General features: G+C 41.5%; 5 protein-coding genes across 6 annotated transcripts in view; all 5 read right to left on the bottom strand.

Moving 5' to 3' along the window:
• Nucleotides 1–2,254, bottom strand: part of LOC309561970 (di-N-acetylchitobiase-like) — a 25,532-nt gene extending 23,278 nt beyond the window's left edge. The window contains exon 1 of the mRNA XM_082266063.1: nt 2,095–2,254. Coding sequence (XP_082122189.1) covers nt 2,095–2,208 — 114 coding nt within the window. The 5' untranslated portion in view covers nt 2,209–2,254. The remainder of the gene's footprint in view (nt 1–2,094) is intronic.
• A 36,559-nt stretch (nt 2,255–38,813) lies between these two features.
• Nucleotides 38,814–63,189, bottom strand: LOC309561396 (di-N-acetylchitobiase-like). Its single transcript, XM_082265277.1, has 7 exons — nt 63,062–63,189; nt 62,206–62,344; nt 55,040–55,248; nt 46,711–46,882; nt 45,596–45,693; nt 39,210–39,371; nt 38,814–39,122 (listed from the first exon to the last, which is right to left on the bottom strand). The coding sequence occupies exons 1-7, from the start codon at nt 63,173–63,175 to the stop codon at nt 38,937–38,939; spliced, it is 1,080 nt and encodes a 359-aa protein (XP_082121403.1). The 5' UTR covers nt 63,176–63,189; the 3' UTR covers nt 38,814–38,936.
• A 12,938-nt stretch (nt 63,190–76,127) lies between these two features.
• On the bottom strand, nt 76,128–194,955 carry LOC309562239 (vitellogenin-A2-like). The gene is made up of 57 exons (XM_082266360.1): nt 194,832–194,955; nt 194,572–194,592; nt 192,739–192,890; nt 191,199–191,450; nt 190,330–190,491; nt 189,964–190,100; nt 189,321–189,471; nt 189,004–189,161; nt 185,943–186,108; nt 184,894–185,019; nt 182,727–182,945; nt 182,090–182,313; nt 181,850–181,947; nt 181,643–181,767; nt 179,707–179,808; nt 179,335–179,454; nt 179,045–179,234; nt 177,515–177,608; nt 177,200–177,385; nt 176,787–176,934; nt 176,464–176,692; nt 176,202–176,374; nt 174,516–175,311; nt 123,858–123,878; nt 122,671–122,822; nt 121,467–121,718; nt 119,899–120,063; nt 119,379–119,527; nt 117,934–118,084; nt 116,365–116,522; nt 114,396–114,555; nt 114,191–114,316; nt 113,443–113,661; nt 111,640–111,863; nt 110,160–110,257; nt 108,409–108,533; nt 108,223–108,324; nt 106,320–106,439; nt 105,945–106,134; nt 104,219–104,312; nt 102,783–102,968; nt 101,137–101,272; nt 98,861–99,080; nt 97,897–98,075; nt 94,713–95,315; nt 93,373–93,414; nt 89,909–90,037; nt 88,517–88,726; nt 86,537–86,679; nt 85,244–85,382; nt 82,017–82,152; nt 81,037–81,223; nt 80,356–80,444; nt 78,371–78,462; nt 77,881–78,040; nt 77,425–77,577; nt 76,128–76,389 (listed from the first exon to the last, which is right to left on the bottom strand). The coding sequence occupies exons 1-57, from the start codon at nt 194,869–194,871 to the stop codon at nt 76,286–76,288; spliced, it is 9,483 nt and encodes a 3,160-aa protein (XP_082122486.1). The 5' UTR covers nt 194,872–194,955; the 3' UTR covers nt 76,128–76,285.
• LOC309561738 (vitellogenin-A2-like) lies at nt 165,762–173,623 on the bottom strand. The gene is made up of 12 exons (XM_082265739.1): nt 173,543–173,623; nt 172,175–172,255; nt 171,867–172,079; nt 171,626–171,768; nt 170,292–170,430; nt 169,214–169,349; nt 168,941–169,127; nt 168,178–168,272; nt 167,997–168,094; nt 167,656–167,815; nt 166,965–167,120; nt 165,762–166,032 (listed from the first exon to the last, which is right to left on the bottom strand). Exons 1-12 carry the CDS (start codon nt 173,606–173,608, stop codon nt 165,923–165,925), a joined length of 1,584 nt encoding a protein of 527 aa, XP_082121865.1. The 5' UTR covers nt 173,609–173,623; the 3' UTR covers nt 165,762–165,922.
• A 36,525-nt stretch (nt 194,956–231,480) lies between the features above and the next one.
• On the bottom strand, nt 231,481–285,295 carry SSX2IP (SSX family member 2 interacting protein). Of its 2 annotated transcripts, none has more exons than XM_082264754.1 (14): nt 285,185–285,295; nt 268,717–268,824; nt 261,393–261,541; nt 259,104–259,313; nt 250,816–250,926; nt 248,834–248,969; nt 247,768–247,843; nt 247,019–247,196; nt 242,024–242,174; nt 241,805–241,941; nt 239,448–239,621; nt 239,197–239,311; nt 237,070–237,214; nt 231,481–231,968 (listed from the first exon to the last, which is right to left on the bottom strand). In XM_082264754.1, the coding sequence occupies exons 2-14, from the start codon at nt 268,760–268,762 to the stop codon at nt 231,932–231,934; spliced, it is 1,665 nt and encodes a 554-aa protein (XP_082120880.1). In that variant the 5' UTR covers nt 268,763–268,824; nt 285,185–285,295; the 3' UTR covers nt 231,481–231,931. The 2 variants fall into 2 exon arrangements, with proteins under 2 accessions (XP_082120880.1, XP_082120881.1); XM_082264755.1 differs by having other exon boundaries at nt 239,448–239,618.
• Between the last annotated feature and the right edge of the window lie 3,063 nt (nt 285,296–288,358).

Here is a 288,358-nt window from a genome sequence, read left to right as displayed (position 1 = left end):
ATTTGTATGCCGACACCAGAACGGACGATTGTTCGCCTGTCAGTACACAATTCGGCCGACAGACCGCAGATTTGCAAGACTGGGCATGCTCAGAAAATAGAAAACACAGGGAAAGTTAACCATTACATGACATCACTTCTGCAGTCGGCGGACAAAATTCTTGTGCTGTCCTTGTGCTGTCTTTGCACTTTTCAGCAGACACCGACATCCCGGGGAGAAAAGAGGAACATTTGTAAGCCGACCATCGGTACGTGTGTACGGGGCTTTACTCCGCACACTCATGTTCCTGAAAAGGTCTGTAGCAATCCACAGGCTGTAAACCGTAGACAGAGTGTAGACATGTCATCAGCACACCAGGGATTCCTCATAAAGGGTCCCAAGCTTTATTCACATGGTTACACCATACACCTACAGCAACATTTCGGAGGCACACAGGGCCCCTTGGTCCATCCAGAATAATAACCCATCAGATGTCAGCGCTCGTCTCCAACTTCTGTACCCATCCCAGATCAATAACCAATCAGATGCCAGCTCCCATCTTCTAACTCTGCATCCCGCACAGCAAGAACCAATCAGATGTCAGCACTCATCTCCTAACTCTGCACCCTTCCCAGATCAATAACACATATTCATTTCCCAAAACAACAGATTATTGAAAGCGCTCATCCCTTAAATCTGCATCCCCCAGATCAATAACCAATCAGTTGCCACCTCTCATCTGCTAAATCTGCATCCCAAATAACAGGAACCAATCAGATATCGGCACTCATCTACTACTTCCACAACCTCCCAGATAAATAACCAACCAGATGCCAGCTCTTATCTAAAGCTGGATACACACTATCCAACTTTTGTGGTTAGATTTCCTTCAGATTTACCTTTTCTATGTAGTGCAAGGGCCTGCCAGATTGCATACAAATTGAAAGTGTTTAGGTTTGACCTCATATTATATGGTTTTGGTAAGTCTAAAGGAAAAAGTCTTCAGAAAATCTTATAGTGTGTATGACCCATAACTCTGTATCCCCGAGAGCAACAACCAATTAAATGCCAACACTCATCTCTAAACTTTGCATTTCCCAGAACAACAAATTATTGAAGCGCTCAATATTTAAGTCTGCATCCTCTCTGCACCTCTTCCAGATCAATAACCAATAAGTTGCCAGCTCTCATCTCCTAAATCTGCATCCCCCCACAGCAAGAACCAATAAGATGTTGGCACTCAACTCCTACTTCTGCACCCTTCCCAGATCAATAACCAATCAGATGACGGCTTTCCTCTCCTAGCCCTCAGATCAATAACCAATCAGATGCCAGAATGAATCCACGAACTCTGCATCCTGCAGATCAATAACCAATCAGATGTCGTACTGGCGACCCTAGCATAAGGAACAAACTATTCAGAGAAAGGAGATACAATAAGACACGTGGCCACTCACTAAAACTTGAGGAAAGGCGGTTTAACCTTAAAGTGCGTAAGAGGTTCTTCACTGTAAGAGCGGTAAGGATGTGGAATTCTCTTCCGCAAGCAGTCGTATCAGCGGGGAGCATTGATAGTTTCAAAAAACTATTGGATGGACACCTTAAAGATCACAACATACAGGGGTATACAATGTACGGTTAGCAGCAAACACACACACACATCATAGGTTGAACTGGATGGACTTGTGTCTTTTTTCAGCCTCACTAACTATGTAACTATGTCAGCGCATCTTCCAGATTAATAACCAATCAGATGCCATCTCTTATCTCCGAACTCTGCAACCTTCCCAGATCAATAACCAATCAGATGTCAGCACCTCTTCCAGATTAATAACCAATCAGATGCCTTCTCTTATCTCCAAACACTGCAACCTTCCCAGATCAATAACCAATCAGATGCCAGCTTTCAATTCCTAAGTCTGTAAGACTAAGATCATTAACCAATCAGATACCATCTCTTATTTCCTAACTCTGCATGCTGCTGACCAATAACCAATGAGATGTCAGCTCTCATCTCCTAATCTGCAGTGGGGAGATGAGAGCTCCTGTGTGTCTCTCGGGTCGGTGATAGAAGAAGAAGCAGGAAGTTACAATGTAACAATGTGAGGATTGTACCTCGGAGTCCGGGGAGTGTTGGATGGGATCGCAGAGAGCCGGATCGGAGCAGGGACAGGCAGCCAGGCACACAGCAGCCCCGATGATCACCCCGCACACAGCACTCAGCCCCATCCTTCCAGCACACTGACCCCCTGCACCGCCCTGCCTGGGAGAGACACCGGGGGGCGGAGACTGACCGGCTGGAGGCGTGGTCAGAGCTAGGTGAATGACAGATCAGCTGCTTCTCATTGTACAGAAAGGGAAATAATCAGCGATCATTGCAGGAGCCAATCAGAGTGCAGTGTGCTGATGATGAAGGAGCGCTGATTGTCAGTGATTAGATGTGGAAGCAATCAGCACATTATTATCAGACTTCTTATCCTTCCCTCCTGAGCTCCTCATCACTACACAAGGAGATCTGTCTCACAGGAGAACTGGCTAGGCTGCTTCTGATCACCTCTCACCTGAAAATGCCACTTCCCTGGGCTCAGACTCCAACCCTTTCACTGCCAGAACTGGTTTTACATTTTTCCCCACACGCCTAAAAAAATAATTTTAACCTAAAGATTGCATAATATATATATTTTCTGAAAAGCGGACAGCCCTAGAGAATAAAATAGCGATAATTCCAAATGTTTATGTCACACAATATTCCCGCAAAGGGCAAGGAAAACAACATTTTAGTACAAAATACACTAAAGTTAATTTTAGGGCACAAAAACACAATATAACTATATATATATATATGTAGCACCCTCCTAGGTAGGTGCTAGGTAAAAGCATCTTCTGCTCCTTCTGCTTATCAGGGGAGCCTGATCTGTCAGGTTGCCTGTTACATGTTTCCAGGTGTGATTCACTGGGTCTGAGGGAGTGTCCCCACTGTATCCAATAAGGGAGCTTGTTGAACAGTGGAGGAAACCCAGCCAGTGACACATTGATTTTGTGGGAGTCTCATTGGGTGACAGGGCGTCTTTGGCGGGAAGCAGAGTCCCAGGAGGAGGTGGATGGCTGGTCTCTACTCCTGCTGAGTATGAGGAAGGTGGTCTTAGGCAGTCGGCCTAGAGAACCGGGTGTGGAGCTGAGCTGCAGAGAATCCAGTAAAGCTGACGGTGGAGCTGCTGGCAGAGTCTTCCAGGAAAAACAGTGTCTGTGAGTACCAGGGGACTTGCCAAAGGGTCTGCCCAGGAAGGGGGACCACTCCAATGAAGTCAGAGGATAAAGGGGTCAGCTCACACAGAGTGTCAGCGTAAAGGGGGGGCTGTATAGAACCCTGAAGAGTAGGGACAAAGGGGGTGCCAAGTAGGACCCCGAAGAGCGATTCACAATACAGTACAGTTCACCTAAATCTATCTTCATTAAGTGGCAAGGTGAAGCAGCGGCCTTGCCGCATCCAGTGTTAACCAGAAGTCCCAGCAAATTGTGCATAGTAAAGGCCCGTACACACGTACCGATTGTCGGCCGTAAAGATTCGGCCGACGACCGATCAGCCGATTGTAGGCTTGTTAGTATGATGCTTCCGACAGCCGACAGCGCACTTTCGGCCGAACAGAATCTGTCGTGCAAGCATTAAAATTTTTGTAGGCCGACACCGGAACGGCTGATTGTTCGCCAGTCAGTACAGAATTCGGCCGACACACATCTACAAATCTCAACACGCATGATCGGAACCAAATAACATCCCGGAAGAATTTTCTCTAGTAAACTCAACATTTTATCCAGAAAGAACTTTCGGCTCGCGGCAGTCCAAAAAATATGTGAAATGCGGAGCACATGTTCATCTTGATAAATGTGAGAAGAAGGAAGCTGCTGCTCATAATTCAATACTTTACAAATAAAAAGGCATGTGTTCTGTTATGATGAAGATAATGTTTGTCTATTCTATCTGTTCTATCAAATTTTAGATTTAAATAATTTTAAGGGTCCTTCCACACGGCCGCTCCGTGTGTACGCAAATCATCCTATTTTTTTGCGGATGATTTGCGGACATAATGTAAGTGAATGGCATTGCGGATGTCAGCGGAATACCATCCGCTGACATCCGATTTTCCTCCTTTCAGTTCTGTTCCGTTTTTTGGAACGGAACAGAACCCTATTTTTTCATCCGTGTAAAAAACGGAAAAGGAAGGAAAATCGGATGTCAGCGGTGGTTATGCACAATATTCAACATGTTAACAAATTAAGATACGCCATTTTTTAACTGCAATCTTATTTATTTTTTTAAATCAGAAAAAACAAACAGAAAACATTAAGGCTCCATTCACATGTGAGCGTATGGATCGCGGGCAGAACCGCCGCGGTTCCGCCCGCGATCCGGAGATTTATTGCAAATCGCGGGACGCCTAGCATTGCCCGTTGATTTGCAATAGCCCCCCAAACGCCGAGCGATGTTGCCGCGATTTCCGCCTGCCGAATCGCGGCAACATCGCGCAAACAAAATCGCGGGACGCAATACGCTCCAAAGAAGCTCTTGTACTTCTTTGGAGCGTATTGCGTCCCGCAATTTTGTTTGCGCGATGTTGCCGCGATTCGGCAGGCGGAAATCGCGGCAACATCGCTCGGCGTTTGGGGGCTATTGCAAATCAACGGGCAACGCTAGGCGTCCCACGATTTGCAATAATCTCCGGATCGCGGGCGGAACCGCGGCGGTTCTGCCCGCGATCCAAACGCTGACATGTGAATGCAGCCTAATACTTTCCGTATTATAAAAATAAACATAAAAAAGGTCCATTTTGACTAAATTAACTTATAAAATGAGAAACAGGGGTAAAATAAATAATAGGGTACAAAAATTATAATTGCCTATAGCTATACTCAGGCTGCCATGAGGGCATGTTGTCATCATGCTGGCCATATTGCCACTGGCTGCCATGTGGCATTTGGCAAGGTGGTGGCTGGTGTTGTGGAGGTGGAGGGCACGGGTGCTCATCGCACGAAGGCTGTGCTCCGTAAGGCAGCCCCTTTCGGCCTTGTGCAGCACATCCAATATTATTTTTTGGGCATATTGGCGCTGCAGTAGGTCCACTTGCCCTAAAGTTTTGCCAGTTAGATTCCTGAAGGACTCATGTGCTTCAGGTTTCCTACGGAGGGCTATGGTCAGGGCCGCTGATAGGGCAGTACAACCGGCCCTGTTGTACCAGGCCCGGCCCCCATCAGCTACACAGTGGGGCCCGGACACATGACAGTTCGTTACTGCATTTTTTAAAAAAATTGCTTTCTAAACTCCTCTTCTGCTTCTTCTTGCCTATGGAGGTGTGTTATATAATTTTCCTGGGCCCCATCAGGTCTTCAGAGGGGCCCAGGAGGTAAGCGCAGTGGAGGGACTATTTCTTTATTTTCGGGGTGCATGTACATCTCGCCGCCCCACTATTCAAATAGTCCCGGCCGGCGGAGTGATAATACAATTCTCCGTTCGGCTCTCGGCTGCTGTCCTGCCAAGATGTGAAGAAGTTGAGCGGCTGACAGGGAGAAGCAGGAAGAGAGTGCGGCTGCAATGGACACAGTGAGTGAAGAATAGTGCATAGAATCCTCACTGTGTCCTATTATATCACAGCACAGCAGGTTATCATTAGCAGCACAAAAAGTTGGGGCTGCCTCTATCATGTCTCTGTGTCACACGGTGTTGGGTCAACTTATGGCTGTTGGCTGTACTGAGTTTTACAGACTGTAACAGAGCACAGCCATAACAAATTCAGCACCCAACAGCCATGTGACACAGAGCCATGATAGAGCCCCTGCTTTTTGTGCTGCCTGTGTGATTATCATAATGCTGATGATCATAGGACACAGTAAGATGCTACTTTACACTTCAGTTGGGGGAGCAGTAAACATGTGCAGTGGAGCTGCATTTTTACTGCCCCCCAAACCAATCCCCTCTAACTGCTTCCCATCCAGCTACATACTGTATCAGTACGTCACTGGATTGGAAGGGTGATATCTTGGTCATTACTACAGCAATGATCGAGATATCATTTTTTTTTTTTTAGCCTCAGTGATTCTGCACACAGTAAAAGTAATCCTAGTGGCTAAGAAGTCACTGGATTACTTTTACAGGCAGTGGCATCCCTGCCTTTACCGCCTTTAGGATGCAAACAGTAGCATCCAGTTCCTGAGACACAGTGAGAGGGGCGGATGTTGTTCCTCCCACTGTGTGGCATCAGAAACCAGAAGCGACAAGGATTTTATCACTTCCAGTTACGGTCTCTTGTAGCCATTACCGGTTTGAACAAGCATCTGATCTAACTGATCTTGATTTGATCAGATGCTTTGGAGGCCAGGAGGACAGATATGGAGTCTAAAAGCCCCCGGATATCTCCATAAAGAGGACCTGTCATGGCTCATGCTATCACAAGGGATGTGGTTCATCCCTTGTGAAAGCAAAAAATAAAAAAAAAATAAAGATACAGTGTATGATTTTTTTCTTTGTAAAGAAATTAATAAAAATACAATTTAAAATAAATTTAAAATGCCCCCACTACTTTATCCTTATGCGCAATTGCGAACGCACACGTTGGCTCCGCAAGCATTTATATAAACGGCAACAAACCTGCATTTTATTTCAGGACGGGGTCAGGGGCCATGGGTGTCATTAGGGGTTTGGTTGAAGGGGGCCCCGTCAGGCGGACTGTATGGGGCCCCATGATTTCTAACAGCGGCCCTGGCTATGGTGGCCTCGCTAATAAACTGGTTGGTGATCTCATCTATGTGTTTCTTTTTTTGTCTGCGTTTGGCAGGAGGTGGAAATAATACAGAGGGCTCCACAGCCTCCTGGCTGCAACCTGCCTCCTCCTCAGTGACACTTCCCTGTTGATGAAATGAACAATTGATTAGAATATTATAGTGTATATAAAAATGCATGTTTGTTATATTATTGTGAACAAATAGCAGACTTTACATACAGTGGCGTATCTAGGGTCTCCAGTGCCCTTGTTGAGGAGCTGTATTTGGCAACAACCCCCCCCCCCCCCCCCCAAGATCAATGTAAAAATTTAACCACACAAAAAAATCTAAAAGGGCATTAAAAGTTTCTCATTTGTCCCTTGTTTGCCCAGTGTAGAGCTCTCTAGTGGGAAATCATTGTCTCAGGTGTGAAGAACAAGAAAGAGAGGGGTGAGAGATAGAGAGAGGGAGAGAAAGAGGGGGTGTGAGAGAGAGAGGAGGGGGGTTGCAGAGAGAGAGGGGCCTGAACTTGCAGAGGGCTTGATGTAGGGCATTGAGGGTGAAGCGGTGCAGGGAAACATGAATAAGGAAGCCACCTGCCTTGCTGACCCGGAGTGAGACACCAGAGACATGGAAGCAAGGATGGATGGATCATTTGCAGGAGCTGTTAGTTTGTTAGTTTTTTTTAAAAAAAGGTTGAGCCGGAGGAATGCTGAGGCTACAGCAGTGTTTGTTAAGACCGGAGGTGTGCTGGGGATGCAGCAGTGTTTGTAAGACCGGAGGTGTGCTGAGGCTATAGCAGTGTTTGTTAAGACCGGAGGTGTGCTGGGGATGCAGTGAGAGGCACTCTCAGTCTCCTGGTCTGTTGGCTCAGCTGCTCTCAATTTTTTACACCTGCATGAAGCAGCTCTCAATGTTTTAAACCTGCATGAATCCGCATGCAAACTGGGGGTTCTGGGGTGTGCAGGCTGAGTGGATTTAGAAAAAATCAATAAAACAATGCCAATGTTTTTGCGACCCCCCCCCCCCCTGGCCTGCGCCCCTGGCGGTTGCCTGTCATGCCAACCCCTTGCTATGCCCGTTTACATAAAGGGTCAATTATGGTTTTGCTTATAATTTTGTTACATGATTACATTTTTAGCAGACAATATATTGTGAAATGCCATACCTGAGTCAAACTCTCCTCCAGGATATCTTCCTCCTGGCTGGGATCAACTGAGGCCTCTGCCAAAGTAGAAGGCAGTGTTGAAATGGATGGCCTGGATTCCTCCGTGTTTGCCAGGAATCGCAGGTTGTCAAAGTACCACAGCCGTGGTACAGGGACATCATCTGCAGCAGCTCCAGACTTTTTCTGGCCTCTTCAATTTTTTTCACCTCACGTCTGTAGGCAGTCCTAATGCTATTTATTTATTTTTTTATGTATTGTATATCTGCCCTCGGATATATAGGCTTGTACAAGGCCACTAGATGTTCATAGGCCTGTTGTTTAAGATGCTTATTTTTGTAGGCTGCAGACTTGACTTGCCACAAACAGGGCAGTTGCCTGTACTCCTCAATGAACTGGAGCAAAAATTCATGGCTGGTGAAAGTGTCCACCATAATGCAGTACAGTATATGCCTGCAAGACACAACACAACACAAAACATAGTAAAATAGCATGTATTTTGCGACATTATAAAGATATTCCCAATAAAAGCTGTATAGGGCCCAAAACACACACTTTATAATCAAATAGTCGTACCTTTGTTTGCGGGGAAGAGTCGTGATTCGCCGATCGATCGTGCTCCAACCAACGATATGTCCGTTAGCGTTAGTCCTTTAAATACAGCGCATGCGTCAACTCCCTCTCCAGTGGCGGGCTTGTGCAGGGGTGTGTACATGCCGAAGATCAGGCCTGCATGCAACACACACACACCTGAGGCGGTGGAACAATCTTTGGCAAGAAACATGTCTCAAAGATCTGAGAGTTCAACTAGTGTGGGCCGAAGTGCTTGGGCCACCAAAAAAAACAAAGCTACACCCATGACCAAGGGGGAAATGGTGGAGATGGTTGGAATACTAGAAAGGATGGACTATGATGGCAAGTTGGAAAATTATGAGAGGCCCAATGCCAGAAAAGACCGCATTATGGACAAGGTGGTGGCCTGTTTAAAGAAAAAGTACGGTGTGGAGCGATCCAAAGACCAAATCAGGAAAAGATGGTCTGATCTAAAACATTGTGAGCAAGATCAGCTTGGGCAAATACATCGTATTCTGAAAAAAAGTAAGTAATTTTTTTTATCATGCAATATGTTTTGGTTAAATTTGGTGTATGTTGTATTAACATGTCTAGATTATAATGTCTATATAAAAAGTACTATTACTCATTTTATTGGTCATGTCGTGATTAGATCGATCTATTGTTGATTTTTTAGTATATTACATTAAAAGACAGGAAGCCATAGTTAAAAATATATGTATTGTATTGCAACGAATGTTCTTTCTTGGCACAAACTTTCTCCGCAAACATTCCTATTATTCACATATTATTATTCTAACCTTGAAATAGGAGAAAAAAGAAAATTAAAAGCTAAGGAATGGGAAAGGAGGAGGAGAGGTGAAGCTACTTTGGCAGCTCCATCTACAGTGGAGGAAGAAGCAGAGGACATGGGCCCAGATGCTGGCACACATTCTCCAAAAGGTAATTGGTTCCTATGCACAGTCAAACATTAATGTACTGGAGATAGAAAGAATACATAGAACCCTTGGCCCTAGAAGTAAGGATGAGAGAAGACCAAGAGATGTGATCTGCAGACTATTTCATTATGTGCATAAAGAGGCGATTTTAAGACTGGCGTGGGAAACCCAGGACATAAAAGTGGAAGGAGTACCAGTTAAGATATATGCAGATATCGCCAGAGGCACATTGAGGAGAAGAGCTCTCTTGAAACCATTATTAGACCTGGCAAGAAAAGCAGGGTGCACATACAGATGGGGGTTCCCATTTTCCGTAACATTCCGCAGGAATGGACAGTACTTCAACCTTAGGACATACCAAGACAGAATGGCATTCTTTTTGTTTATCGAGACAGACCCTATTCAAATAGTGAATTGGCTGAACCGATTGCCTAATGAAAATCCGCTAGCATACCATCAACAACGGGAGAAAAGACCAGAGACACTATCGAGAGAAGAGAGGAGATAAAGAAATTTAATTATTAAGAGATTGTAGCGAGATCCCCCTATGGGAATTAAGGGTTAATCATCACCGTTCTGGTCCATTCTGACATATCCTTCCCCCCCCCTTTTTTTTTTTTCTTTGTTATACTACACGGTTTGGGACCTAATCTTGGAAGTTATTCCTCCTCATTCACTAAATTTAAATAGGTAGGAAGGGAGGGGAGCCCCCCCCCCCCTTTTTTTTTTTTTTTTTTTTTCACACGGTTTGGAAATTTAACATGGAAGTTATTCCTCTTTATTCACTAAATTCACTAAATTTAAATAGGTAGAAGGGAGGGTGGGGGTTTTGGGGTTTTTTTTTTTTTTTCCCCTTACACACAGTTTGGAAATTTAACATGGAAGTTATTATAGGTGGGAGGGGGGGGGGGGTTTGACACAGTTTTGAAATTTAGGATGGAAGCTATTCCTCTTGTCACTCATTTTATGGGTGGTATGGGGGAGGGGGGGGGTTGTATTTCATGAAGTATATAGAGGTTAACTTATAATTAAATTTGATAGAATAAGAGGAGATTTACAGGCCAGGCACCTTCCTCCCTACTATTGGGGAGAGGAAGGAGGATGAGAAGGGGAAGAAGGGGAGGATTGAACTATTGAATATGAAGATGTTGTTATACTCATATTATGATGAATGGCGTTTGTGTGGATGGGGGGAGGGATAGATGGGGAAGTGAAGGAAGGGAAGAGGGAGGCTCCCCTCGACCCTACGTCCTCCCCACCAGTCCCCGGGGTTATAACTCAAGTATTTTGATGTCTTTTGGTAATTTAGTGAGGAGGGAATGCCGCTGTCCACTAAGGGAAGCCGAAGACCATGAAGGGAAAGAGAGAAATGCCGGTAGACCTCAGAATAAGATATGGTTAAAATATGTTTATAAAAAGCGGCGGGAGGAGGTGGAGGAGAGTCCACAGAGAATCACTTCGGGGCACGACCCTACTAATAAAGTCACACAAGTGGCACGAAAGTGACCGTGTGAAATAAGGATAAGTTTTTTTTATTATCTGAAACTACGGAAGAGAAGGCCGTTCTCTTGTAGAGACCGACCTTCTCGAACCCGTAGGAAGGGGGTAGGGGGGGGGGGTAGGGTTTTTTTTTTTTTTTTTTATCCACGAGCGAATGATGGAAGATGTAAAGGTGGTCTCATATAATGTCAAGGAACTTAATGTCCCAGAAAAAAGGCACATGTTATTATCTGACCTGAAGCAGCTACATACTAGTATAGCGCTGATACAAGAAACGCACTTCAGGACAGATAAACTACCTTTCTTTAAAAATAGAAATTTTCCATATGCATATCATTCCACTTATACACAAGCAAAAGCAAGAGGAGTTTCCATACTTATTGCAAACTCTGTCCCATGGACTTTCCAGGACAAAATGCAGGACCCGGAAGGCAGATTTCTGTTTGTTAAGGGGAAAATAGGAGAAATACAAATAACAATAGCAACAATATATGCACCCAATAGCAGACAAGATAGATTCATATCTAAGGCAGTAGAGAAGCTTATGAGGTTCTCAGAGGGACAGTTAATTATGGGGGAGATTTTAATTGCCCATTAACACCAGTACTGGATACATCAACAGGGACATCAACTTTTTCAGCAGGAAGGAATAAAAAGATCTTAAAGACACTATATAATGCTCAACTTATAGATGCATGGCGGTTACAACATCCCTCTGAAAAAGAATACACATTTTTCTCTACACCGCATAAGACCTACTCTAGAATTGATTTTTTTTTATACCACATGCCCAATTACAATCAGTTCAAAATACAAGTATAGGCAGTATTACATGGTCGGACCATGCACCTATATCTTTGTTATATAATTTAACAGCGAATTCTGCACAGGGGAGGAGCTTCTGGAGGCTAAATGAAAGCTTACTACAAAGAGAAGAGATATTAAGTGAAGTTGAGAAAGAAATGAAAAGCTTTTTTGAAATAAATGAGCAACCGGACTGTAAGATGGGAATACTTTGGGAGGCCCATAAGGTAGTGGTGAGAGGACTCCTCATAAAACATGGAGCACGTATTAAAAGAGAAAGAAATGAGCAACTGTCACAACTCCTAGGAAAACTTAGGGAACTCGAGACAGAACATAAACAAAAATCGATAGATGCAACCCTGATTGAGTTAAAGCTAGTCAGGAAACAGATAACAGATTTGTTGCAGTATAAAGCAAAAGCTGCCTTACAAAGGTGCCGTAAGTTAAATTACGAGGCGGGTAATAAATGTGGGAAAGTATTGGCTAGAACTGTTCGTGAGCAGAGGACGAGATCTTATATACCATATATTACCTCAAGAGAGGGAATTAAAAAAACTTTACCTACACAAATATTGAAAGAATTTGAGACATACTATACTTCTCTGTTTCATTGCCTTTTGTTTCACTTGACCCTCCCTTCTAGATTGTAAGCTCTAACGAGCAGGGCCCTCTAGTTCCTCCTGTTTTGAACTGTATTGTAACTGTATTGTCTTCCTTCACATTGTAAAGCGCTGCGCAAACTGTTGGCGCTATATAAATCCTGTATAATAATAATAATAATAACTTACAGGAGACACCTCCCCAACAGCAAGATATGGATCAATATCTAGTTCAATCACAGCTACCTAGACTCTCGGAGGAGGACAGAGAAAGCTTGGAGGCTGAGATTACATTAGAGGAAATAAAACAGGCAGTTAAAGCAATGAACCCTGGGAAAGCACCTGGCCCAGACGGCCTAACGGTACAATATTATCAGGTACTGTTCCATATCTTAGGACCGTATATGGTAAAGTTATATAATGCATCAGGCTCGGAAGGGAAACTGACGAGAGATACACTCACAGCCCATATCTTATTGATACTAAAAGAGGGTAAAGACCCAGCTGCATGTGGCAGCTATAGGCCCATATCCCTATTAAATGTGGATTTAAAAGTATTGACTAAAATCTTAGCAAGTAGATTGGCAGAATTTCTTCCAAATTTAATACACCTAGATCAAGTAGGCTTTATGTCATCCAGAGAGGCAAAAGGCAATACCACAAGAATTCTCAATTTGATGCAAGTAGCAAAAGAAAAAAAGATCCCTTATGTAGTGCTGAGTACGGATGCAGAGAAGGCATTTGATAGAGTGGGATGGCCGTTTCTGTTTTCCGTACTCAGACACATTGGATTGGGAAAAAATATGTTAGAGAAGATTATTAGGGTATATACAGAGCCGATAGCCAGGGTGAAGGCCAACGGGCTATTATCAGAAGCTTTCCCAATAAGAAATGGTACCAGACAGGGATGTCCCCTGTCACCCCTTTTGTTTGCCCTGACGGTGGAACCTTTCCTGTGCAGAATTAGATTGAACCAGGATATTGAAGGGATAGAGGTAAAAGAGAAGCAGTATAAAGTAGCTGCTTACGCAGATGATTTGTTATTTTCCCTGACTAAACCGGGTATTTCATTGCCAAACCTACTACAGGAATTTAAAAAATTTAATGCCATGTCTTATCTAAAAATCAACTATGGAAAATCAGAGGCAATGGGCGTGGGATTATCCGCGGCTCAAATCAATTTATTGAAAACCAGTTTTGGTTTCAGATGGAGGGACGATGCAGTGAAATACCTGGGGACCTACATACCAGCAAAGTTAATACAGGTGTTTGACCTTAATTTTCTACCCCTTTTGGCAATGACTAGGAAATTACTTAAACAATGGCACGGCGGGCTACACTCTTGGTTCGGTAAATGTAATTTATTGAAAATGATAGTACTACCAAAATTTTTGTACCTGGTGCGGGCATTACCGGTTAAGATACCGAGTGTTTTTTTTAAGACAATGCACTCTCTTTTTGTGAAATATATATGGGCACATAAAAGACCCCGTATAGCACGCAGAACCTTAACTCTACCGAAAAAAAATGGGGGCCTAGCCCTGCCGGACATTTGAGCTTATTATTATGCAGCACATCTGAGTAGGATATTGGATTGGTGGCACCACTCGGAAAACAAATTATGGATACAAATTGAACAGACTCAAACAGAGATAGACCTAAAGAGGGCGATATGGGTTTTCCAGTGGTTACCCAAGGAACTGAAACATCACCCAATAATAGGAAACACACTACGGATATGCTTGCACCCAAACATATATAGTAAACTAACAAAGAAGGAATCACCCTTATTCCCAATATTAGGGAACCCACAGTTTACCCCGGGTTTAGATCCCAGAAGCTTTATACCATTGAGAGAAAAGAAACAGGAACAAGCCTCATCATTCCTTATACAAAATAACTGGGCTTCAATTAGTGAATTATTGGAGAGAAATGGATCATATGGCTTGCCTTTTTGGCAAGCAGTGCAACTACATCATTTCCTGGACTCAATACAGAACTCAGGGAGGTACAGTAGAGCATTAACAAAATTTGAAAAGCACTGTATAGAACCAGGAAATTTATCACATACATTATCAATCTCCTATGATTTACTGATGGACCCAGAGGAGCAATTCAAACCCCCGTGGGTGGGAAAATGGGAGAGAGATTTGGGGTGTGAACTAACAGAGGAGCAGGTACAGATGATAGTAAGATTAGCTTTTAAGCCAGCTAGATGTACCAAGACTCAAGAGATGAACTATAAGTTTATGACGAGATGGTATATCACACCTGAGAAATTACATAATTGGTATCCAAGAGAAACCAGTGAATGTTGGAGATGTAAAAAAGAAGCAGGCACGCTGATCCATATCCTCTGGACCTGTACAGAAGTAAAACCCTTTTGGGGAAGAGTAAAAGACATAATCCAGAAACTTACTGAAAACAGAATAGAGGAAAAAACAGCCTTTTTCTTGCTGCATCTATCGGATATCCCGATAAAGAGATATGAAAACTCGATTGTCCCATATCTGGTAAATGCAGCGAAGGCATGTATTCCGAGCAATTGGAAAAAAGTACAACCCCCCTCGATAAGAAAATGGGTAAACAGAGTAGAGGAAATAAGGAGAATGGAAGAGTTGATTGCAACCTCTCAGAATAGACAGGGAAAATATAAGAAAGTATGGGATGTGTGGGGCCAGTTTATAGTCTCTGAAGAAGGGAAGAAACTTATAATAGGATAAAAGCAGCCCGGAAGAGCTTACTGATTGCCTAGGTCATTCGCCGTGGATAAATGGGTAATTTAAGGAAGGGGGGTGGGTTTATTTGTTGTTTTTTTTTTTTTTGGGTGGGAGAGGGAGGGGAGGGAGCGAAAAGAAAAGGAAGGGAAAAAAGAGAAGGAATATAAGAGGTAAAAAGTGGAAGATGAAGATTAAATTACGTGTTAAAAAGTGATGTAGATTTCACTTGGAATACAAATGTATGTATTTTAATGAAAATTCCTGAATAAAATTTATATTTGAAAAAAAAAAGAAAAAACATTAATGTACCATATTTATCTGAGATAACCATGTACATGTCTTAATAATATTTGTTCATAAAATAGCTATCAAGCAGGGCACCATGTCCTATCAAATGTACCTCTTGTGACTTTTATGATATGGCAACTTTTTTGTATTATGTAGATCAAGACATTCTTCCAGAGTGCATAATGGTGGAGCCAACAAGTGTGCAGCCACCACAGCAACATGAAGGTTGGTAGGCACAGATTTTCGGGTAGTGGGATAATAGAAATATGTGTATTTGCAATGATTGTTTAACCTTATATTCTTGTATTCCCTTACAAATTTACATTGCAAATGTTCCCTCATGCGAGGATGTGTCATCTCCAGCCGGATGGGATGTTCAAACATCAGAGGAGAAATCTCATGGCAACTTGCCAAGCAGCCTTGCCGGCACATCTGCAAATGTTGAGGATCATGGACCAAGTGTCGGAGAGCCAGTTGTGTGCCCACGTAGGTTTTTTAATAATGATTTTTAAAGTGTATTTGTCATTTGATGTAATGCTTCAAAGGAACGACCTGTTTGTTCAATAATGTAAATCAGGTGTGGCAAGCTTTGAATATGTGTCCATTATATAATCATATAGTGTAAATTCGTCATTATTTATTTATTTTTTGTGTAGATTTGTGACTATATGATTATATATTACACACATGATGAAATTGTTTTGCGCACCTGATTGACATTTTACATAAAACATATGTTTTTGACGTTTGCAGGTTTCTAGGCCCCTTGCACACGGGGCATGAGCTAAAAGATGTGTCAAAGATTTGTTTAACGCCAGAAAAGCAGCTGTAAATACGTGTTTTCAGCATTTTGGAGAATTTGCGTAATCACACGTTTTGCCATGTTGCTTTTATCAGCGTTATTTTCAGCCTCCATTTGTAAACACTAGTTCCCTATGGGAGCCTCTTTATTTGAATGGAAGTCGCACCATAAGTCGGATCAGGATGATCTGACTTGCGGGGCCACTTGCGCTGTGAAGATTATTGAGGGGGAACTACACAGAAAAATTGGATAAGCCGCCGTGGGTGTCCCCCCCAAGTTCCCAAGCAGGCCCTTTGTGTGTGGTATTGAGTTTGAGGGTAGGCCCACACCAAAAAGACGGCGTGGGTTACCCCCAAAATCCATACAAGACCCTTATCCAAGCATGCAGCTTGGCAGGCCAGGAAAGGGGACAAGCAAGCGGACCAAACCCCCCCTGGACCACAGCAGGACACATGCCCTCAACATGGGGGGGTTTAGTTGCTTTGGGCCAGGGGGGGCTCTGCACCCCACACCCAAAAGCACCTTGCTCCCATGTTGATGAGGACAAGGGCCTCATCCCCACAAACCTGTCTGTGGTTTTGGGGGGTCATGCGGCCAGGGGGTTCCTAGGACTTTGGAAGCAACCTTTAACAAAGGGTGGCCCCCAGATCCCACTCCCTATGTGAATGGGTATGGGGTACATAGTACCCCTACACATTAACCACATAAAAGGAAGTGTATGTGAATAACGACAGGAGACGTTTCTGAAATGTTCTTAAATATCTTCATCCGGTCTTCTCCACTCTGCTCTTTGGATCTTCTCCTCTCCACTCTTCTGCTGTCCAATCTTCTGCTCTTAGTCGTCTGCTCTTTTGCCCTAGGCTCTTCTTCTTCCTCCTGTCCTCCTCCGATGCTGTTGCCGTGGATTCTGCCCATCTCTGGTCTCTGCAGCTTAATATATATACATTACGACCATGCCCTCACAATGACGTCATCATGCGTTCACACCCCTAATGAATATATAGTAAGCTCTGAATCATCAGCAACAGCATCGGAGGAGGATAGGAGGAAGAAGAAGAGCCTAGGGCAAAAGAGCATAAGAACAGGGTAGTTATTAACTCGAGAGTAATTTAAGATAAACTGGACACCAAATGTTTCTCTATTATGACCTCATGTAGGTGATTCACATTGATTCTGTTTTATTTTCTTTTACAGATCATGTTTTACATAGTTGCACTCTTGCAAAATTGACCACTGAGGCTCTACAATGCTGCTCAGACCTTGAAAAAATTAAGGAGACTGCAACAGCATTACAGAATAAAATGCGAGACTTCGTGGACATGATTGGCAAATGTTAAAAAAAAGTTTTACTACGTTTTAAATGTTTTTATTGGGATGTTCCTGATTTTACCCATTTTGTATTGTCTTTTATGGCATATTTATTGCACTCAGCTGTTAACCACTTGCCGACCGCCGCACGACTATCTACGTCGGCGGTCAGCCCCTCACAGGCAAAGTGACGTAGGGCTACGTCACTAGCTTGGGATGGTCTAGGGAGGGAGCGCGCGCCGCCGGAGACGCGCTCCCGCGTGGTCACGGACCCACCCCCCCGCGCGTGTGACCGGCGGACCCAATGTCCGCCGGTCACTCTGCGATCGGCGGGGGAGAGGGAGAAAGTCAGGCGGCTTGTGTGAACAAGCTGCCTGTCATTCTCCCCTGTGTATGAAGGATGATCATACGGTTCTACTATGTAGAACCGTTGATCACTCTTCATACATCTGAAGCCACAGCCAATCACAGTAGAAAGCACACCCCTAGGGACACACATAGCCCCTCCCTTTCAAAAAAAGTTAACCCCTTCACTGCCAGTGTATTTTTACAGTAACAGTGCATATGTATAGCACTGATTACTGTAGAAATGTCACTGGTAACCCCAAGAGTGGCAAAAATGTCAGTCAAGGGTCCGATCTGTCCGCCGCAATGTCGCAGTACCGCAAAAAAAATCGCAGATCGCCGCCATTACGCGTTAAAAAAAAAAACAACAAAAATGACAAAAATCTTTCCCTTTGTTAGTAAACGCGATAATTTTTGCGCAAACCAATCAAAATACGCTTTTTGCGATTTTTTTTACCAAACATATGTAGCATAAAACAAATTGGCCGCAAATGTTAAAAATTTTTGATTTTTACATTTTTTTGGGGGGGAATTTCATATAAAAAAAAATGTGAAAAATATTGCTATTTTTGCAAAATTTACGCTCTTTTTTTGTTTATAGCGCGTGATCAAAAAATCGCACAGGTGATCAAATACCACCAAAAGAAAGCTCTGTTTGTGGGAAAAAAAGGACGCCAAATTTGTTTAGATACAGCGTCGCACGACCGCGCAATTGTCCGTTAAAGTCACGCAGTGCCGAATCGCAAAATACCCCCTGGTCAGGAAGGGGGTAAAATCTTCCGGGGCTTAAGTGGTTAAGGGTGTACCCAAGTTTGGGAAAAGCACTTTACAACACCCTAACCCTAACCCTAACCCTGAGAATGTTTGTTACTAAAACATTTTTACATTCAACAATGTGTGTTCGATTCTTTATTTGACTTTCGTTGGGGGGTCCAGGTCTAAAGCTGTGTAAAGAAGCACTAAATGTATGATGGCTGTCCTATTCACATATTTACATGTTAATGAAAGCAGTTTTGACACTGCCATATGAGAGTTGCTGGGGGTGTCAATGAAATGTTAAAGACCCCCCAGTTTTAACGCATATCACAGTGCGATCTGACATTTCACACAGGATCGGATCACACAAGTGTGAACGACTGTGCGATCCTATCCTGATGCGGCTGAATAAATGCATCATGTGCGACTTTTGTGCGAGTGCAGTGCGAATTTAGCCATACAAACTGTATAGCTGATTTTGCCCTGAACATCTGATCGCATGTAATAAAGGAGCAGTGCACTCCGATATTACATGCCATCAGATGTGCAGTGTGAATTGAGCCATACACTTTGTATGGCTACATTCGCACTGAACCTGCACACAAGTCGCACATGACCCTTTATTTCTGATGTATCTGGATTGGATCGCACAGTGCTTCACACTTGTGGAATACAATCCTGTGCAAAAAGTAAGTGGCGGGTCACCCTTATGCGATGCAGGAAAGCTGCAAAGTCGCAGACTTCCCGCATCGCATAAGTGTGACTCAACACTCAAGGTACTCGCAGTCCTAGGATTCAATATGGCATTGATATTGCCAATAGCAATCAGTGTAGGGAGATCAGTGTAATCTATAGTGTATTGCTGGTTCGTTGCTCTAGTTCACTTTACATTACCTATATATAACACTTTGAGATCAACAATGATCAAGTTTCACATAACACTGACATATCCTAACATTGGTGGGCAGTGAGAAGGACGTCATAAATGAACACAACACAACAGGTGTAGGTACGTTGTTAATACCCTAATGTATTATATAAAATATATAGTATGGGCACCTTCTGGAGAATGACCACCGATGTAAGGTGACATTAGATGAACCTTGGGTGTGACCTAGTTCTCAATGTGAGAGGGTTTGTGGAAATTTAATGGGGTGCAGAAGGCCCTTGTATTTACACCAGTGGATAAAAAAATAACACATGGCCATCATCACTTTGGATCAGCTGGGGAGAGACTACAGTAAAGAAACACACTGATGAATGTATTAACCCTTCCAAAGTCACAGATATACAACACATGATTAACCCAAAAAATGATGTTTGGGATATGTGCCCAAATGATTAGAATCCACAATACAGAATCATTGCAATTTTGGTTTAATGTGTAGAAAAATCTTATATCTCTGACATTTATCTTGTGTGTAAAATATTTTAGAACATTAATGGGTGTGTGGCAGTGATTGCTGCCAGGACACCGCTCCTCTCCCCACAAAATATTCCAGATATTGCTGGCAGATCTGACGGGCCCTTTGTGATGCCAATCCTGAACGTCCAACTTGCATTGAGGTCATGGACTCCATTTGCTCACGAGGTTGTGCCTCTCCACTTGTCCCTGGCATAGCAGGGTCAGTATCCAGTTGCTGCATAAGATAGTTTTCTGCATTCCTGTGTAGAAAGTTGTGTAAAATGCAGCAACAGAGGACCACGTTATCTACTTTGTAGAGTGCCAGGTGTATGGACGTCAGGAATATCCGGAACCGGTTGGCCATTATCCCGAAGGCATTCTCAACAACTCTGCGAGCTCTGGACAACCGGTAGTTGTAGATCCTTTGCCCGGGGGTGAGGTTCCTCTGAGGGTAGGGCTTCATAAGATGCTCCCCAAGCGCAAAAGCATCATCTGCTATAAAAACAAAGCTCATGCCCTCAACGGTTTGCTCCCTGGATGGCAAGTTCAGAGTGCCGTTATGAAGACGACAAGCGAACTCCGTCTGCTCAATAACTCCCCCATCCGAATTGCGGCCATTTTTGCCAATATCCAAAAAAATAAACTCATAGTTAGCATTAACTATGGCTAGCATGACTATACTAAAAAATCCTTTATAATTATAAAAAAATGCGCCAGAATTTGGAGGGGGGACAATGCGGACGTGCTTCCCATCTATAGCACCCCCACAATTGGGAAAATTTCACTTTTCCAGAAATTGAGCAGAAATCTCCAGCCATTGCTCTGCGTTTGAAGGAAACTGTGGGGGAAACAAAAAAACAAGATTTAGTGCTTGAGCACATCACATTATTAATTACACACACAGTTGTCTGTTAAATGCTTATGCAACTTTGATAAAATATAAACAACAGGAAGGCAATCGTTTGGATTTGGGGATGTAACATCTACATACATTTATTTTACACCTCCTAATGTTATTATATTGTAAAGGGCCATACACACTATAAGATTTTCAGAAGACTTTTTCCTTCAGATTTACCTTTTCTATGTAGTGCAAGGGCCTGCCAGATTGCATACAAATTGAAAGTGTTTAGGTTTGACCTCATATTATCTGGTTTTGGTAAATCTAAAGGAAAAAGTCTTCAGAAAATCTTATAGTGTGTACGGCCCATTACTCACCAGCTAGAGCAGAGATTCTCAAACTACGGCCCTCCAGCTGTTTCAGAACTACACATCCCAGGAGGCCTTGTAAATCTCTGACATTCACAGACATGACTAGGCATGATGGGAATTGTAGTTCCTGAACAACTGGAGGGCCATAGTTTGAAGACCTCTGAGCTAGAGCTTTGGTATATGCTGACTTTTAGATTTAGCATTTAGATGTGGGTGGGGGATGGGTAAGTAAAACTATGCATTTATACATCAATAAGGGCTTGTGGTCAGTGAAGGTTTTAACATCATTACATAAACATACACAATCATAGGTGGAATGGATGGACTGATGTGTTTAAGATAAATCATAAACTAGGTACTAAAACATTGGCCAAGGAATAATTGTTTGAGGGAAAGTCATAAAATGACACAGATTCAAAATACTGTTAACAGGCAATGCGTTTAGGGACACATAGGAGAGAATGCTGGGGTGGTTAGTGGGTAATTTTACAAATGGTTAAGATAATCTACATCTTTACTACTATGTGCATGCGGACAGAGGGTAGTTACAAAATAATGGCCTGTGTAAATTGCTGTACATCCAAAAACATCATAATTCGGGTGAGATGACTAATACATGTAATGCAATGTAAAAAATAAAACATACCTTGATATAGTCCTTCTGCAAGACCTTGATGATGGCAGAGCAGGTCTCAGGGATGATGATACCAAGTGCTTGGGGGGAGATGCCTGTGGTGAACTTCAGATCCTGCAGGCTTCTCCCTGTTGCAATATACCTCAAAGTCGCAATTAACCTTTGCTCAGGAGTAATTGCAACCCACATACAAGTATCCTGCTTCAGAATATATGGGGACACCAGGGCAAGAAGACGGTGAAAGATGGGATCCGTCATCCTCAAATAATTCCTGAAGTCATCAGGATTATTTTCCTGGAGCTCCCTCAGCAAGGACATGTGGGAAAATTGATCACGGTTAAGCAACCAATTTTTCATCCAGGAGGTTACATAGTTACATAGGTCCGATTCTTTTTCCTCTTGCTCATACCTCGCCTCAGAGCAAAAACTCCAACGCTAACTACAGCAAGGGTCGAATCCGCGGTCTCCATAATGAATTCTCGAACGATGTCTCGGAAAATAGCGAAATGTCGTCAACCAAACAAATGCTACCGAAATCAGCGCGAGATGCCCAGAAGGATCACGGCCAAACACTCACTTCCTCTTTTGTAGCGGCGGACGTGCGTGGAACGTGCGTTGAACGTACTGACGTCATTTTCTGTCGGCCGACAAAAGTCCAGGGCAAGTTTAGAGCACTTTTCAACAGACAAACAACAAACACGACAGCCCTGGACAAAAGACGGCCGATCGGACGGCCGACGATCGGTACGTGTGTACGGGGCATTATTCAGTTGGAGTATCCCACTCATCCCTTCTCCTATCCAAGTTCTCAAATAAATCAACAAAAAACCAAAACCTCTAGACTGTTTTCTGACTGAGCCAAGCACTTAGAACATGCTAAATCGTCAAGTTGTTGCTATAGGTAACCCAGGGAACCCGTAACCAGCAGCTCCCACGGGATTAGTGCTCTATATATATATATATATATATATATATATATATATAAAATAAATAACTTCCCAATTTTTAGGTAAAAATATAAAAGATGAGGTTGCACTGAGTAAATAGATACACAGCATGTCAAACCTTAAAGTGGAGCTCCACCCAAAAATAGAAGCTCTGCTTGTTTGCACCCTCCCCCCCGCTTCCACATTTGCCACTTTTTGGAGAGAAGGGGGATCATATACTTGGTTTTGTCACGTACCCACTCCCACTTCCACCTTAGATAGCTGCGGCGATCAGACCTGGAAGTTCGGCTCCCCCTCTTTCCCCCGCAGTCTTTTGGGACACTTCACAGGTCCCAGAATCACACATGCGCAAATAGTAAACAGGCGGAGAAACCTCAAAGCTTCATTCCCTGTTTCCCCTAGAGATGCCGGCGCCTGCAGCAAATCCGATTTAGGAATCAGTTCAGGTGAGGACATAAAGCCCCGTACACACGTACCGATCGTCGGCCGAACGATCGGCCGTCTTGTCTGTTGAAAAGTGCAAAAGACTGCACACGAATTTTGTCGGCCAACAACAGCCGACTGCAGATGTGATGTCATGTGATGGTTAACTTTCCTTGTCTTTTTTCTTTTCTGAGCATGCCCAGTCTTGAAAATCTGCTGTCTGTCGGCCGAAATCTGTACTGACTGGCGAACAATCGGCCGTTCTGGTGTTGGCCAACAAAAATTTTAATGCCTGCACGACAGATTCTGTTCGGCCGAAAATGCGCTGTCGGCTGTCGGAAGCATCATACTAACAAGCCTACAATCGGCCGATCGGTCGTCGGCCGAATCTTTATTTTTTTTTCTTTTATTTAACTTCTTTTTTTATCACGTAGGGGACAGAAAGTCCTCTATGTGATGATTTCTTGGTGACAGGTCCTCTTTAATGAGATATCTGGGGTCTAAAATGCCCTGGATGTCTCACCTGTGCTCCAATGAATCCATTGCAGTGCAGATCAGGGCCACACACGAGGGCCCGGAAGTCACATAGCTATAGGATCAGCAAGAAAAAGGGGAGGAGAAAAAAAGCTAGTATTTTTTTTGGCCATGTACTGTTGGAGAGATTTATCTTTACTTCCTGTCCCAAAGACGCAGCAGGAAATGTCTACAAAGTTAAAGGGTAACTCCACTTTTGGTCGAAAGACACAGCAAAAAAAAAAATTAAAATAGTATAGAATATAGAATCGCAAAACAAGCCATGTTGTAATTTAAATTTCAATAAAATGGCCTTTCCTTTTCAATCTGCAGCCACTGTATTTTTCTGTAAAATTCAATGCAATATGGCAGCCTGGAGGCATTCTGCACACCGTTGGTGTACACCCCTTCTCATTGGCTGAGACAGCAGCGCGGCATGAATGGCTCCCACTGCTGTCAATCTAATCAGGAGAGAGAGGGGATGGGGCCGGGTCGTGGCTCCATGTCTGAATAGACACAGGGTGCTGTTACTCGGCTCGGGCACCACCACAGTGTGATCGCGTGTACGAGGCTTTAGGCAGCCTATAGAGGAGTCCGTTTTTTTAACCACTTGCTGACCAGGCCATTTCTGCAACTTTTTGTTTACAAGCTTAACTTAGTATTTCGAACCCCCAAATATTTTATACATATTTTTTAGCAAAGACCCTAGAGAGTAAAATGGCAATCGTTGCAATATTTTATGTCACACTGTATTTCATATGCAATTTTTTGGAGAGAATACAATTTAATGAATTAGAAAAACTACAATAGTTAAACCAATTTTTTTTGCATAATGTGAAATATGATGTTACCCTGAGTAAATAGATATCTAGCATGTCATGCTTTTAAAATTGTGCACACATGTGGAATGGCGACAAACTACGTTACTAAAAAATCTCCATGGGCGATGCTTTAAACGTTTTTCCAGGTTACTTGTTCAGAGTTACAGAGGAGGTATTGAACTATTGCTCTCCCTCTAATGATTGCTGCGATAACTTACATGTCTGGATTGAACAATGTGTACATATGTGGGCACCACTTACATATGCGTTTGCTTCTGGGCGCGAGCACGGAGGGATGGGGCGCATGTATTTTATTATTTATTTTACTTTTTATTTTTACACTGTCCCTTACATTTTTTTTCTCACTTTTTTTTCTTTTACAAGGAATATAAACATCCCTTGTAATAGAAATAAGCATGAGCGGTCCTCCTTTTTTAGAGATCTGGGGTAAGAAAGACCTCAGATCTCTGATTTACCTTCAAAAGCAAAATACATTTTTATTATTTTGACTTTAAATTAAAAAAAAAAAAAAAGAATAATTTGTTAATGCCGAGAACCAGAAGTGACGTCAGGAGCTCGCTCCGGTCCTCCAAGGGCATAAAGCTGAGAGGGGGCCATCTTGTCCTCACTCGATTTCCTGCCCAGGCATCCGCCGCATCGGATCGCTTCCGGGCATTACCGTCGACTCCGGAAAGTCACCGCTGGGATCACTTTTATCAGAAAGCCGGTCGCCTAGGGGAAAAAATGATACCGGGGTTATGGCATCTAGCTGTAGCCATAACCCCGGTATTTAACATCAAAAACATGACGTACATTGCCCACTCATCAGTGCTGCCCATCAGTGACCCCAATCAGTGCTGCCTATCAGTGCCACCTCATCACTGTCCATGAGTGCAGCCTATCAGTGCTCATCAGTGAAGGAGAGAAATTACAAATTTTACTGACAGAAACTATGAAAAACTTTTTTTTGTTTCCAAATTTTTTGGTCTTTTTTTCTTTTAAATAAAAAATCCAACAGTGATTAACCGCTTTACGACCGCCCGACGTAGTTATACGGTGGCAGGCAGCCACTCCTGGGCAAATCGCCGTAGCTGTACGTCGCTTGCTCTCAGGAGGCTAGGGGGCGAGCGCGCACCGCTGGCAGCGCCCTCCCGCCCCCGCTCGTCAGCGGGGAAGCCGATGCAGCGGGCAGGTGGCTCCGATTGCCGCCTGACACCTGCGATTGTTTCCCGCTGAGAGAGAAGAACGGTCAGCTGTTGTAAACACAGCTGACCATTCTTCTCCCTGGAATGATCATAGAGCCCATGTAATCCTTCCATATAGGATCACATGTCTCTATGGTCATTCCAGAAACCACGCCCTCCCCCCCCCCCACAGTTAGAATCACTCCCCTAGGCTCATATTTAACCCCTTGATCACCCATGTTAACCCCTTCCCTGCCAGTGTCATTATTACAGTAACAGTGCATATTTTTAGCACCGATTACTATAGTAATGTTACTGGTCCCCCCAAAAGTGTCAAAAATGTCAGTTAGGGGTCCGATCTGTCTGCTGCAATGTCACAGTCCCACAAAAAATCTCAGATTGCAACCATTACTAGTAAAGAAATAAACAATAAATAAAAATGACATAAATCTTTCCTGTAGTTAGTAGACGCGATAACTTTTGTGCAAACCAATCAAAATACACTTATTGCGTTTTTTTTTTTTTTTACCAAAAATATGTAGCTGAAAACAAATTGGCCTAAAATGTTAAAACATTTTGATTTTTTAAATTTTTTTTTTTGAGAATGTCATATAGCAGAAAGTGAAAAATAGTTTTTTTCCCAAAATTATCGCTCTTCTTTTGTTTATAGCGCAAAAAATAAAAAAAATCGCACAGGTGATCAAAGAAAGCTCTATTTGTGGGAAAAAAAGGACATTAATTTTATTTGGGTGCCGAATCGCAAAATATGGCCGGGTCATTAAGGGGGCAAATCCTTCCAGTCTTAAAGTGCTTAAATACCACCAAAAGAAAGCTCTATTTGTGTGAACAAAATGAAGAAAATGTAATTTTGGATACAGCACTGCATGACAGTGCAATTGTCATTCAAAATGTGAGAACGCTGAAAGCTGAAAATTGGCCTGGGCAGGAAGAGGGTGAAAGTGCCCGGTAGGTAAGTGGTAACCCTAGTTTTACAGGGTTGGTTGTGTGAACAAAGTCTAAAGCCCCGTACACACGCAGCGATTGTTGGCCGTAAATTTTCGGCCAACATCCGATCGGCCGATTGTCGGCTTGTTAAGCCCCGTACACACGCAGCGATTGTTGGCCGTAAATTTTCGGCCAACGTCCGATCGGCCGATTGTCAGCTTGTTAGTATGATGCTTCCGACAACTGACTGCGACTTTTCGGCCGAACAAAATCTGGTGTGCATGCTATAAAATTTTTGTTGGCCATCAGCAGAACGGCCGATTGTTCGTCAGTCAGTACAGATTTCGGCCGACAAAAATGTGATGATCAAGACTGGGTATGCTCAGAGAAGAAAAAACACACGGAAAGTAGACCAGAACATGACATCACTTCTGCAGTTGGTTGTTGGTGGCCGACAAAATTCGTGTGCAGTCTAGAGCACATTTCAACCAACACAACAACACTGGACAAAAGACGGCCGATCGGTCGGCCAACAATCGGTGCTTGTGTACGGGGCTTTAAACTAACGTGCCTCCTTCCAGAACTGAAAAACCTGTTCTGTATGGTCTGATCCTTAATTCACTCTTACTATGAAATAAACAAATATATATTGCTGAGCCTACCCCTTTAAAGGTGCATCTATAATAAATCCTCCTTATTTGATTGTAAGTATTGTGGGAACACAATTTGGTTGTTTGCGGCCACCAATTGGATTCACATTGCTCCTTGAGGGCAGGGACTGATGTGAATGTGCAATGTATATGTAAAGCGCTGCGTAAATTGACAGCGCTATATAAGTACCTGAAATAAATAAATAAATACCGTATTTATCGGCGTATAAAACGCACTTTTTCCTCCTAAAAATGGAGGAAAAAGTAGCAGTGCGTGTTATACGCCGATATAACAAAAAAAAAGTCCAGAAAGCACTAGCAGCGCCGAGAGGTAGAAGGGGGCAGTGGCGCCGAGGAGAAGGGAGGATGCTCGTCATCAGAAGTCCCGCCTCCTATGCCGGCGTCAATCATAGGCGCCGGGACTTCCGATAACAGCGCGTCCTTCCTTCTCCTTGGCGCCGGCCGCCCCCTTCTACCTTTCGGCGCTGACTACTTTCTGGACAAGTGATTTTTTATAGTGGCACTGGCAAGGCTGCATGTATGGGCACTGGCGAGGCTGCATGTATGGGCACTGGCGAGGCTGAATGTATGGGCACTGGCGAGGCTGCATGTATGGGCATTGGCACTATTGAGGCTGCAATTATGGGCGCTAGCGAGGCTGCAATTATGGGTGCTGGCGAGGCTGCAATTATGGGCGCTGGCGAGGCTGCATGTTTGGGCACTGCGCTGGTGAGGCTGCATGTATGGGCACTGCGCTGGCGAGGCTGCATGTATGGGCACTGCGCTGTCGAGGCTGCATGTATGGGCACTGCACTGGCTGCATGTATGGGCACTGCGCTGGCTGCATGTATGAGCACTGGTGCTGGCGAGGCTGCAATTATGGGCACTGGTGCTGGCGAGGCTGCATGTATGTGCACTGCACTGGCTGCATGTATGGGCAATGCGCTGGCTGCATGTATGGGCACTGCGCTGGCGAGGCTGCAATTATGGGCACTGGTGCTGGCGAGGCTGCATGTATAGGCACTGCGCTGGCTGCATGTATGGGCACTGCACTGGCGAGGCTGCATGTATGGGCACTGGCGAGGCTGCATGTATGGGCACTGCGCTGATGAGGCTGCATTCATGGGCACTGGTAAGACTACATTTAATTTTAAAAAAAAGTTCTGAGTTCAAAGCTGTTTATTTTAAATTTCAGCTTTTTTCCTGAAATTTCTGCCCTAAAATTTAGGTGCGTGTTATACGCCGGTGCGTGTTATACGCCGATAAATACGGTAAATATTTTATACATGGATAGTATAAGGTGGCATAGGATAGCACATCCATTGAAGTCGATCACCTTTACTTTGACCAGAAATATTCATTTATTCTTCTTCATTGTGACATCTCTACAGAACTCTACAATTCTAAAGATAACCACCAAACAGCGTGAGCTCAATGAGCTGAAGCGCAAGTTGGAGAACGCAAGGATCAAACTCCTCATTGAAATCAAGGTTTCTGTTTTACTACAGCAAACTCTTTACTTACTCAAATGTGATCTGAATGACTAAAATTCCCCATCACATGATAGAAACCAGAAATCCATGATATAGTAAAGCTGAACTTGAAGCAATGTATGTATAAACTAGTTTCATATTCAATTAAAATACAATTACAAATACGACACTTAGAGGGAAGATCTACATTTTAAGACATTTGGGGCTCTGTTGGTTTGCACAGTGCGGTCAATCTAGAATTGTGAAAATGCTAGCAGGAGGGGGGAAGAGGAAAAGAGTGACCTCATGCATGCTGCTTTTCCATCATCCATTCGTAGGGTTTTCCTTGACAAGGCTGCAGGGCCGCCATCAGGGGGGTACTACTGGTACTCCTGTATGGGGCCCGGGCACACAGGGGGGCCCGGACAGTGGGAGGATCGGTGGGGAGGGGGATCAATGACAGAACAATGCACGCCAGCCGAAAGCCAGTTTATCCCCCTCTGCTGGCTTTTAGCTGCTTGTCCCCACCCACACTCAGAGCCAGGACAACGGGAACAGCAGCCTGTAGAAGTGGTGGAGAGGAAAGAGCCAGGAGGAGGTGCGCTGTGTTGTGCTCTCCTCTCCATGCAGCACAGGAGACAGGATCGCTCTTATGCCCCATACACACGTGCAGATTATCTGCAGACTTTTGTCTGCAGACTTACCAAAACCATATAATATGAGGTCAAACCTAAACACTTTCAATTTGTATGCAATCCAGCAGGCCCTTACACTACATAGAAAAGGTAAGTCTGCAGATAATCTGCACGTGTGTATGGGGCATTACATTGCATCGGACTACACACACACACAGGTTGATTACGGCCTCCTACCTCCTCCACAGGCTGCTCATCTCCCGAGATTTCTAGCGGCAGCCCTGCAAGACTGTATTACCTAATTGCAGTGGAGGATAGAGACCAGGCTTTGATACCCCCAAAAAATTATAAAAACCAATACTCTAACAAATCTTTTATAGAAGTGCATTAAACCAGCACACCAATGCAATATTATATGAAAAAATGAATGTTGTGCAAATAAATGAATGTTTAATTTGTAAAGTTTTGATTGAATGTACCTTTTATTTGTATAGATTATGGTATGAAGGTATGAATTATTCATTTTTTTAATATATTTTATGGGTAGCCCTGTATGTTGCATATAAAGTGTTTTTTTTTTAGGTCGGGTTCACACATGCGAATTGGATGTGGAATTCCCAAGGTGGCTGCGGTTCGCATTTAAAAAGGGTCCTGTGCGTCTTTGGTTCCAATTCAGGTGCCGGGACCCGATGGGACCCGATGGGCACCTGATTTAGTGTACAGGGACAAACCAGACCCCCTGCTGTGAACCGTGTCCACAGAATATGTGAATCCAGCCTTAAAATCATTCAGCTATTTAAACAGCAACCTGGCTTGAGAGGGATTGGGTAGAAAGGGGTTGGGGTGATTGCAGAAATGCTTGTATTTGCTATCTGACAGAAAGAAGAGCCTGAATTACAAGATGCAAATCTGTATTGATCTACTTGTGTGTTATTTGGTTTTAACACTTAAATCTCAGTTTCCTAAATTAAAGTAGAACTATAGGTAAAACTTTTTTTCCATTTTGGATAGAATAAGGGAGGGTTATCACCTTGTCAGATTTTATTTTTCACGATCTGTGCGCCATTGCAGAGATTTCCCTTCACTTCCTGTCCCATAAAAAAAACAGGAAGTGAGAGAAAATCCCTGCAAATCAAGGGAATTCCTTGAGGACCCCCAGCTCACCAGAACTAGTGTCCCGATTGGAAGATTTCCCCTCTATTACTTTGCTGGGGACAACCCAAAATTTGGGATTATGTTTTACTTTCACTTTTCGATGATGAAGTAAAACAGGACAATAAGAGACACAACACATGGAACCTTGAAGCAGAAGACCACACCTGGTGCCACTGCTGTCAGCTAAGAACATGAAACTTATGCCCCATACACACGTGCAGATTATCTGCAGACTTTTGTCTGCAGACTTACCTTTTCTATGTAGTGCAAGGGCCTGCCGGATTGCATACAAATTGAAAGTGTTTAGGTTTGACCTCATATTATATGGTTTTGGTAAGTCTGCAGACAAAAGTCTGCAGATAATCTGCACGTGTGTATGGGGCATGAGGCTACAATTTGCACAGGCTCACCAAAATTGGACAATAGAAAATTGGAAAAACGTTGCCTGGTCTGATGAGTCTCGATTTCAGCTGCAGTGTTTAGATAGTAGGGTCAGAATTTGGCATAACAACAACATAGCATGGATCCATCCTGCCTTGTATCAACGGTTTAGGCTGGTGCTGGTGTGGGGGATATTTTCTTGGCACACTTTGGCCCCTTAGCAGTGACGGCCTGTCTATAGGGGGCGCCCCCCCCCCCAAAAGATAAAAAAAAGAAAAAAATTAAAAAAAAAGAAAAAAATTAAAAAAAAAGAAAAAAATTAAAAAAAAAGAAAAAAAAAATGATCACAAAAAAAATATACATTTGTAGCCCACTAGGGGCGCCGGACTTAGTGGTGGCTATGTGGGGGGGGGTTTCCACCCCCGTGTGGCTGGCAGAGGCGCTGATTGGTGGCCTTCTGGGGGTCACCGGGGCGCAGAGCAATGCCCCCCAACACTCCCCACTTTTGTGATGTCCTGGCTGTGATTGGTCCAGACTTCAGCCTGGACCAATCATCATTCAGGACATCCTGACCCTGCTGACGTCGTTGGGGGCGATGCCGGTGCGTGCGTCAGTCACTCACCGTCCGATCCTACGTCCCTGTGAGGCTGCCTTCACCCTGTGCATTGCAGCCAGGAACGGACTCTCGGGAGCCAATCGTCATCCGCCGGCGCCGCTCAGGACAGCTGAAGCGAGGAGACGCCGGCTTGCTGCGGACCTGCGGCCGGTTCGGTCTACGGGGGGGTTGTGCCTTTCCCCCACCACCTTCAGGTGGCGGATCCCCCTCTCCGCTACTCCTCTTGTGCGGCTGCCCCATACCATGGCCTTAGATGTTGGTGGAGCTCCTTAGATGCTGGTGCTGCACCCAATGGTTCACATTTCCTAGATTCAGCGGGGTACGTGGCAGATCTCTCTCAAAAAGGGTTTCAGGAAACTTCAGGATCACTCTTCAGTGATGTCGGCTAGCATGGATCAAGAGACTCTCTGAACTGCAGATTGCAGCACCAGCTAGAGTGATCCCGCCATCTGTGGTGTTCTCACCCACGGAACGGTAAGTACAACACTGCCCTGCTTGGGCTCGGTCTGCTTCCACCCCCAGTCCACCTGCATTTGATGTCGCTCAGCCCATCCATCCATCCCGACAGGATTTCTCCCCCCCTGTGGCTGTTTGATACTGTGTACCTGAGCCGGTTCCTCACCACGAGAGACACTCAGCTGATTCATGGTTCAGGAGGGAATTGTTTATTATTGCACATACACAAGTTTACACTGCGGGGATCGTTGGCAATAGGCGAGTGCAGATGTCCTCAATAGGTTTGTACGGCTGATACTTAGCTGACACCTCAGGCTCCTTCACCATCTGAGAGGCTTGAGAGACATTTCCATCCACCGCCCCTGGCTCCTACAACAGGTACTGCCTCCCTGTTTGGATGTATCCTGCTCAACAGCATTTCCACCAGTTTTCAATAAATGGGCCATACATTATTTGTGACTTATCTTTGTGACTTATTATGAGTTTTTACTTGTGACCCCAGTCCCCGCCTGTTATTGTATAGGCTGTGACATGCCTATACCATCACCTGTGACATGCCTATACATCACCTGTACTGACCTGTGACATGCCTATACCATCACCTGTGACATGCCCGTGCCATGACCTGTGCCATGCCCTTACCATGATCTGTGACATGCCTGTACCATGACCTGTGCCATGCCTGTGTCATGACCTGTCATATGCCCTTACCATCACCTGTGACATGCCTATACCATGAGCTGTGCCATGCCTGTACCATCACCTGTGCCATGCCTATACCATCATCTGTGCCATGCCTGTACCATGACCTCAAAGTCACGCAATTTTTTACCGCGTTTTTTGCCGCGAAGCAATACCTATTACATTTTTCTTTTTGCGCCCCCCCAAAAAATTTTGAGCACCAGCTGCCACTGCCCCTTAGTATCGATTGAGCATCGTTTAAATGCCACGGCCTACCTGAGTATTGTTGCTGACCATGTCCACCCTTTAGGACTACAATGTCCCCATCTTCTGATGGCTCCTTCCACTGCACCATGTCACAAAGCTCAAATCATCTCACCACTGGTTTCTTGATGATGACAATGAGGTCACTGTACTCCAATGGCCTCCACACTCACCACATCTTAATCCAATAGAGCACCTTTGGGATGTGGTGGAACAGGATATTTGCATCATGGATGAGCAGTCAACAAATCATGTCAATATGGACCAAAATCTCTAAGGAATGTTTCCAGTACCTTGTTGAATCCATGCCACAAAGAATAAAGGCAGTTCTGAGGACAAAAGGGGGGTCCAACCCGGTACTAGCAAGGTGTACCTAAGAAAGTGGCCGGTGATTAATTCTATTAATTATAAAACACTATTAAAAAAAAAAAAAAGAAAAGAAAGAAACCATATATACAGTTTTCAATAGGACAGCAACTCTACCACTTGTCTTCACAAAAAACAGGTGAAGACTTTGTAACATGGGAGTCCTCAGATATTATTCGGTGTAGATTAACGCGTTTCGAAGAGATAACCCGCTTCCTCAGGACCTCAGATCTCGCATATAGATATAAGTGGTTACTGAAACAATACTAAAGACAAATTGCACATAAATACAAGATAAAATATAGATATAAAGATATAAGGTATACAATATATCATAAAAACAAAAATGAATTACCAAAAGTGTGAACTACATTCTATCCCAACCAAAGTGAGAGAGAGAGAAAAAAATATTTAGTTCACATTTTGTTAATGTGAGGATTTTTGTTTCTAGGATATATTATGTACCTTATATCTAATATATGTGTATTTTGTCTTTAGTATTGTTCTAGTAATCAGTCATAGCTACAGTATATGTGAGATCTGAGGTCCTGAGGAAGCGGGTTATCCTGCAAAACGTATTGAACTACATCGAATGATCTCTGAGGACCCTCATGTTACAAAGCCTTCAACTGTTTTTTGTGAAGACGTGGTAAAGTTGGTGTCTTGTTGTAAACTGTATCTATGGTGCCGAATGGCAAAAGAGGGCCTGGTCAGGAAGGGGGCAAATCCTTCCAGTCTTAAAGTGGTAAAAATGGATGGAATAAAGATATGTAAGCTTTTTAGCCCTTTTGGTTGTGTATATATTTGCCCATTGGAGGGGTCTTCACAGTCCCACACTACATTTTCTTCCACAAAAAAAAATTTTCAATGAAAATACCCCCGGGACATTCAGGGCTAGTACTGTCCCGGTTCGCACTTACCTTTTAGAAGAAATACTTACCTTGAAAATTTCTTCTCCAGCGCTGCCATCTCGGATGTGGGCAGCTGAAGCCAGCGTGTCCTCTTCTGCGTCCTCTTCCGTGTCCTCTTCTCCCAGAAGGTGCCTGCACCGGCCCCGCTCGTCACTTCCGGTGCGAGTGCGTCATCCCTTCACAGCTTCTGGGCATGCCCAGAAGCTGTTTAGCAGGGAATGAGGCGCTGCACCGGAACTGACGAGTGGGGCCGGTGCAGGCGCATTGATTCCTGGGAGCGATGACGTTCAGCTCCCAGGAATTAATGCAAAGAGGAAGTGACGGCGCGGGCCGCGGCCGCAGAGGGAGGAAGTGGAAGAAAGGGGAGTATATTTTTCTGCAATAACAAGGTAAGTAAACAAAAAATCGTAATTATCCATTTCTTTTTCCAGGTGACTAGAAGCAAGTGGATGGCCCAAAAATGTCGATTTTGTGGCCGGAACTCCACTTTTAAGCTAGAATTTAAGTCAGACAATACAATCAAGTGTTTTGTGGACCTTCTTTTCCCCTGCATTAAATGGTAACCTGCTTCATACTACTGCAACGTTATAACAAACGGATATCACTTGCAGCACTTAAGTATGAACTGATTCAAGGATTGATACAACATAACAAGTGCTACTTATATGACAATTACCAACCTAGGAATATCTATCATAACCTTGGATTTTGTTTTAAAGCCCTCACTGATGATAAGGCAAAGGCTATTGCCACTCAAGTCTTTATGGTGAACAGGGGTCCTGTGCAATATGAAGTCGGCTATATAGGCCCTACATTGACCATCTATTATTGACTTCTAGATTCCACAAATACATTGTCTGGTCCAGACCTCTCTGTGTATGGTTTGTCTTGTCTGTTATATATGTTCAGTGTGTCTTGTGGTGATGTCTTATGTACGTTAAGATGCTGTGATTATCATGGTTTATGCATCAACTAATAATGTGTTTTAATATTTTGCATTAATAAATTGAACCCCAATATTGCCTACCTATTTTTCCTGTCTGTAGTTAACCACTTGGTGCACTATTGGAGGGCTATACCGATTACCGTCCAATGAGCACACTTTTTCTTTATACATAGACTGTTACCAACATGTGGTGAAAATTTCATTTCAATAGCACCTTTAGAAATAGATTTACCTAAAAAAATAGGGACATGTTCAATACTTATTTTACCCGCTGTATGTTATAATCACTATGGATCTAAGTGGACCCCTAACTCTGCTAAGGCTTCATTCACAGGGCCGTAAAAAAAAAGCATATACAATAAAACCTTGGATTGCGAGCATAATTCGTTCTGGAAACATGCTTGTAATCCAAAGCACTCTTATATCAAAGCGAATTTCCCCATAAGAAATAATGGAAACTCAGGTGATTCGTTCCACAAGTCCTTCAGTTTATAGTTTATATACAAAGATTATAGCAATGTGATGGGTTGTGTAACCATAAAACGTCCATCCACAATATGCAGCCTTCCCAAGGGGATTAGAAGCAAAATCTAGCAGAGCTACAGAATATAAGAGAGATGAGAGGAGCCTCTAAGTGTAGCAATATGGTTACATTTAATGAAGGTTCAACATTTATCAACTCACATGGTTGATGATTAAAATAGGCACACCTAAGTATGCAGGCATCCGGGGTAAAGCTGTCCATCTTCTGAACCACCGGCTCTCACCACTGTCAGTCTGCAATCGTGACCGGGAAGAATAGCCTGCAGTAGAGTGATCTGAAAGTGAGGCTTTGATTCACTCGTGGAGTGCAGCGGGGAAGGGATGATGAAGATGGCTGTGCATAGGATGGTCGATGTGGACAGCTTTACCCCAGATGCCTGCATACTTAAATGTGCCTGTTTTAATCATCAACCATGTGAGTTGCTAAATATTGTACCTTCATTAAATGTAACCATATTGCTACACTTTAGAGGCTCCTCTCTTCTTTTTTATACATGACGCTACTTGTATATAAGACATCGCTTGTATATCAAGTCAAAATTTATTTAAAAAATTTGCTTGTCTTGCAAAGCGCTCTCAAACCAAGTTACTCTCAAACCAGTGTTTTTTAATTACAGATCTGAATGCAGCTTCTTCCAATTCCAGGCGTGAAAACATGAGCTCCTTTCAGATTTATAACACAGAATCAAAAAAATCTACGGTTAAGAACATGCTCTCTGCGCACTTATGCGTATAAACGCATTTATATGCATTTGTAAATACGTAAATTAAGTCTAAACAAAGGGGAAAAATGAATCATGTACACATACGTGTCTTTACACAACTCTGATCTTTAGTTCTTTCCATAGGTTTTCTATTGGTTTCAAGTCAGGTGATTGGCTGGGCCATTCTAGCAGCTTTCTGTGCACACATCCCAAACACGAGTACCGACCTGAATGGCATCCAACAGCTTACCAGTCCTTAGATAAGATTTGTTTTCTTTTTTTTTTTTTAAGAGTTTTATTTTCCTTGTTTTAACCTGGTGATCCTGCCAGAAACACACTTCCTGTCCTAGTGACAACACTCAATCGCTGCTCCCTGTGCTTTGGACCCCAGGCTGCTCTACTGATTTGGACTACCAACACCTCCCCTTCTCCTTATCTCCAGTACATAGGGAGAAAGGAGTTCTGTAGTTTACAAATGATCACTTGGACAGCTAATAATATTGTTTTAGAATTCACTTTGGTATACAGAATATTACAAGCAATATGTATTTCTATCAGGATCGTTGGGTATTTCTGTATTTGTGGAAAATGTTCTTATCCTGAAAAATAAATAAATAAAGCCACCGGTTCAAGGACTGGCAAGTTACAGTATGTATGACATTTTTGTTCTTAGGCTTTCATTGCATCACAGACGGCATATTTTCCCCATTTACTATCTTCCTGCAGTTCAACTGAAACATTCTGACACCTTATGTCAGTGCGGATGCAGTCCAGTGCGTTTTTATTCTGCATCAAAAAAGCATGGTCAGGGTTTAACATGGATTTCAATGGCTCTGGTTCACAGCAGTCAGCAAAACTAAAACAGGTTGTATTTTTTTCTCTATGAAACGCCGCAAGATGCACCAGAACGCACAGGTCGTCAATTGAGATGAAGAAAAAAGAAATAATAAAAAAAAAAAAAATGCACAGGAACACATCCAAAATGCATCTGGATTGCAGACATTGTAGTTTGAACCTGCCCTTAAAGTATTGATTTTTGGTCTACTAGTTACTATAAATATAACCAGCTAAAAGATAAAAATAAACCTTAAAAAAATATTTTATTTTAAAAATGTATATTCAGTGATGTAAACAGTTAATCATTTATTAGCCACTCCATCATTTATTAGCCACTCCATTATATATATATATATATATTTTTTTTTTTTAGCCCAACTTTGGGAAATCTGAAAATGTTCCCTCAGTGAGGCTGAGCCTGCACAGCAAGGGTTACCGGCCCATTTATTCTAGAAAGTAAAAGCACTTCACTCCCCCCAGGAGATGGCTCTCCCCCACACTCTGGCAGTGGACTGCAGTGGCTCTCCCCCACACTCTGGCAGTGGACTGTCCCTTGGCATCAAAGCATCCAATGTAGGGCTTTGGATGCTGCATTGGTCTTGGTGAGGGCAGGACCTTCGATCACTGGAGCATGGGGGAGAAGACACTACGGGGAACGGTCTAGTAGCGTTGAGTATTGGAGAGTCAGTTAAGTAAATCTTATTTTCTATGCCACCTAGACCTAAATGGGCAGTTAACTTTTGCAGTGCGGGTGCAGCCCTACTGTAATGCTCCATTCACACTTGGGGGGGGGGGGGGGTATTTGGGATCGCGGGTAGTCGGCGAAATTCTACCCAGGATTCCGAATCATGGCAAAACATGAAACACATACCATTCACCCTGAATAAAGTTTCCAAATGCAGTGCTAATTTGCCATGATTGTTGCACAGAAAAACACGTGTGTAAAAATGCACCCTGCTTATGGCCAAAATGTGGTCCCTGAGCTTCTGTGGCAAAGCAATTCCGCATGATTGCCTACGCAGAAACGGGTATGAATCACTTATTTTTTTTAATTGTGAGTGGGAACCAGCATTCCTGCAAGGGCCTTCCATGTTTGCCAGAGTTGGGCTTTAAATCACCATAATTTTACACCATTTAATTAAATTTCCAGATTAGCCGATTTAAATTAAGACAAATCAGAATGTGCTTAAAGAATATGTAAAGCCTCAATTTACAGAACAACCCATTCAGTTTAAAATAGAACACACACTACATATACACACACATAAACACACCTTTTCCCCCAAATTTTAAGTAATTACATATCCTAAGTCCCAGCTGCATATAAGGAGCTAAGAGAGCTGGAGGAGGAGGAACAGCAGCACACTGCTCTTCCCAGTGAATGGCTGTGCAGAGGGATGTGTTAGCACATGTCTGATCATTGGAGGAGAGCACACTGAGTTCTCAGTAAAGCCAGAAAATGGACCATGCTGTGTTCTCATGCCTAGTGTGGTCAATTGTTTATAGAAAAGCCGAGAGACTGGCAGAACACCAGGGATTTCACACACAGGAAGTCATACAAAGAGAACAGGTTACTGTACCTGGTACAGCAGACACACATCAGGAATATGAAATGTTGGGTTTACATATTCTTTAAGAATCAGCTATCATATTATACCTAGCAGCAAATAATTTGTGTTCCTGGGCTACAGGTCATCAGCAGCAGTTATGGGGTTAACGCGTTCCACATCGCTGTGGTTTGTTGCTGGGCTACCGGATCATCAGAATAATCCAGGAGGTCTCCATTCCACATCCCAATCCCTCGGAGACCGAGCTTCTTGACGTAGGTTGCCTTCAGTGTTATGCTCTTTGGGTCATCGTACCACACCTGATGGGTTTTCCCCTCTGTGTCCTGGTAAACATTTTATATAATGGGTCTTAGCGATTGTCATGGAAAGCACTAAGAGCAAAATACAGCGATACATACAGACATACAAACCTTGTAATTAAAAAAAGGAGCCTTTTGCACATCATCCCATAACCTCCCTGTCTGGGAACTGTTCACCTGCTTCATAATTGTCCTGTAGGCTACTTGCTGGCTTACTGCGTCATTGTATGGAGCCCCTTGGAACGGACATTTTCCCAATTCACACTTGTTACCCTTAGAGAAATACAAAACGTTAGTCCATTAGAAGTTGACAAATTTTGACTTTTTTTGGTATGACAGTTAGGAGATCACATGCACCATTACTTTACAAGTTCTCTACAACTTCCAACTGTTGCAGATTGAAAGTTGGATTTGGGTGTATATTATCCAAGACTTAGCACTGTGGTTCAGAGGGCAATAATTGATTATGTAAAGATAGATTAAAAAGTGCAATTCTCTGCTAATAAAATTGGGCAAATGTTGCCAGCTTTAGTATCAGCAACTCCAAAGTACTTTAAATGCACCCATACAGTAAATTCCCCCTGCACTGCATGGTGTGGTATTGGGGTGATTCTACTCTTGTGGTAGGTGTGTTTTCCAATACGTTGCACCAGTCCAAACAGTATTTGAGGGATAAGCAGCCCACTTTTATTAACCACCTCCCTCCCGCTGTATAGACAAATGATGGCGGGGTGCTCTCTTCTTCTGGGATAAAGGACATCGCCCCAGTCTCACATCGCTGGCGTACAAGCACGGCGATCGTGGGCATGCGGTGTCCCTGGGACACGGCGAGACTCAGATCTCGGTAAAGAGCCAATGACGTGGCTCTTTACCCATGGAAACAGCTGAAATCAATCACAGATGGTCACATGTAAACAAGGACGTGACGATTATCTGCTCTTCTCGTTTCACACTGACAGAGTGTGAGGAGAGAAGAGCCAATCAGTGGCATCTCCTCACAGGGGGGAGACCTATACAGATAATCAGGGCAATGATCATCAGGGCAGCCCCAACAGTGCCCAGCAGTGATGCCAATCTGTGCCCAGAGATGCCAATCTGTGCCATCATTGCCCATAAGTGCCACCACATCAGCGCACATCAGTGAAGGAGAAAAATTACTTATTTACATTTTCTGACAGAAACTAAGAAAATTTTTTTTTTTTTTTTTTTAGCAAAAAACCAGCGTAGAATAAATACCACCAAAAGAAAGCTCTATTTGTGTGTAAAAAAATGATAAAAATTTCATTTGGGTACAGCATTGCAAGCCCACACAATCGTCATTCAAAGTGTGACAGTCCTGAAAGCTGAACATTGGGCTGGGCAGTAAGGGGGTGAAAGTGCTTGGTATTGAGCGATAAAGCCTAACAGAAAGTTCACATAAACATCAGTTGCCCAAGCAGGGGTTCTTCCACTGAAGTCCACTAGTCAACTGAAAATGCAGAGCCACCTTGTGCCCTCCTTACCAGTCCCTCACTTTGCTTGCTTAGGCTTTAGTCACAGCGCCCTGCTGCACGGGCCCACTCCTGACCTCTGGATAGGGGTTCTCCTGGCACCCCAATTGACGCCCCCCCTGACTACTTGAACAAGACCTCCTGTTTCCCGACTGGGGCTCCTTTGACCCCTGGGTGAGACCTTCTGTCTTCAACATGGGAGCCCTGAGCTATCCTCAGGCTTAAGTATATAATGACCCTGCACACCTGTGTACTCACATAGGCTGCCAGCATGCAGTAAAATCTGAACACCGGATTGAAGGTTCTGTCCAACCCAAGACACTTTGGAACCTTCAAGCGCCACTCCCCGATCCAAGTTTACAGAATCCAGAGAAAAAACAAAAACACAGCTTTCTCCACTCAAACAATAGTCTGGAACCCCACATTAAAGGAGTTGAATTTTTAAAACTGAAGAGTACAAAATCTGCTGTTCACGGTAGCCAATCAGCTTATTCAATTAAACTTTGACAAAAAAAAAAAAACTTGGGAAGCGGGTTGGTTTCGATGCAGAGCTGCACCAGATTTTGCACTCACCAGTTTTAGAAAATCAAGCCATAAGCCTAAATTTGAAACCTGTGTCTTTTTTTTTGTTGCATTTTCACAGTGGCAGGACCTCGCACTGTCACAATGGGTTAAATGTAGGGTTGCACCAATACTGTTTTTTTCATTGGCGAGTAGAAAAACTTTGTGGTGCGATTTGCGTCAAAAAACACATGGGTGCAAATCACACTGCAAAGAATCGTATGCGATTTGAACAGGAATGCAATGTGATTGCTGTCAAAATCGCATGCGATTTCTCCCACCATGTGTGTGCTGCAGCCACATTTGGCACCTTTCGGGGGGAGGCTACCCGTCTCCACTCCCAAGAGACGTCCCCTGGAATTGCGGCCCACCTTCCACCGCCACTGGGCCATCCCTCGCTGAAATCAATCACAGATGGTCACATGTAAACAAGGACGTGACGATTATCTGCTCTTCTCGTTTCACACTGACAGAGTGTGAGGAGAGAAGAGCCAATCAGTGGCATCTCCTCACAGGGGGGAGACCTATACAGATAATCAGGGCAATGATCATCAGGGCAGCCCCAACAGTGCCCAGCAGTGATGCCAATCTGTGCCCAGAGATGCCAATCTGTGCCATCATTGCCCATAAGTGCCACCACATCAGCGCACATCAGTGAAGGAGAAAAATTACTTATTTACATTTTCTGACAGAAACTAAGAAAATTTTTTTTTTTTTTAGCAAAAAACCAGCGTAGAATAAATACCACCAAAAGAAAGCTCTATTTGTGTGTAAAAAAATGATAAAAATTTCATTTGGGTACAGCATTGCAAGCCCACACAATCGTCATTCAAAGTGTGACAGTCCTGAAAGCTGAACATTGGGCTGGGCAGTAAGGGGGTGAAAGTGCTTGGTATTGAGCGATAAAGCCTAACAGAAAGTTCACATAAACATCAGTTGCCCAAGCAGGGGTTCTTCCACTGAAGTCCACTAGTCAACTGAAAATGCAGAGCCACCTTGTGCCCTCCTTACCAGTCCCTCACTTTGCTTGCTTAGGCTTTAGTCACAGCGCCCTGCTGCACGGGCCCACTCCTGACCTCTGGATAGGGGTTCTCCTGGCACCCCAATTGACGCCCCCCCTGACTACTTGAACAAGACCTCCTGTTTCCCGACTGGGGCTCCTTTGACCCCTGGGTGAGACCTTCTGTCTTCAACATGGGAGCCCTGAGCTATCCTCAGGCTTAAGTATATAATGACCCTGCACACCTGTGTACTCACATAGGCTGCCAGCATGCAGTAAAATCTGAACACCGGATTGAAGGTTCTGTCCCACCCAAGACACTTTGGAACCTTCAAGCGCCACTCCCCGATCCAAGTTTACAGAATCCAGAGAAAAAACAAAAACACAGCTTTCTCCACTCAAACAATAGTCTGGAACCCCACATTAAAGGAGTTGAATTTTTAAAACTGAAGAGTACAAAATCTGCTGTTCACGGTAGCCAATCAGCTTATTCAATTAAACTTTGACAAAAAAAAAAAAACTTGGGAAGCGGGTTGGTTTCGATGCAGAGCTGCACCAGATTTTGCACTCACCAGTTTTAGAAAATCAAGCCATAAGCCTAAATTTGAAACCTGTGTCTTTTTTTTTGTTGCATTTTCACAGTGGCAGGACCTCGCACTGTCACAATGGGTTAAATGTAGGGTTGCACCAATACTGTTTTTTTCATTGGCGAGTAGAAAAACTTTGTGGTGCGATTTGCGTCAAAAAACACATGGGTGCAAATCACACTGCAAAGAATCGTATGCGATTTGAACAGGAATGCAATGTGATTGCTGTCAAAATCGCATGCGATTTCTCCCACCATGTGTGTGCTGCAGCCACATTTGGCACCTTTCGGGGGGAGGCTACCCGTCTCCACTCCCAAGAGACGTCCCCTGGAATTGCGGCCCACCTTCCACCGCCACTGGGCCATCCCTCGCGCATGTACGGGAGGGAACCGACAGTGAAGTCGCAGGGCAGCACCCGAGAGCCGATTAAAAAAAAAAAAAAAAAAAAATTGGCTGAGGTGCCGACATCGTGGGATGTCCTAATAATAAAAGTCCGCATCTATAGTATTTGTAGGGGCTGACTTTAAATTTTTGTTGGAGGGACTGGAGCTTCACTTTAAAAAAACATCTGGTCAAATGCAAAATCTGCATATGTGTCCAAGTCCCGCCGATTATAGAAAATCACGGCTGCTGGAGGTGCTCACAGGGCTGGAGAAGTTCCAGGACTCTGTGGTTTGATGAACGCGGGTATTAGATCCCTGCCCTTCTCACTAACTTGTGACAAAGGACCAGCCAATCTCACACCACGCTGTCACTTACATAACTATGCAACTCATCTGCACCCTGCACTAAGATTTTCCAGCTCCCATGATCACAATCTAGGGGCCAGCAGGCTGAGAACGATTGCCACTTGGCATATTAAGCAATTAACCCTTTAACTGCCACCACCTGCTTTGGGGAAACTCGTAAATTTAGCAACACCAATTATTAATAAGGGGTGTGGCCAGATGCCCCTGACCAATAAAATGGAGTTTCCATGGGCTGTCCTGGGTTTATGACAATATCAGGTCCCTCCCTTACAGATAGTTTTTTTTACCACTATTCATATCTTTCAATATGTACCAGTGGCCTTCTTGAAACTGATAGATTATTGTTCAGCATTGAATTTCATGTCCAGGGATACTAAACACAGGGTAGCTCAGATAAACCTGTCACCCAGGAGGCATCTGACAGCTATGACAAGCAGGGAGAGTAGATCGGTCACATCAATAAAGTATCTAGCTGTCTCCATCCCTTTGTGAAATATGGCAAAAACAGAGGGGATTGTGGGACTTTGAATGAGTACAGCTAGATATATATGTATGTATAATTGTATTTGTGTCATGGATGACCAATGAAATCCCAAATAGGGGACCCATAATGGACTGACATTAAATATATAATTCATAATTAATAACATGGCATAAATCGATATAAATGATACATCATATATATATAATGAATATTGGTAAGAATAAATGCAGTAATAACATATTCAGAATCATTATTTATAAATAACAGGTTTATTGTGACAACGGATCCTCTGTAGGTACACAATCTTTTAATGTACATAAATTACTAAGACCCAGAAAATGGGGACCTATAGAGGGCTGACACACGGTTCAACATATTCAATTCAAAATCTGACAGCTATGTTACCTTCTGTATGTGCTAGTGTGGTCATGTATGATTTTAATTCCTTCAGTACAACATTCCTCATACTTATTAATGTGTCATGTTCCTGCCTGAGTTTATGAATTGTGTGTGGATTTGTGAAGTTTTGAATTGGGCAGAGCTCTCGGATTTCCTTTTACGATCCCAATTAGTTCTGGTTATCCTTAATAGATCTGGTCAGAGTTTTACAATAGGCCTGGACAGCAGAAACAGACATCCTGCCGGGACTCAATTAGCTGTTTACAGCTCTGCACTGACCTATGCGCTGGTCTCTGATTTCTCTGAGTTGAGAGAATGGCTCTTTTGAAGTGTAAAACCTATGCATTCTATGAATTAAAGGAGAATGGAGGGGGTAAGGTCACTGCGGCCATGTGTAACTGTTCTGCTGACTGACCTATGCTAACTGAACAACATGGCCGCTAGCTACAGCTTTTTGTGTGTCCAGTACGTGATATCATTACATGTGGATATTGGGTGGAAGGGATGTCATCTTGGGGGCAGACCACCTATACATCTCCTCCAGCTTTGTGAGTATCTCCAGCGGCTGTGATTTTCTATCACCGGGAAACACCTATGCAGATTTTGCACTTGACCAGATATGTACTTAAAGTGGAACTTCAATCTCTCAATCAACATAGACCATTTTAATCCTTATGCTGCTAGCATTAGTAAATAGATAGTAAAGTAGATCATATTTACTTGCTTTAAAATTTTGTTACATTTCTTCAGTTACTTCCTGGCTTCTATACCTAGGCGAATGAGTCAGGCGAATGAGTCAAGAGTCTTTAAGACAGAAGGGAGGGTTCTCAGCTCAGCCTATGCGTGAGCTAAGGGCAGATGGATTCCAGGAATTAAATGATATATGAATCGTCTGCGCTTACTCAAGATGGCCATGACCAGAAATGCTAGGGGGTATTTTTCAAAATGATTTCTCAGCAAAATAAATCATGGAGACCTAGATGGATGGGAGAGATTGCTTTGAATACTACCAATGAATTAAATAGCATTTTTGGTTTGTGGTGCTCAGATCCAGTGCAGTTCTACTTTAATAGGAGCTCTAACATTTTTAACAAACTGCCCACTAGATGGCACTTTTCCCTTTGCAAATATATTCAATTATGGCTTTCCCTATGAATACAGTCTATTACCAAGCCGATCGCGAATCACACACAGACCACACAGCAATCACACACAATAAAAACCCACCTCTGTTAAATTGAGACAGACATAATCATAACCATACCACGGGACGCCCATTACAAGCTTCTTAGGGTTAATTCCTAAACGAATGAACTGTTGGTAACCTGAAAAAGATATGTAATTTTTAACAATTCTGTCTTTACATATATACTGCATATCTGGTCCTTCCAAAAGACTGTCCAACAAGAGCTCAATGGCACCCAAAAACACAAAACGTCTAGGATCACCATGTTAGTGCCCTGCGAAGGTTATTTTGGAAATACCGATTTTATAAAAAGTTGGTATTTCTGTGGGATTAGAAAAATCTGGAGTTCCATCATCCTTGTCAGTTAGCCATCCAAAGACTGCTGCATAAAAAAAAGCAACAGAACAACGCAGCAAGATACTGTGGGGCAATTTTGAGCAAAGTATCTATATTTTGTACAATGTGAAACTTAATGAGAGAAAGAGAGAGAGAGAGAAAAAAGATAGAAAGAGAAAAAGAGAGAAAGAGAAAAAGATAGAAAGAGAGAAAGAAAAAAAAAGAGAGAAAGAAAAAAAAGAGAGAAAGAAAAGAAAAAGAAAGAAAAAAAGAGAGAAAGAAAGAAAAAGAAAGACTGTGGGGTATGAGAAAATGAGAAATGTCTACGCGTTTTGCGCTAGATCAGCTCTTAATCATGATTAGGCCCCACAATGTCTTGCTGCCGTTTTATGTTGCTTTTATGTCACAATAAAAAAATGATTTTTTTCCGGAGTGCAGCTGTCTGAACTTCTTTTTACATACTTCAGTCTAACAAACTGAGTTGGCATTCATGTGGAGCATTGTGTGCAGGACTGGGTCGGCAGACCAACCTGGAGCAGCATCACAAATCTGGAAGTGTTTGCCATTCAAAGAAACACATCTGCTGGGATCATCTCTCTTAAGCCGGTCATACAACTTAAATCTCTTTTGAAAACTTGTCAAATGTATAGCTGACACTAACTGTGGGATTCCTGATGATGTGGCAAACCCCTCCCTCTGTTGACCTTAGACATTAAAAATAAGCTCCTCTGAGGCAGGGACTAAAGTCAAAGTTTCTATGCGCAGAATTGTGGAATATACAGGAAATTAAAATAAAAAAACACGTCATAACAAGACTCACCGGTTATGGTTTGGTTAAATGGTGCGTTGGCGCCAGCAATGCATTTATTCCCGATCTGAGGTTGCTCATCGTAAGACATTACAAACAAAAAGTCAGACAGCTCCGCTATGGCAGAATAGTTGTAGCAACGATAAGCCTCACAATTGGGGTTCCATTCAACATCGAACGTCACCTGCAATTAGAGTAACATAGATTGTAAAGAACATCTGAATTAACTCATGCTATATATTAAAGCGGTGGTGGTCAACTTTTTTTTGACTCTGGTCTTCACCAAAGGGCTGTGCATAAAATTAAGTGAATATCAGCAGACACGTAGCAAAATATAGTCAAAGATTGTGGTCATGATACAAGAGATGGTCAGAGCCTGTGGACATAAAGAAGATGGTCAGAGACTGGATATAATTAAGATGTTTAGAGACTTGAGGAATGATACAGGAGATGATCAGGATTGGGGGGCATGCTGCAGGACATGGTCAGAGGGAACCACTTAACCACTTGCCGACTGCCTAACGCCGATCTACGTCGGCAGTCAGCCCCTCACAGGCAAAGTGACGTAGGGCTACGTCACTAGCTTGTGAGGGTCTAGGGAGCGAGCGCGCGCCCCCGGAGGCGCGCTCCCGCGTGGTCACGGACCCCCCCCGCGCGTGTGACCAGCGGACCCGATGTCCGCCGGTCACTCGGCGATCGGCGGGGGAGAGGGAGAATGTCAGGCAGCTTGTGTAAACAAGCTGCCTGTCATTCTCCTCCCTGTAAAGACACTGATAAAACGGATCTAGTATGTAGATCCGTTGATCAGTGTCCTTACAGCTCAAGCCACAGCCAATCACAGTAGAAAGCACGCCCCTAGGGATACACACAGCCCCTCCCTTCCAAATAAAGTTAACCCCTTCACAACCAGTGTATTTTTACAGTAACAGTGCATATGTATAGCACTGATTACTGTAGAAATGTCACTGGTAACCCCAAAAGTGTCACAAATGTCAGTCAAGGGTCCGATCTGTCCGCCCCAATGTCGCAGTACCGCAAAAAAAAAAAAAAAAAAAAAAAAAAAAGTCGCAGATCGCCGCCATTACGCGTTAAAAAAAAAACCAACAAAAATGACAAAAATCTTTCCCTTTGTTAGTTTTGCTTTTTGCGATTTTTTTTACCAAACATATGTAGCATAAAACAAATTGGCCGAAAATTTTAAAAAATTTTGATTTTTACTTTTTTACTAAAAAAATGTGAAAAATATTGTTATTTTTGCAAAATTGACGCTCTTTTTTTGTTTATAGCGCGTGATCGAAAAAAATCGCACAGGTGATCAAATACCACCAAAAGAAAGCTCTGTTTGTGGGAAAAAAAAAGGACGTCAAATTTGTTTAGGTACAGCGTCGCACGACCGCGCAATTGTCCGTTAAAGTCACGCAGTGCCGAATCGCAAAATACCCCCTGGTCAGGAAGGGGGTAAAATCTTCCGGGGCTTAAGTGGTTAAAGACCAGGCATTTTCTGGCACTTTTTGTTTACATGTGAAAATATGTATTTTTTTTTTTTTGCTAGGAAATTTATTAGAACCTGCGCACATATTTTATATATATATATATATATATTTTTTTTTTTTTTTTTAAAAGCAGAGGCCCTAGAGAATAAATTGGTGGGTTTTGTAATTGGTGTCAAAAAGTATTTGGGCAGCAGTTTTTCAAATGCAGTTTTTTTTTGGGGGGGGGGGGGGGAATTAAAAAGAATGTACACACTTAAAATTTTAATGCAAAAAAAAAAAAAAAAAAAACAAATAAAATAATAAAAAAAAAAAACAAAAAAAACATAATAATATACAGGTGCACCTAATAAAATTAGAATATCAAAGTGTTAATTTATTTTAGAAATTCAATTCAAAAAGTGAAATTTTATATAGATGTGTATATTTCAAGCATTTCTTTCTTTTCATTTTGATAATTATGGCTTATAGTTAGTGAAAACCTAAAATTAAGTATCTGAGAAAATTAGAATATTACACAAGACCAATAAAAACAGGAATTTTCATTACAGAAATGTTGGCTTAATGAAAAGTATGTCCATGTACAGTATAGTATGTACTCAATACTTGGTCGGGGATCCTTTTGCATGAATTACTGCATCAACGCGGCGTGGCATGGAGGCTATCAGCCTGTGGCATTGCTAAAGTGTTATAGAAGCCCAGGTTGCTTTAATAGAGGCCTTCAGCTCCTCTGCATCGTTGGGTCTGGTGTCCCTCATCTTCCTCTTGGCAATACCTCACAGATTCTCTATGGGGTTTAGGTCAGGCGAGTTTGCTGGTCAATCAAGCACAGTGATACCATGATTATTAAACCAGGTATTGGTACTTTTGGCAGTGTGGGCAGGTGCCAAGTCCTGCTGGAAAATGAAATCTGCATCTCCATAAAGCCGGTCAGCAGAGGGAAGCATGAAGTTCTCTAGAATTTCCTGGTAGAGGGCTGCCCTGACTTTGGACTTGATCAGACATAGCGGACCAACACCAGCAGAGGACATGTCTCCCCAAATCATCACTGGCTGTGGAAACTTCACACTGGACCTCATGCAACTTGGATTCTGTGCCTCACCACTCTTCCTCCAGTCTCTGGGACCTTGATTTCCAAATTAAATGCAACATTTTCCACAGTCCGTGATGATTTGGGAAGCCATGTCATCTGCTGGTGTTGGTCCGCTATGTCTGATCAAGTCCAAAGTCAGTGCAGTCCTCTACCAGGAAATTCTAGAGCACTTCATGCTTCCCCCTGCTGACCGGCTTTATGGAGATGCAGATTTAATTTTCCAGCAGGACTTGGCACCTGCCCACACCGCCAAAACTACCAATACCGGGTCACATGATCATGGTATCACTGTGCTTGATTGGCCAGCAAACTCATTTGACCTAAACCCCATAGAGAATCTGTGGGGCATTATCAAGAGGAAGATGAGACACCAGACCCAACATGCAGACGAGCTGAAGAACTTTAAACAAAGAAACCTGGACTTTCATAACACTTGAGCAGTGCCACAGGCTGATCACCTCCATACCACGCCGCATTGATGCAGTAATTCATACAAAAAGAGCCCTGACCAAGTATTGAGTGCATACTATACTGTACATGGACATACTTTTCAGTAATCCAACATTTCTGTATTAAAAATCCTTTTTTTTTTTCTAATTTTCTGAAATACTGTATTTTGGGTTTTCACTAGCTGTAAGCCATAATCAAGATTAAAAGAAAGAATATATCAGTGTGTGTGTGTGCGCGTGTAAAACACATCTATATAAAATCTAGGAATTTCACTTTTTAAAATTGAATTACTGAAATCAATTAAACTTTTTGATGATATTCTTTTTTTTTTTTTGATATTCGAATTTTATGGGATGCACCTGTATATATTACACAAATGTTTTGCCTTTCATTTCTGTCTGAGTGCCGGTTCACACTTCCGCGTTTGCGGAGATCGCATGTAACTCGGAGCACACTGCTCCTAATTACATGCGATCTGATGTGCGGATGCGAGTTCAGCCATACACTTTGTATGGCTGAAGTTGCACTGTATCTGCACCAAACACGCACATGATCCTTTTTTTGAGCCGCAGTAGAATCGGATTGCACAGTGGTTCACACTTGTGCGATCGGATTCTGTGCATACTTGCAGAGCGCACTGCGATATGCGATCACAACTGGGGGTGTCGTTAACTTTTAATTGACACACCCCCTGCGTATCGCATATGGCAGTGTGAACTGCCAGATGTGCGGATGCGATGCGGGATCACGCTGCATATTTGCAGCCTTCCCGCATCGCAGAAGTATGAACCGGCACTGAAACTGAACAGGTTGTTTTACAAGGTGAGGGTTCATACTTTAAGAAAACAGATTTTTTTTTACTAGCTCAGCCTTTATTTCTTGCCAGGTGACAGCTTTCCAGCTACTCAAAAATGCAAAGAATTTTAACACAAGCTCATCGCTGCTATTGCAGTTACCCCTCTTGGGTTGTTACCGATATGTGGTAAAAATGATATGTCAATAGCACCTTTATAAATATATTTACCTAGAAAAATGGTAACGTGTTCAATATTTATTTCACCCGCTATATAGATTTAGGATTAAAAAGATAAAGTAAACCTTTCGTAAAAGAAATTAAAGCGGAGTTCCACCCAAAAATGGAACTTCCGCTTTAGGTATTCTAACCCCCTGACATGCCACATTTGGCATGTCATTTTTTGGGGGGGGGGGGGGGGGGAGCGGGTACCTAGTTTTGACAGGTACCCGCTCCCACTCGGAGCGCCGCGGCGCCCTGAACAGAAGTTCTCCTCTCCCCCTCCCTCCCTGAAATCTTCTGGGACATGTCAGAGGTCCCAGAAGATTGCCGGCCAATCAAGACGCGCAGCGCGACTCGCACATGCGCAGTGGGTACCCGGCTGTGAAGCCGCAAACTGTCACAGCCGGGTGCCCACAGCAGTGATGCCGGCGCCAAGGGAGAGGATCGAGGCTTCGGGCGGCCGCATCGCTGGACCGTTGGACAGGTGAGTGAAATGGCTGGAACTACGCTTTAAGTGACTGTCACTGTTGATATCCTTCTGAAAATGCCAATTCCCTGGTTATTAGATTGACCTACTAGCAGCAATACTTTTTGAGGCGCTGACTTGAAACAATACAGATCAAAAAAAGTCACAGCTAATTCTGGGTCAGCGACTTAGAATATACTGGAGCCATTGGATCTGCATGACATTCAAAGAATGAACAAAACAGCCTCTTTTCTTCTTCAGTATAAGTTTCTTTAAAGAGCAACTCCGCTTTTTTTTTTTTTTCTCTCAACAAAAAAAACACACATTCCCCTCTGGGTGATCTCTGTACATTACAAGGATTTTTAGCAAACTTTGTTGCAGATTTCTACTTTTTGGTATGCTAAAGAAATACTGTAGCTGTTTGTTTGTCTGTGTCCATGTGCATAATGAATGTGCATGGGCAAGACTTTATCAATCAGCTGGTGGACTTCCAGGGATCTAATGAGACAAAAACAAAAGCAGAGAAGCGCCTCCAAGTGCAGTAAGACTGTGTATTTTAATAAACCCCACAACAGGGCTACTTACAATAGATAGGTAAAAAACCAGCACATCAATGAGTGTAGGTCCGGAATGCCAATTGGAGTGGGTTGTGGGAGCTGCTGGTATCGCCAGGTGGAACGTGACAGGAGTCCCTGAGTGGAGAAGAAAGCCGACCGAAGTCCTTCCTGAAGCAGGTGGAGCGCAGCATGGAAGACAGCCAGGAGCAGGATCAGTAGGGTTTAGGATCAGAATGCAATGCGTTTCGGAGCATGCGCTGTACCACATAGGGGCATGCATGCCCCTATGTGTTATAGCGCATGCTCCGAAACGCATTGCATTCTGGTTTTGAGCCCTGCCCGCGTCATCCTGCTCCTGGCTGTCTTCCATGCTGCGCTCCACCTGCTTCAGGAAGGACTTCGGCTGGCTTTCTTCTCCACTCAGGGACTCCTGTCACATTCAACCTGGCGGTACCAGCAGCTCCCATGACCTGCTTCAACTGGCATTTCGGACCTACGCTCATTGATGTGCCGATTTTTACCTATCTATTGTAAGTAGCTCTGTTGTGAGGTTTAATAAAATACACCGTTTTACTGCACTTAGAGGCGCTTCTCTGCTTTTGTTTTTGTCTGTATATACCCAGAGTCTGCTAAACTCCACCAAGAAGCCTGCCCTAGTGCCTTGGACATTTTTGGACTTATACCTTATAACTACATTTCTTGCATATTAGGTGTAGCAGGTTTTCCAGGCCTGTGGCCTGATGTGGGTCTGCCATCGGTACCGGTTACCTCTCCAGCCCTTGTGAGCTGCGGCCCTGGGTGTGAGCACTGAGACATTGACAACTCCGGCATCTTTGTTTTGTTGTTTTATGGTATTTAAAAAGGGGATGGGAGAAGGGAATGAGTGGGATACTCCTTTAGGCTCAACTAGATACAATTGTGGGACTTTTCTGGCAAAAATGCCTGTTAGCGCTGTCTTGACACCAGCCGACGCTAGCCAATGCATCCCGATGCTTGAACACTGTAACTACTGAAACGGTGCTGGATCGTCGACTTTAGTCCAGAAGATCCAGGACTGTAGAACTGCTAGACTTGTAACACTGCAATAGCTCAGAGTCACTGAATGGCTCCCTCCAGCACTGCACTGGCTGAGAAAACTCCTTGTAATTTCCTGTACTGCTGAAACTCTCAACTGGCACACTTCACACCATGCACTAGGACTTCAGGGCCCACCGACTATGTACCCCCTGTCACTTCAGGGTCCTCAACCTAGGTACCCCCTTTCACCACTAGCTGGCACTGGATCCCCGAACCTCTTCCGGATTGGTCCCCTCTAACTTCAGGCAGACCCCCAGGAGCAATCCTCAGTACTTCAGGCTTTCCTGGGACTTGACCCCTCTGACTCTCTGCAGGTTCTCGGCACACCGGATCCCCTCAGCTTAGTTCAGCACTCTCTGGATCTTCAGGCAGCACCCAGAGATCCTCCTCGTCAAACAGGAGGAGAGACGGCCGTTCTCTCCCTCCTGGGACTCTGCTCCCGCCAAAGACCTTGTGTCATGTGCCACCCCCAGACTTATACCCACTCCCAGAATCCTTTGCAGCACAATCTGATTTCTGGGGTAGTTACAAGCCTGGATGTGTCCCCCGATTGGGTTTCCTCCACCGCCCTATGAGAAGCCTCTCACAGGAGCCAGTGGGGAGACTCCCCCTTCAGCAGGCACACCTGGAAACCATGACACCCTGACTAATAAATCACAGCCCTGCTGTTAGGCAGACAAGGCCCACTATACCTTTATCTAGCACCTACCTGTAGGGTGCTACATAGGTATTATGACCAAGCCTCTGCATCTATAACCTCCTTTTCATAGGTGTCTAATGGGCAAAGCTGCAGGGTGTGCATTCCTTTAGACGTAATTTCCCTTTGGGATTATCTCTGACTATCCTATGACTTTTTTGTTACAGAGGATGCCAAAAATCTGACTTGTATCTTTGTGCAGACTTCTGGGAAAATCAGTTAGCCAATCACACGAGCAGGAAATTACATAAAGTTGTATGAAAGTTATACATGCTACAGTTGTCCATTACCACTGGTCAAAACCAAAGCCATATCGAAGTTGCACACCAAAGTTGGTGCAACTTTGGAGTGGTACAAGTGTGAATGGAGCCTAAACAAACCCCTTATCTCTATGATTTTCCCAGGTCAGCAACTCAGATAGCATTAGGGTTCATGCACACGGATGTAATAAATTAAACATAAACATAGGTTCCTTCGGGCATAAAGATTCAGCGTAAATAATGCATGTAAATGGCTGTAAAGTGCATCTGTTTACATGTTTCAGTGCATAAAACTTCATAAAAGTATTTACATCCATAAAATTCTTCTTGCATTCCTCTAGCTCAGGTTTCAATACCAGCATGAGTAAATTACACACTAAAGTAATAAATTACTCATAAAAGTGCATAAGTAAAAATACTGACCGCGGACACTAAACGTACTACTTTGATCTTATGCAGCTTAACACAGTTAAGGATTACATTGCGGCTGCGGCTGTGTGCGCGGGTCCATAATATACAATACTACTACTATAGAGAATGCAGCATTGTTTCCTCCTGTGTAGGGAGCCATGAAATATCCTTTTGTTGGATAAGGAGGAGCTTTTACCTCTTTTCTCTCCATGACACATTGGGTGCCTAAAATTACATCAGAATTCCATGAACCATACATAATTGTAGCCAAGGGCTACATCTGACCAGATGTGGACGGTGATAATTAAATGAAAGCCCTGATTACATCTACATGCTCAGCCCGGGATTACATTGGTCCTTTTTTACTTCATTACAAGATGGAGGAAAGAATGGAAAGGACACTGATATCACATGTGTGACTTCGGTATCTATTCTGGTCCGACTCTGCAAGGGATCAGTCTAGGATTCACTGCTGGGATGAAATGGTGTCCATGTGACAGGACACTAAGAGCCTAACAACTCAGTCTGTGTAAGAAAAGGCTCTTGGGAGATGTAGCTTTGGAGGCACATCTACATCAATAGGGAATGAGTTCCCAGCAGCTGACCCTGCAAGAAACTTACTATAGTTATGATGTCACAGGCAGTGATAAAACCAGTTTTCTGCTACACAAATAAGGTACAAGAAAACAATATAAATAATATAGAGGTAGAAAGATCGATATGGGGGGGGGGGGGGCTTACATTTTGGCCAAGTCTATATAAATCCTTTAAAACTTGGTGGCTGGTGCTCTCTAAGCAAGCTGTAAGTAAAAATAGCTTGGTCACCTGAGATCCCGGGATTTCTCTGTGAAAGGCCTCTGTGGTTTCCCTCACCAGATCCGTTAGAGCGTAATACTCGGGAGTATGTGGAAATATCGGTTGTTCAATGTCTAAGTTAATCCCATCCATGTACTGAGTCTTGGCCAGATTCACCTTCCCTGCAATCCAGGCAGCTCTCTGCTTTGGGTCTACGATTTTCTTCACATCTACATCGCCTACAATTAGAATTAATGCAAAGAAGATTTACGATTGCTCTTGGAAAGATTACAGAATTAACAGAGCAAGTCCATTTTTTTTTTTTAAACAGAAGAATATATTGTTCTCCAGCCCCTGCATCAATTAAAGGGAATGTTTAGTGGTTTGCATGTACTTCCTTTAGGCCCCTACAGCCAGGATTAAAAGAAAAGGATCAGGTGGAACTTCAGACTTCAGATTTCCAAGCTCTCCTCGTACACTTTGCTGAAAAGTCTTGCTCTTTATGGAGATCAATAGCTCAAGCTGAAATGTATATACACAATGACTCCTCCCCCTCCCTGTCTGCTCTCTTCAGTTTGTTTCAGGGAGAAAGACAATGCAGGAAGGGAAACTCCTGCTGCATTCTCCCTTTTAAAAAAGCCATATTGCTTTGACAATCTTGAGTCATAGGTAAGTTGTATAAATCAGGGCTGTCTTTAATATTGATTGAACCTCGGCAAACATTTTATTAGGCCCTCCTGAATCCACTTAACTATATGCGGGCAGTGTGGGCTCAAGGGGCAGCTGCTTTGGGTCCCACAACAATAAAATGGGCCTGGGGCAGCTGCCCCTTTTGCCCTGCGTTAAAGATGGCCCTGTGTATATTATATAGATTTAGTTAATGTATAAAGAAGCGGCTTGTTGCCTCAAAAGGTATGGCGGATTTTAACTTCTTCCTTCGCGCTATAGCCGAAAGATGGCTACAGTGAGGTCCTAAATTGCTGGGAGGGAGTACATGGACGTCCTCCTGTGCATGAGCTGCCTGCACGCCTCTTGTGGGGGGCATGCAGCTCACTGATCAGTGAGTCCATGGAATCCTGGCCCCTTACCACGTTATCAGCTGTCAGCCAATGACAGCTGATCACATGATGTAAACAGAGCCGGTAATCTGCTTTTTTCCCCCTAAAGAGAAAAAAAAAAAAAAAAAAAAAAAAAGCAGATTACCGGTTTCTGTAAGAGGGACAATCGGTCCCGAACAGAGCCAGACACTGCCGCCTCATCTGAGCGCACCAGTGCCACCTACCAGTGCCCACCAGTGCTGCCAATCAGGGTCTCATCATCAGTGGTGCGTATCAGGGTCACCTACAAGTGCCACCTAGAGGTGCCCATCAGTGCAGCCACATCAGTGAACATCAATGAAGGAGAAAAAAAAACTACCTGTTTGCAAAATTTTAGAACAAACTATAAAAACGTATTTATTTTATTTTATTTTATATTTTTGGTCTTTTTTTGTTTAGCAAAAAATAAAAAACCCAGTTGTGATTAAATACCACCAAAAGAGAGCTCTATTTGTGTGATAAAAATTCTCATATGGGTACAGCGTTGCATTAACGCACAATTGTCATTCAAAATTTGACAGCGCTAAAAGTGGAAAATTGGCCTGGGAAGGAAGGGGGTTTAAGTGCTCAGTAGGCAAGTGGTTAAGGCACAAGTCTGTATCTTATTCAAATATAAAAAGTTTATTACAAAAACACACATTTCCTAAATTATACATATTTAAAATAATGTTTCTCAACACAGATATTTTACACCACAGCCCAAATGCAGTACACAAACTTCGATCCAGTTTTTTAACTAAGCGATATGTATTTGTATTGGTTTCTCCACCAAACTCAATGCGTTTCCTGGACTTTAGCTTACTAGTGGGGTATAGACGTATACAATCTTCACTAAGTGTGAAAGGAACATACATAAAATATTAGAGTAAAAAAAAAAAAAAAATAACCAATATCCGTCACGACCTCGCCACTTATCTGGATGAGATGAAAAAAAAAAAGAAGGAGGGGGGAGCCTGACCACTATCCTTTAGGGGGGACAGGGCAGGCATGTCCCAGGGTTGGAGAGACACATTGGAGGGATTCACACAGAATATATATTGTTATAGCAAAGAATTTGAGTTATTTTTATAATATTTATATTATTGTGGCATATCGTTTGCATAGATCACATTATCTGTGGGGGAGGAAGGATTTGCCCCCTTATGACCAGGACATTTTTTGCGATTCGGCACTAAATTTCGTGGCTGTGCGACTGAAATATGGTGTCCTTTTTTTCTCCACAAATAGAGCTTATTTTTAGTGGTATTTGATCGCTTCTTCGATTTTTATTTTTTGCGCTATAAACAAAAAAAGAGTAACAACTCTGAAAAAAAAGAATAAAACAATATTTTTTCACATTCTGCTATAAAACATTCCAGAAAAAATAAAAAAAAAAAAAAAACCCCGCAATAAGCGTATTTTGATCAGTTCGCAAAAGTTATCGAATCTAAAAGCTGGGGAAAAGATTTATGTAATTTTTATTTATTTTTTTTTACTAGTAATGGCACCGATCTGCGATTTTTAGCGGGACTGTGACATTGCGACAGACAGATCGGACCCCTAACTGACATTTTTGACTTTTGGGGGGACCAGTGACATTACTACAATAATCAGTGCTAAAAATATGCACTGTTACTGTAATAATGGCACTGGCAGGGAAGGGGGTTAGCCTAGTTGATGATCAAGGGGTTAAATGCTCTAAAGTATAGTGGTCAGGCCCCCCCCCCCCCGCCTAATCTCATCCAGATAAACGGCGAGGCCGTGCGTGAACACAAAGTGAGTTTGATACTCTAAAATTCTATGCAAGTTTCTTTCACATTTAGTATTGTATAATTATATACCCCACTAGTAAGCTCCTGATGAAGTGGACCAAAGTCAAGGAAACGCGTTGAGTTTGGCAGAGAAACCAATACAAAAATATATAAATCGCTTAGATAAAAAAACTGGATAGAAGTTTGTATATTGTATTTGGGCTGTGGTGTAAAATGTCTTTGTATTGAGAAGCATGATTTTAATTATGTATTGTTTTTAAGAAATGTGTGTTTTTTTGTAATAAACGTTATATTTGAATAAGATACAGACTAGTGCCGTTAAAATCCCACTAGACCTTTGACGCTTCAAGCCTTCTTTATACAGTTTCAAATAAGGATGTGGTACTTGAAGGCTAATCAATTAATATAGTTATATGTTTATTTAAAAAAAAAAAAAAAAGTTAAAAATATAGAAAAAGAAAAAAAAAATAAATAAAGTTGACACAAACCATTAACGTTTCCATTTAAGCAGTTTATATTTACTAAAATAATTGCATTTACTGTTCTGTGTACTGTGAGAGACCAGATATAGTGAATGCAGGTTCCTGGGTTTAGTAACACTTTTAAGTGAATAGATTACTTTTGGCACTTTTCCACTGCATGGAACCGAACGGTTCGGCTCGCTTTTGCGCTTTTCCACTGCATGGTACGGTGTTGGAACGGTACGGAACGGCGGCGCTTTTCCACTACATGGAACCGAACGGTACGGCTCGCTTAAACAGTACCACCTCGGTTGTGGTTCCAAGAGGGCCGTACCGGTACCATATCCCACAATCCTTTGCATGCAGCCTTGACTGTTTGTCACTACTAGCCACTGATTGGTCAGAGAATCGTTGTTATCCCACCCACTTTACTTTAGTGGAAAAGCAAACCGTACCAAACCGTTCCATGTGGTACCAGCAGTGGAAAACCAAGCAGAGCCAAGCAGGGTCAAGTGGAGCCGAGCCGGTACTTGCAGTGGAAAAGTGGCATTTTATGCATTGATCAAACAGTTTCTGCTGCCCAACCCAACCAGGACTGAGCAATGTTTTCACGCTTGATGCACTTTCCTTTTCTTATTAAAGGGCACCTCTGCCCTATACTTGCACACTATGACAAAATGCTACACGCTGGCAGAAAAGTTTGATTCTACTTTAAACTTTTAACAAGCAATAAAAGCGCTTTAAGACAGGCCCTCACTGACCTCCGTAGCTGTATGTACTCTGAAGTAATTCATCCTCAAAAAGGTCACACCAGAAACTCTGTCTCTACATGTCTATTGTATATCATAATGGGGTTTGAGCAAATAGCTAGTCAGTATGTTTTGACTCTGGGCTAGGCTGTGTTGCCAGGGATCCTCAAACTACGGCCCTCCAGGTCGTGGAACTACACATCCCATGAGGCATTGTAAATGTCTAACATTCAGACATGACTAGGCATGATGGGATTTGTAGTTCCTGAACAACTGGAGGGCCATAGTTTGAAGACCCTGGTGTAGACTCTACTGGGGACAAAGGGGCAGACTCGATGGACTACTCTGTCTTTTTATGCTGTCACTTTTCTAGGTTATGTTTCTTGCTCATTAGGGATTATTTTTGTGACATTTGCAACACAGAAACCCCTGGCTGGGAACTAATTATGGGGAGAGGCGAGGAGGGGGGATGGTCAGGGAGGGACTGTTTTAGGGCAGTATGGTCCTGCATGACCGGCCTGTGGGATTTTGTATTTTTCTACTTTTGTATATTTTTTGCTCTTGTCGCCTTTTTAATTGTTGTCTTTACAACTGTGCTGTAACCTTTTTTATTTTCCACAAAATTAGTAAAGCAGAATTTTCAAAACAAAAAAAGTGTCCAATTCAGCCTGCCAGAGGCTCACAATACATTCATCTGTCCAGCAAGGTTTTTTTTAAACCCTTTACAAAGCATTAGAGAACCAGATTCTGTATCTTGTAACTCTGTTCGATGCACCTGTGTTTCATCAAGCTATTTTTGAGGCTGGGTTCACACGATAGTGAATTTGATGCGGGTTTCCCCCTCTCAATCGAGCCGGTTCACACATCTTCGTGGCAGCTGCGGAGCGGATTTCACAGGAGTCCTGTGCGTCTTTGGCTCAGTTTCAGGCCCGATTTGTACCTAAAAACGGAGAACAGGGGCACACCGGACCCCTGCTGTGATCTGCATCGGTATTAGGTGATAACCAAGGGCAGACTGACACCAGGGGCACACTGACCATTCAGTGGGGGCTCCATAAGAGGCTCAGTCCTAGTGGCGGCCAGTGTATATGGGGCGCAGGGGCGCCACCCCCCATCCATGCGGACGGCCCCCTAATCTGCATGCAGGGCGCCGGACGCATGGAGCTTAATGGGGATTTTTTTTTAACATCACCTGATTAGAGCCAGAGGCTCTAATAGGGCGATGCAAAGGGTGGAGCTGGGGCGCAGAGCAGTGCGTCCAGACTCCACCCATTGTGTGACAATAGCGACTGAAAATTCTCTATTGCCACACCGATCCTCCTCCTGGCCAATCAGGAAGCGCGTCCGATACGCGCTCCCTGATTGGCCGAAAGGCAAACCCCTTGCCATTGGCCGAGGAGGAGGCGGGACCGGAAGTACTTGTGGAGACGCGCCGAGGCACAGAGCGAGGAAAAGCCGCCGCCGCCGGGACTGAAGAGGAAGCCGCCGCCAGGTAAGTGCATTGGTCTCGGGGGGGGGGGGGGGGGGCCCACACTGCATTGATTGGGGGGCAATGCTGTGGCGCTCTGCATTGATTGGGGGGCAATGCTGTGGCGCTCTGCATTGATTGGGGGGCAATGCTTTGGCGCTCTGCATTGATTGGGGGGCAATGCTGTGGCGCTCTGCATTGATTGGGGGCACGCTGTGGCACTCTGCATTGATTGGGGGCACGCTGTGGCACTCTGCATTGATTGGGGGCACGCTGTGGCACTCTGCATTGATTGGGGGCACGCTGTGGCACTCATTTTTCTGTTTGCGCCCCCCCAAACATTTTGAGCACCAGCCGCCACTGCTCAGTCCGCCCCTGGAGGTGCCCACAGCTTATCCTGCAAAATAAAACATTTATATCCCGAGGAGGCACGAGGCATAAAACGATTGAATCCTTGCTGGTGGTTGATGCGGCTACTAGAGGAGCGAATGAGGATGGATCAGGGAGCGATCATGGAGCCATCAGCCGTGTGGAGATGATGGCAGGGACAGGCGCTCTGGCCACCTCTCCCCCTGGGGAATTTTAGCTGAGTGATGGGGCCACACATCATGGCTGCGGGTGGGAGGGGTGAGGGTGCTGGAGGCTACAGAATTGGGCAAAGTCCCCTTGGAGCTTGCCACCCTGACCTGCCTTGTGTGTAGCAGCAGGTCAGTGTGTAATAATGACAGCAGTTTAATGTGTTGTGTCTAAAATTACCAGTCAGACTGACTGAGTGTTCCTTCCTTCTTGCCCAGTGCCCTTCTAGAAGGTGCTATTCCCTACCACAGTGAGTGCCACCCAGTGTACAGATAGTGTTATATATAGGGAATAGCACTTAATGAGTATATATCTATCTGATATGTGTACACCAAGTGCTTTTCCTTAACACTGACGTCAGTACATTTTGGCAGGAAGAATATCTCTTACATTGGTGGTCAGTAGGGGTGTTGAAAATAATCGATGCATTGTGATTCAGCCTTAAACGATTCTCCATCAATGCAGAGAATGGCTGAATCCCGACTGCCGACTGCATCGATGACGTAATTTCAGCGCACCCCTGTCCGAGCTCTCCCCTCCCTCCTCCTCTAATCATGTATGTCACACAGAGCGGCGATCTCACGCTGTGTCACATAACTTGGATCTGAAATGTTTGGCGGCGCTGTAATAAAGTCCCACCTCCTATGAGAGACGGTACACTGATCCAATGCTGGTAAATTGAATCAGTGTGATGTCTATCATAGGAGCCAGTCTAGGAGGAGGGACTTTGTTGACAGCGGCCACCGGGCAATTTAAATCCAAGTTCAGTGACACAGTGGGAGATCGGCACTTTGTGTGATCCAGGCACTGGTGAGGTTGCATCTGATGGGCACCGGTTAAGGTTGCATCTGATGGGCACCGGTTAAGGCTGCATCTGATGGGCACCGGTTAAGGCTGCATCTGATGGGCACCGGTTAAGGCTGCATCTGATGGGCACCGGTGAGGCTGCATCTGATGGGCATTGATAAGCTGCTTGAGTGTGGGCTGGGACACATGGACGGGGACACGGGGCCCCATAATCTCCTATTGTCCGGGGGGCCCCATGAGTTGTCAATCCGCCCCCTGGTGTGAACCCAGCCTAATGCCATTCTCACCTGTTAGCACGAATCTTGCTCCTTTGGAGTGTGCAAAGCACATCAGTTCGGGGTCATAAGGTGCAAATAAAGCCACCGTGGTCACCTTAGACCAGTCATAGTGCTTCCAGTTTCTGTCACGTACATAGAAGGCATAGACCTAGAAAGAGGAACATAATGAGGTCATCAATGCCAGCACTCATCTATTACTTCTGCACCCCTCCCAGATTAATAACCAATCAGTTGCCAGATTTAATCTCCTAACTCTGCATACCCAAGATCAATAACCAATCAGATGTCAGCACTCAACAGCTTCTGTAACTCTTCCAGAACAATAACCAGTTAGATGCCAGCACTCATCTCCTAACGCTGCATTTCCCAGAACTGCAAATTATTGAAAGCGCTCACCCCTAAATCTGCATTCCCCACATGAATAACCAATCAGATGTCAGCACTCATCTCTTACTTCTGCACCCCTCCCAGATGAATAACCAATCACTTCCCATTTTTAACCTCCTAACTCTGCATCCCACACAATAAGAACCAATTCGATGTCAGCGCTCATCTCCTAACTGCACCCTTCCCAGATCAATAACAAATCAGATGCCAGCTTTCAATTCCTAAGTCTGTATGCCCAAGATCAATAACCAATTAGATACCATCTTTTATTTCCTAACTCTGCATGCTGCTGATCAATAACCAATCAGATGCCAGCTCTCATCTCCTAATCTGCATCCTGCTGATCAATAACCAATGAGATGTCAGCTCTCATCTCCTAATCTGCAGTGGGGAGATGAGAGCTCCTGTGTGTGTGGCTCTCGGGTCGGTGATAGAAGAAGAAGCAGGAAGTTACAATGTAACAATGTGAGAATTGTACCTCGGAGTCCGGGGAGTGTTGGATGGGATCGCAGAGAGCCGGATCGGAGCAGGGACAGGCAGCCAGGCACACAGCAGCCCCGATGATCACCCCGCACACAGCACTCAGCCCCATCCTTCCAGCACACTGACCCCCTGCACGGCCCTGCCTGGGAGAGACACCGGGGGGCGGAGACTGACCGGCTGGGGGCGTGGTCAGAGCTAGGTGAATGACAGATCAGCTGCTTCTCATTGTACAGAAAGGGAAATAATCAGCGATCATCGCAGGAGCCAATCAGAGTGCAGTGTGCTGATGATGAAGGAGCGCTGATTGTCAGTGATTAGATGTGGAAGCAATCAGCACATTATTATCAGACTTCTTATCCTTCCCTCCTGAGCTCCTCATCACTACACAAGGAGATCTGTCTCACAGGAGAACTGGCTAGGCTGCTTCTGATCACCTCTCACCTGAAAATGCCACTTCCCTGGGCTCAGACTCCAACCCTTTCACTGCCAGAACTGGGTTTACATTTTTCCCCACACGCCTAAAAAAATAATTTTAACCACTTGCCTACCGGCGCTTTCACCCCCTTCCTGCCCGGGCCAATTTTCAGCTTTCAGCACTGTCACTCTTTGAATGACAATTGCGCAGTCATGCAATGGTGTGCCCACATTTTTATAATTTTTGTCACACAAATAGAGGTTTCTTTTAGTGGTATTTAATCACTGCTGTTTTTTTTCATTTTTTTTTTACAAAAAAAAAAAAAGAAAAAACACCAACAATTTTGAAAAAAAAAAATGTTTTCTGTGTTTAAATTTTGTAAGTAAGTAATTTTTCTCCTTCACTGATGTGCGCTGATGAGGTGGCACTTATGGGCACTGATAAGGCGGCACTGATGGGGTGGCACTAATATGCGGCACTAATGAGCACTGATAGGTGGCACTGGTGGGCACTGGTGGGCACTGATAGGTGGCACTGGTGGATGGCACTGATGGGCGGCACTGATGTGCAGCACAGATGAGCAGGCACTGATGGGCACTGACTGGGATCACTAATGGGCACTGATTGGGGTCACTGATGGACATTGATTGGTGTCACTGATGGGCACTGATTGGTGGCACTGATGTGCAGCACAGATGAGCAGGCACTGATGGGCACTGACCGGCATCACTAATGGGCACTGATTGGTGTCACTAATGGGCACTGATTGGTGGCACTGATGTGCAGCACAGATGAGCAGGCACTGATGGGCACTGACTGGCATCACTAATGGGCACTGATTGGGGTCACTGATGTGCACTGCTGGGGCTTTTCTTTTCTGCAATCAGGGCACTGATTACCTGTCCTGGTCACTCTGACAGTGTGAGGCGAGACACTGATAAAGGGCACTTCTGCATATACATGTTACTGGCTGTGATTTGACACAGCGGATTACATGAGTATAGAGCCGCGTTATTGGCTCTTTACCAAGATTGGGGTCACGCCGTGTCCTATAAACATGGCGCTGCTGCGATCGCTGAGCTGCGCACCCCCCCGTGGGTGTGCGAGAGTGGCCAATCCAGGGCACCATCATATGATGTCATCCCAGAACAAAGCTGCACCGCTCCACCGTCATTTAATGGTGGACAGATGGCAAGTGGTTAAGCATGAAAATTGCATGAACCCCCAAATCATGATACATTTTCTGAAAGCAGACACCCTAGATCAGTGATGGCGAACCTTGGCACCCCGGATGTGTTGGAACTACATTTCCCATGATGCTGAACAACACTGCAGAGTACTTGAGCATCATGGGAAATGTAGTTCCAAAACATCTGGGGTGCCAAGGTTTGCCATCACTGCCCTAGATAATGAAAAAGTGGTAGTAATTTTTTATGTCACACAATAGACCAAGGAAACACAACATTTCAGTAAAAAATAACTAAAGTTAATGTTAGGGCACTAAAAACACAATAAATTACCCAATTTTTTGGTAAAATATAAAAGGTGAGGTTGCATCGAGCAAATAGATACCCAACATTAAATTTGCATGCGCCTGTGAAATGGAAATAAACTTCAACACCCTAAATTTTCCATTAGTGAAGCTTTAAAAGCCCCCTACAGTTCATCGGTTTAGAGCTATTGAGGAGGACTGGTGCTAGAAATTTTACTGTCAATCTGGTGTGCATGGTGATATGTAATTGACGCATACGTTTATAAGAAAATGAAGACATTTCCAAGCTCAACTGTAAAGGCCAGTTATAGGTGGCGGAAGTGGCCATTTGTACTGTCAAAATACTGATGAGGCAACATACCGGACAACTTTGCTGCCAGTGCTATGAGCTGGGTGTCCAGTAAGCCCCTGTGCCTTTAAGGAGGAATGGGCTACCTCCAGGCTCACCTGCCCTTTACCTATCTATTATAATGCATGTGCTTCCATTGTGGAGGCTCTCAAAATTTTGAGTTAGGACTACAGAAAATGGGGTGCCTTGACGGGCTTCTGTAGCTTATGCATGTATTTTCAAATGCGTACAGACTAAACCCCTGTTTTTAACGCATATTTTTAGACAGGACAATTTGGCTGGTTGCAAGCTGGTCGATAAGTTGAGCAGGGAAATTTCTTTGGTTTTATTTAACTTGTTCACCCTTCCAGTGGTTCTTGCTGTAAAGGCCAGTTATAGGTGGGGGCAGTGGACATCCGTTTACACCTTGGAAATGGTTGAACACCTGAGAGGCATAGGAGAAGAAATAAAAGATTTTCATGTCGCAGCACTATTACTCAGCAGCCTATCAGAAAGTTATGAAACATTTGTCACAGTACTTGATGCACGTCCAGATGATGAACTGACATATTTTAAGGGCAAGCTTGTGGTAGAATATGGGAGGGCAAGAAGGAAGTGCCATCTAAGTGTAGTATATAAGAAATTTTTATTTTCACACATGGGTTAAAAAGACTCACAGGATGCAGGAGTAGACAAGCTCATAATAGTGCTGTATAGTGAGGAGCCGTCCTGGATTGTCCCAAGAGCAGAGCAATCCACTGAGCTGTAAGGTATAGTAAGTTCAGGAGTTCAGTTGTCCCGTGGCCACCGGGAGACAACCAGTATGGACCGCAAGGAAATTACGCCACCGGAACCAGAAATCGTCGGACCAGGCTCAACAAACAAGTCGGCTGTTTATTGTGGTAGAATATAACATAAAAAGAAAGCATTAATAGTGATGGAACTTCTATCACAAAGTCTGCTTAAAAGAAAAAAATAAAAAAGTAACATGCAACAAGAAATTTGAATGTTTTGTGTGGAAGAACAAAAGGTAACTTAAAAGTAGATTGCAGAACTGCTGGAAAGATAAAATGCAAAAACAAACTAAACTACAAAAGGCCAAACGTGTGAAGGAAGAAACCGATTTTGCTTCAGATAATTAATATGTTTTTTAATCCCCAAAAAATCCAGAGTTAAGAGTCACATGACAAATGATGACATTTTTTTTATTCACCTTGACCAGAGTAAAACAGAAAAAAAATTACCACAGCTAATGTAAAATAGAGGAATCATAAGGAGATGGTTTTCTTTACTGTCCTATTTTCACAGAATGTCACCAGAAAGATACCAGTGAAAAATGTCCTCTATGTCCCTGCTTTTAACCACTTGCCGACCGCTCACATGGAGCGTACTGCGGCAAAGTGGCTCGTTCCCGTCCAGCGACGTAGACCTACGTCGCTGGACTCCTCCCCCTGTAGGCGGTGCTCGCGCGCCGCCGGAGGCGCGCTCCCGCTGTTTTCATTCACAGCAGGAGTCGGGCCAGGGGAGGAGCGGCAGCGATCGCCGCTGCTCTGCCCCGATCGTCGGGGAATCGAGTGAGGAGATCCGCCCGCCTGTGTAAACAGAGCGGGCGGATCTCCTAAGTGACAGGGACTGACAGATCAGAGGGTTCAGCATAGCTGGACATCCGATCTGTCCTTCTGTCACTCAGTCACCTCACCCCCCCCACACACGTCAGTAAGCACCAGGCATACATTAACCCCTCCCTTTCCAATAAAATTAACCCCTTCACTGCCAGTGTCATTTTTACAGTAACAGTGCATATTTATAGCACTGATTACTACAGTAATGTCACTGGTACCCCCAAAAGTGTCAAAAATGTCAGTCAAGGGTCCGATCTGTCCGCCGCAATGTCGCAGTCCCGCAAAAAAAATCGCAGATCACCGCCATTACGCGTTAAAAAAAAAACACCAAAAATGACAGAAATCTTTCCCGTAGTTAGTAAACGCAATAACTTTTGCGCAAACCAATCAAAATACGCTTATCATGATTTTTTTTACCAAACATAGGTAGCAGAAAACAAATTGGCCAAAAATTTAAAAAAATTTGATTTTTACATTTTTTTGGGGGGAATTTCATATAAAAAAATGTTAAAAATATTGTTATTTTTTCAAAATAAACGCTTTTTTTTTGTTTATAGCACAAAAAGTAAAAAGCACACTGGTGATCAAATACCACTAAAAGAAAGCTCTGTTTGTGGGAAAAAAAAGGACGTAAATTTCGTTTGGGTATGGCGTCGCACGACCGCGCAATTGTCAGTTAAAGACGCACAGCGCCGAATCGCAAAAAGTGGCCTGGACGTAAGACAGCAAAATCCTCCGGTGGTAAAGTGGTTAAAATAATATTTTGTCAATGTAAAAGCTCACAAAACAAGGCAATGTAGTGACCTTCCAAGATGACAGTTGTGCCATCACAAAAGGGGATATCTTACTTGCAAAGGCTAAAATTACAGATGAACTATATCAGCTGAACTGCAATGAGGTGGTTAATACTGCCAGGGAGGAAAAACATTCAAACTGCATTCACACATGGCACAGATGACTTGGGCACAAAAGTCCAGACATTATAAAGAAATTAACTGAGAATGACTATGCAAGTGGAATAAAAATTAGTCCATGTGATCCACCAGCTGTATAAAAGTAAAAATGACAAGAAAAGCCTTTTCCAAAGCAGATCAACAGCAGAGCTAAGAAACTTCTGGAATTAATTCATTTAGTTCTTTGCGGTCCAATAGAAAAAATTACTCTAGTTAAGAAGAGGAGTTTTCTCACTTTTATAGATGATTACTCCAGGTATACTACACTATATCTGTTACACAACAAAAGTAAAGTACCAGAGAAACTTGAACAAAATTTGGCTCAAGTAAGCAACAAATTTGGAAAAATGCTGAGTATTGCATACAGAAAATGGAACTAAATATACAGGTGATTCTCAGAAAGCATGGCAAAATATGTCAAACTACTGTGCAATACAACGTCTCACTGTATTTGTGCAGTGGTATTTCAAACGCAATTCTTTTGGAAAAAATACACATTAATAAATTTAAAAAAAAAACACAATAGTTACCCAATTGTTTTGTATAATGTGAAAGATGAAGTTACACCAAGTAAATAAATACCTAACATGCCATGCTTTAAAATTGTACATGCTTGTGGAATGGCGACAAGATGTTTACATTACTTACAAATCTCCATAGGCGACGCTTTAAAATTTTTTTGCAGGTTACCTGTTTAGAGTTACAGAAGAGGTCTTGTGCTAGAATTATTGCTCTCACTCTAACGATTGTGTGGTTTGTGTGGTTTGAGCACCGTTTACAAATGTGGGTGTGACTTACATATGTGTTCGCTTCTGGGGAGATGGGATTGGGCATTTTACTTTTTTTTTTTACTTTTTATTTTATTTTTTTTACACTGTCCCTTTTATTTTCTTTCTTTCTTTTTTTCTTTTTTCAAAATATTTCTTTTTTTTTATTACTTTTATGCCTATGACAAGGAATGTAAACTTCCCTTGTAATAGAAATAAGGATGACAGGTCCTCTTCATTGAGAGATCTGGGGTCAAAAAGATCCCAGATCTTTCATTTACCTTTAACCACTTAAGGACCAAGTCTATTTCTGACACATGTTGTTTTCAAGTTAAAATCAGTATTTTTTGCTAGAAAATTACTTAGAACCCCCAAGCAATATATATATAAGTGGCGGCCGGTCTATAGGGGGGCGCAGGGGCGCCGCCCCCCAATCTGTGGCCAGAGAAAAGAAAAGATTAAAAAAAAATAATTTTTTCCATTTTCAGCCCACTAGGGGCGCCGGACCTATTGGTTGCTATGGGGGGGTTTACCCCACGTGGGGCGGGCAGAGACGCCGATTGACGGCCTTCTGGGGGTCATCGGGGCGCAGAGCAATGCGCCCCGACACTCCCCACTTCCCCACTTTCATGATGTCCTGGCTGTGATTGGTCCAGACTCCAGCCTGGACCAATCACACAGGAGGACATCCCGGGTGACGTGACGCGTGGGGGCGGTGCGTGTGTCACGTCATCACCTTCCCGCCCGCCGGTGCCGTCAGACCAGAGAGAGCCAGTGCGTGGAAGAAGACAGAAGAGGAGAGGGACCCGTTCTTCTCGTGTGTGAGACTGTGAGTGACCCGGGCCGACTCAGCGGTGATGGCAGCTGTCAGTGTGAGTGAGGTAAGTGAACTAGTGATGCCTCGGGGCGTGCACAGGGTTGCCATTGCCAACAGTGTGTCTGAGGAGGAGCGGGGCCAAGCATGGAGCCAGTGATGTCATGGCACCGCTCGGTTCCTTTTGCGAATAGTTAAGGAGGACTGAGGGGGGCATGGCCGATCATGGCATGAGAGGATCTTTTTAACCGGAGCTCCAGTCCCGCTGTAGATCTTCTTGGCCGCAATACCACCTGGATATGCTGCTCCATCCTCTGCCAGTCTGCCTGTGGCTGCTCTCTGTCCTGCTGTGACCTCCGGTGCAGTCTCCTCCCACCAGCTCGACAGGATGACATCCTGAGGAGACTGCACCGGAGGTCACAACGGGGCAGAGAGCAGCTGCAGGCAGACTGGCAGAGGATGGAGCAGCATTTGCAGGCAGTATTGCAGCCAGGAAGAAGATGGAGGGGCTGTCCCTCTCTATGCTCTGTATAAGTCCAATGTGGAGGGTCTGCAAACACTGCACCCCTATGATCTGTACAGGCCCAGATCTATGTGTAGATGTGACAACTCACCCAGGTCCTCTCTGCTTCTGTGATGTGACCAGCCTGGCAGTGGCACAGCAGAAAGACAAAGCGCCAGCTCAGCACTGGCACAGAGGACACACCACACTGAGAAGATGGACACAGTGAGCAAACAGGGCAAGTCTGCTAAACCGGTCTGAAAATCTTGTGTACTATGTCTTTGATAATCTCTTGCACCATGTCTGCCATCTCTGACCCTCTCCTGTACAATATCTGCAGTCTCTGACCGTGTCCTGTAGTATGCCGGCTGTCTCTAAACCGTCTTCTGTAGTATGCCCGCAGGCTCTGACCGTCTCATGTAGTATGCCCACAGTCTCTGACCGTCTTTTATAGTATGTCTGCAGTCTCTGACCATCTTCTGTAGTATGCCCGCAGTCTGACCGTCTCATGTAGTATGCCCACAGTCTCCGACTGTCTTTTGTAGTATGCCCGCAGTCTGACCATCTCATGTAGTATGCCCACAGTCTCTGACCATCTTCTGTAGTATGCCCGCAGTCTCTGACCATCTCCTGTAGAATGTCTGCAGTCTCTGACCTTCTCCTGTAGTATGCCTGCAGTCTCTGACCATCTTCTGTAGTATGTCCTGAGGCGACAGAGCTTTAATAAAGCAGTGTGTCCTCCCCACAATGTTCTCCTCTCTCTGAAGGTGGGTGCACTGAAGGACTTAGTGGGACAGCCAGTGTGGGGGCCCTGGGTAATGTTGGTGGTCAGCCCAGGGGGGGCCCAGGCCTAAAGCTGTGTAAGGGGGCCCAAAATTTCTGATGGCTGCCCTGGGGCCCAGCGCACACACTGTTTTGAAGGGGGCATGCATGCTGGTCTCTGCTCTGCATTGAAAAGGGCATGTACGCTGGTCACTACATTGAAAGGGGGCATGTATGCTGGTCACTACATTGAAAGGTGGCATGTATGCTGGTCACTACATTGAAAGGGGCATGTATGCTGGTCACTATATTGAAGGGGGCATGTATGCTGGTCACTACATTGAAAGGGGGCATGTACGCTGGTCACTGCATTGAAAGGGGGCATGTATGCTGGTCACTGCATTGAAAGGGGGCCCGTATTGTGGGGTTTGTGCTAGGGGGCCTGTACTGTGGGGTTTGTGCTGAGGGGTCTGTATTGTGGGATTAGTGCTAAGGGGCCTGTACTGTGGGGTTTGTGCTAGGGGGCCTGCACTGTTGGATTAGTGCTAGGGGGTCTGTACTGTAGGTTTTGTGCTAGGGGGTCTGTACTGTGGGATTAGTGCTAAGGGGTCTGTACTGTAGGGTTTGTGCTAGGGGGCCTGTACTGTGGGGTTTGTGCTAGGGGGCCTGTACTGTGGGGTTTGTGCTTGAGGGGTTTGTGCGGGGTTTGCGCTTGAGAGGTTTGTGCTGGGGGGGTCTGTACTGTGGGGTTTGTGCCACTCCCAGTCAGTGTATTCTATAATAGGGCCCCTGCTCCCTATTATGGGATATACTAGTACTGATGGACCCCTTAATATGTGATATATCGGGAGAACTTGTTCACGCAAGCAAAATACAGGGGACAAAATGGGTGGAGTCTATAAGGGGTGGTGCTTCTGAGAAATGGGAGGAGTCAAAATGGAAGGGCGGGGTCTTGCGCCCCACCATCTTAAAACTTCACCAGCCGCCATTGATTGCTATCCTCCATGAAAGTAAAGCTGTTTGTTGTATTCAAGAAGCTTCCAGCACATCATTTCAGTACTCTGCCAACAATAATTTGTACAGTCGGTTTGAATGCACACCCATGGAAATTACTTTAATTTACATGACTGCAAGTTGTATGTTCTAAATACGTTAAAGGGAAAAAAATTCCACTAAAACATTGCACATGTTCCCTACTTACATAATGTTGTTTGCTAAAGTCCTTTTGGTACAGAGGGAACTGTGACTAATTGAATGGCAGCTGTTTTCTTACTGTGGGTTCATTGACTCATCTGCTCTAATTCTACATGAATTTACACTAGAAGCACCCACCAGAACCATGCGTTATTCCTGCACCTGGCAACTGCATTGATCCACCACGCCATCCTATGTAAATGAATAGCCCTTACTGTTTTACTAGCCTAGAAAGCAAAAAATTAACCAATGATTTTTTTTGCATATATTTTATTGCCAAAACCAGAGGGAGCATTGTTTATTTTGAAGAATGTGACCCATGTTGGCTGTGGTGAACTATATTTAGTTTTCATATGTACATGCGTGTTGATATTGGAATTCACAAATGTTTTTCTTAAGTGTAACATAAGCATTCTCAGTATTAAAAAGAGTGCTAATGAACAAGTTTTAGGGATGGCCTCCAAGTCCTAGCATGACTTGCCAGTCAGCTGGCTGGATTTCAGTGAGCCTTCTTTATTTGAAATAAGAATTGTCCATGTTACACCTTAGCTATCAATCACATTCAGGCTTTCTGATGAAAATGACAGTTGCCGGAAAAAAAGAATCAGGTTGTTGTGTGCTAAGGATGAGCTTAGAAGGTTGGTTGTCATATTATAGCAGGCCGTTGGCTCAGTCAGCTGGTGGCAGTAGAATTCCCCACCTTGCGCCTTACGTTACATTGGGGTGGGATGCTGGAGACATTATTTTCCTTATATGGCCCCACGGCCATAATTGTGCAATAATAATAGTAAAATACAATCAGCGGAATGAAAAACTCAATATTTTGTTCTAAACAAATTCACAAATAACAGTGTATGTGCCTTACAGACAAGGCAAAATTGCCGGTAACACTCTACTGGTGAAAAATTACAGCTGCCTATGAAAGTATCAACTTTGTGAACAAATTGAAACCTGCACAGGCAGCTTCCAAAAGGATGGCACTAAGGCCTGAGCCCTTCTCCCCTATACCAAGAAGTACTAGGTATTTTCTGGGATGTCAGAGATGAAGAGAGGTAGGGGTAGGACCCATACACTTGTTTCCCCGAATTCTGGGAATTTTCAGGGACTCCAACAACAGATCCTAGGCAAACTGGAAGTGAGGTTAGTAAGGGTAGGTTCTATGGACTTGATCCCCCATACCCAGAAGCATGAACTTCAGCAGAAGACCCTAGCAGAGTGGAAGTGAGGGTTTAGTAAGGGTAGGTCCTATGTACTTGTTGCCCTATACCCAGAAGCAGGAACTCCATCAGCAGATCCAAGCAGAAGAGAAGTAAGGGTATGGTAGGGGTGGTCCCTATGTACTTGTTCCCTCATACCCAGAGGCAAGGACTCCAGAAGCTGATCCTAGCAGAGAAAAATTAAGGGTATGGTAGGGGTAGTCCCTATGTACTTGTTCCCCCATACCCAGAAGCATTACCTTCAGCAGAAGACACTAGCAGAGTGGAAGTGAGGGTTTAGTAAGGGTAGGTCCTATGTACTTGTTGCCCTATACCTAGAAGCAGGAACTCGATCAGCAGATCTTAGCAGAGGAGAAGTAAGCTTATGGTAGGGGTGGTCCCTATGTATTTTTTCCTCCATACTAAGAAGCAAGGACTCCAGCAGCTGATCCTAGCAGAGGAGAGGTAAGGGTATGGTAGGGGTAGTCCCTATGTACTTGCTCTTCCATACCCAGAAGCAAGGACTCTAGCAGAGGAAAAGTAAGGGTATGGTAAGAGTAGTTCCTATGTACTTGTTCCCCCATACCCAGAAGCATACACTTCAGCAGCTGATCGTAGCAGAGGAGAAGTAAGGGTATCGTAGGGGTAGTCCCTATGTACTTGTTCCCCCATACCTAGAAACATGTACTCCAGTAGCAGATCCTAGCAGACAGGTAGTGAAGGTTCGGTAAAGGTAGGCCCCATGCACTTTTTTCCATATACCCAGAAGCAGGGACTCCAGCAGCTGATTCTAGCAGAAAGGTTAGTGAGGGTATGTTAAGGTAGAACCCATGCACTTGTCCCCATATTCCTAGAGGAAGGGACTCCCCATATTCCTAGAGGGGAAGTGAGGGTCTGGTAAGTGTAGCCTCCATTCACTTGTTCCCTCGTACCCAGAAACAAGGACTCCTCTAGCAGACCCTGATAGAGAGATAGTGAGGGATTGGTAAGGGCAGTCCCCATACTCCCCATGTTCCCCAATACCCAGAATCAAAGACTCCAGGAGCAGATCTTAGCAGAAAGGAAGTGATGGTTCAGTAAATGTAGGCCCCATGCAATTGTTCTCCCATACCCAAATGCTAGACTTAATGAGCAGATCCTGTCAGAGAAATCAGGGTTTGGTAAATGTAGGTCACATGTACAGTATTTGCTCCCATATACCCACAATCAGGGACTCCATGAGCAGACCATGGGACTTCATGAGCAGATCCTAGCAGAAGGGAAGCAAGAGTTCGGTAAAGGTAGCCCCCCCATTCACTTGTTCCCTCATACCCAGAAGCAAGGACTCCAGAAGCAGATCCTGACAGATGGGAAGTGAGGCATCAATAAGGATAGGCTAATCAATATCCTGATGAGGGGGGGGGGGGGGTGTTGTATGGGTATGAACAGACCCTGTGCACTTGTGGGCCCATACAAGGAGGTGAAGGACATTTGCAGAACTCCAGCAGCACACCCTGGCAGCGGACAGGGGTGAGGGCAAGCACCTTAATGCACATTTTACATGGCTCCCAACTGTCCCTAAATTTCAAGGGACTCTCCCTGATTTGGAACAAAGTCCCTCTATCCCTCTTTCTCTTATGTTTGTCCCTCATGTTGGTCTGATCTACTGTATATATATATATATTGATCTATATATATATATATTGCATATAAAATGCACTTTTTATCTTTCAAAAAGTGTTTCCCAGTACTAAACCTCTCATCCAATTTCTAAATTGCTGCATTTGCAATTTTCAAAAGCCAGTATAAAGGAATAGAAGGTTTGTCTTATGTCTACATATTTTTGCTAATAAATGTCCAAAAAGTTGGAGGTATGGAATAGCGCCACATTGTTGGTATTAATGTAAAGAACAATGCCCTCTCATTGGTGTCAGTAGGAATAATAGTGCCCTATAAGCAGTGCCCATGGTAGGAATAGTGTCTCATCTTTGGTTTTAGTGGAATAAATAGTACCACATTATTTATGTGAGAAGAACGGTGCCCTGTCATCGTTGTCAGTGGAAGGAATAGTACCGAATCATTTGTGACCGTGGGAGGAGTAGTGCCCTATCATTGGTGTCAGTGGGAGAAGTAGACCTAATTGTTGTGTCAGTGAGAATAATAGTCTTCCATTAATTTCAGTGGAATGAATAGTTCCCCATCAATCATGTCAGTGGGAGAAATAGTGCCACATTGTTGGTATGTGAGGAACAATGCCCTCTCATTAGTGTCAGTAGGAGTAATAGTGTCCCATAAGTGGTGCCCATGGCAGGAATAGTGTCTCATCTTTATTACAGTGGGAGAAATAGTACCGTATTCTTTGTGTGAGAGGAACAAAGCCCTGTCATTGGTGACAGTGTGAAGAATAGCCCCCTATAATTTACTACCCTAAACATAGGAGGAATACTTCCCTAATATTGTTGTCAATGGGAGAATTAGCACCGCATCAGTGATGTCAGTGGGAAGTATTGTGCTACATCGTTGGCTCTTGTTTGATGAACTGTGCCCCATTGTTGTTGTCAGTTGAAGGAAATGAGGCCCATTCTTGGTGTCAGTAATAAGAAAAGTGCCCCGTTAGTAGTGTCAGTAGGAAGAATTATTCCCTATTGTTGGTGTCATTGGGAGAAATAACAACCTATCAATGATGTCAAAGTTAAGACTAGTGCCCCAAGGGCCGGTTTAGGCAAGAAAGGGCCTTTTTGGCCTGTGGGAAGGAGTTGGGAACTACTGATCTAGTGCTACCCCATAGTATTTGCTACTTCTACAATAGAACATACCAAACACTGCTTGCAGATCTTATCAATAGAATTATTGGACATAAATTTTGTTATGTGAAGGAAAATTCTTGTTTGTTCCCATAATCAGTGTTCTCTTTAATTCTGGTAGAACATTTACATACACCTCTGCAAATGTAACTTGTTTCTCTTTTACATGCCTTTTAGTTGTTATTTAGGTTTGTATGACCTCTAAAATATATTTTATAAGAAAAACAGACATGTTTTGTGGATGCAAATATTTATTGACAATTTCAGGGGTTACAATAAAGAACTATACACTTGGTTTGAAAGTGCGATTGGGTTGATTGGGGCTGACATTACAGCTCATATTTGAGTTTCTAAGTACAATGTAGGTCGGCCAGTGACAACAGCCGTGGAATTATTGGGTGCACTTCAGGTTTCCACAGGAGCAAGAAGTGTGAGCTTGTAAGGTCTCAGTGACATCTTCAGGCAGGTCAGCCAGGATCTCGTCTTCTTCCAGTTCTGCAAAAGAATCAGGGAATAAGTCATACAAAAGAAAAAATTGTGTTTGCAGCAGTTCAAAAACTAGATAAAGTAGCACACTTTCACTAGGACTGTCATTGGCAAGATTAATAATACAATGTAATACTGAAGTCAAAATGGCCATCTTTAAGAATGATATGCAGTGCCCAGGCCAAGTATAGTGTCCAGAAATCTTAGCTCCATAGTTTTTTTTACCCTAGAGTTATAGATTTTTGAAACAGAAGAATCCAAACTACTGATATTTCATTGCCAATTGCATGAATTTAAAGAGCCTTTGTCAACCATTTTACACTAGAGGAACCCCAAAATAATTGTCAGGTCTTTCGGAAATCTTACTAAAACCAATTCATCTGGATCAATTGGAGAAATGACCCTTACATTGATGGTCAGTGGAAAGAATGCCCCCTCTCAGTGGTGGTCAGAACGCTGCACTTACATACAGCTGAAAAGATAAATGGTGTCATGCTACTGGCTTTTCCAAGTTGCCCTGTAATTATTCAGGCACCATCCAATGGCAGGTCAATCAGCTATATCTCAGATAACCCCTAGCAACTCCTGGGGGAACCATGGAACACTGGTTGAGAATGCCTGGTTTAAAGTGAATGTATAGTCAAAATGTTTTTTTAGATTTGGATAGTGAGGAAAAGTTACACCCCCTGTCAGGTTTTACTGCTGTCTGTGTCCCCGCTGAAAAAATTCACTTTACTATTCGTGACCAGGACATAAAGAAAAGGAAAATCTAAAATTTTGCAAAGTTCCGGGAACAGAAGATGAGGGGAATCTTCCAATGGGGACCCAACAGTGACAATTATTCAGAGATTCAGAGATAGACAGAGATAGTAAAAATGGATGATATGTATGCAGCAATTACTTTATGCTGTACAAAATTGGGCAACGATAGCAACAGAGGCCACAGTCCATTTTGATTTGTGATATTGGCCAATACCTAGGAAATTGTTGGGTTGGATAACGGTACAGCCTAAAAAACTCGAAGCCCATACTTCTGAAACTTACCAGTGGACCGGCAGTGCAGGCCAACAGAGACAGGGGTGGTGGAGGTTGCAGTACAGCCCTCAGCACATTTCAGAACTGGATGGGTAGAATAGCACTTGGATCCCTCAAATTCTGGTTTTTCAGTCTTCACCAGAGTGCGCTGAAGTTTGCAAGCTGCAAAAAAATACCACAAGTTCATAAGTGTTCATGTCAACTAGCAAATTATATCAAACGCTAATCTTGGCAGGTAAAATCAGTGTATTATGGGGCACATACAGCATTTTTTTAGCTCAGTGATCTCCAAACTGTGTGCCGGATGTGTCCCTTTGCTAGTCTTTATCTGGGCCTTGGGGCATTTTTCTATCACTACTTCTCCATCATGGAGTGTTAGTAATATTGTTGAAGTGACATTAGTGATCCTATGAGGTAGGGGGTGAAATACCATGGCTCCAGTGTACGAGTCTGTAGTCTACTTACCTCCTGAGCAGGCTTCTTCCGCCAAGATCCAAGAATGGCCAAAGCTGTCGGCATCCTTTGCTGTAGAACCATCAGGCCTTCTGAATTCTTGCTCTGTCTCATCATCAAAACGACCGCAAAGACCGCACATCTTGCCTCTCATAAAGTTAGCAGGTAGGACCTGTACATACAATGTTACATTATTATCTATATTACCTTAAAAAATTCTTACAGTATGCTTTTTCATTTTATAATTAAATATGAATTCCAGGCAGATATAAAATACATAAATTAATATAGCCCTGTATTCATTAATACAATGTCTGTTTTAAATGCAAGCAGAGGAAGTACCTGAATTTGACCTATTATTAGCCTCTTGCTGTGTCACTCATATCACCCAATCAAGTTACACCATTTACTTTTCAAATTTTGATCACATAACAGAGTTTCACGGGTTCCTATGTGCTACATACATGTCTTCTGCTGCAGTTTTTTTTTTACTTATAATTACCTCGGTTATCCGTCCATCATGGGACACCTTCTCTATACCGAAATGTGGTGCTGATAGCACAAACTTTCCATCTTGTTCCTCCAACTTCATATCTGGAATTTAAGTATATAGATTATATTAATGCTGAAATGATAGCTAGAAATGGTATAAATATATATTTTTTTATCAGAAAAAGAAAAGTTTATTAAACCTATTATAAAGGTTTCAGAGTAGACAAATAACCATTGGCAGTCATATCATACACTGCGACATATAACATCCTAAAAATAGTCATATACAGAATATAAAATAAACAGTAAAAATCTATAGCACAATTACAGATATCGGAATGGTGCTACAGCAGTGCAGTTGACTTATAGTACAATACTGCGGTTAAAGAAACAGTGGCAGAAGAAGTTAGCTTATATGACAGCCTATGGAACGTCAGGTCTATGGGAGCAAGAAAAGGGATGTGCAACCAGCCATCCCACACTTTCTCAAATTTATCTGGGCATCCACGATGTTGATAGATAGAAGTCACTCGTATCGATGGTTGGTCCCCACAGGCCTAACCCAATCCTGAGGAGTTGGAGGAGTCTCAGATTTCCAGTTCAGTATGATTAGCTTACAGACCTGGGACAGTGCTCTAGATACCGCTTCTCTAGTATGGGTTTGCATCTTAGTATCATACAATTTACCTAAATGGCTTTGTTTTGGTTTGATTTTAACTGCAGTCTGTTAATGGTATCTTCATCCGTGGTTCAATGTCTATGGAGCTTAGAGCAGCACCACAGCACATAAATCGGGTCACCGTGGTCTCTGCAGAATTTACTGCTAATTGGGTCTCGCATTAAGCCCATTTTATGGAGTTTAGTGGGGGTGTAATAGATGCGTAACACAATATATATATTTGAGAGAAATATAAACAGCTGGAACATACTGATTCTAGATTGGTTTCCCATCAATCCTCTACCATAGAGCCTACATCTGCATCCCACAGTTCCATTGCTTTACATGGTAAGCCCTCTAAGTAGGAGTTAAGAAGCACAGTGTAACAACAGAAAATAAACCCCATATTGTATGGGTATGTTAAATAAAATTAAAAAAAGGAGTGGGAGATAGATGCCAAGCAGTTGGGAAACCTGGATCTGGGTCTTAACCGCATGTTGAAGTTGTAAATAGTAAAAGTATATATGATTAGGAAGTCCAAATTGAGGTTGCAACCCCTGGAAAGGTACCAGATTGCCTCTTCTAAAAATGGGCTTTAGAAGAGTTACCCCAAACGCCTTCCCATTTTTATACATACTGGAGTTTAGTGATCTCAGAATATGTATCATTCCGCCAGATGCGATTGCACTGGTAGATAACCAAGGGTTCGGTAGTGTTACGTCTCCTGTATCTTTTGGACTTGTAGATGGTCTATAAGAGCTGGGGTCTGCAGGAGGCTTTCCCCCCCTTTTAACAAAAGAACTGCTTCGGTCAAAGGGTTAGTTTAACACCCTTAGTAGATGCAGTGAGATAATATTGACATATCTCTTACAGACTTCTATGGGAAGCCCATCGTCATCTGGTGCTTTGCAATTACGGAAAGAAATGGTCACCACTAGAACATCTCCCAATGTAAGTGGAGAATGCAGTTATGATTTTAAGATGTGGATAATTTGGGCAGAGAGATCCTCATCAAAAACTGCCAAAAAGCTTCAGGAGCCACTTATCCACAAACTCTGTGGGGTCCTTGCCCTCTGCACGTTCAGGCTTACTTATTATACGAATATTGTTGCACCTTAGCCTTTTTTCAACATCATCGGCTGCTGCAGAAGACAGCCAGAGACTGCTGACATGTTATATGAGATGTTTAGATTGTCTTTACAGCTCATTTGCAAATGAATGCTCCCATTCCCACCACTGGGATTTGCAAAGGGTAGCTACCACAGAACCACATATAGCCCCCAGGCTCACTAAGGGCTTAGATGACCATATACCTATGTTGTCATTAGCATACGTACCTTCACTTGGCTCATAAGGCAGTTTGGAAATTGTAATGCCGTTAACCAAGACTATAGGCTTTCCAGATTCTGTGCGTAGATCAATGGTACTAAATGGGAAGAGAGAAGGAAGCCATGAAACAAAGCATTAGGCGTGCAAGTTATCATGAAATACATATAATAAAGCTATAGCTCATCATCATAGTATAACTGTATTGACATAAAAATATAATGGCCCTTGGTTGGCACCAAATTTTAGCATTTACCCTTCTAAGCATTAGTTGCGCTTCCATTGACAACACTACAAAGAGTACAGGTTTTTACTAAAACACACAAGCAGAGACTGTGAAGTGGCTCTGCTAAGGTATATATATATATATAACATATTATATATCTTTAGTATTTGGATAAGACCTCTCTTTGAATCTTAGGTAAAGAGAGCCTGTTGATAGACCATTCATTTAAACTAAAATCTTCCCATAAAATTATATGTGCCTTTAACATATTTTATCCAAAACCCCTGAGGTTTCAGGGCCTTGTAACTTCAGGGTCCTTGAACAGGAATTACATCATCCGTGGCCACCAAATGACCAAAAACTAATGAGAGGATAGACTGAGCGTTGCCAACGCTGGACACAATTTATCCTTACGGTGTTCCCAGTCATATTGGATAACAATGTAGTAGATTACTGGTATACTTACAAATCACCAAGTTGAACAATAATGTCTCTGTGTTCGTCATTTTCATGGGAGTTCTTGGTCCTCACCATGAATTTAAATTCGTCGGTGCAGTCCTGCGCAAGGACATGGCTGCAGCTTCCAGGCATTGCGTACAGGTAGTTAACATCATTGAAGGTTTTCACCGTGCTGTTGGCCATTAAGCAACGTCCTAGTGTTTGAGCAGAGAATACCAATGAGTCATCATCGCATACGATCATCATTTAAGAATTCTTGAGGTGGTCTTGAGATCACCTTTAATAGTCACTTTCACCTTGCCCATGCAAGGCAAAATGATAATGTCATTGCAAACGGGTCCACCAAACCGCCTATATGCACCTTGCTAGTGCACCTTAGCTGTTACTGTTTCTGTCCCAGTTGGCGACAATACCTGGCACTTCTGGGTATAAGGACCAGTTCACACCACAATGCGGTTTGGGAAAGACGTTTCAAAATGCAGTGCCTTTGTGATCTTCAGCAGATGCCAATACATTGATAAAAGCACCCCAAATGCAGATTGCAAACACAGTGCATTTGTGGGCACCAAATTATATGGTAATACGATTCGTTTTTCATTCGCTGTCAATTGGGCAGTTGGGGGAATCCTGACAATATGGCCCTTCAAGAGCCTGGATCGACTCTGTGACATCAGCTGACAACTATAAGCTATTGGGGTCACAGGAGAGCAAAGGTAAGTGTATTCTTGTAACCCACAGGAGAACAAATAAGCTTTGGCGATACTTCTCTTTTAACATATGTTTCCTTTTGAATTGATACTGTCATAGATTTTGCTATATACATATACCATTTATAATATAATTGGAATTATGGTGCATTTTTTGTATTGTTCGTCCCTTGGTTCATTACGTTATACAACAGTCTATAAATAGAGCTAAGCCAAAATTAAATTGCCAATGGAGTAAGAGCTATAGGTAAAGCTGTTCACGTGATCGACTTCTCCTTACCTTGAAGCTGATCTGCTATGGTGTTCTGAATATCGGCAAACACGTTAAAAGTTGGTACTTGGAGGTCAGCAGCATTTACTCTCCAGGGGAAGGGAAGGGGTAAGGGCAGATTGAAGGCTTGGTAGTACAGAGTGAACTGCATGATAGAAAATAGGAAACATTCATCAAAATTCCATCCAAATAAAAAAAAACTGATTTCAGACCAGTCATCCTTTCCAATTCATGAAATGTATTTTTAAATACCGCTGATAAAATCTCCTGAAATTTTACATGAAAGCGAAACTAAACTGTAACTGAGCCCCATAAACTTTAATTTGTTTTTAATATTCAAAGCAAACTCACCTATCCATCCATGTCTCTATGCTTTATTTTGTTAAGAAATCAGCCATTTCAAGATATGTGACTGTATTTTTATGTGTTGAAATGTTGTTATATTACAATTGTTTTTCTTTCTCTTCATATGTAAAGTTGTCTGGGTCCCAAGGGGTCTCTGAGGAAGCAGATTTTGAACCTTTTTTGTTGTTCATCGAAACGCGTCAGTTTTTCCATCTCGGCTGTATCTATTTACAGGCTTTGTTTGTCAATGGGCCAGAAATCTTTATTAATTATGATTGTATATTTGTATGTATTCTTTGATTATATAAACAAACCAATTTTAAAGGAATATTAATAAAATGGAATTTTTATATATGTCTTGTCTTGGCTATTAACTATTGTTATTGCACCACTCACACCCTTTAAAGTCCGTTATTTTTACTAGGTGTGGTTCGGACCAATTAGTCTGGACCAACCTACACCTGTATTTTATTTTTAATCCTTCTCCTGGGATGTGGGTGTGTTCTGGTGCAATTTCTCTTACACCCAAGTTAACTTATTTACTTATTACTGGATATTTGTTAAGAAATCACATTTGCCACCCCCCGACTTTTCTAGCTATGGCCATCTTGAGTAAGAGCAGAAGATTCATGTAGCATTTACTTTCTAGAATCCATCTGCTCTTAGCTCAGGCATTGTGGCCAGAGAGAGGGTGTGCTTAGCTAGGAAAGCCCCTCCTCCAGATGAAAGAAAAAATACCCATGAAGTCTCCTGGGATGTATGACATCATTTGGTCTAGGCCAGGAAGCAACTAAAGAAATGTGAAAAAAAATAAATAAAATATACTTCCCTATCTATTTACTAAGGCAAGCAACATAAGGAGTAAATATAGTTTATGTTGATAATGTTGAGTTTAGTTTTGCAGTACATGATCCCTTGACTATCAGTACCAAGGTTGTGCCAGCCAATCACACAGTCGTTATCCTAACTAGGAGCTGGAGGCAGAGGTGTTACAGGAGGGTGAGAGCAGAGGGAAGCGCACACTTGCGTGCTACTATTTATTCATAGAAACTATGGTGTATTTTCAGGTACCACACATATTGAGTCAAAAGGGTATGTCCAGAAAAAACATATTTTCTTAGTTTTGATTAATGTGGGTAAGGATTATAACCCCTGCTAGGTTTTTTTCTTGTAAACCTGGGCTCCATTAGAGAGATTTGCCCAATGTCCTGTTCAGCTGACAATGCATTACCAGTCATGAAGTAAGGAGAGTTGGTCAAATTTTAACATAGAAATGCTGTTCTTTATAAAGTAGGGGGAACCTCTGTTTCTGTATGGGTTCCTGGTGCAGATTTTCCCTCACTTCCTGTCTGGTGAAACTGTTGTCAGCAGGACAGGAAGTGAGGGTCAATCTCTCACCATTGTCAGCAAGACAGGAAGTGAGGGTCAATCTCTCACCGTTGTCAGCAAGACAGGAAGGGTGAGTCAATCTCTCACCGTTGTCAGCAGGACAGGAGGTGAGGGTCAATATTGCACTGTTGGCAGCAGAACAGGAGGTGAGGGTCAATATCGCACTGTTGGCAGCAGGACAGGAAGTGAGGGTCAATCTTTCACCTTTGTCAGCAGGACAGGAAGTGAGGGTCAATCTCTCACCGTTGTCCGCAAGACTGGAATTGTGGGTCAATCTCTCACCGTTTTCAGCAGGACAGGAAGTGAGGGTCAATCTCTCACCGTTGTCCGCAAGACTGGAATTGTGGGTCAATCTCTCACCGTTTTCAGCAGGACAGGAAGTGAGGGTCAATCTCTCACCGTTGTCAGCAGGACAGGAAGTGAGGGTCAATATCTCACCGTTGTCAGCAAGACAGGAAGTGAGGGTCAATCTATCACCGTTGTCAGCAAGACAGGAAGTGAGGGTCAATCTCTCACCGTTGTCAGCAGGACAGGAGGTGTGGGTCAATATCTCACCGTTGTCAGCAAGACAGGAAGTGAGGATCAATCTCTCACCGTTGTCAGCAGGACAGGAGGGGAGGGTCAATCTCTCACCGTTGTCAGCAGGACAGGAGGTGTGGGTCAATATCTCACCGTTGTCAGCAAGACAGGAAGTGAGGATCAATCTCTCACCGTTGTCAGCAGGACAGGAGGGGAGGGTCAATCTCTCACCGTTGTCAGCAGGACAGGAGGGGAGGGTCAATCTCTCACCGTTGTCAGCAGGACAGGAGGTGAGGGTCAATCTCTCACTGTTGGCAGCAGGACAGGAGGTGAGGGTCAATCTCTCACCGTTGTCAGCAGGACAGGAAGTGAGGGTCAATCTCTCACTGTTTTTAGCAGGACAGGAGGTGAGGATCAATCCCTCACCGTTGTCAGCAGGACAGGAAGTGAGGGTCAATCTCTCTATCATAGAAAACCCAACAGAAGTTTTAGTCCTTTCCCAATTCAAAACTAGAAATATGTGCTTTTGTCCACATACACTGTGGGGTCAATTTATAAAACATCTGTTGCATTTGTGCAAGTTGAACGATAGGTCCTTTATAAGAGATTAATGCCTGTATTGTCAGCGCCACCCAGTTGCTGAAACTCAATATAGTTTTTTTTTTTTTTTTTTTCATTTGAGCCACTAGATGGAGCTGGCATTAATTAAAAAAAAAAAAGGGGGGGGGGGCATTTCATTCAACTTGTACGAATGCTTATGACATTAGTGCAACAAATGTTTCTAAAATAGACCATTTTAACAAGTAAAATGAATATATATGTTCTTTGCTACACTTGCAATGGATTTCCATTAAAAGGAGACTGTAAGTATCACACATACCAGCCAGTTTTCTGATACATTTGATAAGCTATGCCCACTATTACTACAGTACTTATCCAAAAGACTATGGCAATAGAAAAAGGTGAATGAAAGCGTCTCTTACATGTGGCAGTTTGATCATAACATTGGCAAGTCTTGGGTTGATGAGAGAGACGATGACTGTAGCTTGTCTTGATGGGTTCTTCTGAGATATTTTGTTGAATCCTAGCATGTAGGCAGCTCCAGGTACCCACCATGAGGCTCTGAAACAGCAGAATTGATTTTAAATACTATATACATTATTGCCCATTATTGCATTATAAAACTAGAACTATTAAAGCTTAACCCCAGGCAGATAACATAAAATACACAAATTACAGCAGCTATTCATTCATTTAAAGCATTAAATGTATTTTTTTAATCCAACTAGTGTAAGTATCTGAATTTGACTTGGTATCAGCACTGTGCATGTACCTGTACAGTAACTTGAAGAGGTTGGGGGGCAGTACTGGGAGCCAAAAGGGTGTGCATGTGTGCTGTATTCAATTGTGTAACAAATATGCCATTTGGAGGAGAGAACAGAGTGGGCGGAGAGGTGACCCTATCAGTCTGCTGCTGCTCTTTCATTGTCTATTCAGCAGGACATAAGTGGAGAGAGGACACTACTGTATTCCTTATCTGTAAGTGATGTCACCCAACTCACTTTTCTGTATAAGGAGCTATGAACCTACAATGACCTCACTTACTGCACATTTGTTGTAAGTCTGCAACTCAGAAAGTCCTAAAGAAAAAGCCAGGCAAGAAGTCTTTTGAAAAGGAGATCAACAATAAAACCTCCTATGTTCATGGAAAGATAGGTTTCCTTTAAAGAGGTTGTAAACGGGTTATACACAGAGATGAAACAAATTCTCCTACATAAGTTGTACCTGTTTATCTCCAGTTTTCTCTTCTTTACAGCTCTTTGAATGCAGAATTTATACAGCTCTTCTGAGCTTTCAGAAAGCAGTAGGCAGGGAGCTGAAATTACACTCTGCAGAGCTCAGCGAGGGGAGCTCTGAGAGCTGATTGGAGGGAAGGGACACACCCCCTTCACACAGCACACAGGAACAGAGCTGAGGCTGTCAATCACAGGCTGTGTGCTAGAGCTCCCTTCGTTGTCACCTTTTTACCTCTTGGTGTCAGGAAAACTTGTCAGAAGTTATTTATGCTAATAGCAGAGGAAGGAGGCAGCAGAGAGAAATTACACTCAGTGCTCTGGATTGAGACAAGCACGCACTATGGAGTTATATGCTTTGTTCATATTTCATGTCTGAGGTTTACAACCACTTTAAGATGATCACTGTAGTGTAGTAATAATGTAATATCAATGATTTTTTATTAGGATTGTAGCCAAAAATAGTATGTAACTAAATCTTACGCTTGTCCGGCGTAACTCAGTTTGGATGGGATTCTAGGCCAGGCAAAGTTCACTCTCATTGCAGGCTGCATGCCAAGAAGTCCAAGCTGAGCAGAGATGGTAGCTTTGTATTGCTGACAGTTCACACCCCATTTCACTGTAGCCTGGACCACAAAGAGATAAGCAGAATTCAGTTTGTTTGCATCATTATCTTGGGGTGCAATGTACTTTATGGTCTGCAAAAGCCATTAATGAGCCAACGTAGGCTTTTCAACATATGGCCGACATTGGTCATCAGTAGGTTCACCATGTGAAACAAGCTAGAGACAAAGTTCATTTGAAGTCACAGAATGGATGTACATTTTGGCAGACATTGTACTAACCACCTCCATTTTCATAGTCTTAAAGAAGAATTCCAGGTATGGCTTTTTTATTTACATAGTTACAGTATTTCAGTTCAGATCAATGTAACTATGCATTTACCATACCTGTGGGATCCCTCCAGAAGCTGGAAATCGCTGTAGTAGACACATAGGTGTGCACAGCCTAGTGTATTAGGGTGTGCACCCCAAAGCTCAAACACATATGTGTGTGTGTGCATGTGTATATATGCTGACGGTATCAGTAGAGCAGTGGATGGTGTCATAAGGGCAGAGATTGGTGTCAGTATTGCAGTGGACGGTGTCAGTAGTTTTTATTTTAATTATTTAATTTTTTAGGAGCTTTGGTGAAATAGCAGGGGTCTAAACAGAGGGAATCTGTGCCACACAGGGTGAATAGGTGTGCCCAGGCACACATGGCACACCCTGTGTGCACACCTATGAGTAGAACGACTACTCCAGTGATCTCCACTAGCTTCCGGGTCCTATTCTGAGGGGTTGACGTGCTGCTTTCTGAACACAGGAGGTTGCCCATTCGACACAGGTGCCACTCAGAGAATGCATTGCATTTTCTCAATGAATACGAATCATTCTCAAATTGGACAAGGTGGATATGGTAACTTTACAGCCTCACTTCTCCATATTTTCCAATCAGAAAATGCTTTGCATTCATTGAGAAAAGAAAAGCATTCTGTAAATGGCTCCCTTGCCGAGCGGCTGACCTCCTGACCCAGTAGTCTCAGCAACTGGCACTAAGTAAGAGACCTGGCAAGACACACCCCTTCTCGGTGTCAAACACAAATCCGAGTCAGGATACTAGTGATATGATGAGGGGTGTGGCTGCCAGCAAAAGAGCACTGACTATTTATGCAGCTCTTTAAATATTGTACATTCTCATCAGTTCCTGCCCTTAAAGCCCCTTTCAGATGGAGCAGATTCATCCAAGCAGAATCAGTCTGCTCAGAGGGGGATCTCCCCGCTGATCCTCGCTAAGCAGACAGATGACAGGTCTGTGTCTGCTCCGCTATGCAGAGCAGACACGGACACAGTCTGCTCTCCTCTGTGGGGTGGTCGGATGGAAATAGACCTCATGTCCGTTTTCATCTGATTGTCATCTTATCTGCTGGTTGGATGGTGAACATATCGCCATAAGTCTATTTTTAGCGGATTTTATTGGATCAGATGCCCAGCGGGTGTCAGTAGGCACATGTCTGCTGACATCTGCCACCCCGTAGAGATCAATGGGTGGTCCGCTGGTGTGAAAGGGGTCTTATCTCACATTCAAAAGGGCCTTATCTCACAGGGGTCCCTATCTCACATTCATACTAGGGCCAGTTTTAGACAGAATCCAATTAACCCACCATCTTTGGAGTGCAAGCAGAACATGCAAACTCTGTGTAGGTAGTGTACTAGTTGAGATTCAACCCAAGGACCCTCATGCGGCATGGCAGGCATGCAAACCACTAAGCCACCATGCTACTGGTATAAATGGGACCAGTATAATCGACACCCAGCTATCATGATGTGCATAATTTGGCTGAAACCTGTCGTGAGCTTAGTAAGGCCAACATTAATCTGTTATGATCCACAAACCTAATACAAATTCTAGTAAGATCTTTACCTGTGCTTTACGTAGGCTTTGCAATCCTGCCTTCATACAAACTCTCCAGCGGCTTTCTTTATTGATGTCCACCACGAAGACTTGTACCTCGGGCTTGTATGAGTGATAGTGAGTGTACACAATGACTTGGTAACCTTGCTTGGTGTTGTCAGCTCTGATTGCCTGAGCGGTGATAACCCAGCTGGGAGACTTATGCTTATTTACTTGGGACTGAAAAAGAAAACAAAGCATAATATTAGGTACATACTCCCTTTAAAGGCTAGTTCTACACTTAAGGCTCCATTCACGCATAGGCGTTTCGGATCGCGGGCAGATGCCACGATTCTGCCCGCGTTCCAAAGCGCCTATGTGTGAATGGAGCCTTAAGCTCCGTTCATACTTGCACGACTCCAAAGTCGCATGATTTCCAATGCAACTTTAAAGTATGACTTTGATCTGACTATACTCTCTCTGAACCTAAGTTGTCACAAAGTATCAAAGTAGTGCAGGCACCTTTTCGAAATTGCTGCAACCTTAAGTTACACCAATCTGAACGGGTGACATTGAAAAGAATGAGCTGCGACTTATCATGCAATTGTCATGTCCAAAGTCCCATGACAAGTCACAGATCTCCCCCATGTTGTAGTAGATATCTTACACACACCTCCCAACTTTTTGAAAGGAGCAAGAAGGACACTTTTTAGCTCAAAGTTTGTGGACAAAGAACATGCCGCTGATACTCCCCCCGGGTATGTCTACTGCAAAGAATACATTTACAAAAATGGGTGCTTAAACCCACAGATGTATTCATTTCATCACTACTTTTCTTCTACAATGGCTTTTCAAAAACCAGATGCATTCATTTTAAGGTTGGATTAAAAGTTTAGGGGAGGATTGCCAAAACTGGTGCACACAGAATCTGGTGTAGCTGTGCATAGTAGCCAATCAGCTTCCAAATGCAGCTTATTCAATTAAGCTTTGACAATAAAACCTGGAAGCTGATTGGTTCTGCACCAGGTTCTGTGCGCACCAGTTTTAGGAAAGCTCCCCCATAGTGTACTATAATATTTTTGGTGGAAGTATGGTGTGGCATGTTTTATGTAGAGGTCTATGAGACCAAAAAAAGAGTGGCAACTTAAGAGGAAAGAGACATTTGTTCCCAAAATAGGGACAGTTTCTTCAAATGAGGGATAGTTGGGAGCTACTCCAACATGCCGTGTGGGGCAAGGCCTGACTGAGACCAAAAATAAAAAGGGAAAATACATGCCTTGACTGATATTTGCGGCCACGAACAAAGGAGAATTTAATAAAGCAGAAAAAGGACATGGGGCAATACTAACCATTCAGATGGGTGGCAAGGCTGCCATATTAATAGTTTTGTCCTAGTCAGAAGTAATAGATTGGTCTACTTACACTATGCTGATGTTTTCCATTAGATCCACTGCTGCTGCTACTGCTGCTGCTGCTGCTGCTGCTGCTGCTACTGCTACTGCTGCTGCTGGACCGAGCTGAGTGGACTTGGCCAGATGCTGTCTTTATAGTCTGATTTAGAGAAGTTGTGCCATTAGGAGACATCATAGCATTTAAAAGATAACATAACATAAGAAGCTGCTGTGCGGTACAAAAACATTTCAGTATTGTTGCTGACCAACAAGCCAACTATGAAAATTTCAACTCTGTAATACCATTATATAAAGATGCCTACACCAATAGGGGGTGCCCCCAGAAATTCACCAAAGTATGGAGTATTTGGTTAGAGGTGGAAGACACCACGGCTGACCGTGATGATATTGTGACTACTGCACGTTAACTCGTTTTATTCTGTGTAACATTATCCTCATAATCATTGCTATTGCAGTAAGAAGAAGCAGGGCATGTCCCCAGGCATCTATAGGGACATCAACTATACTTTCTGGTCTTTCGCCAAAAATTGAACCTCTAATTTAGAAACATTGGTGGGGATACCTATAATTTAACCCCAAGCTCCCTGCAGGTTTTGATAGTTTATGAGTCAACTCTAAGAGTAGGAAATACTGGGAAATCCAACCTACACATCAAATATCATTAGGCTCCCTACAGATTTTTAAAGTTTATGAGTCAACTCTAAGACTAGGGAATCCTGGGAAATCCCACCTATGAATTGGATATCATAAGGCTGTCTACAGATTTTGATATTTGTTGAGCTAACTTCAAGACTAGGAAATCCTGGGAAATCCCATCTACAAATTGGATATCAGTAGGCTCCTTACAGATTTTTATAGCTTATGAGTCAACTCTAAGACTAGGGAATCCTGGGAAATCCCACCTATGAATTGGATATCATAAGGCTGTCTACAGATTTTGATATTTGTTGAGCTAACTTCAAGACTAGGAAATCCTGGGAAATCCCATCTACAAATTGGATATCAGTAGGCTCCTTACAGATTTTTATAGCTTATGAGTCAACTCTAAGACTAGGGAATCCTGGGAAATCCCACCTATGAATTGGATATCATAAGGCTGTCTACAGATTTTGATATTTGTTGAGCTAACTTCAAGACTAGGAAATCCTGGGAAATCCCATCTACAAATTGGATATCAGTAGGCTCCTTACAGATTTTTATAGCTTATGAGTCAACTCTAAGACTAGGGAATCCTGGGAAATCCCACCTATGAATTGGATATCATAAGGCTGTCTACAGATTTTGATATTTGTTGAGCTAACTTCAAGACTAGGAAATCCTGGGAAATCCCATCTACAAATTGGATATCAGTAGGCTCCTTACAGATTTTTATAGCTTATGAGTCAACTCTAAGACTAGGGAATCCTGGGAAATCCCACCTATGAATTGGATATCATAAGGCTGTCTACAGATTTTGATATTTGTTGAGCTAACTTCAAGACTAGGAAATCCTGGGAAATCACATCTACAAATTGTATGTCATATGGCTCCCTACAGATACAAAAAAGGGGGAGAAGGGTGGGACTTTAAATGAGATTACAACTTATATTGTATCTCCATCCCTGTATAATGGGGCAAGGGGGAGAGGGGGTGTGACTTTGAATGAGATTACAAAACATATTGTAAATCTCCATCCCTGTATGCAGAAACAAAAGAAAAAGGTTTGGGACATTATATGAGGCGTGTGACCATCTATGACCATATAGCATATGAATAAACAATATGCGTACACAGATGAAATGCATATAGGGTAAAATCAAATTGTTCTCCCTACAGACTTTAAAAGTTTATGAGTCAACTCTAAGACTAGGGAATCCTGGGAAATCCCATCTATGAATTGGATATCATAAGGCTGTCTACAGATTTTGATATTTGTTGAGCTAACTTCAAGACTAGGAAATCCTGGGAAATCCCATCTACAAATTGGATATCAGTAGGCTCCTTACAGATTTTTATAGCTTATGAGTCAACTCTAAGACTAGGGAATCCTGGGAAATCCCACCTATGAATTGGATATCATAAGGCTGTCTACAGATTTTGATATTTGTTAAGCTAACTTCAAGACTAGGAAATCCTGGGAAATCCCATCTACAAATTGGATATCAGTAGGCTCCTTACAGATTTTTATAGCTTATGAGTCAACTCTAAGACTAGGGAATCCTGGGAAATCCCACCTATGAATTGGATATCATAAGGCTGTCTACAGATTTTGATATTTGTTGAGCTAACTTCAAGACTAGGAAATCCTGGGAAATCCCATCTACAAATTGGATATCAGTAGGCTCCTTACAGATTTTTATAGCTTATGAGTCAACTCTAAGACTAGGGAATCCTGGGAAATCCCACCTATGAATTGGATATCATAAGGCTGTCTACAGATTTTGATATTTGTTGAGCTAACTTCAAGACTAGGAAATCCTGGGAAATCACATCTACAAATTGTATGTCATATGGCTCCCTACAGATACAAAAAAGGGGGAGAAGGGTGGGACTTTAAATGAGATTACAACTTATATTGTATCTCCATCCCTGTATAATGGGGCAAGGGGGAGAGGGGGTGTGACTTTGAATGAGATTACAAAACATATTGTAAATCTCCATCCCTGTATGCAGAAACAAAAGAAAAAGGTTTGGGACATTATATGAGGCGTGTGACCATCTATGACCATATAGCATATGAATAAACAATATGCGTACACAGATGAAATGCATATAGGGTAAAATCAAATTGTTCTCCCTACAGACTTTAAAAGTTTATGAGTCAACTCTAAGACTAGGGAATCCTGGGAAATCCCATCTACAAATTGGATATTATTACTTTAGGTGTAAGGAGGAAATTGCGTTCAAGCTGGTGGAAATACCTACAGTAATCTTTAGCCCAAAAACACACGGTCCACATGAATACCAGTCACACTTCTAAACTTCATTGCAGAACATTTTTCTTTTAGATATCTGATTCATATTATTTATTAAGTCATTCAGTGGTCTTGGGTTTTTTTTTTTTTTTGGGACTGTGTTGCTTGCTCCCATGAATGACAGAGAACTCCCACCCAAGACCAATTGTTGGGCCTCTTATTCAACATCTATCCAGGTGGAAACATTTATTCACTGTGCATTGGTTAACAACTGGGACAAAGTAAGCCTTGTTTATTTGTCTCTCACATTGGGAGGGGGTTCTAGCGTCCATCTTACCACTACGTTCCAAAGAGCCCTAGTCTGCACATGCAACCCTCCAACTTTCTCAACCCAGCTTTGTGATTGATTTTAGCAGAATAGGGAATTCAGTTGAGGGTCATTTATTTGTGTGAGTGGAAGAAAACCAACTCAAATTAATTAAGCCCTGCAAGGCAAAAATGCCAACCAGTCAGATACCCAGAGAAGATTATCACCTACTTACAAAGAAATATAATGAAATAAAAAAAAAAGAGCCTTTACCTTAGTATGAGGTCTTCTAAAACGTAGCTGATAAAGTTCCACCTTTGAAAATAATATATATCATTAATGCATAAAAAAAAAGTAATTTTTCTTTTGTTTTGGATAGAGTGAAGAGGGATCAGAACACTTGTCAGGTTTTTATTGCTGCCTATGAGGGTCAGGAGATTCACCCTATCACAGAGAGTAAAAGTGAAATAAACAATGTGAAGTTTTATCACTTGTTTTAGGAAAAGTGCCACCAGAATCACTGTTCATACCCCCAAATGGGCTATAATGGCACCACAAAAGATCTGTAGATGCTGATGCATTTCGAGGGTATGCCCATTTCATACATAGCTACAATGGTTCCAAGATGGACCAATGTAGCCATGTAAAAATTGCAATACCTAAACTTCAGCTTCAGGTTAAATATTTGCCAATAACGTGGCAATCATATGGGGTATAATATACATTTAAAATTATTGTTACTATTTATTAGTATTATCATAAAGTATCTTTATGCATAGTTAGGAATTTGTTGGCTTTAATTTTTTTTTCATTCAGTTACTCACTAATTCAGTAATAACCATAAAAAAGAAGCTGTGTCTTCTTTAATGACAGCCAATGAAAGTACATAATTATCTGCCATCCAAAACATCTTGTCCCAGTGAGAAAATGCTAGTTAGAGCTTAAAGTGAAAACTAAAGTAATATGCAAGGTCCATTTATAATGTCTGGGCCTCCGTTCCCTGTAAAAAATGTTGCTATAATATGTCCAAAAATGAACCTGTAAATAACAAAAGTTAGATTTTATACTTACCTTATCACCTTAGGTTAACACTCCTTCTGACATGATCTTGGGAAATTTAGAGCCCCCGAAGTCTGGCAAGAAGGTATTCTTGCAAATAGACTGGAGGGTCTCCATATGACAATTATCCTGGTCTGCATTCCCTAAGAATGTTCCTGGAAAAATGATGTCACAGCCAGCATTGTGGACTATGGTTTGTATAAAAGGTAATCCTATAATCTACGTTTTTTCTTACAGATACATTTTTGGACATACTATAGTTTTTACAGGGAGAGGGGTCCAAGTGGACATTGCATTTTACTGAGAACTCTCTTCTTATCCCTATCTGACGGTATTGGGGCCTGAGAAACCAATCTCTATGCATCAATGCTGTCACATTGGCGAAAGGGTAATGAGTTCCATGCTTGCCTGTGCCCAGGTGGCCCCTACCCAGTTTCTTTGCTCCTAGCGGCTAAACAGAGTGGGGAGAGCAAAGGAAAGTGCTATTGGGGGTACAAGGCATTAATAGATAGACAAGGTCACAAATTCTATAAAATACATGATGTTAATATTACCTCTTCGCTGTCTTCACCGTTGGCCAAGTTGGATCGGCGCAACTTCCTTCTTGAGTGATGAGAGTGCAGCTGCTTATTTTGATATTGATGGGAGTGCTTTCCACCTTTTCTGCTTTGGCTGGAGCTGCTGCTACTGCTGCTACTGCTTTGGCTGGAGCTGCTGCTACCGCTGCTGCTGCTGCTGCTACTACTGCTATTATGCTTGTTATGTCTGTCTCCTTCATGTCCTTTATGTCCTTTATTTGCTTTAGGTCCTTTTTGTCCTTTATGTTTATTGCCACTGCTACTGCTGCTGCTGCTGCTGCTGCTGCTGCTGCTGCTGCTGGAACTGCTACTGCTGCTGCTGCTGCTGGTATTGTCGCTGTTGCTACTGCTGCTGCTGCTGCTACTGCTGCTTTGCCGAAGGTTATGTTGTTTTTTGTGCTGCTGCTTTTCCAATGAGTGCTGTTTGGATTTCCATTTGCCCTGGTGTTGCTTGGATTTATGAGCACTGCTCGAGGAGCTGCTGCTGCTGCTGCTGCTGCTGCTGGACTGTTTCTTTCCTTTCCTTGCTCCAGCGTCCTGTAAATGAGGTCTTTTACGGGACATGGTTATATTTCTCGCCTGGAATGTGATAACAAATACACATAGTGATTATCAAAGTACCCCATATTTCTAATAGCCTCTAACAACACCAGATCAATGTGCCTGTGCAGCAATTTAATCGGGGAGAACCACATTTACCTTGAAAGCCCAGGGATCAATATGTTAATATTCTGGTGACCAAGTGTGTTTGTGTGGCATTGTTCAGGGGCCCTACGTTTAAGTGTCACACTGTTGCGATGTTCAGGGTGCTAAGCCTTTGGTGTTGTGATATATTGGGTGCTTATATTTTAGAGGCATTATACTGGGTGCTCAAGTGTGGTATTATTATATATGCTCAGTATATTCTGGTGGCTCAAGTCTCAATGCGGCATTATTGTTGGAGCTCAAGTTTTTAATGTGCCATTATACTGGGTAGTCAAATTTCAGTGTGGCATTATTTGGGCTACTCAGCTTTTAGTGTAGTATATTGAGTACTTACATTATAGAGGCATTTTACTGGGTGCTCAAGTTTTAGTGTGGACCTATTATGCATGGTCAACTTCTTCTGGGGTTTAAATCTCAATGTGTCATTACTCTTGGAGCTCAAGTTTCAATGTGGCATTTATCTGGGTGTAGGTGTGTCCCAAGCTCACTGTCCACAGGGCAATAGAACTCATAAGGAGACTGGTTGATGCAGCAACATATATTAACATGGTATTTTTGAGAGAGAACAACAAACTCTGCAGACACGGCCACACCAGACCGAAGCACTTACAAGGAACCGGACGAGGAGCAAAGGTGCCCACTGTAGACACCTGATAGCAATCATCAGAGGAGGCGGTTGGACGGCAGACCGTCAACAGAGCCCTTGAGTAAGGAAGGCTACTGCTCAGGACACAGCGACAGTTTCTACGCTATCCCTCCTCCACAGGGAGTTGACCCTATACTGTCCCTAGCTGGCAGAGGATCTGTGCCTGACCTACCCACTACACAGAATGGGCAACAACCCAAAGGGGACAATGCTATTCATAAGCACCGCCCACATCAAAGATAACCACCAGATCAGTCAGGGCAGCAGTGTTCAATTGGACAGCTGCTCCCCTAATGGCACCCAATGGAGGAACCTGGTTTCCCCTCTGTCCTCCACCTTTCCTGCATTCTGGCAACTGGACAGCACCACCCTTTCAGGGGGGCTAAACTACACCTACACCCACATTTTAGTGTGAAATGATATTAGATAACCAAGTTTCAGGGTAGCATTATTATACTGGGTACTCCGGTTTCAGTGTGGAATTGTTCTAAATACTCCAGTGTCACAATATATTGGCTGTAATGGCTGTTACTCTGGGGCCCATATGTAATGTTCTAGGGCTCAAAAGTTGTATTGCAAATTATATCCTGTATCATAGAGCTGTCAAATTTAAAAGGCACTCAATGTGTGCCTACCATCAAGGTTACTTTTTTAAACGGCTCCCAGTTTTTCCTACAAAACAAGCAATGCATTAGAACAAAAGTTAAACCAGCCCTTTTCTGTTTGCTTTGCTGTTCATCCCTCTATTTACTGTCATTGCTAAACAGGCCCACAGAACAAACACTGGCATTGTACAGTCTGAACAGACTGAGGTGCAATATGGCAGCGGCGGATGGACCGACACATGTTCCAGAGGTGTTCTATTGGATTTGGGTCAAGCGAGCATGGGGGCCATTCAGTGGTATCAATTCCTTCATCCTCCAGGAACTGGTTGCATACTCTCACCACATGAGGCCAGCCATTGTCATGCACCAGGAGGAACCCAGAACCCACTGCACAAGGGTAGGGTCTGACAATGGGTCCAAGGATTTAATTCCGATACCTAATGGCAGTCAGGGTGCCATTGTCTAGCCTGTAAAGTTCTGTGCGTCTCTCCATGGATATGCCTCCTCAGACTATCACTGACCCACCACCAATCCGGTCATGCTAAACAATGTTACAGGCAGCATATTGTTCTCCATGGCTTCTCTAGACCCTTTCACATCTGTCACATGTGCTCAGAGTGAGCCTGCTCTCATCTGTGAAAAGCACAGGGCACCAGTGGCAGACCTACCAATTCTGGTGTTCAATGGCAAATGCCAATCGAACTCCACTATTCTGGGCAGTGAGCACAGGGCCCACTAGAGGACGTCGGGCCCCCCAGGCAACCCTCATGAAGTCTGCTTCTGATTGTTTGGTCAGAGGCATTCACATCAGTAGCCTGCTGAGGTCATTTTGTAGGGCTCTGGTAGTGCTTATCCTGTTTCTCCTTGCACACAAGAGCAGATACCGGTCCTGCTGATGGGTTAAGGACCTTCTACAGCTAAAACTGATTAACAACCCCCTCTGCTACTTAACCGACCAGATCAATATCCCGGGAGTTTAATTGACTTGATGCTTATACTCTGATTAAAAAGAGTTCCTTTAATTTTTTTGAACAGTGTACATTAGAAGCCTGCTATGAGGCCAAGATAAAAGCCAAAATGGTATAAACTTCCATAATCATGTCTTAAAAAAATTGGCACACCCATGTAATCACATGAAAGGCTCCCCACCTATCACAGCCTACAATTTATTTACCTTACTAAAAAAAAAAAACAGTAGTCTTACCTTCCTATCTTCATCAATGCCAAGAATGGTCTTCAGCTTTGACAGGGCTGCAGATTCTTCAATGTTTTCTTCCTCATCCTTCTGCACATCAGCCAGGGCAATTATCTTAGAGGCAGCTTTGGGTCCAGCAGTGATCTCCAGTTGCAGTTTCTCAACGCTTGCTTCCTTATCACCTGCGACTGAAATCACTCACAATTTTAGATCAAACCTAAACCACATAGGTGTCAAGATATGCATTTCTCTATGAAAGGTAGCTAACAAAGCCATAATTAGGGTCAGATGAGGGCAGTGTGATAGAACAGGACTGCACAAGTGCTTCGCGAGCTAAAGCATTGGCGGTGGTATTGGCTGTAGTATTGGTGGTTGCATAGGCGCTAGCCCCACCAAAAACATCAAAGTGTGGCTAAACCCAAGAACACAAATTTGACATATTGTAGCTTGCCAGTCCCTAGATGTGGCTGTGTTTTTTTTACTTTTTCACCTGGTGATTCTCTTATAATAAAGAGGAGAGGGGGAGAAAGGACCAGCTTTTTGTTATCATCCTTGGCTTTTGGAAGGTGATATTGGATATATTTCAAAGGTCTTTTATTGTTTCAGAACAGCAAAGATTTTAGTTCCCGGGACTGCCATCGGATCTATGACAATTTGCTTATCACAGATAATTAGGAATCCAAGGCAATTTAACAACAAAATTGATTTATAGCAGAATGGAGCCATGAATCAATTTTATCAATAAATAACCTGGGACTCTTGGACGTTTGTATGGCACTCTCATTGGATTGTATATGACTGGATTTACAACTCTGGGTCCCTTCCCTTTTCGCTGAGAGGGGTCCCCGTCTTGTGGAGTGCTGCTGAACTGAAGCCTAGTGACAATTTCAGTGACCCTTAAAAAAACCCATATCTAGCCCTGTTTGTTCTTGTGTTTGGCCTATCACAGACATTAAAACTTATGAGGGCTTACCTGGTTTCAGGGAAATCTTGGCCTCATGTTCACCTACGAGCTGATACAGGAAGGTGTGTCTACGGTTGGCAGCATTGACAGATTTATGTTGGAAGCAGAGGTGGAAAGGAAGTTTGGGAATTTTAAGGCATGCGCGTAAGTTGTTAACATATGTATATCGTTGTTGTGTGGTTCCTCCAGGATAAGCGTTTTTCTTAGCTCCCAGTTCAGAAGATGCCTCCTAGGAAGGAAAAAATAAATAAAAAATAGAGAGAGAGGCTTTTTCAATAAAATAAATACAACAAGGAATGATGAAATGCAATAGCCAACAGTATCAAGATTTCAGTTCTTTTTAGTCAGTTCAGCTGGCTTAAAATGTATATTACCCCAACATTTCATGTTCATGATACATGTCTGTTGTACCATGTAATTGTGTAAACAAGTATGCTGTTCTCATTGCATTGCTTCCTTTGTGGATCCTGCCAGTCCTCCTGCTTTCCATTTCAAACTGACCCCACTAGGCATAGAAGCAGATCTATCCCAGTATGGTCAGTTTTCTGGCTGTGCTGGGAGTACAGCCTACTTGTCACTCAATGGCCAAGACTTGCATAGGTGTGCGCAGCCTATTGCATTAGGGTGTGCACACCAAAGCTCAAACACACACTACCGATCACTCACGATGTCCATTCAGAAAGGGAGGGGGCTGGTAAATTATATATTTACCGGCCTCTTTCCCCACTCATCATGAAACATCCCCACAGCAAGAGAAGGGAAGCCAGAAGAGCTGTGGGGGTAAGGGGGAGGGGAGCCAGGGCAGTAGAGGGAATCTGTGCTGCACAGGGTGATTAGGGTGTGCCTGGGCACACCTGGCACACCCTGTGCGCACACCTATGAAGACTTGTACTGATGCCCTACTGCACAGCTCTTCACTGGGAGGATCAGTGTACTGCTGTTTACCACCTGCTGACAAAATCCCTTGCAGTCTCCACCCCCACCTCTCCAAGCCCTTTATGCAGCTGAGAGCAGAGCTTATGTGATCACTTATAAAAAAAGATTATTTATAATGTTTATGTGTATACTAAATGGGTTGTTTTTTAAGGTAAGGGTTCACATTAGCCCTTTGCACAAGTCTAGTAAAAAGTACCAAATTATTTGATGCATGAAAGATAAACTGTCTGTGTTGCCCCTTGCAACCAATTTTTCCCTTTTCATTTTAAAATCTTCCCTAGAACTTAGGGTGACCCTAAAGGCTTCAACGAAAGATACTGGAAAAAGCTTGCTGTACACTCTGATCTCATATAAATCTGAACCCATAGGCCATTGTGAGTTTTCTATGGGAGAAAGACAGGCGCCACTCTAAGTGTAATATGATTCGTGTTTATTGGAAATTCAACACACTACATACTCACAATCATGTAAGTAAAAACAGCAATGGATATTCATCTAAGGAGTACGATAAGTCCGGGTGCCTCTGCAGAAGAATCTGACTGGTCCGCTGTGGAGATCCATTGGAGCCGGTGAAAGACGGCGTATCCCGGACCCAGTGGACACTGTCGGAGCTTCCGGCGGCGTACTTCCGGCTTTGGCGTGGAGCGTGATGACGTTAACAGGCGACGCGTTGTCGGAGCATGCGCTCCTTCCTCAGGCTCCGACAACGCGTCGCCTGTTAACGTCATCACGCCAAAGCCGGAAGTACGCCGCCGGAAGCTCCGACAGTGTCCCCTGGGTCCGGGATACGCCGTCTTTCAACGGCTCCAACGGATCTCCACAGCGGACCAGTCAGATTCTTCTGCAGAGGCACCCGGACTTATTGTACACCTTAGATGAATATCCATTGCTGTTTTTACTTACACGATTGTGAGTATGTAGTGTGTTGAATTTCCAATAAACACGAGTCATATTACACTTAAAGTGGCGCCTGTCTTTCTCCCATAGCTCTCTGCAAGTTCATCTTCTTCACTTGTGACAGAGCAGCCTTCAAGTGTTTACAGACCTGCTGTTTTTTTTGATGGACTTTATGGACTCTATATGTGCTATACATTTATAGTTCTTCCATTTGTCTTATATGGTTTTTATAGATGGTTTTTATTGATGGTTATCCTTCGATTTCTTTGCGCCAGTACACCCCTGGTGCTGTATATCATTGTGAGTTTTCCCCTTGCTTCCTGTTTCAGTGACCAGTAGTAAGAAAATGCTCCTTAGTGGGAACACAGAAAAGCATTCAATCTGATAGAAGTCCTCCCTACTCTAACCAAAACAAGGTAAAACTTTTGAATAAAATTCCACGTCAAAATTACCTCAGCTTCAACTTCTCTAGAGGACTTCTCGAACTTCCTTTGCAGGATTCTGGGTTGGACTCCATGAGGTACGATTGGAGATTCTTTGGCAGCCTCCAGCTCGAAAATATTTCTGGATGTAGCAACTGCACGTGCTCTGTATGGGAGCAAAATGGCAAGGTTAATCCATGGTAATTAACAGTGTAAAATTTATTTGTGTTTATCTTAAGCTGACTTCAGACTTCAGAGCTTTATTCATAAACATTAAAGACAGGGCTACCAGTGCATTTATATTTATACATTAATGATAAACATATGTGTTGTTGCTCATCTATATCCTCAATCCTCTGCATTTCACTCACTGAGCTCTACTGCAGGCTCAATGAACTTGTAGGGTAAGAGTGCCCAGTGTAGTTCCCTTATTTGGCCACTAGGTGTCACTATAATTAGCTGTCAGAGTAGGTCCAGGGGCCCCTTGTAGTTAGTTTGCAGTGTAGTCTCCCAGATAGCTACTAGATGCCCTTAGAGTAGATGTGGGGTTTGATCCTAGCAGGTTATAGACCTGTTTATGCCAGTGTGGGGTATCTTGGAAAGTATGGTTTGAATATAAGTAGTTAATGCGGAACATTATAGGAAAAGTCTGAAGGACCAAGCTACAGCAAGGATGTGAGGCCCCATGCATGGGATGCAGGATGCTGGCAAAACCCACCTAAATGGTATGGGCTCCTTATCTTGACTTTCTTGTCACTTATGTTCTCTGTATAGTTTGCATCCTTAAGGAATGTGCTGTCACCCTTGGGGTGACTGAAAGGGTGTCAATATGTAATTAACTTAATTTGGTTACAAGGCTTTCATTGTGTCGACTCTTCTTTCTCCCATCTTCAAGATGAGGCATCGTCTGGAAACAGACAGTGCTGGGAGAGGACACTTTTGGGGTTTTATTGCCGTAAGGCCTGAAGCAAGGCAGGGAAGGCTTACTGGGGAGGGGGGGGGGGGGGGAGGCCAGGATTCTCCCAGGGTGTACTTTTTTTACTGGAAGGCTGCAGTGGGTACCCTGTGGAAGAACCTGTGGTAGGTCTGGGGGTATAAACAGGGGTGCCAACAGATCCCAAGAAGAGTGGCAGTGAAAGAATTTAGAATGGCTCAGACGTAGTTCCAAGACACTTTGGGTGCTGCACTAAAGTTTCATTTGGATGTGCAGTCAATGGGGCTGCTCATTCATGTCACTGGGAAGAATTCCCCTCTTACAGATAGCTAAAAATATCATTGGAGTCAATTGGAACTTATCTGAGAGGTAGAAATTGCTCATTGCTCAAGGAGGAGGTTCTGGAGGAGCTGAAAGACCAGCAGACCAGCATGAGGCGGACTCATTCATGTTACCACAAACCCAGATGCTGGAATTCATTCAAGGGCGTGCATCCTGCTGTAAGAAGATTCACACCCACAGGCTGGCATGTACGTGTTTACACTTGCAATCAGTTATCGACATGTGTATTGTGTAAGTTGCCAATTGTCTCCTTCACTGCATTCTGCTGTCCATAGCTTTGTTAATAGAGCCTACCACCTGTTATTCTTATAATGTGAAAACATATAAAAGCAGCACAACCAAAAAGAATGATGATGATGCTACACACATAAAGGCATGAAATATATGGTGCACATATTACCTTGCTGCTATGACGTCCTTCTCCTGCTTGGCCACTTGAGTCTCAATCTTGACACTTTGCTCTTTACCATCAAACTTGATATTAAGCTTAGCTTGGATGGTTGCCCTCGCCTTTGCATGAAGTTCGACCGCAGACTGAAGTAAGGGTGTGTTGACTCCCATTGTTGCAATAGTATGAGTTGCAAAACTGCAGATAAAGAGAGAACACAGGGTCAGATCTGAGGGCATAAACAAAGAATAGAAACCTATTTTTTTAGGTTGATGGCTAATCTGCCTTCAATGGCTCATCCCTCCCCCTTCATGACATTTTTAAATAAAACCGTTCCATTTTCATTACATACCCTTTATTTGGTCCCTGTGCTTTTCTATTCAATGCAAGCAGATCATGGCTGGTGGGAGGGGGTCGACAGGGTGCTATACTGTGGATATCTTCCTAAAAACATCACAGCACCCAACCCAAGAACTCCTTTAAGGAACCCTCAGCCCTGATATAAGTAGTAAGTTGGCACTTGGGAGAAGCTATGCAAATATCAAAATGCCTTGATCAGTGGGTGTTCCTAGGATGGTTGTATTCGCATGCAGACCCCCCGCCAACATGTGACGATGGGCATTCATGATTGAGGCTGGGTTCACACTGATGCGAATTAGATGTGGGTCTCCCCACATCCAATTTGCATGACAGAAGAATGTGATTGACTCAATGGAGTCGGTTTACACAGCTCCGGGGCGGCCGTGGTCCACATTGGAAAAGGGTCCTGTGCATCTTTGGCTCCATTTCAGGTGCAAATTCAGCCAAAAATGATGGCCTGATTTGTACCTGAACCAGTGAACAGGGACGCACCGGACCCCCTGCTGTGACCCGCATCATTGTGAACCCGGCCTGAAAGAGATGAAATGCAATAAATGAAAGGAGCGGGCCAGGACAGTTAAACAGGGAAAGGAAATGTGTATAGTCTGCCAAGCATGCAACGTACAACTGCATTACAATATGGTTGCACCCAGATCCTGCAATGAATACAGCCGTCTTGTTAAATTGTTCCTGCCTAACTAATGAAGGAGAGCTGCCTACAGATAACCCCTATGTTGAGTTGAAGGGGAAGGAGTAGCTATCAGGAACGGTTTTGTGTCTTGCTCGATGACTTTGTCCTCCAAGAAAAACTCTTAATCCTACAAATATTTGCTGATTTGGTGGAGGGAACTTCCATGATGGGGAACAAGCCATGGTTGCTGGATGCCTGTGTATGTCTGACTTATTCACACAGGGCATCTCTCTTCTAACGTAATCAACTGTGTGTAAGCTAAACTCTCCTAAATTTATCTGCATTTCACAACAGTAACTGTTTTGTCTGAGCTTACAGATAGTGACTTTTTTTTTGCTTTGGGTTCATAAACTTCTTAGGCAGAGTTTCATGGTATTAAAGATTTGGAGATGCTCACCCGACAGAAATGTCATCGCGGATCTGGACAGAAGACTGTAGCAGCTGAGCAACACTTGCCTCGCCTGTCAAGGGTGGGTTGGTCTTCATTTCAACTGAAAAATGTAATATTTTATTTATTATCTTTTTTTTTTACAATTTATTATTCTAGAATGAAAAAAGTGAAGAAATAAAACCAGCGCAAAGATGAAGACAAAGTTATCCAGTTAAAAAGGAAACCCTTAATTCAAAGAAGTTACAGTGAACTTCAAGAACAAAAGTAGCCAGCCTTCGGTTCTATCAGCTACCCTCATGCTATACAGGTGGTGGACGCTGAGATTCCCATGTTTTAAGGCTAAAATTATACTTCCAGACTTTCAGTTCTTTCTTTTGTCTGATTTTTCAATGCTGTCTAAAGACTTTCCCAACCCAACACCAGTGCATGTAATATGATGCTATCACAGATGGTGATAGGATGGACTGCATATCTGGTTTCTGATTGGTGTGAAGTTTCAGTTTGAAATGAATACATGGAATGTAAACTATAGTACAGTAAACCCCCGCTCCATCGCGGTTCAGTTTTTTCGGTCCCGGTATATTGCGTTTTTTTTTGTAATGTTATTTTACTATATAAATTATTAAAAATGAAATATTTTTGTGTTTTCCATAGCTCTTGCTATGTCTCTCAGTATCTTTTATGTGTTTAAATGAGTTTCTATTGTTTTAAAAGTGTGTTTAAAGACCTTAAAATGCTTTTACACGTAAAACACGTAAAACAAAAACATGCCTACAATGCATTTTAATAGGGTTTTTCTATTTCGCTGATTTTCACTTTTCGCGGCCGGGTCCGGAACGTAACCCCCGCAATTGAGGGGGGTTTACTGTAGTAATTAATGTACCGATATGTCTTGTACCCCACGCACACATCATCAGTTCTGCCACTAGATGGCGAGCTGTGTACCTGAGTAGCCTGCATTTGGTGCATGTATTTTTTATTTTTTTTGCTCTACTTTTCTTTGATTTTTTGATATGTAGCACAGAATATGTATTTGATGATAAAGGATCATGTGAGATTAATTCATGTTTCTATGTAATGGTGTATAAGTAGTGGCTTGTCAATCTGTTACAATGTGCTATGCCTAGCACTACTGGCTATTTTAATAAAGGATTTTGCTTCGCAGTGTGTGATATTCCTGTTGCTGGTACAACTGGACATATTGTAACACTGTTTAAAATATCCACAGAGCTTGTTCAGTGAACATTCATATGGAATATGCCAATTAAGCCCCAGCATCTCTCTAACTGGGTGTTTATGCCCAGCAGGAAGGAAGGGCTGCTCAATTACAGGATCACTGTGATTGGCTGTCCCAGTGGTCACATGTTTGGGAACCAGTCCCGCTGGCTCATTACTAGAGACCAGGACCTGTCTATGACAGTTCAGTAGCTGAGCTGGACGCATGTGTGGGTATTAAAGCCCACCCTCTTTGCTGCCATAAATAAGCGTTATGTGGGTGGCAAGAGGTTAAGGGGGAATGCTGGGAAGATCTGAATCCTTGGTATGTTTGTAATAATGTTTTGCAGAGAGAGAATCTTTTTTTTCAGGCTATTGAAAATTACATCCCAACCGAGATGTAACTGGCCAATGAGTAATCATCCCAAGCTTTCTCTCATTTATAATGAATATGATGAGAACAATGCAATGCTTATGTGCAACATGACATTTATGCAATAAATGTAACAAATCTTACTGTCAGCAGCAACGTTGCCTACAAAAGCAGAGTGCATAGCCATCTCTAGAGGAAGACCCATGGCGGTTGGTTCAATGTGTCTGGCCTCTGCTACCAAAAATGGGCTAACCCACTGTCCAACAAGTCCACTTATGATCTTCTTAATGATCTTCTTTACTACAGGGGTTCGGGCAGAAGGTTCAGTCACAGCCTGAAAAAAAAAGAGAGAACCATAAATGGTAACAATCATATGGGTCATACTGCAGGAAGCCATAGCAACCAATCAGTTTTCACTTTGCTTGGCTTAGATCATTAAATATCATTTATGATTGGCTGCTATCGGTGATCATTTTCTGCACTGACCATCACATTACTGAATGAGTCAATTATTTTTACCTGGACAAAATTTTGGATGATTTCTCTGGTGGCATCCCCATATTGGACCTCTTGACCAAGAGTCTTAAAGTAACCAGAGGCTAGAGACATCGATGAAGGAAGAGTTTTAAATGCAGTCAGCTGAAAAAAAAAAAAAACCATAGTCATATATTAATATAATGAAATCCGCAGAACTGAAACGTACCTGAACCTGACATATGCTTTGTAATAGAGGAAGCTATTTAAAGATTGAGCTAATATTAACAAAAGCATGGATTTAGTCAAGAGCCTTAGCATTTGGCACAGATGGCTCACAACACTGGGTTCCTGGATTCAACATTTCTGAAGACTTTCTGTAAATGCGGTTTGAAAATTTTTCTGTTTGTGTTGGTTCATTCTTAATATTCCAGTTTGCCCCCATAAGCCAAAAAAAAAAAAAAAAAAAAGATTCCCAGGCTGATTATTTTTCACCCATATTTAGACCAAGACTGTTTGTCAGTGAGGACACATATGACCTTAAAGGTCATGGAGGATCTGACCAGCGTTGAGTACACCCACAGTCTTATGCTTGTGTCTGTGGACAATGGAGAAAAATAGTATGAGCAGCTATTTTAAAAACTGCCGAAACCGGAGTTCTCATATGGGAACAATAGTGAACAGGGAAAGTTTTCTCTGTGGCAGCATTTCAGGAGGCCCTGGTATCCCACAAACACACAAGACTGCCGATCAATCTCACAAAAAAATGTCACGATTAATTGACTACCATCTCTTTTCTAGGGGAAACTGTAAATTCACTGGAGCAATAATTGTTGTTTCTTTCCTATTAGTCAATTCTTCCTAGGGCCTGTTTGACAGTAAAGGTAAAATTTGCAGCCATCCAAGAAAATTCCAGGAGGCTTCAAAAGCTTTATGTCCGGGGTTTGCCTCTTGGTCCACTGAGCACACACCAGCCTAAACTTGCTGATAGAGGAAGTTATGTCATGTTCCTCCCACCCCACCGCCAAAGAATGTGCCTGTTTTCATTAAGTTGAATAGGTCACATCGTGAAATCATGTGGCCGATGTCAAAAAGAGGGATATGCTATAGCATCACTCCCTGTATTGCTTGCATCTACGTCTCTTAGACTATGTGCTGTCAAAAGTTAGCCTATAGTTTTGTCTGTATATTCTTACCTCCTTGCTGCAGTGCTTCTGTTTTGCCTCCCTTCACATGTGGTGTTTGGGCTTCTCTGTTCTCCTATGGGCGTCGCCTGCTCCACTGTGGGTTATATCCTGTTCCTGTCAATTACTTCCTGCGTCACCTCCCTGTATGCTTCCCTATATATACACATGCTCAGTGCACTGTTCCTTGCTTGAGCAACTTCGCTGTTCTCTGAGCTCCCATCCGTGTATCCCTTGGTTATTGTATCTGATCTCCTGTGTACCGACCTGGCTTTGTTTCTCCATCTACGTTTGTCTGCTGCCTGTCCTGACCTCGGCTTGTCTCTTGGATCTCCTTATAGTCTCCTGTTTACCCTGCACACGCCAACGGTCTCCACATTCTCAGCTGGGCCTACCTGGGGACTGCGACCTGGTTCCAGTCTGCTGCAAGTCCATCCCCACCATCAGGGGCCCTGGTGAAGAAGCAGGCTGGGGCTTAGACTCCGCGCCCTGGGGAATCCTGAGCTGGGGATCTATAAGGGCTCACTACCACAGACCCGTTGACATGTGCCATCTATGATCTACAAACATGGTGCTTACAATTTGCAAACTCCTCAGTCCTATGTAAATGAAAACCTTACTTTTACTGCCCTACATTAACAAAGACTTTGAAATAAAAAATAAGGGGAATACAGTGAAAAGTTCTAGGCCCAGTCTTCAAAATGGCTGTTGCTACTCTGAGCCAGCAGGTTCAGTTCAGAACATTAAGAGTTTTGAATACTCACAGTTTTTACAACCTTGACAATGTTTTTTCTGATGGAATATTCATTGTAAGGAATGTTTTGCTTTCTCAGAATGTCCTGAAGTCCTTCACCCCTCACGCCAAACTGCAAAAAAATATCCATAATTATAATAAGAGTAAAATAAGTAGGATGTTGGTGTAATGATTTTATATTCATTGTCCTCTTTACCTCAATAATATCTGTAGCAGCTCCGGCTATGTGAGCTCTAAATTTAACAATCAAAGCAACTGGAAGGGTGGTGAGAGGGCTGTTGAGGATGATGGCATTGATGGTGGCACCAGACATAAGAGGATCTGTAGAGATAAAAAGAATACATTGTTCCAGGAAACAATGATTAGAGTTGCCAGCTGGTAGAGACATTCAGTAAAGTTATGTTTTCCGCTCCCCCCCATTTCATTAAACCTGCGATTCCCAAATAATAAAAAAACATTGACTATGGGTTACTAATTCTGATATTTAAAGTATAACTAGATGCAAAACTTTGTTCTTTAGTTTTGGACAGATTTGAGAGGGATTACAACACCTGTCAGGTTTTCATTACTGTCTGTTCTCCCATTACCAAGATACACAATCTCAATTTATCCTGTTCACCACCATTATCACCAAGAGTGAAAATGACAGAAATTCCCAAATTTTGGGTTGTCATCAGAAAGGGATTCCTTCACTTTGGAGGGATTTCCTCTCACTTCCTATTTTGGCAGTGGGACATGAAGTAAATTGATATCTCCCCAGTGGGACACAGATGTTAAAAAAAAAAAATAGGGGTTATAACCCTCCCCTACTCTATCCAAAACTGGAAAACAACTTTTACCTTTGGGAACGCACTGTGCCAAGTGCAAAATGTGTCAGAATAGAACTTGTTGTTAGTTTGAACTTTTACCTCTAGTTCTACTTTAATATCATTTTTTATTACCAATTTTTTGGTTGAACTGAATGGACTTGTGTCTTTTTTTTCAACCAGACTACCTATGTAACTATTACTATTATTTTGTTTCTCTAATGTTGAACTTAAAGCGGAGTTCCGGGCATAAAAACATTTTTTCAATGAACATACCCCCGGGACAGTCAGGGCTAGTACATTCCACAATGGCTAGCCTCTGATCTGTCCCAGTTCGCACTTACCTGCAAGAAGAAATACTCACTTACAAAATTTCTTCTCCAGCGTTGTCATCTCTGTTGTGGGCAGCTGAAGCCAGCGCGATCCTCTTCTGCGTCCTCTTCCGTGTCTTCTTCTCCCAGAATGTGCCTTCACCGGCCCCTCTCGTCACTTCCGGTGTGGCGCCGCATTCCTCCACAGCTTCTGGGTATGCCCAGAAGCTGTTTAGCAAGGAATGCGGCGTCGCCCCGGAAGTGACGAGCATTGATTCCTAGGAGCGATGACGTTCAGCTCCCAGGAATCATTGCAAACAGGAAGTGACGGCGCGGGCCACGGCCACAGAGGGAGGAAGTGGAAAATATGTGAGTATTTCTTTCTACAATTACAAGGTAAGTAAAAAAAATAATAATCCTAACTATCCAATTCCTTTTCAGGTGAAGAAGAGCAAGCGGATGGCCACAGAATCGATTAGGTAAATTTTGTGCCCGGAACTCCGCTATAAGGCAAAACATTTCTTTAAATTTTAGATCTGGTGGAGAAGGTGTAAAACAATCTGCAACACAAGACAACAAGATTTTCTTTAACTGTGACTGTCTCTTTCTGTGCATTATAGTTAAAATAATGTTATATATAATTATATTTTTAGTATTATACCAGTTTTATTTTACTAGCATGTTAAGGTAACTATTCATATGAAACTAAATAAATGCCATTGTTGAAAAATAGTTGCAGAAGTTGTTCCATATCCATTGCAACTTGGACAATTTTCTACTGCAGTAGGAAAGAGACAAGACTTCTGATGCTGCCTGGCGTTGTTACTTACAGTTAAATGTGTCGAGGTGGATGACTTTGCTGTAGCGCCAGCTCAGTTTGTCCAAGTCTGGATTAAGGAGCCTAATTGCAAGACGGCAGGCTGCGTTCCTAATTGGAAATACAGAATATTAGCCCACTAAGTAAAAAACCATGGGATTTTCAAAAAAGTCTATTCTTTCCCTGCACCTGTTATTTTCCAGCTATTTTTTTAATTTCCTCCAATCCCTTCCCTGAGAGTTTTTTTTTCTTTTTTATATAGTACACCCAGTGGTGTATTTTGGTTTTGTACTGCCCTAGGCAAGACTAAAATTGGGCGCCCCCCCCCCAATGTAAATCTGCCCCACTCCTTTTTCAACGGATGTGACTCCTTCCAAAATTGAATTGAAAGGACTACAAGTCCAGCATGAACCTCTGAGATCTCACGAGGGGGGGGGGGGTGAGGGTGTGGGAGAGAGAGAAGGGGGTGGGAGAGGGAGGTGGGTGAGGGAGAGAGAGAGGGGGTGGGTGAGGGAGGGAGAGAGAGAGAGGGAGGATGAGAGAGAGAGGGGGTGAGGGAGAGAGAGGTGGGGAATGAAAGAGGGAGGGGGTGAGAGAAAGAGAGAGAGAGAGAGGGAGGGATCAGAGAGTGAAAGGATGAGAGAGGGGATGAGAGAGAGAGGGGGAGATGATAGAGAGAGGGGGGATGAGAGAGAGAGAGAGGAGGGGATGAGAGAGGGGGGATAAGAGAGAAAGAGAGAGGGGGTGAGAGAGAGAGAGAGAGAGGAGGGGTGAGAGAGAGAGAGAGAGGGAAGAGTGAGAGAGGGGGTGAGAGAGGCGGCTCTAGCAACCAGTGGACAATAAAGTCAAAGGTGGAGGGGGGTGGCTTTTTTGCTGCCCCCCTGCAAAGTGCTGCCCTAGGCCTGGGCCTTGTTGGCCTAGGCCAAAATACAGCAGTGAGTACACATGTAACACTTCTTTTCACCCAATTGTGTCTCATATTTTTGTAATTGGATTCAATTGGAATAAAATTCCTAAATCCTGGAAGAAAACTGTGTAAACCCTGGATGAAAACATTTATAAATAAATTCCTATAGGGCTCTTTCACATTGGTGGCCTAGGGTGGTAAAAAAAAAAAAAAAAGGCTGAGCCGTCATTTTACCACCTGTCTGAAAGAACCCTTATAATATCAATCCCATATTATTACAGGTAATTCTGTGATAGAGGAAGGAAGAAGAGTTAGATAGGTAGATAGAGTCCTGATTTTCTCCAAGTGCTGCCCTTCCTTTTCCCAATCTGAATGTTTCTGTACAGTAGAATACAGAGGAGCAAATACTGTTCCATGCACTAAAGTTTTGCTCAATGCAACTAGCTTAGGAACTTCATGGATCATGCAAGTTTAAAGCTGGCTACGCAAAGAAGCAGAACCCATGCAGTTGTTTGTTGTCCACATATACTGTAACATTCTTCAAATGTACAGTACAGATTAATGTATGTAATTCATCTTTACTTACAGTTCATGACTCTCTGGCGCGGTTGTCTTGGTCAAGGCCTTCATGTTAGAGTATACAAAGCTGGACATCTGTAGATTAGATTTGCTTTCTCTCTGTATGGCAAGAGCCAGGGCTATCACAGTGGCGGATGGGGGTCTGGTCTCCAACAGGACTGCTGCTGCTGCCATCCTCACTTCAGTGTGAACATATTGGTCTACTATCACTTGCAACAACATTTCTTGAACCTTTAAAATGACATTTAAAATGTTGTGACTGGCATCTTGGGGGATACAGTTTATATTTCTAAAACAGTCACAGGCTAAGCGCTCTCTTTTGCTGGGAAAACCTGAAAACCGGACTCTCATGTGGCACCTGACAAATAATAAGCCCTAATATCAATTCTAATTTTCTTTCATATATATATATATATAAATCCACAGTAAATAGTGAGAGCATCACACAGTTATTGTACAGTGCAAAGCAATCTGGTCATCCCACCAACCACCAACCATATACAGAAAACATCAAGAGGATTGCACGTAAATTTTTCTATATATTTATAATATATTTATATATCTGATGTGTTCTGATCTGACGAAGGGCCTGAGCTTGTAAGCCCCAAACGGTAACCATGGAACGCTTTTTGCTATTTATGCTATGTATGAACTTTCGGTTCAGTAGATTTTATGTGCAGCAATCCTCTTGACTATATATATATATATATATATATATATATATATATATATACACAGTATTTTACAAAAGTGAGTACATCCCTCACATTTTTGGTGCCATGTTTATCTTCCAGTGACCAGTATGAAAGAGTGAGAGCGATAACACCAAGATTAACACATCTGCTCCCCATTCATACCTGAGACCTTGTAACACTATTGAGAGTCACATGATAACGGAAAGAGAAATTGGCTAACTGGGCCCAATTTGGACATTTTCACTTGGGGGGGGGGTACTGACTTTTGTTGCCAATGGTTTAGACATTAATGGCTGTGTGTTGAGTTATTTTGAGGGGACAGCAAATTTGCACTGTTATACAAGCTGTACACTCACTACTTTACATTGTAGCAAAGTGTCATTTCTTCAGTGTTGTCACATGAAAAGATATAATAAAATATTTACAAAAGGGGTGTACTCACTTTTGTGAGATACTGTACTTGTGCATAGTGACAAATGTATGTGTCCATTATGGATGCATTGGCGTTGTTTTACTAATGTAATAAAGTATGTTTACTTTGTAAAGTATATGCCCACTTATCTTAGTGGATGGTGAGAACCTGTATTCACTTCAATCAACCAACTGTGTGCAAAAATTTTTTTCTTTTTTTTACATTTCCCTTGCATGAATAGGTATTCAAAGTGTACACAACTTCATATTATTTACCAAGCCCCTGGTTCTTTGATATCCACTGCAGTCAGGATCCAGAGAAAACCTCACAAGGCCACTGGAAGTGTACTTCCTATAATCTGTGATTGTAACATTTGTTTCTGTTTCTACTTCTTCTAACACCAACCCTGTTAAAACTTTCAGGGCAAATTAGAATCTGATTGGTTGCTGTGAAAAACTCCCTAGTTCTCAGGTCAACAGATCACTGACAAAGGAGAGTATGGCGGGCTGATGATCTACAGCAAATCAGAATTAAGTGCACCCCCAAAAATATATATTAATATAATCAATTGTTGAGTATTTGTTATGTAAACCATTTACTTAGCAGGGTGTTGGCTCTCTATAACTGGATTAGTTATGGCTCCTGTATATTCTGAATGTAACTGAATTATATAATAAGTTCACTTTCCTAAGAAGATACTCACTTTTTTGGGGTCCCTCTTGGCAATATTCCTGAGTGCCATCACAGCATCCATTTGAACCCTGACTGGAAGTTGGGAAGCACTGGGGGAAAAGGTTGGCAGCATTTTTTGGATACGCTTAATGCTTGCAATCTGACCAGCATTGCCAATAGCCTTTAATGCCAATACGATGTCGTCAGTGTGTCCCTTGTTGGCAGCTTCAGCTGCAAGGTCATGGAGGGGCTGTAATAGGAATCAGAGCATACAGTGAGCACTAGAAGAGTATTTCTTTATTAACATCTCAGAGTATAATACATTGGCTGAGTGTATGGAAGAAGATACACTGTCAATAATAAAGGTAGCTAAAATTATTCAAGCTGTCACCAGTACAGGAATAGAGGGGAATTTTCCCAATTTGGAGGGATTTCCTATTACTTCTTGTGAAAAAAACAGAACAAATATTTCGAACCAAAAAGAGCTCTACCAAATGGTAGAGCAGAGCGTTAAAGGGCAATGTCAACAGGACATGAAGTAAAGGAAAATCTCCACAATGGTACGTTGATGGGGAAAACAATATCAAGAAACTGACAGGTGTTTTAACAATTCGTTACTTCATTAAAAAAAAAAAAAAGCTTGGGCTTTAAAAGTACTTTAACAAATATTTGATAAAAACAGCCAATGCCATTTCCAGGGACAATGCGACAAAACTGTAATTAGGAGATACAATCACACCATACAATACCACTAATAATAGCCAAGAAGTGCCACTCACCTGCAGATATGAATCAGGACAAATCTCAATAACATTGCAGTGTTTGTTCACCATGGTACCATAGGACAAGTAGGCGCTCTTACGTATAACCGGTGAGTTTTGGACATAGGAATCTTTCAGCAGAGCCTGGTGGATGAATTTAGGTTAATTAATATATCAGTTGAGCAAACAGGGAATAATGCAGTGAAAAAGGCATAGGACTCACAGCTGCAAGTTGTACGGCGTGCTGACTGGCTTTTGTGTATAGCATGGTAAGAGAGATGGCCATGGCTGCATTCTGGGGACTTTGGTGCGCAATGTTCTTCTGGAGCAGAATAAGAGCCTCAGTTGTTCCAATCATAGGAATGACTTTTGCCAACCACTGCCTGTGAGTTAAAAACATGGCATCGGTTAGTATTTTTGCAACATATAGCTTGGCTTTTTGCCCCTAGTTCTCCCCTAGTTTATAAAGAGTTGGCAGCCAATATTTTATCTCAACAGTTGTTAGGAGTGAATTGCAAGAGCCACTGAGAGTCCCTTTAATTGTTCAATCAACAAATCTCTACAGTCAGTAAAATCACAAAAATAATGTAAAAGTTTAAAACTACTAGAGTATAACTAAAGCTAAAACTTTTTTTTTTAAATTTGAATATAGTAAGGGAAGTTTTTTTGCCTTCTGTCTCATTAGAAAGATTTCTCTTCACTTCCTGTCCTACAGACTTAACAGTAAGTGGTAGTATATCTTGCGTTATATGTAAAAGAAATCCCTTTTTAGACAATTAGCATGGCAAGAAGTGTCCCCGTTGTAAAATGTTTCCTCTATCCCATTTCTGGTGGCAACTCAAACTTCTGTGCCGTTCATGATCAGAATAGTTAGAGTTAAGCCCCGTACACACGTACTGATCGTCGGCCGAACAATCAGCCGTCTTTTGTCCAGGGCTGTCGTGTCTGTTGAAAACTGCAAAAGACTGCACACGAATTTTGTCGGCCAACAACAGCCGACTGCAGAAGTGATGCCATGTGATGGTTAACTTTCCTTGTCTTTTTTCTTTTCTGAGCATGCCCAGTCTTGCTAATCTGCTGTCTGTCGGCTAAAATCTGTACTGACTGGCGAACAATCGGTCGTTCTGGTGTTGGCCAACAAAAATTTTAATGCCTGCACGACAGATTCTCTTCAGCCGAAAATGCGCTGTCGGCTGTCGGAAGCATTATACTAACAAGCCTACAATCGGCCGATCGGTCGTCGGCCGAATATTTACGGCCGACAATCGGTACGTGTGTACGGGGCTTTAATTTCCCTATTGAGGACAGCAAGAAAAACCTGAAAGTGTTTCTATGCCCTTATGACTCCAAATCTAAGACCTTGTTAAAATATAAAGCTAAACTAAAGACTTCAAATGAAATATTGCTGGCAAGTAGGCTTTAATTGCAGAAGACACTCTATGAGGGAGATTTACTAAAAGTGGAACATGCAAAATCTGGTGCAGCTTTGCATCAAAACCAGTAGCTTCCAGGCTTTATTGTCAAAGCTTAATTGAACAAGCTGAAGTTAGAAGCTGATTGGCTACCATGCACAGCTGCATCAGAATCTATGTGCTCTAGTTTTAGTAAATCTTCCCTTATATGTCTCTTCTGCAATGAAAACTCTTCTTCTGCATGGCAGCAATGTTTCTTCCTTATGTACACTGAGCTCTCTATGTGCATGCTATGGGTGACAGGATAAATGAACTCCTATGCAGGAGTTACATCATCCTGGACTGGCCAATTTGGATGGCCAACAACGCCAAACCCAGAAGAAGATTGGCAAAGATGTCAGCAGTGGCAAACAAGCGATGAGAGAGATTCCAGCCATTGCATCCCTGGAGAGGGTTGTTCTGGCAGGTAAGTCTGCTATGATGTGCAAATATTTGCACATCATGGCAAATGCCCAGAGGATCTGTAATGGAATTTAGCTCCTCTTTAAGGGGAAAACTGAAATAATAACTAAAAAAGGCACCCACTGAAAGTACACTATGCTTTCCCTTTAAACACAAATATTCCTGCTCATTTGTTCATGCCTTCCACCTAATGGATCTTTTACATTTTCCATTGGAGAAATTCTTAAGAAATAAAGTAAATATAGTTTAGCGGCAAACACTCATTTCTGTCCATCACAATGATAAACTGAGGAAATTAAGTAACTGTAGGCCACATACATGTACACGGGTCTGTCTGAGTACTTCTTCAAGAGGGCTGAAATAGTTTGAGAGCTTGTGCCGCGAAGGAGTTGAATTAGTTTCAGGAATTTGATTGGAGCATTTTCCTGGATTTCTTGCTGATTATTCTGGACCAGGTTTTGCAGGGTCTCTTCAATCTGGAATAAAATAGAAGAAGGGGGTTATGGGTTAAGAAGAACATTACCAGCATAGTCCCAAGATCAAAGAAGTGTTCTAACCCATAAGAACCTATTATCAAACTAGGGTTAATTAAAGCAGAATGGAGAAAGGGGCAGCCATGACATGCCTTCATCCATAAATACATTTTAATTCCTGAGAAGGAAGAAGGACCTTTGTTAACGGTTCACACACTTAGGCAATGGATGAAGTCTTCGTGCATTCCAGCTTTGGTAGAATGGGGAAGCGTTCAAAGCGTCCAAAACTTTTTAATGTGGCCTTTGTCTACATTTGGGAGATTAACTAGACAAATATTTTATCCTGGTGACCACTGTAGGCAGGATCTCAGATATTTTGGAGTAGCTATCAGCTCAGAAGTAGAAGAGGAATTTCCCATTGAAGGCTTATCAAGGATATTTCTTAAATATAAATAATATGAAAATGATTTTTTTATGGAAATACATATATACTTTATTTTTAGGTTTAATTTTTTTTTCTTTTTACACTTTGTTTCATTAAATGACTTAAGTGGGTACTCTTTCTTTTCTTTTTGTGATCTGGTACTTGTGACAGTATACATAGCAAACATACGTGAGCTTCCAAATGTAGGAAAAATAACACAAGGTTATTTCTCTGTCAAAGAGGTTGATTTCCTAGAGGCAAAAAAGCTGTTCATCCAATCATGTGATAGCAAAAATACAGTTGTGTACCTAGACATTCTTAGCAAAGTGAATTTTCACCACCTTCAATAGGCTAAGGAAAAATTCCCTTGCAAAATGAGCAGCCTATTTGCCTTTTGTATTTCAACCCCAAAGTGGGACTAACTGATCACGTGATTCAGTAAAAAATCAGCAAAACTTAATGCATTCTACAAACACCTTGAAACATTAGAAATGGTTACTATTACATAATGTTACCAATTTTCTACTGAGTTGGCAACTTGCACTTTAGCCAGATCATATTTAGTATGTCCGCTAAGTCTTGGAATACACATTTTGCAAATTATTTAATTCTTCTTTAAGCAGTTGTAAAACAATACTGAATTTACTAAATTGTGGCTTTCTGTTGCAATTTTTTGAAAATTTTATTTATAAGATCTTGTTGTGTTTTTATCTTACTAGTTTATGTAAATGTACTCCATCCAGGGCATAGATTGAATCTACTTGTTACATGTTATATTCTATACTAAATTCATCAAGTCAATAATAGTCATTTTGTGAATTTAGTATACAGAAAAATGACATGTTTGTTGTACAGCCACCCTACGTCCTAGAGGGAATATTCTTTAAACGCATTTTGCGTTGCTGGGTGGTGAATTTTTTTTTTTTTTTTTGTGAGCCATATGTTGCTCTTCGCAAATTTTCCTAATTTTTCCTAAATATGTTTTCTCACCTGTGCTTCAACATTCTTAGGCTTCACCATGAGAACAGGCATTTGTAGGACTTCAAGGCCAAGACGGAATCTTAATCCACCACGGTTGATAAGTTGTGTGTTGGGCTCCTTCATGCTACTGGATTTGATTTCTTTCAAGGAGAGAACTTGTCTGCAAGAGAACAGGCATCTCTATAATTTACTGTTAAAAATATTTTTATAAAAAGAAGACAATATACAAAAGATTTCAAAGGAAAACATGCATGCATTCGGCAGTAACCAATAATATTGGAATTGATGGCAGCTGGAATCTCATTGGCTCATAGAGCAGCAACATTTTCCATTCAGACCACTTTCTATACTGTATGCGGGACCAAAGCAACCTATAGATTATTTGTTACAATTAGGAAAAACTTGTGGTCCTAGAAAATATAAAATAGACTATGTTTAGGCCAAAGAAAATCTTTCCTAAACTTTTTGTTCTTTGCTTTGAAAAGGATGGATAAAGACTAGAAAATTTGTTTTTCATTGTCAACTGTGTCCCCATCGAATAGATTTCACATCACTTTTTGTGAAAATGACTTTACAGGAAGTGATGAAAGCTCTTTAAAGTGAATCTGTGCCTGGATTATGCACACTAAAGTTTACTTAAACTTACATTTTTTGGAACAAGCAGTAAAAGCACTTTCAAACACACCTTCATTCAGGTCTGTAGCTATAGGCATTATGCAGAAATTCTTTAATCTTTAAATTCGTAACAGAGGCACTGAAATCCTATTTAATGCTTTTTAAAATTATGACTTTTAAAAGCCTGTCCACAGGTCCACTTTATTGTAGACGTAGGCAGCAACACAGTGTTTTTCTGAAATTACTAGAAAAAATTATTTTTTAGGAGTTTATAGAGATTCTCTTTACTTCCTGTCTTGGTGACACAAAATAAATCTCCAAACTGAGGGCATAGACAGCACAAAATATTATACTATTAGAGGATAGAATGTAACCTCAGCCATGAATATCTAACAGATGCTGAAGATTTCGCTATCCTAACATAAATTATTGTAAATGAATAGCTTCTTTATATAGATACTTTTTTAGGATTAATGCCCATTTTAAGGTGTTTTGCTTACTTATTGGCTGATGACAAACAGGGTGAATATTGATAATCAGCTGATTTCTGTAAAAGCAGCACACAACTCTTCTACGTGAGCAGAGCTCAGCCTAAACTTTGGAAATCAAATCTTTTTTTCTGCCGCTACATGCCTTCAGTTTGATAGTAAGCGTTATCAAGTGCACTTCCTTTGAGCCCAGCTGATCCTCAACCCTGGATGAAGTATTAATGATTGCAGCGCTGCATTAGCTTGTGTCTTTTATATCTGCCTAGAGTTCAACTATAACTTCATTTTACATATTATAGCGTAGTTATGTTGTAGATTAGCACTTTTTCTGTAAAACTGTAAATACTTTACCTGACTTCAGTTAATGCAGATCCATAAAGCTCATAAAATGGAGCAAACTGGGTTTGTTCCCTGGCACGTATTTCATCAATGATTGCGTCATTATTCCTGAATCTGAGTCTATAGGTGAACGTCTGCAGTCTGCGCAAGTGCCTGGATTTCTGAAGAGAGGCAAGCAATAGGGAAAGCCAAGTGAATTTTTCGTTTTATCTTTACCTCCTCCAAAACCTGATAGGACCTCCCCAGACAGACAAAAACTTTCCCAAAATGTATTTAAATCCAGGCTGGTTGACCAAAATGAAACAGGTGGAGGAAGTATTATTACTGAGATATTCAATATATTGCAGGGACATTCAATTCACCCCTATATTAGCTTCATTCAGACATCCCTTTAGCTAAAGATTTATCCAGTTCCTTAAATCATAAATCATATAAAGTCAGACAAATATCTTCTATATGTGTTTTATTTGTACTAAACTGTGAAATGGCAAAAAAGCCCTGTTGTGCTGACATAAGCTAAAGTTCATCATACCTGCTGACTTACTCTACAGGGCTCCACGAAGGGCATTCCAATTCTCTTTACTACCCGATTCTCACATCTGTCAAGATCTCTGGATTTAATAATGACGAGAGAGTTTGGTTTCTTCTCAACTTGATGGACCACATACCTGGTCATGCACTTTCCAACAATGGATTCCTAGAAGAGTAGAAAATAGTGTCGTCTGCTGTAAACTTTGTTTCTTCGACTTTGTGAAATATAATTTGTTTGTGTTCTACGTCCCTGTCCTGTTTTTCCAATTTGAGTATGCTAAAAGGAGGTTACTCTAATTAAAGGGCAAGGCAGGAACCTCATGTCTTGATATATCTTGCATTTCAGCATGAAGTTAGAGTAACCATCAAGTACGGCAGACTAGAGAAGGTGGACATCTTACCCAACAGGCAGAAAAAAGCTACTGTCTACTCTGTATATTTATTTACAATGTTTTCCAATCTGTTATCTTTTCATCTTAGGTATAGATAGAGCCTGGTGGGCTGAAGGTAGCCCCTGAACTCTTTATTTTTTGTACACTCAAATGACAAGATATCCCTTCCATAATTCCTATCGCTTTTTCGGTCCATCTGAAAGTTTTGGGTACTTCTACCATGCTATGTGAGTTTCAGCTCCTGCTCTTGCATTATCTATTCCAGCCTGTCTCAACCCTTTTAACATGGAGGAACCATTGAAACAACTTTCAGGTTTCAGGGAACGCCTTGAAAAAATTATTATATCGAGGCATTAGTTTGAACAGAAGGTTGTAGATATAAGAATAAATAAAACAATAGGGAATGATGTGTATATAGTGTTCTTGACACCCTGGGCTGCCCTATATGGCAAAATTATTTAAAAAAAAATAATAATGGTGGCAAGAAAAAAAATTCAGACGGAAAATTAGCCCCTGACACTGGTGGTCAGCGAAGGGCTCTAGCACACTAGTAGCTAGTCAGTGGAAAGAATGCTCTTTACAATAATGGTCAGTGGAAAGAATGTCCTTTACATTGGTGGTCAATGGAAAGAAGGCCCCTTAAACTGGTGTTCATTAGAAAGAATACCCTATTTCAGTTACCTGAAAAGTTATTTGGTGGCATTGGTAGCTTATCTAAGTGGTACAAATTGTTCATTGCTAAGGGATCTCCATCAACCAATGGGGAAACCCAAGGTTCCGCTGAACCCTGGTTGATAAAGGTTGCTCTATACTATAAAAATCTAAAAAAGTGAGAACCCCTTATAACAGCCACAGCAGGAATGTAGACCCAGGAAATCATTATATTTACAGGAACCCCCCCTCTCCACCTCCCCCTTTTCCAAGAGATCTAAGGAATGTCGGGGGTGTTTAACTATAAAACAATCTAATAAAAACTGAAATATCATTCTTTGGTGGACTGACCTTTAAATGTTTGCATAAAATGTGCTAAAATCTTCAAAGTTGCCAAGCAAGAACTATATCTTTTCACATTTTTACATATTTTGATACATTTATAAAGAGTGCAAATATATAACATAATTAGCGTCAATTGTTTTTGCTCCATACAGTAATCATTGAAAATAGTTTCCATACTAACCTCTACCGCGTCATAAACATTCTCTGTTCTCCTGACTTCAACGTTCAACATATTGAGGACGCCTCTAATGAGGTTGATTGAAACAGTTGACACACCTTCTGCTGCAAAGATGTTTCCAACTTTACCATGGGTGTATTCAAACTTGAAAGCATGTCTGAGCTCATTTGCAATGGTTTCAGTCAGTTTTGAGGATCGGGTGAAAGGCTGTCTGGGCCATACTCCATGATATTCCTTCACATCAACATTAGAAACCTGGTGAAAAAAGAGGAGAAAGAAGTTAGAATGAATGTTTTTCAGGTATTAACCAACATAGGACGGTCAAAAGTCCTTGTACTAGTCCTAGCTGTATATGATTACTCAGGGTTTTTTTTTTCTCAGAGAATGGGTGCAGGTACTCCCCCCTTCCGGGTCACCCTTTTGTCTCCACCTACTACACACTCCTTTGGTTCCACTTCCAAGTAATTTGTATGGAATGTATTAATGATAACAAGAAAAGCAGTAAAAGCGATCTCCTGCAGGCAGTAACAATAGGTCCCTCCCAGCAACATAAGACCTTCCCCAGCAACAACAGATCCCCCAGCAGCCAGCGACAGCACACCCTCCAGCACACCCCAGCACCCTTTGCCATTACATGTATTCAGTGCTGGAGGTTCCCGAACTGCGTTGCCCTGCGTTCCCGCTGGAAAAAGCACTGTGCTGACTGCGGTTGTAGCCAAACTCTCTTAGCTATGCTTATTATGAGCACATGAACTAACTGGTTCCTTGTGCTACTTTTTCATTTCGCATTCCAGCCCTGCAGTACAGGGACTGCAAGAGGCAGAAATCGGGACAAATTCAGATACTTACACTGTTGCATTTAAAAGTGTATCAATTAATACAGAGCTGCATTAATTTATGTCTTAGAGCAAAGGTTTCTCATTTGCACTGACACTTCATGAATATGAATTGTGTAACAGAAAAACAGGTAGAAATGCTGAAAAAGCTTATTATTTCACTGATTGTTCCTGCTGGAAACTTGATTTCCATTATCTCCTTACCTGGCCAAAAACAAGCTACATTTGGTCATGGCCAGGTGGTAGGACAGGGGCGAAAGTGTTCTTTTACAACAAATCTTTGAACTCAATCTTTTTTCTCCAACATCATAGATAGAAATGTAAACAAGGGATCAAAAAACAAAAATATTCTCTAGGACACCATTTATTACCTGAGCAAGGAACATCTTTTGACCAATGCTACCGATCTGAATCCATAAGCCTATCTTCAGGCCAGCCTTGGTAAGTCCGTTTTCTGGAAGACCGTTTAGAAGAACTCCTTCATAGACGTAAACATAGGTCTTGGAGGGATTTAATAGTTGTTCTGCAAAATAATATATAAATATTTATTAGATAGTTATACATTTACATCAATTAGAAAAAATTTTCATTGACACCTTAAAGGGATTCCCGAACTAAATGATGCTTTTACAGCTATTAGCACCTCTTTCATATCTTGTGTCCCCATGCAGGAAGAAATGCAATTTTACAGTCAACCTACAGTGCAAGACTATACACTGCAACTCAACTATTGAGATATGCTGTATGAAAATAGTACAAAGACTAGGCTGGGGATAGGGTCTGATTTCCCCCGGGGCCAATAATAGTAAGATAATGTGGGCTAGTGGCCCTCAGTAGAGGTACTATGCCATTCCGATATCAATCGAATTGGGATCTGCAGTCAGCAACACATGCTAGGTATTTAGACCTGCAATCACAGGTGCCTTCCTTTCCTGCTGACACCTGTACCCCCCCATGTCCTACATGGACATCACAGGGATAGGAAATAAGGGAACATTTCCACTCTTCCTGACAGGAAGTAATAGGACCTTTCTCCCAGTAGGCATACTGAAAAACAAACAGGGCTCTAACCCTTCCCCTGCACTATCCAAAACTAAGTAAAATGTTTTTGGTTGAGTTTTGTTTTAAGCTAAACTGTGGGCTTTCAATGCATGCTGGGAATTATGGTAACACAACATGTAGAGGACCATAGTGGGTCTATAATTTGACTTATCAACTAGCCATGGTCTTCCTTTCATTATCTCTTATCAGAGAAAGGAAAGGGCAATCCAATGAGGCATTAAAGAAACAAAGAAAAATTAGATTGTAAGCTCTAAGGAGCAGGGTCCTCTGATTCCTACTGTATTAAAATGTATTGTATTTGTACTGTCTACCCTCAAGTTGTAAAGCGCTATATAAATACTATATAATAATAATAATAATATTTCTTCAAACACTTTAAAAAAAAGTCTGGGTACAGATAAATTAGATCTTTAGCCATAGGCCAGGTACATAGCCGTTCCAGTTTGTGTTTTATGTACAAGTTGCATTACTTTTTATTATTACTTACTACACTTACCATTTTGTGGCTTGTCACTACCTGTGGTAAAGAGACATAAACATAATATTGTTAGTAATTAAAAAAACTTTATACATATAATAATGCTTTAAATGTGGCTATTGGTCACATTAAATTTAACAAAAAACACAATAAATAAAAATTCAATAAATTAAGTAAGTGTTCTAAATTATAATGAAAAAATGATTTAATTTAAATAAAACTAAAATAATAAAAGGTAAGATAATAAAAAAATAATAATTATAAGTATATGCTAAATATATTAATATATCTATCTAATTATCAAGAAAATAATAATAATGTCAAAGTAATAATAAAAATGTTATGATAAGGCTAGGCTACTTACTCGCTAATGCGAGCAGTAGTGCTAGGATGATTCCCCTCATGATGATGGTGAATAACTGATTGAGGACTGCCCACAGTATTTATAGTGAAATTTTCCTCAATACGTCATTTTGGAAACTGCCATCTCCAGTAAATTATTAATCTGCCACCATCCTTTCCAAATTGTTTTTCGCAAAACAGCTATTTTGTTTTTAGAAAGAAAATTAAAACTTTAAAATGTAGTATGTCCAACACATCCCTCTGGGATATTTAACATATTAAATGGAATTTATAATTGCCTATTTTAAATTTTAATTTATCTTGTACAATTTACCAAATAGTAGTTTAGTAAGAATGGTAAATAATTGGGTAGGTCAGGATAACTTTTTTTGTTTGTGGTCACAGTGACAGAATATACCAGATCTAATCTTGCTGATAAGAAATGTGAATGACTCAGCCAAAACAAATGGAATACAAAGACAGACTGACTATATGATTTCTTTAACTCTGTTATATAATTTATAAATCATATTATAACCAATAATTCTGGCTTGCATTTTTCTCATAGCATGAGAATGGAGTTTTATTTTCATTTTACTTGTACAAATTGATCTAGTCAATTATTATATCATAAAACTATTTATTATTGTTAAATTGTATTCAACAAAATTGTTAAAAGCATAAAAAAGTCAACTCAGTTGCGGAGTGCAAAAAGACCCTTCCTTCTGATATTTCATATTGTCACTATTCAACAATCAGCATTCTCTAATGCTGGATGCACACTATACAACTTTTGTTGGTAGATTTCCTTTAGATTTACCATCAACTATGTAGTGCAAGGACCTGCCTGATTGCATACAAATTAAAAGTGTTTAGGTATGACCTCATATTATATGGTTTTGGTAAATCTAAAGGACAATTGTATAGTGTGTATGGCCCATAAGAGTTGTATAGGGGTTGGCTTACTAAAACTGCAGAGTGCAAAATCTGGTGCAGCTGTGTATGGGAGCCAATCAGGTTCTAACTTCTGCTTTTTTAATTAATCACTTCTGGACCAGAAGATTTTATCCCCTTAATGACCAGGTCATTTTTTGCAATTTGGCACTGTGTGACTTTAACTGGTAATTGCGCTGTCATGCAATGCTGTACCCAAACAATGTCCTTTTTTCCCACAAATAGAGCTTTCTTTTGGTGGTATTTGATCACCTCTGCGGTTTTTAATTTTTACAATATAAACATTTTCTACTTTTTCTTATAAAAAATATCCAATAAACTCGAAGCAGCAGAATGTATTTTGGGGTGTCATTGTCATAGTTTTCGGGGTCCTGTACACAGCTAGGCTCCAAAAAAGGTCTCAAACATGTGGTATTCCTGTACACAGGAGAAGCAGCAGAATGTAATTTGGGGTGTAAGTCCACATATACCCATGGCATGCGTGAGCAATATATTATTTAGTGACAACTTTGTGTAAAAAAAAAAAAGAAAATTGTCATTTTCCGGAAACTTGTGGGAAAATATAAAATTATCCATGGACTCAACATGCCTCTCAGCAAATAGCTTGGAGTGTCTACTTTCCAGAAAGGGGTAATTTGGGGGGTGTTTGAACTGTCCTGGCATGTTATGCCCAATATTAGAAGCTTATGCCACACATCGCCCACTCTTCTAATCACTTGAAGATCAAGCCTTTTCTGACACTTTTTGTTTACATGAAAAATGTATTTATTTTTTTACTAGAAAATTACTTTGAACCCCCAAACATTATATATTTTTTTTAAAGCAGAGGCCCTACAGAACAAAATGGCGGGTGTTGCAAATTTTTCTTTTTTTTTGTCAGACGGTATTTGCGCAAAGATTTTCCAAAGGCAATTTTTTGGTAAAAAAAACACTTTTTTTAAAATGTAATGCACAAATACACTATATATTGCCCAACTGTTTGGTAAAATATAAAAGATGATCTTATGCATACCAAACATGACATGCGTTAAAATTGTGCACGCCCGTGCAGCAGCAACAAGCTGTGTACATTTTTAAAAGCCTTTAAAAGCCTTTAAGGGTTTCCACTTTAGATTTACAAAGGAGGTCTACTGCAAGAATTACTGACCTCCATCTAACGTTTGATGTTTATATATGACACCAGACCAAAGCTTTTTTTTTTTATTTTGATACCTTTCCTTTCATTTTTTTTTTTTTTATATTTTTTATTGTTATCACAGGGAATTTAAATATCTCTAATGATTGCAATAGGTAGTGACAGATAAAAAATAAAAAATTGGGGTCTATTAGATTCTAGATCTCTCCTCTGCCCTTACAGCATCTGACCACACAAAGATTGGTGTGATAAGATGATTTTTCATATTCCCAATGGCACTGTTTATATCTGGTGAAACCGAAGTCATGAAATTATTGTCCAGGCCAAAAATAATTTTCCTGAACCTGAAGATCGGTTCTGAACTGAATCCGAACATCGCAGGGACAGCGGCCGTGCGCGCGCGTGCCCCCTAGCCCCATGCGCGACCGACATACAGTTACATCGGTTCGCGAAGCCGAGCCACCTTGCCGCAGTAAATCTGTGGCAGGCGGTCGGTAATTGGTTAAGCTTTGACAAAAAACCTGGAAGTTGGGTGGTTTTCTTTGCAGAGCTGCTCCTGATTTTGCACTCACCTGTTTTAGTAAATCAACCCCATTTTTTTCCAAACTGTGTTAGATGATTAGCGCTGTTTCAATTTTCTGTTCTTTTTCAAAGAAACAAAGTCAACTTCTTCAGAGGAAGTTAGCATTATGTCAGGACAGGGGTCTCATCCAGTTAAAGGTCGAGATCTCCGTCACGGCACCAAGAAAAGCTCCTATAAACCTTAAAAAAAAAAAAAAAACATAACACAGAGGGGTCCAGAACAAATTTGTTAATGCCACATCAAAAAGCCCCTAAACAAGAAGCCAAACAGACCCCTAGAATGACTCAAGTGTTTTCATGCATAATAATAATTATTAAATAACCATTTATAAGAGTTGAAAAAAATGAATAAATGTTGTTTACAAAACAAATATCCAAGATTTACAAAATGAGTAAATCTAAGATTTCCCCTGCAAATATTTAATTAAAAAAAGGCTAAAATACCAAGAGAAAGCTAATTTTTTTTCCAGAACTTGTTTTGATGAATAAAGAAAATCACATGACCTACTGCCCAGAAAATAACTAACTCCTCTTACCCAAAAGAGCCCCGTAAGGTTTATATAATTTGTTTTAGCCACCTCTAAAATGATCAAATTGGCTCAGCTCTAAAAAAATTAGCTAGTGCCTCATATCTGACAACTTTACGATCCAGAAACTACCCACAATTTTGTTTCATTTATTACAAATTTTTTATGTTTCTGTAAAATTGTTTGTCCCTCTCTCTTTCATGCTGATTTACTTAAGAGAAAAAAACAAATATCTACTATGCAGTGCTGTGAAAAACTATTACCTATACACCCTGCAATGAATAATAAACAATCAATATTAATATATAATATTTAAATATATGCCAAATATTATACAAAAGTGCTTTAGTGCTTATAAATGTGCCACTGCACAATCTAAAGCTCATACAAATAAAAACGTATTTTCTCAAAAAGTGCTCTTAGTGCTGTGTATTCATTCCAAACAATTGTACAATCCGTGCCTTGTGGGCCACACCCATCCAAAGGGTAAAGCCTCGTACACACGCACCGATTGTTGGCCGACCGATCGGCCGTCTTTTGTCCAGTGTTGTTGTGTTGGTTGAAATGTGCTCTAGACTGCACACGAATTTTGTCGGCCAACAACAACTAACTGCAGAAGTGATGTCATGTGCTGGTTTACTTTTCGTGTGTTTTTTCTTCACTGAGCATGCCCAGTCTTGATCATCACATTTTTGTCGGCCGAAATCTGTACTGACTGATGAACAATCGGCCGTTCTGTTGTTGGCCAACAAAAATTTTATAGCATGCAGACCAGATTTTGTTCGGCCGAAAAGTCGCAGTCGGTTGACGGAAGCATCATACTAACAAGCTGATAATCGGCCGATCGGGCGGCGGCCGAAAATTCACGGCCAACAATCAGTACGTGTGTACGGGCCTTAACTCACCAAATTCCCATGCCTTTCTAATACAGATCCTTTAAAGCAAATACATTGTCCTGTTGGTCATGTCAGCTTAGAATGGCCTCTCAACCTGTTCAGTAACTGCACACAGGATTCTCACCCTGATGGTATATACCTGAAAGAAAAAATGCATCCCAATAGTGTAGTTTCGTTAAATCATATAGAATTGTTTAGAAAAATCACACTATTCACAAGGGACATAAGCTTGTACATCATTACCATAACTGTCGAATCCTAATCCCTACACTGCATCTCAAACCAGCAAGCCACCACACTATATCTTGCTCACGGCCAGAGATCTCAGAATGACGAAATACCAGTCTGTCCATGCCCATGTTTGCCCACACCCCTACACGTTTCGTCCGTAAGGCACTTTCCCAAGAGATTTTATTTTGATCGTAGATTCCTTGTAGGTAGCCTTGAAACTGTGTTGCGGTGTGCCAAGAGGCGGCTGGGTGCCCATTTCCCAGTTTACTGGTACATTTCACATAGGATGAGCCAATCCATAAATTACCTCATTATGGTTTTCATGACACAATGGGATATTTGTAAGCTTTCATTGTATAATGTTTTATATGTTCTATAAGTACAGTGTATGGTTCTGGTAACCAACTATCCTCTCTAAAGAAGCCACAATAGGCAAAACATGTTGGAGATGTTGTCTGGAGCTGATTATGATAAAAAGGAATGCTTGTTTCAACATGTTTTTATTTTATAAGTGAATTTTATGTACTCAATTAATTGTATGGATTTTTATCATATTTTAATTAGTACCTTTAAAAGTCCCAAAAAAACATTTTTTTTTTCATTGACTTGTGAATAATTGGGGGTGATGGTACCTTGGTGTATGTTCAATGGGAATTGAAAATGTATGACTTTCTGAAGAGGACCACTTTTTGAGAAATTACGTTTTTATTTCAATGATTGAACAGTTACACGTGTACACATTACAAACAGTAAGCACTTTTGCAGTGTTTATTGTTGCACCTTTATAAGCATTGGCGTACTTTTGTAAATTTTTTTGATATGTGTTTAAATATTGTATATTTACATTGATTGTTTTAATATTCATTGCAAAGTGCATAGGTAATAGTTTTTTTTTTACAGCTCTGCATAGTAGATGTTTATTTTTTCTTCTTGAAATATTATTTTGGGGGTTGTGTATTGCAGCAGTATTATTAGTGTGTCTTTTTATTATTTATTGGTTTAAAAGCCCTTTAAGAATGCAGAATAAGGCCAATATTAATTTTAATTTGATTTACTAAAGAAGCTGAGAATCTTCACTGAAAAAATATAGGAAATATTTGCATTTACTTTTAATGTGATTGGAAGAACTTATTTGGTAAACCAGCTTCTTTTCTCCTCTTTTGCTCTCTCTCTCTCTCTTTCTTTCGCTACACAATTTTCATGCTGACCAAGATCATTATATATATATATATATATATATATATATATATATATATATATATATATATATATATATATATATATATATATATATATATATATATATTGTTTATTAAGCTGTGTGCATGTGTGCACCCTTTAAAAAAAATGAAAAAAGGTTGTTTATTAAAATATATATTACACTGTTAATAAAATTAATTTATTAAAGATGTGATTCTTATCCTAGCCTTGTGAACCTGTGCTCTCTTCGCATATCCAATCAATTAAAGAGATTGAAAAAATTATCAAATTGAAAAATATTACCATTTGAATATTTGAAGGGAGTTAAGGTATAATGGAATAATGTAAACATATCTTGTTCAGTAATTTACCACTTTAGTTTTATGTCTCATTATAAATAACTTATGTTTCATAAATAAGATGATGTACACTACTTATATGAATATTTGCCAATGCTGTATTAATAATGTAGCCCTAAACGCTGGGAATGTATCATACATATTTAGCTGGGCTTTTTCTATATATAACTCAGTGGCCTATATCTTAATATTTAAAGCTGGATAGGTAAAAACTGGTAATAATTATTGTAAGAATAATATATTGTTTTGTTTTATAAATAATAATGATAATAATAATAATAATATGAATGATATAATGATGAACACAGCAGTTGTTATATCTATGCATTTATAATAATAATAATAATATGAATGATATAATGATGAACATAGCATTTGTTATATCTATGCATTTATAATAATAATAATAATAATAGTAATAATAATAGTAATAATAATAATACTAATAATGATAATAATAATAATAATAAGAAGAAGAAGAAACAATTTCCTTATTCTCCAAAAATTATTCTTTTATACCCCCTACTTAATGACCCTCTATTTTTTTTTTTCCGTAAACCATTTTTACTGTGTTTTTCTGTCTCCTCATAATGTCTTCCATGAGCTCCTAAACCTCTTTTTTCCCCTCCCCCTCACTTCTGTTTGTTTGGAATGAGCAGTGCACATGTTGTGGTCATATACACTGCTCTATGCATAATATAAATCCCGTTGTCCATCTCAGAAGTGAGCAAAAGAAAGTGGCTATGTTCCTCCATACAGTGGGACCATGGAGAATGAACATAGACTCCCTGTAACAGAAAGTCGAATTGAAGCGAAAAAAAAAAAATCGAGATTTGGAGGAGAATGGATACAATATGTCATTTTCTGAGTCAATTTTCTTACTTAATAATACAGGTATATACTTGACGAGAGTTAGAGTCACTTTAATCAGAAAATTATGGGTGGTAAAAATTCAACAACTGTAGTATAGTAAATATCCAGAAGATGGCAGCAAAATCCTATTTTTCAAACTTTATAAGACAGCATTTAACTGGTTCCTGGTTCAATTATCTTACTATAATTTCCCCACATTTACTTTTCTGTTTTGTTTTTCTTGTTATAAGTGAATTTTCTGTAGCTAATCATTGGTTGACAAGACTGTCTAATTGCACTATAGAGGCTCCCTGGGGTTTGATTTACTAAAACTGGAGAGTGCAATATCTGGTGCAGCTGTGCATAGTAGCCAATCAGCTTCTACGTTCAGCTTTCCTGTCAGCTGACAGGAAACCAGGAAATTGATTGGTTTCTATGCAGAGCTGCACCTGAATTTGCACTCTGCAGTTTTAGTAAATCAACCCCAGCATCTGTTGCTTTACAGGTATTGTCCTCCTCTAGTGCTGATCTGAATGTTACTGCCGTCATTTGAAATGTTTGAATAACGTGTTGAAATAAAAACTCGACAAAGCAGGTATAGCTTGCATGCATTGTTTTCAACCATCCCCAGAATGGAAGATTTGCATTGGGATACTTACAAAGCAGGAAGCACAGCCTGCATATGTAATGAACTAATATGGTTGCTTTAAAATACAGCTGAAGGTAAAACTTTTTTTATTATTTTTGTTTGGATAGAATAAAAAGAAACTAGAACACCTGTCAGGTTTTTATTGCTGTCTGTGTCAACTGTGTTACGTTGATGCATATATATCCAGGTGCATCTCAAAAAATGTAAATATCATCAAAAAAATTTATTTATTTCAGTAATTTAATTCAAAAAGTGAAACTCACATTTTTTTTTTTATACAGTATGTCACAAAAGTGGGTACACCTCTCACATTTTTGCAAATATTTTACCTTTTCATGTGACAACACTGAAGAAATGACACTTTGCTACAATGTAAAGTAGTGAGTGTACAGCTTGTATAACAGTGTAAGTTTGCTGTCCCCTCAAAATAACTCAACACACAGCCATTAATGTGTAAACCGCTGGCAAAAAAAGTGAGTACACCTCTAAATGAAAATATCCAAATTGGGCCCAAAGTGTCCATATTTTGTGCGTCATATCCAGAGGTTGTCTTTGGGAAATAGAAGTATGAGTGCTGCCAGCATTGCTGCAGAGGTTGAAGGAGTGGGGGGTCAGCCTGTCAGTGCTCAGACCATACGCCGCACACTGCATCAAATTGGTCTGCATGGCTGTCATTCCAGAAGGAAGCCTCTTCTAAAGATGATCACAAGAAAGCCCGCAAACAGTTTGTTGAAGACAAGCAGACTAAGGACATGGATTATTGGAATCATGTCCTGTGGTCTGATGAGACCAAGATAAACCTATTTGGTTCAGATGGTGTCAAGCGCGTGTGGCAGCAACCAGGTGAGGAGTACAAAGACAAGTGTGTCTTGCCTACAGTCAAGCATGGTGGTGGAAGTGTCATGGTCTGGGGCTGCATGAGTGCTGCCAGCACTGGGGAGCTACAGTTCATTGAGGGAACCATGAATGCCAACATGTACTGTGACCTACTGAAGCAGAGCATGATCCCATTCCTGTGGAGACGCAGGGAAGTATTCCAACATGATAACAACCCCAAACACACCTCCAAGATGACTACTGCCTTGCTAAAGAAGCTGAGGGTAAAGGTGATGGACTGGCCAAGCATGTCTCCAGACCTAAACCATATTGAGCATCTGTGGGGCATCTTCAAATGGAAAGTGGAGGAGTGCAAGGTCTCTAACATCCACCAGCTCTATGATGTCATCATAGAGGAGTGGAAGACGACTCCAGTGGCAACCTGTGAAGCTCGGGTGAACTCCATGCCCAAGAGGGTTAAGGCAGTGCTGGAAAATAATGGTGGCCACACAAAATATTGACACTTTGGGCCCAATTTGTACATTTTCACTTAGGGATGTACTGACTTTTGTTGCCAGCGGTTTAGACATTAATGGCTGTGTGTTGAGTTATTTTGAGGGGGCAGAAGATTTACACTGTTATACAAGCTGTACACTCACTACTTTACATTGTAGCAAAGTGTAATTTCTTCAGTGTTGTCACATGAAAAGATATATTAAAAGATTTATAAAAATGTGAGGGTGTACTCACTTTTGTGAGATACTATATATATCTATATATATCTAGATATATATAGATATATATAGATATATATTGAACATTGTCCATTATATTTGATTTATTGTCACAATTTCTTTGTGTGTTTGATGTTTTAGGGGTTACGCTGTACTTTGTACTGTTTATGTTATTTTCTCACTTCCTTTCTGGTGAAAATATTGTCAGAAGGACAGGAAGTGAAGACAAATCTCTCTGATATACCCAAAGGGGTTGTTTTACTAAAGCTGTCAAGGACAGCTTGTCGCAGGCAAGCCTTAGGCTGGCCATACACTATACAATTTTCTTATTCAATTTCCTTTAGATTTACTTTTAACTATGTAGTGCAAGGGCCTGTCTTATTGCATACAAATTGAAAGTGTTTAAGTTTGACCCTATATTACATGGTTTTGGTAAATCTAAAGGAAAGTTGAACAAGAAAATTGTATAGTGTATGGCCAGCCTAACTCTATGATTTCCAATGAGTACCATTCATATCTGTGAGACTTCAAGTTGCAATGACTTCAAAGTAGTCCCTGCACTACTTTGGTCCGACTTTGTTGTGTTTTGGGGTCCATAGACATAGACATTGCTTCAAGTCCAGTCAAATTTGTGTCAAAATTGCGTCAAAAATTATTCGCAGCATAATTGTGTGACTTTTAGGTTGCAGAAGTGTGAAAGGGGCCTAAATCTCCCCCATAGAGTGCAGTAAAAAGGACTTCTAATCCCATCCCCAGGCAATTACACACAATTTAGATCAGCAGACAACACTGTTTTGTTTGATGCCTTTGGAGGCCATAAAATGCTTACAATGTTCTTTTTGAAGAACATTCCAGTGAATAATATGACCTCCTTCCTCTGAACAATAATGTCCATGAAATTTTATAAAATTTTGCCTAATTCCTAAAATTGGACTGATGCTGACACTCTGCCCTGCCAGGTATCAGGTATGTACACAATTCCTGTTTATCTTTCATGATTATGACATGACTGGAGGACATTGTGACCCTGGAACCTGATGCCATTTGTTTTGGCTGAGGACGGAAAAATAAAAGAGAAGAAAAAACTCCATAGTCATCCGCCAGTGCGCATTGTTTAGTGACAAAGGTTTCAAATAAAAAATGTTGGCAATTTTAGGAATTCAATAAAATGAATACTAAAAAAATGTAAGATTAGAAATGTCATAGAGCTGTGGGTTCAGATCAAGGCTGTAAATTATTTTTACATATTTCAAATTTCAGATATTTATCTATAATTCTTTTGAATCTGAGTAGGTGCAGTTCTCTTCAGTTCTCATACCCTGTACACCCTTTTTCCATTTCCACTATGAGCCTGTTTATTCAGTGATAACTTAGTCATTACTTAGCGATACATACATTGTATGCTTTTTTGGTGGTGGTGGGGGGTTGGCGTTGGGGTGGACTTTATTTTTTGTAGTATTTTTCTGAATATTTTATTTTTTATGCAATCTATAGATAAAATCCTAAATATTGAAAAAATATTTTTCTTACTTTTGATCAGTTTGTTTATTTTTTTTTGTTTTCATTTTTTAATGGCATCACTGTAAAAATATACCATTTATTCCAATGGCCTATTTAAAATAACACTAAATGATTATACTGTTAGCAAAGGTTGTCATTGAGCAGGACTTATGTGATAATAGCGTCAAACTCTGTAAAGAATGCATTTGATGATGTTCATTGTTTATTTGAGAAGTTTTCTATAACAATAAAAAAAACTATTGAAACATAAAATAACACAAAAATTATGTTATTTGCAAAAAAGGCATTTGTTTTTCCAGTTTTGCACATTTCTTGGTTTTTTTTATTTTTTTATTTGCAACACAAAAAATTAACAAACAAAATGAATGAAAATGAAAAAAAGTATAAATATTAATGGCAAAAAAACAATAGCTAATGGACGAAAGGGAAGAAAATAATGAATAAGGGTGGATTAACTAAGGGATACTAAAGAGGTAACTAAAAATAAATGTATCTTTTTACTTTAACTTCTTTTTTTTACCTTTAACCACTTTCCCACTAGCCACTGTGCTGCTACTGCGGCACAGTGGCTCGTTATCGTCTAGTGACATAGACCTACGTTGCTAGACTCCTCCCGTGTAGGCGGCGCTCGCGCGCCGCCGGAGGCGCGCTCCCGCTGTTTTCATTCACAGCGGGAGTCGGGCCAGGGGAGGAGCAGCGGCGATCGCCGCTGCTCTGCCCCGATCGTCGGGGAATCCAGTTTGGAGATCCGCCCGCTTGTGCAAACAGAGCGGGCGGATCTCCTATGTGACAGGAAGTGACAGATCGGAGTGTTCAGCATAGCTGAACATCCGATCTGTCCCTGGCTCACACAGTCACCTCCCCCCCCCACACGTCAGTAAGCACCAGGCATACATTAACCCCTCCCTCTCCAATAAAATTAACCCCTTCCCTGCCAGTGTCATTTTTACAGTAACAGTGCATATTTATAGCACTGATTACTGCAGTAATGTCACTGGTACCCCCAAAAGTGTCAAAAATGTCAGTCAAGGGTCCGATCTGTCTGCCGCAATGTCGCAGTCCCGCAAAAAAATCGCAGATCGCCACCATTACTCGTTAAAAAAAAACACCAAAAATGACATAAATCTTTCCCTTAGTTAGTAAACGCAATAACTTTTGCGCAAACCAATCAAAATACGCTTATTGCGATTTATTTACCAAACATGGGTAGCAGAAAACAAATTGGCCAAAAATTAAAAAAAAAAATTGGTTTTTACATCTTTTTTGGGGGGAATTTCATATAAAAAAATGTTAAAAATATTGTTATTTTTTCAAAATAAACGCTCTTTTTTTGTTTATAGCGCAAAAAGTAAAAATCGCACAGGTGATCAAACACCACCAAAAGAAAGCTCTGTTTGTGGGAAAAAAAGGACGTAAATTTCGTTTGGGTACAGCGTCGCATGACCGCGCAATTGTCAGTTAAATTCGCACAGAGCCGAATCGCAAAAAGTGGCCCAGACGTAAGACAGCAAAATGCTCTAGTGGTAAAGTGGTTAAGGTTTCTGTAAAGCCGAACTAAAGAAAAAAGTTGGGGGAAGGAGGTTCTAATGACAAGGCTTTTTTTTTTTTTAATTTTGCAATATTGTTTTGAAAAAAAAGTTGTATATTTTTATGTATCCTATGGACAAAATGACTTGAAACATTTTATTTTTTAATTATTTTTACCTGTTCTATTTTTTTTTAACAGCTTTACTGTAAAAATATTCCATTTATTATATAACTTGACCCATTTGAAGTGATGTTTTTAGTACAAAGTTATTTGCAAATGAAAAAAGTCACTTCTCTATTTTATATTTAAATTTAATATTTTCACTTTTAAGGTTTCTTTCAAGCACAACTCCAGGAAAAGTAAACATGGTCCATTGCAATGGGACCGCCCCCACAATGCAGTCCACCAAGCTCCAGTGGGGAATTGTTCCTCTACATCCTCGTGTCCAATGTAGGGTTAAGGGTCCTGTATCCATCTTGATGACATCAGGGACATTCAAGCGCCAGAGCATAGGGAACAAAAATTCAGCAAGCAAGCTATGCAAAAATGACAACTACCCCAATTTATAACTAGCTTTTGAAGAAGAGATACACATGAAGGGGCTTTGCACATCACAAACAAAAAAATTCTCAGCAAACTTACCAGCTAGCCTGCGAGAAAAACCAATTGACCCTGGCTAAAAATTCACATTAAAAAATAGAGGGTTTAGTTGCACATATTTGCAAATATACTCCTCTGCATAGTGCAGTCCCAACTCTATATTTAACGCCCCATTCACATCTCAGTGTTTTGTAGCTTGAAGCCTGAAGCTCCAAAAACAATCAATTATTCTCTTTGGAGATGGTTCACATCTCCCCTACAAGTCGCCTGAAGCTCAAAAAAGTTATGGAGCTTTTTTTGCAGCTCGAACTGGGCAGATTAATGCCTTTTTTAGCATTTTTTTGTTCCAAAGAAATGCATGGAAACGCTTGATTCGAGCGTTTTAGTGCAGGTTGTTGTGCGTTTTTGAGTGTTTTTCTGCTCAAATGCAATAATTAAATTTAAATAAATAATAATATATAAATAAATAAATGAATAACAAAAATAAATGAATAATAATCATAAAATACCATAAATAAAAAAAACTAACCCCAACCCTTAACCCTAATATTAACCCCTAACCCCAAACCTTAAAACTAATATTAACCCCTAACCCTAATCCTAAACCCTAATATTAACCCCTAACCTTAAACACCACCCTAAAAAAATAAATAAATGCTTAAATAAGCAGTAAATAAATAAATAAATAATAAATATTCACAACCTGAATCCTAGTGCTTTTTTTTTTTTAAAAAAAAAGCCGATTCCTACCTGTTTTCACAGCGCCTTTCGGCACTCACATGACTCCTGGCTCTCTTCCCTCCCCATCTGACATCTCCAGGGGGCGGGGCCGATAACTTCCTCTGACGTCAGTTGGGGAGGCGGGGAGGAAAGGAGGAGAGAGGCGGGAATCACGTAAGCACCGATAGGCGCTTTGAAAACAGGTAAAAATCTGATTTTTTTAAAATAAAGCACAGGAACTAGGATACAGGTTGCTATCTAACAGAGGGGATGGTGTAAAGATAACATCATTTTGTAGCAGCTGGGAGGGGAGCAGAGCGACGCCAGTGAGAGCTGACAGGCAGGGAGGGGAGAGGGGAGTCCTATAGACAGAGGAAAGCTGCAGATAGCTGCGGATGACTGAGGCATGTACACAGACCACGGTGTCAAGGCTCAGTAGCCATGATACACGGTGGTCTGTGTACAGAGGGGAGGGTAGAAACTGTCAGGATCAGACAGGTTTTTTAGGTAATACAGGGGGCCAAATGACACAGCACAAGCACTGTGCTGTATACAACGCTTTAAGGGAACAGGATCCATTTTGTTTTTTTAGGGTAACAAACACTTTAAGTAAGGTCTTCTGTTCTGGGACCCCCTGGTTCCACTTCTGCTGTAATGTTTAGTTTAAGAAAGACGTTCAATTGTATATATATATATATAGTAGTTACATAGTTAGTCAGGTTTAAGAAAGACAAAAGGCAAGTCCATCTAGCTCAACCAATAATAAACAAAAATTAAAACACAACTATACAATCCCATATACACAATTCTATACCCACAGTTGATCCAGAGGAGAGCAAAAGACCCCAGCAAAGCATGATCCAATTTGCTACAGCAGGGGAAAAAATTCCTTCCTGATCCCCTGAGAGGATACTCCCTGGATCAACTTTACCTAGAAATGTTAGTATCCAGTTATATTATGTTATTACACCTAGGAAAGAATCCAGGCCTTTTTTTTAAAGCAATCTACTGAGCTGGCCAGAACCACCTCTGGAGGGAGTCTTATCCACATCTTCACAGCTCTTACGGTGAAAAAACCTTTACGTATTTGGAGACAAAATCTCTTTTCCTCTAGACATAAAGAGTGCCCCCTTGTCCTCTGTGATGACCTTAAAGAAAATAACTCAACACCAAGTTCACTATATGGACCCCTTCTGTATTTATACATGTTGATCATATCCCCCTTAACCTTCTTAACGGTGTTCCCGAGCACACTCGGGGTACCGCCAGAAGCATCGCCGGATCCTGTAAAAGAGGTTACTTACCTTGTCACCGGGATCCAGCGATGTATGCGAGCGGTATGCGGCGGCAGATCTTCCTCCCGATCCTCTCCGTGCCCTGGCTTCCGTCTCCTGCGACGTGACGCTCGCAGGGGGGTGGAACCGGCGGCAAATTCAAATGTAAAAACACACCAAACACACTGATACCATTCAAAATAAAATAAATTCACATTACATTGCCCCCCAGTGCCCTTTCCTGCAGTTTTACTGTACTTTTTATGTATATATATATATACATATATATATATATATATATATATATATATATATATATATATATATACGTATATATATATATATATATACGTATATATACGTATATACGTATATACACACGTATATGTATATATATATATTATATATATATATATATATATGTATATATATATATATATAATGTATATATACATGTATATATATATATATATATATATATATATATATATATATATGTATACATACTTTAACTTATTTATAGTTTTTATTATATTATAATTTATGATTTTGTGTTTCAAACTTTATCATACCCGAGATGTTATAAAGAAGAATGCACAGTAAAAAAAAAAAAATATGTAAATAGTTGGTTTGGGCTGCTCATTCTCAAGAATTACATGCAAAATAATGGTACCGCTTTCAGCACCTAAAATCCTAAAGAATCATACCGCCAGGGGGGTTAAGCTCCTCTTCTCAAGAGAGAATAAATTCAGTTCCTCTAATCTTTCCTCATAGCTGAGCTCCTCCATGCCTCTTATCAGTTTGTCTGCCCTTCTCTGCACTTTCTCCCCGATATACTTTTTGAGAACTGGTGCCCAAAACAGAACTGCATATTCCAGATGAGGTCTTACTAATGATTTGTACAGGGGCAAAGCGATATCTCTCTCTCTCTGTAGTCCATGCCTCTCTTAATACAAGAAACCCAATTTGCCACATAGTTGCCCAATTAAACAGTGCATTGAGATCGACTTGTAAGTTGGAGACATCCTGTAAGGAAGTTATTCCACTTGCATAGCTTGGTGTTATCTGCAAAGACTGAAATGGTACTTTTAATCCCAGACCCTATATCATTTATAAAGATTTTAAAAAGTAGGGGTCCCAACACTGAACCTTGGGGTACACCACTGATAACCTTAGACCATTCAGAGTGAGAATCATTAACCACTACTTTTGAATTCGGTCTTTTAGCCAATTTTCTATCCATTTACAAACTGATCTTACAAAGCCTGTAGACTTTACCTTACACATTAGCCGTGTGTGGGGAACTGTGTCAAACGCTTTTGCAAAACCCAAGTATACGACGTCCACAGCCACCCCTCCGTCCAAGCTACCTCCTCATAAAAATCAGATTTGTCTGACAACGCCTGTCTTTCATGAATCCATGCTCTCTGTTGCTTAAAATATTTTCTTCCAACAAGAACTTATCTATGTGGTCTTTTATTAAACTTTCCAGTATCTTCCCGACTATAGAAGTTAAAGTAACAGGTCTATAGTTACTTGGCAAAGGCATGGATCCCTTTTTTAATATAGGCACCACATTGGCCCTACTCCAATCCAGCAGTATTATTCCAGTCCTTAAAGAGTCCCCTAAAAATTAGAAACAAAGGCTTTTAAATGACAGAGCTCAATTATTTTGGGATGCGTGGATGTATGCCATCTGGTCCAGGTGCTTTATCCACCTATATTCTATCTAAATATTTCTCGACCATATCACTTTTGAGCCATTGTAGATCATTTGGGGCTGTGTCAATACCATCCCCATTATGGTAATGAGCTTCCCCATGCTCCTACACAGAGCATATGTCTAGTAAGGAAAACTGCTGCTAGGAAACATTTTATTTCTGCATACTTATAGACTAACATTTGAATTCTTAAAATGGCAGGATATTATTTGCAACACCTCCAATGTTTAAGCAAGTGTTTATCTAGTAGTTTAGGTGATTCTGTGGTTATTCATGCTGACTGGAGAAGTATCTGCCCCCTATTCATGCCTCTATCTGGATGCTCTACTTGAAGAAATTGCTAAATCATTGCATGAAAGTTATTGTTGTTTTAAAGCCAAAGGAGGTCCTGGGTGGTTCCAGTAGCTTTGTCAAGTCATCATCCCAGCATGACACTTCTCCATTTTTCAGATGCTGAAGGTTAAAGGAGAACTCCTGTGAAGGTTCCTGTCAATGCCAAGAGGAAGAGCCATGATACCAACTCTAGGCCTGAGAGTTCCAGTGAGCATTTAGAGAGTTCTGAGGTGCCAGCATGAAGACCTAAATGACCTGAACCTGAAGTACAAGTTCTGTACATACTGAGAGGCGAGTCTTTATGGGGTAGTGCACAGGTGTCAAACTGCGGCCCTCCAACTGTTTCCAAACTACAAGTCCCATGAGGCATTGCATGGCTGACAGTTACAAGTATGACTCCCAAAGGCAGAGGCATGATGGGACTTGTAGTTCTGTAACATCTGGAGGGCTGCAGTTTGACACCCCTGGGGTAGTGGATCTCTCCTGGCTGCATGGGTAGGTGCAGAGTACTTGGAGGTGTTTTAGAAGTTTAGAAAATTAACTTGAGGAGTGAAATGATGTGGACTTTGTACAATCTGGAAAACCTATGGATATTTGCAAGGCTCAATACAAGAAAGACTTTTTTGTTTTCTATTTTCTCTAAAGACTATTTTATTAACTAAAAGACTACCATGCTCTCCTTATTTTTCCATGGACATTTGCAATACAGTTGGGATAACAGTTGAGATGACCTTCATTTTGATATCATTATCTGGCCATATGTTAATTTAATGTGTATGTTGCTTTTTATGTTTCTATACATGTTTATAAAGATAGACCAATCCATTTATAGGAAAGCAATCCAGGATGATGCATATTGGAGGCAAGATTTATAATGAGAGTAATTGTTAGAGTTATGCTTTAAGTTAGAATTATACTGACGTATATTTTGAGTTGCATGGACAGTTTCTGTAAAGGAATGTAGCAGAATACATATTGGCCTTAACTGATGAAGAAATTCGATTTTTCTTTACATTTTTTTTATTGGATTTGTTTTATAGCAGAAAGTAAAATATATTGTTTTTTTTTTTTTTTTTTTTTTTCAAAATTGTCAGCCTTTTTTTGTTTATAGTGCAAAAAATAAAAACCGCATAGGTGATCTACTACCACCAAAAGATAGCTCTATTTGTGAGGGAAAAAGGATTTACATTTTATTTGGCTACAGTGTCGCTCGACCGCACAATTTTCAGTTAAAATAACAGTGTCATATCGCATAAAAATTACTTGGTCATGAAGGGGGTAAACCTTCTGGAGCTGAAGTGGTTACATTTACTATTTCCTTATGTTCATCAAAGCATGACCTTTATCCACCACTATATACTCTTCAACTTGGAGACTCTTACAGTCCACCTAAGTTCTCACCTCTTTGCATTTACACCTGAGCGTCGCATTTTGAGCGTTTTTTTGGGGCATTTTTTTTCCAGCGTCTGTATACGTGTTTTTGAGCGTTTGTGTACAGCGCTTTTAAAGCGTTTTTGAGCTTTGGAATTTTTTAATTAGCCAATAGAAAAAATGTATTCTGTTTCATCGTTTGTTCCTATGTTTTTTTAGCTTTTTCATTTGCTGTTATTTATTTATTATTATTATTTTATATTTTTTTTTTACTTTTTTCAGGGATGCACCAATACCAAGATCAGTTGCAGTGCACTTCCAAGCCTTTTATGAAGAAGCCAAATTAAAGTACACTCAGGCCAAGATTAACATTTTTTTTTTTAAGATAAAGTCTGATGTCTCTTTCGCAGACTTTAGATGGAAATAACAAAGTTTTGCACCACAGTGAGCAAGCTTTATGTGAAGAAGCCAAATTATAGTATACTCAGGCCAAGATTAACAATTTTGTTCAAATAAAGTCTGGTGTCTCTTTCGCAGACTTTGGATAGAAGTAACAGGTGTGGAAAAATTGGGCCTTTGGTGTTGGTGGTGCCTTCACGCTATAACCCTTCACAGTTATCCTTGGAAAACGCTGGATTGGATTCTGCTTTTAAAAATGATGTCACACAGGTACAGAAAAATTGGCCCTTGCGTGTTGCCTGCATACTGTAACTTCTCACAGTTACTCTTGGAGGGCACAGGATTGGACCCTGCTGCAAAAACACTTAAATTATATGCAACTATTTAACTGACCCAGTAAGTGTTTTTGCCCCTAGATAATCTTCCACCATATGATGCAGACTCTGTCGATGGTATCTTAAAGCTGACAGCCCTGGGAGCTGAGGACTAAAAAAAATTTGAAATGCATCACTTAGATGGCCCCCTTCTCTATCGCTCCTCCTTTGACCAACAGAAGCCTCAAAACTACCTTTTCCACGAGACTGTAGCCTACCAGAGTCTGGAAAGGTGTTATATAAATACCTCTTTAGGATGTTCTCAAGATATTTTATCCTGTGCCCTCCTTTGCGAGGGTAGGATGAGTTCCGGGACATTCCCCTTGTAATGGTGGTCAAGGAAGGTTGCCAACCAATAATGATCCTTTTCCTTGATGCCACAAATTCTCAAGTCCTTTTACAGGCTTTGAAAAATAAGAGAACCCATGCACCGCAAGTTTGCGGAGGCATGAGAAGCAGAGTCCTTGGGGTCACTGTGGATTACAGTATCTGGAACTGCCTCCTCCCAGCCATGTACTATTCCCAAGGTTTCTGGGGACCGAAAACCATCTCTTAATGTTTGATGTATGTCTTCCTCTGCTTCAATGCCTCTAAAAATGGGAACCTGCCATTGTGGTACAGCACATTCTGCAAATTAATGGAAGGGGGCATAATCCACTAAACGGAAGCAGGAGTTTTAAAGCCAGCAATTTGGACAAGCTGGAATTTAGACGCTGGGCATGTGCGTGGCAGGGAGTGTGTTTTTTTTTCTTTCAATGCAGCAGCATGGACAGAGAAATTTGCCTGCTATACTCAACAGCTGGTGGTGTGCTGCTGGCAGGTGTGTTGCAAGGACCTTTGACACCCATTGCTACAACATCATCCCCATCAGTGGAGGCTGCTGAGAGGTCATGAGATATAGCGAGGGTAGACATGAAAGGTGAGTAGTGAGCAGGAGAAGAATTGGTTCCCTTTTGTGTGGCTTTCAGGTACTCTTGACAACAAACTGCATTGTGGAAGGTTAAATGCCTTGTCAAGCATGTGGTACACAAATGGCTGGTGTTTTTGCCATGCTTGATCTGCTTGCAGCAGAGATTGCAAATTGCAACAGTGAGATCGGCTGCTCATGTGTTAAAAAAATCCCATATAGCTGAACTGTGGGAAGTGGACCAAGAAATAACAGCTCCACAATCTGATTATATAGGATGGCTGCTTTCTAGTCCTCTATGATGGCTTCCTCTGGAGGACATCCTGCCTCGTTGGGGTTGTGCCTCACCCTCACTTTCCTCCTCTGCTCTATCCCGCACCCAAGTCGCATCAGTGACCTCATCATCATCATCCCCTCCATCCTCATCATCACTGGAGCCAACATGGCAATACACAGTGGCTGGGGGAACATGGCTGGCAATTTGTTGTTTATCAGTGTTCTCCCCTCTCTGTAGGCTCATGTTCCTCCTCAGAACCAACATCAGAATCAAGTAATGCCCGCACATCCTCAATAAGCAAGTGGCTGGCGCTGTGTTCAATTAATTCAGCTGACTCTGTCATGCATGTTGCTGTGGCTATGGCAGGAGTAGCTGTGGACAAGGAGGCAGAATAAGCCACTCTGGCAGTTGCGGTGGACTGAGCACTAGTGTCAGCTTGGGTCATAGAGGATGAGGAGGATGGTTTAGTAAGCCAGTACACCACCTCCTCTGCATGCTGTAGCAGAATAGCATGGGCAACGTCACTAAACACAGACAAATAAGCCCTGCCTGAGGACATACCACGTCAACCTTTGCCTATGGACACATTCGCTGCTGGCCCCCCTTACAGTGCCATGGGAACATCTGACTCTCCTTGTTGGCCTGCCAGACATGATGGGGTGTGAGGCTTTTTACCAAAATGTAATAGAAACTGGGAAATGTGTGATTGGATGCACTTTATTGAATGAAAAGTGGAGTTTGGTGCACTTTAAATTGAAGACTGCCGCTGACAGAAATGTAAAAACTATAAAAAAAAAATAATAATAATAATAAAAAAGGGGGAGCACCAGCGTCACAGTCAGAAAAACTGCAGCTGACAATGTTAAAAAAGGGGGTCAGGCAGGGAAAAAAAAAAAGGGATATACAGCATTAAATGTTATGTAATGCTTTGTTAAACACTGCACTACACAAACACACTACACTGAAGCTATACTGACACATTACACTATACTTACACTATAAGGACACATTTTACTGACACACTACACTGGCACTGCACTTTACTGACACACTATACTCACACTACACTAACACTACACTCTGAGTCACTATAACACACTAACTTGCTAGTGTGCTCTATCCGTCTCCAACTTCACACTGCAAAAGGTTCCAGTGCGAAGGAACCTTTTATAGTGTGGGGTGGAACTATGAGCACTGAGCCATGATTGGGCAAAGTCAGTCAAAGACAGTCAAAGACAGTGCCTGATTGGGCAAAGCCCTGCCCCTGATCAGCGGCATATGTAGCCTTATACAAAGGTAATGCTTCATTTATCAACACCTTCCAGGCCAGTACAGAGGGAGCCACAGTTTATTTCCATGAAAGATTAAACATTTTGAGTGCATAGTAAAAAGTAGCGTGTGGATCACCTTTGTAGGGGCTAACCGGTCAATCAGGCCCAATAAACAGATTTTAACTGAAGGACTAATATTAATAATCGTGACCAACCTAACACATTGTACAACCTCCAACCAGAACTGTTTAATGGCCGGACAATGCCAGAATATAGGCATGAAATCTTCCCAAGGAGAGGCACATCTCCAACAGTTTGATGATTGTGTGGGAAAAATTCTCGCCAATTTAGCAGGGGTAAAATAAATTCTATGGAGAAATTAAAATTGTATGAGGTGATCTCATACTGACACCAATCTAGAAAAAGTGGGTCCCCAAAGATCATCCCAATAGTCACCATCTAAAACATGAATACTTGAAGATAGCACTGCCACTAGGATAACTTTATGGGTCCAACGTTATTTTTACACTTTTCTTAATTTTGGCATTCAACGTTTCTGAGAGTGTTGATTGCTGAAGACACTGATGAAGGAACCAGCCTTTTGACTTCTTTCAAGACCTGACAATGTCTCTTTAAAGCAAGCACTTTCTAGGATCCAACCAAGATAGTAGAATGGTGGGATCCTCCTAAACTCCCCCTCAAGGCACCACCCCATCAATCTAAACATTACAATGTATTACCCTCTCTCTCCTCATATAAAGGTGGAAAAAAGAGGGGAGTCACAAGCAGGACTTTCAGTGTGCTACAGGGAGGAAAGACTACAGCAAATTAGATAAAAACATCTTACAAATCTTTATTACATAGTTAAAACATAATAAAAGTCACAGTAGTTAGACTGCCATATAAAGTTTAAAACGTAGTTCATGAATCAAGTTCTATAAACGGCATAATGGATTAACGCGTTTCTCAGTAGCGCTTGCTTCTTCACAATCCATGCCTTTTGGATGCAACTAATATATCTCTAAGAATATAACAAAAATATATCAACATCCAACAGATTAGAGATTGTTTAGCAAAATGCATATATAAAATAAAAAATACATCATTGCAAAAGAAATTTGTCATTTAAAAAAATGTACTATTCAAACTCCACCAACTGCAAAAACACCTTTAAGAACTTACGGACCTCCCACCGCAGTTTTACGTTGGTACTTTGATGTTAAATACCAGGGTTATGGCAGCAGATAGCAGTCCGCTTTAAAATAAGGGTGGTCCCAGCGGCGCAACATGGCTCTCACTCAACTCTGTGGCCTTGGAGGACCGGAGAGACGTTATACGCCGCTTCCTAGCACAGATGAAAAAAATTACTTTTTCTTTTTTAGTGTAGATGTGAGATCTGGGGTCTTTTTGATCCCAGATCTCACATTAAAGAGGTCCTGTCATGCTTATTTCTATTACAAGGGGTGTTTACATTCCTTGTAATAGGAATAAAAGTGATACATTTTTTTTTTTTTTAAAAAAACAGTGTAAAAATAAAAGAAGCGAATGCATATGCAAGTCGCGCCAACATATGTAAATGGTGTTTCAACCACACATGTGACGTATCGCCACAATCATTAGAGCAAGAGCAATAATTTGAGCCCTAGACCTCCTCTGTAACTCTAAACTGGTAACCTGTAGAAATATTTAAAATGTCGCCTATGGGGATTTTTAGGTACCAATGTTTGTTGCCATTCCATGAGCGTGCGCAATTTTGAAGCATGACATGTTGGGTATCTATTTACTCGGCGTAACATTATCTTCCACATTAGAGAAAAAAATTGGCTAACTTTACAGTTTTCTAATTAAAAAAGTGAATTTTTCCCAAAAAATTGCGTTTGTAAGACCTCTGCACAAATACGGTTTGATAAAAAATATTGCAACGATCTCCATTTTATTCTCTAGCAAAAAAGGGGGATTTGTGGGACTTTAAATGAGGCGCATGATACTAGGTAACGCACCTCCATCCCTTGTGTAAGTTAGAGAGGAAGTAATTTGAGACTTTAAATGAGGCGTGTGACATGGCCAGAAAGAATAAAAACATAATAGCATGTTTATTGTTACAATGACAATGATACGACATATAACAGAAATAAAAAATAGGTATTGGATGATAAAATTAGAGATATGAGCTGGTATGCATTTCTCAAAATCGCACTTGTTGCGCAAAGTAATTTTATAGTAAGACTGTAAGTACATAATGATAACGAAGCTGCATCACAATAGGCTCGACGCGTTTCTGTGCACTGTATTCCACTTCATCAGGAGAAGGTGTATGATGCATATCTGCACAACATATGTATATCAAATGGATACCAATATGGTTTAGTAATTGAAAAGGAGGAAAAGGATCAACCCCTGTTAACTTCCAATACAGCTCAGATCTAACAAAGCACGCTGGCATGGAATGCTGGACTCGGCCAAAAATGCAACCTTCCCAGGAGCTGTGGGGGCACAAAAATGCAGGCAAGCAAGGCACGAACATGGCACAACTGGGAAGAAGATAGAAATAGGATGGTGATCAGTGGTTACAAGCTGGCACTAGGGGGTGGGGGCAGAGGACTTTGAATTTTAAAAACAGAGCCGCCACCAGCAAAAGGAACGCTTCTCATTCAATGTAAGTACCATCCCTTGTGTTGATAAAAAAAAAAAAAAAAACTGGCCCATAAGTAGTATGCTGTTTTTATGATTATTATATTATTATTATTAATATTATACTGGTATACTAATTTCATTTTCATTGTATTCAGACTAGAAACAAAACTTTCTTTGTTTTTAGCCTTCATTCACACTTTGCGATTCAGAATTGCAAGCAGAATCGCTGCATAATGTGTAACGTGCATTTGCGTGGCATTATCCCTTAATGGCATGCCAAACGTGATGTGATTTTGGCGTTATTGTAGCACATCAGGATCGCACGGAAATCGCAGAAAAACCGTGCCTCTTAAAATTGCGTTACAAATATGAGCCTATATGAATTTTTGCTTTTATTGTTGTACACTGGTAATAACCCCTTTGCTACGTTGTCATATTGTAGTATCACTGAATTAGTAACTATGTACATTTAATTACTTGAAAATTTCTGATTTAGCACCCTCCTAGATAGGTGCTAGGAAAAAGCATTATTATGCTCCATCTGCTTATCAGGGGAGCCTGATCTGTTAGTCATGCCTGTTGCATGTGTCAAGGTGAGAGTCACTTGGTCTGAGGGAGTGTCCCCACTGTATCCAATAGGGGAGCCTGTTAGACAGTAGAGGAAACCTGGCCAGTGGCAAACGGGCTTTTGTGGCAGTTCCAGTGGGAGGGCACTACCGTAGTGTATCCTGGGATTGCCCATAAAAGCCAAGGGCACATGTGAGAGGGCATCTTTGGCGGGAAGCAGAGTCCCAGGAGGAGGGTGAGAGCTGTCTCTCCTCCTGCTGTCTGAGGAAGGTGGTCACAGGCAGTCGCCCTAGTGAGCCAGGTATGGAGCTGAGCCTGAAGGATCCTGGAAAGCTGACGGTGGAGCTGCTGGCAGAGTCACCTGGGAAAAACAGTGTCCATGAGTACCAGGGGGCTTGCCAAGGGGTCCGCCCAGTGAAGCGGGACCACTCCAGAGAAACCAGAGGATAGAAGGTCAGCTCACATAGTATGCAAGAGTAAAGGGGGTGCCAAGTAGAACCCTAAAGAGTGGGGGTAAAGGGGGTGCCAAGCGGGGCCCTGAAGAGTAATTTACTAAACAGTTCGCTTATCAAACACTTCAGTACAGTGGCAAGGTGAAGCAGCGGCCTTGCCGCACTCAACATAGTTACAAGTCCTGAAATTGTGCATAGTTCATCCAGTTGGAGTATCCCACTTATCCCTTCTCCTATCCAAGTTCTAAAATAAAACCAACAAAAAAACCACATCCCCTGGACTGTTTTCTGACTGAGTCAAACGCTTAAAGTACTTTGAATTGCTAAGTTGATGCTATGGATAACCCAGGGGAACCCACTTCAAGCAGCTCCCCAGGGAGTAGTGCTACATTTGGGGGCTCATCCGGGATGTTGCCCTGGGTTACTGGCCTGGTTGCTAATGGCAAAGGCTGAAGAAAATCTGCGAAAACGCCATTTTTTTCTCAAAGACTGTGTTCTAATGCTCAAGACAAATGTGAGGCCTGCTCTACAGGAGATAGGAAGAGTGGGATGAAGAGAAAATTGCACACTAATAGTTGCTCAGGGCAATTGAAAGATTCCTGTCAGAATCACAAACTGTGCAGTCAAGTGCTGAGAAATTTCTGTCTGAATCGTAAGCTGTTTATTCCCGTGAATTTCTGGAAGGTGTGGGAAATGCATCCTTCTGTAAACATGGACTGTGTCTGCTTAACAGTAAATGGTGCAGGTGTGGACGGAGAAAATGGCGGCCTAGGGCAAATGGATCGGTGTGCCAGGGGCCGTGTGTGTGTCCAGACTATATGGAGAAGTGTTGACCGTCCATATGATGGCAGTGGGACATCCTTTCTATGTAGTGGCAGTGTGGATGCTGTGAAGAAATCTGTTGGCCATGCATCTAATGACAGTGGGACATTTTTCAGATACAGTATGGTGAACCTTGCTTGTACAAGTGCTAGAAGGAGAAATGTTGGCCGTGCAAATATATGACAGTGGGACAATTCTATGGACTAGTAAAGAGGGTAGGCTGGCTTAGAGTGATGAAGGTGCAGTTGGAGCGCTGTTACAAGTAAGAAGAGTGGATGCATGCAAGCTGAGAGGCATGGCCTGCTTTGTAGTGACTTCCATGACAACTGAGCTTAGAGCGGCATTGGAGGGGTTACTGTACTGCACGGGAAAGTGGGTGCTGAAAAGTTCTGCCTAGCAGGAGGAGTCACCGCCAATCTGGAGATGTGGGTAGAGACACCACTCATGCACAGCCAATCGGGAGCGGGGAGGAAAGTCCATTACTTCCGCCTCCAGGTAAGGCTGAGAGGGAGACACGTGTGCGGAGGAGCAAGATGGCGAGTACCTTAGCAAGTCGGAGCGCAGCAGCAGCTAACCCACATGTTGGCGGAGAACCTGCGGGGCAGACCGGGGAGCAGACCGGAGAGCCGAAGACGTTCACCCTGTGGGATACAGGGGTGCGGATTGTGCCCGATGGAAGACTGGCGTTATGCACAGGAGGAGGCGTGGAGCATTTGGGCCTGGTATGTCCCCAGTGTTTAAATGTGACCATGCGGGTGCAAGCTTGGAGCCAGTGTGGGCATTGCAGCAATCTGCTGCTGTGGGCAGAGAGGAGTAAGGGTTGGCCCAAGAAGTTAAGTGTGACATGGGAGACCGGGGTCACTCGTGCTTTGTTGGCTGCGGAATTGGGACCTCTCCTGGGTCGTGGGAGAGGAATGTTAAGACTGATGATGCAGCTGGAGACCATGCAGCCTGATGGTGGTCCAGGCTGCACTTGGAAGGAGACCTGAATATCTGAGCCAAGATGCATGCAGGTAGTGCGGGACAGGGAGTGGCCACCTGGTGTATTGAAGACTGCAGCAGCAGAGACCAAGTCTGCTCCCATACAGATAGAGGAGAAAAGATGGCCAGCGGTGACCAGGGCTGCTAAAGTGAGTGTGAGCAGCGAGGAAGAGGCCAGGGTCATCGATGTGGGGTCTCCTAATTTCCAGAATTGGTTCGGTCCTTGGAAGAAGGAATAGATGTCTGGAGGTCTGAGGAGGAGACTGAATGGGACTGGGGGTCCGAAGAGTGGAGCAGTCCAGCCAGTCTTGATGTGCCAGATGAAGAGACTAGGGACTCTGTGGTGCAAGGAGAGTGTGCCAAGAGTCTGGGGTTCTGTGAGGCCTACGTTAGTCAGGTCCCAGACCTAACACCAACCAAGAACTCTGCTGGGGCTCAGGATCAGAATGAGGCCTACGGCTCTCTCATCAAGCGAGAAGAGGCCCCATTTTCTCCAGCTGGGAGGGAAAACCGGAAAACCCTTCCCAGATTTTCCAGGATGCAACGGTGGTTGCAGAAAAAGGTGGCCTTGGAGTATGGGTACGATTACCTCTATGCTCCACGGGAGGTCATGCTTGAAATTGAAGCCAAGAGAGAATTCTGGTGTGACGAGGCCATATGGGACTTCCTGTTTGTCCCCAAATCATATCGGACCTCATCCAGAGTGGATTTATGGAAGAACTTTCTATCTGTTAAGACTCAGTGGAATCACGGGTGGTCCATCTACCTGGACCGAGTGGAGGTCCGCCGCCCAGACAGATCTGGCCAGGCCTGGTTAATCCGCATACGAGACAACGATGGGAAACTAGTGAGGATTCCCCATCCTGACTTCTCCATTTAAAGAAAAACTTTCAAGAAAAAAAAATTCAAGTGAGGTTGGCTAACCTGTTTCTATGGACTGGAACCAGAGAGGAAAAAAGTTTGTGTCTTCTTCAAGTTCAGTTGTTGTTACCTCAAGTTATGGTTCCAGAGACCCTCTTTGGGCCATTGGGCTGAGGGGGGTATGGATTACAAGCAAAAAGAGAGGAAACAGTATTACGTTCCAGATGAGCTACTTAGGCCAGTGGGCCGGAAGTGGAACTTTGAAAATGGTTGCCCGGAAGAAGAGGACAGCCTGCGATGAACCTTTTGGTGGGGGTGCTATGGTGTCATCAGGTGCCCCTGAAGATACTCTTTCTTTCCCATGGGACTATCGGGTTGCTCGGGCTCCAGCAACCGAACTCCTGTGGAGAAAAATATAATGAACTGTTGTAGGAAATTAGTGATAGGGCTCAGCATCATCCAGGAGGAGTGGACTGATCGCCGGGTCAAGACTACCAAAGAGACGGATCATTTAGATAGGGATATTGGATGAGAAGGCCGCCCCCGCGGGGAGGGTTTTCTCATCATCCTGAGTTAGGACATGAATATGCAAAATCTGTACCTATGAAGTGCCTAACCTTTCCTTCTTCCTTTCCAGGTCGTGTAGAATTCTAGCGTCAGTTAGCTAGGATGCTATGTAAATCATTTACCAGAACAGGATTTGTTTGGTGGGGGGTGCATTGCTTAACCATGCACTCAGATTGTATTATATTGTACAGCAGAGAAATATATTTTTCCACCTAATTTATTCTTGTATATTTGTTCTTCCATTTTCCCCCTTTCCAGGTTTCTGGGATACTTCTAATATTTTTGTAGGATTTTTGTAGGGGGCGGTTGCCCCAGAGCCAATGGGACTTGGCTCGTTTTGGTGGGGGGTGGATGTAGCACCCTCCTAATAGGTGCTAGGAAAAAGCATTATTATGATCCATCTACTTATCAGGGGAGCCTGATATGTTAGTCATGCCTGTTGCATGTGTCCAGGTGTGAGTCACTTGGTCTGAGGGAGTGTCCCCACTGTATCCTGTATAACTGTATACGGTTGGACAGTGGAGGAAACCGGGCCAGGGCCAAACGGGCTTTTGTGGCACTTCCAGTGGGAGGACACTACCACAGTGTATCCTGGGATTGCCCATAAAAGCCAAGGGCACATATGACAGGGCGTCAGCAGAGTCCCAGGTGAGGGCTGTCTCTCTTCCTCCTGTCTGAGGAAGGTGGTCACAGACAGTCAGACTAGTGAGCCAGGTGTGGAGCTGAGCCTGAAGTATCCTGGAAAGCTGACGTGGAGCTGCTTGCAGAGTCACCTGAGAAAAAGAGTGTCCGTGAGTACCAGGGGGCTTGCCAAGGGGTCTGCCCAGGAAGGGGGGACCACTCCAGAGAAGCCAGAGGATAGAAGGTTAGCTCACACAGTATGCAAGTGTAAATGGGTGCCAAGTAGAACCCTGAAGAGTAGGGGTAAAGGGGGTGCCAAGCGGGGCCCTGAAGAGTAATTCACTATACAGTGCGCTTATCAAACACTTCGGTACAGTGGCAAGGTGAAGCAGCGGCCTTGCCGCACTCAACATAGTTAGAAGTCCTAAAATTGTGCATAGTACATCCAGTTGGAGTATCCCACTCATCCCTTCTCCTATCCAAGTTCTAAAACAAAACCAACAGAAAACCACATCCCCTGGACTGTTTTCTGACTGAGCCAAACGCTTAAAGTACTTTGAATTGCTAAGTTGTTGCTATGGGTAACCCAGGGGAACCCGCTTCAAGCAGCTCCTCAGGGAGTAGTGCTACACTAATAAAAAGAAAAAGATTAATAATCGAAAGCTTTCCTAATTCTGCATGTTTTCTTTAAAATAAAATTATATATTTTGGTATGTGGATATTTTCTGCTGCTCACAAGACTGGTAACATTTTGCATATATTGTTTACCAATGTAATGGTTGGACATTTTTATTGAACGCCAACGTAGCAGAGTTTTACAGTGACTGTTGGTGTAATAGGCGTATTTACAATGAGGGGCATTGATGGCAGTCAGAGTAAAATCCCTGTTACGCAATATAATTCTGGAAGGGATTGCACGATAAAACTGGTGATGGTTGCACATATTTGGAAATGTTAATAGTTATTTCCTACAGGTATTTATATAGCATATATTTCAAATGCTGCTTCATGCATCAAAGTGATCACATGGTACAGGACCCTGTACTATGTGATAACTGTAGCCAATCACCGCTAGTTACAGTAGTAAACATTAAGTCATGAATGGTTTCTATTCATAACAGTTAAAAAGATTGCTTTTAATGTGATCACTGTACAAGAAATCATAGTGTAAAATAAATAAATAAAACGCAATCACCTTCCCTGAGCAGTACAGTGTCACTATGGTGACGCTGTACTACTCTGGTGACGGTATCTAAAAAAAAAAAATCGCAAGAAAATAAATAAATACAAATTGTAAAAAAAATATTATTATATCACCACCACACCAGTTAGGCTACATTCACACTAGCGATTAAGGCTGATGCAGCAGAAATCTTTTGTGTACAGCTACAGATGAGATCGGCTAGGTCATATTGTTCCTAATTGTCACCACTCCAGTTACAGTATCCCTGATCACTGCTACAGCAGTCAGTGTGTCACCACAAACACTTCTTTACATGTGCGATGCTCTCTAAAGAGCCATCCATGTTTGGATGGCTCTTCAGAGAGCATTTGACAGGCAGTGAATTAGCATTGCATTGCCTCCTTACCACCTGATTTAACCTCTTAGACCCCACAACATACAGGGGGTAGAATTAATTCTAACAAAGCATTGCAGCCACAGTAGGTGTACACCCCCAGCTGCTGCCTCTGCAGCTAAAGGGGGTAACAGTTAAAGGGGTGATAAAACTCAAGGTTTTACCACCCCCGAATGCGTGAATGAACACTTATAGGAATTGGGACTGCTATAGGTAATGCTACACTAAGCTATATTCCCTCGCCATTTGTGAAGACATTTCATAAAATTAAATTTTTAATAGACTGATTATGCTTTTTAGAAAATATCATGGAGTGTTTGCTTTCGAAATTGGGTCATTTTCATGATGAGGTAATTTTGTCAGTGTTTCCGCTGTCTTTGTGCTCTAGGGCCTCCAAAAATGTGATAGGTAATTAGGAAATTAGATGTGTAATCTACGTGTAATTTATGCTCCTGGAAAGTCTAAAGATGCTCCTCGGATTTTGGGCCCCTCTATGCATCTAGGCTGTTAAAAAGTCTCACACATACGGTGTCCCCATACTCTGGAGGAATGGCAGAATGTCTGTTTAGGTGTAATTATAATTAAGCCTAAGCTGTGTGTGACACATAACTTGTTAAAATTATAACTTTGTGAAAAAAAAAAACATTTTATTAAATTTCTTCATTTTACAAAAAATTGTGCAAGGAAGATCCTAGCAATGTTATTATTAATATAGACAGCCTCCTCCCAGTAGTTGGCAATCATAGAGCAACCCCAAAAGATATGTTAGAAATCATCAGGAGAGTGGTCATGCTGCCAGCACCCTTGTGAGGCTGAAGAGTCCATTCTATGTAGTCTGTATAGGGTAAAGTAAGCTCTGTGAACAATTTTAAATTGAATGAACCTATCTTTTAAGGAAACCAAATGTTGGAAGGAAAGGTCCCTAATATCCACCCAATCCTCATCATCTAGGTGTGGAATATCCTGCAACCACTGCTGCCAGAGGATTGAAAAATCAGGGAGGGTGACCAAAAGGAGATCATAATACAGCATTGAAGTAGGTTTCTCAGAGCATTTAGTTCAAAGCAGGTGTTCCAAATCAGATTGTTTCAACCTTAAAGAATTATGTGGGAAGGGACATTATAATCAGTAAAGATAGAGGTGAAGGGCCACATGGAGTGATTGGTCACCACATGGGAAACAAGTGTGATTTTGTATTTTGCCCAAACTTATGGATCTACCAATGTATGAAAGTAAGAAAGGGTTGGAACAAAGATTTTAAAGGAATTCAGTACTGTCACCACCTCTAAGATCCTGGAGGTTTTGAACAGGTCGGGACACGGCCACCATCTAGCCCTTACCAACTGTGAAGCTAAAAAGCATTTATTACAGCTCAGAAGGGCTAATTCCCCCCCCCCCTCCCCTGGAGGTGGGTCTCATCCAGGGCCAGAGCAAGGATTTCTGTCTACTCAGGCGAAGGTACATTTTGCCACCTCAGAACACCCTCCCCCCCATCACCACCTTCCTCCCCTCCATAACGGCAGCGTGTAATGAGCCCCTCGGTTGTGCATTCCCCCATTACCATCATTAGCTAGGGGCAGCTGGCAGGAAAACAAATTCTTTCATAATGTGCCTGGTAGGAGAGAGGGCGCAGTGTTAGGGATTGGAAGACAGATATTTTAACCACTGGAGTCCCAAAGCCATTTTTCAAATTTTTTAACACGTTTTAACCGCTTCCATACAGAGCAGTTAGACCCCCTTCCTGCCCAGACCAATTTTCAGCTTTCAGCACTCTCACACTTTGAATGACAATTGCTCAGTCATGCTACACTGTAACCAAACAACATTTTTATCATTTTTTCACACAAATAGAGCTTTCTTTTGGTGGTATTTGATCACAACTGTGGTTTTTTTTTTTCGTGATATAAGCAAAAAAAGAGCAAAAATTTTGCAAAAAAAAACACTTTTTTTTAGTTTCTATTATAAAATTTTGCAAAAAATTAATTTTTCTTCATACATTTGGGCCAAAATTTATACTGCTACATATCTCTGGTAAAATTAACCCAAATTAGTGTATATTATTTAGTCTGTGTGAAAGTTATTGAGTCTAGAAGCTATGGTACCAGTTACTGAAAATTGATCACACCAGATGTACTGATGGCCTATCTCCTTTCTTGAGGCCCTGAAATGTTAGGACAGTACAAATACCCCCCAAATGACCCCTTTTTGTAAAGTAGACAGTCCAAGGTATTTAGTAAGAGGCATGGTGAGGTTTTTGAAGTTATATTTTTTTCCCACAATTCTTGGGAACATGAAGAAAATTTTTTTTTCTTTTTTTTCCCAAAACGTTGTCAATTTATAAGCTATTTCTAACACATAGCATGTACACAGCAAAAATGACACCCCAAAATTCATTCTGCCACTCCTTCTGAGTATGGTGATACCAAATGTGTGAGACTTTTACACAGCCTGGCCACAAAAAGAGACTCCACGTCCAAGTAGCACCATAAGGCGTTTTAGGAGCATAAATACACATAAAACTTTCTTACTACCTATCACACTTTTCAAGGCCCTAGAGCACCAATACAATGGAAAAGTCCACAAAATGACCCCATTTTGGAAAGCAAACACTCCAACGTATATTCTATGAGGCATTATGGGTCCTTTGAACATGTCATTTTTTTCCACAAGTTTTTGGAAAATGTGGGAAAAAAATAAAAACTTTTTTTTTTTTACACAAAGTTGTCAATTTATAGGATATTCCTAACACATAGCATGTACATAGCAAAAATGACACCCCAAAATACATTCTGCCACTCCTCCTGAGTATGGCAATACCACATGTGTGAGACTTTTTCACAGCCTATCCATATAGAGGGGCCCAACATCCAAGGAGCATCATCATGCATCCTAGCCACTGGCCTAGGCCTATTTTTGACATTTGGTGTTTACAAGTTAAAATCAGTTGTTTTTGCTAGAAAACTACTTAGAACCCCAAAACATTATATATTTTTTTAGCAGAGACCCTAGAGAATAAAATGGAGATTATTGCAATATTTTTTATCACACCGTATTTGCGCAGCGGTCTTCCAAACGCAATTTTTTGGGAAAAAAATTCACTTTTTTGAATTAAAAAATAAGAAACCAGTAAAGTTAGCCCAATTGTTTTCCATAATGTGAAAGATAATGTTACGCCGAGTAAATAGATACCCAGCATGTCATGCTTCAAAATTGCGCATGCTCACAGAATGGTGACAAACTTTGGTACTTAAAAATCCCCATAGGCGACACTTTAAAAATTTCTACAGGTTGCTATCTTAGAGTTACAGAGGAGGTCTAGGGCTCAAATTATTGCTCTTGCTCTAACGATCGCGACGATACCTCACATGTGTAGTTTGAACACCGTTTACATATGTGGGCGGGGTTTCCGTATGCGTTTGCTTCTGTGCGCGAGCTCGCGGGGACAGGGTGCTTTAATTTTTTTTTTTTTTTTACTATTTATTTTATTTATTATTTTTTATTTTTACACTGTTTTTTTTTAAAAAAAAAAATGATCATTTTTATTTCTATTACAAGAAATGTAAACATTACTTGTAATAGAAAAAGGCACGACAGGACCTCTTTTTTGTGAGATCTGGGGTCAAAAAGTCCTCAGATCTCACAAGTACACTAAAAGATAAAAAAAATAAAAAAAATAAATAAAAAAAAAAATTAAATAAAATGAAAAAAAAAAAGGGACCCTTAAACTGGTTGCTAGGCAACGACGTTTGCCGTAGCTCCGGTCCTCCAAGACCATAGAGTCGAGTGAGGGCAAGCTTGCCCTCACTCGACATCCTGTCTGTGAGGATCTGGGACCGGATCATTTTCCCCGCTGCCGGTGGGTCCGGTAAGCGGGGAAAAGGACCAGAATGGGGCGGGAGGGGGGGGGGCACCTCTTCCGCCACCCCGGAAGGGTGATCCCGCGGCGAATCCGCCGCTGGGACCACCCTTATCGGAAAGCCAACCGTCCACTGTTTAAAAAAATACCAGGGTTATGTCAGCTATCTGCTGCCATAACACCGGTATTTAGGTTTAAACGGAGGACGTATATAAACCTTTTTGGACTTAGACATGGTGGCTGTATGAAGGGTGACAGGTACTCGGGTAGTTTGCTGGGCAGGTGACAGGTACTCTGGTACTGATGAGCAAGTGGCAGGTACTCGAGTACTCCGATAGGCAGGTGACAGGTACTCGGGTACTCTTATGGACAGGTGACAGGCAGGTGATAGGTACTGATGAGTAGTACTGATACTGATAGGTGATACTGATACTGTACTGATGGGTACAGATGATCAGTACTGATACTGATAGGTGATAGGTACTGATGGGTACTGATGAGTACTGATGAGTAGTGATGGGTACTGATGAGCAGGTGGCAAGTACTCGGGTACTTCAGGTGTCAGGTACTCTGATGAGCAGGTGGAAGGTACTCGGGTACTCTGATGGGTAGGTGACAGGTACTCGGGTACTCTGATGGGTAGGTGACAGGTACTCGGGTACTCCGATGACGGGTACTCGGGTACTCCGGTGACAGGTACTCAAAGTACCAGAGTACCTGTCATCAGAGTACCCGAGTACCTGTCATCAGAGTACCCGAGTACCCGTCATCAGAGTACCCGAGTACCCGTCATCAGAGTACCCGAGTACCCGAGTACCTGTCATCAGAGTACCCGAGTACCTGTCATCAGAGTACCCGAGTACCTGTCATCAGAGTACCCGAGTACCTGTCATCAGAGTACTCGAGTACCTGTCATCAGAGTACCCGAGTACCTGTCACCAGCCCATCAGAGTACCTGTCATCAGCCCATCAGAGTACCCGAGTACCTGTCATCAGAGTACCTGATGGGCTGGTGACAGGTACTCGGATACTTTGATGGGCTAGTGACAGGTGCTTTTTATTGGGGGGGGGCAATCAGTGTGGTTGGGGTGCACTGTACTTGGTAACTAGCTGTTACCACAATCTCTTCCTCACACAGGATCAGTGTGTGAGGAGGAGAACACGGTGACAGCTAGTTACCGTGTTCTCTGTTGACATTTGTGACCGGCTGTGATTGGACACAGCCGGTCACGTGGTAAAGAGCCAATTTCATTGGCTCTTTACCTAGATCGGGGATGGGCTCTGTCCGAGGGACGAGCCTCGTCCCCGATCACCGCGCTGCGCGCCCCCGGGGTGGCGCGCATTAAGGAAGGAACGAGCGGCTCGCGCTGGAGCCGCTCTTGTGATCGGCTGTGATTGACACAGCCAATCACGTGGCAAACAGCCAATTTCTATTGGCTGTTTACCTTGATCAGGGATGGGCTATGTCCGAGGGACGAGCCTCATCCCTGATCGCGCCGCTGCGCGCCGCCGGGGGCGCGCACTGGCAGCTAGAACGGGCCGACGTCATATGATGGCGGCCCGGATCGCTAAAGGAATGTTGCCGACGTCATTTTACAATGACTCGGTATTGAAGGGGTTAAAAATCATTTGAGGCCTGAAGATTACATAAAACCTACAAAAAAATCATATATTTTCTGAAAGCAGACTCCCTGGAGAATAGAATGGTAGTTCCAATTTTTTGTGTTACACAATATTAGTGCAATGGTTTATGAAACTCAATTTCAGTTCTCTATTTCGGTAAAAAATACACTAAAGTAAATTTTTGGGCACATAAATGCAATTTATTCCCAAATTTTCTGGTAAAATATAAAAGATGAGGCTGTGCCAAGTAAATAGAGCAGGTCAAACCTTAAAATTGTGCCCATGAAACAGCAAAAAACTTCATTACCCTACATTTTTTCATAGGCAATGCTTTTAACACCCCTAAAGGTCATCAGTTTAGAGTGATGCAGGAGCTTTGGTGCTACAATTCTTGCCCTCACTCCAACGTGTGTGGTGATATATAACATGTGCAGGGAAGTCGCCGTTTTCCGATGCAGGTGACCTTACACATGTGTTTTTGTATGTGTGTGTGTTGGAGGGATTGGAGGACTCAACATTTTTTTTTTTTTTTAATATGTCTTTTTAAATGTGTGAAATTTTTTTATTTTTTTTTATTTTTTTTTACATGACTTATTGATATCACAAAGGGGACCAATAGCATACAGATGACAGGTTCTCTTTATGAGACATCCTGGGTCTATTAAAAACCCACACACAGTTTTTGACAACTGAAAACAATGTCCCCCCATGTAGATCTATCGTCAATCACGACGCCTGCCGCCACCACTGGACCTGGAGAAAAATAATCTCTGCCTGCCTGCAATGAGGGCTAACTGCTTAATGCCTCCGCATGACAGTTCTTAAATAGGTAAGGGGCAGAGCCAGCTGGTGACATCACCTGTTGAAACCTCACCGTGTGAAATCACTGATCGGTGCATGCTGGGTTAGTGTCACATGGGGTGGTGCCACCAAGTGAAGTTGCCAGGTGGCCCTGCCCCTTACCTATTTAAGCAGTGTCAAATGACAGAGCAGGCATTTGGCGGATGGCCTTCGTCGTGGGCGTAACGGGTTTTTTTCTTTTTTTTGGGTCTAGTGTTGGCAACAGTCAACGGATCTACATCTGGGGACATTGTTTTTTGTTTTTAATAAAGAAATTGTGTGGGTTTTTATTTTGGTTTGACACTTTTTTGGTGAATGCGTAGGGGTATCCCATACTCATTGAAACAGAGGGGCCTCGATTTGTTAAAGGGGGGTTCAAGATTCCGATAAGACCCATCCCTGCAGACCCCCAGGGGGGGGGGGGCATGTTTTTCTATTGCCGGCAATGTTTTTTTTTTTATTCAACTGTCAGCGAGGAAGCCGTTGACAGCTGATGACTCACCTGTTGTTAAGGACGCCGCAGCCAATCAGAGAATGATTTGCATTCACTAAGCAAATGCAAAGTGTTCTCTGAATAGCAACTGCGCTCGTCAAACAACCTCCTGTGTTCACAATGCAGTAGGCCAGCTGCTTGCCATGGTACCTGGAAGCTAATGGAGATCACTGGATTTCCAGCTTTCATGGGCATCCTACAGGTATAACACATACATACTTAAAGTGGTCCATGTAAGCAGGTGATTTCAGAGTACAGTTAAATGTATTCATGCTGTTAATGTATTTGTACTACGTAGCTGTGTATCTAGTTTCAGCTGCCAGGGATGGGAAGGAGTTAACAGTAACTGGACTCTTAACTGGATTTATTAAGGGTCCTGGGTTTTAGTGGGTTGATATACATCGGAGGGGACGGCTCAGGAGAGCCTTTTCTTCAGGAGACTGCTGTATCAGGCCTGCTGAGCCATGTAGTCTCATTGGAGCAACAGCTTCCCAGCCACTTATGTGTGCTGTGCTATGGACTGTACTGCTGAATTGTTCAGTAAAGTTATTAACTGTTGAAAGCCTGGTCTGAAGTCATTGAAAGGGGCGCATTAAGGTACATGGTGTATCAAAAGAACAGGGCCTGAACACACATATGGGGATGAAGAGGAGAAGTAAAAGTGCTGCCAAGAAGGGTTAACCATTGCAAAAATGTAACAACACCTCAGCGCTCACTTCATCCCAAATCCAATGATGTATCTAAAGTCAGATGAAAGATTGTGAGGGGGGGAGAAAATGGCGGCCGGGGGGAGCAGAGCTGAGCAGATCATGAAGAGTGTGGAGCTGTGAGTCGGACAGTACAGTGAGAAAACCAAAGTGAAAAAGCTTTTCCCTGTTTGGCCTGCATTGTCATTGAGATTGCATTTGGAGACACAGAATTCTTTGGAGCCAATCCGCAGCAGAGCTTATGTCCACAAGTGGAGAGTTTATCTTGCATATACAGGCTTACATTTATCATCAGTCTGGTGAGTGTCCATTCTGACGGGGGTGGCACATCTTGATGGTGGAGGCGTATTGGTGTTTAAAGACATTCTGCACATCTAACTTCACATATGTTTGATATCTGCACTTAAAGTTGGACTGTAATTGTTTACCATACAGTTGCTCTATATTTGGGACTTCCTATTTATGCATGCGGTCACTTTCCAGTGGGCACTATTGTGTTTCATTTGATCATTATTTTATTATTTTATATATATATGTATGAATACTGATCTTTTATTCATGCTAAGTTATATTAGCTCTGTTAGTGTTATAGGTTTCTCTTATTAAGTGAATCTGTTACACACTTTATTGGTGTATCTAAAGTGCCCAAACCGATGCTGGCCTCCTCAAGCAGGGAACTTCAAGCAACACTGTAAAAAGACACAGGAGCGTGCATACGCCTAGTGCATTATCACCACCAAATTTTATTGAATCAAAAATGCCAAAAACATACTCACAAACATGAGGAAGTACAAGCTTATCAGAGGAAGAGAGATGTCCCTCAAAACGCAGCAACTTTCCAACCGCAGCTGTTGTGGCATCACCTAAGCTGGAGTATTTTGATAAGTTTGTACCTTCTCATGTTTGTGAGTATGTTTTGACATTTTTTATTTAGTACAATTTGGGGGTGGTAATGCACTAGGCATTTTCACCCTCCTTTTACTGTACAGGGGAGATGGCAGGAAGATGCCCAACATGCTGTTGCTATGAGTAACCAAGACTGGTGGGAATGCTATAGCAGCCAGACAGCGGGAAGGTGGTATCGGGGCATGGGTTACAGCTCATCTGGTTAGTGAGGGGATTGGTGCTTTGAATCCCTCCTTACCGGTCATTGTCCCACAGCATTTGGGATTGAATCTGCAGCACAGAGACCCTATGCACCTAGCTAAAGAAAGGGGAAAGTTAGGAGTTAACTGGAGTACATGTGGAGATCCGCGCTTGGTGCACAGCGGGATCTCTGTTCTGCTGCAGGGAGTGAGGTGGCAGAGTGTGTTACAGCGCAACTGGAAGATCCTAAAGCATGACCTGGTTTTGGGGAGTTTTTTACCACCAAGACCGGAAATAGTGTTTAGAAAACCAAAGGATCCGAGGAGTCAAATTGCACCTAGCAAAGTTGGGAAACCCAGAGTCCCCAGAGGGGTATCAGCACCTAATCCCTGGTTTTCTGTTTTTGATCAAAGGGGTAACTATAGATGCGGGGTCAGAAACTGCTGAGACTACCCCTTCATGTGGCACCGGAAAAAAGAGGTAGCAGGCACTGAGGGCCGGAGCCACACGATCAAACAGTTCATCAATTGTGGCACCAGCTACTTGATCTATGCCCTGATTTGCCCGTGTGGCCTATTATACATTGGACGTACCACACGACCCCTGAGAGTGAGATTCGGGGAACACAAGTGTAGTATACTTAGCAAAAAGATTAAGGAAGGACCTAGAGATCGTAACAACTATTCAGTACCCCCAACATTTTGGTCAGCTCCATGATGGGGATCCAACTGGGTTGAGGGTTTTTGGCATTGAAGCTATCAGTAGGGACCAGGATGATGGGGCGAGGTTTCAGAGACTATGCAAGAGGGAATCCTATTGGATATTCACTTTAGGGTCCCTAGCACCTGGGGGTATCAATGAAGATATAGAGATTCATGGAGTTGTATAGAGTCACTATGATTGTGATCACACCCTGTTATCCCTGGAGGAGGCAGACATATATATACACTGATTCATTCTTGTTTTTAGGATCAGGGTTATGGAAGTTTGACTTTTCCAAGCCTGAAGTCCTTTTATCTGGTTCTCCTTTTGTTCTCTGCTTTTTATAATAACTTTTGTAATAATTTTTATAACAATATCAATTTATCAATTTGACAATTGATTTTTGTTATGGCAATAATTTTTTGTAATCATCTCCCTTTGATATTATTCAACCTAGCGGGTGCACAACACAACATTTCTATGTGAGTGTGTGCATTTTTTTGTGTACACATACACTTTTGGCCATAGTTCGATTCAATTTGCAAGCAGACCCTTGGTCTGAAGTTTAAAATGGTCTAGGACTGGTAGTAAGGACTTATCAGCATATCCAGTCTTCTCCTTTCTGGAAGAATTCACCAGTTTATTCTTAGTCAATCATTTTAATATATATTTTAATATATATATACATTTTTTTATATGTAGATATATTTAATATACATTTTTATCTGTTTTAGGGAGTTTTTAGGTACCCATGGAATGATATTGATAGGATTTTAACCTTTCTATATATATACATATTTTGTACCACAGTTTAGAGGGCGCCTCGGTTGCTTATTGAGGGGGATTTTTTTATCTATATAATATAATACATTTTATTTTTACTTTTATTAATTTTTATTTATTATTTCTTTCACATCATATGCATGCACATGATTAGGTGTATATACGTGCATACACACGTGTGCCTTGTTACATTGTAGGGCATATATATGTCCGCACTTCTAATTACTGATTTTGAAGTACTTTCTGCTAGATTCAATGAGCCAGATCGCTCCCCCCTGATGGCCGAGACTAGGAGGTCAGACATAGATTTTTGGATGGAGGGTGTGGGAGTGTAGGCATATTAGACTATAGTGCACGGATGGCGAGCGCTGTACCCAGCGATGGGCTAGGTCTGGGTGGAAAGGATCGCCCTGGTGTTTACATCCGCCAGCCTGGACATATGGAAGGAAGTGACGTCAGCGGAAGTGATGTCAACAGGTTGGAACGCATGATATGAACATTTTTTACCTTTCTTTGTGAGTAGCCATTTTATATGTTGCATAAATAAACCTATTATTGAGGATAATGCGCTAGGTCGTGCGCCCTTTCTTTGTTTCTTTTTGCCTGAGGTGGCAGAGTATCTGAACTGGTGGAGTAGGACACAGGCTCCATGGTGTCCCCCAAAAATGATGCATTAAGGAAGATAAGGTGTACAATGTCATGGGAAGAGTGTCTCACAGTGAAGAGCCTCTAGTTTATGTACTGCTCTGCAAGGTGGACAGCTCCCTTCTAAACATGGGTACTGCCTTAATGCTGATTCTCCCAGGACTATGGTCTGCCTGGTCCTGGACATTAGTTAGTGCATCCATATAGTGGTCCCCATTCTCGGGGCGGTTTGGCTCTAGCCTCAAAACCTGGTGTAGTCTCCATCTGAAAGGTGAGTAGGCCCCACCCACATCCCGAGCTGGAGCAATGTAACTATGTAAAAATTACCATACCTAAACGTCAGTTTTAATTATTCTTTTAACTCAGCATTTCTAAAATACATTAAAATGTATTTACTGGAATAACCAATTACAGTATATGCACCAATAACTCTCCTTTTTCACATCATTTTGTTTATTACTACAGCACAGTTGCTCTTTGAGGGTAAGCTATTCATGCAGATCTTTAATGGTAAAGGAGACCAGAACAGCAGTATTTTTGAATGCAAACTTTTTATTCGGAATGAAATACATTACAAAGAAGAGATTACTTCTTGGGATAAACCTGAAGTGAAAATCATGTCTCTGTGGGCTACACAGATTATACAGGGAATTAAAGTATCTTCCAATAATAAAGTGACGGTGTCATATCAGATTAGGATGAGCAGGATTCACATTCGCAGGCAGTGTGGGCTTGTACCATTTCTGTGATATCTTCAGGTTTGTCTAGGTATGTTTGTCCTTCAGCCAGTTCCAGAGCTGAATCTACAGGAAGAAGACACATTAAAAATGATCAATTCGACTTCATAAAAAAACTATTTCTCAGATACTTTAAAGCAGTAGGTAAGCGAAGGACACCTGGCTTTTTTAAAGTAACCAATGCAATACTATAGAGTTTGGATAAATGGTTTAGTGCACTATAAACACTGATAGTTAAAAAATACAGTTTTTTTGTTTTTTTGTAGAGGGCTATTCATCAGATCAATAAAAAGGAACAACTAAGGAGGAAAGAGAGACAGATGGATTTAGTTCCAAAAGAAGGACTGTCTCTCTAAGGCCTTAAGGCCTCATTCATTACACTGAGTTCAGAGAAATGCACCCCAAGGATGTTAGATTGGGAGCAGCAGCTGTTTCTGTGCAGTTGCTGCATCCCAATTGATTTAAATGAGGACGACCAGCTTGTGGATGCATGGAACACTTGTGCATCCCTTGCCCCTGTTTAATCTTCAATGCATTGGTGCTGCATATGTGATCAGTTATGACACCAGCCAATGGTTTGACAGTTTGGCTGAGAGCACAAGTAAACGTGACAGCTAGCATTTTATGGCATTCCGGGATTGTAACTGTTTTTTTAATTGATGGGTTTTCTTCTGCCCCTATGTGAACGAGGCCTTAATCAAGGACAGTAGGGGGCTATGTATTTGGATTAGTGGTAAAACATTTTTAGCATTACAAGGCCAGTCCAGTTCATGTGTGATTAAATACCCTATTCCCGAACAGAGTTTTGTACAACTTTGCCAATTTTGAGGGCAACACAGACTGTTCATCAATCAGAAATGTTATACATGACTCTTTTAATGTAAACTCTTTGGAAACAAAAACCATATTTATTGAACGAAAAGGCCCAATGATGTACTTTTTTTCTATTAAACTGGTATTTTCACTTTATATACAGAAAAAGTTGAGTAAACACCTACCATAGGGTAGACAGTGGAAAGCAATGGGCACATCAACGGTCTGAGTTGCACGACATGTTTTGGCACAGCGCAAGACAGGATGAATATTATAACACTTAGACTTTTCTCCATAGATTTCATCCTCGAGTTTCACAAGAGTGTGTTGAAGGTTGCAACCTTAGCAGAATGAGTGAAGCAAAGGAAGAATTATATTTTTGGAAAATGTCTTTTAGCCCCCCCCCCCCCCTAGTCTTCCCTTGCTGGAAAGATGGTTGAATAAAAAAAATAGAACTTTTAAATAAAGACTGTCCTCCACCTTCATGTTATCGGTGTTATTGCTTGTGCAGCCCTGCAATTAGCTCAATTTATTACTATGCCTTCCCTAAGCTAACCTCTAAACCCCCTGTATAGACTTACAGTACTTATAGCAATCATTGAGTATTTAATTGATCTGATCTTTCTTTAGCAGGGTTTCTTTTATTTTCCTTGTTCTTGTTTACCAAAAAAAAAAAATCTGTAAAGAAGATATGGATGGTGCCATATGTGAACTGTAAATATGGCCCTAGAGGGGAAATATGTAAAATGGGATGGTTATCTCTGCAATATTGTGTTGATTTACCACTAGCCTAATCTTTAGTGTTGAAGTGGAATTTGTTTGCTGACTATACAAGCTTCCCACCATCAACCACCAAGAGTTGGTTTCCAGGAGTACCTTCGGTGCAGGACTGAGAAGGAAGGATCCAAGAATGAATATGGCTAGCTGAATCCTTGGCAACAGATCCATCAGGTCTTCGGAACTCTTGAACTGTCTCATCATCATTATGACCGCATACACCGCATAACTGGCCTTTCATGCTGAGAGTTGGTCGCACCTGGTATGACAGACATACAATTGAAATGGAGATGGTATGTTTTTGCAAAAATCCACATTCTATTCCCATCTTGAAATGCTTTCACTGTCTGGCTCAGTCTACTGCATATGAACTACACTTTGTATTATAGAGACACAGTGTGAGGGTATACAAAGCTATAAAAGATACATAAGGTTAATACCTGAACATTTCCTTGATCATAGTTAATGCTCTCGATACCAAAGTCGGGTGCCAGCAGAGACACACCTGTTTCCGTTTTTAAAATTTCCACTCTTGGTTCTGTTGAGGCAACAAACATTTTAGCTTCATATTTTAGCACAATCCACCTAACGTCTTTTTTTATGTAGAAAAAGGGTACGTACCACCAAAGGATGCGTATGGGAGCTGATCCATAGTTAGAGTGTGGCCATTTATGCTCATTTCTGTAGAACCAGACTGCTGGAACATGTGAATGTCACTGAATGAAAAAAGAATAGGGGACTTTCAAACATGTTTTCCTTTATTGCTTTAATGTTAACAGTGGAATGTTTAGATATGTATTTTGGAAGTAAAATGAACTGCTTACTGAGCTTTGTATATTGCTCTTCGGCTTTTGGCCCCTTTCCACCCTCAATCTGTATGTTAAGGTTCCCTGGCATGATGCTCTGTGCCAAAGATACATTTACATAAATTCTCCCCTTTGAGAACCAGCAGCCAACAGTTTGAATGACTGCTTGTTCTTAATCCTGGCACTCAGTGACAGCCAGGTCCCCATTAATGATCAGAAACCAATTAAAGTGCTTTCTGATTTGATGTGAACATTACGTCAGTAAGTCACTCCTGAGATGGGCTATGGACTCTGGGATTTGAAGTGTACATAGAGCAATGCCCATGACCACAATTAACGAGCACTGCTCCTTACAAACAACAGTAAGTGAGGAGAAAAAGGAAGTTCAGGAGCTCACAGAGCACATTACAAGGAATCAGAAAAACAAAAGTAAGAAACAAATTCATGAAAAATAAATTACAGGGGGCATTAAGTAGTGGATGTGTATGGATTATTTTTTGACCATAAGGATATTGTTTAGTGCCACTTTAAAGCCGTACGTTATAGCAGTAGTTTGCACACATAAATTATGTACTCACTAGTGACCAAGTTTGATGGTAATGTCATTTTTGCTAGGCTCCTTCTTAGATGGCTTTGCCAACACCATGAACTTTAACTCCTCACTGCAGTCTTGGGCCAGGATGTGGAAGCATCCCTCGGGTAGTGCCTGGGCAAGATTTACTCCGTTGAAGGTTGTGATCTGGTTTTTGGATACCGTGCATTCTCCTGTCAACAAGTGAATTTGGTCAGCATGTAAAAGAGCACCACTGTAATCACTGTTTCTTTTTTGTACAATCTTTAACTCATCAAACCTTGCAAAGATTTCTTAAGGATCTGGGGAGATTCAGCGAGAATGTTCAGTGATGGAGCCTGAAGGATCTCGCTCTGTGAAATGCGTCGGACTGGAATTGGCATTGGGATTCTGAGAGCATTGTAGTGCAGGGTAATCTGTAACCAGCCAATAAGGACATAGAGATTAGTTGCCATTTGTACCAAATTTATGACACCAATAAAGCACTACAATTAGTTTCACTAAAATATTAGTATTTTTCACTCTCTGGTCATAAGTTGATTATAGGCCATTGGGGAAGACCCTAATACATGATTCCTTCCACCTCTTCACCTTAGCCCTACTGCTTTCATCACCCAAATCTTTCTCTGGTTCAGATGCTGCTTTAATTTTCTGAATGTATTTGGGAATAGGGAGATACAAACAAAGTGACTAAGGTATGCCATACATATTTCATTTGTTTGCGTTCAACCGGCGAATTGAACAAACAAAATAACGAAATCCCCCATCCACACCTTCGTTGTGGATGGGGAATCACTCTTACTGAGCTATTGTATTCTGCCGGTGGAGAGCCTTCCCTGCCGGCAGAATACAATGATCAGTGTTGCCGGCTATATCTGGTGGCACTGATCATTCAGGAAAAACCCAATAGGCTAGTTTTACACAAGTCTATTGATAGATCAACTTGTGTATATCCACCCTGCCCACACATGGATTGAAATTCAGCCAGTCCCTGCTGAACTGACCAAATTTTAATCCATGCATGCCTGGCTTTAGGGATTCAAGGTGCCCACATTCCATATCACTAGTGAGACAATTCCTACATCTATACTAACAACTGATTAGGTAGCTAGGTAGATATTGATGGGTGAATGCTTTGGGTCATTTTTGAGTATGCAACAATAACCATTCTTAACCTTGTGCCCTACTGACAATTGTAAAATTTTGAATCATGTTCTGTCTCAGTAATATTGAGAACACCAGAACAAACAGATAACTTTTCACTCATGAAATGGCAGGTTCAATACATACAGGAATATATACTGTATATATATATATATATATATATATATATATATATATATATTTTTTTTTTTTACCTTTGGAAGCTGGATAAGAACATCAACAGTACGTGGAGAGCTGAGGGCCACAGTGAATCTGATTCGACGCTGAGGGTTCCTCTTGTAACTCTCAGAGAATCCAAGCAAGTAAGCAGCCCCTGGGATATATTGGTTCATGCTAAAAAACACAGGAAGAACATTTAACACCAATGTAGACTTACAGATGTTATTAAGGCATATGGAGCTTTTTTACAGCTTTTAAAATAAAATAAAATACAGGGCAACCAGAAAAACATAAATGGAAGGTGCTGTGAATTGTGATTACAATCCTCTGTGTCTTCAAGAAAGAATGCAATGGATAGTTAATGGAACTGAAACATTTCATCCTACTTTGTCACTGTTCTTTGTATAACTAACTAACAGGTCTTACTTTGAGCTGCACCTTTTATCAGGACCCACCTTTCATTAAATCATCAGATATCCATCAACTCTCTTAAGCTGTGCATACATTAACCAGATTAAATTTGCTACGTGGGTGGCCCTGTCAACCCCTCCAGGATGAAACCCTTTGATTGAAAAATTTGAAAGAGAGGTACAGATATTTTACGGCCAAACAGTGGCTGCATCCAATTTGGCATGTTGACAGCTGCCACATGAAGAGCGAGAGATTTCAACAATCTATTCTAACTAACTTGGGGCAGAACGAAAAAAAATCTAACAGTGTATAGGTTCTTTGACATTGCAGGCAGTGCTTTCCACTCCCTGAAAAGTGTTCTGATGGACCGCTTTGCAGAGGACAGTATAGCAGCAGCCATTTTTTTTCTAATCCCAAAATGGATTTTGTATTAGAAAATCACAACCGTGAGCCTAATGTTTGGCTTGTGGTTGCAGCATGCTCCCATTGACCTCAATGGGCCAGTTTGACAGACGGTAGCGCCTGACAAGCTCTGCAGGCTAAAATAAGTTTGCCACTGTCAGGACATGTATATTGCCCTGTCCGGCTGTAAATTTGAAATTTAGGTGAACACCCGGGGAGCAGTTTAACAACAGCTCAGCCACCTGTTTTTACGATCCCATGGCCGCCCATGTGAAAGCGCAGTATGGCTAACTTTAGTCTTCAAACACACTTTTATAATGGCATCTGTTGAGGAAACCGTATAAACCTTAAGCCCCAGTATTTTGCTTCCACTAACTGATTTTTTCTCATCTCTGTACCATCTGTCTCTTTTGTAAATTTATAGTCTAAGACTTTTTTGGACAAAGTTCTCATTCCTGGTATTTCATGTTTTTGTTTATTTGATGATAATTAAAGCCTTGGTGAGGAAAGTATACAAAACACTATTAGTGCTATATAAATGCTAACATAAACTTACTTTTCAGCAATAGACCTCAACATAGATGGCACTCTAGACCACTCAGCAGTCACTCTCACAGCTGGCTGCCATCCCAAAAGACCAAGTTGAGCCTTGGTAACGATCCTATAATCTTGACAGTTCTGTCCCCACTTCAAGCTGGCCTGAAAAACCCAAAATAACAAATTGTTTTAATTAAAGGCATGGAAAGCTTAAGGCTTTTATATTTTTGTACACAGGGCAGATGAACAGGTTTTTCTACCTGAACTTCATGTAAGTTCACCACTCCAGCGTTAAGGCATGCTCTCCACCTGCTTGTCTTGTCAAGGTCCACAATGAAGGCCTGTATGCGGGGTTTCAAGATAGAATACTGTGCGTAGACAATCATTTGGTATCCTTGGTGTGAGTTGTCATGTCTGATGGCCTTTACAGTCACAACCAGTATTGGAGGAGTGTTGTCTCCCAAAAATTTGCCCTATGCAGAGTTAGAAAGCAAAAGAGCAGGATGTAAGAAGGATCGTACCAACTGGAGATGAGTTTAGGCCGAAAAATCTCAGGCACCATTCCTACCTTGCGTGGAAAACTGCTGCTGCTGGAAGATGAAGAGCTTGAGGAAGAGGATGAATGAGCTGCCCGTTGCTTGCTGGCCTTCTAGAAAATGAAATGGTTGTTCAAGTTGATGTATGTAATATTAAATATCTATACATTTTGATTTGCCTTGCTAACTGTACCATTAGCCAGCAAAAAAAAATGCTTAGTGAAGCTTTCTTATAACAGAAGGCATCTGCATTTCTTACTTCAATCATAAATCCCAAAAATATAGGGATTGTTTTCTCATTTTATGGTAGTTGGGGGTAACCATGCAAATCATTCCCATATACACCTGTACCAGCTGTACATCCAAAACGGCTGCAGAAATATACAAGTGTATCAGTGGATTAAAACAAGATCATATCCCAAGTAGATCCTATATGTATACACACAAAAAAAAAACACAAATCCACTACTTAATGGGGTTGATTTACTAAAACTGTAGAGTGTGAAATCTGATGCAGCTCTGCATAGAAACCAATCAGCTTCTAGGATTTTTTTGTCAAAACTTAATTGAACAAGCTGAAGTTAGAAGCTGATTGGCTATCATGCACAGCTGCACCAAATTCTGAGCGCATCAGTTTTAGTAAATCAGCCCCATTGCTATATCTGTAATGACATATGTGGTGGTATAATAATATGGTTGAATCAGATACCTTTGTTGGGCAATGTTTGTGGGCTAGTCATTAGGAGTTGTATCTGCAGTACTACATGAGCATGCAATAACTTTGTTTTAAAACAACTGTGATTTTTAACTGTTTTGTTAAACCAATATAAAGTAAATGATTTTGGAAGTATTTTGCACACTTCCCGAGAGTTAACACCTAAAAAGGTACACTTGTGCCTTTATATTTTTTGTGTATACACATCCAAACCTGCTGGTTTACAGCACAGACACAGCCTATACATTTTTGGATTGGTGATGGACGTGAGATATGCAGATTCCTTCTGTGCTGGTTTAGTGGAAGGCTTTATGTTTCCTTTTAGCCCACCTCATCATAACCTGTTTGGTTATCCCTATAAAAGCTGACATTTTAAGAAATGTTGCTTATATATGAAATTTTGCAAAGGGAAATGTGGTGATGATACCCCTGGCTAATCAGATATCAATAATTTGAAATTGTTAGATTTTGACTTTGTTGATAAAGGTTTTTAAAGAATGACTGGCATCTTGGACTTTTTGTAGGATGGTATAATCCTTCTACAAACCAATGAGTATACCTTTTATACACAGTCACAATACACAGTGTACTTTTTATCTCTGTGTGACAGATACGTTTTGCACATGGCACCCAAAATAAATGTTAGAGGTTAAAAACAAAGCACCTTCAAATAGGGGATACTTACCTTTTGTTCTCTGCCTTGCTTAAAGCGAAGGTTGTAAATCTGTCTATATCCCTGTAAAGATAACATAACAGATAATTATTCATTAACTAACAAAATTACACTGTATGTCAATTATAGCAACAAAGTAGTTTGCATTAGATGCTACTGTCAGGTAGACCATTTTTTTTTAGCCAGGGCTTAACTAGAAATGACAGGACTCAATAGCATAATTTTGACGGGGCACCTATCAGTGGTAGATGGTCTGTAATGCACTCCAATTTACAAAAGCAAACAGCCTATCATTTACAGCTACTGCTTAAAGTAGAAGTTCGGCTTAAAACTAACTAACTCTAAATCTACTCACAGCCACATTCTAAGACTAACCCTATCCAACCCTGTAAAGCAAAACTAGCTATACATATCTTTTCTGAAGCTGATCCAGTCTGGTCTCCAGCATCGGATGCTGTTTGCAGGAGACAGCCGACAATGGCTGGGAAATGCCTAAGAAGTGATTTCACCCATAATGGGGCTTCTGTTGTCGGCTGCCTCCTCTGCACACTCCCACACACAGAAGCTGCTGCTGACAGTTCAGCGTGGGACCGGACCGGATCGGCTTCAGAAAAGGTATGTATAGCGATTTCTTCTTTACACGTATAGATAGGTTAGTCTTAGAATATTGCTGCAAGTAGATTTAGAATTAGTTCGTTTTAAGCTAAACTTCTACTTCCAACCAATGCTTGCTGAACAGTTACAAGTTGTAGCCATACAATCAGAATTGGGCAAAGTCAGGGCTTCCAAGAGACCTACTGTGCTTTTCTGTATACTAAAGCTTTGCAGTTAGCCAGGACTAAGGTTGTCAAGGCAGGTGGATCAAAGTGCAATCCCTGTGTTAAAAAGTTGGCACATCCATACTCTACAAGCCAACAATCATACAGTCCCTATTTAGACGTGGACTTGGTCTTCTCTTCCCTTCTGGGGCCCCATGGCAGTTATATGGGCTGCTTTGGCTGTGGTTGTGCCTTAATATTGTTAGGATAGATGAGTATTCTAAGCAATTGGTAGGTATTACAGATACTACAAAGATATATTTCGGTTGTGGTTACCTGTTGTTGTTGGCTGCTACTGCTGCTACTGCTGCTACTGCTTCCACTGTTCCTACTGCTGCTGCTGCTGCTGCTACTGCTGCTACTGCTGCTGCTTTGCTTGCCATGTTGATGGGGATGTTTCTGCTGGTGCTTTTGTTGTCTTGCCTTGCTGTTTCTTCTTGAGCTGCTGCTGCTACTGCTTTTGCTGCTGCTGCTGCTGCTGCTACTGCTGCTGCTACTGCTGCTCCTTCTGTTTCTGTTGCTGCTGCTGCTACTGCTGCTGCTGCTGCTGCTGCTGCTACTACTGCTGCTGCTCGATCTGCGTTTTCCAGACCTCTTTTTGCTTTGACTGCTGCTGCTGCTGCTTGAGCTACTGGTAGCTTTCCTGCCTGAGCTGCTTGAGCTGCTTGAGCTGCTTGAGCTGCTTGAGCTGCTGCTGCTGCTGGAACTATGCTTCTTATTGTGGCCCCTTTGCTTTTGATCCTGTGCATTTTTGTTCGTGGATTTCTGCCTGCTCTGCCTTGCACTGCTACTGCTACTGCTGCTTGGACTTGATGAAGATGAAGAAGAGGAGGATGAAGAACTTGAAGACTGAGATGATTGTTTGCGGGCAAGTTCTGTCTCGTCTTCTGCCAGGGTGTGCCTTTCATGTCTCTGTTTTGGCCGTTTGCGATAATGTTTTTGTTTTAGGGTTACATTGGTGGCCTGCAGTTAAGAGAGAAGTAATTTGTTAGCAAGAAAACACAATTTAGAGCACCTCCTTCTTTTACAAATCACTTACTACCACTTGGTATAAGAATAATAAGTTGCAATAACATACTGTATGATATTGAGACTTAAAATGCCTTCTAATGTCCATTTTTGACACCATGTAAAGCTCTACCTTTTTATACTTTTTCTGCAATCCACAATCAGTTTTTGAACATCCTTGTTATAGGTATGTTTGTTAAAGTATAACTAAAGTCAAAACTTTTTTTTTGTTTTGGATAAAGTGCAGAGGGATTAGAACAACTGTCAGTTTTTATTGTTGTCTGAGCCCCTATTAGGGAGATTCACCCTCTCTATTTGTCCTGTTTACCATAATCATTGGAAGTTAAAGTAAAAGAAAATCCCATATTTTAGGTTGTCCCCAGAAAAGTAATAGAGGGGAAATCTTCCACTGGGGACACTGGTGGTGACCTGGGTGTCCCCAAGAAATTCCCTTTATTTGAAGGGATTTCCCCTCACTTCCTGTTGGGCTATGGGACAGGAAGTTATAGGGAAATCTCCTCAATGGGACACAGATGGGGAAAAAAAATCCGACAGGGGCTATAACCCTCCCTTACCTTATCCAAAAAGAAAAAAAAAATGCTTATAGTTCTACTTTAAGTATGCATCACTACACACCTAATTGTAATTCCCTTATCAACAATACTTCAACAACTGTTTGGTATTATGGAAGATATATCTACCGGTTGTATACTGAAACTTTCTTGTTTTTGTTCATAGCCTATTTTCTTGAAGTCAGTCTTTGCTACGTGAATACTTTGTACTGTTTATATTAGAAACATTTTCCAAAAAAGATTTAATGTTTAAAAAAAAAAAATGTCTCTTACAGAAAAATCATCTTTTATTCCAAGGACGACCTTCAGCCTCTTTATTATTTCAGATTGCTCCATCTGCTCTCCCTCGTGCTTCTCTACATCGACTAGAGTAATTACTTTGGAAGCTGCTTTGTGCCCGACAGTGATTTCAGTTTGGATTTTCTGTATGGGGGGATTCGTGTGTGCTGCAGATAAAATAACACCAATCACAAAACTGTACAGAAGTTTCAACTCCATGCAACAACTATATTACGGGCCCACATTAAAATTTTACCTGGTACTACTGTCAGCTTAGTCTCACGAGCGCCCAACAATTGATAGAAAACGGAATGCCTTTGGTTTGCTGCATTTTGTGACTTGTGCTGAAGGCAAACTTTGACTGGGAGTTTGGGAATTCCAAGACATGCATGGAAATGGAAGAGATTCTTTATATAACCTAAGAATTTATGTGACTTCTTGGCAAGATCCAGATATTTCTTGCTTCCAACCTCTGATAAAGATTCCTAAAAAGAAAAAAAGGAATGAGATGGTGAAATGAGTATAAAAACACTTGGAAGATGCCACCTCCCAGGGTAAATAGAGTCCCATGTTGGTTACCACGGAGCTAGCTGCTTCTGTTGATGCCTTTCCTGATGATTCAAAATGCTTCTTTAAGATGTTCTGGCTGTCTGATCCTGGCACAACCTGTATACTCTTACTTGCATCCAAGTTTTCAATATTTCTTGAGACTGCCTGTGTTTGGGTACTGTAAAAAAATATATTGAAACAAGGTCAACCATAAGATTAGATTCACAGTGCTGAAACGACCATTTCCAGTATCATCTCATAGTCCCCCCCCCCAAGATGCTGACTTTAATAATGTAATATTATTCTGTCCCAAACTAGAAATTTGCGTGCTGGACTCTGTTATATTCTGATGTCGCCAGCTATAGTCTCACTGAAGACTGCATTGATTAATATTTGTCAAGAGAAAGAAGACTTCAAAAATTCCACAGTTAAATCAACAATACCTTATACGAATAAGATCTTGTTCTTGCTGGGGTGGCTGCGATTCAATCTTAATATTACTGTCCTTTAGGTTTACAACAACATTTACTTTCACAGGGGTGTTTACAAGGCCTTTGCCATGGAACTCCAACCCATGCTGCAACATTGGTGTGTTTACTCCCATGGTGGCTACCACATGAACTAATGCGCTGTGGGAAACATAATAGACATGGTGCATTAATGAATCATCAGTCTGTGAAACATAGTTTGCTTTTCTCACAAACAACTTTATTGGCAATTAAACAATGTACATTGCTAGCACAAACGTTTGTTTTCACCTTGGGTTGATGTCTGCAGTGATGTGCACCTCAGATTCAAACAGCTGGCTAATGCTAGAGCTTGGTGAGAAGGGTGGGCTCACCTTCACATCAACTGTACAAAGGAATTAAATGTATTAAAATCAACAAATAACTTAATACACAAGAACAAGTAAGGGTGTATGGCCCTTTAAAAAGTTGCATATTCATCCTGCAATGGACTAACATAACAGATGGGGTTCCCATATAAATACATGTTTTATTTATTATATAAATTGCACTTACATACAGAAAAACCTAAACAGCATATATGACAGAACAGCAGGGCCGCGGCTTCCATGACACTTCTGGTTTTGGTATCCTCACCCATTTATATGAGATCATCTTAAATTGGAAATAGAAGGAGGCTTTCAAGGGAGACCCCATCTGAGAGGAACTATAAAGTAGCCCCTTGGTGGGGAAAGCAATATTTGACCTGGCGCATGACAGGTCCACCATTTGAGGTGAGCGCATGAGTCAACGGTAGTGGGAATCATTGTTCATGTAATTAAAAACAACACAAAAGGTGGAAAATTGAAAGATTTTTTGGGGAAGCAAGAATTGTTGGTCACTCTTCACCAAGAGACTGTGATTAGGGCCCTCTAGTTCCTCCTGTTTTAAACTGTACTGTAACTGTATTGTCTTCCCTCACATTGTAAAGCGCTGCGCAAACTGTTGGCGCTATATAAATCCTGTATAATAATAATAATAATTATATACAGAAGAGACATTTATAAATGCCATGCACTGGCACAATTGCACATTGACACGGTTTATGATGTATATATGATTTATGGATGTTGAGTGATACTTTTGCACAACTACTTATATTTCACATTTAGAGTTGGTATTATTGGAAGTGCATCAATATTATCTATTGTTTACCCCGTTCAGACTGCGGCGACACGACTTGCTGGGGCGACCTATGAAGTTGGGGTGCACAGCGTGCACCGCAACCTCGGCGCGACTTGCACTGACTTCATATAATTGAGGTCAATGCAAGTCGCCTCCAGGTTGCCCCAAAGTAGTACAGGACCATTTTTCTAAGTCGGAGCGACTTGTGTCGCTCCTATTAGAACGGGTCCTCTACTATTCAATGGCGGGCGACCGACCGTGACTTGTCAGGCGACCAAGTTGCCTGACAAGTCGCGCTAGTGTGAATGGAGTCAATTATTTGGATGTATTAGTAGCAAATTAGGTAGGTCCAGCAGTTTTTTGTCATTCTTAAAATTATTTATACATAGGTTGTGGGAACACAATCTGTTTGCAGCCACCTGTATGTGATTTAGTTGGATTAGAGGTAGCGCGGGATAGACTATTTATATATTTTTCTTTCACTGTCCTGTCAGCAAGCTGGGGCTGGAGTATGCTTGACAACAAGCTCCTGGGTAATTCAACCCACCAGTGTCAACTCATTTTAAATGATCAGCTCTGGGAAGACTATCTCTTTATCATATCACACAGTACATGATAATTTCCATATGCAAAAAAAAAAAAATCAGGTGTACATACTATTGACCGGGGCATTTCCCACAAGCATGGTATGCCAGCTGAACTCCATTGGCAAACCAACAGTACTGGGTAGGATGTGGCGGGCCTCAGCAGCCACAACCGCTTGAGCATAATGGCCGACCAAGCCATTCATAAGCTTGTTGATGATGTTCTTGATGGTAACATGCCTTTCTGCTGGCTCATTTATTGCCTAAATCAAATTGAACAAAAAAGATTGTATGTTAAAAGAGACAACAGGCAAAAGTTAGGTACTGTAGATTTTATCTTTCTGAACCTGAGGCAGTTCTTACCTGGGTTATAATCTGGATGGTGTTTTTGCTGATATCATTGAAGGAAAACTCCTGGCTGTAGACCTTGCCGTACACAGAAAACAGGGGCATCTGCAAAGGCTGTGGTCTGAATCCCTTTAACTGTCAAAAAAGAAAAAAAAAATAGGTGTAAATTGATTTAATGTGAAAATTTTTTTCATTACAAATTAACACCTTGAAAACTGGCTGGAAGTTTACGTTTTTTTTTCCTAGGGCTTTGAGATTTAGGCTGCATCTTTTACTAGATCGTAAGCTCCTACGAGGCCGGAACTGCTGTAAACCACTTTAATAAATTATGTATCGCACTATGGAATTGTTGGTGTGATATAAAAGAATAAAGTAAGCCAGTCTCACCAATTTCACAATCTGGGCAATCTTCTTATGCACTGGCAAGTCCTTAAACTGAATATCTTGTCGTCTCAGGATCTGATTGAGTCCTTCAGCTCTTATACCAATCTATGGACAATAGAAACAAACATTTAAAAAAAATGTCATTCACAAATCTTGTTAATTTCAGGTCAACATTAAGTTTGAGACCTTTCTTCAACATGTATTGATTACTATGCTGCTGATAGCTTTGGATATTTAAATATAAACTTCAGGAATACAAGAAAAAACAATTAATGCAGTTGTTCATTACATGTATTTTCAGATACAACTGTCCTAGGTACTGCCATCTGTCCTAGTATCAACCTTTTTGTAATCCCAGAACTAGCAACCAATTAGATGTGCTGCAGTGCATATGTGTTGACAGGTAGCATCCCGACTGAAGGGGAAGGCAGAGTGATGAGTCATCAGTTCGCTGCTTCTTCTTCATTGTCTAATAACAGGGTTGTGTGCAGGGAGATGATCAAGCTGTATTTCTGAACTACAGGTTACCGACTGTGTTCTCTCTATCAGGGCTGTGAACCTTAGTACTGGGTGGACCGAATTACTAAATAGCACCTATATATGTATTTGCATTGTGTATTGTAAAATAAAATTACACAGTATTTGCCTTCCACAGACTAAATAATTGCATATGTATGCATGAACCGCTTAACAAAGCTTTAGCTGCACTGTTAATTAACTTATTTTTTTATCTGGCGGTACAATTATAATTTATATCACTACTTTCTTCTGCATGATTCCACTATCGGGTTGATTTACTAAAGGAGTAGATAATGGCTTCTGATATTCTGACCTTGGCTCCTGATATTCATCCATCCCATGCGAATACTGGGATAAAGTGCAACCAGACCCCCATCTTGGGGTTAGAGTAGCTGGTAAGTGGCTTGAAAGTTGGGTGTGCACTTTGGGTGTGAAGATTTTGCTATAAATACTGAAATATGGATTTTTTGTTGATACACAAGTATAAATTAACTTTTTGCACAAGAGTACTTCTCTTCTTCTTTTTTTCTGATGGACTTTACTGGATTATTTATGAATGTTTTTTAACAGATTCATTTAACATGAATTAATTTAACACTTATTTACAGTTTTTGATCTACAGTATATGAATTTCTTACTTGACTGAATTTATGCACTTTATATTGATAGCACAACGTGTTTTTAATTATCATTAATATGTAAAATGTTTATGTGGACATTTTGTGATTGCAGCTGTCACTGAGAAATTATTATTTTTTTACTATTTGGTGACACTTTTTGCGCAACTTAATTTTTGCTGTAAGTTCACTTAATCATGTGCAAAAAACACAGCAATTTGCTTTTAACATAATTAGATAATTGAAGTAAACTCAACCCTGATTTCCAAAGTACAATTACTCTTCTCTTTGACACTGTCTATCAAATCCTTTTTGTCATAGTTTGATAATATTATTATGCAAGTATAATCTAGGTATAGACAACTACACAGCATCGCTTCTCTTGTTCAGGATTCTAAGTGGAATTGTCTGTAACTAATTTAATTTTGCTTTACTGGGAAATATTATAATTCCTTCCACTGATGGGAGTGCATGGCTATTGCAAACTTATTGTGGTTGATTTACTAAAGGGGTAGAACATCCTCGTTGAATTGGAAGTTAAATTTCACCTAGCTAGCTGTGCTTACTGTGCTGGATCATCAAATCATATGCAAGGAAAAATATATATTTTTTAATCTTTTTTATTTATTTTTTTTTATTTTTCTTGCACGTGGTTGGGCATTCTTTAAAAAGTAATTTTTCAACACATTCATTTGCAAGGTGAATATGTTCTACTTTTTTTGTAAATTAACCTCATTTTGTAATGTTCATATTAGGAAAACAGTTAAAGTATGCAAAAATATAGAACAAAAATGTAGCCATACCTCTGCTACGTCAACCTCAGAACTGCCAACATAGGCCCGCAGTTTGACAATCACGAATGTGGGTATAAAGGTGGATGGACTGTTCATCATATGGACTTTTAAATCAAATCCGGACATGAGGGTATCTATCACAGAAAGAACCATTTTATGACTCTGAGCAATTATTATGTAATAAGCAGTTAGTACTCTTTTTACTGCCATACTTACATTTAAATAGGTTAACATTAATGACCTTGCTGAAGCCGTATCCCAGACTATCAATGCTTGGGTTGAAGAGCTTCAGTGCGATATTGGCAGCAGCAGCCCTAGTGGAAAGATGTCTGATTAGTTCTAAAATGTCAACCCTAACAAATATCTTTAAAATAGGAATGTAAGGCCGTATACCAACATGCATTTCTTTTTTTGACACTGAAAACCTTTTAGAATCCTCAAGATTTTGGTACTTACAGAGGTTCTAATTGGGGAATGCTGCTCCTAGATAAGGCTTTAACTTGAGAAATGACAAAGCTGGCAAGCTGTAGGTTGACTTGGCTTTCTCCTGCAGCCACATTTGCAATGTTGATGAGCATGGCAGGGCTGGGTTTGGTTTCAAATAAGGCCAAAGAAGCCACCATCCTCACTTCTGTGTGAACTGCACGATTCATGTAGACTTGCATGAGGATTTCTTGCACCTAAAATGACAGTATAGATACAGATTATGGTAAGAAGGGACTAAGGAATCAAAAAGCCTCCCAACCAAATCAGTGTGTAGCACAGCAAAACCTTTGTCAGACAGAACTCTTATTTGGATATTAAAGAGATATACCACAAGGTTAAATTCATAAAAAAAGTTTATTGATTGAGTCTAGTAGCCAATGTGTTTCGGGTGCCCGAAAATGCCCCCTTCATCACAGAAAAAAAAAATTGCATTTAAACCCATTGGTGTGTGGGTTTTTAGCTGGTGTCTGTGCGTACCGCAACACAGTGCCATTCAGTTGCTGGTTTGAGAAACAGAAGGAATTTACCTCTGTCTCATTACATCACATATCTAAAAGAATAAGTGGAATATTCCATATTTTAAAACCTAAAAACAAATTTCACTTACTTTGCCTGGATCCCGTCTGCCGATGTTCCTCAAAGCCATGACCGCATCAACCTGGATCCTGACTGAAAGCTGAGCACCACCGGAAGAAATTCCTGGCAGGAATTTTTGGACACGCTTGAGGCTTTGAGGTTGACCTGCATTACCCAGAGCTTTCAAAGCCAAAGTCATGTCCGCTTCGTGTCCCTTGCTGAGAGCATCAGCAGCCAAATCATGGAGGGTCTAAAAGAGTAAAAACAGCTTTGTAATATTAGCAAGATCAAACACAGCATTGTTATATTGGAGACCTAGCGGTTCAGTTTCTAAGACTTTCCTGGTCCGCCTTTGCAGCTTGGGGTACAAGGTAAGCCTAAGTAAAAAAAAAAAAAAAACTCTGGTCCTCATAGCCTAATGAGGAACACAGATTACTGTGAAAATGTATGTATATATGGCTGCTTATCATAGCATGGAACAGCAAGGCTGGTGTTCAAGGAATTTATACGCATATTTGACAGCTATGTATTGTGATACTCTACAACTAGTCCATCACTACTCTACTACATACTAATAACATTATAGTAAAAGAAAGGTGTAGAACATAGCTAAGCTTAAAGTTACCTTTTACTACCCTGATCCATTTTCTAGCTCATGTCTAAAGGTTATGGTCTTTTTCTTATTGGGCCAGGGCTGGGATGAGGAGGGCCAAGCTGCCCCTGTCATGGTGTATTTATGTGGTGGCAAAGAGTCAGGCTAGAAACTTGAGAAACTTGTTGGCTCTCTGTTCTATGGCAGTGTCACTCCCATCAATCAGAGCAGGGGCCACAATAGCTGCAGGAGGAAGGATTCTGCTCTTTATTTCCTCCAATAGCAGATTACTTTGGGTGAAAGACAGCAGTGAGAGGGGAACCTGCTAAGAACAGACTGCTTTCTCGGTATAGGCGCCTGCTCAGGAGTGAATGTGGACTGCCCTTTTTCTTGTCCCCCCTTGTCATCCAGCATATCACATGATCAAAGACAAGAAAAAGGGAGAACCTGCCTTTGTTCCTAGGTGGGCGCTCCACTTAGAAAAAAGTCTCAACTGTCTGTTGTGTACAAAGAGGGTGGAGGGAGCAACTCAGCAAGCCCCAAAAAGCCTTATATATTCACCCTACCTTGCTCAGAGCTCTTCAGCTCACCTAGAGCCACACAAGTTCAATGTACCCACAGGGCCCCAGACTCCTATCTTCCCTTCACTGCTTCATGCCATTGATGCAGATGCCAAAGCAGTCCTTCTCAGAATGATGCCACCAATGCAGTGGCACTTTTTTCCCCACTGAAACTGATGCAGAAAATGTTTTCCTTGCTTGACAACATTTTTTAATTCCAGTGACACTACAGATGCAGGGGCATTATTTTACTTTTACTGACACCAATAACACAAGGGGAATGTTGTCATTCCAGGGGCGTCATGGACACAGGGACCCCTTTTTTAATTTCTAGTGATACCACCGATGCAGGGGCATTTTTTGCTTCCAGTAACACCACGGACGTAGGGCCTTTTTTTCCCCTCACACCAATGCCTGGGCTTTTCTTCCTTCGTCACTGTTAGCCCCATATTTTACTCAGTATGTGCACTGCTATTAAACGTTTCAGTTCACTAAAGTGTGCCAAAACCATTGGCATTATCAATTGCCATAGATTGAACGAACATATAGGTTCTCTATATGTGCTTTGTGTGTCAGTGTACTTTGTGTACTGAGTGGGGGTTATTGCTTATATAGAAATGGATGTATAAAAGATCTTGTGGCCAGCATATTTAGTAAAGCTAACCCTCTGAAAAAAAAGTGGGTAAATATGAATCCTTGTATAATATTTCATACTTGTTAGATCCCTCCACTAGCTACCTCCATATTAATGAACTCACACTTTCTTTCTACTGGAGGATGCAAAAGGCTTCCCCATTAAGATGTATATATGGGGCAAGTGTAAGAACCCTTATGCATATTATACCCATAGAGCAAATGTGAGGGACCCTTACGACCTGTAACTAGAAGCAGCGTTCACAATCCTGTCTAGATTTCTGTATGTCATTAGTCATTTCTGTCTATGTCATATGTATCATTTAATAAATGTGCATATCATAGATATAAATATGATTTTCTCCATAGAAAACAAAAAAAAAAATGTACTTCACTAGTGAAGAAAAACTCACCTCCAGAGCATACTCGGGGCAAGTAGACAGGTGAGCGCAGTATTTTTTGACCATTGTGCCATCAGCCAGGATTGTGAGTTTACGAAGTGTCGGGTTTTTCTGGATCCTGGGGTCTTTGATTAGCGCCTAGAAAAATAGGAATACTGACTAATAAAAAGTCGAAATAATGTAGCTAGAAACCTGTAGAAGGACCATTGTCAAGCTTGATCATGCAGTTATGGCACTGTTCAATATTCCATTATATCACGTATAGGGTGACATTTCCAATGAATAAGTAGTTACTAGTTTTTGATACTAAGATTGTTAATACTGATTGAAAAACCTGAAACCAGAGTAAAAGTGGCTTGTCAGTCCACTGAGAACATGCATGTGGCTACTGATCTGTATGCAATTGGGGGAAAATGCCATACTACAGCAACAATTAGTCTAAAATCTGTTCAGCTACATAGCAGCTTTAGACCTGAAGATAGAGTCCAGATAGCAAGCAATTGAGCTGCAAGTTTGAAAACTACTTGCTAAGCAATTGTTATGGGCCATACACACTATAAGATTTTCTGAAGACTTTTTCCTTTAGATTTACCAAAACCAGATAATATGAGGTCAAACCTAAACACTTTCAATTTGTATGCAATCTGGCAGGCCCTTGCATTACATAGAAAAGGTAAATCTGAAGGAAAAAGTCTTCAGAAAATCTTATAGTGTGTATGGCCCTTTAGACTTGCCAACTTGTCAGACTTCACAGGCTTGTTGCACAATTGCAGCAAGTCTGCATTCAATGACTCCAGATCAACTTTTTTGCAAACATTCTTCAAGTCTTCTGCAAGTTCTGGTTCAGTTATGTTGTACAATAGTCATCACACCACAGGGTCACTGTGGCTGAATTTTGAAAAGTGTCAACTAGAACTTGTGCTTCAAGTGCTCTGTAAGTGTACAACTTGCCAGTGAAAATGTGCAAACTAACACGACTTACACTTCAACACTTCCAAAAATTTGTGGTAAGTTATCCTTGCTATCTGGGTGTAAATGTTAACCCTGACAACAATACGTACTTTGGAGATCTGCAAGGCCTGCTGACTGCCTCTGGTCACTTGCAATGCAATGGGAATCATCTCTATTGCTTCTGCATCAGTGATTTCCCCATTGTGAACGATTTGCTGAATAAACCTCAGGCTGTTTGCAGTTCCACCCATGCGAAGACCTTGCAGGAGCCAATTTCTGCAGGAGAGGAAACAACTGACTATAATAAATCATAATAGACAAAGTGATTTAAGGTAGACAAAGGAAGTATTACAAAACGTAGGTATTTTTAGTTAATAAACTATGTACAGTTGTGCTGGTGATAGGCCCTGACACCCAAGGCGTAAGCCCCTGCTATCTATCTGAGTTTCTTGTTTTAGGCTAGCTACCATCGCTACCATCACTGTGTTTACTCTGGGAATAAACATGGGATAAGATATGAAATGGGGAAAAAGAGGGGAGCTTTGCTGCATTTAAAAGATTAGCAACAACTCTGGTATACGTATATGATCTTGAGGTATCCACAATACTTTTTGAAATAGAGGAATTTGGTAGCCTCTAGACTTTTCTTTTGATAGATTTACCTTAAAGATAATGTTTTGCACATGCCTTACTTCTATTTTGTATCTGGCTCAGCTGCAGGGGTAGAATGTCTTTCTAAATCAGGGCAGGATACTGCAGAGAGGACCACTGTGTTTTGTATGGGAGCAGTGTGGCCTTTGCAGAGCTATTTGTCTAACTCAGCAGGTAGGCATGCCGGAGCGCTGTGGAGAGACCCCTACCCTCACACAGAGTGCAGCAATCCCCTATGCTGCAAGCTCCCTTAGAACATTTTGCTATGCCTAGAGCTGAACTGGACAGAAATAAAACTAAGGTTTGTCCAAAACTGTTTGGCAGCACACTTATTTATCAATAAAGATTGAAACTTCAATTGGCTTTAAAATTTATCTGACACATAGGACATTATTAGGGGGTTATAAAACCAAAATATTGCAGAAATGCCTTTTATTTTTGTAAATTCATGTTACCAGTAAGTTTGGATTATGGTGTTGAAATATCTAACGCCTTAGCAGAAAGCTGGATTGGGAACGTTCAAAAATGTAGTTAGGTATTGCAGATACATATGCATTATAACCCCACGTTGAGACTATTGTATATTACATTGTGTACTACAATGTTAATCTAGACCAGTCTTTTTCAACCAGGGTGCTGCAGCACCTTAGGGTGCTACCTATATTCAGGGGTTCCATAGCAACATTCCTAAAAATTTCCCCAAATTGCCCATAAATTGTCAATATGATGTCAAGTGTATCAAGCCCACCTTGTTTTGTTACACAAAGCCGCATGTTTTTATTGTGCAGAATTACAACCCTGGGCACCATGTGGACCAGCAAGTGGCATCCTAACAACTGATGATGTCGGTTAATTAGGAGCACATCAGGCACCTGCAAAGTGTCTTTGTTTGCCCATCCCCCTGCCCCTCTCCATGAGCATTGGGGTCATATTTGCTGCGTAAGGGAAAGAGAAACTGAGGCAGAATAGAAACACTGGAAAAGTAGTCATCACCAGTGTGCCCAGGTATATTTGCTTTGTGAAAAAAACACATTTAATGCTGGGTGTTCTATGTGTGAGGATGCTGACGCGTTATGTAAAACTTGTGTTACACATTTTAGAATGTGGCGCCTTGAGATTGGGCATCATTTGTAAGGGTGCCTTGGCTGAAAAAAGGTTGAGAAACCTAGACAGTGACAAGCATGGCAGGAGAATGCTAGTTTAGGTATAGTGAACTGCTTCATGTCTAAGTGTTTGGGACAAGTTACTTTTACCATGAAAAAAAAATGAGCAAAGCAAGATCCTAGCACCTATTATGGTCCAAGTGTTCGACTCGTCAGGCTGTTTGGGAAGATGGAGCCAAATAGCAATAGGCACTCTTTTCCCAAATATGGGCAGGCTGAGTGGAATTTTGGCAGATCAGAAAAATAGCTTGGACCCATTTTTAAATTGAAAGGATAGGTTCACCTTTAGTGACATGTTACATGTTACACCTGTATTTAGGTGTATTTAGGTAATTACTATGCAGCATCCTCTCCCTCGTCCTCATGTGACAGCGGGCAGGGTTTCCACCCACACAGCTACATCATTCATTCACAGGGATCTGTGACTGTATACACTACAAGTATTGTACCCTTCCAAGGCAGACAGACTTATAGTATCAGTGAACTGCGAGTTTGCTGATCAACATGTTCATAGTTCGTTCACTCTGCCTACAGCTCAGAAACTGTCTGCCCATACTAAAGTACAGGCAGAGAGCTCTAGGTAGTGTCTGCCGGAGTCCGACATTGAACATACATTCCAATGATCATGGATACAATACTCTGCAGGCTCCTGCCCTAAAATAATACAGTAAATTAACATTTCTGTTTTCTGCAAAAAGATGTGCATCTATTATTATTTCTTTTCTTTAAAAAGGTGAGCATAGTCTTTTTACCAGTGGCGGCTGGTGCTCGGTAATTCGGGGGCGGCAAACCAATGCGCACCCCCCCCCCTGGTCGGTCAGTCAGTCTCAGTCAGTCAGTTGGCAGGCGACCTGTTCCTCCTCCCCCAATGCTCTGCCTCCTCTTACCTCCTCCTTCCTCCTGTCCGAGCCGGGGAGTGCTGGATGGCTGAGCCGCTGTCCTTCTCCTCCAGCCGTGTCTCTTCTGCCTCTTCCTGGCCACTGGCCAGTAAGATCGCTTCTCCTTTTTGCCAATCAGGAAAGGGTTCTCACAACCCTCTTCCTGATTAGCTGGGAGGAGAGTCAGTGTGACAATAGCAAATATTCATTCGCTATTGTCACACAACTGGGTGGGCTCAGGGCGCAGTGCCCTGCGCCCCGAGCCCACCCTTTTCTTGAAGCCTACTAGAGCCTCTGGCTCTAATCATGTGCTTAAAAAAAATCCCCATTGGAATCCATACGTCCGGCGCCCCGTATGTAGATTAGGGGGCCGGACGCTTGGATAGGGGGGGGGGCGGCACCCCTGTGCCCCCAATGGATGGGCCACCCCTGCTTTATACACAAGAAGCTATGACACAGTGGGTAAGAAGCTTGCTAACCTGTGTTTTGGTTTTGAAGCAAGTTGCTTCCATATGGTGTGGAGAATCTCAGGAGAAGAATTGCGAATCAGCTGAATTAATTGCATGAATTTTATTGCGACATCCTGATGGATCTTCTCCTGGTTATTGTCTACCATGTGTTGGATAATGTGCTCCATCTGATAGGAGTAAAGCACAGAACAGATCAGATTTGTAAAATGTGAGTAGCAAAATATTAACTGTGAAAAGAATGATAATTTGTGCACATAATATACTATATTCTGTTAGTTTTATTTAAAACCACTAAGCAAAGAACAAACCAGATTTTAGCACGTTACCTGAGCCTCGATGTTTTTGTTATTAACAAGGACAAAAGGAGTCTGGTATAATTCATCACCAAAAGTGTAAAAGATATTTCCGCGGTTGTGGAGCTGAATCTGAGGGAGGGTTGATTGGCTGCTTCTGGTTCCAACCCAGGTCAGGACTTGCCTAAAAACAAAAATACGCTTTAGGTTGACTTTAGGCAAAGAATGGCTACTTATAGTTCTCACTGTGGTATTAAAGGAATTTCTACTTTTAATAGTAACTAACTAACTATAACTTTTAAATTGCTTGCAATTAAATCTGGACAGTCTTTTGTGGGTGGAGAAAGTGAACACCAGAGAGGTTCTTAGGGTATAGCATTTCTTATCTCAGAAATCCTTCAACAAGTGCCTTTCCAAAGTCAGAACTTTGTCAGAATGAACAAAGTTCAACACATCTAAACACTTAAAAAGATGATTGGTGAAGGTCTGGTCAAATGATCTTACATCACGCATAATGGAGCGGGTTTCCCCTTTTCTTTACTGAAAGTAAAAAGCTCTCCACATGGGGCCGTACAATTTGATGCTGATTTTCACTGTTAAATAATTGTAATTACTAGGTTATGTAGTAGTTGCTAAACAGATGAGGATTAAGATGACTTTAATCATAAATACTCACTTTGTTTCCATTACAGCACCACCATTACGTTCCAGTAATGGACTGTAATTTATGATGTGCTCTAAGACAACCTCTTTGATAATATGGTCTCTCATCTTGATGGTGGATACTGCAGCATTACGTATATTCCTGTGTATCTAGATGAAGGAAAGAGAGGAAGTCAGTCATCAAAAAAGGGAATACTTACAAAAAAAACTTGTGAAAAGAAAGTTTTAAGAAAGGTAGAGACTATAGAGACCAATCAGCAGCTATCTTTTCATTTCTGGGAACATGAAAAGAGGAATCTGATTGGTCATTATGGAGAGTAAATGCACATTTAAATCTTGCTTTTTCTCTATAGATTTTTTTTATAGAAATAAACTGTACCCTTTCGCAAGGTTCACATTTATCCAAGAAAACCATTCCAATATTCTTTGACACTTTGTCTTGACAGCTGTTGAAGTCTATGGTTTTCACAACAACCAGTTGTTTTGTTTTCCTGTCATCTTGGACCACGTATCTGGTGTGACAGACACCCCCAATGCTGGACTGTAATACAGAAAGAGGTAGATAAGCGATCATAGAAAGTTAAAAGCATGCTAACCACAAACACATTCTGCTCTTTTGTGTGACAACTGTCGAAGAGTGGATTTTTCTAACATTGGAAAGATTTCCTATCACTTCCTGTTGTCTCTACAAGAGGAAGGGAAGAGAAATCTTTCCAACGGGGCACAAATGAAAATAAAAACTGACAGGGGTTTTTACCATTTCCTACTCTAACTATGATAAAAAAAATTATTGTCTAACAATGCCTTCTTTTATTTTTTAACAAGCTGTTTAGGTCTTTAAATATCTGTATTCCCATATCGATAGTTAAATAAGGAATACATTTATGGGGTTATTCACTAAAACTGGAGAGTGCAAAATCTGGTGCAGCTCTGCATAGAAACCAATCAGCTCCCAGGTTTTATTGCCAAAACCTAATTAAACAAGCTGAAGTTAGAAGCTGATTGGCCACCATGCACAGCTGCACTACATTCTGAGTGCACCATTATTAGGAAATCTCCCCCATGGTGTTCCACACACCTTATGAAATCATTTATTGAAACTATGAGAAATCATTGAAAAAAAGTTTTCTACTGTAAACCTCTCTGTTCAAATATATATCAGCCAAATACTCTTTTTGAAATAAACTAATATTATTTTCCCTCTAAATAATGTCAAAGACTAATCATATCTCAGAAACAAACACCAACCTCTTGCAGATCGTACACATTCTGGGATTTCTTGATGTTGACATTGAACATGCTGAGAATTCCTTTGTATATGTTGAGGACAGAATCTGAAACGTCGCTAGGGGCAAAGATGTCTCCAATACGTCCATCGTGATACTCAAACTCGATGTGTTTGGAAAACTGTTCAGACATAACCTGGCTCAGGCTAGAGGAGCGAGTGAATGGATCTTTGGGCCACACACCTGTAACCTCTTTTATGTTAATAGACATAACCTATAAGAGAAAAGTATCATTAGTTTAAGTATTACTAAAAGTTCAAGAAATATGTTTAACAAAACAAATCTACAACTATTAACACTGGCATAAAAGGTCATGTTTTGTTGGGTCCAGTGTAAGGCAACTTTTAACCAATTCCAAAAAGCAGATTATTCTAATCTATTTTTTTTTTTTAAAGTAACATTAATTACATAAAATAAATAAAATGGGGATTTATTGCAGCTATAATATTTTTTTATTTTTTTTTTTAAGTGCAGCACCATACACAGCTTACTGAATGGTGGACTAGTTATTTACGAAACTTAGCACAAGCCATGCCATGTGTCAGAAATAACTAAAGTAAACAATAAAATCTTTTTTGGATGTTTAGTCATAACTGTGGGGAAAATCTGCTTGATGCAAGGACCCATTCAAGTTACAATTTATAGAAAGGCCACCTACAGCTAGGCCTAGAGTAACATTTTTGAATTGGTGGGACAAAAAGTCATGGAGACAAAATAAAAAAAAAAAATAAAAAAACCTACTCTCTAAGTGCTATAATAATTATACACATCAAACATAAAAAATATAATATAATAATATGAAACAACACTTTGTTTACAGTGTATTTGACTATAAATGTCCAATCCATGTAATATCCAGTGATCCAATATATTCAACTGTAATTCACAGTTATTATGTTGCATGTAACCTTTGCCATCTTCAATCCTATGTATCACACTCCACTCAAAGCTGAACATATACTCATGTGCTCCACTGTGATTGGACTCTACATTCCTAGCAATCACTGGTTGTTCTCTCACATTTTTTTAGGGACATTGCGATTTGTAAGTCCAAATAGCGCTCATTCCCACCAAGGGTTGATCACCATAAACTGTCCAGGAAAATTAACCGATCTTTCCGACAGAGGGTTAATCTCACTGCGACTTTGCCACTTAGGTAAGACAATACACTCAAATCAAATAGCAGAGACAACTAATAGTGCTTTCTGTAACCAGCTTTTTTTTATTACTAAATGCGCTGATTACAGAAAGCACTGAGTTCACTCTGCTATTTGATTTGAGTGTATTGTCATACCTAAGAGGCAAAGCCACAGGGATATGCTTTATCACAGTGCTGGAGTAAAAAAAGAAAAAAAAATAGAACACTCTCCATGCTATAAAAATCAGGTTCATATCTATAAAGGTATCTATACCTTTATAGATACCTATACCTATCTATAAAGGTAATTTATGATGTGGTCCATGATATCTTCCAATTGCTGTAGATTAATTCATTTGTTTACCTTCATTGAGTATCTTTTTTGACCATGAGCCCTGATCTCCAGCTTAAGAATCAGATTAATTCCAGTACGGCCAAAGTCATTTTCCGGAAGTCCGATCATGGTAAAGGTCTCATAGTTGTACATTGTTACTTTATTCTGGCTGAATGTAGAATCTATGAAAGAAATCATTTGTTGTTTGTGAGATGAACGCAGAACTTGATAGGACACTAATCTCTATATATTTATTACATTCTATATATATATATTTTTTTTAAACAATAATCTTTATTACATTTTTTTTCGTACAACATGAACATGTAGAATACAACATTTAACCCACACAAAAAACCCCCACCAAACCAAAACAAAAATTGAATTATTATAAAAAAAAAAAGAAAAGAAATTCCCCTTCAACCTATCCTTCCATTACAGACAAGAGTCCATATTATTCGTATCTTTACACACTAGATCCTATTGTCTCCTCTAATAAAAGAGGTGAGAAACAGGGAATCATATCTGGATATACTAGCCAAGGCTTCCATATTTTATAGAACTTTTGTGGAGTTTCTCTATTCTTGTATATTTGTTGATCCTTCTATATATTTAAGACGATATTGCCTCTTTTTCATGAAGTGTAATTTTAGAATGTATGTGAAGGTTCTCAGTTATGCAAGTCATGGTATAGTTAGTAATAGCTAGTAGTAGCATTTAGTTCTGGTAGGTTGATACCATTTTGCCACCTATCCAAGTAGCTACTTTAGTTCTAATGAAGTTTTTGGAACTGAGGAGGCTTTTTGGAACAGTGGTGAAATGATTTTAACATTACAGAATAAGTCCGGTTAAATGTGACTAATTACTAATTGCTGTTAAGGCCAGGGGATTGACATAATTTGTGGAGTAATATAAACTAAAATTGTTCAAGTTATGTTAAATTAAATATGTTGGGATGGATATTTGCTGCTCTTGCTACAGTGAAAAATGTACAGATGTTACTGCAAGGTATATATGGTAAGCTGTGCCTAACATGTCTTAAAGGCCAATTCCCTTTCATGACAAATTTAATCTTTTATGAAAGGGAATGAAGGAATAAATAATACTCTTTTGAAAATAGAATGTATAGTCCGTTTCCCTCGGTTATGCATTTACAGGCTTAAAAAATGGCAGTTATTGCCCAGGGAAAAACATTCCAGCTTAAATAGAGATCTCCTGGTAGCTGGCAGTAGATTATTTGCACAGATAAAACATCTTTCAAAAATAGAAATAATAAAATAAAAATAAAAAGAAAGAAAAATAGAAAGTTTGTACATGTATAATATTTTAAATGTTTTATGTTGCCCTGCATAGGAGTATAACACTATAGAGCCAGGATCTTCAAACCACGGCCCTCCAGCTGTTGCAAAACTACCCTTCTCATGAGCCATTGTAAAACTCTGACATTCACAGACATGACTAGGCATGATGGGAATTGTAGTTCCTGAACAACTAGAGGGCCAAAGTTTGAAGACCCCTGCTATAGAGCCTGAAAAGTGCATTATGTGAAAAGTAAAATATCTCAAGCTAATATTAATTAGTCAATGTTATTTTAAAATGTGCAAGTTGAATAGTTATTAGGTAAAATATAATTTGTAATTATGACTATGGTTATACATTTTATTGTTTTATTGTGGGAATTATGGTATGCTAATGAAGAAGAACTGTAGATATTTGTACAATACAAAATTTATCAGGAAAAACTATATTTTGCTAGATATATTTTCAATATATAACAAAAAAAGATTTTTGAATGTTAGAATTCAATTATTTTGTACAGACAGTTGAACTGTTAAAAAAAAAATAAATACAGTTTTTTCTTACCTATTTTGGCATTATCAGCGCCTGTTTAAAAAAAAAAAAAGCAAAGAGAAAAAAATGACGTTAAATACAATCCAAGAGAAAAAGTGTTTACAAAGCAGTAACATATTTTATGTAAAAAATAATTTAAAAAAATATAAATACTGTATAGACACATATTAAAATAATAATAATTAATGCAAGTACATTTTTCTTAAAAAATGATTTAAAATAAATATTAATTGAATACATATTAAAATAGGTACTAATACTGGTAGACTCACCCGCTAGTGCGAGCACTAGTGCTAGGATGATTCCCCTCATGATGATGGTGAATACTCCACTATGGACAACCTGGGGTATTTATAGTGGAAGCTCTGGTAAACGATCTCTGGACACACCACTTTTGGCAGACTATAGTGTGCTTATCACTTTTGGCTAGCCAACTTTTTCATAAATTATTACCTTTGGAAAAAAATAAGGGCACCATCCTGCACATTTAATATCAAAGATACTGTAGAAAAGAAAACATTTTTACATGTGTATTAAGGCATATAGATAATATACGTAATTTCTAAATATTGAGTATTGTTTATAATCATTTTAGTTTATGATATTGTTTAGTTATTTTTTTTTTGTGATAACATACAGGTTAAGTAAACTTTGTCCTGGTCACTGTGACATTTGGATAGCGCAACCTACAAGTCACATTAACCGTGCATCAACATCAGATCCAAGCATATGAACATGTATTTCATCCCAAAATGTGATTATTTGTATATTTCACTTAAAATATATTTTTTATAAAGTATTTAATACACAATTTTCCTATCATATCATTATTTTGTAGGAATGTAGCAATGCATAAAAGGAACAAGAAACAAATATATTTCCAAGCAAGATTAAAAGTTGTTTTTTGATTTGTAAAATGTAAAGCGAGCATGCGCTGGTGAGGTCACCGGTGGCTTTACAAGTTAATATCTCCTAAATGGTCCACGTTTAGGAGATATTTACTGTACCTATAGGTAAGCCTTATTATCAGCATACCTATAGGTATAAATCAACCAAGGGAGTTTACTCACAATTTAGAGGAAAACTTGTACTGAGGGATATTAGAAGGCTGCCATGACAATCCAATATTATCTATAAAAAATGGAATGAGATCTGGGATTACAGCAGCAATAGATATAGAATATATTTTTTAATTGATCACTTTTTATACAAGTAACAAAATATTTTAAGCCAGTGGTCCTCAACCCTGGCCTACAGGGCCCACTAACAGGCCAGATTTTCAAGATAACTGAAATACATCCCAGGTGATATAATTTGCTGCTCAGTGATTGCAGTACTCTAGTCTGCATCTCCCCAAGGTAATATCTGAAATCTGGCCTGTTAGTGGGCCCTGTAGGCCAGGGTTGAGGACCACTGCTTTAAGCAATATTTTAAAAGTTAAATATTCTACATTTTGCTGCTGGGGCCCCAAATCTCATTTATTTTTATACCTGTTTAGTCCAAAATAGCAGAGTTGAGCATTAAACCAATGTCTATTAGCACATAAATTAGTAAGTAAAGTCCATAAAACTTTGTGGGAGTTGCGACAAAAAAATGTGTCTTTACGATATCTACCCTACTATTTAAAATTCTTGCTTGGACTGCACTCTTTTATTTTTGTTCATAAAAATGTTGAAGGTAAAATCTTGTGGGTGTTCCAGTTGGGAAGGGTCAAGGAATCCTGCAGCTCCTCAAGCAGATCAGGGGAGATCTTCACTGGTAGACAGGTATAAAAGAAGTATATAGGAGGCAGGTTTATTAAAACAAATATTTTTCTTAATAAACACAACCTTCCACGCAGAAGGGTAGATGATGTCAAAGTGTATGCACAGGATCCCCCCTATGATGTCAAATAGTAGACCAGGCACAATAAAGTAAAAGACACAGATGCTCTGAGATTCCTGCAGCTGTCAGGCTGCAGATGATGGATCTAATACACTAAACCAGCCATAGAGAGGACACGTGCAACGCTTAGCTACAGCAGTTTGTTTGAGCAGAATTAATAAATAGGAAAGAACGCATAAATTAACTCAAAGATAAACAGTAACCACAGTGATGAGTGATATATTAAAAAACTGAAGAAATAGAGGCTAGCAAAGATATAAAATATTATATGAATAAAGAATTCATAAAACTCCCCTGCGCCTCAAACTAATTATAGTATAGTGCTAAATTCCAAACCTTTGTTGAGATCAATGGGAGCTAAAGTATTTAATGTGAAGATCCAAAAAGTCTCACGGTGACATAACCTGTGGAGCCTTTCGGTTGTGGAGTTACATGGGGGAACAGACTCTATGATCCAAACTTTAAGGCCTTCGTTTGATTTTTCGTGCTTAAGGGCAAAATATCTCGGAAAGCTATAAATGAGGCTCTCCTGCTCAAGGAGCCTCCAGTGATCCCCAAATCAGTACCTAAGTGTTCTGATGGTTCCTCCTACGTACCAGAAACCACAAGGGCAAGACAAGCAGTATTAGTTGGAGCAGATATAGAAAGCTTGTGTGGGGTATATTTTACCACCACAGTCAGAAACCTTCTTTGTCCATGTTGGATATACTTGCATGTAGGGATCGACCGATAATCGGCACCACCGATATATCAGGGGCCGATATGCACTTTCCTCGATATATCGGAATTAGCCCCTGAGGTTACCGATATTGCCGATATTTCAGGGAAGTGCTGTACCAGAGTGATGCCTGCAGCTAGAGGCATCTCCCTGGTACTGGCGTCCATAGCCGATGGTCAGCTTTTTGTAATGACAACCGTTGCGGCTGAGAAGCCGTTTGGCTTTCATTACAACGAGCGGGAGGGGACGTCCCCCCTCCTGCCGCCTTCCGCGGCTCGCCCCAGTCTCCCGTCCCACCGGGTAACCTGGGCATCCTACCTGCACGGCCGACGAAGAGAAGACCCGATCATGTAAAAAACCCGGAAGTGATGTCATGACATCACTTCCGGGTACTCGGCACCAAATTAAAAAAACTGACAGCATTCAAAACAGCCAAACTTTGAGTGCCGAGGAGGGGTTTGGGGGACTTTTGGACACCCAGATCCCTCCACAAGGAGTACCTGGGAAAAAAAGAAAAAATTAATACGTTTTTGCATATTGAAAATATTGGCCAATATTGGCCGATACCGATATCCGATGACCAAAATATCGGTATTGGCATAAAAAAATGATATCGGTCAATCACTACTTGCATGTCATGCACTTCTGCTTCCTGCACTGGATACCAACAAGATTTCAACACAAACTAACCATTGTGGTAGCTATACCATGAGTCAGCCATAGAACAGCTAAATATTCTAGAAAATTGTTGGTCTTCTTTTCTAGTCCAAAAATGTGCTCACAGATTTTTGGAAACAATCTGGTCCAAATAAAAATAGGGAAGGTGAAAGGGATTTGGAGGATTACAAAGAAGGAAACATCGACTCCTGAAAAACATAAAAACAGCTCCAAATATAGTACCTAGAACCCTCTTCCACCAGTCATGAGTCTAAAACTAGTACCCATTTTCAATATTGGGAATGTGGAAATATAAAACATTCCATCTCTCCAATCTCCGGAGGAAATAAAAATAACTATCAGAAGCTTAATTTTGTCACAAACTACAGACAAACTATAGCATTTACTCTATTTAAAGGCATGAATAGGTTCATTCGCAGTCTTACAGTCAAGAGATTTTACAACATGAAGTCTAGTCCCCATACAGAAGAAGGGCATCAGCCTACCAAGGTACAGAAAGTCAAGTTCAAGTGGAATGACAATGAAAAATTGACTATCAACATACCAGAGGATCTTCTCTCTGACAATGAAATAACAATAAATGATGTTATCCCTGAAGCTAACAATTCCATTAAAGACATAACTTTTAAATCCAAATTGTTTTTTTACCTGGCACAAGCTAAGAGGCCATTTCTTTCTATAATGTCACATATTCATAACTGTCAGTGGCGTAACTAGAACCTTCAGGGCCCCTTAGCAAGAAACCACGAAGGGCCCCCCTGACCCCCAGATGGGGCCCTTCCCTCTCAGCCCGGTGTCGGAATGCCAGGGCCAGTCGCAAGTGCGATGTTTGTGTAGTAGTTCTGCCACTGGTGTCAGTAGTTTTTTTTATTTATTTTTTAAATTTTTCTACCATTTGTTTTATTCATTTTTTTTACAATATAATATTTTTTTAAATATTTTTTTTTGCTATATTTTATTTTTTATTTTTTTAGGAGCCCCGTTGGGGGGCTTTGGTGAAATATCAGGAGTCTAAACAGACCTCTGATGTTCCACCTTTGAGACACAGCTTTCCATCTCCTTTTCTGAAGCCTCAGCTGCACAGAATAAATGGATAGGAATAGCTCTGTACAGAGCTTCCCATTCATTCACATACTGAAGCATTGTAACACAGTTTACTATGTTTCAGTTATGTATAGACAGGGTCAGTGATCAGTACGGATCACTGACTCTCCATTCAGAAAAGGCTTCATCCTGACAGATCCCCTGCAGCAGCCGGTGGGAGAGGGGAGGGGGGAACCTAGCAGAGCTATGGGGACGAAGGGGGGGGGGGGGGTAGGAAAAAGCACAGGGGGGCTGGAGAGCACACGGGGGAGGGGGGCAGCAGAAAGAAGCTGCATAGGAGGAGCTCTGGGGGTAGCTGCATATAAAGGAACCGATCTCTTCATCCCCCAACCGCGCTTCTCCTCTCCCTCCCCCAGGCATTCAGCGGCTGCCGGAGGAAAATGGAGAGATGGGCTCCTCTAATGTAGTGTTTTTCTATCTTTTTCCAGTCAGGTCGCTCTTTAAAGTATTTTCAGTCTGGAGGCCCCCCCAGTCTAAGACTTGGTTCACATTACACGTGTCACGGAATATGCACAAAATTGCACGTGTTCCTGACATGCAGACAAACACGCAGGGGTGTCATTCATTCCTAATGGTACCCCTACACATTGGCAAACATGGTGCATTTGTGGTGCAGCACAATTAAAGAAAAAAATAGATAAGGGAATTTTTTTTCCCTGTGTTTCTGTGGGGCAGCCCACGGAAAATATTTTGCTGCCTATACGCAGCACACAGCTGCACAGATGTGAACCAAGGGCTTGTTCACATGTGATGTTGAGGGGCGGTAAAACCACATGCTTTAACTGTGTTTTCACCACCCCTAACTGTTTGCCCTGTTGCTGCAGAGGCAGCAGCTGGGGGTGGACACACGCTGTGGCTGCGGCTGGTATACCCCCAGGTGAATGGGGCTGCACTACAACCACCCCGCAACTGTGTGCATTGCACACAGTTGCAGCATAGTGATGATGCATGTAGGGGGTTAAAACAGACGGCGAGGAGGCAACATATTGCCTTTTTACCACCTGTCAAAAACCTCTGAAAAGCGATATGAGCATGAATCGCTTTTCAGAGGAATGACATTTTCTTGCTGGTACTAAGAAACAAGTTGTAAAAAAAAATCACTTCTGATTGTACACATATAAAATATATGTACACATATAGGGGGTCAGGATTAAAGGTAATGTGCATACATACACACACATATAAACCCACATGTACACACATACACAAACACATAATACATACACATATAAATACACACACACATATATATAAGCATACACATATATAAATACACAAACATACATACAAACATACACACACACATATGTACATACACACACATACACATACATACACATACATACACACACACACACTCACACACACATACATACACATACACACACATACATACTCACACACACACACATACACGCACACACATACACACACACATACACGCACACACATACACACACACATACACACACACACACACACATATACATATATAAATGCACATACATAGAGAAAGCCTTTTAAAAAACGGCGGAGGACTGTACCTTGGCTTCTTTCTTGCCGGATATTGCACTGTAGGGGGAGGCAGAGAGCACAGCACACACTGCGCTTTCACTTTCCTAAGTGTGAGTTCTGCTGAGGATCGAGGAGCTCCGTCTCAGCCGTCCTTGCTGCTTTTTCTATCCAGACATACAGGGGGCCCTCTCGGGCCACCTGCAGCATGGGCCCCGTCGCTATGGCGACTCCAGTGACCCCTGTACATCCGCCCCTGTTAACTGTTAAATTTGTGCGACACAGGACATGGCAGCATGACCCCATGCCTTGCCCACAACCTTAATGAGGCCAGGGCCTTAAAAACATTAACAGGCTATTTGGATATAATTATAAAACAAGCGAGTATGGGTGGTAGTATCACAAAACAAAATCGCACAGATCACAGATTAGTAAGCCCGACGGTTGTCGTCTGATATCTCATTTTATGGTAAACTTGCCTAAATATCCACTAAAAGCCTATAATTGAAACCTCTCATTTATGTTGTTGTTGTTGTTACAGACAAAATCATAAACAAAAATGAGTCAGCCTTTTTATTTAGGGATTTTTTTTCTAAAGTACCCTATTTTTATTATTGACCTAAAATACAGTACACAGAGATTCTACATATCCTCCGGGGAGACCAATCAAGGCATCCATGGACAGTTTGACTAATCGTTCATCACAATACATAGAGTATTTTCTACAACCTTTAGTGATATCACTTTCCTACTATATATGTGATTCTTTACACCTTTTAAATACCCTAAAAAACCTACTCTTGGATTTATTTGGTTCCCTGTGGATGTAAACTTTCTATATACATCAATCCCTCACGATATTGGTTTATGGGCATTAAATATTTTAGTGTTTACAAGTTCTGACCTCAATCCAAAACAGGCCCAATTTATTCTAAACAGTACTAAGTTCTATCTGGAACATATTTTTTTCATATTTGATAATTAACCTCCCTAGCGGTATTCCCGAGTGTGGCTGGGGGTTAAATTTCAGTGCCAAAATCAGTAACCCCCGAGCCACACTCGGGGTACCACTAGGGAGATCACTGGATCCTGTAAGAGAGGGTACTCACCTTGTCCCCGGGATCCAGCGATGTATCCCGGCAGTGTGCGGCGGCCGGATCTTCCTCCCGATGCTCTGTGCCCTGGCTTCCGTCTCCCGTGACGTGACGCTCGCAGGGGGGTGGAACCGGCGGCAAATTCAAACAGTAAAACACACCAAACACACTGATACATTACAAAATAAAATAAATTCACATTAGTTTGCCCCCCAGTGCCCTACTTTCCTGCAGTTTTACTGTACTTTTTATGTATATATATATATATATATATATATATATATATATACTTTAACTTATTTATAGTTATTTATTATATTATAATTTATGATTTTGTGTTTCAAACTTTATCATACCCGAGATGTTGTAAAGAAGAATGTACAGTAAAACAAATCATATGTAAATAGTTGGTTTGGGCTGCTCATTCTTAAGAATTACATGCAAAATAATGGTACCACTTTCAGCACCTAAAATCGGAAAGAATCATACCGCCAGGGAGGTTAATATTATCTACAATTTAGAGGCACAGTGATGGACATAAGCTTAACTTTTTTTGGAATATAACTGTATGGAGCAATAATTATTTTGCTTCTCAAATAACATTTTTGGGTTGTTATATAGATGATATTGTTATCATATGGGATGGGTATCTTTCTTTTGTGCTCTGCTTTGTCGATTATTGTAACAGCAATAATTGGAACTCACCTCCGCCTATGTTTGTCTTCCTCATTGCTTTTTTTTTAGATTTGAAATTGAGACACAGAGGGAAAAGTCATATCCAAAATTCATTTCAAGCCCACATTTAGTATTTCATACCTACATTCCCAGAGCTCTCACCACCCCAATTAGGAGATCAATATTCCTAGAATCCAATTTTGTAGGCTTGTAGGCTCAGAAAAAAAACTGCACACTTAGTGAAGACTTCCTCATTAAGTGGAATAAATGGGATACAATTCTAGAAACAATAAACACAGAGGAAAAATGGTTAAACCTTTAATGTAAAATGGCCTTAAATAGATATAAGGCAGAAGGATCATCGGCATTCCAACACTACAAGGAATTCAATAAGAAATGTAAGAGTGCAATCAGGGAAGCTTAAACAGATAGACACATAGTGGAGGAGAGTAAAAAATATACATTTTTAAAATATATTATTATTAAGAAAGCAAGGTCAGGGCATTTTCCCCCTATAAAGGATGATCAGGGGAAGCTGATAAATGATAAGGAGAAGGCAACTGTACTAAATTCTTTTCAGTTTTTACAAAGGAAAAGGAGGAGTATAGTTATCAGGACTAGATCGTTAGTAACACAGCACAGAAAGTACCCTTGTGGCTAACAGAAGCCAGTATAAAAAAACTTAACACAAATAAATTACCACAGCCAGACGGCTTACACCCAAGTGTCCTCAAAGAACTTAGTCACATTATCGCCTGACCGTTATTACTACTTTCTTGAACAGCTTAGTAACTGAAATGGTACCAGCTGATTTGCCAAAAGCCAACGCGGCAACAATATTTAAAAGGGGCCAAGAGATACCTGGTAACTACAGGCCAGTCAGTCTAACATTGATTGTATGTAAACTATTGGAGGAGTTGATAAGGGACCATATCCTATAATTTTAGCAATATTCAGCATGGATTTATCAAGTATTTTTTTTTTTGTCAGACCAATCTGTTAACATTCTATGAGGAAACAAACTGTCACCTAGATACAGGAAGGCCTGTAGATGTGGTGCAACTGGATTTTGCAAAATCGTTCAATACAGTTCAACATAAACACTTAATTTACAAATTGAGGTCTTACTAAACCCAAGATAATATTCGTGTGCTTGCATAAAAAAACTGTAAACCTAAGTGACAAAAAACAAAGCAAAACAAAATGCAAGAAAAACTCAATTAGATTGAACAGACACGAGCATCTAAATCACCAATGCGAGTAGGATGTGTAACAAGCTCCAACCAAACAATAAAAAGTGTGCTGTCCTTGTGCTAGGTATAAGTTAATAAATCACATAGGAGACACAATAAAAGTGCATTAAATATATGAGGAACTCATCCTAAATTGACATATCTTTGCAAAAAAAAATTCATATAAAATGTGCAACCTGTACAAAAAGATATATTATAATAAAAATATATATGTATATATATATATATATATATATATATATATATATATATATATATATACACACACACACACACAGTATCTCACAAAAGTGAATACACCCCTCACATTTTTGTAAATATTTTATTATATCTTTTCATGTGACAACACTGAAGAAATGACACTTTGGTACAATGTAAAGTAGTGAGTGTACAGCTTGTATAACAGTGTGAATTTTTTGTCCCCTCAAAATAACTCAACACACAGCCATTAATGTCTAAACCGCTGGCAACAAAAGTGAGTACACCCCTAAGTGAAAATGTCCAAATTGGGCCCAATTAGCCATTTTTCCTCCCCGGTGTCATGTGACTCGTTAGTGTTACAAGGTCTCAGGTGTCATTGCTCTCACTTTCTCATACTGGTCACTGGAAGTTCAACATGGCACCTCATGGCAAAGAACTCTAAGGATCTGAAAAGAGAATTGTTGCTCTACATAAAGATGGCCTAGGCTATAAGAAGATTGCCAAGACCCTGAAACTGAGCTGCAGCATGTTGGCCAAGACCATACAGTGGTTTAAGAGGACAGGTTCCACTCAGAACAGGCCTCGCCATGGTCGACCAAAGAAGTTGAGTGCACGTGCTCCGCGTCATATTCAGAGGTTGTCTTGGGGAAATAGACGTATAAGTGCTGCCAGCATTGCTGCAGAGGTTGAATGGGTGGCGGGGGGGGGGGGGAGGGTCATCCTGTCAGTGTTCAGACCATACGCCGCACACTACATCAAATTGGTCTGCATGGCTGTTGTCCCAGAGGGAAGCCTCTTCTAAAGATTATGCACAAGAAAGCCTGCAAACAGTTTGCTGAAGACAAGCAAAGGGCATGGATTACTGGAACAATGTCCTGTGGTCTGATGAGACCAAGATAAACTTATCTTACAGTCAAGCATGGTGGAGGGAGTGTCATGGTCTGGGGCTGCATGAGTGCTGCCGGCACTGGGCAGCTACAGTTCATTGAGGGAACCATGAATGCCAACATGTACTGTGACATACTGAAGCAGAGCATGATCCCCTCCCTTCTGAGATTGGGCCGCAGGGCATTATACAACATGATAATGACCCCAAACACACCTCCAAGACGACCACTGCCTTGCTAAAGAAGCTGAGGGTAAAGGTGATGGACTGGCCAAGCATGTCTCCAGACCTAAACCCCATTGAGCATCTGTGGGGCAGCCTCAAACAGAAGGAGGAGTGCAAGGTCTCTAACATCCACAAGCTCCGTGATGTCACCATAGAGGAGTGGAACAGGACTCCAGTGGCAAACTGTGAAGCTCTCGTGAACTCCATGCCCAAGAGGGTTAAGGCAGTGCTGGAAAATATTGGTGGCCACGCAAAATATTGACACTTTGGGCCCTCACTTTTGTTGCTAGCGGATTAGACAATAATGGCCGTGTGTTGAGTTATTTTGAGGGGACAGCAAATTTACACTGTTATACAAGCTGTACACTCACTACTTTACATTGTAGCAAAGTGTAATTTCTTCAGTCACATGAAAAGATATAATAAAATAGAGAATATTATGTTCTGCAGCACACCTACATATTGGAAAAACAACCCCAAGCCTGCAGATATCAGACTGATGATAGCCAGGTAAACAGTGAGGCTCTTACCACGCCATATTCAACCAACTGAGATTTAATTGGACACCTTTAATATTACATGCTAGATGGAGGCATACTTTCATTAATATCACCAACAACCATTCTTCATTTCATTGCAGAGGTTACACTTTATTTTCCTAGTTACTTTTTCTTGTTTTCTCTTAACTTTCTCTTTTGTTTCTCTCTACTTTCTTGTCCTTTTATTCCTAACACTGGATTCTTGGTTATGGTGTTTGTCTTTGGTGTCTATGTTTTGGTTTCTGTCCACTAATGGTCCCACTTTGGACCTCTGTGTCTCATACCATTCACCCAGTACAGCAGTCTCTTTTTTCATCACATAGTGCATCATTATAAGTTTGATACACATCTCTATAACCTTTTTATATATTCTTAGATAAATGTGGATGATACTAGTTTCTACACATTTTTACTTGGGAAATGGTGTCGCTGTCCTGGCCTTTCCGTGGCTTGTTTCTTTGAGGTTGGGGCAGGTCTCTCCCACCTCAGCCCCGGGCGGGACATATGCTTGACGCCCCCATTCTTCTCCCTGGAGCTGGTTGTTTTTCTGAGCTGACCTGTAGGTAAATATTTATTTTTCTTGTTCCTTTTTTTTCTCCTCCTACCTATTTTTTAGGGAGCTATTGTCATCCCCTGTGGTATAGGGAATTTTGTATAATATTTTTCTCTTATATCCATTTATACCCTTAGATATCTCTATTGCATTCTACTTTTGACGAAGAGGGCACAGAACCACAAAATGCATTGAGTTATATGAATGCCAAGATATCACCTTTTTAATGTCATATCAAATGCCAACAATATTATGTACCATCTAAAATATATACCGTATTTATCGGCGTATAACACGCGCCGGTGTATAACACGCACCTAAATTTTAGGGCAGAATTTTCAGGAAAAAAGCTGAAATTTAAAATAAACAGCTTTGAACTCAGAAATGTTTTTTAAAATTAAATGTAGTCTTACCAGTGCCCACGAATGCAGCCTCATCAGCGCAGTGTCCTTAAATGCAGCCTCGCCAGTGCAGTGCCCATACATGCAGCCTCGCCAGTGCAGTACGCATACATGCAGCCTCGCCACTGCCCATACATGCAGCCTTGCCAGCGCCAGTGCCCATACATGCAGCCTCGCCAGCACCAGTGCCCATAATTGCAGCCTCGCCAGCACCAGTGCCCATAATTGCAGCCTCGCCAGCGCAGTGCCCATACATGCAGCCTCGCCAGCGCCAGTGCCCATAATTGCAGCCTCACCAGCGCCAGTGCCCATAATTGCAGCCTTGCCAGCGCCAGTGCCCATAATTGCAGCCTCGCTAGCACCAGTGCCCATACATGCAGCCTCGCCAGTGCCCATAATTGCAGCCTCGCCAGCGCCAGTGCCACTATACAAAGCACTTGTCCAGAAAGCAGTGCCGAGAGGTAGAAGGGGGCGGGCAGCGCCGAGGAGAAGGAAGGACGTGCTGTCATCGGAAGTCCTGGCGCCTATGATTGACGTCGGCATAGGAAGCGGTACTTACGATGACAGCGCGTCCTTCCTTCTCCTCAGCGCCGCCCGACCCCTTCTACCTCTCGGCGCTGCTTTCTGGTCTTTTTTTTTATATCGGTGTATAACACGCACTGCTACTTTTTCCTCCATTTTTTGGAGGAAAAGGTGCGTGTTATACGCCGATAAATACGGTAATTTGTGCGATGCAGGAATGAATTCCCTCACATGTCAGCTCTTCTTGACATACCTACCTGTTTTAATTGTAATTTGATTTACTTAAATTATGTTGTATTCCTTGAAATGTACAAACCATTATAATTTTTTTATTTTTTTAAATTTTTATATATTTATTATGAATTGAAGTAGACATTTTTTTACTGGTTTATAATCTACTGTTGTTACAATGGAAGGCCAATAATGGTCTATTTTTATTAAAACATTAAAATGTTTATTTCATATAATCAAGGATCAATGTGCCTCATTTAAAGTCCCGCAAACCCATGACAAGTATTTTTGTATAGACAAATAGCGAAGGAGGCTTGTTTTTCCAATATGTAGGTGTGCTGCAGAACATAATAATCTCTATTTATGCAATAATTGGGTGGAAGACACCTGGGCTCTATATGTTCTGTCATGCACAAACTACTTTCATTAAATGATTTGTTTAATATTATTTATTATCTGTCAATATGTTGTTTTCAAGTGTTACATTATAATTTTCCACGAGTTATGAGGAGCAATCAGCCCTGGGGAGATTTGTGTGCTTTGAGCTTGTCCTATCCCAGGGTTGAGATGCATGGCTGGACGTCCCCTCCCTATCCTTGCCAACAGCACCTTGGGTAGTGGTGGGTCTGTCCATCTTTGCATTGATGTTATGCATACACGCTTGACCCGTCTGTTGTCGGATCGGTGTGGGTTTTTCCATCTGACGCATTGGGGTGGGTTGACGTGGACACACTTCCGACTCCTTTGCCGGATGCGGTCCAGGTCCTTGCCTTGTCCCCGCCTCGTTTTGGCGCCAGCATGACCTAAGTGGGAGGGCTAGCCCCAAGCCTGCAGATATAAGACTGATGATAGCCAGGTAAACATTGAGGCTGTTATCACACCATATTCAACCAACTGAGATTTAATTGGACACCTTTAATATTACATACTAGATGGAGGCACACTTTCATTAATATCACCAACAACCATTCTTCATTTCATTGCAGAGGCTACACTTTATTTTCTTAGTTACTTTTTCTTGATTTCTCTTACTTTCTCTTTTGTTTCACTCTACTTTCTTATCCTTTTATTACTAACACTGGATTCTTGGTTATGGTGTTTGCCTTTGGTGTCTATGTTTTGGTTTCTGTCCACTAATGGTCCCACTTTGGACCTCTGTGTCTCATACCATTCACCCAGTACAGCAGTCTCTTTTTTCATCACATAGTGCATCATTATAAGTTTGATACACATCTCTATAACCTTTTTATATATTCTTAGATAAACGTGGATGATACTAGTTTCTACACATTTTTACTTGGAAAATGGTGTTGCTGTCCTGGCCTTTCCGTGGCTTGTTTCTTTGAGGTTGGGGCTGGTCTCTCCCACCTCAGCTCCGGGTGGGACATATGCTTGACGCCCCCATTCTTCTCCCTGGAGCTGGTTGTTTTTCTGAGCTGACCTGTAGGTAAATATTTATTTTTCTTGTTCCTTTTTTTTTTCCTCCTACCTAATTTTTAGGGAGCTATTGTCATCCCCTGTGGCATAGGGAATTTTGTTTAATATTGTTTCTATCATATGTATTTATACCCTTAGATATCTCTATTGCATTCTACTTTTGACGAAGAGGGCACAGAACCACAAAATGCATTGAGTTATATGAATGCCAAGAAATCACGTTTTTAAAGCCATATCAGATCCAAACAATATTATGTACCATCTAAAATATATAATTTGTGCGATGCAGGAATGAATTCCCTCACATGTCAGCTCTTCTCGACATATCTACCTGTGTCAATTGTAATTTGATTTACTTAAATGATGTTGTAATCCTTGAAATGTACAAACCATTATAATTTTTTAATTTTTTTTATTTGAAATTTTTTTAATTTTATATTTATTATGAATAGAAGTAGATTTATTTCTACTGGTTTATAATTGGCCTACAATGGAAGGCCAATAATGGTCTATTTTTATTAAAACATTAAAATGTTTATTTCATATAATTAAGGATCAATTTGCCTCATTTAAAGTCCCGCAAATCCATGACAGGTATTTTTGTATAGATATAATACAATATTTACAAACAAAAATGTGAGGGGTGTACTCACTTTTGTGAGATACTGTATATATATGTATATATATATATATATATATATATTTTTTTTTTATTTTTTTATTTTTTTTGCAATGTTTTCACATTTTATATGGACTTTATTTGCACAGATTTGTCAATTTAGGATGAGTTCATATGATTAATGTGCTTTTATTGTGTCTCTTATGTGATTTTTTTTTTAACATATACAGTATCTAGCACAAGGATAGCACACTTTTTATTATTTGGTTGGAACAAATTGAGGTTTGGTGACATGGACGAGAGTGTATGTACCTGAATAGGTTACAGGTTACAGGGGTGCATCCAAAGAGTGGTGATAAATTGCATGTTCTTAGAATGATCTGGAATTGTAAGTGGAGTACCCCAGGGCTCTGTCCTGGGACCAATTCTATTTAATTTATTCATAAATGATACAGAGGTTGGTATAAATAGCTCAATCTCAGTGTTTGCTTATGATACAAAGCTAAGTAGGGCAATCATTTCACAGCAGGTTACTGAAACTTTACAGGAAGATCTCAGTTAAACATAGGGATGGACAACTACATGGCCAATGTGGTTTGATATTGAAAAATGTGTAGTAATGCACTTAGAGGCTACAAATGTAATTTTTCGTAATTTAAAAAAAATGGCGTTTGAAAGACCGCTGCGCAAATACCGCGTGACAAAAAAATATTTTTATTCTCCAGAGTCTTTGCTAAAAAAATATATATAATGTTTGGGGGTTCTAGGTAGTTTTCCAGCAAAAAATACTGATTTTAACCGCTTGCCGACCGCCGCAAGTACATATACTGCGGCGGTCAGCCCCGGCCAGGCAAAGTGACGTATATATACGTCACTAGCCTGTCACCGGCTTGTGAGCCAATAGCGGGCGAGCGCCCGCCCCGGCTCGTTCACTGAGGAGTCCGTGCGTGTGACCGGCGGACTCGATGTCCGCCGGTCACACTGCGATCGTCGGTAGAGAGGGAGAAAGGCAGGCGGCTAATGTAAACAAGCCGCCTGTCATTCTCCCCTGTGTAAAAATGGAGATCAGACGGTTCTACTATGTAGGACCGTTGATCTCTGTTTTTACAGTAGTAGCCATGTCCCATCACAGTTAGAAGCACGCCCCTAGGACACACTTAACCCCTCCCTCTCCAATACAGTTAACCCCTTCCCTGCCAGTGTCATTTTTACAGTAACAGTGCATATGTATAGCACTGATTACTGCAGTAATGTCACTGGTAACCCCAAAAGTGTCAAAAATTTCAGTCAAGGGTCCGACCTGTCTGCCTCAATGTCGCAGTCCCGCAAAAAAAATCGCAGATCGCCGCCATTACTCGTTAAAAAAATGACAACAATCTTTCCCTTTGTTAGTAAACGCGATAACTTTTGCACAAACCAATCAAAATACGCTTTTTGCGATTTTTTTTACCAAACATGTGTAGCATAAAACAAATTGGCCGAAAATGTTAAAAAATTTAGATTTTTACATTTTTTTTTTTTGGGAATTTCATATAAAAAAAATGTGAAAAATATTGTTATTTTTGCAAAATTTATGCCCTTTTTTTGTTTATAGCGCATGATCAAAAAATCGCACAGGTGATCAAATACCACCAAAAGAAAGCTCTGTTTGTGGGAAAAAAATGACGTCAAATTTGTTTAGGTACAGCGTCGCACGACCGCGCAATTGTCCATTAAAGTCACGCAGTAAAAAATCGCAAAAAAAACCCTGGTCAGGAAGGGGGTAAAATCTTCCGGGGCTTAAGTGGTTAACTTGTGAACAAAATGTGTCAAAAATGGGATCGGTCCAGAAGTGGTAACAAATGCAATATAAAGGGATATGGGAAATGGTTTTGACATAAACAAATACACACACGCACCAGTTGAACTGGATGGACTGGTGACTTTATTCAACCTTACAAACTAAGTAACCATGCCATTCAAAGTCAGACACTATAAGCTACAGGAGGATGCTCTGAGGATTTAGTGAAGGGAGCTTTTTACTGCTTACCTTGAGTCACACTCAACCCTCAAAAAACAGAAGATTATTACTTAGAATTTATCACATAGTTCCACTCAAAATTTAGACATATGGACACACTGTGGAAAAAGAACTGATCCATTCCGCTCCAGGATCCTAATTTTGGTCCAGTGTTAACCCCAAAACCAAAATTTGTGTATCAAAAGGCAACAATTGTCAAAAACAATATAGGACCCATTATCGAAACCAATAAGAATAGTTTCTGTCACAATCATATCAGTATCTTCCAGTGCGAGAAGAGAGAATGCACGACGTGCAATTTTTTTCAATGCGGGCAAAGGATGTTTTCTGACTGTAGCGTTGAAAAATATTCCATACAATCCCATTTTCTATGACTGCTTCGCTGAGTTTGTGATATACTGGTTGTCTTGTCCGTTTGGTCACCTGTATGTAGGAATAAACATCAGACCACTTAAGTGTATATTTGGGGAGCATCAGAGACTTATCAAGCACAAGAACCTCAATCTTAGCATCTGAAAACATTTTATCCAAGTACCAAAAAATCTACCAGAGGTCTTAAAGTTTGGATCATGTTCCCCCATGTAACTCCTCAGCCAAAAGGTTCCATAGGTTACGCCACTCTGAGAGCTTTTGGATCTTTATGTAAAGACATTATCTCCTGTGGGTGTTATTGGGGAACTAGAAGTTAGCATTCTGCTATAATTCGTTTGAGGCAAAGGAGAGTTCTATGAATTGTTATTTATTGATATATTTTATATTTGTGCTAATCTCTTTTTTGATCAGTTTTTTTAACATCTCACTCATCCAATTACTGTGGTTACTGTTTATCTTTGCCATAAGCTCATGTTCAAAATCATTCTTATTCATGAGGACAAAAGGGGGGGGGGGGTTACTAAAACTGGAGCGTGCAAAATCTGATGCAGCTCTACATGGAAACCAATCAGCTTCCAAGGTTTTGTTGTCAAAGCTTAACTGAACAAGCTGATGTTAGAAGCTGATGGGCTACCATACACAGTTGCACCAGCTTCTGAGTGCTCCAGCTTTTGTAAATGTCCAAAATGTTTCTTATTTTTCGTGTGATATTATTGCTTTACTGGCATGACACTCCCGCACTTGCCCATAGCATGGATAGTGGTGACAGTTTAGATATATATACTGTAGGTTAGTTTTGGATTGGACCAGAACCGTCCAAAATTATATCTGTCCCTGGTCTAATTTGATGCGATGTGTGCACACACAGAGAAAAATCATACGCTGACACCAAGTTCAGAGATAAGATACTTCTGTTTTATTTTGTTATGCTTTTTAAGCTTATAAAGCATCAGAATATACATTTCAGGAAATGCTTGTATATACGTAGCACAGATGAAAGGTAGCAAAGAACATATAAGCTCATGATTGGATGTATCTATGTGACTATGATCTTCTTCCAGGATGTGACAATCTTTGTCTTGGGTGTAGTCTCTCTGGAGGCGCGCCATGGTTGTTTCTATATTGCTTCTACGAATGGAGGGGTGATGTAGTAGCCATTTTGAGTAAGGTAGTAAATTGCAGCAGTAACATATGTATATATACATAAGGCATAAGGTGGATGTAATCAAAGGTTATAGTGAAATGCCTATTTCACTTTATGATGCTTACCTTATGCCTTATGTATATACTGTATATATGTTACTGCTGCAATCCCCTTTTTTGTGCATTCCATTGCATGTGTTCATTTTTTGAATTCCTAGAAAAAAACATTTTGTTACAATCCTGTTATTAGGAATAATGGTTGCCCAAATGTAGATCCACCATGTGAAAAATGCTCCATATGTGATTTTTAAGAGTACCAATAGTGGTTTTGACTCCAGAGACCCAGGAGCATCTCTCCCACATGCTATCTAATTCCATCTGTCAGATCCATCCCTACGTTTACATTCTAAAATATTGATCCAGTACAAGTATGTCTATCAAGATATCACTGCCTCTGCCTCTACTGGGTCCCGATGCCTGCCCCGGGGACATTTGTTTGTCTTACCTTTGACTTTGTGGGGTTAGTAGAATTTATAACATATGAGATTGTTTGTTCTATGTAATATAATTGATTGGACACAATGTATGTAGGGATGTTATAATATGTATTTGTACGTATTTTCTGTAGAATGTCTGTCTTTTTGGTCTCTCTGACCTTGAGGAAGCCTTAGTGTGAAACGCGTTGGCTTACTGGGGACCTCTAGACTGCGCTTGAACAGAGACCACTGTTACCAATTGGTACACATGTATCAGCGCTCCCACAGGGAGCATATTTCTATACATGTTTTTATTACGTGTTTGTAGTGTCTGTTTTATGCTCTTGAAATAATAAATATGTATTTTTTTTACGAAAAACTGTGTTTTAATTGTGATCATCCCTTCCACATTGGCCTTTCCAAAAGCCCCACTTTTTCTTTTTTTTTTTTTGTGTATTTTTTTTCTATATAGGGGTTATGGCCAGATAATCACTGGAATTTTTTGTTCATATGTCTATCAGGAATTTTCATTTCAGCCTGATTTTATTTGCTGCACCAGTTCCAGGTCAATGGCTAAGAAAAAAGTGATCAAGCCAGTGAGTCAGCATAATAGGCAGGTAAGTTGCATTTCCAGGAGGTTGCCATTATTAGTAACTTCAGATTTCCTTTAACAATTAACATCAAGATGCTAAAATTCTGGACTCTCAAATATAGTATAAAGAAAGAGGAAACCAGTATAATTGCCAAAGAATAAATGTTTTGTAAAATCAATATTCCCAAATTTTAGCACCAGGGTTGAAACAATGTCATTAAATTATAGGGATTAATCAACAGGAATATGCAACAGAGCTTGCTGACCAAAATGTATCTTAAATCTAAGTTTAATTCTACCTATAAAATGTAAAAATAAAAAAAAATGCATACCTTAAAATAATATAATAATAATTAAATAAAAAAATAAAATCTTAGGCTATATGTACACAGGACATTTGAAAACCTTTTCTGAACATTGGAACATGACAGCTAGTAACCACCCATTAAAAATGTCTGTTTTGTCACTTTTACATGCCGGGTTTATGATCTCTCTCTCTTTTTTTTTTCCAGAAAAATGCTTCTAACCTCAACTGCTTCTAAACTACTATAAATGCCTGTGTGTACATATACACACAAGATAACATTGAGTAGAGTTCCGGGGCTGCTGAAAAAAAATGCACAAATGCTCCTAAACGTCCGTTTACCAGCTGCAGTGTACGTGAGGAATAAATGTGAAAACATTTTCCCATATTTATATGTATAATTTCAGAAATAGAAAAGTCGACTTTTTGTTCATCTGAAATCAGGAAATAACAAATATAAAAAGTGGAAGAGTGCCACCTAGTGGTTACATTTCCAGATTTCACGCAAAACAGCATCAGCAAGAAAGAGGACTTGAAAAATATGAAATCTTGATAGTTATAAATATAATAGTTACATTTTTTAGTATCAATTATGCATATAACAACTAAAAGCAGCCACAAAGTAAATGATTTCACCTGCGATTACAAATCCCCATAAATCGTGGGACGTGCTTGCAATCCTTGTTACTTCCAATGACACCCTGTTTGTGGCGTGAGTTTGCCACGACTGTCGTTCAATATATCAAAGCAAAAGCGCGCAAGCAGAACCGCGGGACGCCTGTCGCTCAAAAGAAGGTTGAAGCAAATCGAGGCAAAATCACGCAGCGATCAGGTTGCTATTGGAAGTAACGGGGCAAGCACGCCCTGCCATTTACGACGATTCAGGATTGCGGGCAGAATTGGAGTGATCCACCCGTAATCCGGGATGCCTAGATGTGAACAGAGCCTAACAGTATTTTTTTAGGTATTTTTATGCAATGCAAAAATAAAAACTATTATTTATTTTGAAAAAATGTTTATTGTGATAAACTAAAAATGGAGCAATAGAGTGCCCTTAGTGTCCATTCACACTGGTACGACTTGTCAGGCAACTTGGTCAGCCTGACAAGTCGTGCACCGTCGCTCCCATAGTGTAGTACAGGACCGTTCTAATAGGAGCGACACAAGTCGCTCCGACTTAGAAAAAGGGTCCTGTACTACTTCGGGGCGACCTGGAGGCGACTTGCATTGACTTCCATTATGTGAAGTCCGTGCAAGTCGCGCCTAAGTCGGAGCGACCTAGTGTGAACGGAGCCTTAGAGTTTGTATTTTTCCAAAGAGAAATTGATATAATCTTTTTGACCTTCCAATACTCAAAAACTGAAATTGCTTCAAACTACATTATCATTTTTATTGTAGTTTTGTTTTGAATAGGGGTTAAAGTAAATGACTGTACTTATATGTATTTAAATTATTTATTTTATACAACACACATTATGTTTTGTTTCTTTATGTTCCTGACATTTCATCTTTATTGTAAGTATTTTAGATTTTATTTTTTCTTAACTTTAATGTTCAAAAGATCAAAATATAGAATTATTTGCTTTAATTAACCTAACAATTTTACAGTAAAACAAGGTACTACATTAATTCTGTTAATGTGTCTTAAACATAGCTTTTGCAAGCTTTATATGATTACAAGTTTATTTTTATACCTTAGCACATTATCATTATTAAATACTAACGATAATAGGTCATTACATGGTCTAGACAATTGGTATAACAATAATAATGCTGATAATTTTATCATTTTAAATGAATAATTATAAAATAGTGAATTGTAGCAGTATGCTGCCTAGATTAATATAGAAAAATATAATTTATTATTTAAAATATTATTGTGATTTTAGAGTAAAAATATAGTAAAATAACTATATATAAAATACTTAAATATATCACTATTAATCATTGCAGTGGAATATATGTTTAATGTAGACAACAGAACAAGTTTACAAAGGTAAAAATGAACAAAAACAATGCTTGAAATAATATATACAGTATATACATTACATACATATGTATTTGTTAAACTATGGACAGCATATTAGGTTTGTATAGAAATATGCCATAATGGCCAGATTCTATTCTCTGTCATTTATTTTTTTGGTTTTTGTTTTTTAGTAAAAAAGATTTATATAAAATATATTACCTAAAGTGTTCATAACGGCCAGACTCTATTACTTTACATTTTAGAACAGGTACTGTAATTTTTTTTTGGTTGTTTTAGTTTAGTAAAAAGGGTCTATATAATATATCTTTTTAAATTGTTCTAAAAAACGGTTTGCATTTTTATTGTTTAAGTAACCATTTAGATCCAGGGACAAATTACTATAAAGCAATAGACTAATTTTAACCTTTGAGCTATTAGGTTTTAGTAAGCTTAGACTTTTTCGAACAATCAACATTATTTCAATCTAATACTTTCATATTCTTTGAAAAGCACAATTGAAATATTCAATTGATATGCTTCGAAACTTAATACAAATGTATTGAAAGTAAAAGGCTCTTTGACAAATTAAGCCAACTGGGATTTAATTAAATTTTAAATTAATTGTTGATATGTAACATTCAACTCTTTACTTACATTTTTTAAGTGATCATAAAAGATCCACATTTGAAGGTAAGTATATTTTGTAAATATTTAGACCTTGGAGCGTGACATTGGAAATAGAAGACAACCGCGGGGAGAATGTAGATTGCGGAAAGAGCAAATTGCAGAATGTAAAAGTACATTTTTTTTTCCCAAAAAAGTAAATTTTTTTTTTTTTTTAAACTAACATTTTTATCCACATTATTTGGTGCAATTTCAAATACAGAAAAACTGAAGATGTTTAGGCAACTGGACATTTGTTCTATACCCAGACAGGGTCAATGTCCATTCTAAAATCACAGCTGAAATTATTTTATGACTTGTGTTAACTATTGTTTTAAAGATTTTTTTTTATTTTAAGAAATTGTCTAGCCCACAAAATTATGTTTGTTAATGTCATCCTGACTTTTCAGTAGTTTAAACATTTTGCAAATGAATAACAGGTTCTCTTCTGAAGTCAAGGTGATCTTGTACCAGTCAATATTTGTTTTTGTGTTCTAATCCAATGAACAAATGTTCAGATAATCAGTGTCACAGTAGATTTTAAGAAATCAAAATTGTAATTTTACAATAAAAAATTACATACATCTAATGTTTATACAACACCATTTTTTTATTTTAATTTAGCAGAATTTAAAATTATTAATGAAGGAGACTGGGAATGGGATGTAAACTAAGTACACCATTATTTCTTTGCCTTTTAATAAAAAGTAATGTGCTTGGATTTTGGTTTTTCCATTAGTATTTGCTGACACATTTAAGAAGTTTCATGGTGGATGCAGAAGACGGATTCTGGTGGATGGAAATAAGTGTGTTTTCAAGGATCGCATATAAAGATGGACAGGGTAGGAGCTGACCAGACGTACTGGGGCAGGCAGTTCCAGAGGATGGGAGAGGCCCTGGGGGACTTTAAATTCTTTATTCAGGGAAGCCTACCCCACCTCAAGATCTGTACTTGAGTCCCCTCCATCAGATCATCCCCCGCAGCCCCTACCTTTTGTACCACCTCCCCCTCCCTTTAGATTGTAAGCTCCATGAGCAGGGCCCCCCTATTCCTTTTGTATTGAACTGTATTGTAAATTGTGCTGTCCCCCTTTTTATTGTAAAGCATTGCGTAAACTGTTGGCGCTATATAAATCCTGTATAATAATAATAATAGTAATAATAATAATAATAATAATGTATGTATAATTATTATTTTTTTTTGTTTTGGATAGAGTATGGGGAGATCCTTATATGTCCTTTTGGGGAAAATTCCCTTTACTTCCACAGCAGAAAGTGAGAGGAAATCTTTGCAAAGTAAGAGGAATCCCCCTTAGGCAGTTGTCATTGGAACAGATGTCCCCCTTCGAAGATCGCCATTCTATTTCTGTTATGGTGGGTGGGTGAGAATAGTAACCAGTGGGGACAAGCTTGGGTTTGTTCGGAACCAGGCTTCCAATAGGTGACTACAGATACAAAATAGGTGCACTGTTCCTTTAAATCATGTGAATAATATATAAATAATAATGATAATAATAAATAAATCATAGGAATGATAGATGAATCAACTTAACACAAAACACTTTACATGCAAAATAAAGTGCTAATGCTGGTTTATTAGGTGCAAAAATGCAATGTATAAATATAAAAATTTACATAAAAATATAAAACCTCATACAAATGAATCATAATCAATAAACTGAGAAAAGTCCACCATAAAAATCGCTGTGAGAAAAGTGCTCCGTGCGTCACAATCAATATCACTTTAAAAGTGCTCCAGTGCTGAATACAGCCCGTAATCAAAACTCCACTCCACAGTCAAAAGACTCCCAGTGAAAATATCTTCACAGCAGTATAACCCGTTCTATGGTAGAGGCACCACTCAACACAGGAGCTTAACATGTGGAACATAAACAGGGGGAAGCCTCATATTGTAAATCAGTTTAAAATGTTTTATTAAACTAAATGAAAATGCACTTACAATAAGGCGCACAGAAACAAGCAGAGCTTACAAGTCGGCTGGTCACCCGTCCCACCAGCCGCGATGACGTCCCATGTGCTCTCCACCCAACGCGTTTCCCAAAAAATGGCATCTTCTGGGATTGGAGAATGCCAATAAGTGACTGCTTTGGGCTTTAACAAAATGGCAGCCTCCATCAAGAAGAAACAGGGGCAATGTTGGAGGCAGTTTACAGCACACACTATTTTTGGTAGCACAATTATTAATGTGGAATCTATGTTTTATGTGTTAAAGAACATTCATTATTATCAAACTGTTGTAGGCAAAAATCCACTTAATACAGAAAACTTCAAGGAGACTTGGACTGAAAAATGTAAAGCATGTAAATATTCAATGAATGGTGATGAAAACACTCAATTCGAGAAATACAGCTGTCAAAGGGGCTATTGAATTGCAGGAAATCTTCATATTTGTCTCAAAAGTGAGCAACCATTTAGCAGTTTATAAATATACCCACCTGTTTATAAGGTTACGTGTGCTCCATTCAATGTCATTTTGTTTTATCTTTCATGTAATATTGCTCTACATAATAGGCACCAATGTTTTTATTTTTTTGATAATTGAATTTGATCTTTGGGTCTATGCATTCTTATGATAAAATAATGTAAAAGTGCAAATTATTGTCCAAGAAAGAATGTTCTGAACCATTCCTAGCCCTAACCAACTTCTACATTCTGGCCTTGAATGCCAACAGTAATCCACCTATAGAAAAGCGATGATAAAGTTGTGGCATTTCTTGTACAATCTATTTCTTTATATTTATGTGTATGCTGATTTTGCTGTATGCTGTATTGATATGTGTGTGCTGATTGTCTGTATTGGTCAGATTTGCTCACCTATAACTATCAATATATGCTGCAGATAGGGACACCAAACAGCACAGTGTTGGACAGATGTCTTGTACGGCCAACTTAAAGGGTCAGTGCACCCAAAGGGATAGATTAAGGCTGGGTTCAAACTAGTGGGAATTGGATGTGGGTTTCCCCGCATTCAGTTTGCATGACAGGAGAGTGTGTCCAGCTCTCAATGTAGCCGGTTCACACATCTCCATGGCAGCTGCGGAGCAGGTCCTGTGCATCTTTGGCTCGTTTCAGGTCTGAATTCAGGCAAAAATTCAGGCCTGAATAATCCCTGAAATGGAGAACAGTGATGCACTGGACCCCTGCTGTGAGCCACATCAACACAAGTGTGAACCAAGCCTAAAAGTTGTACAAGACAAAACTTAACACTTAGGTAATTACATTGGTGCATAGTTGCACAGAAAAAAAGATCAGTCACTAGTGGTCAACCACAAGGCTCTGTACTAGGTTTGTTCTATTTATTCTGTTTGTAAATGGCATAACTGAAGGTTTTGTTAGCATGGTATTCTTTTTGCTGATGACACAGAGGTTGCTATTTCTGGAGGTGTTACATGGAACATGAATTGGCCTTGTTGAAACATAGATCAAAGCAGGGGAAATTGCAGTTCAAAAGTTTATAATTGCTAAATAATACATTTAGGGAAAAAATAATTCTCCACTAGAGAACAACGTTGGGGGTACAGTTTGGCCCAGAAAGATTTGGGTGACTAAAGCAGATGAATTCAAAATGACCAAACTGTGTGGCCATGCATTGGGAAAAGCTAATTGAATTCTATGGTGCATCACTAGAGGGATCGCCATCAAGGGGAAGAAGGTCCTCATTAGCGATGAGCTAAGGTTTGGTCCTGACCCGGAGGAAGCTGTCACATGATGGCAAGCTGCCAGTCCAATTAGCTGGGGAATTCTGCATGTAACAAAGGGCAGGGCATGCTGGCCACTGTCTTTATCCACATATGGCCACATTTGGACATTGTAATTGACCAAAAAGGGTCATATGGCCATAATAGGTTAATGATATCTCCAGTATCCCCACTCTTTATTACTTGTTGTGGCTGTGAGGTGGGAAATTCTTGGCAGCAGTTGATCGGGACGGCAGCCTGTTATCAAGTGACAGCCCTCTATGTCACATACTAGCAGGCCCGAACCATAGCTCATAGCTTGTCCTGATTCCTCTATATAGATCCCTTAGTTAGACTTCATTTAGAATAATATGACCAATTCTAGAGGCCTCACTAAGTTGGCCATATACAGAATTTGGCCGATTCAGCAGGAACCAGCCGAATTTCGATCCATATATGGCAAAGCTGATTGTACTGAAGTCGATCTACTGGTCGACTTTAATACAACCAGCCTGTTGTTTTTTTTTTTTTGTCCAATATCTGCCACCCATAGCTGCTGACAGTGATCATCGTATTCCAATGGCTGGGAAATCTTCTGCTGTCAGAATACAATAGCGCAGTGGGAGGGATTCCCTCATCAACATTGACTGTGGTTTTTTTTTAGTTTTGTTTTTTTGTGTTTTTAGCATGTTTAATAATATTTTACAACATGCATTTTAGTTATGCAGAAAGGCGCTGCATTACATTTTATGTTGTTTCAAGGGATATCCCCAAAGTTTACACCAAGAAAAATTTGTAACAGAACCTTCATTCTAAAGCAAAAAAAAAAAAAACATGCATTAAGTTGTGTTTATGAAAGTTTTTGTACTTTTGCATATGCACTTCTTCCATGGAATGACCATACACACTTAAAAAAGGAGTGCACTTGATTCTGTTTTCTGAACCAAAAAATAATAATTCAAAAATGAATGGCATTTTGTACACCAACTAACCACATTGGATCTGTTTACCATGTTTTCTCATACCGTTGATGAAGTTTCAAATAGCTGTAGGCATTTGGAAAATCCTACTAGCAATGGGGTATGACTCTAAATCATATCTGTCGCTTCTAAAGTGTGCGGTTCTTTAATCTAGTGAAAATAAGCCTATGAATAGTTGAGTTTCTAGATGTGTCCTTTTCATGTTTTTTTTTTTTTTTATTTAAATTTGATTAAACTCCACATTATACAAAAAAAAAAAAAAAAAATATCAACACTTTGTTCAAAATTCTCATTCCTGGAATTAAATTTTCTCCCCATAACCCCACCTCCACCCCCGTCCCTCCTCTCCCCCAATGCTCAACATATCTTCTTTGTATATTTCCTTAATTTCTCTCCTCCTTCCCTCTTCCCATCCTCTACTACTCTTCTCCCCCCCCCCCCCCCCACCTTCCTCAAACTCCCATCATTCCAGAGTACTTCTTTGTGCTTTGAAACTCTATCCAGCCTTTCCAGATACTTGCAAATTTTTCCATTCTATCTTCTCCATAATGACACAACTCTTCCATATTATATATAAATTCTACCTTTTTAACCCATTCTCTTAACGTTGAGCTGTCTGGTATTTGCAAATATTTTGGGATCAGGTATTTTGCTGCAATTATTAAATTTGGTATCACCATTTTCATATATTGTTTGATTGTATAATTAGAATTATGGAGTATGAGGGTTCCTGGGTTTTTAGGCATACTCATTTCCATAATCTCTTGAACCTGTTGTGTCACTTCCTGCCAAAATTCCTGTATTTTCGGGGCACTCCCACCATATATGTGCCATTGTTCCACTATTCCCACAATCTCTCCAACAGAGCGGTGATTTCTCCGGTTGATATTTATGTGCTTTAGTAGGTGTTATATACCATCTTGACAGGCACTTATAATTAATTTCTATCGTGTTTATATCTTTTGTTGTTCCATCTGCTAACTCTAATAGATTGTCTTTCTCTTGCTCACTCCAGTGTTCACCAAGTTCCACTCCCCACTTCCTCAAAAAAGGTGGTTCCATTGGCTCCGCCCTTGATGTAAGAATCTTATAGATCTGGGAAATACAGTGCCTAGGTGCTTCCTGTAGACTGAGCAATTTTTCAAATAGCAATAAACTCTCTCCTGATCTTATGGTTGTGGCAATGTCTGTACAAAATGTCTTAACTGATGAATTGTGCATAACTTTCCTTCTTTTAGAATATCCTTTAATTGTGTATTTTTATCCTTTATTCATACTCCAAATAGTGTCTCATTCCCCGGTAAAAAATCATTTGTTCCTAAGTGGTATTAATGGTGAATTATAATCCCATTTTCTTTGTTTGTCTATTAAATCCCATACCCCAATTACATTCATTGTTAATACACTTGTGTCTTTAAAAAATTACGAAAACTGCTGTGGCACCCATATCACCTTGTTTAATAGTGTCTTACTTACGTGTTCTCAATTTTACCCCCAACTTTTTTCTCCTGAATTAAATGTCCAATCTACAATTTGTGATAAATAAACTGCATGATAATATCTTTTAAAATCCAGTACAGCCAATCCTCCATGTGTTTTATCTTTAGTTAATACCGCAAATTGTATTTTCGCTTTTTTATGTTGCCATATATATGAGTATCATCTTTTTTAATATCTTAAAATACAATTTTGGTACATATATCGGGAGCATTTTAAACCTATATAGGACTTTAGGCAGACTTCCCATCCTAATTATGTTATATGCCCTATCCAAGGGAGTGGCCTCATTGAGACTTTTTAAATTTCTTCTTTAATCTCATTTAATAACGGGATATAGCCGTTTTGATATAAATCTTTTATAGATGCTGTTAATTTTACTCCTAAATATTTATATTTTTTCTGCCATGTAAATGGTAACTCTTCTTTTTAATGTTCTTCCTCTTTCCTATCTATGTTGATGTTTGAGATTTCTGACTTTGAAGGATTGATTTTCAAATTTGATAATTCTCCATAATATTTTAATAATTTCATTATATTTGGTAGTGTTTTTTTAGGGCTCGATTTATAAAGCAAGATATCATCCGCATGTGCCACCACTTTATGTTCCTCTTCCCCTATACTTACTGCTTTTATATCTACACTGTTCCTAATAGTAGGTTCCAATGGCAATGCAAACAATAGTGGGGAAAGAGGACATCCCTGCCTTGTACCATTACATAGTTTGAAGGGTTGAGAGAGAGTCCCATTGATCTTTACTGCTGTTGTTGGCTGTTTATATAATATTTTTTACCATTGAGTCATTTTTGAACCTATCCCTATCTGCTCTATTGTAGCCATCATGAATCCCCAGTCTAACCTGTCAAAATGCTTTTTCAGCATCTTTCAACAGGAATAGAACTGGGGGTCCATCTCGGTTTATTTTTTGGTAAGTAACAGTGTTCTCATCCCATTATCTCTCCCTTCCCTCGCTGGGATGAACCCCACTTGGTCTGTATGTATCCATTTCAGTATTAATCCCTTCAGTCTAGTGGCCAATACTTTAGCATATAGCTTTGCATATGCATTTAATAATATTGGTCTATAGCTAGCACATTGCTCTATATCCTTATCGTCTTTTGGTATCTTTGTAATATAAGGCAGCAGTGATTCTTTCCTCATTTCTGTCCCTTCATCTAGAGCAGTGATGGGGATCCTTGGCACCCCAGATGTTTTGGAACTACATTTCCCATAATACTCAACTACACTGCAGAGTGCATGAGCACCATGGGAAATATAGTTCCAAAACATCTGGGGTGCCAAGGTTCATCATCACCGGTCTAGAGAATTTCAATAAGAACATAATCTTGGGACTAATTGATATTTAAACTTTTGTAATAAATTACAAAGAAACCATTCGGCCCTGTACTCTTTCCTATAGCTGTCTATTTTAATGCTATTAAAATGTCTGTGTTATAGGTCTTTCTACGGCTAGAATTTTTCCTCCCTTAATTTAGGCAATTTGGCTTTTTTTTTTTTTAAGTAAGCTTGTATCTTTTCCTTTCTTTCCAATTCTGTTATTTGTTCCTTGGGTGATCTTACAGAATATAGAGCACTATAGAACTTCTGGAATACTATTCCCCCATTGATATCTTTCTTTATTCATTTTGTTAAACGTTCGCCTTGTTTCCTGTTCCATTAGCGTATTTAACTCATCTCTTTTTGACACTATCAAATACACTATCAAATGCTGTGTGTTCTCTTTTCCTTTTTATGCCTTTGTTCTAACTCATGCAGTTCCCTAAATATTTTATTTATTTTATTCAGCCTCTCTTTCTTTTTTTGAGTCCCTATTGATATCAGAATGCCCTGAATGTAGGCATAATGAGTTTCCCATATCGTGGCCTCTGATATTCCATGTGTCCTTTTTAATAGAAAATATTGTTCTAGTTCTTTTATTATTCCTTCTGTCTCCTTATCTTGGATTAATGTCTCATTTAATCTCCTGATATTTGCCTTTTTCTGTACCTCTGTTATCTTCAATTCCATCGTCACCAATGCATGGTCAGATAGAGTGATTGTTTCAATAGATGTTCTACCCACTGTTTCCAGTAGTCTGTGCTCAACTAATATGTAATCTAGCCTTGAATATGACCCATGCACAGGGGAGTAGAACGTATAGTCCTCACTCTAGGATGTGGAATTCTCCAAATATCTATCAATTGATATTGATAGAACATATTTTTGTTTAACCTAAGTTGATATGCTTCACTTCTCCGAGCATGGGATAAAATATCAAGCTTTGGATCCAAAATAAAATTAAAATCTCCTGCTACTATCCCTTTACCAGTTTTAAATTCCATTCATTTTCCCAATACCTGTCCTAAATAGACCATTGGATTCTTATTGGGACAGTATATATTTGCCAGCGTACACTCAATTTTGTATAGTTTCCCTTTCGAAAACATCTACCTTCTAGATCTACCATTCTTTCCATTATTGTAAATCTTGTATCTTTTTTCGATACCTATTGCCACTCCCTTCGCTCTTTTCATTGTTGAATCCCAAAATACCATGTTGGATATTTCTTTGAGCATAATTTAACTTTTGTATCATGTGCTATATGTCTCTTGTAAGAAGACTACACTTGCGGAATAATGTTGAATTTCCTTGAGGATCTTATGTCTTTTGGCCGGGGAATTTATACCCTTTATGTTATGAGTTAGGAACTTGAGTTTAGTCATTCTAAATATCTATCACTCTTCCCTCCTCTCCTTCCCAACCTAGGGTCATAACAGCCCGCATTGGGAAGCAGAGGAAACAAAAAAAAAAAAAAAGGCTGAAGGAAGAGGAGAAACAAGGGGTTATCCCAGAAATGTATCCATCCCCCTCCCCCCTCCCCTTCCTCCAGCTTTCTGATTGATAGTGGTTTGGGGCATCTTTCCCCATCACCAATTCTTTTACCAAGAGAGAAGACTCTTTCCACGTACACCCTCTAGTCCTTCACCTCCTAGTACTGGAAGTTTGGGCTCAAGTGAGAGCCAAGGGCCCAAGTACGCTGTCATTTTATCTTTAATTCCTTCTGTTTTTCCCTAACCTGTGTTTAATTTTCCCTATCCTAGCTCCACATTGACTGTGTTGATGTAAGAATCAAGCAATTTTTCTTTCCTTCAACCCCTAACTGAAGGAAAGAAAATGGCATAATATATGACCTACCTTACAAAAAGATATTGATAAGATATAGCATGTCCAGAGACAGGCAACACAAATGGTAGGAGATCTGAGGGATAAAACATATCAGGAGAGAATGAAAGAAATTATATTGTACAGTCTTGAGGAAAGAAGGGCCACATCTCCACAAGGTAATTTGTTCAGATCTTTGGGTGTTGCAAGTAATCAACTTTAGGTTTCCAGGTTTATGTTAATATTTGGATCATGGGCTTTGGTCTATTTGGTTTTATGTCTTGATATCAGGGTCCTCTTGATGTCCCTGCGGAAGAGCATGCATCTCAAAACACATCGGACAACTCATTAGAGATGGACATTGAACTTAGCACTTTCGTTTATTTATATCAGGAGGATTTATAAAACTTGGATGTATGTTCAGATATATATGTGGCTTGATGTCGTTATTATGAATCAAATGAGATGGATTGTTTTAGCTTGTGTTCTTAATCTTCCTTCAATAAAAGTTATGTTTTTCAAATAATTGTTTATTTTTGTACCCTGAAAAATCCCTGCCACCCGATACACGTAACAGTAATTACATTTTTGGGATGGGCACTGGTGTAGTGTCAAATCCTACATCTCCTTTTATCTAAGGGATAAGGGGTATGTACTCTGGTTATGTCACTAGCAAAGCAAATGATGTCTGTGCCTGTATCCCCTCTTCCTATCCTCTCTAGTCCCTTTGCTCCCCTTTTTCTTCTCCTCCTCTTGTGTTCATGGCACAAGAAGAGGCTCTGGGGAGTTTTTAACCATTCCAGTGGCTTATCTGGGATGTCTGAAACATTTTGGCCCCTTTTAAAGTGGCAACTAAAATGGATAGTGAGCTGCAAAGAAGCAGGGAGCACAATTCCTCTTGTGTTCCTCCTAGAGCACACACTGCTTGGCCTAATACTACAGACAGAACAGGAAAAAAAAAAAAAATTCTCCAACTCCTCACTTATTAGGCAAAAGGTTCCTGGGCTGAGCTATATATATGGGCTATATAGTAGATGGTAGAGGTTCTTCTCATATATAATTTATTAGTTATAGACACAATTTGGAAAGCAAACTCATCCTCTTGCTTCTTTCATCTCTTGGTAACTACAGCAGTGATCTCCCAGATTGAATTCCCATTTCGGCTTCCTCTAGTCTAGTGTGTACTTACTACTTCCAGTGAATTCTCCGAAATAGTGACCTATGTACATGGAGGCATTCAGATTCACTAATTACATATGCAAGCTGTGCTTCCTACTTTGCAGTGCACAGTGGATGGTCTTCCACAAAGCAAGGCTACAAACAAATCAGTCTACAAAAATCAATGGACTCCACGTATGTGTGCAGTGAGTTTGTACACTTTTTTATGCATTTATTACAGTTATGACTACAACACAAAAAGCTTTGAAATATTTTCAGTAAATAAAATCTGTATAAATATGGATATAAATCCGTATAATTAGCGATTGTCCAAAACCAAATTTTTTGGACAAGTAGGATTTGGCCTTGTGTTTTATTCGTCTGTCCCCCAAATGGTATCCCAAAAATAATAAACAAGAGGACACAGATTAAAAACCAAAACATTTTTATTATAAATCTAAGAGCAAAAAAAAAACAATGGAATAGCAAAAACAAATGCAAAAACAACGAAACGTGTCTAAGTGCCACAGATTCCGTGACCAGTGACCACAGGATAGAAAGAAATCATTTTTGTTCTAGTGATCAGTGCCTACAGGATAGAAAGAGATAATTCTACTTAACATAAAACTTCATAAGACAGAGCTACACCAACAAATGCTCTGCACAATAGATCACAAAATTGGTATCCAGCAGATAGATCTATAGAGGCAGTAATATTACAAGCCAGCCATTGAGAAACCACTTTTAAAGAGAATCCATTGACCATGTGGAAATAAGAAAGCCATATTGTGCTGCAAAACATTCAGAGAATACAGCTTTTCAGACAAGCAGATAATTTCAACCCAGCTTTTTATGAGTGGAAGAGTTTTCGGTCACAGACTAGGAAATTCATACTGATTGCTTGCACATGGCTTCATTGTGTAGAGGCTATATTCAGTGATAAATGCATGTCAAAACAACCAACAGATCAAAATATATTTTTTATATATATATGTGCCAATCTGAACATTTTCTTTAATGGTGAATCTTGGTGCCCTCCTTCCTCCCACCCCCTATCGATCAGCACAGAGTCAGTGGTGCTCATAAAGTAGGATATTGTAGGGCAAAAGCTAGAGTCTTGCATGCAATTAAGGCTGCCCATCTATCAAGGAACCACTAGTAGTTCTGACACGTGAACCCAACCGCTGCGTATACATTCTTTTTTACTGTATGCTCAGAATGAATTGACAGGCTGTGAAAGTGTTACTTTAAAGACATTGGTTAGTGTCAGATTGGGTGCATGGGTTTAATTGCAGAATTTGAGAAATCTTTTACAAATGCCAAAATTTATTTTTGCGTTAAATAGAGGATAACAGATGCAAGCTGTGAGAGTCATTTTATTTATTCTGCAGCTACGATGTCACCTAACAGGGTGAAGTTCTGACTTCAAGGCCTCATGCACACTGGATGTTTTTACAGCGGCTGTTTTTGGCATTAGAAGTTTTTTTTATCATCAGCCAGTAAACTATCCAGCATATTATCCTAGGTGTCCATGCACACATAGGCTGTTAGCAGCAGTTTTCGGCAGGGGCGTTTTCTGGCAGGGAAAAAAAAAAAACAGAACTAGTGGGTTTGGAGGCGAGTTTTTCAGCTGTAAAACCGGTCCAACTCTTAAAAAAAAAAAAAAAAAAAAAAACAACAACAAAAAACTTTAAAACGCTAAAAATTGCCAAAAAACGCAGCTATTCTGCATTTATCAATGTTTTTGAGCCATAAGCTTTTGTGCGAGTATAGTTTTGCTAAAAAAAACAAAAAAGTTAATGCTACAGCTGAAAAAAACACTACTGCAAAAAAGCTGAAAAACTTCTACAGCTTTCTACCGGCGTTTGGAGAACGTCCAATGTGCATGAGGCCAAAAAATTCTCCCTCCTGCCCTCAATGTTATAGGTCAGTTTGGGAACAATTTAATTTTGCAGGGCTGTTATAAAGAGGTCAAATCATGACATCCACCAAGGCGACAGTCTGAACCAGAAACGGTTCCCATTACCCTCTTCCGAAAAAAAAAAAAAATTAGGACTGCAATACCCAAGAACCCTACACCAAAAAAAGCTTAAAATCAGTTATTCAAAAAAAAAAAAAATACAGGAGGAAACCAATGATGTTAAAGCTTTAGTAATGCACATGTTCTGCCATGGGCATTGTGCTGCTTTCCGCAGAGTGAGCCCTTATAGGTCAACACACACCTTCCATCTTCGTGCAAATTATCTCATACAGCAAAGTGGAATGTCCAAAGTGCTCTAACCCACAGAAGCCAACAAAAACTCAATCCCCGATCACATGACTGCAGGAAACTCAAATCTGCAGGGCTGTTATTGGCTACTAAAAACTTTCGACATCATCATTAATAGGAAAAGCAGTGGCTCGAAGATTTCAAATAAAGATTAAGACATTGAAGAAAGTGCAAGTTTTACTTCTACTTAAATGCTAACTCCACTTGGAACTGATCATTCAGAATTATATGCGGTTTTTGTATCTCCTAGGAAATCCAACAAAGATAGTCCTCCCAGAGTTCCCATTTTCAACCAACTATCATGACCATTCCATGGATGCACACTGCCTCCTGGATAACTGAATTTCCAACTGCAAAAATCACATTATCATGGCCTTGTGGGAGAGAGACAGACTACTGCATGAAAATATCACTACTGACATCTTATTGAACCAGATGGTGATTCACCCCACTAATACCAATCTAAAATGGACATTTCACTATTCAGTGGAGTGATCAATTAAGTAGTTTAACAGCAAAAGAAAAAAAAAAAATATGCAATACTGCACCAAGCACCCGTTTTGTACTAAATTACAATGCTTTGTCAGAACAGTTTATAAAAATGTGTCTGTCTATGCTAAGCATATTACTGGCAGAAATTCTATAATATACAAGCCAAGTCAGTTCTGCAAATAGACATTTTGATTTGACCCACAGATGTACAGAAGTCATTGTGTTGGCTAAACTGGCCTGTAATCAATGTATTTATCCATTCAGCCCCCTGTAAAAACACAGGCTCACTTCTGTTCCAGTACCAAGGACAATTCTCAGTGGTGTCACATCACAGTAAACAAGGCTCAACGTATAAAATGACCTTCAATGTGTGTAGGTACAGAATACATAGGTCTTAATTGAAGCCGCACATAAGAGAATTCAGCAGACTAAATCATTGTTTCAAGTGCTTTGCTGTGTTTTTGGCTAATAGAGCTGAATAAGAGCTGGGCTAATGAGAAGCAGTGCAGGGGGGGTTAAAAAAAATTCTGTTGGTGCCCACAATCCTAGCGACTTAGCGCAGGCAGTCTACTAGCTGTAAGCTGATACAAAATCACTAGTTCCAAGATCCTAGCGACTTAGCGCAGGCACTCTACTAGCTGTAAGCTGCTACAAAATTACTAGTTCCAAGATCCTAGCGATTCAGCGCAGGCAGCCTTTCTAGATGCATGCGGCTACAAAAATCCCTAATTCGAAGTCTACTGGCCACACAGCACTACAAAATCACTAGTTCGAAGTTCCATGTGACTCAGCATGGCCAGTCTACTAGACGCACAATGTGTCTAAAATCACTAGTTTGTAGCTCCCTGCAACTCAGCACGGGCAGTCTAATGGACACATGCCGCTATGATGTGATTAGTTGATAGTTACCAGGAACGAGGAATACTTTTTCAAAACAAAATCCGCTAGGTTTAGGCAACTAGTAATATTTAAAAGTTGGAATTTCATGCTGATCAAGGAGCCATGAAAACAAAAATAGGGGGCAGATGTATAGTTTGATATGGTGCAATTTCCAAAGCTGGATGTGCCTGTATAATAGCAAAGTCGGCATACTAAGGATTAGTATAACAAGTACTTCTCAATGGTGGAAACCTAGCCTATAAGAAATCACTTGCTTTCCATGCTATGATTGTTACTTAATTACTAATTAACAGCCAGTGCCCAAGCTGCAGATGAGCAGCTACTGAGCAACTTGCATCAAATACTGGCTGGCTGCATCAGGCAGATATCTCCAAGATGATCAGCAATCAGACAACCGCACATCCCTTTACATACTGGTGCAATCTCAGAACATCAGAGCCCAACCACAAGCGAAGTTCAAGATTGGACCTTGCCCTTTACAGGGCTCATTTTGCCACAGCACACATGTATATTCAGCAGCTGGCACTGCTAACGGGCCTGCCAGTGGTTTACCAACTGTCAGCAGGTGAACATATGATTGTATCCTTTGCTTGCTCTACAGATCCAAGTGAATGACTTGCTGCTGGATATTTAAGTTTGCACTTTGCGAGCATCATTTGTGAAGACTTTGGTCACCTCTAATCTTGAAATTGAATTTTTGCCAGTCTGTAGCCTACCAGCAGGCCACCCCAGCTAAATCTCTGCACGTCAACATTTTCTAAACTGAACTCTGTTCAGAGGCCTTGTAAGTATCTGCATTCATCAACAGAGCAGGCATTATGCCGATTTAAGGCCATGATATATTCCTTTAAATCTTTATTCCCTGAGAGAAAAAAAAAAACAAACATTCACAATATAGAATGTCAGACAGACATACTACATACGAGAGACAAAGAACAAGCCAACAAGCCATGGGCTCACGGCTTCAGTGCCGAGGACAGACAAACAGGCAACTCATGTCATGTATGCGGGGCAGTGAACGCTGTAGCAATAGAAAAGCCCAGACATTGGGGAAAGTTGTAATAAATTAAACACTGAACAAATAAGAAGGCCACAGGCCAGCGCATGCACACGCTATGGATGTAGAAGTCATCGTCACTTTTCAGTCACAGATCACTGCTGTTTGAATCCGTCCTTGAAGTGCTAGAATAAAATACAGAAATAAACAGTATTAGCATGCAGCATCAACAAAGCAATACATCAAGAATACACAAAAATTAGACAAATCCAATATGATTCGTTACCTTTACGGGAAAAGATTTGTTTTAAGCAACATGGCCACCAATCTTCTGCCAATGGGTCTACATATCCTGCTTGTCTGGTCAAACTGCACCATATCCACCACTAGAGGGTGCTATCTGGAGGCATAACGCGCCCCTTTAGGCCCAGTTCACACTGTCACGACTTTGTAGCAGACATCCCAGCGCGACTTCGGCATGACTTGCATATGACTTCTTTACCAGAACTCAATGCAAGTCATACTGAAGTTGGACCAAAAGTAGTGCAGGAACCTATTTCTAAGTTAGAGACAAGTACAATGGAACCATTCCAATGGGAGCAACTTATGGGGTGCAACATGTGCTCTCAAAGTCAGGGAGCATGTCGCACCAGTGTGAACCGGGCCTAACAGGGAGCAGGGAGTGCACATGGAGCCAGGAAGCTGCAGACCATGCTGCTTTAAGTGGTTATAAACTCAAACGCAAACATACTAAATTGTAGATTATAATCTTAGATGTGATGGCTGCTGTAGTTTTATTTGTTTAGGCTTTCTTTCTTCTAGTGATCCAGCCAGTAAATGTTTTTCAAAAGAACAAGCTCTCCAGCAAAATATATCAGTTACAGAGATGAGAAAAACCATTTACCACTAGCAGGAGTACAATGATTTGCTGTAATTGCTTATAAAGTATCAGCTGGGGTTTGGCTTCAATTTGTTAGATGTACTAGCAGATTTAAATACACTAATACACCCTCCAACCCCCAGATGGACAAACCTGCCATCCAAAGCTACCCACTTGTGCTCATTCATACAGAGTGGGGGCATGTCAATAGAAGAGGTTTATTACTGGATGGACCACCAGGTGAAAACAGAGGGGGAAAAAAAGCCTAAGAAAATGAATGCAGCCAACACATCTTCTGATTGTTAAAGCTGCACTATTCCATTTTTGGTTTTGGGTTTATTACCACTTCAAGGAGAACTTCAATTCAGGAAAGGAAGCTCTTACTAGAAATCTTTTCAGGAGGCAATGAAGGAAAGTAGAATTGTGTAGATAATACTGAAAGGGAAGTTAGATTTAAGTGTTTGTTACCCCAACATTTTATATTCCTGATATGTGCCTGCTGTACCATGTACTTTCATGAGAAAGTCTCCTGTTCTCTTTGTATTGCTTCCTTTGTGTGAAATTCCTGGTGCTCCTGCCAGCCCCTCTGCTTTCCTATTAAAAACTGACCACACTAAGCAGAACGCACCGTGGTCAGTTCTCCAGCTATGCTCAGTATGCTCTCCTCCAATGATCAGACTTGTCCTCTGCTGCACAGCCATTCACTCACTAGGAAGCTCAGTGTGCTGCTGCTTCTCCTCCCCCAGCTCTTATGCAGTTGAGAACAGAAGGAATGTGATCACTTATAAAAAAGGGAAAAAGGGTATTTTTTTTTTTTTTTATCTATACAAAAATGTTTTGCCTTTCATATCCATTTCAAACTGAATAGGTTGATTTACAAGGTGATCATTTACAATCACTTTTTGCACAAATATGCAAAATGCAGGGATTCTTTATTGAACTAAACAGGTCCTGAGAGAAATTCAAGGCTTGCCATTGTGGTAATCCTTCAGAAAACAGAACAAAGTACAGCAGCTTCTACATAAAGGTTTGTGAATAGTATTTATGCCAGGAAACATTTAAAGCACAACATTACTTTTGTAGTAATTTTATATTAGAAAGAATTAAAAAAATGAATTATTATAATAATAATAATAATAATAATGGATTTATTTTGCGTCAACTGTTCTATACAATGCTCAAAAAAAATGAAAGGAACACTTTTTAATCAGAGTACAGCATCAAGTCAGTTAAACTCCTGGGGTATAGAGCTGGTCAGTTAAGTAGCAGAGTTGGTTGTTAATCAGTTTCAGCTGCTTTGGTGTTAATGAAATTAACAGGTGCACTAGATGGGCAACAATGAGACAACCCCCAAAACAGGATTGGAAGCCACTTAAATATTTTTTTCCCCTACTCATTTTTTCTGAACATTTTTCACTAGTTTTGCATTTGGCTAGGGTCAGTGTCACTACTGGAAGCATGAGGCGATACCTGGACCCTATAAATGTCACACAGACAGTCCAACTCCTCCAGGATGGCACATCAATACGTGCCATTGCCAGAAGGTTTGCTGTGTCTCCTAGTCTCAAGAGCATGGAGGAGATTCCAGGGGACGAGCAGTTACTCTAGGAGAGCTGGACAGGGCTGTAGAAGGTCCTTAACCCATCAGTAGGACCGGTATTTTGTTCCTTAGTGCAAGAAGGAACAGGATGAACCCTGCCAGAGCCCTACATAATGACCTCCAGCAGGCCACTGGTGTGAATGTCTCTGACCAAACAATCAGAAACAGACTTCATGAGAGTGACCTGAGGACCTGACGTTCTTTAGTGGGCCCTGTGCTCACTGCCCAGCACCATGAAGCTCGATTGACATTTGCCATTGAACACCAGAATTGGCAGGTCCACCAATAGCGCCCTGCGCTTTTCACAGATGAGCCGATTCACCCTGAGCACATGTGATAGATATGAAAGGGTCTGGAGAAGCCGTGGAGAACGTTATGCTGCCTGTAACATCGTTCAGCACCACCAGTTTGGTGGTGGGTCAGTGATGGTCTGGGGGGGGGGCGGGGCATAATCATGGAGGGACGCACAGACAGGCTACACAATGCCATTAGGAATCGGGATGAAATCCTTTGACCTATTGTCAGACCCTACGCTGGTTCAGTGGGTTCCTCCTGATGCCGGCCTTATGTGGTGAGAGTATGCAGCCAGTTCCTGGAGAATGAAGGAATTGATACCATTGAATGTCCCCCCATGCTCGCCTGACCTAAATCCAATAAAACACCTCTGGGACATTATGTTTCAGTCCACCCGACGCTGACAGGTTGCACCTCAGTCTGTTCAGGAGCTCAGTGATGCCCTGGTCCAGATCTGGGAGGAAATACCCCAGCACACCATTCATCGTCCCATTAGGAGCATGCCCCGACATGGTCAGGAATGCACACAAGCATGTGGGGGCCATACAAACTACTGAGTACCATTTTGAGTTGCTGCAATGAAATATCAGAAAAATGGAATAGCCTGCTGCATAATTTTTTTTTACTTTGATTTTGTGGGGGTGTTGGAGTACAGCCCTCTGTAGGGTGATTTGATATTTTTCATCAAATGATGTGGCATCCTTTTGTTCCTAACACATTACCCCAGTCCATATCAGTATAGATATCCAGCATGAGATTTTTCTCCATTGAGAGATCTGATGTGTTTTCAAAGTGTTCCTTGAATTTTTTTGAGATGGAGAGATAGATAGATATAAAATGTATCTATCTATCTATCTATCTATCTATCTATCTATATCTCTATTTAAATCTATCTATCTATCTATCTATATCTCTATCTAAATCTATCTATCTATCTATCTCTATATCTATATATCTAAAATGTATCTATCTATCTATCTCTCTCTAATTATATATATACACACGTTTTTTTTTTATACTGTACACACAAACACCTGGAGTGATTGGAAAGAATAGAAATCCCGCAGGTCAGATATAGTGAAAGAGCTCCATCTGGTGGACAAACTAGCTACAGCGGCCTTCCCCTTGGGAAAAGTGCAAATTATTTATCATAGTTCCTATACTGCGTGAAAATGTATGAACCAAATGAAAAAGAGAACCCTGGGCATAAAAAAAAAAAAAAAAAAAACCAACAACAAAAATATGAAATTCTTAAATAGCAACTTGTGTTAGAAGCTAGTTTATAGACTACACGAGAACCTTGCAAAATTAGGATTTTTTTTCTTTTCATAACACCTATACGTACATACATACATACATACATACATACACAGTGCCTTGAAAAAGTATTCACACCCCTTGAACTTTTCCACATTTTGTAGGAATTTTGAAAACCATTTATCATTTTCCTTCCACTTCACAATTATGTGCCACTTTGTGTTGGTCTATCACATAAAATCCCAATAAAATACATTTATGATATTTGGTTGTAACATGACAAAAAGTGGAAAATTGCAAGGGGTAGGAATACTTCAACAGACTGTATAAACACACACACTAAATTTATTTATATATATATATATATATATATATATATATATATATATATATATATATATATATATATATATATATATATATATATATATATATATATATATATTTTTTTTTTTAAATTTAAGAACACTGTAAACACAGCCCATTACCTCGACTATGTCTGAAGGCCAAAGCCAGTGTCAATATTCTGTTTATATTACGCCTGTAAGTAGTCCATACTATATTGTGCTGTAATATATGTTTATAGACCAGGATTGAAAAGAGCAAGGAGGAAATCTGCTCCACATACCAGTTTACTTGCAATGTAAGGAACTACAGCACTTTGAAAAAAAAAAATGCACATCTAGAGGGATCCCAGATAATGTTCATTCCCTTTGATCTTGTCTAAACCATGCTGCCCTCTACACTGTATAGTGTAGACTTCAGACAGGTTACTTAAAAGCAGTGTGATGTTTTAGGTCTGGTCTGGGCTTGTGAAAACAGATGCGCAATACAAATAGAAAAAAATATCCAACTAATATCCTGGTTGTTAAAATTTGCCTAATGATATATCAGGGAGAGTAAGGATATATTTTTTCCTCTACAATTAATTTTTACATATTTAAATAGTGGTCATGCAAATGGGTTTTCTGTATGTATACAGGGGTAGTTCTGTTGCTTTTACCATATAGAAGCTGCCTTCCTCCTTGGTGGAAGTGCTGTACAGTGATAGTGCGCTTTGCCAAGTTTCTTGATGCAAGTCTTTTCGAATAGCTGAGATCAGCAGCCATCCAGCCAGCACTGCTGACTAGATTTGTTCAATGTGCAGACAGTCCATACACAAAGCATTAACAATATGTATATAAAAACATTTTTAGTAACTAAACATGCATACTAAAAATACACAAAAATCTTCTATGAAGACACTGTAAAATACCTGTATCTGTGAAGAGGCTGCTGGTTGGCAGGAAGGGTGATGGGCAGTGACTTTCCAATGCTTCTTGTGACATCGCTTGGTGGTGTCTTAAGGAGTTTGGATTGAGGTGACTTTGTTTGGATTATATGGGATTCCTGTTCATGACCTGAAACATAAGAATGCAACCATAAAAACAGTCTGCATACAACTGCTAAAAAAATCTGCAAGCAAGAAGAAAGTCGTTGACGAAATAGAAATTTACTTTATAGCTTCATGGCACAACAAAAAGGCAAGCTTGTATTATTTACAACCCCAATACCAAAAAATTGGAGACACTGTAAAATCTACATAATTAATTTCAAAATTACTTTTTTTTTTTTTTTTAATGGCAGCAACACATCTGAAAAAAACAGAGCAACAAAAATTTGGAAAAAAAAAAAAAAAAAAAAGGAAGAGCTAGAAGAACATTCTAACACAATGGTGCTTACAGAGGGTGCAGAGAAGCTTACATTACCTATATGTGATATAAGCCCACATTCTTTAGATTGTTTTGGTTTTTGGTTTATGGAAGGAAATTGAAACATCTAAAAAGAATATATATATATTTTTTTTTTTTTTTTTTTTCTGTCTGCCTGTTTTGTTCTGTTGTATCAGTATAGGACATTGCCATGTTTAAAAAGGTTTCTATTTTAAACAGGCATCACAGAAATCGCTCTACAACAGTTGTTGGCTGTCTACAGCTCCTGCAAGGCAGTAGGCAAAATGTAAAAGTTTTTCACTGTATAACAAATACTTAAAAGCATTATTATGCAAAAGACAATTTAATTAGTCCGATACCTGGCACACAGCAGGCTCAGTGTGCTTTTGAGTTCTTTATGGATTTGGAAATAAGCCTCTAAGTTCATCCTCACACCCCATATTTAGGGGGTATTACAGATTTCCACACATACATACATATATATATATATATATAAATAATACACACACACACACACACACACACGTTATATAGCTCTCTCTCTATCTATCTATATCATGCTATGTTCAGCATTAGACTGCTCCTTCACCCCGACCCACCCCCCCCCCCCCCCACCTTGTGACGGCGAGCTGGGTATCTTCTCCCTGCACTCATTGTCACAATTCAAAGAGGATGCCGGCCGTGCGGTGCTCTGCCTGCATGGTAACATCACCGATTTACAAATCGGTGAATCAATGGACTTAAAGTATTGACAACCTTTGCAGCTGTCAGCTTGTAGTTCTCAAACTACCAGGGCCCTGTTGAGCACTCTAGGGAGTTCATTGAGCTTCCTGTCAGAGTATCCTATTCTGTATCAGAGGTACAGGCAGACACCTACACAGAGTCTGCAGGACCATGACCTTACACCCATGACTTGATCGTGGTTGCAATGATTTCCAGGCTCCTAACAGCAAACAATAAATGCATCTTTTATTTAACTGCAAATAAAAAAATGTGCATTTAATATTTTTTTGTGCAGATGAACTTGTCCTTTAAGAACTGGTAAGGTGGATTGTAATCTTTTTTGCGGTCTCCGTAGTGTGTACGAGGTACTTTTTATACTGGGACACCATCATGTTTGTATACATACACGGTTATACTTTGGGTTGCTTACATTGTGTTAACACATCTAATAAAAGTGTGCTCTACATATCACTGAAGTACGGTTTCTTTATTGCATTCTTCATCCATCAGTATTCAGCTTCATAGAGATTAGCACACTCATATCACTCCGTTATGTTATTGACTCATATGACCCTTTTTCAAGCTGTGGCTGCACTAGAAGTTTCCTGACAAGCAGTGTAGACGTTAAAATAATTGCATGTGGTTCAGCTTTTCTCCTGGCCAGTCATGCACAGGAAAGGAAAGCTCTAATGTTTTGTGAACGATAACACTGGATCCAGCTTCTGCTTGGTATGTTGCGTTAGTGGTAGTCTTTCTCTTACGTCCTCCGACAGTCGCCGCCACCTCCAAGTCATCACTGTTGGGTATTGACTTCAGTCAATACCCAACAGTGATGACTTAGAGGTGGCGGCAACTGTCGGAGGACTCAGAGAAAAGAATTTTACAGGTAAGATTTTACAAAAATTAAACACACCCCATAAGATTCGGAGATGAAATTTAAACCTTACTTGAAAAGGCACTTTGAGGTTGGCAGTACTCGGCACTCTTGCGATCACAAAACAAGGACATATTTAGGAACTGGTGTTTTAACCACATTGCTCTGTCCTCTTCGAATGCTTTTTTCTAGAGGACAAACATAAAATATAATAAAAAAAAAATCTATTTACCTCTGCAGAACACATCTACCAGATTACCATGCAAACAAAATTGGGTGCCATCTGGTGGCCAGTTTTGAGTAGCAGCTTTGATATGAACTCACCTCGTGTCCCAGACGGATGGCAGCTTCAGTAAAATTCTGTCTCTCTTTTTCAAAATTCTTTTTTTGCTCATTAAATAATCTCCATTCTTCCTGGAGACGCTCCTGGTCCTCAAGGAGGTAGCAGTCCTGGAGGAGGGCAGATGTATCTTCATCATTTCCTACAATGATTTGCTGCTGCAAAACAACAATGGTGTTAATTCCCCTTTGACATTTAGCATCAGAATGACAAATCAGATCCTGATTGACCTTTTAACAAAATGTCTGAAAACCCAAATCCAGGCAAAAAACTTTTTTTGGATATGTTGGGGGAGCGTAAGCCTCTGAGGCTTTCAATCTTATCTGTATAAGTAAAACACACGTTTAGTAACTTGTGCAAGGATTACAACATTTTACTCTTTTTGCCATCACTGCCTTCTATTCCTGGTGACAAAAGTTTTAAAAAAATGTACCTTACCCACTAAGAAAAAACAAACAAAAAAAACACAACCACCATAAAAAGAGTAGGGGCTCTTTCACACGGCTGCTCCGTTTGTCCTTATATCACCCCATCCGTTTGCGGGTGATATACGGACATAATGCTTGTCAATGGGATTGTGGATGTCAGCGGATGACCATCCGCTGACATCCGATTTGTGTCCTTTCAGTTCTGTTCCGTTTTTTGGAACGGAACAGAACCCTATTTTTCTTCCGTTAAAGAAACGGAACGGATGCAAAAATGGGATGTCAGCGGTGTCATCCGCTGACATCCGCAATCCCCATAGACATACATTATGTCCGTATATCATCCGCAAACGGATGGGATGATATGCGGACATACGGAGCGGATGACACAAGTGTCATCCGTGTCCGTCAAAAAAGAAAAAAAAGTGCCGCAGCGGAAGAAGAAATCGGAGCGGCCGTGTAAAAGAGCCCTAACAGCTAAGAATCATCTAACTTTCCTCGAGTTTAGGTTTTATTATGAAGGAAAGAACAGTGAGTCAGGAATTAAAAGTTGGAGGTTAGAAAAAAAACAAACATCCATACTCACCTAGGTGCATGCAGCATCGATCCAATGCTGCATCCGTCCTCTGCCCCCTCCAAACCCAAGAGCTGAGCAATCAAAGACTGCTGATCTTGCAGTTCTCGGTCTTCAGAGCAGAGAGCCCGGACGATCAGTCACCAGCTCTCTGCTCCTTCAGCGGTCTCTGGAGAGATTGGGCTGTGGGAGCAGCTGGCTCAGCCTACTAGCGGCACACTAAGAGGTGGAGCCAGTTGGCGGTCCAGGCATCTGGGTGGACCCCGACATTAAATTTGGGATCTCTCCAGAGTCTGGACCAGCTTTAGCCTGCTGTTTGAATACGGGTCACAAGAGTGCAGAAGAGAGTGTTCGACCAAAAGAGCTTTGGCCCTGCTTCTCCTTTAAAGCAGAACTCAAAGTAAAAAGGGAAAAAAAAAAAAGAAGAAGAAATGCATATAAAGGAGCGGTTTTGGTATTCGCTTTTCTCTGCCACTGTCACTTCTGTCCCAACTTACAGTGAAATGAGAAAACAGACTAATCTCTGCTTGTCACTCTGCTCTCTTCTAAGAGCATTTCCCTTTGTCATCACATAAGCCCTGCAGCACAACTATCTAGCCCAGCCTCTCTCAACATTTTCAACAGTGAGAAACTCTTGAAATAACTTTTTGGCTTCAGGGAACCGCTGCCAATAAATATTAGGTTTACAGCTCATAGTACATTAGTGTGAAGGTCAGTAGAAAGGATGCTCCTTACATTTGTGGTCAAGAATTCCCCCCTTACAGATAGCGAAAAAGATCACTGGCATCAGTGCTTACTCATCCGAGAGGCAGAAATTGCTTATTGCTGAAGGAACCCCTAGGGTTTCACGAAAGCCTGGTTGAGCCAAATCAAAAAGGACTTCAACAGTAATACATAGTTAATTATAAAATGATAATCCTACAACTTGATAGGAAGTATTGAGTCGCTACTAAGCCTAGATTGCACTGTGCACATGACTCATGTTTGTAGACATTTATAAACACCGGTAGTTCTATTTACTGATCATAAAAGGGAAGGTAAAAAAAGAGCTAACATGCCACAACTACCACAAGTCTCTAGATGGCAGCACTGCACCACTAAATCAAAAAGTATGCAGTCTGTAACTCACTCTTCCCAATATAATCAGTAGTATTTATTATCTTGATTATATTTAGATTTGTCTAATTTAGAGCTCATGATTACAATTAGCTGGGATTGCACACAGCATGACTCTTTTCAGATTAGACCGTTATGAGAAAATCTGAAAAATGAAATTAAAATCAAAATGCTAGTCAAAGATGCTCCCAATTCGATCGTTGCAAATCAGCATTTAAATAAATACCTGCAAAAGATGCTGCTGGTTCTTGATGGTTTCCCTGCACTCTTGGATTTCATTTTTCAGTCGTTCCAACTCCCTCTCATGCTCTTCCCTGGCAATCGACCCCTTACGGTCTGGTGATGCCACACGTACTTGGGCAGCTGGAAACAGGGTTATACACAGGTGAATAGGGAACAGGAGGAACCGTGAGCAAACTGTAATAAAGCTGACAGAAAGGCCCACCTTGGTTGTCCAGCCTTTCCACGTGGCTTTTCAGTATCCGCCATTGCTGACGAATACTTTTCACCAGCTGCTCTCTGGCTGCCTCACATGATAATTCTGACAGGTGCTCTTTACTAGAGTCTGCTGGATCTTCCTCATTATCTGAAAGTGCCTGGCATGGGGAAAAAAAAAAGGAAGCGTCAAATGATGCAGGCAGTATAGACTTCACCCAATATATCAGGGTGTATAAACTATAGCCAGATGGCAAATTGTATTCGTTTAAATTTTCCTTGTCTCTTACAATGGAGTTGGTTTCCAGTCCAAGTAAAGAATGTCAGGTTTTCGGGAACTTTTAGCTGGTGTGGTGGGTACAGGGCTGGCTAAGGAGAGAAGGAATTCTACACAAAGCCTATTGGGATTATGATCACATGCAAAACTAAACAGGGAAAGTGTGACTCCAGACCTGTATCTAGCTCCATAGTAAATTACAACATTTCTTGTTAAACTTCCGGTTATCTACAAACCCTGTACACAATGGTTTAAGACAGCTGGTGCAATGCAAATACACACACACACGAGAAACGACTGTCGGGAGCTATGCAACAGAGAGCGGCGTAAACAAGGAGAAGCATATAAGTTACTTAAAGCAGTATTAAACCCAAAAACAAAAATATTGCAGTTTACTAATGCTCAAATGTGGCGATTGCATTTTATTTTTAGGCCCCCCCCCCTTTTTTTTTTCACCTGGTGATCTGGCCAGAAACACTTTGGGTCTTAAGGTGTCTTAGAGGCACAACAGAGACATCCTTAGAGAGCAGCATTGCCAATTGGGAAGAAGGTAGCGTTCGATGCACTAGCAGATTCAGATGAATTGGGCTAAAAATGTAACCACTTCTAGACTGGAAGGTTTTACCCCCTTAATGGCCAGGCCATTTTTTGCGATACGACACTGCGCTATTTTAACTGACAACTGCGCAGTCGTGCGACGCTGTACCCCAAAAAAATTGTCCTTTTTTCCCCCCACAAATAGGAGCTTTCTTTTGGTGGTATTTGATCACCTCAGCGGTTCTTATTTTTTGCGCTATAAACAAAAAAGAGCAACAATTCTGAAAAAAAAAAAAAAAAAATGTATGTATGTATGTATGTATGTATGTATGTATGTATGTATGTATGTATGTATGTATGTATGTATGTACACACATTTTATTATATATATATATATATATATATATATATATATATATATATATATATATATATATATATATATGATATGTAAGATATGCAAGATCGATAGATGGATGGATATATTATATATATCTCCATCCATCCATCGATCTTACTTTCTGCTATGGAAACAGCCAATAAAAAAAGAAAATCAAAATGGTTTCATAATTTCAGGCCAATATGTATTCCACTACATAAAAAAAAAAAAATCCCAATAAGTGTATATTGATTGGTTTGCACAAACGTTATTGCATCTACAAACTAGGGGATAGATTTATGGCATTTTTATTTTTTACTAGTAATGGCGGCGATCAGCGATTTTTAGCAGGACTGCGACACTGCAGTGGACAGATCGGACACCTAACACTTGAGGGGACCAGTAACATTACTACAGTAATCCGTGTTACTGTACTAATGACACTGGCAGGGAAGAGGTTAACACCAGGGGCGATCAAAGGGTTAAGTGTGTCCCTGGGGGGTGCTTTCTAACTGTTTTGGGGAAGGACTCAGTAGGATGAACAGAGAACTATTGGTGTTCCTGAATAGCAGGAACACAGAATCCATGTTCATCTGTGACAGAACCGCGGTCTGACTTGTTTACATAGGCAGACTGCCATTCTGTCTCTATGGGGAGCGATCGCAGGTGGCCGGTGGACACTGCGTCCGCCAAACCCGTTGATTGGCTCCTCCTCTGGCCAATCAGCACGTGCCCCCACTGGTCATTGCACAAAACGACATACAGGTACGTCATTTTGTGCAATAGAGCCAACCTGCCGCAGTATATGTACTGCTGGCAGTTGGCAAGTGGTTAAAGCGGAACTCCAGCTAAAAGATGTGAGCAGTTACAGAAGCAATTTGTTCCTTTTGGGATTAAGATTTTACATAAATAATAAAAGCAGATCATTGTAAGCATCCCTGTCATTGTGCATTTTATCTAAACCCTATAACTGCCACTTGTGCTGGACAGCTTGTTCTGTTAAGAGAAACTATAGTGCCCTTCAGTTCAGCGACATCTGAGCGGCCAGCTTCCAATCGCCAACCACTTTCATTGGCCAGGCCCACATGACGTCAATCCTAAGTATGGGAGCTCAGTCAGCTTTGGCATTGCTGAAATTCTACAGTGAGCTGCGCATGTGCAGCTCACTGTACAGGGGCAGGCAGGCAGGTAGGGAACTTTAATGCAAAAGAGATAAAGCATGTCTCTTCTGCATTAAAAATCCTGCCAATCTCCACCCATTTTTTTTTTTTTTACATAAAGTTCCATTTTAAAGCAAGTTCCAAAATAACAGACTTGCCAAAGTAAAGTCAGAAGGTTTTTTTATCTTCATGCATTCTATGCATGGAGATAAAAAGCCTTCTGTGTTCAGAAGCCCCCTCATACCCCCTAACACTTATCTGAACCCACCTCTATCCAGCAATGTTGCAAGAGTGTCTCAGCTGCCTGAGGACTCTCCCTCCTCAGTGGCCGAGATGGCAGCACCATTGGCTCTCACAGTGAGCCAATGAGGAAAGAGGGGGCGGAGCAAGTTCAGCTCGGGTGCCCCCATATTAAACTGCTTGCTGTGGGGGCACCCAACAGGAGGAAGGGGCCAGGAGCACAGAAGAGGGACCCAAGAGGAGGAGGATCCGGGCCACTCTGTGCAAAACCAATTGCAAAGAGCAGGTTAGTATAAGGTTTTTTTTTTTTTTTTTTTTTTTAAATAAAGACTAAACACTATTGTATCCACTATAAAAAATCAAAGCATTGGTAAGCTGCAGACACTACCACAGGGGAGCAGGTCACATGCTCCTCTAGAACAATGTGTTGGTTATTCTCCCCAGCTGTGGAGGATCACAGAGCATGAGCAAGGTGACAGTGGGGTTAATTTACTAAAACTGGAGCGTGCAAAACCTGGTGCAGCTCTGCATGGCAGCCAATTAGCTTCTACCCTTAGCTTGTTCAATTAAGCTTTGACAAAAAAAAAGTTCTGGAAGCTGATTGGTTTCTATGCAGAGCTGAACCAGATTTTTCACTTTCCAGTTTTAGTAAATCATCTTCTGGTTCTTAAAAAGAACCTTTAAAACCCCAATTCATGATCATGAAGAAAATGGAAGTAGAGGGAGTGCAGAATTATTAGGCAAATGAGTATTTTTGAGGATAAATTTTATTATTGAACAACAACCATGTTCTCAATGAACCCAAAAAACTCAATATCAAAGCTGACTATTTTTGGAAGTAGTTTTTAGTTTTAGCTATTTTAGGGGGATATCTGTGTGTGCAGGTGACTATTACTGTGCATAGTTATTAGGCAACTTAACAAAAATCAAATATACAGTATACCCAATTCAATTATTTATTTTTACCAGTGAAACCAATATAACATCTCAACATTCACAAATATACATTTCTGACATTCAAAAACAAAAACAAATCAGTGACCAATATAGCCACCTTTCTTTGCAAGGACACTCAAAAGCCTGCCATCCATGGATTCTGTCAGTGTTTTGATCTGTTCACCATCAACATTGCGTGCAGCAGCAACCACAGCCTCCCAGACAGTGTTCAGAGAGGTGTACTGTTTTCCCTCCTTGTAAATCTCACATTTGATGATGGACCACAGGTTCTCAATGGGGTTCAGATCAGGTGAACAAGGAGGCCATGTCATTAGCTTTTCTTCTTTTATACCCTTTCTTGCCAGCCACGCTGTGGAGTACTTGGACGCGTGAGATGGAGCATTGTCCTGCATGAAAATCATGTTTTTCTTGAAGGATGCAGACTTCTTCCTGTACCACTGCTTGAAGAAGGTGTCTTCCAGAAACTGGCAGTAGGACTGGGAGTTGAGCTTGACTCCATCCTCAACCCGAAAAGGCCCCACAAGCTCATCTTTGATGATACCAGCCCAAACCAGTACTCCACCTCCACCTTGCTGGCGTCTGAGTCGGACTGGAGCTATCTGCCCTTTACCAATCCAGCCACGGGCCCATCCATCTGGCCCATCAAGACTCACTCTCAAGATATTTCTTGGCCCAGTCTTGACGTTTCAGCTTGTGTGTCTTGTTCAGTGTTGGTCGTCTTTCAGCCTTTCTTACCTTGGCCATGTCTCTGAGTATTGCACACCTTGTGCTTTTGGGCACTCCAGTGATGTTGCAGCTCTGAAATATGGTCAAACTGGTGGCAAGTGGCATCTTGGCAGCTGCACGCTTGACTTTTCTCAGTTCATGGGCTGTTATTTTGCGCCTTGGTTTTTCCACACGCTTCTTGCGACCCTGTTGACTATTTTGAATGAAATGCTTGATTGTTCGATGATCACGCTTCAGAAGCTTTGCAATTTTAAGAGTGCTGCATCCCTCTGCAACATATCTCACTATTTTTGACCCTGTCAAGTCCTTCTTTTGACCCATTTTGCCCAAGGAAAGGAAGTTGCCTAATAATTATGCACACCTGATATAGGGTGTTGATGTCATTAGACCACACCCCTTCTCATTACAGAGATGCACATCACATAATATGCTTAATTGGTAGTAGGCTTTCCAGCCTATACAGCTTGGAGTAAGACAACATGCATAAAGAGGATGATGTGGTCAAAATACTCATTTGCCTAATAATTCTGCACTCCCTGTAATTGAATCTCTGAGCTAACCATACACAAAAAAACATGCCTCAATCTACTTAAGATTTACCATTATGTAGCGTGAAGGCATAAACAAATATATTTGGTTTATCCTAATCAGGAAGGCCATCACACAACATAGAAGTAGGCAAATATAAAGGAGATTTTACAATTTCCACATAAAGAAAAAAATCCTTACTGGTCCCAGGCTATCATCCAATTTGTCCTTTGCTTTTGGTTTCTGTGGGCTGAGGATGGAGATCATTTCTTTCTTCATTTGCTGCAGGACTTTCTTCAGTTCTGCATTCTCCAGCATGAGCTGCTTCTGCCGCTGTTCATAATCACCAAGCAGAACTCTGTACATCTCCTCCTCATTCCTGGAAGCAGAAACATCATTGGTACCATGTACCACATACCCTCCCACCAGCATTCTGTTTACAAACGGCTCTACGTGCTTGCCTAAGAGGAGAAATATTGCCAACGTTCTATTGGCCAAACCTTTCTTCTGGGTCACAGGAGTGGACTGCATTCTGCACATCTGTGACCCAGATTTAGCCGATAGCATGCTAAAGCCTGCTGTCAAACTGAGGTCACAGAGCCTGTGCAGACTCTGCAGGGATCCCGACAATAATGTAGGCATGTGCCCAGATATCCGACTGGCAGCTAAGAGTGACTGCCCACTGGAGACCGAGAACTGAGCACTGGAGCCTGCAAGGGACAGCTGCAGCATTGGATCGATGCTGCATCTTCATTAGGTGAGAATTCATTTTTTTTTTAATCCCATACTTCTCTTGAGGTTTTGAGGCAAACAATTGTCACTTTACCCATATCAGACAGTGATATCCTTCCCTTTATTTAACAACGTTCCCCAGAACAAAACTGCTGAAATGCAAGTGGTTACTACAACTAATATAAACACGCTCCTTGAGGCCCTGATTTTCTACTCACTTGGCATCAGTTTTGCTTGTTCTCCAAGCCATCCTTTTACCATCAGCTCGACCCACATAATTCAGCACATCGATGGCTGCAGGATCAGAATAAAAAAAGTGTAAGCGAGGTGTTCAGCCCCCAATTTCGAACCCATTTACTAACAATGACCTTCACGTGTATGTCCAGACATAATAAAAACCTATCCAGTACAAACTTGAAATGCATGTACATCTCCCTAGGTTTTATCCCTTTACAAATGCATACCTGTTGACTAAAGCCTGGTACACACTGCTCCGGTCAGAGCCGTTGTACTAACGATTCAACGATCTCCCCCTCTAAGCTGTTGTGTTCTGACAGCATTGGCTGAGAGTGCTGATTGAGAGGCCGTCGGCTGCTGGCTTCCCAGCTTCTATCAGACCATGACATACACATGGGCCGAATCTCGGACGGTTTTCATTGAACTGGCTGAGGTCTGCCGACATTCAGCTCGTGTGTTACAGGGCTTTACACAGTGCCATTGCTGCCGGTGGGGGGGGGGGGGGGGGGGGGGGGGGTCACTCAAAAGCTTTGCCAGTGTACAATCACCTGAAGGTACATGCTTATAACCCAGGGTCTATGAATACTCAGCCTGTGTCCTGTGCTGTATGATAAAGATATCCAGTAAGCTTTTAACATCCAGTCAGGGCAGACAACATAGTGCCTTTGCTGGACTAAAATCATAACTAGCACGGTCAGCTGGACTACACAGCTCTGCCTATGCTCTGCCTCTTTCCCGGTCCATCTCCACATTCATACAATTTTTATCAGCAAACAACATTTCTGCCTTAACTCCCAAGATCCTGCCCACATACAGTGTGTAAAGAAAAGGCCTCTTGGAAGACGTTGTTCTGGGAAGTGTCAATAGGAACTAAGCTCCTATAAGCTGCCCCAGCATGAATTTTACAAGCTTGGTGATGTCATGGAGTATTAAAAGTGGTTTCTCGTTATAGAAGATGCCTAGACATACTTTAAGATCCAATTTTCCCTTAAGGTCACACATTCCATCAAACCACTCATCACTGTTCATTAGTAGGGCGACACTCACATATTTTTTTGTCTTTCTTGTCCATCACTAGCTGGTATAATCTCTCCTTCAGCTTGTTGTACTCTCTCTCCTTCCTCTTCATGTTGTGGTTGTGCTGTGTGGAGCGGCTGGTAATAATGTTCTGTAATTTCTGAACCTACACAGACACGTATAAAATGGATATTAAACAATGCAAGCCTAAATAAATGTATGTAGCACTGCCCCCTAGGGAGCTGCTGAGTGTGGATTCCCCTGGGTTACCCATAGCAACAGTTTGTAAAACTGATCACTTTAAGACTTTGCTCAGACAATGAACAGTCCAGGGAATTTGGTTTTTGTGTTTTATTTTAGAACTTGGATAGGAGAAGGGATGAGTGGGATAATCCCAACTTGAACTATGCACAATTTCTGAGGACAACTGACTGTAGTGTGTGGCAAGGCCACTGCTTCACCTTGCCACTGAAGTGAAGTAAAAGATATGTTCCTGAATTCATTCCTCTTCAGGGTCCTAACCTGGCACTCCCTTTCTCACTTCCCGTGCATGCTAGCCCTTGTCCACTGACTCTCCACTGGAGTGGTCCCCTTCCTGGGCAGACCCCTGGCAAGCTTCCCAGTACTCACGGACACCATTTTTCCCTGGGTTGCTCTGCCTTCAGCTCCACTCGTCAGCATTCTGGACCTCCTGGCTCAGCATCACACACTTGGTCCACTAGGCTGACTGCCTGTAACCACCTTCCTTGCTAACAGGAGGAGAGACAGCCGTCACCATCCTCCTGGGACCTGGCTTCCTGCCCAAGACACCCTGTCACATGTGCCCCCCGGCTTTTATGACCTATCCCAGAATGCACCACTGTTGTGCCAACCCACTGGGACAGCCACAAAAGTCTGTGTGGGCTGGGTTTCCTCCACAGTCCAATAGGGTCTCCAATTGGATACAGTGGGGACACTCCCTCAGCCCAGATGAATCACACCCTGGACACATGCAACAGGCAGAACAATCAGGCTCCCCTGATAAACAGACAGAGCTGGAAAGCTTTTACAAACCTAGCACCTACCTAGGAGGGTGCTACACATATATCTTCATTCATTTTTGGCTATTGTGGGGAAGAATTAGAACCCCTGACAAGTTTATATCGCTGTTGCCTGTTAGAGGAAGTCCCCCACTTCCCGTCACATTAACAGTAGTCCACAATATAGTAGCTCCCTCCAATGGCGATACAGCCAATAAACACCCTTTGTACAGCAGTTTAGCGTTAGAACCTAGGTCAGCTTTTATTACTGCTTGAATCCCCAATAAAATGTCCTTCAATTCTTACCAGGTAACAAGGCAAGTGAGGGAAAACCTCCCCTGTTGAATAGTAGGCCAACATTAGATCACAGGCTAATGTATAAAGCAGAGGAAAACAAACATTCATGTGCAAATTGGGCATCCCTCCCACATGTGTGGTCAGCTCAGGTTGCAACTTGTCATGTCTGATTTATCCAAAATTTGGCATTCAAGCTGAAATCACAAAGACGGCAAAAGCAGCTGGCACACAAGAACTGCACCCCTTGTAACAGCATCTTTCACCTCAACTATTCGCTATTCATGGGGTTTGCCTGCTGCCCACAAAATTCAGGAGATGGCTCATACATGGCTAAAAGATCGGCAGAAAATTCTGCTGTATTTCAGAAGCCAAAGGATAATAAACTAAACTCAGAAAAAAAGTTTGAGTCTATAGATGCAAACTGAAGCTGAAACAGAACATCTCTCAAAATTTTGTAATCATTTATCTTACAGGCTCGCATGGGCCATTTATCTGTATGGGGATGCATACACAAACCATGTTTGAAAAGGAGAATGGAAAGTAGACGCACTTATCCTATATAGATTATGTCTGCTTGGTTTTTGGACCAGTATTGGTACAGAGTAGAGATGGGGACAGAAGTATTAGAAGAAGCAATTGCTGGCTGGAGTTCCTAGAAACCCCTATAAACTATTCTAGCCAAGAGAATTCACTCACCTCTTCCTTCTCATTCTTCAGCAGCTGCAGGAGGCTGTTATTCTTGCACTGCTGCTGTCGTTCCTTTTCCAGCAGAGCAGCATTCTCTCGTTTAGTCACTTCAAGCTGATCCTAGAACATTTAGGAACACTTTTTTAAAAAAGGAACTTGTAAAGTTTTGATTTTGTTTCCCAGAAATGCACATTAATCTGATGAAGTTTTCCATTTACTTCTATGTCAATAGTCATTATTTGTTGATTTTCACATATACACGTCGTGCTTCATCCTTTTACAGTTAGAAAACTGAATGCTTGAATAATGCTCTAATCTCTCAGTCCAAGTTTATTGGTTAAAAAACACCACAACAAAAACGCACAGACCCTGTTCAGCATTTCCATAAAATGTATGTAAAACTCTAAGGGCCCTTTCACACGGGCGTTCCGCATGTCCGTAAATCATCCTATTTTTTTGCGGATGATTTACGGACATAATGTATGTCAATGGCATTGCCGATGTCAGCGGATGACCATCCGCTGAAATCCGATTTTCTTCCTTTCAGTTCTGTTCCGTTTTTTGGAACGGAACAGAACCCTATTTTTGTTCCATTTAAAAAACGGAAAGGAAGCAAAATCGGATGTCAGCGGTGACATCCGCAATGCCCATAGACCTACATTATGTCCGTACATCATCCGGAAACGGATGGGATGACATGCGCACCGTGCAAAAAAAAAAAAAAAAAAAAAAAAAAAGCACCGGAGCAGAAAAAAAAAAACTGAACGGCCGTGTGAAAGAGCCCTAACAATAAATATTTTATTTGCTTCCTTTTGGCCTTGGTTAATGTACCACATGGGTGTGGCTGGCAGCTCATGTGAGCAGACATGATCTTCAGTGGTCTTTCATCCTGCCTAAACTCAGCAGCACCAGCACTTATTTCCATCCCTGGTTGTTTTCAATTATGTATGAAAAGGAAGTTCACCATGACAAGCAAAGTCCTTTTATTGCAACATCCCAACAGAAATCCAACATCAATCCACAAGGACAGTAGCAGGTACAGAAGATTGACGCGTTTCACAAAAATATGCTGGATTTCTGATGGGATGTTACAATAAAAAGGACTTTGTGTATTCCACCGAAGCGAGTCGGGGCTTGCACTCATGTGTGGAGTCCAAGCACCTCAACGATCTCACCTGGAGTGGAACAGCTCTTGTTTTACAGCTTGTTTGCAATCATCCACCCTCTCCTACTGAACTACTGAGTGATTGGGCACTATGAACAGAAGAAAGGAGTGCACAGGTGCTGTGGAGCAGGAAGCGCAAGATGGCAGTTGCAACCCACAAACTCCACATGGCGGCCATGCCATTAGAGAGCAGATGAAAAGTGACAGAGGTTAAATTAGAGACTCCATGCCCTCATGGAGATATTGAAGCCTCTCAGCAACTTTGTTTCTCAATCCAGAACACACGAAACAGCTGCAGCCTCTGAGTCTGATCAGGAGTGGAGGGAGATGACCGCTGCTGTGAGTACTGACACCTTTCTTTCAAAGCCACCTAGAGAGAAAGGGAAAGCTACTCTTCAGATGTCTTTACAACTGTACAGCAATGACAGCCTGACAGGCCAGGGACAAGGAGTCGGGGAGGACAGATCACTCCTCGGACATGATTTACAAGAGGTGAAGGAATGTATGTGAGCACTAGAAGGCCAAGTGAGCAAATTTGAGGATGTGTTGCACCCTCTTCAAAAACAGACATGAAAGCGTCCATCCACAAAATTCATACTAAAATACAGAAATTTGAAGAAAATCTTGAAACTTGCGTGCGCCGCAACAACATCACATATTGCCAAACGGCGGTTATTAGACACAAATGGGAAAGATCTGTCCGCTTTGTGAGGGCTCAGTGTTCCCACACAGGCCCTTACCTCCTGGCAATCCCCCACGTCCATTCCTTGTTCAGCTGCTCCACTACTGGGACGAAGAGAACATTCTTTGCAAATCCAGCGAATTACAAGATATCTCCTTAAAATGGAGCCAAAATTATGATTTTTCTGCATTTTCCACCAGAAACAATGAGCTAAATATCAGGAAGTCATAAAACCGCTATAACGGCGCAATATGTTTTGCCCTACAAAGCTGCAAATAATGCCAATGATACCACTCACTTCTCTGAATCACTGAGTTGTCACTGACTTGCTAGACAGACACGACAATAAGTAATTTCTGCCCGTTATTGTGGCTCTTTTCTAACCGATATGCAGTCTGAATCTACACTCCTGAAGGCTATCCTAATTGAGATCTATGACTCATAGCTGTTCATCTGCCTGAACTGTCCTCTTGGCAGCAGCACTTTTCCTCCTGGATTTCAGGAACTCATCTTGTCACCACTGCAGCAGAGGACTTCTCCTTTCAAGCCAAGTGAAGCGCACCTAACCTGCCAGTTTATGGAACTCCCCTTTTTTCCCACCTGCAGGAAGTGGTTTGCCATTTTTTTTCCCCTATACACCTGAAACCAGCGTTTAAGAAAACTAGAAGAATGGTCAGAACTCTGGCAACTGAAATTTAATGTGGATAAGTGCAAGATAATGGACCTGGGGCGTAAAAACCCAAGGGCAGAATATAGAATATTTGACACAGTCCTGACCTCAGTATCTAAGGAAAGGGATTTAGGAGTAATTATTTCAGAAGACTTAAAGGCGGGAAGACAATGTAATAGAGCAGCACGAAATGCCAGCAGAATGCTTGGATGTATAGGGAGAGGTATAAGCAGTAGAAAGAGAGAAGTGCTTATGCCGCTGTACAGAACACTGGTGAGACCTCACTTGGAGTATTGTGCGCAGTCCTGGAGGCCATATCTCCAGAAGGATATAGATACTCTAGAGAGAGTTCAGAGAAGAGCTACTAAACTAGTACATGGATTGCAGGAAAAAACTTACCAGGAAAGGTTAAAGGACCTTAACATGTATAGCTTGGAAGAAAGAAGAGACAGAGGGGATATGATAGAATTTTTTAAATACATAAAGGGAATCAACTCGGTAAAGGAGGAGAGCATATTTAAAAGAAGAAAAACTACCACAAGAGGACACAGTTTTAAATTAGAGGGGCAAAGGTTTAAAAGTAATATGAGGAAGTATTACTTTACTGAGAGAGTAGTGGATGCATGGAATAACCTTCCTGCAGAAGTGGTAGCTGCAAATACAGTGAAGGAGTTTAAGCATGCATGGGATAGGCATAAGGCTATCCTTCATATAAGATAGGGCCAGGGACTATTCAAAGGATTCAGATATATTGGGCAAACTAGATGGGCCAAATGGTTCTTATCTGCCGACACATTCTATGTTTCTATGGGACCTGTGCAAGTTCCTCCCCCAATTATGTCCTCCCAGGTAGAGGACTTTTCTTTCTTAGTTTTAACCTTTTTTCCTGTTCTATTGCTACAGCACAGCATCCTGACCCGTTCTGTGCTTTTTTTGAAAATGTAAATGTTGCCACCATCCCCCCCATTTTCATTAAGTACTCTACCTGCTTGCCAAACTCCTATCTGATAAATACTGCTTACAGTTCTGGTCATGGGGGAACTTAAAAAATGTCTAACACCACCTTGGATAGGCTCCAACGTCCAAACCTTCTGCCCAAGGTACATTCATTTCTTTCCATCATTTATGAAGAGAAATGGGTCTTTGTGATCTATGGTGTATAGCATATACAACAACTTACAGAATCCTAATTCACTGTCCACTCCAAAACCCATAATTCCCTGTCCCATATAGACTTTGCTTTAGGCTCTACTGAACTCCTCCCTTACCTTGCCTCCATTGACATGCAGGCCATAGGAATTTCTGATCATTTCCTATTCTCAGCTACACTAAACTGCCCAGTTGGCAGTGTTGCCAAACTCGATCTCTTCTGGCTCTTTCCCTCCCATGATCCCAAAAATCATGCCCTTCTTTCCTTTTATGGATAGAATACAAATACTGCACCACAACTGTTGGTGTAGGATGCTTTAAAGGCATATCTTTGGGGCCTTTTTATCAAGGCAGTCAGCACTACTAAAACTAATAGCAAGTGCAAGGTACTTCGGGGCCAGCAGAGTGGTACTTGAGGCTGAAACCACTAATATCCAGAACTTCGATCATTCCCCTGGTAAGCATCCCTACTGGCTAGATAGCCAGACTAGGCTAACAATTGGAAGACAATTCTTTCAAATGCGCCTACTATTGGCAGAGGAAGAACAGACCGGCAGGGTGTAAGCCAACATTGCCAGCTCCTAGTTAGCTGCTTCCCATGCTAGAACCATAAAGGATACAATGGGATGAATTCATACCCAGCATGGCTTCCACCTAGAGACCTTTAAGTCCAAGAGTTGTATACCTCCAAAGTTTAATATACCAGTGTTGAATTGCAACCCTTTCTAAATCGCATTTCTTTGCCTGCTCTTTCCCCAACAATTAGAAGCATACTTGATATTCTATTAACTCTGGAAGAACTTGAGTTTGCAGTTGCAAGCTGTAAGGCTCCAGGTATATAATCCACAATATAGGGGTTTTAATCTTCTTGCCCTGTTATGTACTTAACAAAGTTTTCTCCTCCAGTTGGCACCTCCCTTTCATGACAACTATAGTGGTAATACCCAAAAAAACATAGGAACCCATTATACCCAGAACCCTACAGGCCAATATCATTACTCACCTCCAATGGGAAATTACTCAAACTTTTTGCCAACAGATTGATTAATATTATTTGCAAAGTAATTCACTCTATGCAGAGGATGTACTAATTTCTTTCAGACAGGCACACTTCCCTCTACTCTGCAATGTCCATTATTGAGTTCAGCACCTTTTCCGGGCTTAAGATCAATTGGGAGAAGTATATATTACTTCCACATGGCTTCCCGCTCCGCTCTCAGATGAGGTCTCCCAGTTTTTAAGTACCTGGGAACGATGCTCACCAACCAGATACATGACTACATCTGACTGAATTTGCACCCGTTGCTTACTAGGTTTCAAGCTCCTAGCTCCCCTATGAGAACATCCTTTATCGTTAGCTGTCTGCACTAATCTTATTAAGATGATCTGGATTCCTCAACTGTTCTTTTTGCATAAACCACTTAAGAATTTTACTGCAGTGTTTGGAGACCTGATCCAGCATATAAAAAACAGGATCAGGTTAGGATTGTTGCATTAACCCATAGATCAAGAGGGATCGTCAGTCCGCACTCCATTCATTTATTTCATTACAGATCAACTGCAGCACATAGTGGGATGGGAGTAACAAGATTTTTACACTTCCTCCAATTGAATTCACTCTTCATCCCACTACAGGTGTTGAACTGCCCTATCTTAAGTAGTTGTCAACCCTAGCACTGAACATCACACCTAATGTATAAATTAGGGCAGGAGGTTAGGACTTTAATAGAAGTCACTGGTTACACCAAGTATACCCTGCTTTGGTCCGATGAAACGCTGCCTTAACGCAATCAGATGGAAGGCTTTCAGAGGTGGGAGAGAGCAGGAGTTGCAAATCTGATTCAGCTCTATGCCAATGGAATCCTTTCAACAACTCCATTTAGTTTGATCCAAAACAAAAAACTTCTATAATTTTGCCATCTACTTCATATGCAGGGCTGGACTTCCTTTGTCTCCTTTTCTCCCACACCTTTGTTTGATGTACTTACTCAAGCCGAATAAACCAAGGGTCTAATCTCAAATCTTCTCAAAGTTGCTAAGGAATTTTCTCCAAAAATGTCCTCTCCTTTGCAAACACAGGTTGAGGATCTAGGTCCTCTCTCTGAAGAGCTTTGAAATGCCGTACTGCAGAATGGTCAGCTGGTCTCACTCTCCCCCATGCACAGAGTGACACAGGTTTTCATTCTGCACGGAGTGTACCATACACCAGTCTTCCCTTATAGAACTGGTCTTAGAGGGGGCCAAATCCTGATGCTGAAAAGTCCAAGATGCGCCAACATACCTGGATGAGTGTGCTTTAATAGGATAAGGGTGAACCCAGACCTTAAGCAGATAGACTTGGATGATGAGCTGCCAAGTCCACTTAGAAAGGGCAATGAGCGGAAACCTGTCGAACCCTCAAGAATGATAGAAAGAGCATCAGTCAGTATAGGTCATGTAAGGCTCCTTACAGGTTAACACAGCCAACTCAGACTTGCTGAGGTGATGGCAACTAAAAAGGCAGAACCAGGCAAAACCAGAAAAGACATCTGGTTCCTCCTTGGTGGTTCATATAAGCCACAAATGTTGCATTGTCCAACTGGATCCAGATCAAATGACTTAAAAGTCGAAAGGCCCAGCATCAATGGGATAAACAAATTGCCTGTAACATCAAAATGTTGAATGGGAGATGAGCTTCTGCTGGCACTCAAGTCCCTTGCATTAAGAGGGTGCCCAGGACTTCCCAGCCCACCAGCCTGGCATCAGACATGAGATGTCCTTCACAGTCTAAGTCTTGTTAAGAAAATTGTCAAATCCAAAATAGATGGCCTACTTCTTAAGGAACCTGTCCTGAATAGGATAAAAATCGAAACAAGTGCATAATGCATCCACTGAGATACCTTTTGCACCAAGTCATTTATAGAGAATAGCGTGTCCCCTCCCCCCCCCCACTAACTGTGCAAAAGCAGCTGTATCCATAGGGAAATCAGAAGGATCCTGGAGGAGATGGACTAGATACATGCTCATGGCTTCTAGGTTCTGAGTGGGCTAACATGGCTGAATGTGTAAAACTAGAAAATTAAAACCCACGCTAAGATGGTGTATAAAGTGTGAATAAATATATAAATAAATTAATGATATGTCCTGAAGCTGCTACTCACTAGGTAAAATACCAGAAAAGTTTAAAATTCATAAAAGGCAGCGCTAGCAGGTAAAATCAACAATCAGTGTATACAATAATACATAAAGTGCACACTGTGTTAAAAAAAAAGAGATAAAATTCATCCAAAATAAAGTGCATAAGTGGGCGTTATCAAAGGTCTTTGATAACGCCCATTAAGGCTGGCGAAACGCATTGACGCACTTCCGGGCAGCGGAGCATCGCACGACGTAATCTCCTGTTAACCACCGTGGAACGCACGCCGGCAGCGTATGCGGAAGTGAATGACACCAATGTAGATGTAACCAATGCTCCTAATAACTCAACGCTTGTGAGTAGTATTCTGTTTGATTTTCTTAATAAATTACCTACGGGCTTCACTATTATGGCTCCTTTTCTCCTTTATAATATATGGTCGTGATTAAGTGGAAAGGAGTTGAGCTAAAGGCATCCTAAAGAGGCTGTGCTGGATCCATCCATCTGTACAGGGGATATTGAATGAGCTTAAGGCGTTCCTTTTTTCTCTCCATTTGGTGAGTGCATCCCCATAGGGGGCCTTCTTCCTGAGAGCACCTGGGAACTTTTTGTGGAATATTTAAGCACTTCTCAGCACCTTAGTTCCTCTGAGGGAACCATCTTTTGGACTGCACTTTATTCAATAATTTTTGTTTGCACCTATATATTTTTGATTGTCTGATGGACATCTAATTGCACTTCACTTATGCACTTTTTTTTGGATGAATTTTATCTATTTTTTAACACATTGTGCACTTTATGTATTATTGTATACACTGATTGTTGATTTTACCTGCTAGCGCTGCCTTTTTATGAATTTTAAAATAAACGGCACCATAACGGTGGAGAATTCCTCCCTGGATAAATCAGAGGAGGAGAAGGGTGCACTAGATGGTGTTTAAAGGCTCAGAGGACAGAGTGGACTCCAGCAGTGGAAAGGGCTATTAGCATCAAGGATCTTGCTAAAGAAAAAGAATGTCTTGCTAAATGCAAAAAGAAATGGATTTGCTTCTTAGCAGAAAAAAAAAAAAAAAAAAAAAAAAAAAAAAAAGAAAATCTATTCTCTAGGAAATGGGGGTAAGCTGGGCTACGCCAAAAGCTCTCAATGGTTGCCAGTATCCACTCTTCTGAAGGTAGCTGCATCATTTCTCTACTCAAATAGGCTTATTAAAATGGTGAAAAAAAGGGACTAATTCACAAAATGTATTTATGCTGGTTGGGAAGATGGTAGGCGTCATATGATCGATGAAGATTATATTTTTCAAGCAACATTTTCATAGCTCTAAACTTAGCTTTTACATAATACCATGAATCTCTCGGTCTTCCTGCATTCGATTTCCTGAATTCCCTTCTAAACAATGAGGATTATAAACACGCCAGCAGTTTGGCATGACTAAACTGTATACTGTAAAAAGGTGACAATGTGACAGCTTTACTCACTTTGTAAATTTGTGGAACGAGTTAACTTTCCACTTACCTTAAGTCTGCTGTGATTACTCTGCAAATACTCCAAGTCACTATTTATTTTTAGAATTTGTGTTTCCACATCTTCTCTCCTCCGCAAGTCTCTTGTGTGACGCTGGAGCAGCTCATGGATGCAGTTTAATATTGATACCACATGTAAGCGTCTCCCGCTGCCGTTCTTCGATACGGTTTGCAAGGACGGAAACCCCAAAGTCTTCAACTCCTGTTGAAAAAACAAAGCCAGTTTATAGCAAGGCCTTAAGAAGAACTATGGCCAACATGAAAATATAATCAATCTGTGATGCAACCCTACAATCTGTTAAACATTTAATTAATAATCTCTATACAGGATCTTCCCACCAGCTTGGCTTCTCCTCTGAGAAGCTAACAGAGGAAAACAAGCAGCAAAGAAGCATACAGATAGATTGAAAAATCTGTGTGCAAAGTTACTTGCAGGCAAAAAAATAGTAATGATATACTAATTACAACAAAAATAAAAAAAAATTATACTCTCTTCCTTGCACCTAGCTGCATCCTCCCCTCCACCAGGCTGAAACTCCCCCTCTCTTCTGTGCACCTGGCTCTGCCCCCCTTCACCTTGCTGCAACTCCCCCTGTGCACCTGGCTCCACCCTCCCCTCCACCTGGCTGCAACTCCCCATCTCTTCTGTGCACCTGGCTCCATCCTCCCCTAAAGGGAACCCGGCCGTGAAGCCACAAGGGTCCCTACTGCGCATGCGCGAAGCACGCTGCGCATTCCTATTGGCTAGGGTGGGGGAAGGAGGAGGGGGCCGAGCTTCCGGGACACTGACTCGGCACGGTGTCCTGGAAGAGGGGAAGGGTTACCTGTCAAAAACGGGTACCCATTCCCCCTCCCCCCCGAAAGATGCCAAATGTGGCACCGGAGGGGGGGGGGGGGGCAAAATAGCGGAAGTTTCATTTTTGTGTGGAACTCTGCTTTAAGCCCGTTACGCATGGGCCAAATGTCAGATGACATCAGTCGGTTAAAAAAAAAAAAAAAGCCAACATTTGGCCTGTGTTTAAGGCAGCTGGTCTAACAAAAGCTCGCATGCTGGAAAACCAACAGCCGACCAGCTCCCGTTTAGGGCTCTCAGCCAATAGCTGAGAGCACTGACCGAAGTGTTCTGGTAGGGAAGGCCATCCCCCCGTCAGAGCAAAAAAGAACAGGAAGAGAGATCAGTGTACTAACATTGGATCCTTAGTACAGTGGTCGGTTTTCTTTCATTCAATCCGCTGGGTTGAGCGAAAAAAAAAAAAAACTAGTGGTGTGTACTAGGTTTTACATTCAGCGAACAAAGATAAAGGGGATATGTCGTTCCACGCATATTAACTGCTTGTAATGGGACAATGGACTATTAATTAACACAGGAAACAAGTGCACGTCAACAGGTTCTAGAAAACTGTGCAGGGTGTAGTAAAGTAAACTCTTTCGTAGCAGTTTCAAGCACGCCCGGTTTAAAACAGGTAAATACATGGACAAGCTATTGGGATTTGAGAGCAGGTATATCTTTTTTCCAGGTTTAAAACAGGATCATCTCATATAGCTCCAACTACGGGGTTAATTTACTGAAGGAAAATAGACTGCACTTCGTAAGAGCAGTTAGATTCTACAAAGTGCAATTGCTCCAGAGTTTAGAGGGGGGAGCTCTGCTGACTTCTATTATCCAATCATGTGCAAGCAAAATTGCATTTTTTTTTATTTTTTCCTGATTTTGATTGGGTAATTTTTGCAAAGTGAAACATTGCTCTTTTACTAAGCTCCTGAGCAACTGCACTTTGCAGAGTGCACAGTCAGACACTACGACCACCCACCACTTAACACTCACATGCACAGCACTTTGATTCTTTGTAATTCAATTCTTCAGGACCAAAGCAAGGCCATGCAAGACCAGGAACTACTTACAAGTCATTGTCTTGTGAACTTCGCACCATCGAACCTACATTCCTGCATGTAATGGGTCTTATAAAAAGCACTGTGGGCTGGAGCAGAGTTAGGATCATTTTAAAAAGATCAGGGGCATGTAGAGTGTAGAGACTATAATGGGGTGCCGGAGAATGAATAACTGCAGGATCACGTTTAGGACTGGGTGCTTCCACACAAATTACTGACTACAGTGCCTTGATGTACTCCAATACTGCCAGGGAGTAGAACAAAAGCCATAGGAAGGTAGGCCATATCCCCATGCGTATATGATAAATGGAGATCTCCAATAAATATCCAGCTCCATATTTCATTAGTGTACTCTGGTGTTATTTGCAATGCTTTAAGACCCCAGGCTCACCTGGTCAAGATATGCGACACATTGTTCTACATTGTCTTCATTGCAGAAATCTGAATCTTGAGACGATTTGCCTATATTGAGTGCTGACTGCAGATAGCTTGGGGATGGTATTCTGGGTTCAGAGTTGTACCGGGAAATTATTCTGGTTCCTTGGGGGAAAAAAAAGCAAAAAATAAATAAAAGTGCATAAGACATCTTCCCAGACATTTTTGGTTAATGTCATTGTATCTTGATTCTTTAATTCTCAAATAAAGTTTTAGTGTGAATCGTGGGCAGGTTGCAGGAAGTTTGTATTAAAATCAATAGTCAATAATTTCCCTTTGGGATTTTTAAAGTATTTTAAATCTGAAGCCAGAGATTACGAAAACATCCAGGCAGCTAGCATTTAAAAAAAAAAAAAAAAAAAAAAAAAAAAAAAGGGGGGGGCTCAGCAGTAATATCCACCATACTGCCTAATCATGACAGGCTGACAACTTAGGATGTGCTTTACATTACTGTACATTTATATCAGTCCTCAAAGAGCTATCAATCCAAAAGGATTACATACAAGTACTAGGACCAATTACCCTACAAGCATGAACAGTGATAGTTAGAGGAGATCTATGGATCACAGGAAGGCAATTCGTTTTGCACTCCTGTGACCCGTTTTCAGCAGACAGCAGGCTGAAGTCACAGAAGTCAGTTCAGGCACCGTGTCATCTTGACCACATAGTCGGAATCCACCAAATCCCTGGACTGACACCTGGCTCAGCCTCTCAGCGAGCCGCTGAGAGGCTGAGCCGGCCACTCCTCCACAGCCCAGCGCTCCAGGGGGGGGGGGGGGGGGGGGGAGGAGGGGGCAGAGCAGAGAGCGGTGACTGACAGTCAGCAGCTCTCTGTTCGGGGAGCTGCCAGAACCGAGCCAGGGGTGGTGTTCAATCTCTCGGTTCTCAGTGCAGAGGTGCCGGGGGACTGATGCAGCATCCACCTAGGTAAGTATGTATCTGGAAAAAAAGAAAGCCATACTACTTTTAAAAGAGCAAGTAAACCCATTTAAAAAATGTGGGGAAAAAAAAAAAACTGTAAAGACAAAGGCATAATGAGCTAGTATGCATTGCATACTAGCTCATTATGAAGTATTTACCTAAAAACTAAGCCCCCTCAGTACCGACAGGACAGCCGACATGTCCAGCCGTCCTGCTTCCTGGATCTCGTCCTCCGGTCATCTGATTGGTCGGGGGCGCGATTACATCACTTCCGCGCATGCGCGTGGGAGCCGCCGTTCACGGCACTGGGATCTGAAGGAACGGCACGGGTGGCCGTTCCTTCAGAGCGCATGCACCGATGACGTCATCGGCTGCATGCACTGTAAATATCTCCTAAACAGTGCAAGTTTAGGAGATATTTATAGCACCTACAGGTAAGCCTTAACAAAAGGGGTTTACAACCTCTTTAAACAGCGCTTTCTATAAAGTGTGAAACTTTACCAACCTATAATCATATTACACTCCTTTCAATGCTCATAACTTATACAAAAACTAAGAAGCAGGTGAGGATGTCATGAAATGCGTTATGTAGAACTTGGGATGCGTCACTTCTGCTCCAGAGGCGGAACACACTACCGATTGTAGGCGCCATCCATTTTGCTGGCAACACAGCGGACCAATGATACAATTGCATGTAGCTTTTTAAAAGATTTAATACATTTTAAATGGAATTACACTACGAGGGGCCACCTCTCCATGTTATCCCTTGATAATTAAACAGAGTGGAGTAAGACGAGGACCACATCAAAAAGGGGACTGAATCCAGGACAGAGACAAATAGAAACATCAGGAAAGGTCCCATAGTGACCAAACAAGCGCTATGGACTCCTCTTGCTGTACAGTAAGGGGGGGGGGGGTCATTGGCATCCGGTGAGTGTGGTTCATATCACAAAAGCACGTGGTGGAAAGCATCTAGAAGATTAATTTGGGTGTAGGAACTAAGCACTTTATCTTGCACATTTATGAGCACTATTTTTTACAAGGACTATTTATTTATTATATAGATTACTTCATCTTGCCCATTTTTATCATTTTCCTATATTTTATAAGTAAATCACACAGTTGATTAGTCGTTTTTGTATAAGTTATAGGAGTATTGAAAGGAGTGTAATATATGATAATAGATGGGTAAAGTTTCACACTTTATAGCAAGCGCGGTTTAAATATCACTGTTCCATCTTTAGACCTCTAATCTGAGGCAATAGAAAGCAGCTGCATTTTTTTAGGGTAATTTTACAGCTTTAGGGCCCTTTCGCACAGGCTTTCCGATCAGGTGCGCCAGTCAGTTTTTCAGGCAGACCTGATCAGATGCTCCTTGTACCTCTATGGAGCAGCAGATGTTAGCAGAGACATGTCCGCTGACATCCACTGCTCTCCGATCCGATCTGTGAAATCCAGACGGTAGGAAACCCTATTTTCCATCCGTCTGGAGGATCGGATAGGATTACCACGGATCGGCGGTTCTTTTTCATCCGATCTCCCATAGAGGAGAGCGGGGATCTGACGGGTCCATCTCTGCATAAAGAGCAGAGACGGAGCGGTCATCCGCCTGCTCAGCAGGAATCGGCAGATCGATCGCCGCTGAGCAAAACGGAGTCCGCTGGGCGGAAAAGCCCATGTGAAACGACCCTTAGGAAGTCCTGGTGGCGTAGGTGTTATTTTTTTTTTCTTCTTTTATATCCATCACCCTACAAGCATTTCTCTGAACCAGGGTGCGTTAAGATAAAAAATAAGTCTTAATTGTTGTGCCACTCCAAAACACTCACGCGACTCCTGCGCTGTCCAGGTTGCAGCACCACTGCTCCCTCTTCCTGGTCACATAGGAAACTTTCATAGCAGCAGGAGCCTATGGGACCGGGGGCATGGCCAAGCAATGCTGTGTGTCTCTATGGACGCACACAGCCCAGCCCAGAAGGGAGCCTGCATTGGTGCCTCCTTAGCACATGGTATACTGAGGGAGCTGCTGCAAGGAGGAGCAGTGGATTGCCAAAATGTAGGTAAGGGACTGCTCCGTGCAATATATCATTGAACAGAGCAGGTCAGTATAAAAGGTTTTATATTTTAATTTAAAAATAATAGCCTTTAGCTTTAAAGACAAATAAAATACTGCAATGGATATCAATACAAAGCCTATACTAGTACAAAGGATTACATATTAACTTGTGGCTTCTGTTTTTAACAAAAGCTAAGCCACAAAAATATTTACACATTGCATGGCCATAGACAATAAAATTGGCCACAGGTATTACACAGCAAAGAAAAAAAAAAAGTAATCTGCCAAGAATCATGTGTGTTCAAATCTAACTGAAATCTTGTGTACACTATATGGTCAAATGTTTGTGAACCACCCTACCCTCACACCTACAGGTATATAAACAGGTTTGTTGGACATACCTTTTTTTTTAACCAAGAGTGCCAACATGGAGCTTTCCCTACACACACCACCCCTTCTTTGTGGCTATAATAGCCCCCGCTCTTCTGGGAGGGCTTTCCACAAAAGTGTGTATGTGGGAACCCGCACCAATTCAGCCAATATAACATTTGTGAGGTCAGGTAGATGATGGACGAGAAGACCTGGCTGATGATCAGTGTTCAAATTCACCTATTCGAGCTCCTCCATACCAATCCATGCCCCCCCCCCCATCTGTATCACACTGCTGCCTTACAGAGACTCATCATTGAATCTCACCTCCTTATCCAGCAATGTGCTCAAGCTCTGTGCTCCCTCCTACAGTTTGTGATTAGCGCTGCCATTGAAGTCCACTCCTTCACTTTCTGCTCTTTGCACTACTCCCAGCACCTCCCTCTGAGTTCACAGGAGCTGAAACTACAGAGGAGGCATCAGGTATCAATGTGCGCTGACAGTATTGGATGTCAGCATGCATTAAGAACACTGGAAAAAACATTGTGCGGTATACATCCACCATAATGTTGGATTTGCAGCAGAACCCCTGGGGTCCAAAAACATTTTCCCCATGGACCACTGGTTGGCAACCACTGTAGCATTAACTATACTCTTTACTGGATACACTTGAACTCAATAGAACAGGTTTTCAATAGAACAGAGTTTCATGGAACCCTAGAGTTCCTCTAGAGGTTGTTGGGGGTTCCTTGAGCAATGACCAATTTCTGCCTCTCAGATAAGTTCCCACTGACACCAATGATCTTTTTAGCAATCTATAAGGAGATAATTCTTCCCAATGACCATCACACTAATGTATCACGAGTTGTAGATATAGTCCTTTTTAGCAGCGGTTCCCTGAAACCGCAAATATATTTTAAGGGTTCCGGTGTGGTCCTTTGGGTTACAAGAGGACATACTTATGAAATTTGCGCTCTATTTCAGGACAATGTTATCATACAGCATTCATGTGACAAGTACAAACTTGAAACATTTTATCAACTTCGAAAATAAATATAAAATGGGCACTGGCATCCAAGGAAATATGTAGGTATGGTGTGCGTGTAAAGGCTCAGCCAGCCAATTAAATCTGAATTAACATGTGCCTGTGGTTTTTGAGTAATGATATGCTGCAAAGGAGGGGGGTAAGGAAGGCAGGAATTAACCTATAACTAAAGCGGGTAAGAACCTTTTAAAACTTTTAGTGCAGGTTCACACTGGTGCGATGACAGACATCGCATGTGATTCTCACCGCATTGCTGTGCAGATCACATGCAATGTTTATGGCTAAAATCTCATCGCATTCACACCAAAATGATGCAGGACCCTTTTTTGGTTCGCACTGGAATCGGATTGCATGGGTGATTACACCTATGAGATCCGATTCCAGCACCATTTCACAGTTCGCACTGCGATACAATCTGGGTGTGTCATTAACTTTACATGGACACCCCCAGCAATTCCCAGATCTCAGTGTGATTCTGATGCGATACGGGAATCGGCACTGCATTGCAGGGTTTCCCGCATTGCACCAGTGTGAACCGGGACTGAAGCAGCCACAACAGATATTTGAGAGCTACCCTTTTATAAAGCTGCTCCTACATCTTATATGCCCCACATGATGAATAAGGCCCCTTTTATACGGGACAGACTGCGTCCAAATCAGCAGGGGTACTGTCTGCTAAACCCTTGCTCATCAGAGCGGGCGGATGACAGGTCCATGTCTGCTCAATTTATACAGAGCGGACATGGACAGAGCCAGCCCTGCTCTATGGGCAGTCAGGTGTAAACGGACACCGCTGTGCATTTACACCCAACTACCTCCGATCTTATCCACCTACACAGAGGACGGATCCCCTTCCGTTTGCCTTTAGTGGACCGGATCAGAGATAGGCGGGTGTAAACAGGCACAAGTCCCTTTACAACTGCCGGTCCATTGGAGTGAAATGGACAGTCTGAAAAAGTGACAGGTGAACCTGATCGGAATGGTCATGTGCAAGTGGCTTAAATGCTCTACTCCTGATCCTAGCCAATTAAACCTGAAAGCCACCCCTCCGGAGACAACTGTTCGCCATCTTGACTTTATCACAGCACCTGAATCCTACAAGAACAAAAAAGGGGAAAGCGCCTCTAAATGTATTAGATTAAAAATGTATTAAAAAGCTACAAAGGAGTCTATTTGAAAAAAAAATAAATAAATAAATTCTTGAAGTGTCGGTCAGAAAATGTTATAAATAAGTAAATTTTCGCCTTCACTGCTCTGCGCTGATGAGGCGGCACTGAAGGGCACTGATTAGGTGGCAATAATATGCCGCAATGATTGCCATCACTAATAGGTGTAGGGTTGCCAACTGATCCCTTTAAACCAGGACACAATTACACAGCTTCTGAGGCGGATTAAGGTGGTAATTAAACTCACTTAGTGCCTTCCGTGCATTATATTGGCCTCAGAACCTGTGTAATTAATGTGTCCTGGTTCAAAGAGATGAGGTGGCAACCCTAAATGGGCCACATTGAAAGGCAACACTGACTGGCATCACTAATGGGCACTGGTTTTTGTCACCTATTGGCACTGCTGGGGCTGTACAGTAATCCTGTACAGGTCTTCCCTGAGAAGAGATGCCGCTGATCGGCTCTCCTCTCCTCACATTCTGTCAGTGTGAGCCGAGGAGAGCAGATAAACAGCACTTCCTGTTTACATGTGACCGGCTGTGATTGGACACAGTGGATCACATGGGTAAAGAGCCACGTCATGGTCTCCTTACCGAGATTGGGGGTCGCACCACGTTCTAGGAACACGGCGCGGTCAACACGCTGCACGCCCCCACGGGCGTGCAAGAGCAGCGGTTCTAGGGTGCCATCATCCCAGAACAAGAGTGAATCCCACCCACCCTCATTTTATGATACAGCCGGCGGGAAGTGGTTATTGGGAGTTTAGATTGCCACTTTAAACAAGCTGCTAGTAGGCTTCAACGCTACCTGAAGTGGGAGTAAACTCCCATACATGACTTTTTACCTATAGGTAGGCCTATATTAAGGCTTACCTATAGGTACTCTAAATATCTCCTAAACCTGCACCGTTTAGGAGATATTTAATTTACATGCAGCCGGTGACATCACTGGCACATGTGCTCTGAAGAAACAACCACCCAAGCCATTCCTTCAGAGTCCTGTGCCGTAAATGGCGGCTCCTGTGCCGGAATGATGCAATCATGGACTCCAGCTGTGTGACTGTGTGAACCAGGAAGGAAGACGGGTGAAAATGGAAGCCATGTCAGCCGTGACAGCTCGCCGCTGGAAGGGCTTCGTTCTAAGGTATGTTTCACATAATGTCTTTACTGAATGCCTAATGGTTTTACCTTGCAGGTTAAAAAAAAATAAATAAATTGTCGGTGGTTTACTACGGCTTTAAAGCTTGCCGAAGCCTGCTAGCAGCTTATTTACCGTGACAATCAGCACTCCCATTAGGATTTGTATAGGACATTTCCAAGTAGGAGCGGAAGGACCCTTTAAAAGTCTAGAGAAAGCTGCTTGAATGGGCCAAAAGCTTTGCAAACATTTGTTGAAAGTTATATATTTTCAATAAGCACTTCTGGCCCCCCCCAAACCTAGAACGAGAGTCCTGAAAAGAAAAAGCAACTGCTTTAATCACTTTAATAATAGTTAGATATTTTAAACTGTGTGCTAGATGTTTTATGACAGAACACAGCTGCTTTTATATGAAAATTATGGCAACAGGAAAATGACTTGTTTCCCACAGCGATCAGTATACTGTCATTTTTGCAGACAAGTTTTGACAGCTAAACAAGGATTCTATTTAACTACCATTTACTAAAAGACATTTTCCTGCTGACGCTTCCCATACGTCGGTGTCAGACTTTTCAGAATGCAGAATTACCTGACTCTGGCATGTCGTTTGTCCTCCAATCACCCATAGCCTGCATAAATTAGGTAGATGACTATTACAACGTAGGCAACACCGATGATTCATCTATGCGGACATTTCCTAAAAAGAAAAACAAAAAAACACACTTTGGAAAATTTTTTAGACAACAACAAACACTGAACATGCAATGCATTTCCATTGCTATAAATGAGATTAAAGGGATTGTGAATTCAATTTTTATTTATTTAAAAAAAAAAAAAAAAAAAAAACAATCAGATTTATACTTACCTACTATGTGCAAAGGAATTGCAAAGGAGACATATCAGAGCTCCAACTTGAGCTGAATATATCACTTGAGGCCAGGATCACACTGGTGCGAATTGGATGTGGGGTTCCCTGCATCCAAGTCGCATGACAGGAGAGAGTGCCCAGCTCTCAATGAAGCCGGTTCACACATCTCCATGGCGGCTATGGAACGAGTTGCACGGGGATCCAGTGAGTCTTTGGCTGTGCTTCAGGTCCCAATTCAGACAAAAATTTGGGCCAGATTTGTCCCTGAAACAGACGCATTGGACCCCTACGGTAAACCGCGTCCGCACTTAGGCCCCTTTCACACGGGCTTTCCGATCTGGTCTGCCTGTCAGTTTTTCAGGCGGACCGGATCGGATGCTCCATGCAGCCCTACGGAGCAGCGGATGTCAGCAGAGTCATATCCGCTGACGCCCGCTGCTATCCGATCCTGTCCGTGTAACCCTATTTTCCATCCATCTGGAGGATCGGATGAAAACAGACAGTCGGTCCATTTTCATCCAATCTCCCATAGAGGAGAGCGGGGCTCTGACAGCTCAGTCTCTGCAAAGTAAGCGGGGACGGAGCTGTCAACCGTCTGCTCAGCAGGGATCAGTGGATCGTTCCCCACTGAGCAAAACGTCCGCCAATGTGAAAGGGGCCCCAAGTGTGAACCCAGACTAAGTATAGAGAAAACCCAGGTTGGAAAGCTGCCAGGGCAGTCCCAAGAAAATAAAAAATAAAAATGTGCAGCGCCACCTTTAGGATGTTAAAGAATGTTACCCCAACATTTCATATTTCTGATATGGGCGTGCTATTCCATTTACTTGTGTTGAAAAGTATCTTGTTCACTTTGTATTGCTTCCTTTTTCGTGAAAAACCTGGTGATCCTGCCAGGCCCTCTGCTTTTTTTTTTTTGCAAACTAACATGAGAGCACATCCATTCCAGCATGGTTAGTTTTCTAGCTGTGCTGGGAGATCAGCCTGCCTGTCCTGATGGCCAAGACCTTTGCAGATACCCCTTTCTCCTTAAAGTGGAGTTCCACCCTAAATTTATACTTACCTCCATCTTCTCGCTCCGGGTCACCTGAAAAACAAATGGATAATCGCAATTTTTATTTTTTTTTACTTACCTCACCATCCACTTCCTCCTTCCTCGGCCGCGGCCCGTGCCGTCACTTCTGCTTTGCAATGATTCCTGGGAGCTGAACGTCATCGCTCCCAGGAATCAATGCGCCTGCACCGGCCCCGACGTCAGTTCCGGTGCAGGCGCCGTCATACCTTGCTAAACAGCTTCTGGGCATGACCTGCCATGCAGGGATGACGTTGCGGCACCGGAAGTGACGGCGGGGCCGGTGCAGTGCATCGTGGGACCGAAGAAGACGGAAGAGGACACAGAAGAGGATCGCGCTGGCTTCAAGCTGCCCATACCCGAGATGGCAGCGCTGGAGAATACATTTCAAGGTAAGCATTTCTTCTTGCAGGTAAGTGCAACCCGGGACAGATCAGAGGCTAGCCATTGTGGAATGCACTAGCCCTGACTGTCCCGGGTGTATTTTTATAAAAAAAAAAAAAAAAACTTCACTGGGTGGAACTCCGCTTTAACAGCCATTTACTCTTACGATTAGTGTACTGCTGTTTCTCCTCCCCCCCCACCTCTCCAAGCCCTTATGCAGCTGAGAGGTGATCACAAAAAAAAAAAAAAAATGTATGCATGTGTGTATAATGGGCCATACATCCTATACAATTGTCTTTAGATTTTTTCCTTTAGATTTACCAAAACCATATAATACAAGGTAAAATCTAAACACTTTCAATTTGTATGCAATCAGTCAGGCCCTGACACTACATAGTTGAAGGTAAATCTAAAGGAAATCCAACAACAAAAGTTGTATAGCGTGTATCCAGCTTTATACACACACACACACACACACACACACGTTGTGCGTTTAATTTTTATGGGTTGATTTACAAGGTGAGGGTTCCTATATAATTGAAGTTACATCGTTAGGTCCAGGTTTACGTTGCGCCTCTTCTCGTCATCAACAGAAGCACATGTTCCTGGATCCTAAAACGTGTGCCTCCAGGGTAGAAGAAGTGACGGACTTCTGTCCTTTGTCCAGTCCTGCCTCATCATGATGGTCTTCCTGAACAAGGAAAACCGGAGTCCATACATAACAAAAGCCACACGTCAAAGCTTTAACTATTAGAGACCAGCGGAGGATACAGTATATAGAGCATCAGCTTAATCTTGTGTTTAGTACATTGTGTCCAACAATTCACATCACTTTATCCTGATGAGAATCAGAGGGTACAGCACCAGTCCTTCCACAAATAGCAGCCTTCCAATCTTCTTAAATCCACTCCGTCCGGTAATCCCTCCATATGGCTCAGCATAAACTGAAGCCCTGTTCTCAGCTATTCCAGTACTCAGACAGCCTGGTTACAGATCCGGAATTGTGCGTACATTATTAAAACATAGAAGAGATATTAAAACTGAATTCCAGCCAAACCACTGAATTCACATACAGGTGAAATGTGTTCCCGGATCACAAAAATCCTGTTCAGTCGCTTTTGTGATTTATCCATCCCTACCACTTTGCATAACCAGGAGGTAAAGTTGAAAACCAATTTAAAGCATATTTTAAGCCATTGGTGGACAGGGTTGGGAAGGATTAGAGCCCCTGGTGGGGTTTTGCTGCTATCCATAGCTCTTCACTTTATTTTCTTAGAATATAGGAAGACTAGAACCCCTGTCAGATTATTATATCCATTTGTATGTTTTCCCATGCTTCCTATGCGGTCAAGCACTGACACGGATAGGCTCCCCAAGAGCAACTATTGGGACCACTGCCTCGCTGTAGTGCTGGACTCCACCCCTAGTCACCTTACCAATTGAAGTTATGTATGCATTGTTCCCCCCCACCCCAATCCCAATGGGTTTTGTTTATTCTCTTAAAGTGGAAGTAAACTAGATTTTTCAAAAATTTGATGACAGGCAGAGTATTTATGACAGAAGAGACCCTATTGGTCTCCTATGCAGTAAATGGACCCGCCTGCCTGTCAGCCTCCATGTACACTGAGCCACGCATGTGCATCTTCGTGAACATTTATGGCCCTGATCTGTGCTGCAGCAATAGGACTCCCATGCGCGGGAGAAGATGGAAGTGCTAGGAGACCACTAGATCGATCCCCTGCAGCGCTCGAGGGCACCATTTGACAGGTAAGTCTGCTATAATGTACTAATCTACTGTGCATACTAGCACAGTAGGGCATAACCCACCTGGGGGGCCCCAACAAAGAAAATGATATAGTGGAGTTAACTACCATTTTAACTTCCTTTATTGCGCTAAATTTACTGATGTGTATCTTGCATACTAGAGCCATAAATAAAACCACAAAATCCAACAGACAGGTGACTGCATAGTGAAGTCTTTTTAAACTGGGGTGCCTTCTGTCTTCTTCAGCGGTGCCTTAGCAAAATGCCTAAAAATTGCCCCAAAGTACCCAACAATTGTGTACAAGCCAATAGGTAGACCAAGCTTTTCTTTTGTTACACAAAGCCACAGGTTTTAATTGTGCAACATTACACCAGCATCCTAATAGTTTCGGATGTCAAGGATGGCGGGCAACTGCACAGCATCCTTGTTTGATCACCCCCACCCCTTTGTCAGCACTGGGGCCACTTTAGTTGCATGGGGTAGAAAAAAAATGAGGGAGAAGAAATGCCAGAATACTAGTAAGTACCAGTGTGCAAAAGTGCATTTGCTTTGTAAGAATAAATTGCCTCTTAGGCCCCTTTCACACAGTCGGACGGTTCAGATCCGCCTGTCCGTTTTTTTGGCAGATCTGAACGGTCCCCCCCATGCATTCCTATGGGGCATCGGATGTCAGCGGAGACATGTCCGCTGACATCCGATCCGTCAAATCTGGACGGATGGAAACCCTATTTTCCATCCGTCCAGCGGATCGGATGGGAACGGACCAATGGTCCGTTCCCATCCGATTCCCCCTTAGAGATGTATGGGGTTGTGAAAGCTGTGTCTCCGCACACAGTGCAGAGAACAGCTGTCATTCTTCTGCTCAGCAGGGGATCGGCGGATCGATCCCCTGCTGAGAAAAGCGGAGTCCGTTTTTGACGGACTATATGTGTGAAAGAGCCCTTAGGGCCCTTTCACACAGGCTTTCAAATCAGGTCCACCTGACAGTTTTTCAGGCAGACCTGATTGGACCTTCCAGTCTCCCCTATGCAGCAGGGGATGCCAACAGACATATGTCCGCTGACACCTGCTGCTATCCGATCCTGCCTGCAAAATCCAGACGGATGGTGGTCCTATTTTCCATCCATCTGGCGGATTGGATGAAAATGAACAGGTGGTCCCCTTCCATCCGATTTCCCCATAGAGGAGACTGGGACTGTCAGTTGAGAGATTCCCTGCTGAGGAAGCTGAATACGCATAGTGGAGGCGCCTGTGTGAAAAGGGCCTAATGCTGGGTGTCCTATGTGTGTGGATGCTGCTGCAAGATGTAAAACTATTAGTTTAAAGAAGAGCTGCAGTCTCCCTAAGAATGAAAGTCCGCAGATAAAAATACTGTAGCTGCTGATTTTTATGAGAAAGACACTTACCTGTCCAGGGAGCCAGCGATGTCCTCACCTGGGCTGCTGCTTCAATCAGCTTCGGGTGAAGGTGCCGGCATCTTAGGTAAGAAAAACCGGCAGTGAAGCATCACAGCCGGTTCCCACGGCACATGTGCGAGCCAAGCTGTGCTTTGTAAATGCTCCCGGAGCCTTCTGGTTCCCTATGTAGGAGAAGGCGATCTGAGCAGAAGTGGGGGCTGGTACCTGCTCCCTTCACCCCCCAAAAAATGCAAATAAAAGAGGAGGGGGGACAGGAAGCAAAGAAGCAGAATTTCCCCTTTTGGGCGACATCTAGCTTTAAGTTTTTACATTTTTAGAATGAGGTGCCTCCAGACTACGTATAATTTTAAAGGGTAAAAGAGGAATGGCTAGTGAATGGAGGAGATAATGGATAAGACCCACATCCCTGATACAAAAGGAAAAAAGAGGGTGGACCCCCCTAAATGGGACTTTAGTGGTCTTTATCCTAATGGTGGTTTATAACCCAAAAAGTTAAATATAGTACAAAAGATACAATTACATATTACAAAAAGTAATAAAAAAAATAGAACATACAGCAAAGGGTGGCTAGCCCTAAGACTCTAATGCATAAATGTGTAAATGGATTACAACATGCAGCCATGTTGCTCTGTGAGTAATCCATTTACACATTTATGCATTAAGCCCTGTACACAGGAGTGGAAATTCGGCAGGGGATTTTCGTCCGACGACCGATCTGCCGATTTTCGGATTGTTAGTATGATGCTTCCAACAACCGACTCCGACTTTTCGGCCGAAAAAATCCTGGTGTGCAGGCTATAAAATTTTTGTCGACCGTCAAAACACGTCCGATTTTCGTCTCATTAGTACAGATTTAGATAGGGAAAAATCGTATAAGCAAGACTAGGCATGCTCAGAGATGAAAGAACACATACAAAGCAATCCAACACATGACATCACTTCTGAAGTAGAATTCTGTCGTGCGGGAAAATTCTTGTGTATAGTCTATAGCACATTCCAACTAACAGACACCACTCTGGACAAAAGTCAGACGACCGGTCGGCGGAAATTCTTTGCGTGTGTACGAGGCTTAAGCCCCGGTTCACACTAGGGCGACCTGTGAGGCGACCTGGTCGCCTCCCATAGGGAAGCTACGGACCCGTTCTAATAGGAGCGACACAAGTCGCTCCGACCTAGAAAAAGGGTCCGGAGCTTCTTTGGGGCAACCAGGAGGCGACCGCCATAGACTTCAATGTTATGAAGTCTGTGGCGGCCGCTCCGAGGTCGCGGCGCGCTGCTCGCACCGCAATCTCGGAGGTCGCCCCTGAAAGTAGCGTCGCGCCAGTGTGAACCGGCGCTTAGTGTCTGTATATACATTGACAACCTACGATGGAGTCTTTTTAGGGCTAGCCACCCTTTGTTGTAGGTTCTATTTTTTGAAATATAAAATAAATATGCAATTCATTTTATCTTTGGTACTATATTTAACTTTTTGGGTTATAAACAACCATTAGGATAAAGACCACTAAAGTCCCATTTAGGGGGGTCCCCCCTTACTTTTTCTAGTTTTAAAGGGTGCCTTGACTGGTAAAGGGTTGAGAAATGCTGGCAAAGTTATTTAGCCAATTACAGCATACAGCACAAAGGATCATTCAGTTAAATCTGTAAAAACACTTGATTCAGGGACAAAGGAAAAAAATATATCACTTCTAGCCAATAACTGCAGCACTAAATACAAAGGGTGCAAACTTCTGTATATTACATTGATCTGTCAAACTTTATCAAGAACCAATCAATGAATGACATGGCCTACAAGAACCTAGCAAAACAGACTTCAAACTTTCATAGACAACAACCTCCTATAAATCAAAGTCTTACAACTATGGCAGTCTCCTGGATCCAACATACAGTATACAAGTACAATAAATAGAAACAAAGACTTACTGTTGTGTAAATGAGTACACCTCAATGACAGGAGCGGTGTGCAGACTATCTCCTCCAGCACCCAACGCTCTGCACTAGGAGATAAGGAGCTTAGACTGAGCCCAGCCCAGGCACAGCCCCCTCCTTATACTAAAGGTCAGCAACAAAAAGCCTTCCTACTCACTGAGGCTTGAATTATAGGACGGCTCTTTCCATTCACCTGCAGAACTCATCCACCTGTTACATTTCTCTCCTGCTGCCCCAGTCTCTGTTTTCTCACCTGCTAGATGCATTATAAGACTGTCATGGTGGATGGTTCTCTTTATTTTATCTTATGGAGTACAGTAGGAAAAGTGAAATTTATCTGGCTTCAGCAGGAAACTTACACCTCCACGGCAGTACGGTCCAACTAGCTTTCATTTTTCATGTGCTTCCATTGAAGTTTATAAGTTAAAGGGACAAAATGCATGTTTATTTAAAAAAAATAAAAAAAAAGCAGCTGTACCAAAAACGCACATTAAGGGGTCGAATACTAAGCCCACATGTCAAATCAGAGCCTATTGCCTGCAATGGCACAATTCAAATCGGTGCGACGCCGACTTTGCAGCGCTGCACCGTTTATAAAAAGTAGTTTCTGCACTACTTTTGGCGACTTCAGGGGGCGATTTCAAAACACATACTTTTTGTAATAATAAATATGTAATTAATTGTATCTTTTGTACTATATTTAACTTTTTGGGTTATAAACAACCATTAGGATAAAGACCACTAAAGTCCCATTTAAGGTAGATTTGCAGTGGTCCGGCTTTAAACTTCTCCACAACAGTATCTCGGACCTGCCTGGTGTGTTCCTTGTTCTTCATGATGCTCTCTGCGCGTTAAATGGACCTCTGAGACTATCACAGTGCAGGTGCATTTATACGGAGACTTGATTACACACAGGTGGATTCTATTTATCATCATTAGTCATTTAGGTCAACATTGGATCATTCAGAGATCCTCACTGAACTTCTGGAGAGAGTTTGCTGCACTGAAAGTAAAAGGGGCTAAATAATTCTGCACGCCCAATTTTTCCGTTTTTATTTGTTAAAAAAGTTTGAAATATCCAATAATTTTCGTTCCACTTCATGATTGTGTCCCACTTGTTGATTCTTCAAACAATTACAGTTTTATATCTTTATGTTTGAAACCTGAAATGTGGCAAAAGGTCGCAAAGTTCAAGGGGGCCGAATACTTTCGCAATGCACTGTATATATATTTTGTATGCGTTTTAATTTTGTCTCCAATAGCCCTGGAGAAGGGGGGAGGCTGTTCCCCCGAAACGCGTTGACTTTAACATGTTCTGCTACCAATAAAACGACAATCTTTTGATCTAAGTGGGATTCTTATTGCTGATTTTGGACGCTCCTTCAACCGACTACCTTTACAAATCAATGCATCCACATTGGTGCACCCAACAGACCCCTTAGAATCACTTGTGTGCTATGAGAAATTTCACTGAGCAGTATCCATTGTAAAAGAAAAAAGGGGGACAGCAAAGGAAAAATTAATCTAGTGTTAAAAAAACAAAAAAAATTAAAAATAAAAAAATTACGAGAAACCAACCTTAAGAATATTTGTTCTTTACTGGTTTCAGTAAGCACCAAAAAAAAAAAAAACAGTACGGTCTCCAAGGACCTTGAGGTCCACATTGCAAGTGTCAAAGGGCTGCAGCTCAGGGCTCTAAACCGTTGTATGTATCCATGGATGTCCCAGACAGAGACTAGAACCAAATCCCACTTCTGAAAATCATTCTAAAGTGGTCCGTACCTCGCCTCTCAATGCTCGGTTTAGACACCTTTATATGCATACCAAACATACCTATTCACAAATCCTAAATCAGTTAAGGAATTGAAATAGTACAACACTAAAAATTGGAAATGCTAATTCTGGATACCGGAACCCCCTGCATGTCCTGGACAGTGACCCCGCCATCAATTGTAGACTGACATTATTTACAGACATCAGCTGTATAAACAGCAGGGAATAGAGGAATACAGCTGTCACTCTGGCCAGCAATGCGTCTTGTCAAAAGGGCAATGCATGGGGGGGGCACAACTACAATCAAGTGTCATATCCTGGGACTGGACTGATCAGAGACAGACACCCCAGGACTGATAAAAGGTCAGAGACCGGATCTCGCAGTCTCAGCATAACTACAATTTGTTGAAGTTAAGCTGTCACCTTTTTTCACCCTGCAGTAAAGAACTGCAACCCTCTTAGTGACGGTTCACATTGGGGCGATACGACTTCGGGCGACTAATGCCTTCGCCCGTGCACTGCGACTTCGGCGCGGCTTGCAACGACTTCACATAATGGAAGTCAATGCAAGTCGCTCCGACTTTGCAAAAAAAAAAAAAAGGTGCAGGAACCTTTTTCTAAGTCGGAGCGACTCCTATTAGAATGGTTCCAATTGCACAGCATTGGAAGCTACTTGTCAGGCGACCAAGTTGCAACAGTGTGAACCGGCACTTACAGTACTCCTAAGGCCCCTTTCACACATACGGACTGTTGTCATCCACCCGTTGATGGATGGAAAATGGACATCAATGCATCTCTATGGATGATCATCCATTACATCGGCATACCTCAACATCATTTTTTTGGAATGGCTCAAAGCCCTATATTTCTTCCGTTAAACAGAACGGATGAGAAACGGATGTATATAGACAAACAGTCCGTTTTTGCATCAGTTTTTTCATTGGTAGTGGAGATATGTATACAGGCGCTCCCCGGGTTACAAACAAGATACGGTCTGTAGGTTTGTTTTTAAGTCTAAATTTGTTTGCAAGTCAGAACAGGTACATTTTTGTAGCTCCAGCCAAGGAAATAATTTTTAAGTTTTTTGCATAGCATTGGGAAGGGTCACCACCCCTTTATCATTTGTTTTGCTGTCTGTTCCCCTGTTCAGAAGATTTCCCCTCACTTTCTGTCCCTGTGACAATTGGATTTTGAAAATTGTGGGTTGCTGTGGAAACAAGGATTGGTGATAAAGCTTCAGTGGAGACACCATTTTCCCATGAGAACTCTAATGCTGGCCATACACTAGCCGAAATATCAGACAAACTCATTTCCGAAAAACAAAAAAAAAAATCGGCCGTGAGAGCAGACGATCGTGCCATCATGTCATAGCCGAATTTCAAAAGATAAATCGTTCAATGGACATAAATGAATCCATTTTTCGTTCAGTTTGTCACATATGCCGAGTGCAAACAGCTCGGCCGAGAAACACATCAACCTTTCAATTTATCGTTCGTTTATCTTTGGCCAGCAGATTTTCAAAACTGTTCCTTCGATTTTTCGGATCTGAGAAGTTGAAAAAGATTTTCCATTTGTGCCTATTAACTGGATGAAAAACAAACGATCTGACCAAATGACAGATTTTCGAACGATTTTTTGGCAGGTGTATGGCCAGCATTACAGGAGTAAATTTCCCTTCCTAGGGGTAGATTTCCTCTCACTTCCTGTTGGTTTCTTCCGTTTGTTAGTAGGGGTCGTTTGTAACCCGGGGACTGCCTGTTTTCAGGAGAGTGCTAGATAGGGAGAAGTGCCTTACTAAGCTGACCAAGATTTCCCATAGATGCAAATGTCAGACAGGGAGCAGTGCCATACCAAGTTGACCAAGATTCTCCATTGAAGCCAATGTTAAAAATCGGGAGTAGTGCTATACCAAGGTGACCAAGATTCTCCATTGAGGCCAATGTTAAAAATCGGGAGTAGTGCTATACCAAGGTGACCAAGATTCTCCATTGAGGCCAATGTTAAAAAATCGGGAGTAGTGCTATACGAAGGTGACCAAGATTCTCCATTGAGGCCAATGTTAAAAATCGGGAGTAGTGCTATACCAAGGTGACCAAGGATTCTCCATTGAGGCCAATGTTAAAAATCGGGAGTAGTGCTATACGAAGGTGACCAAGATTCTCCATTGAGGCCAATGTTAAAAATCGGGAGTAGTGCTATACGAAGGTGACCAAGATTCTCCATTGAGGCCAATGTTAAAAATCGGGAGTAGTGCTATACCAATGTGACCAAGATTCTCCATTGAGGCCAATGTTAAAAATCAGGAGTAGTGCTATACCAAGGTGACCAAGATTCTCCATTGAGGCCAATGTTAAAAATCGGGAGTAGTGCTATACCAAGGTGACCAAGATTCTCCATTGAGGCCAATGTTAAAAATCGGGAGTAGTGCTATACCAAGGTGACCAAGATTCTCCATTGAGGCCAATGTTAAAAATCGGGAGTAGTGCTATACCAAGGTGACCAAGATTCTCCATTGAAGCCAATGTTAAAAATCGGGAGTAGTGCTATACCAAGGTGACCAAGATTCTCCATTGAGGCCAATGTTAAAAATCGGGAGTAGTGCTATACCAAGGTGACCAAGATTCTCCATTGAGGCCAATGTTAAAAAATCGGGAGTAGTGCTATACGAAGGTGACCAAGATTCTCCATTGAGGCCAATGTTAAAAATCGGGAGTAGTGCTATACCAAGGTGACCAAGGATTCTCCATTGAGGCCAATGTTAAAAATCGGGAGTAGTGCTATACGAAGGTGACCAAGATTCTCCATTGAGGCCAATGTTAAAAATCGGGAGTAGTGCTATACGAAGGTGACCAAGATTCTCCATTGAGGCCAATGTTAAAAATCGGGAGTAGTGCTATACCAATGTGACCAAGATTCTCCATTGAGGCCAATGTTAAAAATCAGGAGTAGTGCTATACCAAGGTGACCAAGATTCTCCATTGAGGCCAATGTTAAAAATCGGGAGTAGTGCTATACCAAGGTGACCAAGATTCTCCATTGAGGCCAATGTTAAAAATCGGGAGTAGTGCTATACCAAGGTGACCAAGATTCTCCATTGAGGCCAATGTTAAAAATCGGGAGTAGTGCTATACCAAGGTGACCAAGATTCTCCATTGAAGCCAATGTTAAAAATCGGGAGTAGTGCTATACCAAGGTGACCAAGATTCTCCATTGAGGCCAATGTTAAAAATCGGGAGTAGTGCTATACCAAGGTGACCAAGATTCTCCATTGAGGCCAATGTTAAAAAATCGGGAGTAGTGCTATACGAAGGTGACCAAGATTCTCCATTGAGGCCAATGTTAAAAATCGGGAGTAGTGCTATACGAAGGTGACCAAGATTCTCCATTGAGGCCAATGTTAAAAATCGGGAGTAGTGCTATACCAAGGTGACCAAGGATTCTCCATTGAGGCCAATGTTAAAAATCGGGAGTAGTGCTATACCAAGGTGACCAAGATTCTCCATTGAGGCCAATGTTAAAAATCGGGAGTAGTGCTATACCAAGGTGACCAAGATTCTCCATTGAGGCCAATGTTAAAAATTGGGAGTAGTGCTATACCAAGGTGACCAAGATTCTCCATTGAGGCCAATGTTAAAAATCGGGAGTAGTGCTATACCAAGGTGACCAAGATTCTCCATTGAGGCCAATGTTAAAAATCGGGAGTAGTGCTATACGAAGGTGACCAAGATTCTCCATTGAGGCCAATGTTAAAAATCGGGAGTAGTGCTATACCAAGGTGACCAAGATTTCCATTGAGGCTAATGTTAAAAATCTGGATCAGTGCCATACCAAGCTGTACATAGTAGTGAATGTATGTAAATGCCTCTGTACTGCACCTCTTCCCAGCTGCTACAACCTCTGCAACACACACCTCTCCTCTGCCCTTATCTTCCCCAAAGGTCCCCCATCTTCCACATGATTACCTTTCTAAAATACCTTTCTGTTGCTGGCTGCCATATCTTCCTTCTCCTTCTTCCCTATGCACGTGTTGCTTGACATAGGGGGCGTGTCTGAGTAGCAGTCCCGCCCATTACCAACATCACAGCATGAATTTGACAGGTGCAGTCTCTCATTGTGGCTGCATAGTGTACACCCAGCTGGTTTGTTAGCCAATCCCTGGCTGTTCTAAATGTTCCCACTGCTGCAGGTCCTGAGCTAGAAGGTAACATTTATCAACAGAATTATGCCGGACAAAGCCTCGGGACAGTCCTGCCCAGGTTTGGAGGTATGCTGTCATCCTAACGATCTTCCTGCTGTCCGGGCGCCCCTATGTGCCGGGGCCCCATACAGGAGTACTGCCTGTACCCCCCTGATGGTGGCCCTGTGCATACAAGTAAACATACATTTACATGTGACTGCACAGTTTCGGACATGCATATGTCCTTCATCAAGCTACAAGCTTCAAGATGAAGGACATATGCATGTAGGAAACTGTGCAATCACATATAAATGTATGTTTACTTGTATGCATGAAGATATGAAGTAAAGGATATTTGGAACAATTGTATTGCATCTTCTACTATTTGATGGATATTGTGTGGTAAGAAGGGAGTGCCACAATAGATTAATGCCTCGTACACACGTGCAGATCGTCGGCCGAACGATCGGCCGTCTTTTTTCCAGGGCTGTCGGTGTCTGTTGAAAAGTGCAAAAGACTGCACAAGAATTTTGTCCGCCGACTACAGCCGACTGCAGAAGTGATGTCATGTGATGGTTAACTTTCCGTGTGTTTTTTCTTTTCTGAGCATGCCCAGTCTTGCAAATCTGCTGTCTGTCGGCCGAATTCTGTACTGACTGGCGAACAATCAGCCGTTCTGGTGTCGGCATACAAAAATTTTAATGCTTGCACGACAGATTCTTTTCGGCCGAAAGTGCGCTGTCGGCTGTCGGAAGCTTCATACTAACAAGCCGAAAATCGGCCGTCGGCCAAATCTTTTCGGCCGACAATCTGCACGTGTGTACGGGGCATTACTCTTTGAGCAGCACAAAGATCTACACAGCAGAGGTGTCCCACCTTGAAATTGTGTGTGTGTATATATATATATATATATAAAAAAATCTGATGAAAAAATTCTTCATCCTTTTTTTCTTTGGGACAAATAACAGAACTGATGAAATGAACATGTGTGAAAGGGGCCTTATATTCATGTCTGATGCTGATCATTCCCACCTGTTGATCCTGCAAAGCACTGCACTTCCTTGAGATCAGTGGCTACCTTGCAGCATGCAGAATTACACCTATTGTAGCCACTCAATACAAAATGTGATTGTGCGATGAATCAGCTGAAACCAGAGCTGTGCATCCAGACAAATAGACCCTTGCAGTACTTCGGTGCAGGTAAATGAGGAGGTCTAAGATTGAAAAATGTAAAAGTAACGCACTTTGGAGCTAAAAATATGAATAAAAGTTATAAATTCTAGAAAGGGGGGACCTCTGGGGGGGAATTAAGGATCTGGGGATCCTAGTAAGATCACAGGTCCAGCAATAGAATGCAATGCCGAGCTGCAGCAAGAAAGGCCAGCAGGCTATTAGTATGCATTAGAACAGGGGTGTCAAATTCAATTTCATCGCGGGCCACATCAGCATTGTGGTTGCCCTCAAAGGGCCGGTTACATCTGTAAGATTAGATGTCCAGAGCACCCCACGACCCCTTACACCTTTACATTAGATGTTAAGACCCCCCCACCATCAGAAGTCAAGAGTCACCCACCCTTCCTTATATCACAATGCACCCCCTTAACCTTGTGCTTCTGCCAGGAATAAGTCTGCTGAGAGGTGCAGGATCTGTAGGAGGAGTTCAGCCCTCCTCTCTGCTGTGGACTACTGGGTGGGCAAAGACAGGCTTTTCTGCAGCTGCACAGGGAAGCACTGGATCTGGAAAAGGAGTTCTGTCCCCTCTGCTGTCGACTACTGAGATAAGGTGAGGGCAGAGAAAAGGGGGTTGCTGCAGCTGCAGGAGAGATGTGAGGGCCACATGAAATGACCTGGGGGGCCGCATTCGGCCCATGGGCCTTGTGTTTGACACCTGTGCATTTTAAGATTATAATCCTGCCACTTTATCAAACTCTGATCCGGCTGCATCTGGAGTATTCCATCCAGTTCTGGTCATCAGTCCTCGGGAAGGATGTGCTGGAACTGGAGAGAGTCCAGTGAAGGGCAATACAACTAATGAGGGGACTGGGGGACCTCAGCAATGAGGAAAGACTACAAGCATTAAATGTATTCTCCCTGGAGAAGAGACTTTTATGTGGAGATAGGATCACAAACAAATCTTTGATTGGTGACTCTAGCAAAGTGGTTCAATCTTAAACTGCATAAAATGATCTTTACTGTCAGAGGGGTACGGATGTGGAACTCCCTTCCACGGTTGGTGGGGTCAGCAGGGAGTGTAAATAAATTCAAAAAAATATTGGCCAAAAATTGGTAGAAAATCGGTCAGTTCGGGAGGAACCGGGTAACTTTTGGCCCCGTCTGTCAGACAGCAGTCTGTTCTGCAGAAGCTGGTCTCACAACTGGCTCCTGCCTAATGGGCATTCTAGAAAACCAGCATCCGACCAGCGCTGGCAGCAGGGACTTGTAGTTTATTCATTTGCAGATCTCTGTAAAACGATTGATCTGGCTGCAGGGGTTATAAACCCCCACCTGCTGTAATGGGGTGGGATGTGTAGAGCAGTGGTTGCGGGGAGAAGAACCCCCACCTGCTGTCATTGGGTGGGGGGTGAGAGGTGAAGCTGTGGCTGCAGGGAAGAGGAACCCCCACTTGCTGTCATGGGGTAGGGGGTGAAGCAGTGGCTGCGGGGAGAGGAACCCCCACCTGCTATCACAGAATGAGGAGGGGGAGGGAAGCAGTGACTATAGGAGGAGGGGATGGAACCCCCACCTGCTGTTATATGGTAGGGGTGAAGCAGTGGCTGCGAGGAGAGGAACCCCCACCTGCTGTTACAGGATGAGGGGGGGGGGGGTGAAGCAGTGGCTGTGGGGTGAGAAGCCACAGGGGGGGGGATGCACATTACATCCTAAATCCACCTTTTTTGTCCTAGTACTCCTTGAGAAAGAAAACCTAGCGCCAGAGCTGTCACCAGTGATGAGCGGTCTGTGTACTAATTGAAGACTTTCCCCTTCATTTCCTGTCCCAGAGACACAACAGGAAGTGAGAAGAAATCTACCAAAGTGAGGGGAGTTCTCTTCTTGGACAGGTGACCCCACTGAAAGATTTCCCCTCACCTCCTATTTTGGTGACAACTAAGGATGAGGAGTCTGACCCAACCTGAGCTATCGTAAAGCCAACAGCCAATCACAGGCAGCAGAGGCGTTCCCCCAGCCAGAAGACACATGTATGCAATGGGCACATACATGTGTGACTACAGGGGATGGAACACCTCCGCTGCCTGTGATTGGCTGTCGGCTTTGACAGCTTCCCACTGGGGTAGCTCAGACAGGGTGGGGCTCCTCATCCCTAGTTGTCACCAGAACAGGAGGTAAAGGGGAATCTTTCAACTGGGACACCTGTCCAAGAAGAGAACTCCCCTCACTTCAGGAGATTTCTTCTCACTTCCGGTTGTGTCTCTGGGACAGGAAATGAAGGGGAATGTCCTCAATGGTGCACACATGAAGCTGCCAGGGATTGAACCCTTCCCTCCCCTATCCATGCCAGAGAACACAGACGGTCACACCACGGCAGACATGTGCTCAGCCTCTCCATAATCCCGGAGCCGTGCTGCAGATTACTCCCCGCACCCAACCAAGCCCTCACCGCGGCACGCTGGGACATGTAGTTCCATCCCTCCTCCTCCCTCCATAGAGGCCGGTACCTGTGTTCCCGCTCTTCCCCGGGCTCTGAAGAATACGGGCGGCCCGGGGCTGCTCGGCCTCCGGCGGTTTATAGTCTTGGGCCACTAAACTGCCGGCCCGAAGGCCTGAGCGGTAACTAGGCAACGGGAGAGCGAAGGGGCGGGGAGAGAGGCCGTCACCAGGCAACCAGGGAGCGGAGGGGCGGGGAAACTGGCACCTGTTACTTGGCGCGGAGAACGCCGGGAATGTAAGACGGCGAGCACCTGCTTTACGGCCCCGCCCACGTATTCTGGTGTGTGTCCAATCCAGTACCTGAGCAGAGGAGGGGCGGGGCTGAGTGTCAGCGGTGACTGTATGGAGCGGACGGGCGCATGCTGCAGGACATTGCTGGCCGAGGTTGGAGGGAGGAGCCACTATTCCCACACCAATAATGGGGTGCTAATCCCTCCACTGACACTAAAGATGGATAACCAGTGCTGGGACAAGGCCAGCCAGGGCGAAGACACCAAACTGCACCCCCCCCCCAAAAAAAAATGAGCACTAAGTGGCACACTTATCCCTAAGCATACATTACCTTTGCAAGCCAAATATTTCCACAAACAAAAATTCTCCCTCCTCCCAGTACACATCTCTCCCTGCTGACATTCCCCTCCCCATCCTCTCTCTAAACTCAAAGTCTCTCTCTTCCCAAATGAAACCAGGTGAGGAGTACAGACAAGTGTGTCTTGCCCACAGTCATGCATGGTGGTGGAAGTGTCATGGTCTGGGGCTGCATGAGTGCTGCCAGCACAGTTCATTGAGGGAACCATGAATGCCAACATGTACTGTGACATACTGAAGCAGAGCATGATCCCCTGCCTTCAGAGACTGGGCTGCAGGGCAGTATTCCAACATGATATCGACCCCAAACACATCGTCCTGGACGACCACTGCCTTTCTAAAGAAGCTGAGGGTAAAGGTGATGAACTGGCCAAGCATGTCTCCAGACCTAAACCCTATTGAGCATCTGTGGGGCATCCTCAAATGGAAGGTGGAGGAGCGCAAGGTCTCTAACATCCACCAGCTATGTGATGTCGTCATGGAGGAATGGAAGAGGACTCCAGTGGCAACCTGTGAAGCTCTGGTGAACTCCATGCCCAAGAGGGTTAAAGTGGTTGTAAACCCCCCTTCATGACTTTTGCCTATAGGTAAGCCTTTAATAAGGCTTACCTATGGGTACGGTAAATATCTCCTAAACTTGCACCGTTTAGGACAGCCCTCAAAAATTCCACTCGCCTGCTCGCATTTTGCAAGTGGAATGATGAGGATGGCGAGAGAGGGCTGTGCTGTATGGGGAATGTAGTGCCTACCGCCGCCGCCGTTCACAGCGCAGCCTGCATTGCATCAGAAAAGGGTGGACCCGGGGCGCAGAGCAGTGCGCCCTGAGCCCACCCATTGTGTGACAATAGCGAATGAATATTCGCTATTGTCACACGGATCCTCCTTCTGGCCAATCAGGAAGCGGGTCTGAGACCCGTTTCCTGATTGGCCGAAAGGCGAACAATTGCCATTGGCCAAGGAGGACTCGGGAGACACGGAGGATTAGGAGAAGCTGCCACTGCATCAGGTAAGTGAACGCTGGTCTCTCTGCATGCTGTGCTAACTCTGCATTTAAGGGGGCACGCTGTGGGCACTCTGCATTTAAGGGGGCACACTGTGGTCACTCTACATTTAAGGGGGCACGCTGTGGGCACTCTGCATTTAAGGGGGCACGCTGTGGTCACTCTACATTTAAGGGGGCACGCTGTGGTCACTCTACATTTAAGGGGGCACGCTGTGGTCACTCTACATTTAAGGGGGCACGCTGTGGGCACTCTGCATTTAAGGGGGCACGCTTTGGGCACTCTGCATTGAAAGGGGGCATGCTGTGGGCACTCTGCATTTAAGGGGGCACGCTGTGGTCACTCTGCATTGAAAGGGGGCACGCTGTGGTCACTCTGCATTGAAAGGGGGCACGCTGTGGGCACTTTGCATTGAAAGGGGGCATGCTGTGGGCACTCAGCATTTAAGAGGGCACGCTGTGGGCACTCTACATTGAAAGGGGGCGCGCTGTGGTCACTCTGGCGAGGGCATGTTTAGGGGCGGAGCAGGCTAGGGTTTGGGTGGGGCAACAAGTGGCGAGTAACTCTTAAGGCCTGGCTAGTAGCTCATGATTAGAACATTTCAGCCCTGGTTTAGGAGATATTTACATTGCATGCAGCCAATGACGTCATCGGCACATACGCTCTGAAGAAACGGCCACCCGTGCCATTCCTTGAGCCCTGTGCCGTGAACAGCGGATCCCGCGCGCATGCGCAGGAGTGATGTCATTGCGCCTCTGGCCAATCAGATGTCCGGAGGACGCGAACCAGGAAGGACGGCCGAAAATTTCTGCTGTGTTACCGGTGAGAGGGCGGCAATGCGGGGGCTTCGTCCTAACGAAAGTATTTCATAATGAGCTAGTATGAGATGCATACTAGCTCTTTATGCCTTTGTCCTACAGATTTTTATTTTTTAAAAAAAATTTTCCTGAGCTTTACAACCTCTAAGGCAGTTCTGGAAAATAATGGTGGCCACACAAAATATTGACACTTTGGGCCCAATTTGGACATTTTCACTTAGGGGTGTACTCACTTTTGTTTGTTTGTTTGACATTAATGGCTGTGTGTTGAGATATTATGAGGGGACAGAAAATTCACACTGTTTTACAAGCTGTACACTCACTACTTTACATTGTAACAAAGTGTCATTTCTTCAGTGTTGTCACATGAAAAGATAGAATAAAATATGAAAATTGATCAATCCTTATGTACTGACAGCCTATCTCTTTTCTTGAGGCTCAGAAACATCAGGACAGTACAGATATCCCCCAAATGACTTCTTTTGGATAGTAGACAGCCCAAGGTATTTAGTAAGAGGCATAGTGAGTTTTTTGAAGTTGTAGTTTTTTGTCACAATTTTTGGGAAAAAAAATAAAATTCGTTTTTTTTTTTTACAATTGTTTTTATATACTGTCACCAGTGCAGCACAGGGTTATCATATAACAGGTGTGGCAGTGATCAGGCACACTGACTGGTGACAGTATGTCAAAAAAATTAAAAAAACACATAATTTTATCTATTGTTTATTACATTTTTTCTTTTTACAATTTTTTTAACACACTGTGACCAGAGCAA

The sequence above is a fragment of the Pelophylax lessonae genome (assembly GCF_965119305.1).
Source record: "Pelophylax lessonae genome assembly, chromosome: 8".
In the NCBI taxonomy this organism is placed as follows: domain Eukaryota; kingdom Metazoa; phylum Chordata; class Amphibia; order Anura; family Ranidae; genus Pelophylax; species Pelophylax lessonae.
The sequence above is the reverse complement of the archived record's forward strand: the minus strand, read 5'-3'. Positions and strand labels throughout refer to the sequence as shown.

Excerpts from the sequence above, each read along its gene's own strand:
- LOC309561738 (XM_082265739.1), bottom strand. The coding sequence starts at position 173,608 with ATGTTATCTTTACAGGGATATAGACAGATTTACAACCTTCGCTTTAAG. Across the intron at positions 172,256-173,542 it reads AGCAAGGCAGAGAACAAAAG|AAGGCCAGCAAGCAACGGGC; the intron begins GTAAGTATCCCC and ends TTCATTTTCTAG. Across the intron at positions 171,769-171,866 it reads TGAACTTACATGAAGTTCAG|GCCAGCTTGAAGTGGGGACA; the intron begins GTAGAAAAACCT and ends TGGGTTTTTCAG.
- LOC309562239 (XM_082266360.1), bottom strand. The coding sequence starts at position 194,871 with ATGAGGGGAATCATCCTAGCACTAGTGCTCGCACTAGCGG. Across the intron at positions 113,662-114,190 it reads GTCCTGATTCATATCTGCAG|CCCCTCCATGACCTTGCAGC; the intron begins GTGAGTGGCACT and ends TTCCTATTACAG. Across the intron at positions 81,224-82,016 it reads CATAGCAGATCAGCTTCAAG|GACGTTGCTTAATGGCCAAC; the intron begins GTAAGGAGAAGT and ends CTCAAACACTAG.
- LOC309561396 (XM_082265277.1), bottom strand. The coding sequence starts at position 63,175 with ATGGGGCTGAGTGCTGTGTGCGGGGTGATCATCGGGGCTGCTGTGTGC. Across the intron at positions 55,249-62,205 it reads AGCAAGATTCGTGCTAACAG|GCGATGTAGATGTGAAGAAA; the intron begins GTGAGAATGGCA and ends TTCTAATTGTAG. Across the intron at positions 39,372-45,595 it reads TCTGTCTCAATTTAACAGAG|GGTAACAAGTGTGAATTGGG; the intron begins GTGGGTTTTTAT and ends TATTTCTCTAAG.
- SSX2IP (XM_082264754.1), bottom strand. The coding sequence starts at position 268,762 with ATGCAGGCTATGGGTGATTGGAGGACAAACGACATGCCAGAGTCAG. Across the intron at positions 261,542-268,716 it reads AAACGACATGCCAGAGTCAG|GAACCAGAATAATTTCCCGG; the intron begins GTAATTCTGCAT and ends TTTTCCCCCAAG. Across the intron at positions 242,175-247,018 it reads TGGATGATAGCCTGGGACCA|GCACTTTCAGATAATGAGGA; the intron begins GTAAGGATTTTT and ends TCCCCATGCCAG.